The sequence below is a fragment of the Chaetodon trifascialis genome, chromosome 13 (genome assembly GCF_039877785.1).
Source record: "Chaetodon trifascialis isolate fChaTrf1 chromosome 13, fChaTrf1.hap1, whole genome shotgun sequence".
In the NCBI taxonomy this organism is placed as follows: Eukaryota; Metazoa; Chordata; class Actinopteri; order Chaetodontiformes; family Chaetodontidae; genus Chaetodon; species Chaetodon trifascialis.
In genome coordinates this window covers 15,570,434-15,855,798 of record NC_092068.1, presented here as the reverse complement: position 1 = coordinate 15,855,798, position 285,365 = coordinate 15,570,434, and the positions used below count along the sequence as shown (strand labels likewise).

At 42.0% G+C, this 285,365-nt stretch overlaps 16 protein-coding genes, 1 long non-coding RNA gene and 1 pseudogene across 33 annotated transcripts; 9 read left to right on the top strand and 9 right to left on the bottom strand.

Moving 5' to 3' along the window:
• Positions 1-55,296: 55,296 nt before the first annotated feature.
• chst3a (carbohydrate (chondroitin 6) sulfotransferase 3a) lies at positions 55,297-60,969 on the bottom strand. Its single transcript, XM_070977874.1, has 4 exons — positions 60,556-60,969; positions 58,473-58,632; positions 57,048-57,599; positions 55,297-56,378 (listed from the first exon to the last, which is right to left on the bottom strand). The coding sequence occupies exons 2-4, from the start codon at positions 58,610-58,612 to the stop codon at positions 55,682-55,684; spliced, it is 1,389 nt and encodes a 462-aa protein (XP_070833975.1). The 5' UTR covers positions 58,613-58,632; positions 60,556-60,969; the 3' UTR covers positions 55,297-55,681.
• A 5,364-nt stretch (positions 60,970-66,333) lies between these two features.
• On the top strand, positions 66,334-78,651 carry cdhr1a (cadherin-related family member 1a). 2 transcript variants are annotated; one of them, XM_070977699.1, is made up of 17 exons: positions 66,334-66,471; positions 67,159-67,254; positions 67,729-67,874; positions 67,980-68,030; positions 68,152-68,241; positions 68,416-68,502; positions 69,149-69,265; positions 69,693-69,836; positions 70,702-70,780; positions 70,859-70,959; positions 71,255-71,458; positions 72,205-72,357; positions 72,483-72,647; positions 73,691-73,758; positions 75,993-76,221; positions 76,312-76,569; positions 77,785-78,651. In XM_070977699.1, exons 1-17 carry the CDS (start codon positions 66,393-66,395, stop codon positions 78,346-78,348), a joined length of 2,631 nt encoding a protein of 876 aa, XP_070833800.1. In that variant the 5' UTR covers positions 66,334-66,392; the 3' UTR covers positions 78,349-78,651. The 2 variants fall into 2 exon arrangements, with proteins under 2 accessions (XP_070833800.1, XP_070833801.1); XM_070977700.1 differs by having other exon boundaries at positions 77,000-77,895.
• A 4,516-nt stretch (positions 78,652-83,167) lies between these two features.
• Positions 83,168-86,959, bottom strand: lrit2 (leucine-rich repeat, immunoglobulin-like and transmembrane domains 2). Of its 2 annotated transcripts, XM_070977914.1 has the most exons (4): positions 86,790-86,959; positions 85,741-86,531; positions 83,544-84,289; positions 83,168-83,303 (listed from the first exon to the last, which is right to left on the bottom strand). In XM_070977914.1, the coding sequence occupies exons 1-4, from the start codon at positions 86,897-86,899 to the stop codon at positions 83,277-83,279; spliced, it is 1,674 nt and encodes a 557-aa protein (XP_070834015.1). In that variant the 5' UTR covers positions 86,900-86,959; the 3' UTR covers positions 83,168-83,276. The 2 variants fall into 2 exon arrangements, with proteins under 2 accessions (XP_070834015.1, XP_070834014.1); XM_070977913.1 differs by having other exon boundaries at positions 83,168-84,289.
• A 674-nt stretch (positions 86,960-87,633) lies between these two features.
• lrit1a (leucine-rich repeat, immunoglobulin-like and transmembrane domains 1a) lies at positions 87,634-92,714 on the bottom strand. Its single transcript, XM_070977588.1, has 4 exons — positions 92,439-92,714; positions 91,502-91,962; positions 90,066-90,371; positions 87,634-89,739 (listed from the first exon to the last, which is right to left on the bottom strand). Exons 1-4 carry the CDS (start codon positions 92,558-92,560, stop codon positions 88,673-88,675), a joined length of 1,956 nt encoding a protein of 651 aa, XP_070833689.1. The 5' UTR covers positions 92,561-92,714; the 3' UTR covers positions 87,634-88,672.
• A 2,846-nt stretch (positions 92,715-95,560) lies between these two features.
• On the top strand, positions 95,561-100,146 carry rgra (retinal G protein coupled receptor a). Its single transcript, XM_070978237.1, has 7 exons — positions 95,561-95,971; positions 96,317-96,473; positions 96,938-97,059; positions 97,728-97,881; positions 98,001-98,118; positions 99,473-99,586; positions 99,982-100,146. Exons 1-7 carry the CDS (start codon positions 95,893-95,895, stop codon positions 100,123-100,125), a joined length of 888 nt encoding a protein of 295 aa, XP_070834338.1. The 5' UTR covers positions 95,561-95,892; the 3' UTR covers positions 100,126-100,146.
• Positions 100,147-113,781: 13,635 nt separating this feature from the next.
• Positions 113,782-116,189, top strand: slc18a3a (solute carrier family 18 member 3a). The gene has a single exon (XM_070977987.1). It carries the CDS (start codon positions 114,067-114,069, stop codon positions 115,624-115,626), a length of 1,560 nt encoding a protein of 519 aa, XP_070834088.1. The 5' UTR covers positions 113,782-114,066; the 3' UTR covers positions 115,627-116,189.
• Positions 116,190-116,975: 786 nt separating this feature from the next.
• chata (choline O-acetyltransferase a) lies at positions 116,976-124,964 on the top strand. 2 transcript variants are annotated; one of them, XM_070977770.1, is made up of 15 exons: positions 116,976-117,141; positions 117,456-117,554; positions 117,994-118,185; positions 118,461-118,579; positions 119,172-119,225; positions 119,339-119,519; positions 120,401-120,578; positions 120,670-120,839; positions 121,409-121,509; positions 121,626-121,754; positions 121,840-121,962; positions 122,389-122,530; positions 122,745-122,807; positions 122,897-123,034; positions 123,580-124,964. In XM_070977770.1, the coding sequence occupies exons 2-15, from the start codon at positions 117,507-117,509 to the stop codon at positions 124,009-124,011; spliced, it is 2,070 nt and encodes a 689-aa protein (XP_070833871.1). In that variant the 5' UTR covers positions 116,976-117,141; positions 117,456-117,506; the 3' UTR covers positions 124,012-124,964. The 2 variants fall into 2 exon arrangements, with proteins under 2 accessions (XP_070833871.1, XP_070833870.1); XM_070977769.1 differs by lacking the exon at positions 116,976-117,141 and having other exon boundaries at positions 117,443-117,554; positions 123,580-124,955.
• A 596-nt stretch (positions 124,965-125,560) lies between these two features.
• c13h10orf53 (chromosome 13 C10orf53 homolog) lies at positions 125,561-127,569 on the top strand. Its single transcript, XM_070977842.1, has 3 exons — positions 125,561-125,658; positions 125,764-125,883; positions 125,959-127,569. The coding sequence occupies exons 1-3, from the start codon at positions 125,565-125,567 to the stop codon at positions 126,021-126,023; spliced, it is 279 nt and encodes a 92-aa protein (XP_070833943.1). The 5' UTR covers positions 125,561-125,564; the 3' UTR covers positions 126,024-127,569.
• Positions 126,690-142,030, bottom strand: ogdhl (oxoglutarate dehydrogenase L). Of its 2 annotated transcripts, none has more exons than XM_070977841.1 (23): positions 141,876-142,030; positions 140,973-141,199; positions 140,476-140,646; positions 139,621-139,723; positions 137,482-137,597; positions 137,247-137,401; positions 136,773-136,919; positions 136,601-136,691; positions 136,317-136,496; positions 136,101-136,229; positions 135,772-135,951; positions 135,529-135,681; positions 134,789-134,891; positions 134,499-134,627; positions 134,030-134,180; positions 131,243-131,370; positions 130,982-131,160; positions 130,795-130,866; positions 129,944-130,069; positions 128,988-129,060; positions 128,743-128,906; positions 128,478-128,632; positions 126,690-128,364 (listed from the first exon to the last, which is right to left on the bottom strand). In XM_070977841.1, exons 2-23 carry the CDS (start codon positions 141,192-141,194, stop codon positions 128,241-128,243), a joined length of 3,051 nt encoding a protein of 1,016 aa, XP_070833942.1. In that variant the 5' UTR covers positions 141,195-141,199; positions 141,876-142,030; the 3' UTR covers positions 126,690-128,240. The 2 variants fall into 2 exon arrangements, with proteins under 2 accessions (XP_070833942.1, XP_070833941.1); XM_070977840.1 differs by lacking the exon at positions 141,876-142,030 and adding an exon at positions 141,639-141,736 and having other exon boundaries at positions 128,154-128,364.
• Positions 142,031-144,016: 1,986 nt separating this feature from the next.
• Positions 144,017-168,843, bottom strand: parga (poly (ADP-ribose) glycohydrolase a). 3 transcript variants are annotated; one of them, XM_070978051.1, is made up of 19 exons: positions 168,673-168,779; positions 167,926-167,987; positions 167,527-167,708; positions 167,037-167,262; positions 166,751-166,883; positions 165,947-166,069; positions 165,752-165,832; positions 164,828-164,902; positions 159,145-159,237; positions 157,729-157,883; positions 154,752-154,831; positions 154,583-154,643; positions 154,423-154,498; positions 152,295-152,442; positions 148,580-148,658; positions 148,308-148,416; positions 147,414-147,519; positions 146,078-146,206; positions 144,017-145,440 (listed from the first exon to the last, which is right to left on the bottom strand). In XM_070978051.1, the coding sequence occupies exons 2-19, from the start codon at positions 167,952-167,954 to the stop codon at positions 145,259-145,261; spliced, it is 2,067 nt and encodes a 688-aa protein (XP_070834152.1). In that variant the 5' UTR covers positions 167,955-167,987; positions 168,673-168,779; the 3' UTR covers positions 144,017-145,258. The 3 variants fall into 3 exon arrangements, with proteins under 3 accessions (XP_070834152.1, XP_070834150.1, XP_070834149.1); XM_070978049.1 differs by having other exon boundaries at positions 167,037-167,708; positions 167,926-167,984; positions 168,673-168,843; XM_070978048.1 differs by having other exon boundaries at positions 167,037-167,708; positions 168,673-168,837.
• Positions 168,844-169,583: 740 nt separating this feature from the next.
• myofl (myoferlin like) lies at positions 169,584-187,431 on the bottom strand. 2 transcript variants are annotated; one of them, XM_070977457.1, is made up of 53 exons: positions 187,305-187,431; positions 186,765-186,820; positions 186,523-186,614; positions 184,126-184,234; positions 183,822-183,918; positions 183,412-183,581; positions 182,949-183,077; positions 182,479-182,541; positions 182,308-182,358; positions 182,133-182,163; positions 181,916-182,031; positions 181,688-181,814; positions 181,491-181,594; positions 181,337-181,405; positions 181,214-181,257; positions 181,044-181,126; positions 180,887-180,922; positions 180,550-180,674; positions 180,341-180,454; positions 179,884-180,061; positions 179,578-179,702; positions 179,363-179,472; positions 179,071-179,263; positions 178,758-178,913; positions 178,543-178,674; positions 178,288-178,451; positions 177,730-177,844; positions 176,815-176,917; positions 176,544-176,683; positions 176,287-176,451; positions 175,933-176,020; positions 175,713-175,790; positions 175,379-175,560; positions 175,080-175,238; positions 174,891-174,992; positions 174,518-174,679; positions 174,244-174,409; positions 174,064-174,149; positions 173,788-173,886; positions 173,219-173,347; positions 172,700-172,855; positions 172,508-172,599; positions 172,213-172,383; positions 171,918-172,066; positions 171,524-171,663; positions 171,311-171,399; positions 171,145-171,240; positions 170,860-171,001; positions 170,642-170,741; positions 170,319-170,512; positions 170,118-170,227; positions 169,867-170,014; positions 169,584-169,742 (listed from the first exon to the last, which is right to left on the bottom strand). In XM_070977457.1, the coding sequence occupies exons 1-53, from the start codon at positions 187,390-187,392 to the stop codon at positions 169,704-169,706; spliced, it is 6,162 nt and encodes a 2,053-aa protein (XP_070833558.1). In that variant the 5' UTR covers positions 187,393-187,431; the 3' UTR covers positions 169,584-169,703. The 2 variants fall into 2 exon arrangements, with proteins under 2 accessions (XP_070833558.1, XP_070833559.1); XM_070977458.1 differs by having other exon boundaries at positions 174,079-174,149.
• Positions 187,432-188,981: 1,550 nt separating this feature from the next.
• On the top strand, positions 188,982-192,290 carry LOC139341409 (centrosomal protein of 55 kDa-like). The gene is made up of 9 exons (XM_070977939.1): positions 188,982-189,128; positions 189,275-189,391; positions 190,205-190,270; positions 190,526-190,676; positions 190,933-191,059; positions 191,131-191,320; positions 191,385-191,459; positions 191,659-191,781; positions 192,048-192,290. The coding sequence occupies exons 1-9, from the start codon at positions 188,982-188,984 to the stop codon at positions 192,216-192,218; spliced, it is 1,167 nt and encodes a 388-aa protein (XP_070834040.1). The 3' UTR covers positions 192,219-192,290.
• Positions 192,291-193,446: 1,156 nt separating this feature from the next.
• Positions 193,447-194,190, top strand: LOC139341526 (free fatty acid receptor 4-like; annotated as a pseudogene).
• A 1,285-nt stretch (positions 194,191-195,475) lies between these two features.
• On the top strand, positions 195,476-201,515 carry LOC139341406 (cone cGMP-specific 3',5'-cyclic phosphodiesterase subunit alpha'-like). 2 transcript variants are annotated; one of them, XM_070977926.1, is made up of 22 exons: positions 195,476-195,943; positions 196,338-196,490; positions 196,930-197,019; positions 197,194-197,334; positions 197,490-197,564; positions 197,672-197,736; positions 197,831-197,897; positions 198,015-198,062; positions 198,179-198,328; positions 198,591-198,734; positions 198,833-198,898; positions 198,983-199,129; positions 199,466-199,573; positions 199,653-199,762; positions 199,854-199,941; positions 200,084-200,184; positions 200,325-200,432; positions 200,543-200,606; positions 200,693-200,767; positions 200,867-200,950; positions 201,066-201,216; positions 201,310-201,515. In XM_070977926.1, the coding sequence occupies exons 1-22, from the start codon at positions 195,476-195,478 to the stop codon at positions 201,348-201,350; spliced, it is 2,544 nt and encodes an 847-aa protein (XP_070834027.1). In that variant the 3' UTR covers positions 201,351-201,515. The 2 variants fall into 2 exon arrangements, with proteins under 2 accessions (XP_070834027.1, XP_070834028.1); XM_070977927.1 differs by having other exon boundaries at positions 201,316-201,350.
• Positions 201,516-204,909: 3,394 nt separating this feature from the next.
• Positions 204,910-210,417, top strand: LOC139341408 (leucine-rich glioma-inactivated protein 1-like). Its single transcript, XM_070977938.1, has 8 exons — positions 204,910-205,671; positions 205,898-205,969; positions 206,546-206,617; positions 206,709-206,780; positions 207,576-207,647; positions 208,079-208,248; positions 208,339-208,503; positions 208,647-210,417. Exons 1-8 carry the CDS (start codon positions 205,475-205,477, stop codon positions 209,462-209,464), a joined length of 1,638 nt encoding a protein of 545 aa, XP_070834039.1. The 5' UTR covers positions 204,910-205,474; the 3' UTR covers positions 209,465-210,417.
• Positions 210,418-210,580: 163 nt separating this feature from the next.
• LOC139341407 (serine/threonine-protein kinase MARK1-like) lies at positions 210,581-241,802 on the bottom strand. Of its 9 annotated transcripts, none has more exons than XM_070977928.1 (19): positions 241,398-241,802; positions 238,385-238,582; positions 233,511-233,564; positions 225,090-225,138; positions 224,469-224,534; positions 224,070-224,140; positions 222,473-222,529; positions 222,073-222,309; positions 220,406-220,525; positions 219,596-219,695; positions 219,340-219,452; positions 219,052-219,250; positions 218,199-218,380; positions 217,947-218,038; positions 217,633-217,773; positions 217,214-217,465; positions 215,650-215,676; positions 214,965-215,009; positions 210,581-212,256 (listed from the first exon to the last, which is right to left on the bottom strand). In XM_070977928.1, the coding sequence occupies exons 1-19, from the start codon at positions 241,446-241,448 to the stop codon at positions 211,908-211,910; spliced, it is 2,403 nt and encodes an 800-aa protein (XP_070834029.1). In that variant the 5' UTR covers positions 241,449-241,802; the 3' UTR covers positions 210,581-211,907. The 9 variants fall into 9 exon arrangements, with proteins under 9 accessions (XP_070834029.1, XP_070834030.1, XP_070834033.1 ...); XM_070977929.1 differs by having other exon boundaries at positions 210,581-212,253; XM_070977932.1 differs by having other exon boundaries at positions 219,097-219,250.
• Positions 241,803-249,750: 7,948 nt separating this feature from the next.
• On the bottom strand, positions 249,751-268,370 carry efemp1 (EGF containing fibulin extracellular matrix protein 1). The gene is made up of 11 exons (XM_070978202.1): positions 268,182-268,370; positions 267,468-267,571; positions 267,241-267,286; positions 266,698-266,979; positions 255,578-255,700; positions 255,285-255,404; positions 254,107-254,226; positions 253,753-253,872; positions 252,778-252,904; positions 252,502-252,694; positions 249,751-251,685 (listed from the first exon to the last, which is right to left on the bottom strand). The coding sequence occupies exons 2-11, from the start codon at positions 267,546-267,548 to the stop codon at positions 251,524-251,526; spliced, it is 1,374 nt and encodes a 457-aa protein (XP_070834303.1). The 5' UTR covers positions 267,549-267,571; positions 268,182-268,370; the 3' UTR covers positions 249,751-251,523.
• A 3,542-nt stretch (positions 268,371-271,912) lies between these two features.
• LOC139341616 (uncharacterized) lies at positions 271,913-281,193 on the bottom strand. Its single transcript, XR_011603009.1, has 3 exons — positions 281,126-281,193; positions 278,203-278,266; positions 271,913-272,023 (listed from the first exon to the last, which is right to left on the bottom strand). It is a non-coding gene; the product is annotated as an uncharacterized lncRNA (long non-coding RNA).
• Between the last annotated feature and the right edge of the window lie 4,172 nt (positions 281,194-285,365).

Here is a 285,365-nt window from a genome sequence, read left to right as displayed (position 1 = left end):
CCCTCTGTACTTGCCGTGTGACAGACTGGCTGTGATGGTGGGGATTTGTTTGTTCAACTGATTTTGGCTGCGGCGTTTCTCATTTTGTTTCAGATGATGTTCAACAGAGCGGTGCTCTTTTGGGAATTGTGCCTCCGCTTCTCCTCCTCTGAGATAATTAATATTTAGAAGGTGTTTGCTAACTTTAAAATTCTTACAAATGTTGATTAACCATTCAGTTAGTGGCGTGTAATCGCTGGAGCTTCGTTTCCTAAGCAAAAGAACCTGCTCATTTTGTGCATAAAAGTCTGTTTTACATACACAGAAATTACACACAATGGTATCTATTAATACCTCATTCTGATTGTAAAAGTAAATAACGTGTTTATTTTGATAAATGCAGTGGGATGAGCAAGACTGTAAATTCAGTGATTCTCTCGCTCTTGTTATTTGTCAGCAATATAAGAATCTTTTACAAATAATGTCAACCTTTTTGTTCATAAATTGGTGTGATATTTTATTTTAATGCACACATTAATTATTGAATTACTTCACATGCACTCTAACGGTGGCTCATACTTTTCCTTCTCTCCAGCTGTCTCTTTCAAAAGGCCTCATGCAAAATGAATTAAAGGGTATGTATGAAGGAAACATAATTCCCAAGGGAGGGAGAATTGTCTAAGTGTATTTAAGAAGCAATACTTGTAATTTATGAGCGTATTTTTTATTTATTTTTTTTAGGTAATTAAATACCACCTGAATATTTAACACCATAGTGTGGCTCAGCAAAATGGGCGCAATGCTGTTTGGACTATCAAGTAACTATTGTCTCACAAAATGAGATATTAACTGAATTGAAAACCATCCGCTGTCGCATTTGATAATTTATTTGCATAATTAGGTCTTAATTTTAATTCACTATGCAAATATATGCCCCTTTTAAATTGCATTTAAATGTGAACTGGATCCAATGTCAGGACTAATGTGAATGTATTTAATTTTATTATCTGGAAAGCATGAGAAATTGTTCGGGGCTAAGCAGGAAAAAGGAGCAGCACAAATGATTTAACAATATTTGAAATAAAATCCTTTTAGCCATGTCTCAGAAAAACAGAAAAACAAATGTTTTCTCCCACGATAATGTTGTTTTCACAGTGTCCCACAAGAACTTTGTGGTGAATTATACAGTATCTGTTTCTATTTGGATGTCCCTTCCTTTCTAGGGAGTGTTATCTCTTGTTTCACTTTTTCAAAAAGGAGTTGTGCTTAGGAGGCATGCATTGCCATCTATTATTCTGTGAATCAAATGGGGGCAGAGACAGGGCAGCTGAGAGAGAGTGAGCCTCCGGTCCAGTCCAATGGTGGCCTTTGTGGACTGAGGGAATACAAACTCCAAGACAGGACAAAGTCAGAGGAAATTGACCTGCTTGATCCTTTCCCTGAGAGGGAGGCGGCACTCGTCCTTTCATCTTTTCCCAAGGGCCCAGATCTTTGGGCTACACTTAACAAACAAAATACTGTCTGGACCTAACTCAGGGTTGTGGTTGTCTTTGGAGCTGGGAGATGCTGATACCCAGGGTGGCACTGGGCTGGTAAAGAGGAGGAGGGGGGTAACCTGAGACAGACAGGCCTCTGGGGCAGGGAAGTAGCCAAAAGGGACAAATTAGCTTTAGACAATGGGGGACCTTTTCCACCAGGGGGATAATTAAACGTTTCTTCATCAAAGCTGAGACAGTTTGCAAGCTGCTCATTTTGTAATTCTATCATGTTCGCCCCTGAGATATGCTTTCTGTATTTTGTCAACCCCCACCACTCAAACCCCTTCCTCAATACATCACCACTACCATAATTTAGATTCTGTTTGATTACTCTGTTGGGGGTGTTAATTATACTGAGTTACCAGTGGCCTAATTGAGCTCAGTGGAAACAGAGGGTCTATTGGGGTGGCAACATGTATGTTCCCTCTTAGCGTACTGCACAAAGACCTTTGTTTTCTATTCTTGCTCAATGTGAGAACCATTCAACAACACATTGGGAGTCTTTTGCAGTTGTTGCAGGGCATACTCATGAGGTAACAGGTCAGTCTGCCATGAACAGCTGTAAATAAAGTCAGGTTAAGGAGCAGCTTTAAGTTAACCTGAAATATGGAAGATCACTTATCAGATAACATTTAAAAAAGAGAACAGCAGATCAAAAGTTTTTTTTTTTAGAGCACTTTCATGAGATGAAAACATTTTTTTCTGAGTGCATGCATGTGCTTGTGCTGTGTAATACATGTCCAAATGGGGATGATGCATAATGTGCATGCCTCTGAATGTGCGTACGGGTAAAAGACATTGTGTGCGGGTCTTTTTCCTTGGCCACTGAGCTGTGGACCACAGGGTTTGTTGTGTGCCTTGGATCACACGGAGGAAGCTGAATGATGTTGCCCCAGCTCTCTGAAGGAAGGCCATGCTTGGCTGGCTCCAGAACAGCCTTAACAGGATATCACAGAAGAAACTGTGGCTTTTGTCCAGCTCTCCTTTGAAAAAAAAAAAGCTGTGTCAAAGGGACTTGGGAGGGTGTTTCTTTTTCAACAGATGCTAGAACAGTGTGTAGTGGCTCTCTAGAAGCCCATATCTACAATGGCGCCTATCTAACCCTGTGACATCATCAAAGAGCATGCTGTGTGGGGCTGCCCGGCTGCAGTGTAGGATTCATGCCATTACAACACAAGCAACATGTCTCGTAAGGCACCAGTGAACAACGATGAGCGCCGGTGCCTTTACCCCTGCTGGAGCGTTTTCTAACTGCAACAAGGTAAACCAGGAGAGCTCGGATTTTGATTCTTTTCCAGAAAGACAGTGGATTTTTCTGCACAGTTGTAGCTCAGCATGAACACCTCTGAAAATAAAACTGCAATAATTTGCAGTTGGAGAGCTGAGAAATGTCTTCTTTCTTCAGTATCTTTTCTTTTGTGTTGGAGGGAGGAGTGAGATAATCCAAACTGCATAAGTCTGCAACACAGTGAAGTTATCCATCCACTTCAACTGTGCAGCTTTTATTTCACTGAGCATGCACACACCTACATGCACGTTCTTATGCGCAATACATTATGTTAACAATATGCCTGCATTCACTTGGGGAGCATTACAGGAACAGTGAGAGTGTTTGCCAGGCTATAGCCATGCTGTGAGCAGCCCATCTCTGTGAAAGCCTTAGCCTCAGGGCTATAGACAGACCCCTGGGACCAGCCGGCACTCAAGGGCCCATTTGTTCAACAGAATGTGTTATTCTATCACAGCAAGCCTGTCACAGCAGCAATCATTCAAATACCCATTCATTTCTGGAATTCTGAATCCTCAGGCCTCTGAGGACCATCAAGACCCTGTTTATTTGTTTAGGTTTGGAGCGGACATGTCCCTTTGATTCATAGTCACTGAAATTATTGTCGCTCAGGAAGATATTAATTTGTTCTTTAGCAAGATTTTAAGACCTATGGCTCACCTCAAGAAGCACAACAATTATAGGAGCGAGTAAACAGTAATGATGAAAGTACATTTTCTGCCTTATGTTTACCTTAGATAGCTAAACCACAGCTAACAGAATGACATAATATTATAATTAAACTTGTTGTGACCAGGGTTAATGATTAACTTATCTATGACTAGAAAAAATGGCAGCTATATTCAGTTATGATTACAAATGTAAAGGTTTTTACAGGTAGAATTTACTGTAACATGACTATGCTTACAATAGATTATGAGAATCTTGACACAAATGCATTGTGATAGACTTATCCCACCAGTGCATGCTGGGACAGGCATTGGCCTTGTGCAACCCTCAACTTGATGAGCAGTATATGGATCACACTAAAAATTTTGAAATAACAGATCTTGTCCACCCTCTCAATGCAAAAGTGTGTTATTGAGTTAAGTAGGTTGAGAAAACTGCTATCTGTCTTTCTCATTATTGAAGCTCAACACAATCTCTTTTGGGCTGCAAAAGTCTTTGTGTGTTCCTCCTGTTCGTTGCTGCAGTCATTTCAAATCCACCTCCATCCCCGCTCATGAATGTTTTTCTAATTGAAAGTGATATCTTAGTGCGAGTCGCTGGTCAGAGCCTGTGAAGAGTGGTGGTACAATAGACCTGTCAGGGTTGATGGATCTCCAACACAGCTGGGATATGGGTCTCCAGACCGAAGCCAATAAGAGCAGGGCCGGTATGTAAAAACACAGGCTCAGAGCTGTCTGTCCACAACTCACACAAACGTACATAAAAACACACACACACGTGTGTGTGTGCATACACACACAGGCCTGATCAATAGCATATTCTTCTGAGGGAGAGGAGGTGTGCTGAAATGCATAACTGGGATTATAGAGTGACATTGGAGAGAAGTAAAGGGAGCTGGGAAGATAGTTTCTCATAATCAGTATTTTCTGTTGGACGGCTGGATTTTATTTTATTTTATTTTATTTTTTTCAGTTTGAGTATAATCAATGAGAGACTCCATTTGGGCTCGGCTGGTTGATGATAGCCAGTCATTACAGATTAGCCAGAGTGAGTAATGGGATCCCCACAGGGCAACGTAATGCAATTCAATAACTGCACTTGTGGGTGAGTGTGTGGTTTGTGGTCATGGTGATTATGTTTTCGGGCTGAGGTAAACATACTAACCTGGCCAGAAATCCCCAGCAAAGGCCCACTTTGATAGTGATGTTTCTTTTTATCTCTGGTTATCTGTGAGATAATGAAGGGGATTAAAGTTTGTATAGATAATGTTTCTTTTTCTTCCATAACTTCATACACTAATCCCATCACCTGCTGTGGTGAATATTTCAGTCTAATCTCTGGCTTACTTTACTGTGTACTACTTGAAAAACAAAACAAGGCACCTCTCTGATGCCAATTAATTAGGAGGATATGAATATTTCAGTGCTCTATGATACAATGGTGGCTGCACCAAGATAGAATTCACAACAGCTCCTAATGGAATATTAATAACGTGGTGACGTTATGTTCTTCTTTTTCTCAGCTTTCAGCGAAGGTGTACATGTGGAAAGGGTTCATATGTTGGTCACACTCCCTGGGAGGGCGTTATTGGCCTAATTTTTTATTTTTTTTTCCCATATCAGTGGTTAAAACTGCAAACATTTACTTGAAATGAGTGTTTGCTGTATTTAAGGTTTATTCGGGTGATTGATCAAAGACATCCATCTGTGACTAAAACCTGGAATTTTAAATTGATAAAAAAAATATAAGAGCTGTAACACATTAACGCTCCTGCTTAGCTTGCCATAGTTATAACATTAAGTGTGTGTTTAAGTGGAGATTCACACATCCCTAAATTAAAATGGGTTACGCCACACAAACTAGTTCTTAAATTGAGACTAGTCACTAGATATTTACACAACTAACTAACTAACATTAGCTTGTTAATATTTATATTGATTAGAGTGACTGTGAGTAAAAGACATAACGAGATTTAGCACATCTGACCCGACTTGATCAAAATGCTGTTTAAAAAACTGGCAAGATTTTAAATGACGTTTCTCAAAAATAACACAATACATCAAATAACAAAAGATAATGCAAACAATTTTTGCAAATTCACCTTAACCACTCATTTTAAACTGCATGAATACTGCTGAAGTTTTGTGTCTGCTAAAGTTGCGACATGGTGTGATGATTGAGGAAATTCATGTTTGCATAGGTGGCTGCTTTTGTTGTAGTTATAGATTTTTCCTAGCAAACAATTTACACAGTCCCAAAGTCTTGTAAAGACAAGTTATAATGGTGCAGCCTGATTCAGAAAATCATCAGTTTGAAACTAGCTAGGAGTTACCAGGAATGTGTGACGGACCTGACTGTATGAAAATTATCGAATTGTGGTCAGTGAATCTAATTTATTTCTAATTTTCTCATTTATCTTCTAATTTATTAAAAAAGTTAATGGCTTTAAAGGACCGGACCTTGTGCCTTTCCTGACCCCACTTTGTATTTTGCCTCATGGCCCTCCTTAAAAACAACATACACCTCCACCCCTGATCATTTCTCCACAGTCCCTTATGGTGACACGGCCCTCATGTGACATAAATGTTCTGTTTAGCAGCATATGACCTTCATGTGGGCATTATCCCTGTAATTTCTGTATTAATCCACTTCAGAAAAACAAATGTTAAGAACCTCAACAGTCTCATCAAATTTCCATCAATCATGACTGCATACTAAAGAGCCCAGAGAGGGTCTCTGTGTTTCAATATAAGAGCCCTCCTGACCATTTACCATATGAGAATAGTGGTGCTTACATTATTATAATGAAAGTGGGAGTCTGTGTTTCCAGCCATTAAACATCCATGTCTGACATGCATGTCAAAAATGTGCTGTATTTACATCAGTTTCACAACATTCTCCCATCATCCCCTCACGTACTCCTGCTTCATTTTCTTAATACTGACTAAGATTTGCATGAAGGTGTTCACAGATACCACAAGGGAAATATTTGGGACACCAAAGCATTTCTGTGCCAACAAAACATTTCAAAGCTGTTGTTTTACATTTATTCATTTAATTATTCTTCACTTTCATGCCAAAACCATAATTGTTTTCACATTAACACCTGCTGCATCTCCCATGTGTGTGTATGTTCGCTCTATCTGTTTAATCTTCATCATTAGGTGGGTTAGCCTGAGCGACGTACTGGTGTTTATTATACGAGAAAGTCAGCTTCATATACTACCTGCTGGAAAGTGTGCAGCAGCATAAGGATAAACCTGCAGTTGTGATATGAAAGAGATGCAGATTTACGTTCCCTTCTTTCCTCTCTCTGGCAAGGATCACACTGGCAGAGCTTATGTTATTCATGGAAAGACTCATTTCCTGCAGCAGCAGCAGCAGCAGCACGGTTCGATAGTGAAGCTGTAAAACAGTTTCAGCTAGCCATAAACACATTTGATGAAAACAAATTAGGAGCGAGAAATATAACTGACGGAAAACATAACAGCCGGCAATGGAATCACATTAGAGGGGACGCTGGATGCCGCTGCAAATAAATGTACATTTAATAAATGGATAAATACAACACATAAAGCCCTATGTTGCCAAAACTCATTCATCATTTAAATGTCTCCCTCTTTTTCCATTAAATCCCATATTAAAACACCTTGCAAATAAATGTGAGGCTTTAACAACTTGACAGGTCACCACTGCAGTAACCTGTTGACACTCAGTTCCTGAAACATCGCTTAAGGGGAACTTAACGCCTTTCAGATGAAATCACTAATGGCAATAATCTTTTGACAACATGAGATGAAAGTCTCTCTGATTTGTCGCTGTGACGCAGTACTATTCTTGTTAATGAATTTTTAATATCCTTAATGACAGGAGAGGAACGATGTAATTAAAAGAGCAAGTTAGGAAAAACGCTGACTCCAACTCTTTATGGGGACCATTTTAATGTTAGTTTAATTGGAACTAACACATTATCTTAATGAACAGATTGCCTTCAAGGAGACCATTTCCCCTCCCCTATAGCAAGCTGAAACTAGCCACTATGCATATAAAGAAATTTCTTTTGCTATCTATGAAACAACGAAGAGGAGAATTTGAAGGAAAGCTACAGGCAAAGTCTTTTTTTTTCTTTTTTTTTTTCTCGTTGCTGTGGCATTTATTTTTGTAAACTTGTAAACTCTGTCACAAGGCAGGGATGAAGGGTTCGAGGTGGTGGGGTTGAGGGGTTGGGTGCAGGCCCGGTTGCTGCAGAAGCTCTCTGGCATGAAATACATGCATAAAGCCAAACGTGGCCAACAAGCGGACAAATTGACCACTCCACAACCTTGACACCGTTGACACCTGGACACCTATCAGCGCTCTGTTTTTTTTACACCCTGAGCGGCTGAGAGGAAGACATGGGGAGGCGGGATTGGGGAGAGGGTGTTTTTACGCTGGGGAGCTTTGGGCAGTTGAGTTTAATTTGGGATTTACAAGTGACATTGTGCCCCCATGGCTGTCTTCTTACAGGGGCCAGGTTTATGGAGTGAGACAGTGGGGTCTTTTCCTTGTGATTAGCAGGCCTGCGACCAGCCATGCACAAAGTATTATAGCCCACAGCATTATGTATCAGAGTTTACAGACCCCCTCCATCTCCTCAGACCCCTTCATCACCCAACGATCAAACCCCCACCTTCACTCACACCTTTGGAAGGTCAAGCCTCTCAAACAAGTCAATAACTGATGAAGATGTGCAATGTCTCTCGACAGAAGAAAATGATAAAAATGAAATTTTTGAGAGACGTTTTACAAGCACACAAGGGGACATACACACACACACACACACACACACACACACACACACACACACACACAAACAGATTAATATTATTAAATGTTGGGGTTTCCAACTAAGGGGGGAAAGCGGAGTATGAACTGTGAACAGCCACATGACGACCCGGAGGCTTATCTCACGGAGGCTGTTTGGCTTAAGCCATGGCATTAATACACTGATAGCCTACGGAATAGCCAAGCATAAAATGAATGTGAAAGGATGAAGAAACAACAAGAAAAGGCAGGAAGAAAGAGGATGAAAGTGGTTAGGCCTCCAGCTTAACAGACCAGAAATATAGAACTACCAGAAGCATTACAGGGAGGCCCTTATTGATATGAGTGTTATTTCTGAGACATGCTTTTGTCACTGCTTTACAAACAAAACCGAGAAAGACTAATAGAAATAACTTTTGGAAAGTTCTCCAGGGGCTGCAACATTTAGAAATATATAAATGTTGAAAGGCAAAAAAAAGATAATGAACTTGGACACATTTATCAACAAGACAGAATAATAAGGTGGTCTAAGACTGATAATTGAATTTGAACAAACATAAAAATCCAGTAAAACAGAAGGAATTGAAGAAAACAAATCCTCTGTACAGCCTTTGTAACCTAGCCCACTGCTGAGGCTTTTATCCCTTTATTTTATTGATTAAAAAAATCCCAGAGGCACTAAAACGTACAGTCAATGATTAATGTCCCTCTCAGAAAAAGAAATTATATGGAATAAATTAAACTACTGCAGCAGCAAATTGAAAAATAAGAATGTAAATGAGCTTTGAATACTTAATATCATAGAGAAAAATAGGCAATGAGGCCCAAAAATGATGAGGGATTAGCACAGAAACATGACATTAGCTCTAATGGCAAAGAGTAGATTTTCTCTACTGTCAAAATTTAACTGTCGCATCTGATTTTCTGCCAGGTAAATGAAAAATGGGAGACAATGTGTGGCAATCGAAAGCTCTAACCTTCTTCAGAAGGTGATGAAACACAGAATCAGAGTTGCATATCACTATTCCAAGTCTGATTAAGAAAAAAGAAAAATATCTGTTTTTAAATGCAATTATAAGGACTAAGTAGCACTTATCCACCGTATGATTTTACTCTGGTTTTGTACAGTCACAGCTTTTGTTCGCTAGAGTAGCAGAAATATCTTACAATCAGTAAATAATGACAGACCACCAACAGCATTTGTACTGCAATGAAAGAGATATAGACATTGGCCTGTTCTAACGTTATGTTTTCCTTCCAGTGGTGTGTTCACATCTGCACAGGAACAAACAAGCTCTTGAAGACAGCACTTAAAATGCAGTTTTTTTGGCTGCTATGCTGCCTCCCACATTACTCCTCTAGCTATCCTGCAGGAGAGAGGAAAGGTGTGAACTGCATCAAGTGAGGCTCTCTCAGTTGGAACCTTTAATTATAACTTCACAGTATCAGTTACAGCAACCTTGCGCAGATGCTAAAACCCTCAGAGGCTTGGCTACTCTACCTTACTTAATCTGAGCGGGAGTCAGTGAGACAGTGCTGTACCATCAGCCAATTCAATCAGAAGCCAGGACGGCACCGCATTCTGCACCGGGGTCCAATCACAGCACCAAACAGTTCAAGTCACATGACCTAGCTACTTAGCATCCTTCATCAACACCTGTTTTCTTTTTTGTGTGTGCAATATTATCATTTGCCTTTTCCTCTCTGCCTCTCGCAGGCTCTCTCTTTCCAGAGGATATGGTGGGGTCTGTGCGTGCAGAGCTAAAGACGCTATAAAAATTGCTGAGGTATAAAATCGAAAGTGCTCAAGCTGTCTGTGACTGGAATTGCTGGCTGGCTCAGGCCTGTTGGAGGTGGTGAAGGATCCCCGGCCAAGACCCGCTAATGTTGTAAATCAGAGAAAGTTTGGGCTTGTTTGTTTACATATTACAGGCTTTACAGTGGGCCTACAACAGTGCACAAGGAGCTGTGCTTGGCCCAGGCTATTGTATGGGTCATAAAACTAAAGAATATAATGGCTGTGCGCAGTTTGAACCACCCACTCCTGCATTTGTTCACTGGTAATGCTGTTTTTCTCGGATGAGGGAAAAGTTGTGTTCGAAGAACAAATGTCAGGAAGAGAACAACAAGGATTTCTTTCAGCATTTTGCAGGTGAAAAGGTGTTTTTCAACCATTTGGCTCAGAATCACTGACAAAACCATTTTTTTTTCTTTTAAAAATGGGAATAAAAGAGCACGACTCCAAAACAGACATGAATCATCCTGTGATACATAACCACAAAAAGACGAACAGCACTGGATAAACAAAGTTGTTTGGATGACAAAATTGTAAAGTTTCGACAGGCAGAATGTTGATTCACTGATGTTTATTTATTATTTTGTAATTTACACTGTCCTTCTTTATTATTCAGTACTGTTGGATATCATTTTAGCACAGAAAATATATGTTTTGTATTTTTGGCTACATAAAAAGGTTGATGGGTGCAAAATTTATCAAAACCTGCAATTTTAAAAACAAAACCAAAAAACTTTTTATACATCAAATCTCTGAAAGATCTGTACAAAACCTACAGGGTGAGGAGAAACATGAAAAGTTTTCCTGTGTGTGTATGTGTGTATAATCCCCAGTTGGTTCAGTGATATATGTGGCACCCTAGTATACAGTACATTTTCAAAACATGCACTCAGGTGTTACCGTGTCTTTCCAGGTGCACTGTGAGCCAAAACACTTATCCTTAAGAGAGATCAAGCTTGCACGATATCTTATCAGTGCCTACAGTGGCACACGTACAGTGGAAGTACACTCAGCTACTCATGCAGACCCTTCTTACAGGAGATCAAACGCAGGTCAGAGACTCCAACATACACTTGCTTATAATCCACACAAGTGCCTCTCTGTACGTATGTGTATGACTGTGTGAGTGTGACAGGGAGAGAGAGAGAGAAAGGAGAGAGTGAGGGAGAGAGCTCAAGGATTTTTCTGTGTGTGTCAACAGCAGTGGTGTAGTTGTTTTGTGACAGTCATAGGCAGAGCACAGGAAACGCACCATGGTGTGGCCAGTCACAGCTGAGTTTCTTCAGTGATAAGGATAGATTTTTTTCTGAGAGGCCTGACAGTCCATCCATACAGTACCATAATGTATTTGCTGAGGTTTGATGAGTAAAGAAAAACACGCCAGAAAATGTAGTGTATATTCTTTGCGGAGGCAGAGAACAAAACTGCGTGTAATCAAGGCAAAACGGTTTTCTTATTCATTTGCATGTAATATATCTATCTCTTCTGGTCAGATTTAAAGGAGAACATATGTCAAGCTGACCTCTTCCACATGCACTCACAAAGTCACACACACGTAGACATGTGCACACAAAAGGGGGGGAAAAATGAAGGATGGAGGAAGGTGACAGGTAAACAAATTCAGTGTCATATTCTCCTGCTGTCTTCACTGTTCCACTTGGCATTTTAATGGAAGGGAATCTGATGTAACATATAGTGGTAACTACAACAGCAGCCTCGTACCAGAGGGGAAAACTTAACTCCTCAGACCTATGCATTAAACATATTGTAGAATAGAGTGTAACATTTATCACTGTCATTCCTAGAGAGTTTGTGTAAATTTAAATGCGCTCAAGCGTGCTGATTCCCCCCCCCCTCCACAATGTATGCGTACAATGCCACCCCAAAGCCCATTTTCCTGAAATCCTTCTCATTGTTCTGCACGACCATACCACCAAACAGCTATTCATCTTTGGGGAATATGCTGTACAGAAATGTCTTTGTATGTGGGGCCTTTTTCTGTTGCCGTGTTTCATACAGCAGAATCTATCCACCTATTTTTCATGGTTAAATAAATGAAAAAAACCTTAAATGAAAGAAAATATATCCAACAAGATTGCATATTTATTTCACTGTAAAGCACATTTGTAGGTTGATTTCAGCATGATATGTATAAATGATCACCTAAAAATGGGTTTGTGGCTAAGGCAACATTTTATACGTAGAGGTTATGTGTAGCATTTCTAATTTGGTCATTTTATATAAAGCAATTACATTGCTATAATCTATTACTAGTTTTTGGTTTTCACTCTGACCTGCAGGAAAGAGTATCAACCTCAGAAAGACCTAAAGACAATTAAATAAGACTTTGCAGATTATTCATGACAAGTACTTTTCCAGGATTGTGAGCCGGAGTAAAATGGAACAATGATGCCTTTAAGTGTGGAATATATCGGGACAGTAGTGCATGGCAATACCAGCTGACACATTAAACATTAAAATAAATTACCTAACCTTTACAACTTGCACTGCCAATAACAGGAAAAATGACAGATCATGGGTTATTATTCACTGAGAGATCCCATACATAATAATGATGTCATCAATAATGGCCATGATGTCATGGCTCCTGCAGCTTTTAAAAAACATTTAAGGGAATTACTTTATTTTAAACCATCAGTCCAAGTCCAGGCCTCAGCTGCTCAACTGGAAAAAAAGGACAGTCTTTAAAAGACTGCAAGGAGACCGAAAGAGGGGGAGAGAGAGCGAGAGAAAGAAGGGTGCTGAGAGAGGAAGAAAGAAAAATGTGCCACATTACGTTTCTGTTACCAAACTGCACTCATGAGTCAATTTGCCAAATAATGCGAGCAGAACTTGACTGAAGAGGCACTTCAGCACTATTAGCGTGTAAGATTGTCAGTGGCCAGCAGATGACAAATATATCTCACATGACAAATAACAGAATTATCGTGAATCTTTCATTCTTGGCTGGGCTGCAGAAGTCAGGACATTAAGCCTGTAAATGTGTACGTAAGATGTTTTGATGCTTGTCACCTTTCTTTTCTTTGACCACAAGAGCTCAACAAACTTAGCTTCAACCCTCCACAGCACAACATTCATATTGTCTGCGCACACACAAATGAACATTTGCACACATTAAATTCTGTGCTTGTGTATGGGCATGTAGGTGTGATATTCAGTGTTTTTACATGTACTCTTGGTGGGGTATATTTATTTATTTATTGTAAAAGTACAATATGTAACAATGTGAAGCAATTTACGGTTGTGCATCTATCAGTTGCTTTGTAGGCCTTTTGCAAACCTGTGAACAGATTGTAAGGTAACTTCAAAAATGGGACCTTCCCTCACTTTCTTAAAGCTATCTTTACAAAGCAATCAACACCAGGTCCACGCAGCTGAGCTAGGTTGCAGCTAGCTGGCAAATGTAGCCGGTTTGCATGCTAACATTACTTGCAAAACACTATCTATGTCTATCTATAAACTATCTGAGTGGATGCTAGCTGGCTAGCTTGCCAATGGGATTCACTTATGCATTACAACATTTTAGCCAACCATAAATGATGACAATAACTCCTGCTTTCTTCTACGAGCCAAGAGTGATGCGAGGCAGGCGCGGTCAACTAGCTAATTGCAATCTAAGTGAAGCTAAGGTTAGACAGCTGTAACTTGGCTACTGTACGCAGATCTGCTGTTGGTGCTTTGTATCATTTCTACATATGATAAATGAATATGACAAAATACTGATAACATGATCATGTGCTTAGATAATTATCTTTAGTTTTGCTTTTTATGATAAACACACTTTATTCCTTTGTTGTGGAAAAATCAGAAGGCATTAAGAGGCACTAGCTATTCTGGTATATGTAGAACTGAGTCGCCTACTGCGTCCCCATCATCAGGGCTCATTGAATCTCAAGATATAGCCAGACGGAAAGGTACACCTCTTTTGTGTGAGACTCACACTTGAGTCCCTCTCATGTCCTTCATTGTAGTGTTTTGTGTGGCATAAATGTTAAAAAACAAGAATGTGTTCTTTACTTTCTGGCAACGGCTCTTGATTGATGCCTTCTGCTCACAATGATCATACATTATGGAACACATTACAGCATATTGTGCCATTCAATAAGGGTCATTTTCAGAAAGCCGTTTACTCTGCCTCTGCAGAAAATCTTAAATAAATTTAATTGTCTGCATCCACCATCAGAAATTACTTTATGCGTTTTGCTTCATAATTAAGAGCTTTCACATCCATAAACTTAAATCACTGTGCACAGCTGTTGAGGTGTAATTAAAGCATTAAATATGTGAACGATCAACTCCCACTAAACAAGATGACACCAACACCCCCAGCACAGAACTTAGAGGTGAACTGCAAGCTGGCTGGGCTTTTTCTAAAGCAAAGACCTGGAGTGTTTCTCTCTTTCTTCTGTTTTCCAGCTCTCAGATGTCATTCCCATAAATCTCACTGGTTCGCCACAGCATATTAGTAGCTGAACTGATGCTAACACCATTAGCTGATGATTTAATGACACTGTAGATGAGGACAGTCATCCTCTTTCTATCATTCTCTCTTTTTTTCATCCCTGCCGTCTGGCTGAAGATACAGGGAATCTGTGTGTTTTTGAGGATGAGGGTGGTGGCGCTCATATCTCATCCACCTCCATTACGCCAAGGTCACTCCGTTGCTTTTCTTAATGTGATCAGGGAAAGTGTCACTTTTGCAGTTCTGTGGCAGTAAATAAGAACTGGCTCTAATTTGAATGTAGTGTACCAGAGGCCCTTTATGGGTTGTTAATTTAGTGTTTAAATACATTTAACAGTTGAGAGAGAGTACTGATTAGGCCGGCTCTCCATATGAAGGCTATTTTTCTCTCCACTGTTTCCACTGACTTGCTGTAGATTATTATTGTTATGATGTGACAGATGAACGCCATGCTTATTTTGAATTAAGAGGAACTTCAAAGGCAGAGACAGCAATAAAATGTGTCATTTTCTAAAATCATTTCTCCTTCATTTCTCCTTTAAGTTACTTATTTCTATATTTCTGTGACAAATAAAAGGATACTTGTAACAAAAGTGCACAAGGTGAAATTAAAAAAAAAACAAAACAAAAAAACCCCATAATATATGAACCTGGGATTTAATGTGACTCACGTGAGAACCCCCATTTCCTTAAACTATGTTTAAATTCTGTTGTAATGCCACTTGAATTTTTTTTTTAACTTTTTTTTTTTTTTATCTCGGTACAAGATGACATAGTATAAAGAGCAAGAAAGTCCACAAATGGAGGAAAGTGGTGCAGATAGATGGGTCAAGCAAACACATGACTTTTACCCAGGAGACCCAAGTTAATATCATATGAGAAACCAAAAGTGAAAGCAAAAGTGAACACTCTCTTCCTAACCAAGCAGTTTTAATGCCCAAACTTAACCAACTACTTCTGATGTCTCAACCTAACCAAGTAGTTTTGGTGCCTAGAACAGCTACCATTTGTTAACATTAACCAAACATTATAAAGGCTTTCTGGCAAGAGGGCTTTGTGCGTCGCTGGGCTTACAGCCACAGCAGTTGCTTTAGGTATCTTCTATCGCTGTGGATGGCTTTACACTGGAGGCAGCTGAAAGCTCTGGTGTGTCTCATACAAACAATAAAGGGTATCTTGCGCATCCACATAAGATGCAGGGGGATGTGACAAAGCTTTGGTATTTGAGACTCAGGGAATGAGAATGGGTTGTCAATGCACAAGGAAACTGATAAATTTTCCTGGCTTCACTGCTAATCTAAGGCCAAAGGGCAACCTGCACTGCATGTTGCTCACTCTGAGCCCAGCAGCTCCAACTGATGAAGTCCTTGAGTTTTCATTGCCTTTTATTATTTTTCTGTAACTCACCACTTTCGCCCACTTCCTCCACCAGCTGAGAGCACACGCTGGCCATGAAAGCCAATAAGGCCCAACCAGCCACCTCCACACCGCAGATTTCTCCTGACACCTAATGCCAGTTATGAAATTGGAGGATAAGTTAATGTGTCACAGTAGCATTGATTTTTCATTTGCTTCTCACTGCCCCCAGTCCCAGAGCCAGTCCAGGCCTTTCCTTCATGCTTCAGGATGGATTACTGTGGCCCCCGTTGAAACAGAGCATCGTGAGGTGACAAGGGAGCCGATGCGGGTGTTCATGAGAGGTGCCACACCTGATTACAGATGACACCATACCACCGTCATCCGCTGTGCCACGAGAGCTCAAATATCAAGATCAACTCTTTGTTCAGTGCAGTTTTAATCGAATGTGTCTGAGTCCTCCAGTGAATATTGCAATTTCAACACATATTACTTAAATGAAATATGCATTTATGTGCATATTTTCTTTAAGCAGAAAAACTGAATATAATTTATTGTCTTGATCTGATCTATTAATCGTCAGAAATTTGAATTCAGTTCTAATGATGTATAGAACAATAAGGAGGCCTCTAGTATGGGGATAAAATGAGTGGTACAAGAAATCTGTGGCTGGTCCCTATGAAAGGAAAAATGCGCTCACGTAACAACAACACGGTGCTCAATGAGCTATGTCCTCAGTTCCATATGAGATTGGTTAATACAAAAGCTTGCTGGTGAAAAACATTGTCCTGCTCCCAGTGACAAAGACAAAGTGCCTGTGTTTGGCGTATGCGAGTCAAAGGGACAGGTGACGACAGGGAGGGAGACCAGGGAGGGAATTTGAATTTCACATCTAGGAGGAGGCAGCATGTCATTAAAAACCCTAATTTCAGTGTCAGGTAGACTTACAGGTGATCCATCATCTTGTCAGAAGAATTTTATTTTATTTTCAAAGGAGTTCAAAGCGCGCTTTCCAGACTTTTTGCTTCAGTTCCAATTAGGTTTAAATGCAATTAACAGAAAAGTCTAGTCCCATGTGTATGGTCGAGAGATACCTGGCCACTCAAGCAGATCTGAGGGAAAACAATTTATAATACAACTGAATACCAAACATTCTGAATAAATAATAAATGAACTAAACTCCCTCTACAGTATACGTATTATCCTCCAGCACAATGAAACTATATCGTAATTAACAGATGAGAACTAGGCTGAAGTTAATATTCCATTGCTCACGAATGGCTCCTGTACTGCTTTTCATATACCACCAGCAAACTGCATATTAGCACCCATGAATGCCATTTATTGGTACATTTCTAAATGTTAACGCCTGTCAACTCCAATCTCTCCAAAGGAGGCGCTCGGGAAATAAAATGCATCGGAGGGGACCTGAGAGGAGGACACACGTTAACCCAGATAGGCTGTGACAAAACACCATTACCATCTCCTGTTCACACAGCGACGTACAGGACAGCTAGTAGTCCCCTGTCCCTGGGAGGAATCCATCTTAAATGAGACACACCAACTCACACACACACCAACTCACACACACACACACACACACACACACACACACACACACACACACACACACACACACACACACACACACACACACATATATTCTCACACTGTGGGATCCTTTGCAAAAGGGCGGTAAACTTTTTTGTTTCTATCATGAACGTACATGACTATTAACCTGCAAAGAAAACATAAAGTGTTATATTGCATTGCTCTTATTTTTATACTGCTATCGAGCTACTATTTTACTCTACTTTTGTGAGTGAAAGAACAAAAGTATTAGCATGAAAATATACTTAAAGTATCAGAAGCGAAAATACTCATCATGCTGAATGCCCAGTTTCAGAATAATGCACATTATATTGGATTCTAACAATTATTGCTTGTGAATTTCCTCCCAGGGATCAATAAAGTCTTAATCTCAACCTGTAATAATAGATCCTAATTTATTTTTCTGATTATATTTGATGTCATTAATAAGGATCTGGAAAGAAACTAATACCAGTACTAGTAAGTTATTAAATAAATATAGAGTAGAGTAAAAAGTACCTCTGAATTGTAGTGGAGCAAAAATATTAATGGCAGAAAACGGAACTACTCAAGTTGAGTACATGTACCCTAGAACTGAACAGCACTTAATAGCCTAAAGTACTTCAATAAATGTACCATCTCTTATGCATGCTCCATACTATGCAGTATTCAGATAGTGTATCTGTGTCAATACCACAATGTAAAAATACTCCATTGCAATCTTACCCAATTAAAAGAATATAAGAACACAAAATGTAATTGAAGTGTGAAATGTAAAAATGTACATTTTGCAGCAAAATGGCCTCTGTGTTAATGTAGTCATTGTTCTATGCTGCAGCTGGTTAAGGTGTAGATAAGACTGTTACTTTTGAATCCGGTACTTTGGTCAGTGGTGTAAGTATTTTACATAACTTATTTCAGAATACTACTGCATAAAAAGGTAAAAGGCCATATCAGCAACAAAATGTACTTACAGTATCAAAAGTAGTGAGTGTTACATTATTGCATTATTAGATCATTATTATTGATGCATTAGTGGAGTGTATTAGGGGTACTTTTACACTGTGGCTAAATGCATACTAGACAGTTTAATCATTGGGTGCTGAAAATCTACACTCAAGTAAAAGTACAGTTACTCAAATGGTAATTTTCAATATCATTTGAGAAACTTACTCAAGTAAAAGTAGAAAAGTAACTGGTTAAAAATTACAAGTTACTTTCCGTTATATTCAGTGGGTCAGTGCAAAATAATGAAAAAACAGCACTTTAAAACTTATGTAACTTTTGCACACAACATTAACATTAAAGTTGGCATTGCTCTCTAATGCACATCATTTTTAAAGCCCAACAGAACTCCAACTACAGATAAGTAAATGTCATTATCATAACTTCAAAGATTAAAGTTACCCATGAAACATTAACATAGCTAACATTAGCTAGCTAATTGCATTTTTACCTATAGCATGTGTAACTTACAATGTGCTCGCAGAGGTTAGAAGAGTTTTTGGTGAGGCAAAGGGAGAACTTAATCATGTACCTGCTGTCTTTTTTAGACTTATTATTCTGGGTTTTGCTCCATCCTTGTTGCATTGTGGTGATGTTTCTTTTTCTTTCAAACAGTTGGCCATTTGGCATCTGAGGTACCGCTCGCACATTCTGCTCAAACGTGATTGGTCAATTTTACTCAGACTGAAAAGGGACTCCAAACAAATACCAAAATCTTGTCCCTCACTAGCAGACTCTTCATTCATAAGCAGATGGAGGTTTACAGAGACGAATGAGAAGGCAATTAAAATACTTAAAGTCAAGCATCTCAAAATGGTACATAACAGCTAACTCTGCTTTCTTTCATAAAAGAGAATGCACACAGTAAAAGACAAATCCTTCACACCTCCAGTGTGTAGATACTGAATGGTGACAGACCTCAGATGGATGTGACACCAGCAGTCCAACCACAGTGTGCTCCTGCTGGTGTCATAACATGGATATATAACCACTGTCGTCCTTACATCAGGCTGCCTAAATGGACAAAAATGCCAGGCCAGCAAAAAATGGCGAACAAAACCCAGGGCTTCATTAGCAGGACCTTCCCAGCATGCTTTGCGATGACAAATGATTGACTTGGAACAATATCTAAGGCGATCAGGATAAAGTACAAGCCATTTCAAGGCTCAGCAAAATTCAAATTCTAATTAGACCTTGCACCACATTCCAAATAAAAATGGGTCCCTAGGTGGTTTACCCTATCAGGTGTCTCTCCCAGACCACTGAAACAAAACGAATAAAGAAAATGATTAAAGCGATAACAAAGGCATAAAATTCAAATTATAGCAGCATCACATCTGGGATCTGTATGTCACCACACTAGCGTTTCTGCTCTCCCTCTCTCTTTCTCTGACTCTCGCTAACCCGTCCACACACACATGCACACAGCATTCCTTTCTTTCTGCATGAGGGCAATCGAAGAACAGGGGAAAAAAAGTCAGAGAGCAGGAGAGAGAGAGAGAGAGAGAGAGAGTGACAAAGCAGGGAAATTAAAAGGTAGAGAGCGAGAACGCAAATAGGCTCTCAGCTTTAAGGTTATTAATGACTCCTCAAAAATGTGCGACTTTTCCAATCTCTCTGAGAAGCGCTTGAAGGAGCCTGCAGATGAAGCTGACCTTCACAATGTTCTTTGGTCTTTAGTTAAGAAATTCACTCACCATTATGGCATCATTAGGGAAACAAGGATAAAATTACTCCATGGTTAATGACCTATAGGATCCCCACCAAAATTTGTTTCAGATCTAATAAAACTGAGCTTAACACACTCGAATGAATTATGAGGACTGCTACGCGGGGTATTAAAATGTGGAGAAATAGATTTTCTGAAGCTAGGAGGACTGGACTTTTCAAATCAGATAGTAGAATGGAATTTTCTGGGCAATAAATTCTACCATGTCTCAATTTCATTTTTTTTTAACCTCACAGAATTTTTCAGGCTATGATGGAATCTGTGAGTGGGATGGCCTCTAAAAATTCATTGCCAATTGCCGTCTCCTCCTCTATCCCCTAAAGGTAGATGGATTGATGGATGAATGGCTAAATGGGCAAATAAGTGGAGAAAAGTATAACCGAACGAAAACTCAATGTATGGTGGAAATAAATGATTAGATACACACGTGGAGATTTAAAACATCCCAGAAGGCACAGCAAAGAGGACATGATAAGTAAAAAGAATAAAAGATGTCTACAAAAAGCATATCAAAATCTGCACTGATGCTGATTATCTTATGTGTTTACATTTTCGCCAGCTCGCTGCTAAATTTAGCACATGCCAAGCTGGTCATTAGCATAATGCACGGGCAGTTAAGAGGACACACAAAAACTCAGCAAAGAGGACAATATAAAGCTGCAGGCAACTGTGCTTCTGCAGCAAGCAGCACATGCGCATGCATCAAAGTGTGCACGCCAATACACCTATGAAACTTTAGATGTAAAATGAAAACTATCTTTTTTTTTTTTTTTAAGCCATTTTAAAAGCAGCATTGGTTTAGCATGGTTTGGTTGCAGCCCCAGAGAAGGGGTTTGTGAGCTAATGGCATTTGCTCTCTTTAAACTTTAATCTTTCCTATTAATTCCCTGCAACTGGAGAATGTGCGAGAGTTAATGTTCCATGAACGTGTTTCTCACTCTGCAATCTCTTCAAGCTAATTACCTTCAGGTGCTAAATGGGGGGAAATTGCAATCCATTTGGAAGGGAGAAATTTCACCTCCCCTTTGCCTATGTAACACTGTGGGTGCAGTTAAAAAGAAAGAAAATCAAACATAAGAAGCTAGGTCCAGAGTACATTTAATCAAAAAATGGACACTCTGTGTAGAGCCCTGATTGGCTCTCCCGCTCCAAGGTAGCTTTGGGAGAGTAAATTGCTTCCTGTAGTTTCCCGCCTCACTGCTTATTTTGCAGGTCACATGGAGGTCAGCAGGTGCAGCAGTGGACAAAACACCGAACAGATGTTTGATTGACATGGATCACACAGATTGGCAATCAAAGTTTTCTGATGTGAAAGGAGAGGCTCACTGAATGGCCATTTTGAAGGGTGAACACCAAGGAGATAGAGAAGAAGTCAAAATACAAATTAAAAGCAGATTAAGTCAACGTGACGGATTCACGGTTGCTTGTATGGAACATTAAATCGCGGGGAGTGACATGGTATTCATCAATGACAGAATCGAGTTGCCAGTATACAAATGGTTCCCGAGTCAATCGCTAATCAGTAACGCAGGGTGGACAGGCTCATTGCAGACAAATAGCTTTGATAAGTTTTACCTTTTAAGGGCTAGCCTGTGGAGGAGGGTTATGTGAAGAGGAAGTGGAGAGAGATAGGGTCAGGGCGAGTGAACAGTGGGGGCTCCTCAGAGGAGTCTGGAGCGTGGAGGGTCACTTTGTCCCCTGTTTGATCTTTGTCTTCACATGACACAGCAGGAAATTAAAGATGAAAGGAGGTTCTGACTACTGTCTAATAAACACAGAGACAGAATGCCCTCATTTGCTGCCACATATCCGGTCTAAATATGTCGGATCTGGATTAGCCATCCCCTTTGTGCACAGTGTCCTCAGAAGAGCAGACTCATCGCTCTGTGCCAACTTTAAGACTCGCCCTCTTATCAATATAAGTGTATTCATTTTCAAATCTATTAAAAGCCACAAATTAAACCCTGGAATGTGAACATTTATTGTTTTTCTAACTCATTGTCTTTTCATAATAATTCACTGGAAATGGTCTTTTCCATGGTCATTAGAGACAGTGGCTGTGTTTAATTCATCACTGAATAGATTTTTACGAGCACACTTAAGAGATAAAATGATTTGTATTGGGAAAAAAAGTCAGATTCTAATATAGCTAACTAATCTCAGCACTTAAAACAAAAGGGAGGTGGTGTCATGATGTACAATGCAAAAATAAACAGCAGCACGCATTTTTTCCCGGGCCATATTTCTTGCGTGTAATAATAAATGAATTAGTAGTGGGGAGTACTACAAACAGTCCATATCTTACACAAACACTCGTACTGACGGCCCTGAGCTCCCACTGTGTTGAGGAATCTCCTACCAGCAGCACTCCCTCCCATTTATCTCAGTGGCTGAGAGCAGGAAAAAGAGCACAAGCTGGGAGGCTGAGGAAACATCAAAAGAAGAGCATCCCAGATAAGTGTAGCCCTGTTTTTCTAGCACCTTATGAGAAACACCTCCACGCTGGTAACTAAAACCCAAGGAGCAAGATAGCTTACACAATTGCACTCTGCGTGGCCTCTTGCTCCATCATTTCATGCAGATTGCTTGAAGGCATGAGTAAACCTCGAACGGCTGCTGATGTTTTCTGGTGGTTTTATTTTTTTCTGAACCCTGTTACTATTCCTCATTTTTTTCTTTCTTCCCTAAAATGCCAAAGCTATTTGGTTAAATCATTAGAGGTGTTATGGTCATGGAATGGCTCAGGCGAGTAGCATCCCTGTGTAGTACTGAAAGGTTATTTTCTTCATGAACACTTGAGGGTCCACTGATCCCTTGTAAGTGTCTGTTGGAAAATGCATTGACATTTTACGTGAATGGAAAAACCCTCCTCAATAGACTCTCTTTCATTGCTCTTCAGGTTTCAGGTCATTATACCCGCAATAGGGGACCACTCAACCTAGTTTGGTATTACCTCTGAGAAAACCCTTATGCTGCTTCACTTACTACATTCACAAATTTGGTTTGGAAGTGAGAGGTATAAACCTTTGACCTGAGGAGAGGTTTGGAACATGCAAAGGTGTTTGTGGTGTGAGCATCACTGATTATTTTTTATAGCTAGAATTTATGAAAGATAATGTCCAACCATGCATTACTGTCATTTCTTTTAAAACTCACACGAATGCATCAATTTTGATATTTATTTTGCACATTTATCAGAGGTGAGAATGTAACTTTGCTAATAGTTTACACATAATCCAAACACCAAATATTATACAGGTGAGTGGCTGCCACTTCAGGACAAACACTGAGGCATCTATGTGTAGAAATACATTTAGATATGTTTGTAGTCATATATAGATTAAGAGTGTATGTTTAAATGCATGAGAACATGCAACAATTGGTGGTGAAAGAAGAACTCTACATGTAAAAAGTCCTGCATTCAAATCCCACTTAAGAAAAAGTGCAGAAGAACTGGTAACAAAGTGTACATAAAGTATCAAAAAGAAAGAACTCATGATGCTGAGTATAATGACTACATACTGTGATGATACATTGTAACTGATTGATTACTTGTAACCAGCGTTTTAATGTTACAGCTAGTTGAGATGGAGTCTATTTTTACTAATTTAAATACAGTAAAGTTCGCTAGTTTATCTACAACAATCTAACATTTTTACATCACTTTTCTATGTAAAATCTTTATATGAAAAGTAGCTATTAATTTAAGCAAAACAGTGGAGCAAAAGCTACATTTCTGTTTCTATCAGTATTTCTGTTTAAATTACAAGTAAAACAGCAACAAGATGCATCAAAACTCCCTTTCTGTTTTTTTATGATGAAAAAGTTTTTTTTATTTAGTTTAAAGGTTCATTTGACTATGTTAATTTCATAGGCAGGAATAGTGTAACTGTGGTGTTGGATTGCATTTTATTGCTGATATTACTGTTTTTTCATCTGTATGGTTATTGCATAACAGTATAGTTTACAGGTGTTGTTGTGTCCATCCCGTGTGCATTCATTTAAATAAAAAAGGCAAAGTTTCTCTAATCAAGCAGAATTGATAGAGTCATGGGCACCAATCTCCATAGACAAGTCCGTTCAATGCAAATGCTGAACCTGCCATGAGTTGTAAAAGCTTTTGCAATTTCAGTGAAAACAGGGTTCACATCATTTGGAAAGGTAGACTTGCCATTTCACGCACCAGTATCCCAGCAATCCGTAAAGACCAGGACACATTCCTCGACAGGATTAGAATTTTACAATCACCAGGAAAACGACTTCACCCCCAAAAAGTCATCCTTTCCCTATCTGATTTTCTTACCGTGTCCCCCAAAGTTTTGATCTTAACTGCCTGTATATTTGCTCAAATATATGTATGTATGTATATTCTTTTCTATGTATCCCACAGTATAATTTATGAGCCTTAAATTGACGATTTTTCAGTGTCTTAACTCACATGATCAGTCATACCACTTAAAATACGACATAGCTGACAGCAAATCCTGAATAAATAACTGCCAATCAAATAAAACACACTATAAATCAGCCCACCAGCACTGAAGGGAGCCACAGTACTGAGATGGTCAGAGACTATATGGATAGTAGCTGGCCAGGCTTCCTAGTCCGGTCAGGCTGAGTCGGTTCACACTGATAACGTAGGTAATGGTGTTTCTGGAAGAGTGAGGCCAGATGAAATACACCACACGGACAGATACCACGGGCATACTGGCCCCTTCTGTTGGAAAATTTCATTTTTTCCGGCAGGAAGCCATGAATGCTGAGGCTGAATCCAAATCCGGTTTTCCGCACTTTATCAGCGTGTGGCCCACCAAGTGGTGAGATGGCGGGGGAAGTGGAGGGCTGGGGGTGGGGATGGGGGGTGATCCACTCAGCCGAGACCCTCCACTTTAATCCAATTTACAGCCTCCCCCAGCAAAAGATAATTACAACCCTTAAACCAGCTAGGAGAGGGGTAGAAAGAAAAGGCCTCACTCACCCAAACTGTGCCTCTGGCCCCTGAAGTCTCCACCTAGAGACAGAGAAGGAGGGGGGGCTCTGTTAGCAGGACTCAAGCAAAGGCATTGTGACAAACTAAGAGTGTGTGTAGCTAATGAGGCAAAGTGATTTTTTTTCCAGCAAATGGATGCCCGCTGGGCAGCGGTAGAATGCACCCCAGGACTTCTTTGCTCGCTGATGTTCACCACAGATGTAGGGGAGGTGTATTTTAGGTTGGTATTTCAATAAGTGCGTATGTACTCCATGAATCAATAATGTATATTTTTAAACATCTACGGTCATGATTTTGTGTTGTGTTTGTTTTTCAGGAATATTAAAACCACAGTAATTTATTTACTGTTATCCTTATTGTATTTTGCTGCAAAAAAATAGAATAAATATATTTGCTTTTCAAGGAAATAACTTTCCGATGGTGTGAAATTAAAGCTTTCATTTTCACCATTTCTTCTCCTGGACTGCATCTTTGTCAGAGGTCTTTGAAGTGCGAACGAAGGAATGGGGTTAACTTTTGCAAAAGAATGTGAAGAAATAATAATGAAGGGGCTCACAGGGGAGCGGAAACGCTGGCCAGTCCTAATTAATAGAAGGAGAGACACTCCCAAAGTCTCCCATTCACAAGCTCACAATGGAGTTCTCCACCAAGCAGAACCTGGAATGGAATATGGGAGGAGTGAATGGAGACAGGGTGAAAAAAAAAAAGAGACAGACTCAAGCCCTCATTCTCTTTGCACCCGTCTCTCTTATTGTAGTTCTATTTTATAGCATTAGCCCCAGGCCTGTGGTCCCATAGTCCATGTTCCATTCAGTGAAACTGTGTTCAGAGAATCCCACTGGTCAGTTTTGTAAATATGGGTCCTGGCAGTGTGTATGAAAGGATGGCACATTTCCAGAACTTATCCAATGTAGGCCTCTCCTCCTTCCATCCCCTCCTCACCCCCATTACTCTCCCCCTTGCACCATCCCTCTCTCTTTCAGGTGCATTAACAGTGGATGGAGTCAAGAGCATGGGTAGCCTCTACTGGGAGGGGAGGGTGGAGGGTGAGGGTGGATGCTTATTTTGCCACAAGTCAAGTCAGGAGGGGAGGAGTTTGTGAGGGGCAACAGGAGAAGTGTGGACCCACCTGCCAGTGATTATCCTCCCAGTTAGAGGGTTTAGTCTTGACCCCTGAACTTCAGAGCTGCCCCACACCACTAATCTGTTAATTAACCGAGAAATACCCTGGAAAAACTTTGAACAGCCATTGTGTGTGCGTGTGCATGTGTGCACGTAAGTGTGTAAAGGGAAGAGACAACAAGGGCAACAGAGAGAGAGCGGTGTGTGGAGGGAGCCCACTGTGGCATGTGGTTACTCTGTATATAGCCGGCACATTCTCCCACTGCTGTGTTGCTGGAGAAGGAGAAAACTTCAGCCTTAGCTTTACACGGTCAGCACTCGGCTTTGTTGCCAGGCCTCAGATAGAGGAGCCGCCATCACAGCAGCTTGATGACACTTGCTTTTGACCCCAAATGCACTGAGGACGCCAAAGGACAAGCTGTGTGTATATTGTTGTATTCCTTTTTTTTTTTTTTTTTTTACTTCCTCCTTTGCTCCTGACATAGTTGACACGGCTACTAAAGTGCTTTGTCACCTGAATATAAACAAATGTCTTTTGGGGGCACAAAGAACCATCTCATGATGTGGTGTTGTGTATGTTTTAAAGCACAGGTAGTGTTTTAATGTGAAGACCATTTATTGACTTATTGCCTTACATAATGATTGATGATACAAACATTGCAAACCCTGTACAACATGCTAATAAAGCAAATTTGAATATCATTTGACAAAATAGGGGCCATCACTTTGCAACAAGCGATAACTGTAGACCTGTGGTACCCAACCTGTGGGTCGGGATCTCCATAGAAGTCACAAAATAAATCTGAGGGGTCACTGGAAAAAAACAAAACAAAATGTGCTTTTCTTGAACTTTGCTTTCCTGTTGTGACATGCTAGATATACATCTTCAGGTATTTATTATTTTTATAGTTATGAAAATGAAATAATGCAAGATGGGAAATTTTGGTTGAACGTATTTTAGTAAAATTTATAAGTGGAAATGGATTTGCTTGAGTAGTTACAAGCTAAAATGTTTGGGAAACACTACAATGTCCGTCATTTCTGGTGAGTTATGGATGCATTACTGTAAAAACCGTAATCTGAATTTTAGGAAGGCAACCTTTTTGGTGGCAAATTGTATTTGTCAAGCTGAGAACAGACGACAAAGTTCTGCAATAAACTACCTTTTTGAACCTCACACCTCCTCTGTAATTTTTTAGAATAATGTATATATCTCACCAGACATGTCTGTGTACAATGAAATGCAGCAGTGAAGTAGTAGCCTTTTGTCACGGGGTGCAGCAGTCCTTTCAGGAACAGAGTGCCACCAATTAGTCAGTTAAATATTTCTTTTTAACTTTATATAAAAAATATGTGTATATGCATGAGTATGTAAAGACATGTGTTCAGTTTTCTGAAGCCTTAATTTGCTTTTATTTCTGTACTAAAACTGTATTTTTTTTGGTTTGTGCAACATCATGTTAAAGTGTGGAGATTTGCTCAGATGCATAATTATGACCAATGTTTGTACTTTGCTATCTACTGATACAGGAAATGAACACAAGAACATTTTATGGGTGGAAGGGACATGATTGAGCAGTAAGGGTCACATCCTCTGACACTGTAAAGTCCATGTGGGTCATTGTATGTGAATGGCACAGTAAATAACAACTTTCTAGCCAGTATAAAAAAACAATAAACCAAATGAACCCATTTACATTTCGGTTCACATATCATCTTTGTGAAAAGGTCTGTTTTACTTTAACTAATTTCTGATACATTGTTCTCCACTACAATGACCTCACATCACTGATATAATAAGGTATATTTTTCTTGGTTGATGAGACACACCTGGTAGTCCTGCTGTAAACAAACAAAAATCTCTGAGGTTGCTCTGACTGGTGAGGCAGCTGATAAGTGGGGCAACAAAGTCAATTAGTTCTGTGTTTATTAGTATGTGACAGGTGCTGGGTCATGCAGATTAACTCACAACCCTTGGAGGGATGGGACAACAATAATGGTGAAACATGTCCGTCCGACCAGAAAGTAAAGGTAGCAAAAGGAGCATAGCAAAGCCTGCTCAATTAATTATGTGGATTAATGAAGTTCTGCTTGATTAAATGTTGATGCCATTAAAAACGCCTATTTTTTCTCCCCAATGTGACATAATGGACACTCTTACATAAATAATGGAATCCTTCATGGTTGTGGAAACCAACACATTATATGTTATAAACCACTCCTCCTCCTGAACCCTCAATCAATTAATTAAGGCTATTGCCCTTGATTATCCAATCAAAGGCTTCAGTTGGGTTTGACCTCTAACCTTCAACCTTCTCTGACTGGAGGATATTGATTGAGGGGTAATGGTTTATTTTCAGCTACTGGAACAACCTTACCTTTAAAAAGAGATGCTGACAAAGTGTCCTTTCATTGACCCCAGAGAACTGTTGTAGCAAGCCATTGTTTTTGTACACTTCAGATTGAATGACCGGCTCAAACATCAAGTTGCACCCAGTTAGACAGCTATTACATTAAATAATTGTCAAAACGAAGTGAGGGATCAATAACACTCGCTGTTTTCTGAAAGCTACTGATGCAGCTACTGATGCAAAAAGTGACCTATCCTGTAATTCAGACACAATAATTCCCTGTTTAATTTTACTTTCAAGATAACAAATGAATTATTTTCACTCTTTTACAGTGTGTGAGTGCATGTGATGTGATTTATCTGACAGAAATATTTGTTGCACTGCTTTGCGGTAAACCCCGCTCTATCAAAATTGTGTTTATTTCACTTTTTTTTCTCATGATGGAAGATCTTTCCCCTTTTGTGACAAATTAAGCATGTAATGTTTGCAAATGCAATTACAACATAACTGATGTTTACACAAATAAGCAATGCATCAACAAAATGCACCAATCAATGGCTCTCGTCATCCTGACCTGAAGCTGCTCACCAGTCAGTGGAGCAAAGCAATGCAGGCATAATGAGCTATAGTGTGGTCAAACTATGGTCAGCCTCAGGATGTCCTCTTCGTGGCAACACTTTGATCTGATTAATAATCAGCCCTGCTCTGTTTTTTTACTTGTTTCGTGGAGTTTAATCTCTCAGGGTTGCAATATGTCTGTTTTTGTTGTTGTTGTTTCTTTCAGGAATCTGCTGTTTCTGCTAGTAAGTGGTGTTAAGAGCAAATTGAGAAAAATATATACACCAAAATAACCCAGCTCTGCAAGAGGGTATAATCAAAAATATGAGTCGTATGATATAAACCCCCGTTGCACAAAAGCATTTATATTGTATATGCTTGTTTCTATGTAGCCAAAAAGTGCTTTTTCTCTGTAAATTATTTCTTATTATTAGAATACACAGCAGCTGCAGTGTTCCTTCCCTTTTCCACTATCCTCATCATCACCATGGAGCCAACTGTAAACAGCATTAAGACTGTGTTAATATTTAACAACCAAAGTCATGACACAAACTCAACCAGGTAACGAGAATTTGCCCTCCAAATATCAGTTTTGGGTAAATGATTAACTAAAGGTCATGTTTCTCATTGCTTTTGAAGATGAAATTCAACAGGGTGACTAGAATTTTAGTTCTGCTGCGCCTTCCCCAAGTGGATTTGAGCTGCAAGGATTCATGTGAACAGTTCTTCCCCCTGGCAGGATTCGAAACACTACTGACGTGTCAACATATCAAATAACCGTTGTGAAATGCCATGGCTGCATTCATTCCTTGTTTTGGTGCTTGCTGAACAAGGCTGCGTGGGATTGCTCTCCCTCACCCTGTGGTCTGTCCTCTAGGGTGCAAGGAATCTGAGTCACTCACTGCACATCAGGCTTTCCCCCCGGGGGCCCTGGCACTGGCAGAGGCAGGTTAACAAACTGTAAAGGCTTCAACTGAGCAGCACACAAACTGTTTTCTCTCCACAAAGGGATTGGCTCCAACAAATGTCATAAGCCTATAATGAGATAGCTGATCTCAGTAGTAAAGAAGAAAAGAAAAGAAAAACGCTTCCTCTCTCCAGTCAGTGGCTATTAGAGTCAGTGAGAGTAAAAAGGGGAAGCTTCCCCATTTTCTTAGAAGCCCTCGGAGGCTGGCCAACATGACAATGCTGGTCAATTAATTGGTGAAAAAGTGAAAATCCAATTAATGTGTATCAAGCTGGCAGTTTTGCATGATGATGGCTCATTAGGAGACCAAGCTGAGGGTGGAGGAGTAGATGGGTGGAGGGGCTTAAACCCCACTCATTAAAGCTCTGTCTTTCTCAGTGGGGTTTTAGGGACTGGCTTATTTATGCAACAGGTTCTAAACAAAACCTCAATGTAACGCTCATTTAGTAGATTTGAAAGTGATGAATTCCTAAATGGCATGGGTGGGGATTCTTTGGTTCTCTGGCAAAACTAACTTGTACATATAGCTGCTGCATTTATTCAACATTCATGGCTGCGGGTGCAAACACACACACATGTTTACAGCTTTCAATGAGACAGTGAATGTTACACTTACATCTAAATGTGCAAATATATACTTACACACACACACTGTTTTTTTTATCTCAGGTATTTTTATGTTCAAAATATAATTCATATATTTATGTGCTTTTGGTTTTTGTAACCTGAATTTAAAAGCCTAAACCAAAAAAATCAGCTTCAGCTACAAACCCCTATAATCAGTATGTTCAATCTTTTGCAATACTTTGTCTTAATGCAACAATGTTTATCTGTATTGTCCCTGTTAAATAAACTAATAAATAATAATTCTCACGGTTCTCAGTTCCAGCATCAGCAACATTCAGTTCACACACATTGATTAGCAGCTCGCATAACTGTGGCCTGCAGCTGGTCAGTACAATTTGGGCTGGAAAATGCACCCATCAGGTATCAGCGTTAAAGCTAAAACACTGTCCTCCGTCAACTGGAATACAGAATGGAATACATAACATTAACAAAATGCACATCAAAACATAATTTCATAACATTTACACACAAGAGAAGCTATTAAAATGGCTAAAAAGAGGGGTAATGGCCCTATCACTGCATTACAAAATGAGATGATGGTGCTCTCTCGGCCACTTCTGAACCTCACCATATACTGACAAAATAACGAATGTGCTCCCATACTGTTGCAGCCAGCCTGTGTTTGTCTAGCCTCTGCCTCTATGTGTAAGATTAATACTCTTGCCACACTCTCATAGAATAATGTCACTTTAATCTTGTTTGGGGCGAAATTCGAAGTGGAGTGTGTCTACTTGTTTCCTGAGATTACTTCATCTTTCTTTCGGCAGCGGTGTGTGACTCTGCCGCCTGCTGTCCCCTGGCATTGGATGTCCCATTACCCTTCACACGCCGCAACTTTCTGCTGTTTGCACAGCACTGGCCACAGGACCCAACAGGAGGCCAGTATACTATTGATGTTTTTAGTTTTTCTTTACCACTGCCAAACACATTCTGGTTGTGTGAAGCCTACTATAGAGGACAATCGCCAGTGGCTGAGCCAGTGTGAATGTTTTTAAAATGTTTCAGCCAACAAAGAATATCGCCGCTTCATGCGTTGCTCCTGCTGTCTGTGGCAGAAAACATGTTTTTCCCGCTTTCTCCTGTTTAAAAGCTGCAAGCTTTAGTTACTTTGAATTTAGTAAAAATCTATTCAGTTTCAGGTTGTGACTGAAAAGCACATATCTGGGAAATCACTGATAATAGTGACTCATTTCAAATGTGTCCAGATTTGTTTTATAGGTAGCCCATAAAAATGGTCCTGTGCATATTGTACCACGTAGTTTCCCTTGTCAGATTATGAGCCCATTTGGAATTCAGTAATTTGTTTTTTTGTTGTCTCCTTCAATAATTTACTTCAATAAGTGTTTCCACGCTTATGCCTTTCCACTGTGTTGACCCCAGCATTTCTGAATGAATGAGCTGCAGTGCGTCAGCCATAAATCTCTAATGAGGCTTGATGTAAACACCACAATGCAAAACACATATATTCCTTGTGCAACATTTGCACCTTTTACACACACACCAACATAATCTCTGGTCCAATAGCTACGATTTAAGTGTGTTTATTCTTTCTTGTTTATTGTGTGTGTGTTTTCTGTATGCTCTTTAAAACCTGTAAATAATTAATTTGACTTGACTGATACACTGTAGGTTTGAATTTATTACAATAGTCGTATGTTTAATATCCTTGTTAGTGAATGAGAATTACAGTTTATGTGTGTAAATGGCCAGTGCTGCTATTTCTGTGGCTTCTTTATGTCTGAGGTAGACAAACACACTTTGTATGGCAAGCTTTGTGCTGTTTGGAGAGGCAGTACGTTTTCCCCTCACTTCCTAATAATCTATTCTGTTCAGCCAGCTGCATACATTGACAAATGTTTCCAGCATTAGGTATTTACCCGGTGAAAGGTAATAGATGCAAGGGTTTAAAAATGCCTGCTGCAGGAAACAGCAAGCACACTGGCAAAAAAATATCACAATAGGAAACATTCGTCTCTCCTTTGCGAGAGGAAAACTGTCTATTTGCAGCAGCCTGTTTCCATATAAAATGAGGGCGAAATCTCAGATAAGAAAAGCAATGAAGGACATTTTATTATTTGCATCCTTGAGACTTTTCTTACCTTTTTTGTCACCAATCTCTGATTTCTGAGTATATTCCCTATTTTTCCCTATTTATAAGGTGGTACCTTGTTTGACCTAAAAGTAAAGTGGACTTTCATTTTTTTTATATTGTGTTCTCTCAGTGAAGAGAGGGGAGTTGGTGAGGAGGCGGTTCACTTTGTGTGGCTTCATTATTATTTGTCACAAGATGCTCTGAAGTTCTCCAAAGATTCACTTCAGTTGTGTGTAAGATACAGGTTAATTCACTGCCTCTTGTACAGTAAAACACACCCACGTGAAATCCAGGGATTCGGGTTCACTTTGTCTAATCTGGGGATTGTCTTTTGGTTAGTTTGTATTTTTTTTTTAACCACTCTTTCTTTCTGATTTATATTGGTACAGCTTGTTCTTGTAGGCTAATGAAAGCTGTGACGGTGCATTAATGAGGCTGCTTATTGCAACTGAACTCCACTTCCTCCATTTACCTCACTCACTTTGTTCTCCCAATCCACATTTCCTCCCCCACTCTCGTGTACTCTAACATTACACCCACTCCTCTGCTCTCTTATCTCTCACTTCTCTGAAATACTTGTCTTATTTACTGGTTCTCACTAATGCCAAATTCTTTATTGTGAAACAATATTGCTGATAGGATTAGCAACATCAAAATATGATATCAAGCAAGGCGATGAAAGCAAAATGGAGTGAGTGTTAGAGAGAAGATTAGATTTATGTTCATCTGTGTCGTCTTACAAAAAGTTCTTATTAATTATCTGATGTACAGCATAACAGTGTATTCCTGCCTAGGACAATAGGATTTGCCTTTAATGAATCTCCCTAAAAAATACATGCTAAAAGTTAATTGCCATATCTATCATAAAGATCTTTATCTAAAATATATGTTGGACAACTTAAACGTGAAAAAAATAAAAGTATTTCTTGTGGAATTACTGCAGATAATCAAAACTGTGTTCAATCCAGAAATAAAACACACAATTCGTAAAAAAAATCATGAGCTCTAAAGGATTTCATGTCTGCCAAAGGTCCAGAAAATATAGAAAGGGAAATAGGATAAACATGAAACAAGAGAGTCAAAATAAATGTCAACGTCTGAATAGGAATAAAGTCTCAGTATACTACACATCCACTGCTGAAGGGGATTTAAATGAATAAAACGCCATCACAAACAGAGTGAAGAATCAAAGAATCTGTTGGTGTTGTACACTCGTACTCAGCCTGCTGGGATTAATGGATAACTCCAGTGAGAGACGCCTCTGTTCTTAGGCAAGACAAAATGACCACAGGCAGCCAAAGAATTTGGCGGTCAGTAACTGTGGCTGTTTCCCATACATATATTATTATAGCAATAGCAGCAGTGGTGATTGAATTTCTGACCTTTTGTTGAAATGGGAAAGGGGAGGGGTGCATTTCAATTTTTGTTGTGTCATTCATGTCTTAAAATAACTACAGGGATGAAAGATCATGGCTTGATTCAATTACAGTGCTGTGTAAAGGCTAAAGATTACTGTATTCAACATGGAACCTCACTTGTACATATCTGAGATAAATATAGGTGCTGGTTTCACACACTTTTGATTGAAACAGGTTAAGCGAACGTTCTCAGGATTGCTCTTTGGAGCCCATTTGGAGCCTAGAAACTTCATATTACAGTAAACTCGCTTTTCAAAAATGAATCAACACAATTCTCACAGCCTTGAATACATTCAACACATTGCTAAATCAACAAAATAAAAGCATGATGATACAGTAGATTTTGATTAACAGAGCTACAGCTCCAGTTTCATTTTAGGTACATTCTCAAGATGACAAACCTGATACTGGACGCCTCATACCACACAGTCCATCCAACACTCGAGAAACTAGAAACTAGAAACTAGAAAAGTTTGGTGGTAGAACCTGGTTGGCTGTGCCAATCAATAGCAAAGTTTGCATTAAAAACTGCTGACAGCTGTGGGAGAGAGTTCCCACTTTCATCTAGCGCTGTCTGGCCCTCCAGCTAACCTCAGCGTCACCCTCTCCCTTCGCAGACCTGCTCTCTTTATTAATCTTTGTCGCATCCCACAGCCCGACCCGCAGAACTGCCCCAGCCGCTTTTTTCACTTATCACTAAACTTTTGGCTCATTTCATTTTTTCTTCTTTCTTTTTTTTTTTTTTTATCAAGGAACACTTCACTTGATAGCCTTGAACTGAGGGCCCACCACTCCCGCACAGGAGCCCACCCGGCAGCTCCGTCTCACCGTATCAACCTGTTTGCTGAAAGAAGGAAAACGAGCTCAGCGAATGACGTGTAGGTGTGTGTGACAGAGAGAAAGAGGGTTCGTCTTTCCTGCACAACTTACCTTTTTTGTTCCTCCTGCAAAACTCAATTTGCTGTAGTGAAAGCTAACCAGCTAATCAACAAAAAAAATATTACTAACAGTGTAATAAAGACAAAAAAAATGCATGTCCTTACTAAAACAGGACATACAGACGTACTTTGATTTTTGGTTGGTGTGTCTGCTGAACTTTGGTCCTTTGTTCCTTGCTGCTGTTTTCTTGGTTTTGAGACGAGAGGGTCCCACTTGACAGTCATTGCTCAAAGGTGACTTGCCTCTGGTAAATGCAGGCCTCTGCTGCCCCTTAGAGGTGGAAGCAAGGAGGAGAATTTTATATGGAGGGAAGACTGTATGCTATGAATAATAACATCTATTTTAGAATGAAATTGTATTAAATACTCATTAGTTTTCATTTTGTCACAGTGATGGATTATTTTGACTTGGAGTGAGAGTTGTTGTGTAACGTCTTGAGCTTTTCTGTGCTCACAGCCTGGTGTTTGGTGTGTGCGTGGCAGGTCTAATCCCATTAGTGCTGCTGATCCTGGGCCTCAGGATCTGTTGTGTCTCTATCAAACCTGCTTTATGCTTTGTCTGTTGAATCCCAATCTGTTTGCTTAGCAGCAGAAGTAAACAATCTTGTTTACAGGTTATGCATAAAAAGGCCAAAACAAAATCTCCTCAGGCTTGTTACGTTCGTGTTTTAGTCAACACCAAGCTGAAGAGCTGCTTTTTCATGACGCTTGAGGAAATATGTAAGTATTGTACCTGTACAACTACAAAGGTTAATATGCAATAATGCAGTTTATGTTTATGAGATTATATACAGTCAATACTGCCCCCTGGGCATCACAAAGAGATTTTATATTTCCCCCTTTATCACTTTTTAAATGTAGCATTACAGTCGTTTGAATTGTGTTTGTGCTAACCTTGAAATTAAATGTTGATAGCATTGCAAATGTAGGATTAATAACCTCCCATTAATAAAATGAATCAGGAATGTAATGAATTAAACAACACAACAGTGAAATAATCACCTTTTAAAATAATTAAATCATAATTAAAATGAAATATATCGTAACTCTAACATTTTTCTTGTTAATGTCATAATTACAAAGTTTGAAAATTTGTTTTTGGAACTTTAATAAGTTACCTAAGAATTTTTCAGCAGTACACATCCAATTTCAATTAGAGTTACAGTATGGTGCCACATTTAAAGTGAGATGAATTTTTATTAAAGGGGAATTATTTTGGATCCATTTGAAAGTAGAAAAGGAAAAGTTTCAGTGCAGACAAAGTGTTTAGAAGCTGCACAGGACCAAAACACATTACAGACGCTGTGAACACTTGTGACAGAAACTCTTGGCATGAGGAACATGATTCTGAGTGGATGATCACTTTTAACACATTGAATCAAATCTTCATAACAGTGGTCAAACTCTGTGTTGGGCCTGGTCTCTGTAGTTGTCTGACATGAGAGGCAATGCATCTCACTGGAGTTGCTTTCCAGATCTAAACTCCAGCTGTGCATTGTAACTGCATTTCTGCACCATCATTGTCAAACAGAAAACATGAGAACAGGTGATTATTCTGATCTGGACTGACTTAAAATAACTCCTGAATGAACTTGTGGAGAAGGAGTTGGAATAGTGGTTCAGCCTCCCTGAAGACTGAATACCAAGAGGCTTTAGAAGGGAAGCAGGCATTTGTTGAACCTCATTTTCTAGGGAAACAATGCAAATTCTGATGACCATGGAAGAGCTTGTTGCCATCTTTTTCTATAGTCTCAGATGATCTGGAGAACAAGTTTTAGATATTGTGTTGTGAATCTGAAAAGGGCTACCACCCTGTTACGCATGGTCTTTTAGGAGTTGTGTGGAAAGAAATGAAGGGATGCACCTTGTCCTTTTACTGTTCCTGCTGCTTAAAAGCTAGATAGAGTACCTACTGTAGAGGCTGGAGAGGTCTGAGAGGGTCCAGAGATGGTTCATACTTTTTTCCTGTCTATCTGGTCTGGGGTGATCTCAGATGTCTATTAATACATATTGCAGCCAAATGAGACACAGTCCCAAAGAAAAGGAGTGCAGCTCCACATTTGAAGCTATGGTCATCTCCACGGGGAAAAGGTGTCCTGTCCAATTAAGACGAGGGGTGGGCAACTGAAGGAGTGGGATTTCATGTGTCTCAAGGAATAATTTATGAGAGAGGTCAAAAGACATTAACCTCCAGTTAGCTTCTGTGGCTACAGCTATATGAGCGACATTCAAAGAAGCAAAAATAAGTTTCTCCTCAGGGTGGCTCAGCTTATTACATCAATAAAGTTACCTTGACAGAAATAGCAATAAAATGTATTATCACCATGTTAACACATTAAGCATCTTATTCATACTTTCTTATTTTAGAATCTTATCTTCCCAGTCATCTTCCCATCTTGTGTCACAGGATAACATGCCGCTTTTCCTCTTTTCAGGAAGAGATGGCAACCGAATGAAAGGCCCAGAGGAAGTGTATGCAATGTCATTATATCCCAAGGTGTTAAGTTCCTTTTTGTGAGCATTAGTACATGCACTTAACCTTCAATCCCCAGCCACAGGCCCTTTGGGCTTGTTACCTAAGAAATATGTCTCCTCTTTTCTCTCCTCGGTGAGGTTCCCCTGAAACTTGTCAACGAGACAATGTGGAAGGAAGTAAGAGATAAAGTTGCCGGGCTCTCTTTTTGTGTGGTGTTTATTTGCTGTGTCAAGGATTGAGAGATTACACTGTTTCTACGCAGTGTACGGGAGGAATCTGGTCAAGCATTTCCTCGGGCTAAAAACATCACTTGAAGAGGCAAAGGAGGATTACTGACACCTGCATTAAGGATGAAAATCCTGACTTGGGCCCATTTGCTGTGAGTAGGGAGTCATCATCAATCATTTGAGTGGAGAGGCTGCAGGAGCTTTATTTTGGGCTGAGTAGATAGTAGAAACTTTGCCTGTACAGTATTGAATTGCTTTTCTCTTTTTCAAGTTGTGGTAGAGTCCCATCTGTTACCTAAACACTGACATCGTTATGGGAATATAAGCTTCAGCTGTCCCTCAACTTTTAGCATTAAACATTATTTTTTTTTGCAAAGGGCTTAAAATGAATTCTTTATGTATCATTCATTCACAGTAGATTCATTTATAAAGGGAAACTAAGGAACTAACTCACCTATTTGATCAAATATGATAATAAACCTGTTTAAAGATACAAACTGGTCTCAAGTTTGTGTGCAAATATTTGCCACATTCATGCATATACAGCACAATATGTCATAACATAATGTACCACATATTGACATGTATTTAACTAATACATGCTTCTTATTAGTTATCACCTGTCCTCTGTGTTCAATCTACAGACGCCCACTCAGAGGCAGTGGGGATGGTAACACTAACCCTCATGCTGTCAACAGTGTGATTGATCACCAGCAGATAAACATCAGATCGGCGAGTGAACAGGACAGACATTGATCCCCAGAGGAAGAGAGGACTTGTCACACACCAGCATACACAAACCTCAGTGAAACATCTGTCAAAATACCACAACGACAGAGAACTGTACCTCTGTGACTAACATGGGAACCCGCAGACAGCTGTCAGCTGTTTCGGATGCTAGTTGATGGCCGGAGTACAATTCTTTTTCATTACTTAACTATACTGTACGAAGAGTTTAAATAGTGCACAGACTGACCCAAAATTGATGAGTGTAAGGAGGAATGAAAATCTCTTTTAAACGGAAAGAAACAGACAAACAGGCAATCAGTTGTGTGGTTTATTTCCTGCAGGATAACGGAGATGAACTCCTCCTGCCCTCAGGCACACCAAACAACAGAAGAGGGTGAGGCATCCCCTGTTGTTCGTTCTGGCCGCCATAAGGAATCCCCTGTGGCAGTTCTGTCACAAACAGAGCAGAAAACAAAGCAAGAAATGCATGTGTGTTTTCACAAAACGTCAATCCCAACTGGTCACATGAAGCTCTCTCACCTGGCTGCGCTCTGAATATGTTTTTCCTGTCATTAGCCGCAGACCTCATGCGATGCCATACTTAAGAACAGAAGAAAGAGAGGAAAGGAAAATGAATGAGAAGTGAATGGTCAGTCTGACAAAAGGGGGCCAGCCTTGCGTCGACAGGAAGAAAAGCATTAGCGCCCTTTATGTGCACGGCGGCGGATTTCCGTGTGCTACACTGTCAGTGTATTTTCCCCTTAATTAAAACAGTCACAAGTTTCATTGAGCGGTGAATCAAAGGGTGGCTACACCATAAAGCAGACTCAACTCTGTAACCCTGAGTGTGTGTGTGTGTGTGTGTGTGTGTGTGTGTGTGTGTGTGTGTGTGTGTGTGAGTGTGTGTGAGTGTGTGTGTGCGTTGACTTAACCAAAGATTGGGGACATTTTTCAGAATACACACCAGTTGATTGGGGACGGCTTTGCAAATGGGGACAAAAATTACCGTCCCCATTTAGATTTCATTATAATCGTATTCTACAAGCTCCAACATGCATTTCTGTCTTAAAATCGCCACTGTCCCCAAAACTGACTTTTTTTAGATTTCGTGTGTGAGAGTGTGTGCCCCCCCCCCAACCCCCACTCAATCTGTGTATAATTCTGCACACTGCCCCTGGTGGAAGTGTATGGTACTACATCATGCACATGTCCCCAATTTGATGATACATTTTCTGATAAAAGTGTGTCTCCACTCCTTGTTAAATATAACAAAGCTATTGCTTTTAAGGTTATCAGCAAGCAAAATGCAATCCTATACATCATGTATAGTATAGCTGTATAAATAATGTCTGTTTTTAAATGTCTTTCGCCAGTAGACTACTCTTATTCATTAAGAATTTCACCACAAACAACAAAGTTAGCACATAATATTAGCTAGGGATACTGACTTTATTCTATTTGTCTGTTGTTTCAACTGAATGACTTAAATTTTATTGTGTATGTTGTGTATTTTATAGTAAAGCTATTGAAAAAAATTGGGGTTGAATACCTCTATGGGTGCCAAGGTGTTTTTCAATTTAGATTTTTTTTCCCTCTTGTTTTGCTTTAGCTTCCTTAAAACAAAAAAGGGAGAGAAAACTATGTGAAGGGGAACAGTTACCATTATACATCTTATCTGGTCCTTTTATAACAGGAAACATATTCCACTGACTAGCCAAATACAAATTGGCTGATGTTTGTGTAGTCTACAAATACATCCTACCCCCTTCAGAATCAGAAAGCCTTTATTAGTCCCCCGGAGGGGAAATTTCATAAACTTTCTTTTCTCTGTTGTACATTTCAGTATTAACTGAAATGTACAACAGAGAAAAGAAATAATCTTTACAAGCCTCCTAATCATACTAGTGGCATATCAGTTTACATACAGAAAAGGTTTTACTTATATGAAAGTATGCATAACTAGAAATAAATACGGGCAAATATACTTGAATTCTTTTTAGTTGTTGATTTACTATTTAAGATATGCTCCTCCAAGAGTGCTACCATTGTAATGTGATGTCAGAAAACTGATTTACGATGGATTCACAATGGATTCAAGACGCTTTTTCTCCAAGTTTCCGAGTCGGAACTGTGATTTGACTGATTTTGGAAAATCCTGAATTCCAAGATGCCTGGAGATCAGCACTCTACTGCCACAAAAGTTTGTGATGATTAGATTTCTGAATTTGCTTGATAGATTACATTATTCAATCACAAGAACATTGGTTTAATAACTGTAAAATCATAGTAAATTGTTAGACCAAACAGTTAAGGTCAAGCTGACTGAATATTTTCGCCAGGCTAACAGTTATCAAATCCCACATGTTAACTACAGAGACAGCAAGGTATTCTGATCACATTGGGCATTTAACACCAGAATATTTTAACTACAGCAAGCTTATATTTGATGTGGCTAAGTTAATCGGTGCTCTGAACCTACTAATTCTATGAGCCATTCTATACAGACTTTATATCATCAAAGCACGGTGGGCACAGGTGTTGCTAATAATATCATGTTCTGCACATAATAAACAAAAGAGAGTACAAGTCCAACCTACATTGCGCTCTCCTGTAGTACTGCAAAAGTACTATTTACCATGTGTGTAGTATCTTCCTCTACATACAAAGCTAGTCCTGTGTGTTTGTCTTGGCCAGGTAGTGATAGTCTGTGTTAACTTGTTATTATAGGCTTGCTTACATATATTAATGGTCCAAACAGATAAACGGCCCCAGTTTGGATCATATAGTATGTGTATGAGTGTGGAGTGTCCCCAGTAGTATGGATAGGTTATTATGTATTAGTGTTAAAGCCGTCCAAACACATGAGTGTCCCCAGTTTGGATCATATAGTATGTGTATGAGTGTGGAGTGTCCCCAGTAGTATGGATAGGTTATTATGTATTAGTGTTAAAGCCGTCCAAACACATGAGTGTCCCCAGTTTGGATCATATAGTATGTGTATGAGTGTGGAGTGTCCCCAGTAGTATGGATAGGTTATAATGTATTAGTGTTAAAGCAGTCCAAACACATGAGTGTAGGGCTGGGCCGATAGAACAATAGCGATATGTCTCGCGATAGACACGCCATCAATATCAATATAAAATGCGTTCGATAAAACATTCGATAATTTTTTTTTTCTTCGTCGGAAGAAACCTGAAGTTTTGAAGCAAGGTTAGTTGCATGAACAAAGGCACTCGCTCTCAGGTAACCGAGCAACGTAGGGAGTAATCGCTAATCAGTGAGAGAGACACGCTAACACGCAAATCATGTAACATTATCAAGTTCGGTTGCGCCGTGTCGTTGTCACGTGTTTGTTGCTCCGCAAGGAGTGAGATGAGAAATAGAAAGTGAGCGCTGCAGTGAGCGAAGAAACTGTCGATAAAACAGGGAAAGTCAGCTCGCCAGTACGGAGTTTTTTGGATTTTATAAGTTGGACCGTAGTCAGACCAATGTGGTCTGTAACTTATGCAAGACTTTCGTCCCCACTAAGACCGGTAATACCACAAACTTGTTTAACCACCTTAGCCGCGCTCACTCTTTGGAGCACAAACGTCCAACAACCGCAGCACCACCGCACAAGCAGCTGACCGCCATGCAGAGGTATCTGCTTCAGTGCCTGATGACAAATCATCTAAAAGGCACGAAGACGTAACGGAGGCAGCGGCATATCATATAGCTAAAGACACGCTTCACTGAGCACTGAGGAGAAGCCAGCTTACAAACAGCTCTTATAATAAAAATATAACTGAATAGTTCATGTATGTTTAGAGTAAGAAGAGTGACTGAAGTTGTTCTTATGTCTAGGCTGGTTTTATAGTTCAGTCAGTGTTACTGTGCTGTCTATCATGTTTGTTTGTTTGTTTGTATGTTACTGATGTCAAGTCTACCTCAGTTTCTGCTATGTTTACAAAACACTGCACATATCTGAAAACATTTTATTCACCAGAAGGTGAATCAGCTTGTGAACTTTCTGCACTAAACCTGCAGGAAAAAAGTTCTCAGGTTTCTCTGTTTACATTTTTACTCTTTTTTTGCATTTATTATTTGAGTGTTTTCCATGGTTGTGTTGACATTTCCTTTCCTTTCTGCCTTGATAGCTGAGGGGATTATAATCAGAGGAAGGTTCAATTTAAAATAAAAATGTTTAAACTGAATGTATTTTTCTCCCGGTCCTTATTTTAAACAGGTCATAAAAAATATCAATAATTATCGATATCGACCAATATAAAACACTTATATCGTGATAGAGTTTTCAGCCATATCGCCCAGCCCTACATGAGTGTCCCCAGTTTGGATCATATAGTATGTGTATGAGTGTGGAGTGTCCCCAGTAGTATGGATAGGATTATGTATCAGTGTTAAAGCAGTCCAAACACATGAGTGTCCCCAGTTTGGATCATATAGTATGTGTATGAGTGTGGAGTGTCCCCAGTAGTATGGATAGGATTATGTATCAGTGTTAAAGCCGTCCAAACACATGAGTGTCCCCAGTTTGGATCATATAGTATGTGTATGAGTGTGGAGTGTCCCCAGTAGTATGGATAGGTTATTATGTGTTAGTGTTAAAGCCGTCCAAACACATGAATGTCCCCACGAAAACACACAACAGAAGTTACGATTTACTATTTTCTAATTTTATTCTAATTCTATTCTTGTAAGGAGCACTGCAACAAAAACAATTTCCCCTCTGGGATAAATAAAGGATTTCTGATTCTGGTGTCTAAATATGAGGTCCTTGGATGGTAAATCCTCGGCCTCCTCCTCATCCTCCTCAAAGCAATGATGTACTCCATCTTTGTAGATAACGTTAAGCATTACAATGATAACATTTGTATTTGGAATGAAATGACGTGGGTAATAGCAGACAATGATCATCATTTACGTTTTTTTCCGTGTGTCTGTCTCTCTCTGTCTCTCAGTGCTCTGAGATAGATGCAGTATATCTGCTCTGTAGGACGCCACGGCTGTTTCTGGTTGGCACGGCGACGTTAATCGATTAGTTCGCATCCCTGTTTCACCTGTGTACATTCGGTCAGGGCGAGTGAACATTACGTGTGCCCAACGTGCGTGCGATGTGGTCAGATGAGATACTGATCAAAATATCTACATTTAGGTCTGACTGTATGTGCTGACTTAAATAGCTGCATTGAATCGTGGCTGTTGCTAATTATTGATCGCAGTGTGCATTCGATGACTGACCGAGCACTGCTGAAAACACCGTTAAAACCACGCTGCCGCCTTGTTGACGGTGTGATATATGGCGACATCAACCACATTTTCAGTGGATAGCCATTATCACCTAGCAGCCACCCATCCAGAGGGGTGCCCCCCTGAAAGACTGCAGGGATGCTAGAACCGGGGAAAGTGGCATACACGTTTGTCACCAGGCAATTTGAGTCACAGATCACCAGACATCTCTGTTTCACCTGTGTACATTCGGTCAGGTTGAGTGACCATTACGCATGCCGAACGCGCTTTCGATGTGGTCAGGTGAGATACCGATCAAAACATAGAAATTTAGGTCTGACTGTATGTGCTGACTCAGATAGTTGCATTGAATTGCGGCTGTTGCTAATTATTGATCGCAGTGAAATGCCAGACACTGTGGAAACCTGACTGTGAGGTGAGCGAATGACTCCACTTATGCTGTTGGCGCACAGAGTTGACCAGGTCTGAGGTGGTGAGCTTTCAGCGCACTTTTACGCTGCCGGCGCAGACCAAAATGGTCAAAAATTCCAATCCGCCGGCTCATTATGGCGACACCTCCCCCCTACTGCACCGCAACACCTCTGAACGCCTGGGTTTACCAAAATACCAAGTGCGCCTGCCTGCGCCGGTCGAAAATACTACTGCGCCGATGGCGCAGCCTGCGCTGCGCCGGTGGCGGAGTCGAAAATAGAGCCCTGTGTCTCTTTCTGTTTCCATTTTTTTTTGTAATAATTGATCTTTTTGTTAATAAAAGATCAGTGAAGCTGCAACAAACGTGATTCTCTTCAGACTTTATTCCCTGTGTTCTGCACCTGTGTGTGGGTCCCATTCTCATTGGTTGGAACATTTACTTGTAATATATTCAACTGTCCTCACATGTTTTGTGTTAATTCAGTTAGTATTGACATAATTTCAAGAATCTCCAACCTCCAAATCAAATGACTCCCCTAAATGGGGGACTAGACACATCTCAAGGTGTGGAATCTCTGCCTTGGAAGAAACGACCCCAAAGATGACTTCTATCAGAGTTTGTGTATAGCCCAAGTCCCCAAAGGTTGCTAAAATATCATTTGTCCCCAATCTCAAGGTAAAAAATCATACTGGAAAAAAGAAGCTTTAATCAAAAAAAACAAGTGATTTTTGTATTGTGGGCATCCTTCCACATCTGAAAATGATGGCATCTTCTCTCTAAACCATGACAGAACAGCAAAAATGTGGGTGTCCCCAAAAGTGGCGTGTTTTTCCATTCGACCCCAAAGGTGGTCTAAGTACGTATGTGTGTGTGTGTGTGTGTGTGTGTATAGGGTTTGGGAATCAAGCACACACAGGGATGAAGGGGATTTAAGCTGTGCCCATTCCCATGGTCAGTCACTCAGAATCGGTCATTACTGTCCTGCCTGGAGATGAAAACACAGCGATTAAGAATTACTTGGAGGAAAACATGACCGTTTCTAAACTGCAACCCCCCCGTAAGCCTGTGCCCTCAAAGACAGGAACAATTTAAGATTCCTTTGTCAGCTTTTTATTTGCAGTTTGCCACCCAAAAATTCAGTTCATTTCAGTTGACTCTAAATGCTGCCAAGGATAGCGATGTTTGATAAACAATCGCCCAAAGAGCGGAACTCTTCCAGGCAGGACATTTCCCTCGAGCCAATCCCACTTTTTTATTTTACCAACACAAATTGTCATGTTAACTAATCTGGCAGTGATCCATAGCAGGCATCTCCAATGAAAAACCTCACCATGTCTCAGCAGAATAACACAACCGGACAATAGCGGACTCAACTGAGGGAAGGGAAAATGCTTGCTCCACTTTGGTCAGTGTATGGATCTCCTCTCTGCTGCTTTGTCATACTTGGTCCCTGGATCAGGAGAGCACCCGATCCCTAACGGCCTAATGACCCAACACTTTCCACACCATTTCATTTCCTTGCGGGTGGAGGGGCAAACCTGCACCTACGTTCATCCCCTCATCAATTATAAATCATCCAATGTTTGGACGATTAAAAATGCAGCATTATTTTCTCACTCCCACCCCAAGACAAGCCCTCTGGGTTTTGTTGGAGCAGGGTGGGATTCCCCTCTCATGTTCTCTCCAGGGGACAGTCAAAAAGAACGGAGGGCCTGAATTATGCAGGGAGGATACATAATGGTAGAAATTGCTAATCATAGCTCATGTAACTTGAGAATGTTGGACCAGCAGATTGATTGACAGCGGGGTGCAGAGGAGACGACATAGTATAAGGTAACACTGAGGTCTATAGAGTCTTGTGGGGGGGGGCTTACTGTGGGCTGACCTTGATGGGGTACACCCATGAGGAAAAAGTGACATCATGCTATTGCTTTTTTCTTGTATTCCACTACCAGTTAAGTATGTGTCAATACCACAGTAGGAAATTTGATTGCTAAGCGTGAAACATAATAATCATTTCCTGAATCATGCCAAGATCAGGCTGCAGTAGCTGGATAAAAGCCACTGTTTTGGGGGTAGCATGATAACATTTTAATGAAGCCAGCGGTGGCAGCAGTGATGGGATTGTATTGTCTGACAAAGCTGACATTCCCAGAGTGAGTTTTAATCCCCAACTCTGGCACTTCAGATAGACCTTTCCTATGGGGCTCGGTGTCTGGAAGACATTCAGCTGCACACTGCTACCTTTTGTTTCATGTCAGTCTAACCTAACCTGGCTGCTGCTGTGAAGTTCACTGGGAGATTAGGGAGTGAATAGGAGGGCTTAGTATTACTTAGTGGATGGCACAATATCATATGATATCAATTTCTGTTGAGGATGCTGCTGCTGCCGCTGCTGCCGCTGCTGCTGCTGCTGCTATCAGTTTTGCAATATCAGTTACATGTTCTTTGCAGTCTTTTAGATGCTGGATTACGATGCTGATTGTCTTCTCACTGTTAATAGAGTATAAATTAAAAAGACAGTTTATTGTATGCAGGAACAAAATTTGGTGCAAAATTAATTCTACATTGACACAGAAAACAAAGCTAAACTTGGCTGAACATCTCTATTACATTTAATATATTCATGATAGATATCAAATATCCCAAATCAGTTCAGGATATGTGTTATGTGCACCTTTATTATATTACATTATTTAAGTTCTTTACATTATTCTATTGTTAATTTGTACATATGTGTGTAAGCATGTCATGTTTATATAAATATTTATGTATTGTCATCATGCTTTTATGGGTTTGCCTTCAGTTTGATTAAATTTTAAAACTTCGGCTCGCAGAAACGATATTTTGACAAACTAATGAGGGAAAGCAACTTCTAAACCACTTAATGTTTAGTCTTATGATTACAGGTTTAGTCCATCTGAAATAAAGAAAGGAAAACAAAATAATGCCAATATACAACATTATGTGTTACAGCTGAAATTGAATTTAAAAAATACATGCAAAATTTTCAGGACATTTACACAATTTGCTGTGTAATTGCACCTGCATAAAAGTAGTGAGTAAACGCAAAAAAAAAATGGGCCCAGTTGGTTGTGAGTGTTTGTGCCGTTTGTTGTCACTCCACCTTCTGTCACAATGATGGAGTGTCTGTCTGACAGCTGCTGTGATTTCTCTGACCCCCCATTGTATTCAAACAACACAGGCTCCTCACACAGGAAGAGCAGAGGAAACAATGGTACAGGTGAGTCTGGAAGAATTTTCCCCCAAGGGCTGCCCACCTGACAGTTAAGAGGGTGTGTGTGTGTGTGTGTGTGTGTGTGTGTGTGTGTGTGTGTGTGTGTGTGTGTGTGTGTGAGAGAGAGAGAGAGAGAGAGAGAGAGAGAGAGAGAGAGAGAGAGAGAGAGAGAGAGGGGCCATAAATCTGTTTACACAGTGGGGACTCGCTTTTCTTATTGGGACAAAATGCAGGTCCCCATAGTGTAAATAATTAAAGCTTAGGATGAAGACTTGAATTAAGGTTAGGGTTATAGTAAGGATAAGTCTCATGGAAATGAATCTCAGTCTGTGTAAGGTCCCCCAAAATGATGGAAACACAAGCGTGTGTGTGAACAGGTATTTATCATGTTGTGGGGACAAAAATCTGTTTACACAGTCACATTGTGGGGACTCGCCTCCCTTATGGGGACAAAATGCAGGCCCCCCTAATGTAAATCATTAAATTTTAGGGTGCAGACTGAGGATAGGGTTACGGGTTAGGCAAGGTTAGGTTAGGTACAGGGTTAGGAATAGGCAGATAGTGGTTATAGTTAGGTTATGGTTAGGGTTAGGTTAGGGTAAGGCTCCAGGAAATTAATGTAAGTCTCTGTAATGTCCCCACAAGTGATATAAACACAACGTGTGTGTGTGTGTGTGTGTGTGTGTGTGTGTGTGTGTGTGTGTGTGTGTGTGTGTGTGTGTGTGTGTCTGTCTGTCTTGATTTTAGGTATCGTCTCAAAAACACTTGATTTACCCATTTATGTGCAGATTTTAATATGAGTGTGCAGACGGTTAGCGTGTCCCCACTAGAGGGTGTCCACTTCTCTGGTCCAAATCAGCTAATAGACAGAAGAAAATTCATCTGTAGTTTTTATGTTCTCTCAGGTTAAAATTTCTTCCTCTACTTCACAGTCCTCCTCCTCATCACAAAACATAAGATGTTAAACATTAAGATGTCTTTAGACCCTCTTTCATCCCAAGATAATTCTAACTCATCTTTAACTATAGTGCAGGTGTTATGTTTTGCGATGATCCTCATGAGGGATTGCTCTATACCGCCCAAGATTAGTAAGGCGACATGTGTGTTAAGTCCAGCCCTGCCTGCCTGTCATTATTTGTGGATTAGTGCTGGCCTGCACCCTCTTTGATGTGGACATCTTTCATACTTTCGTCCCATTGAGCTTCAGAGACGCGGTGAAGTGAACAGAGAGACAAACAATGAATTGAAGAGGAACAGGCATAAGCAGGAGTCATTTTCTGCTTTGTCTTGAGCTACAGGAAAACTTCCTGTAATGAGGAAGATAAAACGCCACAACAATTACCGCTACACATGTGAGCAATCACCTGAGAGAGGCCACACACCCATGCAAATGCACATATGCCCACATGCATATAGAACATACATATATGCATCTCTGCATGTCCTTGTGAACACGCGCGCACACACTTTACACAGTCATGTTTTGTCTGTACACACACACACACACACACACACACACACACACAAAGCACACTTACAAGACATATGATGCTTGATGATTCTGTGGGGTCTACTGCCCTCTGCAGGACACAGAGGATATTTATGCAGCATATCACAGCAAAGCACTCCACAGTCACACTATAGCCTTTAATATCAGCATTAATATAACATTAACATTATTTGTCCTGAATTGTCACTGCTACAACAGAAGTACTTTAATAAATAAGAAAAAGTTTCTGATTTTGATTTTAAACCATGGTGGGGGTTTTTTTTGCTGCTTCCTCTTTTTGGGTGTTCCATAGGGCGGCCTATCTGTACGTGGCCAGCGTATGGTTAAGTGAAGTCAACTTACAGAGGCGAACACAAGGCCTCTTTGACGCAGAGCAACTCCAGAGGCATATGAGGGCACTCAGTGTTCCACCCCAACCACAGGATTTATTTACCTTCCAGCAAGGGGCAGCCAGTAAGAGGAGATGGAGTGTGCCTAGAGAAAGGTAGGGGTCCAGTGTGTGTGTGTGTGTGTGTGTGTGTGTGTGTGTGTGTGTGTGTGTGTGTGTGTGTGTGTGTGTGTGTGTGTTTGCTTGACGGGTGAAGAGCTGGGCAGGAGTAGCAAAGTGATAGTGAAAATTAAAAATAGAAAGTGAATGTCATGATCCCAAAAGAAAAATGTCACAAATCAGACACACAGTCAAAAAGTACATAAAAACATTCCTTTACATTAAGAAACCCTTGTTTACCTTTCCAAAAGCAGCCATGAACTGCCCAAATCACCTAGTGAGAGAAGACTGAGGTGGGACATGGGATGTTTGAGAGGAGGAACATGGATGGGAGCCAGAGAAGGTCGATAAGGGCGGGGGAGGGGGCTGGGTTTCCTGTTTCCTTAGCTCTCTCCCTTCCCTTACACAGCACAAGTAGAGTCATTCAATCTGTGCGTGCATACAAGCACACTGTGTGCATCTGTTGATACTGTAGTTTAATGGCATGACAGCCCAAACCAGTGTCACCCTTGGAGCAAGCGGTGCCAAATTGTAGTTTCTGGCCACGTTATGACTAAATTGACATAGTCATCTATGTAAAGGGCTGCAATAGAACAGCCAGGTCACTATGCACTAATACATTTATGTATGTGTATGGCACATTATACAGTACATCCTGTTTTCAAAGCCACAAAATGCTCGACATTTTTGCAAAGACCAAGCTGCAGAAATCATGAAAACCTAATTGCAGCGCTGATGAGAATGTTGCGATCAGAAGTGAGATCATGAGGCAGATCCATTGTGGTGTACATCTACACTCCAGCTGTCTTTCATTATCATAGTTGCATGTTACCCAAAAGTTCCAGCTTTGACAAACAGGAAGCGATTCCTCAAATGGGGATTTTCTGTCCAGACAGAGGATGTTTGAAGCGATCACATCTGTATGTGTGATTGCACTGAGCAGATCGCTACATCTGTAATTGCCATCTGGTACCGAAGCAGATAAACATTATGAAGATTTAACCAGAGGATCTAAGTCCAAGAGGACTATTTACCTTAAAGTTAAGGATAAGGAGAGAAGAGTATGTGTCAGTGTCTATGACTAAGACACACTTCCATATTCTGTAGTTAAGATATAATAGATACAATATTTAACATTTGTCTGTGTGAAAGTTAAAATCTGAGTTTATTTTGGGTTTTCTCCACAGTGTCAATCTGTGGATGTGAGTAGCCCCTTTGTACTGCCTTACTTTAATGTATGCATCCAGGTGCTTACACTTGTACTCTCTTCGTATGAATTAACTTAACTAAAAGGCACTTTAAATTTACTTTACTCTATAACTGTCTTACTTTTCACTCTGTGACGTTCTGCTGCTGCTCTCTGGGACATATGGATGTTGAAGATTGGCTTTTACACAGTTTGACACTGTGTCAATCATAAATAAAACAGAGAGCAATTATTTGTATTTTTTCACAACGTACTTAATATTCAAACTAATCAGCTTGTCAGCTTTTCTTCTTTTAATTGTTGTGAAGTTTTTTGCCATTCTTGGTTGATATATCACTTCAGTGGCTCAACAGTCCAGGGTCTCCGTTATCGTACTTGGTACTTCATAATACTGACTGCAGGCAGATCAGTCTAGCACCTTCACTCTTTTACTAAGGCGCCACGCTGTTGGAACACATACAGAATGTAGTTTGACATTGTCTTGCTGGAATCATCAGGGACGTCCCTGAAAAAGATATCATGTGAACGGCAGCGTGTTGCTCCAAAACCTGCATAATGATATAGTATATCTTCTTTCAGTGCCTTCACAGATTCAAGGTTCAAACAGGAATCTGTGTTACGTGATGTTGTGTGAAGGATAAGCTTGGTTCCTGTCACCAGTACTTTTGACAAAAATATTCATATCCTCAGGGCCCAACAAACATGTTCTTGTTTAACATTTGCCATCTCAAAACATTCACAAAACCTTTTAAAACCTTTATGAAATGTGTGCTGTTTCTGTAAGCTCACTGTCTTCCTCTTATATATTGGTGCATTGTTACATATCGTGAAGCATTACCTCCATCATGTGCCGGTATTCATGAAACTGTTGCCAGTATGGGGCTACTGTGCCTCTTCTTCTATGCACAAGCTGTTCATGCACCTATACATTTGCAGTAAACAGAAGTGAGTATCACGTCTCTTCTCATTTCATAGTGTGCATGTGCACCTTTGTGCAGGCGCTGGTAAAACCCACTCATCTAACTCACTGCTCTACAACAACGCTGGCAGTTTAAAATGACATCATAACTTGAGACTGGAGAAGACCTTACTCTTCATTAGCTTATCACCAAGACTTTTCCTCTTTTGCCGGATGGGAACATCTGCTATGTTGCTATGGGAATATTCAGCATCAGGGGAAGGATCTGGGGTAGAATCAGCTTGACCAACAGCTGTGAGCTCCAAAGTGCTTTCTCTCAGCTGGGGCGTGAAACAGACAGAAAGAATGCAGACTTGAATGGGCTCCCTGTTTTTGTCTTTTTTCTCTACTTATTCCCACTCAGCCTATTGAGGATCCCTGGCAACAGCATGCATGTGGATGAGAAGCCGGACCGAGAGAATGCAAGGGTAAACAATCCCGCATTAATCCCCATGTTATCCATGTCGTCCTCGGCCTCAACGCATTCCAGGTCTTAAAATGCTTAAAATGATAAGAAAGCAGAAATATTTGTGATGGAACCCAGCCTTCAAAAGGAAATGCGAAGCAACACAAAGAAATGATTACACTCATAGTAGTGATCATATACAGCAAGTCGCCACTAGTCAGTTTAAAGTTTAGAGAAGGCAACACATTTACACTAATGTTTAAATCTTACAAGCTACCCAACAAAGATTACAATATACAAACACACACACACACACACACACACACACACACACACACACACACACACACACACACACACACACACACACACACACACAAACACACACACATTTAGGTCATAACTTAATGAGAATACCATAAACACAAAGTCTGTGTTTCTGCCTACACTTCTGTTCCAGGTCCTCTGCTGGACAGCTGATGGGATTTTCACACTGCTGGAAAACCTTGAGGAATTAGCTTTACCAGTGTATTTCAGCATACTGTAACATGGTGATCATTTTATATTTGACTCATTAAACACATTAAAGAAAATACCAATGGCTCCATAGCTTGAAAGCACCATTTGACAACAAAAGAATGATTTTAATTACTTCAACAGTTACATCTGTGTGATACATCTCTAGTCTTTAAGCAGAATCTGTGCTTTGGCCCTTGATTTCCTCAGCAAGAATAACCAAATGTGAAAAAAAGAAAGTTTTAATGGTAAACACAGCAAGTCATTGACAGCACTGACAACCTACGAAACCATTACCTGCAGCATCGGTGGCCTTTAAAGGACCAGTGTGGAGGATTTAGGAGCATCTAGCAGTGAGGTTGCAGATTGCAAACACCTGAATACCCCTCAATCCACCTGCCTTTTCCAAGCATGTGGGAAGGAAACTCAAAAAAAACACAAAAGGTGCTCTCTAGAGTCAGTGTTTGGCTTGTCTGTTCTGAGCGACTGCAGTAACATGGCATGCAATATGGTGGAAGGAAGCTGCTCGTTCTGTAGATATAAAGAGCTCATTTAATGAAAACACAATGACTCTTATTTAGAGGTGATTATACACTAATACCTGTATTACATGCCATTTCTGCCATTTTCTGGGTAGTAGATCCCCCTAAATATCATACACTGGTCCTTTAAAGTGCTTTACAGTCGTAAAAACGTGAAGTGTGCTTCCCCACAGAGAACAGCACCTGTTGTCAGCTTGAATTCATCATCAAGTTTTCAAACCCCAACAAAGTTTCAAAACTTCTCCAAAAAAAATCCCATAACCTCTCCTGCAGCATAACCAAGTTCTCAGCTGTCTGTCTGTATGCTCAATTTGTCCTAAGCACTAATTCTTTCGCTAAAGCGTGGCTAAATACAGTACTCTCAGCAGAATCTGACCTGACCTCAATGTGGCATATTATATTGAGAGCTCAGTTTCCTGAACCTTACTGTGTGGCACAGAAGCGCTGCATTTATTTCAGCAAAATGAATATGTTTCTGCAAACCAGCGCTGCAGACTTGTACTCAAGTCTGATTTAAATGAGAAAAAAAATGAGGACTTGAGACTTGAATCCCTGAACAGGCTTATGCTTGAACTTGGTCTCAGCTATGCAAAAATCAGTATTGACACAGCTTTGGAAGAAAAACGTTCAAAAAGTGTGGCACGTTAATGGTCAGCACTCAGAGACCTGAAAGGCTTTCAACTAACTTACTATTAGCTGAGTTGTGACTAAACTTTGACTCGAACTGAGACTTGACTTGGACTCGCAAATAGTTTTGCTATTGATGTTTTGATACTTTTTCCTCCATGGAAATGTAAAATTCAAGTTGACAATACCATCAGATCTCTATGAAGGTTGAAACACCAGCTTTTAACATTTAAACACACATCTCTGTGACAGATGAATAAAACTGCATTGCTTCTAATGATTATTGCCACTCGGGATATCTGCATAAACTGACTACATCCATTCTTTCAGCTAGACTTGCTATTTCACATTATTCCTTAAATACTGAAGTCGTGAGTCTGGGCAACTCGAGGCCTGCCAGTTCAAATGTATTCATATTCACGCTCTCAACTATAAGTTAGTAAAGGCCCACTTCTATATGCACCTCTAACGCATATCCCTTTTCATGAGCAGCACAGCAGTCTCAGCTGTGCCTCCGCCAAGCTGAACACAATGCTGCCATTGAACTAGTCACAGTGAATACCTTTATATACCATCAAGAGTGACAGTTAACGCAGCAGCACCTGGCTTTCACTTAAAGTGACAGTTACGAATTTGTATTAGTTGCCACCAAAACCATCAACATACACAAATCTCAGTCTCACAACTAATAACTTTAAAGGCTGAGTATTTTGCAGGTCTTAATATTTCTGGTGATTTCATTTCTTTGACATGGGTAATTACAACTGCTCTCTGCGTGAGAATTTTGTTTGAGTGTCCATGAAATCAATGGATGGGCTTTGACTTTCACCTTGAGATTCAGAGCCTGCTGGCAGCAGCAGGTAATTAGCAGAGAAGCTGCTTTTGTAAAACTGACTTAGAGGTGAGCAGGCAGCACTGGGTAATACATTACTATTATGGCTGCTGGCAACTTGCATGTTGAAGACACGTGTAGGTACCCAAAGGAATAATTCTTCTATAGCATTAGACTATTCATTTCATATAAGTGTTCTACATCCATCTTAATCAGCCTCTTTTTTTAAAGGTATACCATAGCGACTTACGTTAGAAGAGAATTGCTTTAAATGGCATTTGGTTAAATACATCCAAGATCATTCTGTAGTTTCACACGTACTTTTGGGAAGATATGAATAGCCGTCATGAAGACACCACAAAATGCAATCCCACTTTCACTTTACCTGAGTTAGATATGTATGTTGTAAAGCCCCACAAACACATCAGTTCTTGTCTAAAGATATTCTGTCAGTCGTCTCAAAGAGTGCAGATCTATCAAGCTACAAAGCAGGTTGAACCAGGCAGAGTTAATCACAAGCATGAACAGACACATCCTCTTTCAGACACACACCCAGAAACAAAACAAACATCGCTTTCACTTTTACTATACTTTATCCCTGAAAATCTAAACAGCTATCAATAAATCCTTACATAATAATCTCTTACAAGTCGGGCTTGACATCTATGCTTATTTCATTTCAAATGAAATACAGAGCATGACATAAAGCTTAAATACCAGGCTTCACCAGTATGCAAATAAATACCTCCCTTTATCAAGTGGCTCATCGTTGTTACAATGAGGCACATAGTTGGTGACTTAATATGAATAATATTACTGTATGGCCCAAATCTTCCTGTCACTAGTAACGCATTTTGTGCCTTTTATGGCACCTTTGCTAGTTTTGGTCTGTGCAATAATGGCTTCTCCTTCTCCGGTCCATCGTGTGCAGGATTTTGAGGATTCACAGCTACATTTTTGACCTCTTCATTACTGAAATAGTTTCTCCTCAAGCAAGCTGATGGACTTGTTGATCAGTGTCTTTTCATCATTCACAAATCTGTACCCAAACAGCTTCATGGTTGGTCCACACACTCTCTGCACTACCTGAGCCAGTGTAAAGGGAATGCTAAATCTCCATTTCTCTGCCTGCTCTGATGAATTCTTCTGGGTGGAGTAAATCCCGCTAGCTTCCTGTGTGGTCTGGGTGTTCCTCAGAATCCACTCCCTGGCTTGAGGACTGAACGGTATCCCTGTGAACCTGTACATCTCCTCTGCCTTCTGCATGGGATAGCGGGCGATATCCTCATAACGGACCAACATGTAGCGGTTCCTCAGCCAGCGAGGTCGGCTCAGTCCCACCTCTGCTGACATCCTAATGTGGTCACAGTTTCCTCTGAGCCTCTTCACCTCCTCGTCATCTTCGGGCACCTGGCCGTCCTGCGCCCAGGCCTTCCAAGTCTGGTATTTGGAAGAGAAAGCCACCATGCGGGACGCTAAGATGGCTCGTGGATCTCGCACTAGCTGGATCACTCTCACATCCAGGCGAGGATCCTCCACCAAAGGCTGCAATGTTTCCAGCTGGCGCACACGGACGGTCTTAACAGCATGATGTTGCTTGGAAAGGCAGGATTCAGATGCAAGGGTCAAGTTCAACGGCCCACAGCGACGAGTCTTACAGTGGTACCTAAGACAAGATGGGTATAGTTATTGTAGGATAGATATCTTTCAAAGAGCTGCAAAGTTATTTGCAAAGTTATTTCTGGCCTCTAGAGTTCCTGAAGAAAATTACTTGTTGAACAGTTGGAACACTTACAAAGCTTGTACAGGCTTGACACTCTTGGCTGAATCATCAACAAAATATGAGCTGAGACTGAGGTAAAAACTGTGATAAAGTCAACTATGACCCCCTTTACACTCCACTCTGGATTAAAATGCACTTTGGGTGATCGGATTGCAATCAGATAGAGTTTGACCAGATGGAAATACAGGTGCAAATGCACCCAAGACACACTGAGGACGGATTGTGATCCAATCAGCCAAAGCACCTCCAGAGGTGGTCAGGGACACATTGTGACCACATTCAAAACAAGTGTAAATGCAAGTGCATTTTCAATCCAATCAAAATGGATAACATCAGTCACAGTCGAGAATAAATAACAATAACAATCTGGATATGAGACACAACATAAAGGTACAGTGCTGTTGAATTATCTGGGCGACTTCTTCTATTTTAAAGAACATTGAGGATATCATCATTAAAAGAAAACTTTCAGAAATACACTGCCGGGGCCAGCAGCTGCTGTATCGCAGTTCAATTTTAGCTCCTTTTCCAGTGAGTATCAAGAGAATTTACCTCTCAAAGACATCTTTGATCACAGGAGTGCAGACAGGTTCTTCACAGAGCGATAAACTCGACTCTCTGCGGAAAAGAGCCGGAGTGACATGGTCCTGAGGTGGGGGGGAGATGAACTTCTCAAGAGGAGAGAAATCACACAGGAAGAGCCCCTGGAGCACATCCCGGTAGATGCCTGCCAACACTGTGCCGTTGTTTGCCTCTGTGGCCATGGTCAGCATGCGCTCGACGTGCCACAAAGGCTCAAACAGGTAGAACATGTTCTCCCCATGCTGGTTGAAAAATTCCCCCACAAACGAGGAACCTGTCCGTGTGGTGGCCAAGAGTAATATGTGCTTACGGCCACCGCTGTAGCTGTACGTGCCTAAATCATCTAGTTCTTCCTCCTCCTGCTCCTCAGAGAGACTCGAGTAATTCCCCGTTGTGCCAGTGAGTTTAGAGAGCAGCATTTTCAGCACCATCAGGGAGCCATTTTTTGTCGTGTTGCTGTAATCTAGGGGAGTCTGTGGTGTCTGCTGTGGGGTCTGCCTCTGGATGAGCTTATCGGACACCCTGATGAGACACAGAGGTTTGATTAATAAATAGCAATCAATAACAAACAAGGCAGTTTAAATATCTAAGATAGTTTTACTTTTTGCATTAAGCTAACTGCTTTACATCGAGCTAATGTATGTTTGACAGCACGTCCGGACAATCACAGCTTTAGTTTCATATACTGGGAAAAAGAAGCTAACGCCAACAGCAGTTGGTTAGCTTAGCATAAAGACTGGATCTGTCCAATGTAAAAAAAAATCCACTGCTCAGGTCAAAGAAATAGTCCAGCACAAATGCACATAAAATCCCAATTTGTCATTTTTTAAATTTAGGTCTTTCTATGGATTAACAGAGCCAAGCTAGCTGCTCCCTCATGTGAAGTGTTTATGCTAAGCTAACCTAACCACCTGCTGACTGCAGCTTCATATTCATATTTCTGGTACAAATATGACTGTGGTATCAATCTAACTCTTGGCAAGAAAGTGAATGAGCACATTTAGCAAAATGTCACTCCTTTCAAGCCTCGAGACACTCAGAAACACTTCCATCCGATCTCTGCCGACCGCTAACTTTCTATGTTGCAGTGTAGATATTGAGTGGTAAGCAAGATGCACACATGCATTACCAGAGTGCTACTTCTCAAATCGTCTCTGTCTTGTCTTAAAAGGATATTGAGCAGTATTCTCCCCTAATGTGTTTTCATCAGAAAGCCAAGATGAAAGCTTAGATGAACAGTGAAGCTGGAAGCATCAGGCAAAGCTCTGGCTTGAGTTTTTGTGAAAGAGACAGAGGTTTGCGCTACAGTGTTCCCAAACGGTATGACTCCATCCAAAGGAATAAATCATTTTCTTCAGCAAATTCAAATCACAGATGTTTTTTTTATTCTCTTACCTTGATAGGATGTTGCTTTCTTTTTCAATGATGACCAGGGCCACGATACAGATGAAGACAATTGCATATTTGGTCTTCATTCTTGAGTCCTGGCTTTGTAAATGGATGTCTAGGGTCTGGTGTTGGTCATAGCTTGCCATGCAGAGGCTAAAGCTTCATTCTGCAATAAGAGAGGTAAAAGACACAGTCTGCTTAATAGATTTTACTCCTGGTTTTTAATAACACTTAACAAATATCATAATCCTGATGAAAACTGTGTTTGGGCTTGAGAACACTTTCATTGGTGAGTAAATAGAGTATAAAGCTAAATAAGAGGCATCCAACGCTGCCATGAAATCCCATCTTAGCTCTGAAGGACAAACCTAAATTCAGTCAAAGGTGCATTGATCTGAAACCTCGGGAATTTTGAGCAGTTTGTCCAACAGGCAAGTTTTGTCAATTTATTTGCCTCATTTCTGAGAAACCACAGAGAAAGACAGTGTTGGTTTTTGGTAGGGCAGGGGGTCAGGCAGAAAGAAGACACATGAGAGGGAGAGAGGAGGTTCATGTAAACAAGGTTGGCTTTCAAAGCCAGCAAACACAGTGAAACACTTCCACATGGCCCTGAGTCAGAGGACACGGGCGGTGCTCGACACCCCCGTCGCTTTTGCATGAAGCCTCTTTCAAAACTCAGTGTCTGCAGCTGAGTTTTGCCACCTTACAGGTAAATTCATGCCTCAACGCGTCGACAGTCAAGTTATCTTGGATTTCATTGTTTATCAGCACAAAGCAAGTCGGAGCTTGGTGGTATTGAATGTTGCATCATTAGCCGTAGTAGCATTGTCATCAGGAAGACGAACCACATTTATGGGGCCATAGCAGCACACCCTGCTCTTCTCAAAGACTCTACACCCAGTGAGCCACATTGAATTCCATTTGAAATGATTCAGTACAGCAAATTTCTTGATTCTGAATAAATTGTCTATGAACTCTTTTCTTCATTTTCCTGAAAAAGAAATGTAAACCATGCGCGCGCGCACGCACGCACGCACACACACACACACACACACACACACACACACACACACACACACACACCATTTGGACTTGTCAGGGGAGTGAATAATTTCTGCAAAGCATATCATTAAGGGAAAAAAGACACCGTTTCCAAGCCGTTGTGGAGTGATTGTGTGCTCTGTAAGTAAATATCACCCAATTATCTGAGCTTAATACGCCATAGCCGTCAAACTGTCAGGCTGAAGCACTTGAGCTGAGCACTTTTACATATTAAAGAGTCACTGGAGCGTTTGGCAAATCTGACTATCTGCTCAAGCAGAAACGCATCACTCTGTTTATCATCTCACTACAAATTACATTAATGGCTGCCTTCAAAGCCTTGAAGAGACGCAGAAAGCTAAATTCCCGCTGAAAGCTTTGCTGCTGTTCATCCAGGGGTGTTGGTGAAAACAATTAACTCTTACAGGCAAATACTGAAAATAATTCTGGTTTGTGTAGGTGCCATTTATCATTTCCATGTGATTGATTGATTTAGTTTGGGCATACTGCCATTTCGAAATAAAGGAAACTACCCCCCTCTTTGTGAGCGTGTGTGTTGCCCATCTCATACTATAGCAGTCATTTAGGGGGGAGGGGGCGTTCAATTCAGGAGCGTTTCCAACATCCCCACCACTGAACCAAAATGAATACAGACTAATGAACCCTTCAAAATACTATTAATCTCTGATGCTCTGAGAGGAGATCATGATGCTTTCAAATACTCAAAATTAAATCTGCAAAAATGGTGATAAGAGCGTCTGTAATAGAAAGACTTATTGATTATGGTGGACTACATGGCATACATAGCTTCCATGTTCGCGCAAACATCATTTATACCCGCATCAAATGAAGAAACACATATACATCACTCATGTGTCGCTTGACAGAGGTTGAAACAGTTTTATCATCATTCATCATGTGCAGCGTTTTACGCGCATGGCTGCAGGATGTTTGCGGTGGATAACAGCGTTGTTTTTTTTAAGCTTTGAGTCATTTCCTGCCATAATACATGAGATGTGGAGGTGTTCAGGTAGCGGATGTTACAAACCTTTAGCTGGTTTCTCTCTGCAATCGAGCAAAACGTCCCTGAATCTCGTGAGAAACAGTATCGTCCCCTCGTTGCATCTTGCTGCATTGTCTCGGACAAGGACACACTGCTTCATTGTGTCCTCGGACGCGGGCTCCTCTCCTCGGCCAGATGAATGAGAGGCAGCGCGGAGGCACGGACGTCGCGCGGAAACATTAAGGAGAGCGAGGATTCAGCTCTCTTTTTACCCTGACAAAATATTGACCTGTGTTTAAAAAATAAATCACAGGGGTGTTTCTGGAAAGACCCGACACCAGACAGACCAAAACACTAAATTCCCTGAAAATGAGTTTGGTGTTAAAGTATCATCGCTTCTAAACTTTGTCTTCTAAACTTTCCCCATGTGCTGGACCCCCGTGCAGGACCGAGCCGACTGTAGAGACGCCTCGCGCCTCCGCTCTCTCCCTGCGTGGGACATCCTGTGTAGGCGAGGTCACGTGGTGCCAAAATACCCTGCAATTTTGTATAAAGACCCCCCTTGTTTGAGGAAGTGCCTCCAGAATACAGCGTCCATGCCGCTCTGGAGGCAACGTCTTTTTTCTCTTTTCAGAGGAAAAAAAAAATGAATTGCATGTTGTGGATGCTGTACCCTAATAGGCTGCCCTGCTCATTTAGGAATTATTGGCCTAAGATAATGTTTATTTATCCCATTCAGGTAAATTGACGCATGGAGTCACATAATCTGCTTCATATATCTTTAAACATCACAGCAGCACAAGTTAGTACGAACCGCACAAATGTCCGTTCGTCTTTATAAAAACTCCTTTAGTATTGTTGGTAAGAGTGAATAAACATTACACAGCAACAAATACCTGAATTGAGATACTTAAGGCATTCATAAGACTACAAACAACCACTTTAGGTTTTTACTTGGTGAGAATGTTCTTTGTAACTGGTTATGACTTGGGGATTTGCTCTGACTGCAATCCTGTTACCCTGTAAGAATATGTAATAATAATAATAATAATAATAATAATAATAATAATAATAATAATAATAATAATAATAATAATAATAATAACCAAATGGTACTAATGCACTGTAATCACTGCTTTGGATGTCACAATGTATTGTGGACTTTAACACATAGCTATCTTGAAAAATCACACCTTGTTGCATGTGCAGATATTCTGTCCTCTAAGAGTTCATGTGTTTGTAGTATTGTAGAGAATTACTGTGTGTGTGGTCAATAGTTGAACAGCCAATGTAAAGATAAAAGCTGCTACATACAATCCACAATTCTAGATAAATAAATGCTTCTTTAAATATTTCCAAACGTACTGCAAATTAAAATCAATGCAAGTTTGTTTTTTCAACATTTATTATTCACCACCAGTTTTTCACCACCTGGAGGCAGCAGTGTAAAAGGATGTACTGAAGCAGCGAATCAGAGCGCGACTGTGCTGGAGAGCACAGGCTTAGTGTCAGCAGCAGCGGCCAACATGATGCACATCAGCATGAAGTCACTTTCACCTGCAAAAAAACGTTTTGTGCACCTTATTTTTTTTTATTGCTAGTTTCCTAATTTTCAATACATATTTGAATGTAAAAGAGATTTTGGACAAAACAAAGGGAATTTTGTTTGACTTTGTACATTTTTAGGAATTTCAAAACCAGGTCTTCGATTTGTTCCATACAATTTAAAATTTTAAAATTTTACTTTTATTTACTTTATTTTTAATTCATGTATTTACTTAACTGTTGCATGCATGGCATTTTGATTATTTCTAAGGTGTGTCTTGAAGATCCAGTGGCAACCAGTGCAAAGGCTTCAAAGCTTTGTTGAAATCATAGGAAGAGTACAGGACTAATGTTTTCATAAATCATCATATCACCTCAACAGACAGCTGTTAGTGGTCATCTCAGCCTGTGATTATTCCTGCAGAAGCAGTGTGTCATATCTTTAAGTGTTTTGAATGATTCATGACTGTATTCACCCTGCGAGCACTCTCTGAGGTTTATGGAATGAAAGGCTGTTAACCTACAGTATACTCTACATGGAGAGATTAAAGGGGTGACCTAGTTTTAGAGTGGACCTGGACTAAAAGCGAACCTCTGCCCTTGGCAAACCACACTAGAGATTATTAATAATAATCCAAAATGGTAAAGCTGAATTGGGTATCTTGACAACAGGTGCTCTGACAGACAGAGTGATCCTGTAGTGACACAAGAACTTTGGACTACAAATTATTCAAAGTCTCTCTTTCTATTTTTGACCTGGTGAATCTCGGTTTTCCGAGTAAGCACCAGAATTTCTTTTGAATGTGTTTAACAAAAAACAAACAAGGATTATCAAGGCTGTATTTGGTTTAAAGCAATACAAAAATGAACTAATAATTTTAGTTGGAGAAAACATTCGTTTGTCAGGAAATGGAGAAATATGTGACTGATAAAAGATTAATATAATGATGCTTCTGATATGGTGTATTTTTGGTATAGCTGGGATTCTTGTAATCCAAAATGTTCCTGATGTCTTAGTGATAAACATTATTTGGTAGTCTACATGTTTGTTTGACATTTTTATGGACCCTCACGTTTCACAGACATGCACAGGACCGGTGCCAAACTAATTCTACTTGCAGCTCTCTCTGTCAACATCGCCTCTTGATAAATGGCCAAAAACGTGCTGGAAAACTTCAGCCACATAGTGTAATCATACACAGCAAACCCAAATGTTGCTGGGAAAAACATTTGCTCATATAATAATTCCACATCATTTGAAGAACGTATTTAAAATGTATGATTTTCTTATGATATATAAACTGACCAAATGTGGTACAAAATTGCTTCTTGTTGTTTGTCTTTTCATAACATACTGGCTCATAATTATTGAATCCTTTCTTAAAGTTTTTTCCTTCCTTGAAATGTAAATCACTACTTCTTGCACAAAAGTCGAGGAATGCATTTTTATTTATACACAGGATAATCCAAAATGCTTGATGTCTATATTTAAGATAGTTTGAGAACTCCTGGAAGCTCGTTCCAGATATTTACAGCATGGTAGCTAATAAAAGCAGGTTCACCACGTTTGGATTTAACTCTAGGAACAACCAGCAAACGGGTGCCAGCTGGCCTGAGAGTTCGAGCTGGTTGATATGGTATCAGAGCTTCCTTCATGTGTTTTTTCAATTCAGCTCTTTATTTACAATTGTCTCATGATGTAGAAGATAGGAAAACATGTATGTTTCAATTTCTGCTGCTCTTGATTCCTTGAAATTCGTTTGGTTTCATGTAGATGCTAAACCCTTTAAGGGTGACCGTGTCTGAATTCGCCCATCTGGTCAACACAATTTGAGCCATCTGAGTGGCTGATTTATACCAAAACAAATATTTCAGCACGTTTAGACTGCAGGTTTGGCCTTTCCTATTGATGACAATAATCCAAATCAAATGCACATGCAAGCTGAAGTGCTAAGCATCTCCATGAAATTTCCCTATGGGCAGCCTAATGGCTCTGTCCCCAACAGGAACAAAGAGGTCAGCATGTGTCGCTGTGATTGAAGGCACGGGATTAGAAACTAAGAAGATGACTACAGATGAGCAGTGAGCTTTTATCCCTATGTTTTTTTTTATACAGTGATCATTGTGTAGACACTTGCACGTATAAGCTTCAGTGACTGGTTTTTATTACAGCATGCATGCCCTGACACACGTCTGAAGGTTTTAACATTTTAGACAAAGGTCAGGTTCACTACGACAGATGATGACATGGTGAACTCACGCAACATGTCCACCAGTCGACTCTGTGGCTGCTTGCAGCAACATGTGTGCTAATTGTGCTTTACATTTATGTCTGATGGAGCCTGTGTGACCACAGACAGGCTCTGTGCATTACAAGATGAGGAGAGATTAGAGCACAGTGGGTTAATCTTTAGGCCTGCCATCTGCCAGGACCATGAGAATTAAAGCAGAAGCCCCAGTCCCACCGACAAACAGAAGTCACCTGACAGGTGATCTTTTATTGTGTGGCCATCATGTGAAACTTGTGCTTCAAAGGGCATGAAAATCATTGATGTGCCTCTGCATACTTTGGACTCCTTAGATTTCCAATCTGAAACGTCTGACTGTACATGCAGGGCATGTGTCTGCTGCCAGAGGTCATTGATCTTGAATCATACGCTGATGTTCTTTAAAATGAATATTGGTGGTTTTCATTCTGTGTGCGGCAACTTGCAGCTTTCTGAAAACAAATTTCATGCAGCCACAGAGGTCATGCTAAATACTGTACATTCTACCAACACCACTCAGATTATACAGTAGATTTAATATCAGTATGAGAATGGATTGTAGATGGTTTATTCATGTATGTAAATCCTCTTGCATGCAACATGTTTTAATGGTGTACATACTGAAGGCACCATACAATTGTTTTGTTTGTATAGCTTGGCATAACTGCTTGAGTAGAATTGGCAAAATATCCCTACTGTAATGATTTTATTTTCCCAGTATCTGTATCCTGGGTTGATTTTCTATCCCAAAAAATGTTTTGTCTGTTTGTTTTGTCTGTTTGTTTTTCTTAATGCAAATCATTTTGTATTCACTCGGGTTATGAAGAAAAGAAAAAGGATGAGTGGGCTGCATGTCCAGATGAAAGAAAAGGTTTAAAAACTAAGTCGTGAAGACATAGAGAGACCTATCAATGCATTGATATTTGTAGAAAGATGATCCCAGTCAAATGGACCACTGCGTTAATATTATATAACAATTGTTTGCAAGAGTCTACCACTGGGTGGCAAATAAGATTATCAAACAAGAAGATTAGACAGCTTCAGCGCCCAAAATACCATTCAAAAAGTCGCAGAAAGACATCAAGTTAATCAGTGGGGGTTTTTAATTGAAGAGAATGAGGCAAGATAAAAAGTAAGAAAGAATGAATGAAAGAGGTGTTTGTCTTTTCTCATTATCCTTTATTTAGATATCTCAGTTTATTTCATCAAACAGGAAATATAATCTCATCAGATCATTCACTGCCGCCATCAACATCATCCTCTGTTTTATGATTATCCTATTATTGAGTCAATAGTGGAGTTTTTTTCCCCCTTTTCTTAATGCAGCAGATGGTTGTGGAGTGCATAGCAGATGGCAATGTATGCAATACGAGTAAAACACTGACCAGTATAATGGTGTAGATTCTCCATCACTTTAATCTGTCTGCTTCATCCATGACAGAGTTGATAAAGATACATTTAAAGGGAAGATCACAGAAGTTATGTTTCATAGATTTCTCATTTATAAAGGGGTACACACTTTCTATTAGTTACAATTCAGAGTAGACTGTGTGGCAATAACATGTAAAAACAAGCAAAAAAAACACAAAACAAAAGCTGACATTGTGATTATTCAAAATATTCATAAAATAAAACGATTTAGGCTTTTATGAAAGTTTACATCCTGATGACAACATTTTTAGCGTAATGGAATTATTGCAAATACAGTATTTGTATTAGACTGCATGACATGCATAGTATTTGACAGTTTAGCTTTCATACCTTCATACACAAGCATCTCTTCTGTTACGGTATTAAGAAATCATCAGAAATGTTAAGTACACCTGTTCATCATCTGCAAAGTTGAGGTACGTCCTGCTTTGTCTGCCGTGCTGACAGAGCCATCTCCTGTGGATTGGTGGTTGAAGAAGCCCAGTTGGACTGAGGCGGCCCAGCAGTAACTGTTAAGATGAGTCATTGGATTAGCATGTGAGTATCTGCCTTTAGCCTTCTCCAGTAGCCCACAAACACCTTAAGAGCTGCATCTCATGCACAGGACTACCGACGGAGCCGTCTTCATGTTGCGGTTTCATGACTTCATTCTTTAGGATGAAGAATGTAAAGATATCACATTGGCCTCTGGTTTTTGTGTTTGTGCATGCCTGCTTTGGTGAGTTCCACATCTTAATTCTCTTCTTACAGTTGGCGTGTTGCTGTGATCAGACTGTGAATACTGTTCAGATGCTTTTGACAGCCTCTGGGTTGAGGATTTTATCATTTTATACCTGAATTCTACTCTGTTTTCAGTTCATTCATGTTCTTGCCTAATCTGGTTACTTTCTCTTGTAGGTGAAAGTTAGTTTATACTTTGGATGACTATGATACTAATTGATTTGTTTGATTTATAAAATTTGGTTTCAAAAGTAATGTAAAATCATACAGTATTCATCTGAACATACCATGATATTATAAATTAAAAACAGTATTATTTCTACCACCAGAGATCTCAGGTCTATGTATAGAGAAGGTAGCTTAGGTTGACGTAACTCACCTCTAATCCCTGTCAAAGATACACAGAAAGCAGGGGGCGTAGGCACTGTATAGATGAACAGGCTTCCAGTGACAATTACGAAACAATGGTAGACACTAACACTCAGTAAACAGCAATATGTAGATGAACATTAGCAAACATGTGCAACCATGAGATACTGCTCACACCAGGCCAGTAAGACTGCTGCAGAGTTACTAAACTGATTAATGTTGTGTTTTTATAATTTATCAATTCAACTTCAAACTGTGAGAGAATGTTATTTCTTCTTTTAGTCATTCAATGCTGGTTTCATGCCTCTGTCCTCAGCACAAGCGGACTTTGCACCCTATTTCTACGACAATGGACCCTACAGCCACAACGGGAACCTGGCACTGTTCAGCCTTTCAGAGGACACACCTGTCGGTGAGGTCAACCTCTGACATACAGGACATTTAGTGTGGACAGCTAATAGGCAGCTGGAGCAACCAGTCAACCAAATGGCACATTTTAGTTGCCAATATCTGAGAGTCCAGGATGGTAAATTGTCTTTGATACATGAACAGATGTTGTGTGACATGTATACATCCTCACACTGACATGGTCATCTGCTGGTGCCACCTGTTGATGTGAGGGACAGTCTCCTGGCTGTGAACATGGTGCAGCTGTCCCTCCACACCTTCCATCAGTCAGTGTACTTATTATACTGGTGCCTGCTGTGTCTCAGACTTGCTTGTTCCACAGCAGATTGGTGGTCAGAGGCTGGTTAATTATGCATTTGGGTACTAGTTTTATTAAGTGTTCTTTTACCCTAAATTTAAAGGAATACACTAGCTGTCTAAAGCAAAGGTTTTCACACAGCTGAGGCAAATTTTACTGAATTTTGACATCTTCTCTCAGGCACACAGATCTATTGTCTCAATGGCACAGACCCTGAAGGCCAGGAGGTGAGGTATGGCCTTTCCTTTGATCCGGGGTCAAAGGAATACTTCAGAGTCGACCCCGTATCCGGAAACATCACATTGGTGGAAGAGCTGGACAGAGAGGTAAACTTAACCGAGGCCTCAGTGGACTAAGGATTTAAATTTTTATCATGTAATCACTTTTTCATCATGTGTCTTCATACTAACTTTGTTTCCACCTCTGCTCAGAAACAAGATTCTATAGACGTTCTTGTCAGCATCACAGATGGGCAAAGCAAGGTATCAACATCTAGTTGAATATATGATTATGCCATTGAATGCCATCCCCTTTAATGAATCAAACTAAAATAAACTTGAACATTTTCCTGTCTTCCTCTACTACTGCTTCTTTTTTTTTTAGGTTGTGGAAAGAGTCACAATATTTGTAATGGATGCAAATGATGAAAAACCTGAATTCCAAAACATGCCGGCGATCATTGACGTACTTGAAGTAAGTTAATACATAAGTGTATTCTTTACACTCGTGCAAGTGTCTGCAAGTCTCTCCACATTAAATGAAAAAGACAGAATACTACTGTAAAAATATGAAAGCAAATATGTGTTGTATCATGTAGCAAGCCCTATATGTTGTGACCTGAGGTACTTTCTGTGTTGCACATTTTAGACAACTGAGTCTGGCAGCAGCATCTACAAAGCCGAGGCAGTGGACAGGGACACAGGCTCAGGGGGCTCAGTAACCTACTACCTTCAGGTATCACTCAGCAGTTCCCTCTCACATCTCACCCACCCTGACTTCTGCAAAAAAAAGAATACAATATGTAAATAAGAAATAAGCACAGGCATTTAAAAAAAAATGCTAATCTGCACGCAACATAAATAATATATATATCTACTGATAGCAAGGTTAACATCAGCTAGATTCTCAGATACTTGTGTGCATTTGTGCATGTGCCTGAATATGCTGGTGTAGTTACGAGAAAGGGGATTAAATCACAATTACATTTGTGTCAGGTATTGGAGGCTTAGAGTGCTGCTTTGGCTGGGGGGTGGCAGGGGATGTTAGTTTGCACTTTGGACTATTAGGACCAAAGAACAGCTGGCCTGCAGTGACAGTGACGAGTCAGGCAGTGCACATCTGGACACAGCAGCTTTCACCTGCCTGCCCTGTCCTTGAGCATATGGGCTCTTTACATCCAGATGGACAAAGAGATAGACTTTATACAAGATGTGGCCTAATTCAAGTGGCTACTGAGTGTTTTTATGCAGCCATCTGACTACTCCATGATATCTCACGTGAGTGGTTGTAAATGGGGTTTAAGGGTTTCAGTGACAGGCTTTTACTAAATGTACGTGTGTGTGCTTTTAAAATCCTGTTTTTGTCCTGTTCTCTGTTACAGAATCCTCAGTCCACTTTGTTTACCATCGACAGACATAGCGGTGTCCTCCGAATCAAATCTGGGGAAATGTTGGACTATGAGAAAACAAAGACACACTTTGTGACTGTCATTGCGAAGGTAATGGGTTTATTGAAACTCATTAATGTTTCTGCCAAGCTAACGTGTGCTTTCATTTTCAATTTAAAGGTACCTTGTGGATTTTTTGACCACTAGTAGCACTAGCCAGGAAATGTAGCAATGTGCCTGCGAAAGGCATAGAAGAAGAAGACTTGATAGCATACAAGGATGTAAACAATGCAGGTTTCATAAATGCTTTAAACATCAGCTTTCCAAAAGTTTTAGTAAGGTAATATCTTACCAGCTCTAAAGTTCTCCCAGTTTAAATTACATTTAAACTTTCACATGTATTAACAAGACTTTAGAAACATTAAAAACATAAACATAACTATGGATAAAAACTCATTTACAAATTTTCTGTTTGGAGTTTTTTTTTTTTTTTTTTTTTTTAAGTAAATTTAAACTGCTTAAATTGCTTTTGTCTCAGGATGGTGGTGGTAATTTGAACAGCAAAGAGCAGTTCATGTCATCATCTGCTACCCTGACCATCAATGTGATCGATGCACAGGACACTCCGCCATCTTTTATTGGAACACCGTATTTTGGCTACGTTTATGAAATCTCTGTGCCGGTGAGTATGAAAACGTCCCTCAGTGAGATTCTGCTTTGACTGTAAACATGGGATTTTGTACAACTAATAATCATTGCTCAAGTCATTAATCATTTACTTATACACTCACAGTTTGAACAAGAACCAACAACAGAGTCCTGAACCCAAGCCAGCATTATCTCATATCACACAGGTTTAACTGCTGGCCTTTACAGTAATGCCCATGCTGCCTTCTTCTTAGCCTTCTCACAGCAGGTGAAAGCCACATTATCTCCTCAGTAACAAAATGTCACTGCAGTGTCATAAAAGAGAGATTACACATTCTGACTTTCATCCAAAAGGGCGTAATTAGGATGCTGACATTTCAACATATCTTTAAAGACTCAGTGGGGTTCAGGTGCTGAGTAGCTCTCGGTGGTATGTTTTGAGCTGTGCACCAGCCACAGGGTGACTGGATTAAAAAAAAAAAAAAAAAAAAACTTGACTTGTGTATATGTACATATTTTTTACTACTTTAACAGCTTATTTTTTACTGGATGTGTCATGTACCAACTTCACCAAAGCAAATTCCTTGTATGTGTAAAACCGTACTTGGCAATAAAGACTTTTCTGATTCTGATTCTGATTTCTGATTAAAATTCCAGCTTTGACAATGTGATGCAACCAAATCCTGAGTTACATCATCTTAAGAGTGAGCGTTTATTGGCAGAAAAAATATGGTATTTAAATATATCCAGTGTGAGTTCCAGGAGAAATATGAATACTTACAGTATATTTCATGGCTACGTAGAAAGTCAGTGATGTATCCTGGTTATCTTAACATCCACAAGTAATTATCAAGCTTGCTTCACTATTTATTTAACATTTCTGATGATTTTTCCCACAGGGATCTGAAATATTCACTGTTTCAGCCAAAGATGGTGATGTGGGAAACCCAAACCCAGTCCGTTATTCCTTTGACGACGGTAAGCATTTCACTCCAGGAAGATTAGACTGATTGTTGAAATAAAACAAAAGTGCTCATAGGTCTGTTCTCTTGCCAGGGGACGATGGTGTTTTTCACATAAATAAGACAAGTGGTTGCATCACTCTGCTGACTCTCCCCATTTATCTGAAGAGAGAAGTCTTTAACATAAAAGTCAAGGTAAGTTGGGATTAAGTCTTCATGCCAAGCAAAGCCTGAATTCCCCTGTCAGCCGCTAGAGAGAGAGAGTATCCATTTGTATATGAATGCAGGATATTTGTAAGAGAAAAATAATGGAATAAACCAACTGGACAAAAAAAGAGTAAATTTTACATTAGATAACCTTAAATAAGCATATTAAAGCACAGCAAATGCCTGGTGAAACTGGTGCATGAAATATCCTACAGACTCATCTACTGACTACATGAGTGATAAACGAGGGCTGACCTGCATAACTTTTACCCCCTGTGTCCAGGCATCAGAGGTGAGTCCTGAAGGTAGACTCCTGGACTATGGGGTGACCACAGTGGTGATCCGTGTGGTGGACCTGAACAATAATCCACCTACTTTCTACGGAGAAAACGGCCCACAGAACATGTTTGAGTTGACCATGTATGAGCATCCACCGGAGGGAGAGATACTCCGGGGGCTGAAAATCACCGTCAACGACTCTGATCAGGTTGGGAAGACTGTTGTTATCCTTATTTGACTGTGATTAGCAAAGAAAATATTTTGTATTTTCAGTGATCTTTTACTGAGCAGGTATCATCTTTTAGCACTGATACAGTCATTGACAGCTGCCTCAGCTATTCAGGAGAGAGGGACACTGATTGTTATTATGTAATAACACTCATTTTCTGACCAAATTACATTGTTATCTAACAAGAAACTGATTTAATCAGCATTCATTGTGCCACAAAGCTGTGTTCAGGCTGGTGTCTGCCTTTCTGTCTATGAAATGACTGTAAGCCTGCTATTATCACAGGTAATCCTTTTAAAATTGCATGAATTTGAAAGCAAACCAGCACAAATTAAAAGGTACTCCCTAACTATGCCATTTGTCAGCTTATGCAAGTCTCTGTGTGATTCCAGCTCCCTGCCTGAGCCTCGTCCAAATGGCTGACGTTCACCAAATGTATTTTCTGCTAATACTGTTACCACATCAGGGCGAGTTCTCTCTGTCCAGTGATATTATGTTTCACCAAGAATATTACCACTGCCGCTGATTTCCTATTGATATCTCATACATTACAGTAATAATGAAAAGAAAGCTTTTATATTGATTGGATGGACTATATACTTCATGGATTATGATGTATGTCTATTTGCAACAAATGCGGATTACTATAAATAGGTTCATGCATGTTCCGTATAATGTAACAACTGTCATGCTCACTAATGATGATGTGTGTTGTGCTCCTGCAGGGGGCAAATGCTAAATTCAATCTGAGACTGATCGGACCAGGAAGGATGCTGCGAGTCGTCCCCCAGACTGTACTCAATGAGGCCCAAGTCACAATTTTAGTGGAAGACTCTGCTGCCATGGACTATGAGAAACACCATTTTCTCACATACAAGGTTAATCCATTATGCACCACAGACTAGAATGGGATTGAGTATCACAAACCCACATATTTCTCAATAAATGGCACCTGCATATTGCTCCTTTTCACTGATTTATGTCTAATCTCTCACTTCTTTAGCTACTTGCAGTTGAGATCGATACGCCTGAGAGATTCAGTGCCACAGCGGACATTGTCATTCATCTCCTGGACACCAATGACAACGCTCCCAAATTCTCCTCAGATTACTACATCGCCAGAATTCCAGAAAACTCACCCGGTGGCTCCAATGTGGTGTCAGTCACGGTGAGCGAGCCTTCATCCTGTCTAAAAATACATGCCATCACCAATGTACGTCACTCTGAGCTAAAGAGGAATGCTGATTTGAACAAAATGCCCAAGAGAGCCATTAATTCCCTAAATGTAGACTTTTTGGGCGATGGGGGTTGGGATAATATGTGAAAATATGTAGATAAAAGCTAGGCGAGGTAAGCTGCCAGATGGCTATCACTTTCATTTTGTTGTGTAACACCAGATTCCCAGATTTTTTTTCCTAATGCTTAGTAGCACATGCAGCTGCAACACAAAAATATGTGCAGAAATAACAAGAAGCCATGTTTACATAGATAGATAGATAGATAGATAGATAGATAGATAGATAGATAGATAGATAGATAGATAGATAGATAGATAGATAGATAGATAGATTTTTTTTTTTTTGGATTATCTCATCCTTTGCCCTTGTCAGTTCATATGAGCCCTGCAGAGGCTCAAAGCAACGGGGAGGCTCGCTAATAAATCCTGCCCTTGCGTGAACACCACAGAGGCTCATTTCCTTGATCCCAGGCAATTTCAATCAGATAAGAGAACGACCAACAAGTGACCTTGGACACATGGAGACAGCGAACAGGCATCCCTGCAGCGACAGACAGACAGATTAGCTGACACCAATGATGATGATGTTCCTATGACATCAAAAATCAGTCTTTATATAGCTGACCCCTATAACATCATGTTCCAGTCCAGCACAGATTCATTCAGTTTACTGAGTCCATGGTGGCAGACAGTTTCTGCTTCTCTCATTCAGTTCCTATATACAAACAAATCCAACAACAATATTTTGAGGTTTATCTGAGTTATGAGGTAGAAAGCAAAGAGAAGCCCGGCTTGAACCCAAAAATAATGCCAGGAAATGGAGGAATATGCCTTAGCTTACTGAGCCAGGCATTGCACTAAAACTCCTAAAGAGGAATTGCAGATTATTCTGACTGAAAGTGACGTTGAACTGACCTAATTTATGCAAGTACTGCAACCAAACTCATAACTTTTTTTTCCCTGTTTATCTACAGGCAACAGACCCAGACTCAGGACGGTGGGGTGAAGTAAAGTTCTCTATCTACGGATCAGGGGCTGACTTGTGAGTATAAGAATGTAACTCAAGCTGAGTTTTGTCAGGAGGATAGAAAGAAAGGACTCAGTGTCCTTCACGTTCCTACCCTCTTCATAATACTGTTGTTTATCTAGACATAATATCTCAACCACAACACACCTCCATATATTCCATGACTTATGTTTACCCATCAGTGCTTGGCCCTGAGTGCTCAGCAGTAGAAAAACAGTGTTCATAATGAACATGTAAGGCATACTTCTCTGGATTCTTCTCTCAAGGACATAGTTTAATTGCGTTGCAGAAATTGAATTTGAGCCTGAATGTGACATTTTAATTGTAGACCACCCTATTATTATATATGGAAACCAGCTACAGCAAAAACATCTGCCTGAAAGCTGCACAGAATTTTCACAGCAGACTTGTTTTTCATATTAGAACTTAGTTCTTTCTATTGCACCTAAGCACTGTAGTCCCTCAGAGGATTTGCTGGTATTTACTCTGAACTCATTTTTTATTAGATTTCCAGTGGAAGTCTAACCTCTGAGAAAAAGGCTCACTGTTCTCTCTTTGTGATTATAACACAGTGTACCCAGAGCTTGCCTTTCCTTTCAGATCACTACAGATAGAGTCCGGAATATGACCTACAAAGTTAGTGCCATCTCAGCACTGTGACTGTAATAGTTTTAAGCATTGTCTGTTTTTTTAATCACATTTCTATCTGCATGCCTTAGAGGACCAAAAGACCTGGATTTGGAAACATTTAGAACAGTAAAGTGAAGGAAACATGAGCCTGTAATGTGCAGCGCCACTGTAAACAGACAGATGTCTGTCAGTGAGGACATGTTGAATCTGTTCCCAATAAACCACTTGCTTTGTCTGATGAAATGTAGGTAGAAACTATTCTTTGACCTCTCAGTACAGATTTTGAGCTCTGTAGCGCTGAATTAGAGGAGATATGTGATGTCACATGACAATCCAGGATTTCCAAAATAAGCAGTGGATAGAGATTTGGAACACTTTTATCTTGACTTATTTGGTCAAAACCATTTGGAAACAGCGTCACCTCAGATGTCTCCAAAATGCCTCTTTGAACTTTGTTATGAAGCAAAACATTTCTACATTTCTGACATAACACCTTTTTTTATAATGTCTTGTGGAATACTTGAGTGTACAGGATCATGCAGTCGTGATCTTTGCCTGCTCACCCTCTGTCTTTGTTAATCCTCTAATGGGATTGGAGGGGAAAATAGACCGCTCTGTGCTTCTGACTGCTTTGCACCACAGAGTCACTGTTGGGCAGCTAAACAAGTCAGTGAGGGAAACAGTCCAACTCCACTCTTGCTCTGAATGTTAACAATTCCATCTTAAAGACTAAAGTCAATTGGAATCGGGCAATAGGCTGATACTTGAAAGGAATAGTTCAACATTTTGGGAAATACAGGTATTTGCTCTCTTCTTGAAAGTTAGATGTCTGTGTGTTAAGTCTGGAGCTGGTCAGCAGGTGTTTGGCCTAGCTTAGCACTGTTTGTTCACAGAAATCTAAACATGACTATTTGCAGGACTTAGGTGCTGTGGCTTCTTTTGAGGGACAGCAGTTAAGCCATCTGCCCGGTATACTACATCTGTGCCGTTTCCACGAGTTGTTGGCAACCTCAACCCCGACAAGTCACTGCACCAACTGCTGTTTGTCAGCACACGACTCTCTGCAAAACCACAGACTGTTCTTTTAACATTTCTTTTTATGTAAAACTTAAACACATAAAAATAACTACATTTAAATGTGCTGGCAGGTAAATTGTTGAATTTTGAAGATAGCCAGGCCAGTTTCCCGCTTCATCCAGCCTCTCTGCTAAGCTAGTCGCTAGGAAAAAAAAAATGCGAATAATATATTTCTATTGCTTTAATGTGTCAAGTGTTGCAAAAATATCTAGATGGAAAAGTTACCGCAATTCTTTGTAAACCTTTGCACCTTCCATGAGTAATATAATCTACTTATCTTGAAAAAGCAAAACATTGTCTCAAAGTTTTGACCCATTGGATTTAGGTTAGGGCTATTAGTAGCCTAAATAATAGCAAGTGTAAAGGCCCAAACCCCTGCAGTGAATAAGACAACCTAGACAAGGGTCTGATGTGCTACCCATGTCTCCACAAAGGTGGTCTTGAGTATAATATGTTCGCAAGACTATGGAAAGATGTGGCTCTGTATTGTATTCATATGGTAAATCTGAATTATGATCCCTAAATCATGTTACCATTTACAGGTTCCTGATTCAGCCTGCATCTGGGATCATTTATACCCAGCCGTGGGCGAGCCTGGATGCAGAGGTGAGGTCCAAGTATAACTTCTATGTGAAGGCGGAGGACTCAGAGGGGAAATACAGCCTAGCTGAGGTCTTTGTGACTGTCTTAGACCTGAACGACCATCCACCTGCATTCAATGACAACTTCCTAGAGACGACTATGGTGATTGGAGCACCGGTGAAAATCGAGGTATTTGTTCTTTCATGATTTAGCACGTCAGACAAAGCGAAACTTGAGAATAATGCCAGTGCCATTTTGTTTTCATCTACATCTCCACAGGCTGTAGACGATGATGCAGAAGTGCCCAATAATGTTATTGAGTATGCCATCATGAAAGCTGAGCCAGACAATAACATCTTTGACATTAACGCTGACACGGGGGAGATCATGCTCAAGTCCTACATCAAATCAATGGCCATCATTCAGAACATCACCAAGCAGAGAGACTGCACCTGGTCGCTGGTGGTGCAGGCCCGGGACAGAGGCCAGCCGTCATTCAGCACCACTGCAGTTGTAAAGATCGACATCACTGAAGCTGTAAGTAGATGAGTAGCAGTGTGCAACCCTGTCTCCAAGAAATTCTGTTTATGTACAGCTAATTAGCATTCCTAATTCCTTTATGGTGACAACGCAATCGAATTGACTGCAAAAATACATGGTAAAACTATTTTTACTGCACTGCAGAACATAAAGAATGGCTTTGTTCTACTCAGTGAAATCAGTGAAAGTCCTGAATCAAGTAGTTGGCTGGAAATAGTGGAGCTGCAAATAAACTGTAAATGATTATTTGTTTAATTACTCCCTACTATCAGTTTACATGCAGATTAAGTGTTGAAACATCTGATCAGTTTGTATGTGGAGTGCAGCTTTTCTGCAGAACAACTCACATCAGCTGTTTGCTTGGACAGCAGTCAAAACTTTACAGTCTAAAAAAAAACTCACACAAATGCAATTGTCATGTTTTCAGGTCAAATCCAGATTTTTCTCATACTTCTTGGGCCTCAGGAAACGTCCAGGGGCTGTGTTCGGGATTTGTTTGACCGTTGTCACCTTCGCCATTTCACTGACAATCTTCATTTCAACTCTTATATACTGGAACTCTGTGAAAAAGTCCCGTATACAATCTCAGGGCAAGATCAGAAAGATTATAAGGAGGCCTGTGTCATAAACGAAGCTTGCCTTGAGATCATCAGCACAATAGAGCTGCTGTTTTTACTCTGTGGTACCAAGAATTTGTGGCAATTCATTTGAAAAGGATTTTGTGGTAGAACAAAGCTGTGTCTGTAAAAGAGTACAGGAGCACAATATAGACTGTCCCCTCAACATGTTCCCATGTTTTTTCCCCGCCTACGCTCACATCGTGACACCACAAACAAAATATTTCTGGTTTTTCATTTTCATATCAGTTCATAGGTTCGCTGTCAGATGCAGAATGGTCTCCGCTATGGGTTTCCCACTCAACCTCTCTGATCTTGTCTTGACAAAATATAAACCAATAAAACAATGAATTAAAAAGCATAATCATTCTTTTTAGTGAGCTTCATCTGCAAGACATCCAACAGCACACAGGCAAATAACTAGTTTGTATACAAACAGTATTATGGCAGTGATTTATTTATTTGGAGAGATTCAAATGATGAATACATGCAGTACTACAGCACATACAAGGGACAATATTCAGAAGTTTATCATTGTGTGACAGACGATGACTTCACTCCCATGGATGTGAACTCTCCCTGTGCTCTTTTACAGACCCAACTCAGTGGGGGGCCTTTGGGATCATTTTTGATGCAGAGTAAAAACAAGCCTTTGCAAATCCTAGGCATGCTTGCTGGTGTCATTAGTCTGATGGTCATAGTCACAGTCATCATCTCCACTGCAACATTCATGCGCAACAAAAAGTCCAACCGGATCCTGCCAAACCGCCGCATAAGGAGGAGGCCACGAAACCAGCATGTCTGGAACTTCAAAAACCCCTTCAAGAAACCGGAAACTCCCGGAGAGAGATTCAGAGTAGAAGAAGAAGAGCGGGAGCCGGAGGTCATTGTGGAGAATGTCAACTATAATAACAATGTCAACAATGTTGTGAGACACTGGCCGCCGCCGCCCCCGCCGCCTTCCGCCCCATGTCTGCCCCCTCCACCACCACCCTGCCTCCCAGGGGAGAGGCAGAGGGCGATACCTACCATCTCAGCAACAGTGGCACCCAAACCTAAAAAGAAGCCCGTGATAACCAGACAGGACACTGTGAACAAAGCGCTGGTTTCAGAGCTCAAGATGAAACTGGAGCAGAAGAGGATGATGAAACATCACTAGGTCCCCACAAATCATCTCATTATAAGGTCCGTTTAGTAGCAGCCGTGGAGCTTTCATGCAGCAGATCCAGTCTGCCAGGTTGTCATGGGAATGAAGACCAAATTTCACAGAAGCTCATGATCTAGATCTAGACAAATGGAATTTTTAAATTGGAATTTTGAACACACGACAACTGTGCAGACTTCATCTGAGGATGATGAAGACCACGTGACTGAGCTCCAGAAAAGCCACTAAATGGACCTTGAGGTTAGATTTTGGAGAGTGATGTTTCTGAAGGTTAAGAATGAACTGTGAAACTCAATCATTAATGCTTGCTTTGTTTGTCAGTGTGTGTGTGTGTGTGTGTGTGTGTGTGTGTGTGTGTGCGTGTGTGCGTGTGCGCGTGTGTGTGTGTGCGTGTGTGTGTGTGTGTGTGTGTGTGTGTGTGTGTGTGTGTGTGTGTGTGTGTGTGTGTGTTATGGTTGTGTATTACTCACGTTGTGGGGACATAAATCTGTTTACACATTATGTGGACTCGCCTTCCTTATGGAGGCAAAATGCAAGTCCTCATAACGCAAACCGGTAAATTGTAGTGTGAAGTCTTGGGTTAAGGTTAGGTTTAGATAAGGGCGCAAAGGGTTGAGGGTTGGAGTTGGGTTCAGGGTTAGGCGGGGGGTTAGGGTTGGGGGGCTAGGGTTAGGCAAGTCCCCAAGAAATAAATAGAGGTCTACGACATCTCCCCGGAAGTGATGGAAACATGACTGTTTGTATATGTGTGTGTGTGCGCACGCGTGTGTTTGCGTGTATGCGTTTGTGTGTGGGTGTGTTTGTGCATCAGTGTGTGCGTGCATGTTTGTGTGTTTTCGGAAAGATTAAATGCACTGAAACAGGTAACTGCTTATTTCCCCACGTCTCAATAATGTCATTTGTTGAATGTGAAAATTTCCCGTCATGTCATGTCATTCACATCATGTTTTCAATTCGTGACCATTCATCGCTTGTTTCTGGCTGAAGTTTCTGTGTCCTTTTGTAACAGATAAATTCCACCTTTTGAACCATTTGTTGACACACTAGTGGCTTAAAGATCCTCAACCCAGATCCCTTGTCGGGAATGAAGTCGTTCGGATTTCAACAAGCGAGACTGTTTATTTGGGATGCAACCAAGCTCCTTACAAGAGATTTCATGACACTTGAACTGACTAAAGAGATCAGCCCGATGGAAGGGAACCAAAGTGATCACGTTAGGACGACCTTTAATCCAACAGCGCAGGTGTAAAGCACTGTGTAGAGCCCCGTTTTGCAGCAATCACAATATGTTTATTTTCTGATTCATGTTCCATTTGTTTACTACTGTACATTTGATGGTTTGTCTGTTTCAGTTGGTGTCTTTTTTGGCAAAACAGGATTTTACTAAGAATAAAATCACATCGTTTGTAATTTCAATAGTGGTGGAGGAAGTATTTAGATCATTGTCCTTATACCACACTATGAAACTACTAGAGTACTGCATTCAAAAGTAGAATTACTCATTACTGCATGTAGAGTGTCTTAATTAAAATAATTAAAAGAGTATTACGTACCATAAAATTAAAATTCTCAAGTACAGGTTCCTCAGAATTGTACTTACAAACAGGACTAAATGCACTTAAAGACTTTCCAGCACAGAATTTAAATTTAGATGAATATGCAGTTTGATTATTGAATTATGCATTTTGAAACTTATTTTAGAGTTTATTTAATTCTGCAGGTCTGGTCCCAACCAGCTAAAACTATCAGGATTACAGCACACAGAGTCCAAGACACTCAGATCATTACACTGTAGCCTTGAAGACACTGTGAAACACAAAGAGACAGCTTAGTTACCATTAGCTTAAGACCAACACCTGCCTAATGAGCCTGCAAATATACTCTCCTGCCCCCTTCTGGAGTTAAAGGAGAGCATGACAGTAGCCCCTGGGTGAAAGACAAAGAGGGTCCCTGTTCCCAAATTCTCAAACAAAATGATACTGACTAAAACTGAAGCTTTTATGGCCTCAAGAGAGTTTTTACTGATTAATGTTGTTCCTCCCTGCAGACAAAGCAGATGAAAGAAGTTGGTGCAGCATGTGCTAAGCTAAAAACAGAGCAATATGAACAAAGCAGTGTATCCAAATACTGAATAACAGCTATGAAGAGCAACAGTAAAATGCATATTATGGGAGTTAGAAAGAGATGTATGAAGAAGGCCTTACACAACAATATTACATTTGCTGTTGTTTTTAGTAAAACCTCAACAGATGTTCTGCAAATATGTAATATATTATCCTGATACAAGCCCTTTGCTCTCCTTAGCTCCAATATCAATGTGAGCACTACCAATTATGAAGTTACACTGAACCACTCACTGGGTATTTGTGTAGACATCATGAGCAAACATGCACACTATTTCAAAGTTACATAAAACATGAAATTTGCAGATTACACTCTCTAATCCAAGGACCAACTTGTTCATCTTTGTGCAATATTGCATCCTTGGCTAAAAACCAAAAGTCCATCTGCCCTGATCTAGTTTGGACTGACAAGATGTGTGACTGGCATCGAACTTTCTGCAGCCTCAGCTGGCACATTTCACATGGTTATGATGACGCAGAGCGGACTCTGGGGATTATTTTTGTTTTTATCTGACAAAGTAAAAGCCGCCTCCTAAACACAGTGACATTTTGCATACATCTTTATGCACGCTCTCCACATATGTGCATTGTACTGCTTTTTCAGGTCAGTGCAGCCCTGAAGATTCTTGAGGAAGCAAACCCAAATATTAGATCAAAATTGTCACACACATAAACACAAAAACTTCTCAGTGTTGCAAGCTGTTAATGCTCTGAAATGAAATGAGGGAATATGAGGAGCAGCCCAAATGATCATGCATTATGCCATGTAAGAGGCAGCCAGGATTACTGGGCTATTTGATAGAGGATTACAGAGTTAAAAGTTGCAAAGAGCATTGATGCTTTAGAACGAAAGAAAGCTACGCACATGCTTCAAAAACCCTGGGATGTGTTTGAAGCAATGGAGGTTCTGAACAGCAAGTGAAATACTTGTCTTTCTGAGGAAGAAAACCAATAAAACAAGTATTATGTGCACATGGTTAACCCCTGATCTTTGAACACTGCCGCTCAGGAGATCAGCAGCTGTTACATTGTGAGGCGTTTAAATAATACACAGCTTTCAGGGTATGTAAGGAGAAAAATAAGATGAGCCCAAATAGAGCTATAATTCATGTGTGTTCTGTGTTGAAACAGCTGAACATGAGTGTTTACAGAATTCACATTGTCTTGTGTCGTACACCGTGGATGAGGATTACAACAAAAAGCAGCATCAATCCCACACCCGCAAATCATATAAACACATCTGAACAAGCAAGAAAGCAGATGTGTCTGTGGGCCAGAAAATGAGAACTGCCAATCTCAACCCATCGTTTAAAACCCTGATCTTCAATAGAAAGTGTGTGGGGGGGGGGTGAACTGATCTCCTTGCATCACAGGAAGCAACACATGGAGTTGGAGGAGGGGGCGCGTGTGATCTGATCATAAAGTGACGGCAGGAGGGGATATTGGAGAGGATGCCAGTGTTTGGGTATTATGTCAAATGAACAATGCCATTGGCTGAGGCATATCCGAAGTGCCATCTGTCTGGGCTGGGCAGCACGGATCATGTGTGACGCATGGCTGCTGTGTGTTGTATTCACAGAAGTGGGAGACAAGGAACTGTGACGTGCATGTGCAGTGGAGGGGATTAAGCATATGTTGATGAAACTTTACACTTCGCATATAGAGATTCTTGCTTTGTGATTCTTTGTTGAGCTGCAGTGGAGGGATGGTGGCAGAAAGAAGGAAATCTGCACCAAAAACACTGTGATTGGACTCAAACTGTTGCAGCCTCATACAAGCCTTAGATAAAGTCAAGACTATATTTTTGCTGTGGACAAGGACAGTGGATTTACACTGGAAGAACACCAAGAAGAAATCTCTCAACGGCCAGTATGAACAAGGGGAATGATTACAGGAAGTAAAAGCTGTTTCACTGTTACATGGGCACCTGACTGTTGATTTAAGACAGATCTGAGAAACTGTGAATCCATCCTTTAACCTCATTTGCCAGCATCAAACATCAATAATAAATGGTAATATATAAAATACGCTGTTTCACTGACAAAATTTTAGTACGTGCCACCACAAACTACATAAAAGAGATGATTAATTAAGGTTTGGTGACCTTGTTTGATGTTTGTCACAGCACAATGTACGACCCTGACGCGCACATTTATATACATACGCACACACATAAATGAATGCACAATTTCATTTTGGATGAAAAGCTGTAATTGAAAGATTTCATATTGTGTATTTACCAAAATCCACCAATACATGATGTGTCTTGCACTTTTAAAACAACAACAATACAACTCAACATACAATAGTAACTGTATACTAGCTTAACTAAATCTAACAAAGACACTGTCTACTGACACAGTGCACAATTGTGTCACATCACCATTTGGTTTCAGATCCACTATCATGTTAGAGTAAAAATATGTCAACTGCATTGACAATGTTGAGCTAAAAGAGTAAGCCAATATGAAATGAGTCTGATAAACAAAAGCATATATAAATACACAAAACAATATCAAAGTGCTAACACGATTACATACAGATAAAGCAGAAGATGGAGTCAGCACCTACTACTGAAAGACTTTTATCAGGTGTACTCATCAGCAGTGGTTGTGAGCACCCCTCCAGTTAAATGAATCACAAAGGCTTCAAATAATGCAGTAATTTCAAATATTCATTATAATCATTTAGACGTATCATTACAACAAGACAAACATATTTCAGACAGAAACAAACAGCAGCATGTTCTTAACAGTGGTGCAAATCCTTCAATTACACCCTTGACAAAATGGTCATCATTCACATCTTTGCAACAAACTCCTCGTCCTAGAACAGAGGAAGAGATGAGATTAAAACCAAGGCAGACAATATGGTCGTTCCTCTGAATAGTTATGTGAGTATCAAAGTTAGCATCATACAGCAGATCTATTCTTTATTCTATTTTACAAAAAGAGCTGATACAGGACGAGACACTGGTCTTTTCCTTGTAATTTAATATAGTTCAGCTGTGAGTCTGCTGTGGTCAGCTTTGCCCTTATGTAGTCTGTCATCTGACCTCCTCCTCACCTTCCTGTCTTCGCTGGAATCTTTATTAACCAGACCCTCGTCGCTGGCGGCCTGCAGGCTGTCGAAGGTGCCTTGCCTCTCCCGCTCCATCCCCGACGGGCTGCTTTCTCTCCGTCGGTTCTTCCAGGACTGCATGATACCCTCCAGGCAGGCAAATTTAGTGTCAGTGGTGCAGGCATACATACCTATAGGCACAGCCAGCACCATGGCTAAAACTATCACCACTATGTGAATCAGCTTCTCCCTCTGTTCCATCTCGGTAATGTCACTTCCTGTTACAAACACAATGCACTGTCCAGCACGTGGTGCCTGGTTCTTAAGGGTTACACAGATTTCATACTTGGTAGCAGGCATCAGATCAGAGACAGAGTAGGAGTGAATCCCTGGGCCGATGTAGATCATTTCTTTCTTATCGGCATCCGCGCGGCCAAAGTGGATGGTGAACCAGGTTTCAGCCGGGCGGTCCAAGGCGGCGAACCACTCGATGGAGATGCCACGCACTGTCTGCTTGGCGATGCGGATGTCAATGTAGACGTTTTCATCACCGGCAGCAGGTGGAGCCGGGATGCCAGGGAGGAGCGATGACTGGGAGCCGCCAGGAGAGCGGACGTCCAGGAGGATGCTGACAGAGGAGTTTCCGATGAAGTTGACGGCAGTGCAGGTGTAGACACCGTGGTCAGCCACGTGGAGGGAGGGAATCACCAGGAAGGATCTGATGGTGTCTTCATCCACTCTTTCCTGAGATTCTGGGAGGAAAACAGGCATATCACATGTTATTTTAAGGGACATGCTGCACTAATGGTGGAAATCTCATTTTGTTAATTATCTTAAGTCATTTCTCCACAGTTGTGCACAAATTATTTCACCAAATTCAGGTAAACCAATGATTTAAACTGCTTGTCCCAATTAAAGAGAAAGGCTGGACAATAATTACTGAATTAAATGTCAGAAATAGTGAACAAGAGTAATCGCAGCTTGTGTAAATGGAAATATAAATATAAAGTTAAATGTTTATCTAACAGGAAGTGGTGAGACAAAGTCAAAGACAAAGACAAAGTCTGAAAAGGACAGCAGGTGCTTTTCCTCATGAAGTTACTCTTGACCCAAGTCGTTCGATACCCTTTCGTAAATCGCGTTTTGTAACTTAATGTAAAACTAAATTTACATTCCATTCAGTGGTTTCTAGATCAATTATAGGCCATTATCAGGAGAAGACTTCTGGGTTGCCAGAATTCATGTAGCTCTTTAATTCCTCAGGAAGATGCTCCAATGGACTGCTTGACCTCTGACCTTCTAGAAAACAGCTGCAGAGTATCCAGAGCAAAATGCCTTTCTTAGCAGTTTATCAACATTTAAAAGTGCAGAGTTAATGAGTTACTTTACAAATAATTTGAATGACTTATTAACATTTGAAATTACAAATGACTGACGAGCGTCTGCCATTGGCTTATTAACAGTCCTTTAGTAATTACTTATTAATGCTTATAACTGCAGAGTAGATGTCTCATTAGCAGTTAGATATTAGACATCAATACTCTACTTAAATGATTTTATTCATGACATGACTTACTCCTGGTGACCAAAAAGTTCTTATGAATGGCTTATAAACTGTAAGCATTAATAGATCATTTATTAACCAGTGTAAAGCCATAGACCTTATAAACGGTGTTAGAAAGCGTGTATTTTAGTCTTCCTTCTCATTCTAATAACAATTTTTACTTCTACTTGGATACTTGGGTCATTATAAAGTACAAATGTGTATAAAAGCACTCTGGTCAGCTACTCTGGTTTCAATGCAGCATAATGAGAGATGACTATTGGCAGCAGAGCTGGGGTTAGTGGTAGCAGTACAGACACTGGTGGCAGAAGTCCTGGTTTCTGTTTATGACGGAGTTACTATTAGTAAGCACTCCACTCTAAAGGTTAAGTCTAATGACGCAGATGTTTACTTAATTGCACAGTAGCTCAACAGGGCTGACATTAGGTACTCAGTGCACTGTAATCTCCAGCACTCTTAATCAACGCTGATGGTGTTGTGCAGATCGTGAGACTCGGTGGTGATGCCAATATGCAGATTTAACCCTTCTCGTCTTTGTACGCGTCAGCGATTAAAATGTGTGTTTAAGTATCTAATTTACCACAAGATATCACTGGGGTTGGGTGTGTAGGCGACATGCTCTGGACATCACACTCTTACCCTGAAATCCTCTGATTATCTTCAGGCCATATGTCCACCACACCGCGGGGTCTGGCCTGGCCTTGGCGAGGCAGCGCAGGGTGAGGTTTGCGCCCTGGGGCAGGCTGATGTTGGGGGACGGGGTGGTGACGACAGGCCTCATGCACGCCTGCAGCTCGACCTCGTGGAAGAACTTGCCCGCCCTAAAGTCCGGCCCTGAGCAAGTCAAGTAGGAGTTCATCAGTATAATCGGGGGGCTTAGGGACTTGATGAACTCCACGAAGCCCTTCAGGCGGCAGTCGCAAAGCCACGCGTTGTCGTGGAGCGCCAGGACGACGTTCGGGACGAAGGTGGTCGCCTCCCGCTCCTCCATGCTCTGCAGTTTTTGGTAGAGAGGCCAGTTTTGGAAGACCTCCTTCGATATGACCGTAAGCCGATTGAAGGATAAGTCTAAGTAAGTCAGACCTGGCAAAAATTTTAACGCATGCTCCGGCAGGACGTCCAGCTGGTTGTGCTTCAGGTCCAGGATCTTGAGGGCCGGCGTGTCCTCGAACGCTGTCCATGGTACTGAACGCAGCTTGTTCCCCTGCAGACGGAGCTCGGTTAAGTTCCCTAAACCCTCCAGACCCTTTGAGTTTATCACTGTGATGTCATTGAAGTTCAGCCACAAGTTCTCCAAGGCGGGCGTTTGCGAGAAAACTCCTCTGGGTATTTCTGTGAAGTGAGATTTTTCTATGCGTATTTTGGTCATATCATCTGGAAGGTTCTGTGGTATTGCCCCAAACGCGCTCTCCTCCATACACACGAGCGACCTATGGTTAAAGGGAAGAGTTGAAGTGATCATTCGGCTGTTGTGTAACCTGATTCCTCATAAGCACATTTTAGAAGGACCACAAATTAGAGTTAAACCTCAATCGAGCCCCTGCAGATAAACTTTTTCGTCTTTTTGAGACAATGTGAACAATTCAATTATCCCATGTGTCTTTAATTTATTAACCCGTGACACAGTTACAGAGGATAAAAATATCTCTGCCTTGGTGAAGACTGGACTGCGTGAAATCAGGTCTTACCTTCCATAACGGTCTTCCACACAGCTGCACCCGCGTAAACATTGAGAGGAGGTTTCATGCGCTTGAATGTTGAGCAAAACTATAACTAGCAGGTAACAAATTATGTCCATAGTCCGCGAAAATTACTGAAGTTAAGGGCTACATTCGCTCAAGACATGCCGAGTGTGGCCGACGAGAGAAGCCTTTTAAGCTTAATCCCTGACGTGCACGCACTGAACGAGTGGCGTCTAATTCTTGGGAAAAGACACATGATTAACACTTCAGCCTCCAGTCTGACCTCATGCATGTTCAGTTCGGTATCACTTCCTGATAAGTCAACCTCTGTGAAGTTGTAACTACTGTTACAATTTACTATTGCTTTATTGATTAATAAGCCAGTAATAAGAAGTTTTGGGTTGCCAAAGTTTTGGGTTTGTGAAAAATCCCTCTAACTGGTCTTCGCGCAATTAATAATTACTTCTAAGTTGGCAAACTATTAATTAACCTAACCTATGAGCTTCACACTCTTTAATGAGCCGTCAAATTTGTAGTTATACATGATAATAAGTAATTAATAACTTGCTTTTGGTCAAAACCTACTAAAGAAACTTTTCACAATCTAGCAACCCAAAACGTGTTTTCATCAGCGTCTTAAATCTGATTTTTAAAGCATTAACATTAATAAAGCTATTAGAAATCACACCACCTGAGACTGACACTGACAGCCAAGAGTTGGCAAATTAACATGAATAAATTAAAGAGTTTTCAAACAGAAACCAAACCAAACTGAATGAAAACCGATTTTGACGAATCATCAATATTGTGAGGTGAAAGTGGAGATGTAAGAACACACAGTACCAGTAACTGGATATGTAAATAGAAAAGTTTATTTAACTATATTCAAATAATATCATTGGAATGAATAGATCTACATTTAATTGGGTAATGATGCCTCTAGGCAGCACAAAACAGGTAGAGATATTTCAGTATGTGTCTCATTGCTGGGAATAGAAATCATTTAACATTTCATTTTGCATCATTTCCACCCTATTTACAAAGTGTCATAGTTCAGTCCTTTCTGTACTTCTCTCCAGCTCCAGCTTTTCTCCATTCACCAGTGTTGAACCATGCCTATGTGTATATCTTCTCTGAGAACATATGACAGATATATACAGAGGCACAGACTTAACTGTATATGTAAGTGTACATCATCAGTAAAGTATATACAAATCCTACACGTACATATATGATATAAACAATGGAGTATCAACCGTTGAGTTCCCTTTAAGTCAGATCAGGTTGCAGAGGTTTCTTCGCTGGGCCATGCATGTGAGATGAAAAATAAATTACATGACTGTAATGCTCTTTCAGCTTTTGACATGTTTTCTCTCACAGGCTTAGTGATAAAAACATTCTTTTAGACATAAAAGCATGAGCGTGTTTGAACACTGTCTTACAATTAATGCATGGACACATGTATGACAGTCCAGTCAGTTTCACTCCATCTGCAAGAAACATATTCTAAACGTATCTGGAAAAAACAAGTTACTTAAAATGTTAAATATTCTCTAAACTGATATTTCCATTATAGTGCAGCGTGCAAAAGTCCTTTGATAGAAGTTGGCTCTCTGTGGTGGTGGAGTTGGTGGCGTGATCCAGCGAGGAGGGACGGGTGGCGGGGAATCCCATGGTGTGGGCGTATGGGAGCGCGTGGGCGGGGGACTGACCTCAGGATGTTGCTGAGGGTGAGAGTACGGGTAGTGATGGGGATATGGATCTGGGTGGAGATGGGAGTGAGGGTGGTGTTGAGGGTGCAAATGGGTATTGGGGTTAGGACTGGGACGTGGATGCGGGTGAGTGCGAGGGAGATGGTGTGGAGCAGGAGCCGGAGCTGGAGCATGATGTCAGCAGAAGTACTCGTTAGGCTGTCCCTCTATCTTAGCTGTAGCCTCAGAGTCCAGGCTGGAGCGGGCTGACAGCAGCCTGTTGGACTCCTCCGGGTTCAGTCTGTTCAAATACTCGCCCTCAAGCCCTTTGGCCTTCGTGCCAGGCGACAGTGTTTCGAAGGTCACATATGAATCTTGGATGTCCTTGGATTTCTTTCCCCAGTACTTCTGAATGCGTCGCTTCAGTGCCCCACAGCACACGATGACAGTGAGCGGAACGGCAATGATACAGGCCACTGTGATCACAATCACATTAATCAGCTTCTGGGTACCAGTGGCACTGGCTGCTTCATCAGTGGAAAATATGACACACTGTTCCTTCTTGGGGATCAGCCCCCTCACACACACACAGGCAATGTACTTGGTCCTGGGCACCAGCCCTTCGATGGTCACACGGTTCTGCCCTGCCCCAACATTGATCTTCCTCATGTCCCTCTCTCCAAACACAGCATACAGTACACTAAAGGCTGTTGTGTTCTTAGCCTTAGGGGCCCTCCAGTTTAGAGAAATGGTATTGTCTGTGTCCCCCACCACCTTTACTGAGCGGACCACTCTGTCTGGGTCCTGCTGCAGCGACGAGGTGTTGGCCGCCAAGTTGCTTAGATTAGTCTTCTCCAGATCCAGGAGTGCGTCTGGGTTGGAGGAGGTGGCAGGCCCTGGGGTGACTTTGTCAGCCAGGCTGTAACTGGCTAGTCCAGGATCAGGACCAAGACCAGGTGGAAGGCCTGGATCCAGAGCAGGCAAGGATGAAGGGCTGGAGGTTGGAACCACATACCTGGCCACCAGTTTCTCCTGGTAAGCAGCTTTGCCCATCTGGTTGGGTTTCTTGACTTTGGCTTTCTTGTCGTTGCTGGTTTGGTTCCCCTCTGGTTTTGGTGAGTTAGAGACAATGAGAGAAATCACAGCTTCAGCATTCCCAGCGTAGTTAGTGGCCTTGCAGATGTATTTCCCTGAATCACGATACGACACAGCTGGGACACTGAGAATGGACCAGGTGATTCCTTCCTTTGAGGTTTCCTGCTGGACTGTGGTGACAGAGAGGACAGAACATGGTCATCAGACAATAAAGGTCAACATATGAAAAAGACAAGTAAAATATGATGTGCATCTGAAAAAGCCTTTTTCAGACATACGCAAAGAGACACCAAGCAGGTGATTAAGCAGTGGTGCACTGCTCATCATCATAGTTACATAACTCACTGTTTGTAGCTACAGCTGTCAGTCAGACTTACAAGCTTACTGTCTCCACTGGTAGCTTTCTGTTTAATTAACAGCAGCACTACAGTGCAGACAAAAGCATCTTATGTCAGACGCAACACAGAGAGAGACATTCAAAGATCTGCTGACTCACCCGTTCCATTAAGGACTCGACCGTCTGCCCTGCGCCACATAAGATCTGGGATGGGGACTCCAATGGTGCCACAGCGGAGGAGCACATTGTTCCCTACGGCGCTGCGGACTCGTGCGACAGCTGTGTGGATGCGTGGAAGTTGACAGCGTCGCAGCTCCGCATCACTGAACAAGACTCCTGAAACACTCTCTGGAGCTGAACACCGAAGCCTTGTGTCGATGAATGCCACTGAAAGAGTCGGGAACTTCTGGAACTGGACCAAGTCGTAGAGCCGACAGTCACACACCCAGGGGTTGTCATGGAGACCTGAGGGCAAGGATACAAGTGAGACAGGTGGAAGACGAGCGTCCAGCTGTGTGCAAAGTGTTAGACCAGCCTGCAGATGGCCGGTGTGGATGTTAGGATGTTAATCCTGTAAGAGGATTAACATTTAATTCATAAACTACATCATGACCATGACTACGGCAATGATGGTGGTGGTGATGAGGATGATGAGGATGATGATGATGATGATGATGATGAGGATGATGAGGATGATGATGGTGGTGGTGGTGGTGGTGGTGGTGGTCGAGTGATCAAGGTCAGGTTTTGCTGTCATTTCATCCTCCTGTTCTTGACCAAAGCATGAGCCTTTAAAGCCAAACCTGGAGCATCTGTCCACCGTTCAGAGTCTGAGGATGGGTTAATGCAGAAGATGAGCGAATGGAAAATTAACTTTGCATTTCTTTTTGTATTCTAAACATGCAGCAGGCTATAAAGTGCAGCAACACTGTGCGTGCAGTTGTGCTAAATACATAGGTAAAATAATAATAATAATAATTGCCGATCAGGCTTCTTCCATACTTAATTAAACCACATCTTGTCTTTGGTTCTAGGGTAAATGTAGGATAAAGGCTAATGGCATAGAATGGGCCAAGTCTCATTTTTAAGGATAAAGAGAAAAAAAATGTATATACCAACTTAAGAATTTTGCCTTTTGAGAAAAGCTATGTAATCTAAATTAAGATGCAAAGAATTTGGAAGCAAAGAATTTGAAGACTCATACATTTACTCATGCGTGATAGACCGTAACTTTGTGAATTTATGCAATATTGGTATCACTTAAGCTTAATGCCCCTTACTGTGCTGTAAGGCCATTTATAAACATTCTATACATGATTTATAACTCACTATAATGTATTTGTTGTTAGTGCTTAGTGCTTGTTAATGATTTTGTCAGCAATTATAATTCCTCTTGCGGGCCCCCATGCGTGGTTGTTGGTGTGTAATTAATGACAATATAGTAAAACAAAGTTCTAATGATATGAATTGTGTCTTCATTGGATTCAAATTATTGAAGATATAATCTCTGAAAAATATTGTGTATTAAAAAGGGTTTTAAATTGTGGCAGGCATAAACCTCGCCTGAACGTTTGGGTGAATGCACTGTCTTTTACCAAGTATCATTTTGGAGCTCTCTGGTCCTTGCACAGGTTTTGCTGCCAGCCAGGTGGACAGCACCTCTGCCGGCAATGTCAGCAGGCTGTTGCTGGACAGATCCAGGTAGGTGAGGTTCTTGATGTAAGTGGTGGCCTCCGCTGGCAGCGAGGTGAGCTGGTTGTTGTGCAAATCCAGAAGTCTGAGACTGGGCATATCCATGAGGGATTCCCAGGGAAAGGCGGTGAGGGAATTCCCGTCCAGACGAAGCTCTTCCAAGTTGAACAGTCCCCGGAAACTGTCTGGGCTCAAGGCGGACAGCGTGTTGAAAGACATCCACAGGAATTCCAGACTGGAGAGGTAGTTGAAGGCTTCGCTTGGTATCCGCTGGATGGCCGTCTTCTCAATCCGCAGCTTGGACGTGTCAACAGGGAACCCGACAGGCACAAGAGATATCTCGGGATCATTGCAAATCACGCTCCTGAAAGTGAGATGTGGCAAGTGAATTTGTGTTCACCACCAAATCATGTTCCACAAATTACGCATTTACGGACATTTTTGTAATGTATCAAAGCAAATGAAAAATCGACTAATTAATCCGAAATTAGTGTGAGTCTGAGATCATGTTTTCATTATCAGGCAGATAATTTTGGAAAGGAAAAAAACAAACAAACAAACAAAAAAAAACCTCTCATTTCCCAGTCCATCCAAACTCGTATAAAACGCATAGACGGGGGTTGAAAGTGCCTTTGAGAGATAATCCTGCATTAAATAAAATTGGACCGACATGCACTCCCTGAATTATCTTTTGTACACGTGTTCACCTCTATGCAAACATCTGTCCTCATATGAGGACAAGACCTGTCCGTCTGTAAAGATGCGCCTGTGCACACAAACCAGAACAGTTACAGTGTGTACTTTAAAATAAAATCTTTTTCATCTGGACATCCTCCTTACCTGGCCTTTGATCCGTCACTCAGGTTGTGGTAAAAACAGCTGCACTGCGACGGGCAGGAGCTCACTGGGGAGACAAGTTCACCTATGGCCACATAGAGCCCCAGGAGCAGGACGAGGAACATTTTGGCCCACTTTTACGCATACGCAGCTTGCCTACATGCGCCCAGTTTGCGCCCACTGAAGTCAGAAAGACTTGATTTTTTTCTCTCATTTAAAGCAATATCATCCGCATGGCTTTGTCCCACCGCTTCGCTGTCCCATAGTGATCCGACTGCTATGAGTCCCGAGATAAAAAGGATAGACAAGGATTAGCGAAAGGACTGGCGTTCTTTTCATTTGGATGCGTATTGCATGCCGGAATCCGATAGGCTGCGCAGAGACGTCCCTATTTATTATCACAGAAAAACACTTCCGAAATGGTCATAATCCACTGTGATGTTTTGATTTTTTTCTTTCCCTCAAATATAGCTTGTTCATTTGAGCCCTGCCGTGACTGTTAATCTGAAAGTGGACAGCACTATGTTCTACCACAAGGTGGCCCCTATATCACAGCCTGTGGCTCCTACCTTGGGGCCTGTCCACTCAACAGATGTTAACTTGACATATTCTTAATCTGCCATCCTTTTTTTATTTGAAGAACTTTTAATATTTTAATCAGAAACTAAAAATGATTAGAAATAAATCTTTGTGCTGAACAGTCAATAATCAGACCCACACTTTTCCTTTTACATTCTGATCTTCCCGTTTGGCATTCCCATCCCATTTTATGTACCTGCACACAGTGTAAATTACACATTGACAATTCATCAATGGGAAACAAAGTAGTATTTACTAAGCAAACAAAAAGATTTAAATAGTAAGGAATGCATGCGTAATCAGTTTACTCACTTTAGATTTCACCTCAATAATCCATTTGGACAGAGTCCCACACTACCGGGGGGGAAATACCTCTAATTATAAAGCTTTTGTTTCACAGTGTAGGTAAATACTATGTGTGTTATTTGGCATCTCTTCATTGTATTCCCTCCTTTGTGTTTCATCACACTGGAAGTTTAGTGTTACACTTGGCTGGCACTGAAAAGTTTGCCTCCTCTGGCCTAAAGTGATGGCGAAATGTGTTCGAACAACTTGGCAGCAAGGCCCCACTTTAGATCCGACCCACATTTAACCACAGACAGGTCGAAGTCTTTCTAGACAGCAAAAGTTTTAGCAGAGATTAAAAAATAAGCCCAATAGAATAATAAAGTAATAACAGCTTGATCGAGACAATAATAGTAATTAGAAACTGTGCGTGGTGTCTTCACCTCCTATAAATGTATTGTGTGCCACATATGGATACATTAAGTCTTCTTCCTCCATCCTGAGTAGTTGTCCTTTATTTAGTTAAATTGCCCTCTTTAACCTTTAGTTTAAACACCCCTTTGAGTCACAGGTCTTTCAGTATGTATGGTTTTAGAACCGTGCAGGTCTGTACTGAGGCTCAAAACGTGTTGAGCAATCATGTTGAAAACCTTAAACATTCCATATTGCACCACAAGTAGTTAATCTCATTTACTGAAGCCAATAAAGCCGCCCTTTTACATTGTATGAACCAGAAGACTGGACTTTATCTAAGGTGCAATGTCATTCTTAGTGTGCAAAAAATCTCACTGAAGCAACTTTAGAATAAACAGGATTTTGGAGTGTCTGCTGTATCATGCAAAATTATTGCTGAGTTGTCAAATTAGAGTTCATTTGCATAACCGCTTTGAGCAGAGATATCAAAAACAGGCTATTAGTATTGTACACACTTCTTTGTGCCAATGTTTCTTCAATTAAGTGCTTTCAGTTTTGGGTGTGACCAATTTTGAGAGCAAAAATTAGACTAACTACACACTCAGACTCATGTTGGGGTCAGCCAAGGACGCAGGGTTTTTTTTCTTTTTCTTCAACATAATAATACCAATGAAAGAAATTCAGCTGACTGTCACAGTGTTACCATGTTTCAACATAATCCTGAAGATAGAGTTAAGTGGTAAGTATTGTTGTGACCTGATACACGTATTCTCAAATGAATGCACAGAACTAGCCATTTGTTTTTAGTAGGATATAATTAAAAATACAAAAATATATTGGATCTTGTGCATTTGCTTTTCCATATGATTTAGCACTTCACACATTTTCACCTATATTTCCCAAGATTCCTGATCTTTTAATCCTGAGACTGAAATAGACTTTGGCCACACAATGTCAGGCTTGTGTCCCCTGTAGCCCTATGGCATGAAAAGCTGCAAACGATGTCGCAAGTGAAACATGACGAATCCGTCGTAGGCTGGGGATGATGGCTGGATTTCATGTAATTTGCACACTTTTTGATCAGCTAAAGGTGAATTGGAACACTGGCTTTTATTGTACACCACATGCCCCCTCCCCCCATCATCGCACGGGAAACTGCAGACTGAGTCAAGCCTCTGTTGACATATGTTGTGTCTGCAGCTCCAAAAGTGCAATTTTGTTTTGTTCTCGTTTTTGTTCTCATTTCAGGCAGATGTCACAGTTGGTTTAATCTCTTGAGGTCAGTGTGTCTATGAAAAGTTTTATTCCCTGCCAAAATGACAGCAAGGCAAACGCTGACGTGTCCAGTTTCAAATTCACTAGTCAAAACAGAGTCCTGCCACATGGGACAAAGGATTAATAGACCTGAAGGTGCAGATCAGCGTTAAGGATCCTCTATGGTGCAGCCAGAATCTCTTTGAGTCATTAATCAGCAAATGGACAGGGCTACTATAACAAATGCACATACATGATATACACTTTACTGTAATAATAAACATGATAACGAGGAACAACGATAAACTGAGCACGAGCTGCAGGACACTGATGTGTGCATATAGGGGCCTGGAAATATTTTGCACTCAGACAGACAAGGAGCATTCTCTACATGTCTGTCACATACAGTCAAGTGTATACATTTAACGCTGCAGCATCTGGATGTAACATGTACCAAACGCTCGTGCGAAACCTGCAAAAAAAAAAAAAATGCAGTATGCAGTTTTCGTAATGAGCGTGTGTGTAGCTCTGATTGGCAGGAGGCTTAGGCTCTATAGACACCTGTTGTTGTCTCTTCTTAAAGTGACGCATCCAACGTGTCGTTTGACATCAGCGCCGGCTGCATCCTCACCGGGACGCAGACACAAAGGCTTGTTGTGTAACTAATTGAGGGCTTTGCTGTTGCGGTGGGCAAATACGCATTAAGGGTTGCGTTTGTGCGGTTATGTTCATTAAGACATTCCTGCACGGATTGGGGCGACAGAGAGCGGGGGGGTTTACATAATAAAGTGCATGCTTTTCACGTGAAATGCCCCTTTAAAAGCGGACTGCCTTCGGTCACAGTGAGGCATATCGTAAAGGATCGGATAGAGAGGAGTGAAAAGTCTGTGAAAGCTGCACTTTCTTGTGTCAAATCGGCTTCAGGATGGTCTCGTCTTACCCTTTACCGGAGGGCTTCTCCGACTTTGATGTGTTCTCCCTTGGATCCTGTCTGCTGGTGGAGGGTGAGTGTTTTCGTTTTGTGCTGGAATTCAGCCAAACGCTGCGAGGCTACGAGGGCTGCGCCCGCTGCGTAGCATTAACCTATGACAGGACCTGACGCCACCCGGGCACTGGCAACATAATGTTGAGAGAGAAAGGATCCGCAGCTTTCTCTGTAAACTCACAAATTAACCCTCGCTTACAGTCTGCAAGCGAGGAAAATGACGATGTTTGAAAAGAGCGTGTTTACTGGCGTCTTGATATGTGCTGCATATGGCGCACGAAGCAACGCTGTGCGCGCTGATTCCCATTCACCACCGCACACTGCCCTCATTCATGATATTTATTTCTGTTTCCGCTACCTAAAGGTCTGCTGGGCTTTTTTTTAAATGCGGTGACAATCGTCGCTTTCCTCAAAGTGAGAGAGCTGAGGACCCCCAGCAATTTCCTGGTGTTCAGCTTGGCGATGGCTGATATTGGCATCTCCATGAACGCCACCGTCGCCGCTTTCTCCAGCTTCCTGAGGTGAGTGATGTAACCACTTCCTTTCGTAAGGAATATCGATCACGTGTGGCTTAACAAAATGTAATCAGAAAATAATGCCAAATAAAACTGACCTCGAGGTGAATAATCGACAAGGGAATGTATAATCGATACGGGGAGGAACAATCAAAGCTGTAGAGTGCAGGGGGAGCGGTCAATACGCAGCTAAAGCCTATGTCATAATGTGCAGAGGATTTTCAAGCTGTAATCAGGAGATGAAAGTTGCTGCTCTGATTGTGCACGAGTCCAGGGATTATTATATTTACTATTATTGTATTATTTCATTTTTAAATATAGACCCACAATCTGAAATAAGCAAATCTACTGATTGCTTGCAGCTTGTATTTCCATCAGTTTCAGTGTGTTAGGTCAAGAACATAAACTGTTAATTTTTACATTTAAGATGAATAAATGCATGAATTTATGAACAAACCCTCTGTCATCAGGTACTGGCCATATGGCTCTGATGGATGCCAGACTCATGGTTTCCAGGGCTTCATGACAGCTCTCGCCAGCATCCACTTCATGGCTGCCATCGCCTGGGACAGATACCACCAGTACTGCACCAGTAAGTTCCCACCTGCTTCTGTCCCCGCCCAGTAGGTCATGCACAGTTACAACCAAATGCATTGTGTTCCCTCTCTTGCAAAGCATGGGTTCTCTCTCTCACCGCACACACACACACACACACACACACACACACACACACACACACACACACACACACACACACACACACACACACACAGATTTATGTCACCAGTCTCCAGCTGATCTTAAGACCTCCTGCTTTTCTGAAGAGGCCAGCTGGTCAACAAGTAGCCTGTTGTCTTTGGATTTGCCACAGACTGTTCTGACGTCTATCCTGTGAAAAGAACAAACATAGCAATTGTTATAAGCAGATGAGTAAATGGTGGCAAAAGTGCAACCTGGGGGGCTTGAGTGCTAGTACAAACCTTTTTTTATTATGATATTCCAACACTGAAATACTGCTATTTTTAGCCATCGTTAATAGCAGGATAGAAGGGTAAGAGGAAGTGACTCTACACCTGGTCTGCAGTGTTCATATGATTTACTGTGTTTATGAGACAGTTAGTTACGCTGGTATGAACATGTTAAAACAAAGTGCTTCAGTCCTATTGTGACTTTTGGTAGATTGAGCAAAAACATGTCATCTCATAATGTTGGAGTTGTGAAAAAAAGCAATGACAAATGGTGTGACCTTGCTCTTGTCAGGGACAAAGCTGCAGTGGAGCAGTGCCATCACCCTGGCTGTGTTTGTCTGGCTATTCACCGCCTTCTGGTCTGCCATGCCTCTCATCGGCTGGGGAGAGTACGACTACGAGCCCCTGAGGACCTGCTGCACTCTGGACTACAGCAAGGGAGACAGGTGCTGTATATGCACATACTCCTGCACTGCTAAAGATACATATAGATGTTTTTTTTTGTTCTCTATCCCTCACTGGAAGTAGTTCATACTGACTTTTTTGTGCGTTTTTCTCTCCACAGAAACTACGTGTCCTACTTGATCCCCATGAGCATCTTTAACATGGCTATCCAGCTGTTTGTTGTCATGTCCTCTTACCAGTCCATTGCACAGAAATTCAAGAAGACTGGAAACCCCAGGGTAAGTAAAATAAAAGATAATAACACCAACTCCACCTACATGAAGCCACATAAAAGAAAACGAAAAACACTTAAAGTTGGCATTGTTACACTGACTCTGTTTGGCATCAGTTGTTCCAAATCCAAATTTAATCACACACAAGATGCAGAGGAATTTAGAAATTACTAAATCCAAGACACTGGCAGTCATAACAGCTAATGCACAAATCCTTACAAATATGCAATCCATATAAAGATTCTTCTTGCTTTGAAGTCACCCACTGAAAGGAATCAGAGAATTTGCCCTTATATTGACATCATTTTCATTTCTGCCACTGTAAGCACAACTTCCTCACGTGGTGCTCACTCAGGGTAACAAAACAGGCAGTGAATGAGGAGCACTATATAGGTCATCGCCACAGGGGGAAGACCGGGCGCTTCAGCGGAATGCAGACAGTAGCTGGTGTGCAATGAAAACAACAATGTTTCTGTGAATGGCAAGTTCAGTAGTGGAGTTCCTCAGGGGCTGAATCAGGTTGCCTCTCTTTAGGTTGCATAAGCCCATTACTCACAGTCATCTGAGTTGGCTGGAGACACAAGCATAAAGGCTGCAGAGTAGAGACACCAAGCTCTCCCCCAGAACAGTGCTTTTATGTAATGTAATGTATAGTCACAGACTGCCCAAGCATATGACTTGTATGCCATAAAAACCCGAAAGGATAAAATTGTCCAGATGGATGTGGTGAGAAGTTGTGTCTGATGTGGGTTTTATGAATATTTTTTAAATGCGTAACTGCAGTGCAATGTAACTGGCTTTCCAGTCAGTCCCATGCTGTGCAGCCAAACTGCTCAAACCACAGAATTTCATTTAAAACTTTATTGGAAATAGATAACAAATGTGTCAGGTTACGTTGGGGGAAATAAAATGTTGCAAAACATCTCGATGCAGCCATAACAACAGCAAATTGTAGATTGTCGGACAGTGTGAAATAATTTACCCAACCTTTAAGCTGCTTAAGAGGCAAAAAGGGAACACTTAAATGTGGCTCTGTAAGTGTGCATTCTGACTCAGAATAATGTCTCCCTTGACCCCTGGATTACAGCAGCCTTCCCCCTTTACTTGCTAGCTGTTTCTGTTTTCTAGCTGAGTGAGACTGATCTTAACACAGGTACTGTTTTTCACCCAGACATGATCCCTGGCATGTGACTTGCCCCAGATTAATAAAACCTCATGACACAATTCCTCCTTCACTCTTTATGGTTGATCGGTGATGAATCATTTTTGTTCTGATCCTCTCTCCCTCTCTCTGTTTCCTCCATGTTTCATTCCCTGTTTATCCCTCCTGCTCTGTCTCTCTATCAATTCTCCTCTATAGTTCAACCCCAACACTCCTCTTAAGACTATGCTGCTCTGCTGGGGCCCCTATGGTATCCTGGCTTTCTACGCTGCTGTGGAGAACGCCAACCTGGTCTCTCCCAAGCTCAGGATGGTAAGGACAGCCAGTACATACATGCACACAAAAACCCTCCACTGTAATGCAAGCATTTCAATGTATATAATAATACAGAAATGGTAATTATTATTTTAATTACATTTACCATAATAATACATAAATGGTAAAATTTCTTAAAAGTTAAAGTCCCTATGTGTAAAATATGGAGATTTCTGACTGGTAGTATCATAAATGCACTGTGGCAGATAGCAATACATGCTGCTATCTCACAGGGATTGCCTCATTTTCATCAACCATCAGAATAATTTTTCATTTTAATACAATTAGCTGAAACAAGCTTCACAAATATATTTTAGCACTTTTCTTGAGACTCTGTAACACTCTGTGGGGTCTTAGGAGCACTAACAACCTTGTTGTACCTGCCTCTGCAGATGGCTCCCATCCTGGCCAAGACCTCTCCCACCTTCAATGTCTTCCTATACGCTTTGGGAAATGAGAACTACAGAGGAGGCATCTGGCAGTTCCTCACCGGGGAAAAGATTGATGTGCCTCAAATTGAGAACAAGTCCAAATAAACTAAGCATGCAATAATTATACACATTTACTGTCCTGGTGGTTTCTCACAGGTACCTAGGTGTTTCTGTCTGTGAGTGTATGTGCACGTGCTGTGTCTTGAACAGTGGTAGCCATTGTCCCTTGTAAGCATCTGTTGTGGATTTGTTGTCCTTTGTTTCTGTGGCTATAGCCTATTTCAGTTAGGAAGTGGAGGAAAAAAACCTTTTGAAATGATTTGTAACTTGCAAGCTGCTGAAAAGTGACACACAAAAAGTGAAACACAATTGAACATGTCCAAACAATTCCTCTTGGGAGGGACTACTAATTACAGCAGTATTTCATGGTAACATGTAGTAAATGCAGCAACAACAACAGCAGTGAAATTGGACTTGGCTACTTCTGTAACAAACACATGATTTCTCTGGTTTTGTCACATCAGTGTGAAATTTAATATAATTTCTTTCACTATGTGGGGGATGACTTTAATTTTGAGTTAATTTGAAGAGAAGCTTTCTATAACCAGACGTCATCCGGGACGTAGAAATATTCTTAGTTTCAAGGTTGATTTAACAGTCCCACAAAGAAAGTAATATCACGTGCTTCAAACCCAATTATGTACACTTTGACATATATTGGCATTTAATCTAGCTATTTGCCTCAAACCATCTTTCAGTTGAAACATTATATAAATAGTTTATCCACTAGCCAACATCTCTGTTGCCAAACAGCAGCCATCTTAGCTCTATCAATCATCCATTAGTATGCCTTCAGGGAAAAATTTCCCCTTGTCAGCCAAGCATTTTTTTCACCCTAAGGTTCCCGGTTTCTATCATTTGGTGGAAGAGAAAAGACCCTAAAATGTATGAACGGAAACAAAAAAGCTAAAAGATATTCAATAGAAGTTCTAATAGGGGATTAATGCAACAGATTGATTATGTTCTCTGATTTCTCTGTGACAGTCAGGAAGGCGTCCACGTCCACTGTGCCTGTTGGTGAAATGTGAAAGTATGTACATGCCGCTAATGTCTTGTCATGCCTCGTAAAGTCATGAGTGATCTCTGTATGCAGAGTAGAACTGCACTAATCCTTGAAACAAGAGGACCATTCTTCAACACACAGCCCCCACCACAAGTTAGAGATTAGTCGGTAGTCTGTAGATTAACTGGACGTGCTTCTCTCCTCCAGATTTGTGTATGAAATGAAGACAGAAGTCTGTGCAAAGCTTTAATAGCATCCAAATAAGAGATGTCAGAATTAATTACTGGAATCAGCTTAACAACATTTGAATGCTATATTTATGGTTAAGATTAGGCTAAATATATTAAGTTATGCGTGGCTCCTCAGTTTTTTTTAATTCCCTTCTGTCTCAGACACTATTTGATTTATCTATTCAATTGTGCATATTAATGATTATTATTATAATGATGCAAATATTATGTTTCTTCACATCTGATTTTGTCTCCTCACATATCTTACCTTAGAAACAACTTTGACATTTCCTTGAAATGTATTATCTAACCAGAGTGTCAGACAATACACAATAACATACTGGTTATCATATAATCAATATTCTTTCAGTAGGTTTCAAAAACCAAGTAGCTCACTCTTCTAGTATTGTCTGAATGTAGCATGACGATTTGGAAGAAAAAAGGAAAATTCCATCAATATGCAACACACCTGATCATATCTGGAGTCAGAGTGAAGTGTGTTTTGAAATTGAATACTGTCGAAACATGAGGTGCAGATGCTTTTTAAACGCGTGGGATCCAATTTCTACACTATGTTGCATGCATGTGATTCATGACAAATAATGTAAATCATTAACACAAACAGGTCCATTCGCACGTGAACCTTCAATCAATAGCTCAAGTGTGAAGCTCTTTAAAAACATTCAAGATTAATGGCGAGCACCTGGACTCCAGATGACAATTATTATTCTGTACAATGTAGTTATCTGTAGATTTTGTATAGTTATCTAGCCCCTACAGAATCCTGTATACTTTATCCACCCACTTAATCTGTCCATTTTCTGTTTATAATTTACAGAAAGTGTGTGATTAACTAAAATAACAACTTGCTTCAGCGATTCAGCAATTCTTGGACAATTAATAAAGTACTGTAAGTATCTCAATTCTGAGTCTTTTTGTGTTTTTTTGTTTTGTTCATGGTCAAAAAAGCATCAGGATCCATCTAAACACAGGCTCAAGACACACGACCATTTGATCCAGCCCCCAAAGCAATTCATAAATACAAAGAAGCAATTACTTTTTTCAGCAATGACAAGACTAACAAGTCCTTCCAAGTGGTCCATCAATGCAACATGCACAAAGCGGCGAGAAGCTGCCTCAAGCTGCAGCCAGCTTCTCAGCTCTCTGCCTTGGGAAATCATGTGAAGGCAAATTCAAACTGTGGCAAATGCAACTAGAAAGAGGAAACATTGTGTATTTTCCTACTCTGCAAGAAAAAAAAAAGCCTGCTATGACCTCTGAATATGCTAGTGAGTATACACCTCCAGGCATTTGAAAGGAACTTTTAAGGACATGAAAAGCAAACAAAAGGAATTTAACAGCAAAGGATGTTGGAGAATGGAGAAGCAGGTTCTCCACCCCAATAAAACATGTTAACCACAAACTGAGACAATGCTATGTAATATCTACAGAGATTGTTCAAATGACACTGTGTGCAGTACATTTAATACTTAGAAAGTACTTGTATGTGAGTGATTACATTTTATGCTACTTTATACTCCATTAAACTATGAGGGATATTTATTCTACTATTCTTACATTGTACTATTTACTCCACTACTGCTTTAGTTACTTTGCAGTTTACATTAATGCATCCAATGTATGTTTTGAGTACAAGTACTTTGAATGAATGGCTTTTACTTGCAACGGATTATTTGTGGTATTGCTACTTTTACTTAAGTAAAAGATTTGAGTTGTTTCGTCACTGGATGTGTATCTGTGCAATTAAAGTAGACGTTCAACCAGCATGATGAAGAGGTTACAACATACAGTAGAAGCCCCCAGTTGGTGTTTCTAAGCAGATTAATTGACGACAGCCTGTCAGTGGAGTGGGTTGTTGCATAATTACACGGTAATGACACATGTGCAGCAGGCAAACCCAGTCCCTGTTGTCATCAACATCATTCTCGTTTATTCCAGCTAATTCAGTCATCTGCACAAAAACACTATGGATTAGACTTTTTAGATGTTGTGGAATTCACTTGAAATACAGATTCAATTTTCTTCATACGTCAGTCCTAAGCAGATTGTCTATATTATAGTCAATATAAATCTTCCAACAGAACCTTCAAGACACGAACATCAAAGTCCCAGGACATTGAAGGACATATGGAGTCTACATCTGGTGGGAGGACATACTTTGACCCCACTTCCTTAACCACTGCAGGCCAACATGATCAGCTGCCAATCAAATGGATTTTTAGTGTCAAAGAACATTATGCAATAAGTAATGAGAAAAATAAACTTAACATCAAAGTGAAATAGCAGTAAGCCCATCTATCTGTATTTATTTATTGTGCTTTCCAAGAAAAACAGACAAACCACTATTTTTTTTTTGTTGATCTGGCAGTTGATCTGAAAGAGACAGTTTATGAAGGCAAATTTTGTGGTCGGTGAGCTAACAGCTAGGAGGCTAACACCTCATTTACAAGCAGAATTTGTGAGTTAGTGCCTTGTTGCTGCTGTAGAGCTGCTCACACCAGACATGGTAAAACTGTTCCAAAGTGTCCGTTTGTGTAGAATAATTCATAGAGATGAAGGAAAACCTGATGCGGAAACTCACTGATAGCAAGTGTCTGAATGATTTGACCTTCATGGTTCATTTCATTACCATGTACCTCTCAAAGTTGAACCGAGTTCTCAGCTCTCTGCTTTCAAATAGGAAATCATGTCAAGCTAAATTAAAACTGCGACAAACGCAACTGGAAAGAGGAAACACTGTGAATTTTCCAACTCTATAAGAATAAAAGCCTGTTATGAGATCTGAATATGCTGGTGAGTGTGTAAACTCACACAAAATCTCTGAGCTGCAAAGCAACAATGTACTAGCAGCTTTCAAAACTGCTTCTTGCAAAGACTCGGGTCTGCTCATTATGTCACTGTGTAGCGCATTAACGCCTACTGGTGCCCCACTTGAAAGCACTCGGCTCAGTGAGCTTGGCTATGTGACTGATGTTAGAAATAGATTAATGCTAGTACATGATAATACCCTAACTAAATTCATTCTGAGACCGTTAGCTAACATTATTTAATGTAATCTACAGTTTCTGATATAGTGACCAGGCATTAGGTAGATTAGCCATAGCAAGGCACCAGACAAATGAGATTACAGCTCAGGTGTAATCACAGCAGTGATTGCTTCATTCATAATTCAAATGAATCAAAATGATCCATTATTTTTTGATGATCAAGTTTACTGTTAAAGGTTTTTCTAAATAATGATAGCCACGCCTTTGCTGTTTTATATCTGAAGGTTAAAACCTACCAATGCACAATTAATAATCAGGGGAAGTTTGCAAACATTTCATTTGAATACCCGATATTCCCATAACATTAAGTATTCTTAGCGTGTCAATCATGGCGAAGATGTCTCCAGATCAAAATAAAGGGAAGAGAGAAGGCATGCAGACAGATTACTCATCCTAAACTCAACTTGGGGGCAAGTGACCTGGGAGCTGAAGAATGGAGGGCAAACCTCAGGCTGGCAGCCTGTAGACACAGTAGACTGTTGCAGCTCAGCAGAAACAAGAGGTTGCTACAGCTCAGCAGGATCAGGAGATGGCTGGCACAGCTGCAGCTCTGACTCAGTGGATTGCTGCATCACAGGAACTTGTGACTGCTGCAGCTCAGGCTCAGGGGATTGCTGCATTACACTACTATGGGCGGCAGTGGGGACAGGGAGCTGGGTAGCAGTAAGGATGGAGCTGGGGAGAGGTGAAGATGAGGAGCTGGGCAGCTGAGGTGCACGACGGCTGTGGGAACCACGCTTCCTTCTGCAGGGTTTCCCAGAGGGTAGCTCTAGGGCAGGATCAGACAGGGAACTGGCTGGATTCATGCTAGCCAATTGCCCAATAGGCTCAAAGCTAGCAAGCTGGGTAAAGTCTGGGTCCAGCAGAAAAGAGACCAGGGAACTGGATCTCAGGGAGCCGTGTGGAGGTCATCTTGATAGCCCCCTGAAAGGAGACATCTGAGAATCATCCCAAATCTTAGTCCTGTGAAAAAGGCAGGAAGGCAGCCCCTCAGGAACAGGAGCCAGCTGAGAGCTAGCAGATCTGTGCCGAGCTGGCTGAGAAATTGGGGCAGATGGGGGGCTAACAGGTTCTATGCTAAGTCCAGCACGGGAGTCACAGGAGGAATCCACGATGGCCAGGATGGTCTTCCTAAGATTATCCATCCTGATAAAAGTTCAGCCATGTCTGGAGCTTTCAAAAAACAGGACTTAACATTCACTGCGGCCTTCAGTTTATCCTTAAAGTCCAGTGAACCACTAATAATAATCCATGGCAGATCTCACCTCCTTAACATCCTCCGATAGTAAAGTTATGTCCACTGGGTCCATTTCCATTTGGTCAGGTTGTATTGTTAAGTTCTAGTATTTCAATGGGACCCAAAAGCAGGGCAGACAAAATGAATGAAATGAAGCCCACCTGCCCCTGCCCATCCTCACTACATTCTACAGAAGCACCATAGAGAGCATCTTGACCAGCTGCATTTCTGTGTGGTGTGGAGGCTGCAGTGCCGCTGACTGGAAGAATGTGAGGAGAGTGGTGAGGACAGCAGAGAAAATCATTGGAACTTCTCTCCCCTCCTCTCAGGGCATTACGCCAAAACGCTGCATGTCCCGTGCCGATAACATCATCAGGGACTCCTCACACCCCCACCATGGGCTGTTCTCCCTGCTGGCCTCTGGAAAGAGGTTCTGCAGCATTCGGTGCAGGACCTCCAGGTTCTGCAACAGCTTTTTCCCTCAGGCCATCAGACCGCTGAACTCAAAATGAGCATCTTTGCACCACTGTTGACACCTTAGGTCATTCCTCTCAAAGCACTTTAAACTTACTTCAGTTGTATCACTTACCACATATCCCTACTGCTATTTTTTATATATAATTTTGAACTATTTTCAACCTTGTGCTGTGCCTGCTGCAATAGAAATTTCATTCGGTGTACACCTGCTGTTCACTGAATGACAATACAGATCGTCTATGTCTATGTCTAAGACTGAGCTTTCAATAATACAAAAGCTGATACCAGAAAAACAAAACAGGCAGGAACAAAATGGCAAGAGCAGATTTGGGTTTTGCTGTGCTTCTCCATGCATCTCCCATAGCTGTAGTTACTTGCGAGAAGCCAAAATGGTGTTGGTTGGATTCACAGACCTTGGAGAACACATGTAGAGTGTCCTGGGTTTTGCTTGAGGTGTGTTTCTTGTTTTATTTCCACAGTTACTCTCCTTGTGTGTCATGTTTTGTTTAATTTGGGTGTTAAACTGTCTGTTTTATGGGTCACCTGTTTTTGATTCATTAATAAGCCTCTTTGTTAGATAACTAGCCTCTAGTTATGTGTCTTTCGTTTATCAGGTCTGAGATCGCCAGCTTTTGTTCCTTGTCAGTATTCCTGCCTCCTTCCTTAGTTGTAGGCTATCAGTATCAGCTTTAGAAAAGCTCACGATTGTTCAATCAACCTGCCTGACTGCCTGACTTGGTTCCAACCCCTTGCTTCCCTGCACTCCCGCTTACACGACTGTGACAGCATACGACCTGAAAGGGACCCAGCGTAAACTGCCTCACCACCGGAGGTCCTGGAGGAGGTGAGAACCACCATAGATAATTTCTCATTTTGTTTGAGCAGTACAATTGAAATTAAGGACAAGCTGAGGGCCATCACCTCCTTCAAAATAGCTGTCACCACTAGTTGCTGGAGCATGCTATAGTTTGAATCCAAACATCTGGCAAGAGATCAGTTCGCTTTTTTTTTTTGTTTGTTTTGTTTTTGTTTTCATCGGCTTTCCCTCTCTCACGCCAAACATATTCAGGTACTTAGAGTTCACTGAGGATTATGTCTGGTCAACCACTGAAGTTTTCATATGGGCTTTTTGAGAGGATTACTCAGCAACATGACCACGAGTGCAGCAGATCTAGAGAATCAAAGAGAGGGAGGACTGTTACAGAAAGAAAGTTGTATGATTCAGAGAGAAAAGCAACTAAAAATAATATGGAGGCTGATGAGGATTGTTACAATGTAAGATGACACTGGTAAACCCAATCAACAACAAGCTACATATCATATGATCTTTATATAGATGCTCCCTTTACTATTACTTTGCAGTGAGTCAATTCATTGCTGACTCTGGATGTAAATAACATGTAGTAAATAGCGCTATATTACCTAACAAGTTGATAAATGCTGGAATTGGGGAGGGTTGAGCAGAATGTGGGCTGCACGGTGGCGCAGCAGGTAGTGCCTGTGCCTCACAGCAAGAAGGTCGCCGGTTCGATTCCCGGGTCGGGCCTTTCTGTGTGAAGTTTGCATGTTCTTCCCATGCATGCGTGGGTTCTCTCCGGGTACTCCGGCTTCCTCCCACAGACCAAAAACATGCTCATTAGGTTGATTGGTGACTCTAAATTGCCCCTAGGTGTGAGTGTGAATGGTTGTATGTCTGTATATGTCTGTATATGTTGCCCTGCGATCGGCTGGCGACCGGTCCAGGGTGTACCCCGCCTCCCGCCCATTGACAGCCGAGATAGGCTCCAGCCCCCCCGTGACCCTGAAAGGGATAAGCGGCATAGAAAATGGATGGATGGATGGATGGATGGATGGATGGATGGATGGATGGATGGATGGATGGATGGATGGATGGATGGATGGATGAGCAGAATGTAGATAAAATCAGATGATAGTAGATGTAACAGAAACCCTTAACCAACCTTAATCTAAACAATTGTGCAAGAAAGACGGTCTGTCCTCCAACACAGAGCACATAATTTTGACAAATTACAACCATCCTCTGGATCACCATCTTTAACAGAATCAGAGAGACACATAGAGATTGACCACAGGTTGCAAAAACCAGGTGAACTGTCTGTCTGCAGCTTCAGTTTGACCACACTTTCCTCCATTACTCATCTTCACTGTCAGACGTGAAGCTGGTTATATAACCCCGACCCCATAAGACTGCGCGCACACGCACACGCACACACACACTCACATATATGCTCTTATTGAGCAGCTACAGGACAATCAATGATAATGCTGAACACAGCTGCTCTCCCAATCAATTAATTGAATTTAAGAAATCACATCATTTGTAAACAGTGTGAGGGACATGAAACAAATGAGCACGAAACAACATTGTACACCCGTTCAATCTTAAGACATCAAATACACCCCTAATATGTTCAAATATATATATTTGTTTTGAAGAAACATTATTTTTACAGGATTAGTGTTTCGGTGTAATCTGGATTAAAGTAGAGCTGTGTGTCACTGCTCTTCAAAAAATTGAATTCATTAAACCGCTCACTTTGACCAGTATAGGGGTGGACAATATTGTGACCACTTCTTACTATCCACACCCTGACTTACACTAATACACACAAACACACAAATACACACAGAACAGCTTGTGCTGAACAGTGAATGCCACTGAGATGCATCGAAAATGCTCTGCTGGTGGCGTTTGTGGCTCCATCCAACCACATGTGTAATGCTACTCACTATTTTATACAGAGATGGCAGCTTCACATGCATGTCTCCTCTTTTATCAATTGTTTAAATCACCAGTCAGCACTGGAAGCAGCTGCACGACGTTTTGATTAAATGAATGGATTTCACATACAGGGGTGACGTTGCTTTTAATCCATTCAGTCACATAGATTATCCTATCAAGCAACTTTTCTTGCTTTTCAAATGCAATATACATGCAGCACCATCTAAAGCATGTATTTATAGTAATTGATTTCCATTTTCATCTGCATTGAGTTGTTGAGTTTCCATACAGGACACTTATATAAACATGACTGCTGTTTGACTGCAGGCTCAGCTCCTCATGGTGTACAACATCCTCTGCAGTTGAGTTACATACACTCCATTATGTGGAGCGCCAGAGTTGGAAAATAGCTATTTATGCAAACACCAAAACACTACAATGAAACTGTACTGTAATACACTACATTTCTATTTCCCCTGCAATATCTGATTGTAACAGTGCCAGAGATAAGGGTATAAAGTCCTGTATCACTGTTGTCAAGTAATAAGGATCTACAGCACGCAGTTCTGTGAGCCTTTATTAGACAAAGCAGTACTCTGAGGTAAATGTTTCAAAGGTATTTGATCATTAGCCAAAAGTTTTAAATTTGACCTGATGATGACACTAGATGAAAAGATCAGTGATGACCAAAGTCAATACAATTCATCCTGAGGGGTACACAAATGTACGTACTAAATTTCATGACAATCTCTCGATTAGTTTTCAAGACATTTCATAAAAAGCCAAAAAGAAGAAACAATGCAAAATTTCAAGGTAATCCCTCTAAGTGGTGGACTGACTGACATTGTCGTCCCTCATCGTTGGTGTCAGGACAGCTGAAAGTCTTGGATATCCAAAATGAACTTGCTCTGCTACTTCGCATCTTTCCTGTTTACATTCCTTCTGTTTTTTTCCTCGTCTCTATCTTCCTGCCATGTGTCTTTCCTTGTTTTCTGCCTGTCCTCTCCCAGGCTGACCGAAAGCATTAAAATCCCCAAAACAAGGCTTTTAGCTGACAGAAAACCATCCCCTGTTGTTCACAGTGAGAGCTTTTGCTCTGCACTGCTAATATTTGTTTACTTTTATTGATGGCTCTTATCTGTAGTTAAGTGTTATGTCACTGTGGTATCATTGCCTTTATGTAAAGAAAGGGTTTCTGTGTGTGTCCTCCACAGCTGGAATGCAAACTATGTGAACTTTGATAGTCTGATAATCAAAGAATTTGCATTTATTGAAAATGCCTTTACAGAGTGCCAAAGGTTCTCCAACATATCTCTATTCTGCTCTCCTGTCTTGACTGCAGCAGGTGAGTTGTTGCTATTTTATGAATGCCATTTACAGATTGCAGCCTTCCAAAAACATGACTTAATATTGTAATCATTCAGGTCCACCAGGGTTGTTTTTTCTGCATTTGGCTGCAGCGGTTTGGGATTTTGTTTGGCCGTTAGAAATTAATACGTTGGCAACTGCACAAGATTATGTGGTGATCTTGAATCTCCTGAGCTACTTTCAAATCAGATCAGAGCAGAATCACTGGGAAAACAGAAAAAAAAAAAAAAAAAAAAAGCTGATCCCCTAACACAGCCAATGCAGTAACGAGGACAGTGCTGACTCCGCCTTCGGCCACAGCCAAGAGGACACTGAACTAAAAACAGAGGTGACTGGCAAAACAAGTGAACAAAGTTTGACTTGTATAGACTCTTTGTGCTGTTCTTGTGTCACTCTGTGTGTGTGTGTGTGGTGTGTGTGTGTGAGAGAGAGAGAGAGAGAGAGAGAGAGAGAGAGAGAGAGAGAGAGAGAGAGAGAGAGAGAGAGAGAGAGAGAGATCGAGCTCAGCCGTCTCTTGGGTGAACCAGAAGCCAACGCAGAGTTCCGGCCTTCATGACTCTGCTTAAGCTTTCCAGTTACAGTGTGTTCACTGAGGGAAATAAATGTGATTATCAAAGCTGTTCTCTCGCTAATGTGACGTAACATTTAGGCTAAAAATAAAACTGAAAAATTTTTGAGCCCCTTTTTGGTTACATTCCTAACTTACATTGCCTGGATTTAACCTATCTACATTGAAAATAAAGCTCCGGGGGGAAACGGCAGGCCAGATTTGCCTCAAAGACACTGGACAGTTTATTTTGTGGTTTAAAGCTAAATTCATTGCATTCATCTCAGGACCACTTCAGTAATATTCATCCTTACCTCTTTGCAACTATCTGACATGTATATATATCATACACAGTTGCATTTGTCAGGAACCTCTTGGACCAGTACCAAGAAAATCATTATTTTTCCAGTTTTTCTGATTTTAATGGCTAATTTGTGTGTTCTCTCTACATGTTGACATGGAGGCAGATAGAGGACAAATTAAAAGAGCTCTCAAAGTTTGTATTTCGGAACCCAAAACAGATATTAGACCAGGTAAAATGGACTACACAATGGCCAGGCATTACATAAGGGCCAAACGTGGCTCACCCATCCTCCCTACATTTCATTGGCCATGAAAAAGTCTCATCAGAGGTGACATCCCAAAATATCTCAGGCAAAGAGAGATGTTTTGGTCCAACGAGGGCAACTCTATGATCCCAACAGGCCTTTGTGGCAGCTTTACCTTGAAGCCATTCTCATACATCAGTTTGAATTGTGATGAATGACAGTCTCAGTGAAGACAGAGGTAGGTTTAAGTCCACCTGTCACACACACTTGACAGAATTCTCTATATTTCATCCCAAACAGTATAACCAGACCTTTGTTCAGAGGACATAACTGGGACATTCATTTGTTTTGGTCATAGTCTGCTTTTATAGTGTTAGAATGGCTCTCAGTTCTTGTCATGATTATATCTTGATTAAAACATGAAGCTACACTAAAAAGCACAAGAAGTTGGAAATCAGAAACGTTATTTAACTGTTTTTCAGTGAAAATACATGAGGACATGAGGACATCTACTGGCTGCACAAGGACACCCAAAGAGAAATGCAACAGGGGAAACCTCTCTTTGGCTGTTAATTAATTGAAGAAACATGACTGAAATCAAAGATGTCAGCACACAAATATGTGGTTAATTAATTAGTGAAAACATTATTTCATTCAAGTAGACTAGCTCTCTCCACCTTGATGACATTCATAAGATCAATCATCATTAAATCACATTTGGGGGCAAGGACTCGGCAGATTTTATTTTATATCCAGACAGAGAATAAGATATTTAGAGGGAATCTGGTGGGAGTCTGTGTTTCAGGGTTCATGGGTTCCTCAACCAATTCATTCATCCTCCACTAGATGTCAATACTGTTCTGTCTCATGTTTTAGATCTAATCATCAATCTGCAGCCTCCTGCACAAGCTGAGGAGTTTTATTTATTCTGGAAAGAAATAGTCATGGAGTGAGATCTTTATACAGTTTCTGGTGTTCCTGTTTTAATTATTTATTATATTAAATAAAATATAACAATAAATATAATTAACTATTATTCAATTAACTGGTGTCAGTATCTTCAGACACCTAAAAAGACAAATGACTCTACTATGATACTTAAGTCAAGAAAATTGTCTAAAACGGTTAATTTGCATTTAAATATTTTCTTATCATTTAAATATTAAACCCCGTAACTTGATCGCTTCCATGGAGCAAGCTTCAGTAAATGACGGAGCTTTTAAGCACCGGTAGATGGCAGTGTCCCGCTTTACTTCAACCCCCGTTCACCCAACTCGTCAAAGCGGAACAAATGAGCTCTCTGAAGTTTTCTTAAAATATAACTGTGAACCTCCAGATTTAAGTGCAGCGATGTGAATCAAAAGCTATTCGTTCACAAGAACAACATACAAAATAGAATAGCTTGTATAATTTGTGCAAAAGAACACATTTTGACAGAAAAGTAACAGGAAGTGGGGACGAAAGTCCAGTAACATGATAAGGATGAAATCTTGCAACTTGTGGGCAAATGCCTATTTTTTCTCAAATCTTTTGATACTAATCGTGAAGATCTTGCTCTGAACCAGAGTGACAGTGGTAAAACAGATTAGCGCACACAGAGTTTGGAGCTCCGGATCAGCCTTGTTGGATCGCGCTTTCGGTTACGCTTCAGCAGTGTGGGGGTGGGGGCGTGAACCTAAACTCCCCTCGGCTCCGTGCAGTCCGATAAAACGCCAACATCTTGCTTTTAGACACAAAATGAAGTGAGAGGATCTGTCAGAGGGGGGAAGCGTTGAAAAGTCCAAAAGATCTAATTTAAATGTCACCACTTTATCCTCCTTTTATGTGCGTCTTCCGTGGAGCTGTCCACCGTAGTGTGGTGCTGAATCAGTTCTGTTCTGCGTGCATCTTTGTGCTTCTTTGCAGAAATGTTCCTGCTGAGCTCAAGTTTACTAACTACAGGCTTCATGATGCTGTTGTCAGAAGATAAATGTGCGCGAGAGTTTTAACGATTTACAGACATATCCTACTTTTATACTTAAATAATCTCATCGCAGAAAAGTGTCAATTAAAATTGCCGAGGTTAAATAAAGCATCATCTGAGGCAAGCATCCTCGACTCTGTCTTGAAGCAAGTGACTGGACAGCAATGCGCACTCTGGATTTTGTATTTAATTAGCATAAAAGATCTTGTGGAGAGCAGCGGGACTGTGCGTCACAGCCATCGGCGAAGATGGGAGGGGTAAGGGGGACACCTATGAGAGTCAACAAACTGCAGTGTGTATTCCTTTCACGGCCGACAAAAACCAGTCCGGTTGATGTGAAATGATGACTTAGCTCACAGCGTTACAGGTGACTGGAGACAGCTGGGAGCATCTGGGAGCCGGAGGAGCGCAGAGGACGGACCTAAAACAGCGAGGGCACTGATGGAGTCGGCACTGTGAGCCGTAGGTGAATCCCCAACCTGTGAGCGCAGTCCGGGACCAGCACGTCACCTGAATGACGGGATATGAGACAATGAAGCAACTAGGGACAACGGGGATAAAACGAGTCCGAGTCACAGGAGTGGAAATGCGCGTGCAATGACGGACGGCGCAAGGGACAGACAAGAGGTAAAGCAGAGGAAAGTTGTCTAGCTCATTAGCAGGGCACTCGGTGCTGGATAAGAAAACGAAGTAAAAGACAGAACAGATGTGCCACGCGTGCGTAATTCTCTGAACAAATCAACTGGGGGAAGCCGATTTTCTTTTTCAAAAGACAAGACTTGAGACAGAAAGGGAGAAAATCATGGAGCCAGAGGGGACCACAGAGGGACAAGCCACTAATTTGGCACAATCAGCCGCCTCCAAACTGTCCCAGATGGGCGAAAGAACTAAACAACTGGGCAATGTGATCCAAGACCCAGAACGGCAGAAACGGATTATTCTAGTGATAGTCTGTATAGCACTTTTGTTAGACAACATGCTTTACATGGTAATTGTGCCAATTATACCCGATTACCTTGAAGGGCTACAGAATGCAGCGGATCGTGCCCAAGCTGCTGTACCGCACACCAACTCCACTAACACCACCATGCACAAAGTACCCAAGGGGAACTTCGACCTACAGATCGGTGTTCTTTTTGCCTCCAAAGCCATCCTGCAGCTCCTGGTGAACCCGCTAAGCGGCACGTTCATAGACCGGGTCGGATATGACATTCCACTCTTCATTGGTCTCAATATCATGTTTCTCTCCACCCTTATTTTTGCCTTCGCTGAAAACTACGCAACTCTGTTCCTGGCGCGCAGCATGCAGGGCCTCGGCTCGGCTTTCGCGGACACTTCAGGGATCGCTCTGATCGCAGACAAGTACACCGAGGAGAAAGAAAGGAGCAAAGCGCTGGGTGTTGCCTTGGCTTTCATCTCTTTTGGAAGTCTTGTGGCGCCCCCCTTTGGAGGGGTCCTCTATGAGTTCGCAGGGAAGCGGGTGCCCTTCCTGATTCTGGCCTGTATCTGTCTCAGTGATGGTATCTTGTGCCTGTGTGTACTGAAACCCTTCTCCAACCGAGAGAGAGAAAACATGCCAGTGGGCACCCCCATATATAAACTAATGATTGATCCTTATATAGCTGTAGTGGCTGGTGCTCTGACAATTTGTAACATCCCTCTTGCCTTCCTCGAGCCAACTATCGCCAACTGGATGGAGGACACCATGCATTCCAGCCAGTGGGAGATCGGCATGACATGGTTCCCTGCCTTCTTCCCTCATGTTTTAGGTGTATATCTCACTGTCAAATTAGCAGAAAAGTATCCTCATCTCCAGTGGTTTTACGGGGCTATAGGTATGGTTTTCATAGGCGCCAGCTCCTGCACAGTGCCAGCCTGTAAAAACTTTGGACAGCTCATGATCCCGCTGTGCGGAATCTGTTTTGGCATCGCCTTCGTGGACACGGCGCTCCTGCCAACACTGGGCTTCCTGGTGGACGTGCGACACGTGTCAGTGTATGGCAGCGTGTACGCTATCGCGGACATCTCTTACTGCGTGGCCTATGCCCTGGGGCCCGTCGCAGCTGGACAGATAGTACACGACCTGGGCTTTGTTCAGCTCAACTTAGGCATGGGCCTCGCCAATGTACTTTACGCACCGGCGCTCCTTCTGCTGAAGAACGTGACAAAGATGAAGCCTTCGTTCTCCGAGCGAAACATGCTCCTGGAGGATGGCCCAACAGGACTGTATGATACGATTAAGATGGAGCAACGGGAGAAGAAGAGAAAGGGTTTGTGTACAACGATCGACGAGAACGGCATAGAAACCTTTGCGCAACGGTCGTACTCAGAGGAGGAATCCTCAGGAGGAGAGTATGCGTAAAAGACCTTTAATTGAGTGTAAAACTATCAAAGTGCCCATGTAGAGTTGTGTGCATCCCGTCCGATCCAATCAATTGCATAACACGATTAGGATTGTGTAACAACATAAATTATTTACTTCTTCTGGTGACAATTCCTCCGGGTATTGTCAAATCAAGTAGCTTCAAGCTTTTGCAGTAGAAAGGCGCTCGCTGGCGTTTGTTCATCTTAAAGTGAGAGTATTGTGAACGACTTGTTGAGATAAATGTCTATTCCTTAACAGTATTTATCACTGTATCAGAAACTGACTCATATCGTATTCAGGGATTATGTGTAAAGGTATTTTAACAAAAGAACAACTGTGATGTATATGCGTCTTTAATGTAATCTGTACTCATTTTTGCCAGAGTTGTGCTGCTAAACTCAATATGCAATTCTGTGTGTCACACGGCAGTTAAAGAGAGATACAACAGATGGACATGAACTGAGATCTGCGTCTTGTCTATTTATTTTGTTGATTTTGGATGATGTACTTGTGGAATGCGTAGCCTCGTTGTATGATCTGCGACTGTACATACATGTATATTCATGTAAATAATTAAATCAATATTATGCAAATGACACTGTTTATGGAATTCTTTATTTAGGGTATTTATTTTTTGCGGTATATGGCAATTTTATTTTCCTATACATGTGAAGAAATCCACGCGAACAAAATGACCATGATAAGACGAAAAATTAGGGGTATAATTTTGAAGCGTATGTTTTTCTTTTATACACAATCCTGTTCCCCCCCCCCCCCCCCCCCCCCCCCCCTTTTAATACGCACTAACTGAACAGTCGACTATTATATTTAATAAGGCCTACACTGTTTGTGCTCCTTATTAGTAACATATAAACAGCCGAAAGTGAATAGTTCAGTCCATTTTAGAAAAGGTTACTTCTCCGAATTGAGAAAAAAAAAAAAGTTTGGGAACAAATAGGATGATAATTTCATGTAGGAGTTTGAGGCTGATATTGTGTGTAAAATCAACAGTTTGACAAACCATCTGCGCTTATCCAAAATGCAAATTATTGCATTCAGTATTAAATACACAACGCCAATTAAACCAGTCAGATGCAGTGAGATGAATGTGTGCGCCCAAATTGCTCGACGACAAGTGTTCAAAATTCAGAAAGCCAAAGGAGGAAGTCCATGCTAAATACGTCGTAATTATTCCTCGGCACAGTGTGTGAGCACCTGAGGCGTTCACGGTCTAAATAAGGTGGGGTGAAGATGTGAAGAGCCAAATAAACTTCTCGGCGAATAGCAGCGCTTCTGGGAGGAGCCTGGCAGCCGGGAGGGTGAGGTACCCTCTCAGCATCTCTCCTGAGCCAGCGAGGGAGTTGCGCTTTTGCCATGTTGGGGATTGAAAGATGTTCAAAATGATAAAGGACCAATGTGGTGACATTTAAAAGAAATTCTGCTAGAAATGGATCCAGGTCTAGATGGAAAAACCTATGAACTCCCGACGAGCGGAGTTGTTTTTTCTTTCTGGTGAGTAAAACATTTCATTTTTATGTGATGGCTTATTTCAGTTTGATAGTTTGGGTTATTAGTAGTATTCATCTGAGCATGTTGCAGGTTTGCGAAACAATTTTGAAATGATGCTGCATCCCAAAAGTGCGCGCTCTTGTATTTGCTTTACTTATGGCAGAGACAGATGTTAGTCATTGATCAGTACTGCTTATTTGTTTTAAACATGCACAGTACGGTGCACCGTTTAAAGACAGCTGCTTTTAGCTTGTCACAGTGACTGAGATTTCACCTGCCGGAACTTGATACTGACATGATTTTATTTTTGCACGCAGAGTCTGTCTCAAAGGGGTCAACCTGCTTGACAGCCGCCCTGCACCGCCAAAATGCCAGTTCTGAACCAAGAGCCCTCCAAGGATTTAGGTGGCAGTGATGTAAATATCTTATATTTGACTTATATCTATATGGATCTATGTCACCGGAATATGCATGGGACAAATAATATTTCACAATCAATAAGAATGTGAATAAAATATGTAAAAATAAAATAAAATAAAATAAAAAATTTATAATAAGATTAAGACATAAAGACTTTAAAATGAAGTTCAAATTACAGGAATAATTAATATTCTAGTACATTTTAATTACTATTCTCAGATTTTGAGTCAAGTGAATAATTTAGTTTCTTTTAGTTGTTAAAGTACATCAATAAACTGAATTCTTCTTTATTCAAAGTATTTGTTTTGCTAAAATGATATTGTGCATGCGTCAGAGGTGATTTACTCTCAAGTTTTCCACGCTGATGTTGACGTAAAGCCACAAATTTAGAGGAAAACTTTGCTGTGAGAGTTTTTCATCCCCCACACTTCTCAGGGTCTCCCTAAGCTGCCGCTCCCCTCCCTGAAAGACACACTGGACATGTACCTGACGTGCATGAAGCACCTGCTCACAGAAGAACAGTTCAACAAGACCCAGCATGTAGTGAAGCAGTTTGGAGCCCCTGGAGGAGTGGGGGAGCTACTGCAGAGCAAACTCGTGGAGAGGAGGGAGAACAAGGGAAACTGGGTAAATAAAGCACACAATAATGATGTGTGCAAATGTCATTTAAATCCCAAAAGAAATTGCTTTCATAGCAAACACTCATTATAGCGGAATAATCCACATGTTCTTACATTTTAAGGTTTAGACAAACTCATCAGTAAATGTATATAATTATGTAACCGAAAGGTTACACCATTACACCATTGTTTACAAACATTACTTCCACATCAAATCTTATTATCTGCATTACTATAAGACTGTGCCTCTCAGCAAATCCTTCTGTTTCCTACTGTACATAGGTGTACGACTATTGGCTGAATGACATGTACTTGAACAACAGACAGGCTCTGGCCGTCAACTCCAGTCCTGCCATGGTCTTCCCACAGCAGAACTTCAGGGCTCCCATCGACTCTTTACGGTATGAGGCACTGCACAATCTAGACAAATGAGTAAGGAGAGAAAGCTCTAAATGATCATATCACAGTATGATATAATTAGACAGGTCAAATATATTGTCATGCAGCAGTGGAAGTGACCCAGCATTGTTAGTCATCCTGTGAGCAGCTCCTGTGAGCTGCCATCCATGCACTGTTTAAAAAAAAAAAAAAAAAGGTTATCACTTGACAGACAAAGAGAAATTATAGTGAACTATAAATTACTCAGACCAGCTTTGATTGATGATAACAAATTGAACACTTCCATGATACACTGACAGATGAGGCCATTACCCAGAACACCTTGAGGGCTGAGAGACCAGGCTGCTGGTGGCAAGGTTAATAGACAATGAAGGCTGTGCTTTGGTTAACATGGTATTGATCTGGGATTGGCCCCTTAACCAGATGATTTACATATAGCATTTGTACTGTTAAATGTAGCACAGCAATACAAGAACAAGACTAACTGGAGAGAACCACAAGCACAGACGGTGTGAGAAGGAGAGTAACACATAGTTACATCAGAAAAACATAGTTTTCAGATGTATTTTATAATGTTAAGTTTTTCTTTCCTAGGTTTGCAGCGCACTTAATTTCGGGAGTTTTGGAGTACAAGACTCTTCTTGATGCGTAAGTTAATGCAGAATGAGTGCACTTGAGAGATTCAATCACAGCAGAATTGTCTTCACCTGTGGGTCATGTGTAAATAAAGGCCTGACAAAGTAGTGTGTGCCTGTGTGTAGACATGCCCTGCCTGTGGACTACGCCCGGGGCCAGCTGGCTGGAACCCCTCTGTGTATGGAGCAGTACTATCGCCTTTTCACTTCCTACCGCCTACCGGGGCCTGAGAGGGACACACTAGTGGCCCAGGAGAGTAGCGTGATGCCAGAACCTGAACACATCATCGTGGCTTGTAAAAACCAGGTCAGACAAAGTGGAAAACACATCCAAAGTTGTCTTAGATTAGACTTTTTCTGGAGCTTTCAGGCACATCACACGCTGATGGAGTTTGCTTAGCTGTCATGGAGATGGGTCAGTTGGCAACTTTTATCTGTACTGGATTGGTTAAACATGAAAATCCATTCTGGAGTTTGGAAACATTAGTTTGACAAAACAATCCCAACTCAAGATCCACTTAGCTATTTTTTTTTTTCCAATACTTCAAGCACATGATATGCTGTCTTCAGTAAGAACTTTCATTTATAACCTATGAGCTAACTCAGAGGAGAAGTCCTAAAAATGCCATGGATGAATTCAGATTCACCTCACAACAGACAAAGAACAATGTTTGCACTGACAGTTTCATACAGAGTGGGAATTAGACTATACATCACGTACCTGCCACAGCAGAGCATATGAATCATCACTCACTCTTACAGTATGGTAAAAAGGCTCTGAGGCCACTACGCTAACTTGTCTCCTACTGAGTGATTAACAGCCAAAGCCCACTCACAAGCACTCTCTGTTAAACTAATTATCCGTAACATGTGTGACATTTGCACATTAGCCTGCAACCTTCATCACTGCCGCTATGTTGCAACGCCACAGAAAAGGTAAAACAAATTAAAGATGCTCACTTACTACCACCATTAAGTCCTTTGAAAAGACCAGTAATGGACCAGTATTGTCATTCGAGACTGGAGCTCCATAAGAAACTGATCTTACTAATGAGCCCCTCATGAATAGCAGCTGTTTCCATGTGGAATAACTGCTGAACGTGAAGATAAGAACAGCAGCTCCAGATTAACCTGAACGACCTCAGGGACGAGTGAGATGAAATGTGTTCAATATGAACCTCTGTCCAGTTCTTTGTGCTGGATGTGGTGATCAACTTCCGCCGGCTAAATGAAAGAGACCTGCTGACTCAGCTGGAGAAGATCGCCAGGATGGCTGACAGCGAAGAAGAACAGCTCCCACCTATTGGTCTCCTCACTTCAGATGGACGGACAGAGTGGGCCGAGTCCCGCGGTGTGCTCATGAGAGGTAGAGCTTGAATAGTGGTTCAAGAATTTTCAGTGTTTCCAGGTCTGTTTTTCACACCACATTGACTCTTTTTTTATGTATTGCCCTCTAGAGTCTACTAACAGGGACTCTCTGGACATGATTGAGCGTTGCCTGTGTCTGGTCTGTCTCGATGACGCCACTGGGCCTGAGCTAAGTGACACCACACGAGCTATGTTGATGCTGCATGGTGGAGGAGTAGCCAAGAATGGGGGCAACCGCTGGTATGACAAACCCATGCAGGTTAGTGAGCAAAGTAAGGCTACATTATTATTATTATAAGTGAGTGATGATCTATTATTATTATAAGAATGACGTGAGGGTGAAAGGAATGTAGATGGAGAATCGATGCTATACAGTAGGATCGATTTACCTCTTTAATCACTGAAGAAAATAACTGAACAAACTCATGTTATTCTCTCACAGTGCCAACGGATGTAATTAGTCAATCCCATGGCAAATTAACAATTTACATTTAAAGAAGTTCTGATGGACAGAGTTCCCGTTGGATTACAAGCCTGATGTCATTAGCAGGAGCTTTGATGGAGATGTTTTGATAAAGAATTCATATTACTTTAATGAATAACATGATTAATATTCACTACGGAGAGAGTTGGAGGCTTCCTCTGTAAATGATTTCTTCATGTAGCGTGGATGAAATGCATATGAAGGAACGTGGTTGGAGCACATAAGAGGATGCACAAGTACGATGATGAGACTGTAACTTCGAGGGAACTGAATTTTAGATACTTGAGCATTGCAGTTCGGTTCCTCTCAAGAAAATCCCCCTGAAAGTAACGTGACCATGTCAGTTTGTCATAGGAGCTGACGGCTGCTGCGGAGTCGTGTGTGAACACTCGCCATTTGAAGGAATTGTCCTTGTGCAGTGCACAGAGTATCTGCTCAAATACATGTAAGAGATGGAATTTTGGAAGTGCAAAATGAGTGTGTGATACTTGTTGGCATATGCTTACAAAATTCAAAGAAGGCTATCCAGAAAAAAAATCTTATCTTCCCATGTGACATCAGGATTGGCAGCCCATCGAAGCTGGTCAGGGCTGCGAGTGTGAGTGAGCTACCTGCACCACGCAGACTCCGCTGGAAATGTACTCCAGAGATTCACAAACTCCTCGCCTCTTCGGCTGACAAACTCCAGAGGTCTGCCTTTGCTCTGCTTTCTGTGCAATCAAACAAATGCATGAATGCGTTCAGCTCACCGCAGGATCAATTCTCATCTGCTCAGGCTGGTGAAAAATCTGGACATGAATGTCCACAAATTCTACGACTACGGGAAAGAATTCATCAAGAAGCAGAAAATGAGTCCAGATGCCTACATCCAGGTTGCCCTTCAGTTAGCTTACTACCGGTAAGGAAAAGATCAGTATAACAGGGTTCTCATACAGAGGTGTGGACTCGAGTCTGACTTGAATGACAGATCAAAAAAGACTTGCAACTCAGCTGGGACTTCAACAACAAATACTCAAGACTCATAACTCGGACTTGAGCCAGGACTTGATAACTTGACCCAATCCCAAAGATTAAAAAGTAACTTCGTTAAAAAGTGTGCCACAAGTCAGCTAAGAAAGTTCTGGGTCGAAAATTACCGATGGAGACACATCAACCTCTTATGTTCAGCATTTGAAACACTTGGCGCGCGACTTGGGACTTGGGTGCAAACACTTAAGACTTATTTGTGATTTGCTAAACAAAGACTTGGTCCCACCTCTGTCTCATTCACCACATTAACCCTGCGCCTCAAGCTACAAGGCCTTCTCTTTGTGTGTTGCCCTAGATGTCACAGCAGACCGGTGTCGACCTATGAGAGTGCTTCCATACGGCGTTTTCAGAAAGGCAGAGTGGACAACATCCGCTCAGCCACACCAGAAGCCTTGGCCTTTGTCAAAGCCATGAGTGATGGGGAACTGAACGCGAGCGTAAGATGTTTTTGAAGTGTGGATGCTGCAGTCACACTGTCCAATTTAAACGAATGCTGCTGCAGAGTAAAAACTCAGCTTAATAAAATAATGAGATTGTCAGTTCAATTTTATTGTACCTCAAGTCTGTGTTGACGTACTCCACTGTGAAAAACTATGCTTACTGTAAATAAAAGGATTTAATAGTCTATTGATTCTCCATTTGTTTCTACAGGACACAGAAAAGATGGAGATGTTAAAAGGAGCCATTACTGCGCAGACAAAGTATACTATTCTGGTAACTATTCTCCAACCTCACCCTGATATCTATTGCAACATTGGCCTTTTAAAGAAAATACAATAACATGTATTCATTCTTTCTTACAGGCTATTACAGGAATGGCAATAGACAATCACTTACTGGGACTACGAGAAATCGCTCACGAGCTGAAGATAGAGAAGCCAGAAATATTCAACGACGAAGCCTATCTCATCAGTAATCAGTTCATTCTCTCTACGAGTCAGGTACAGCCATCATTGAGCTCTACTTTAGCAAAGGGGCACTCCACCAATTTTTGCACATTGGTGTCCCACTGCTCAGCCTGTGAAAACAGACCTATATTGTCCTCTGTGGCTCTGCAGGGAGCCTCCTGAAATCTTGGCATTTAAGAGCCAAGAGGGTTCCAATGAAAGAGGGGCTGCAATTAACGATTATTGTCATTATCGATTAAAGCGCAGATTACTTTCTCAGTTAGTCGAGTAATCGTTTCCGTCTCTCTTGAGTGGGCTAGATTTATGGAAATGCTATAAATTGCTTGAGTACAACTTGAAATGTGCACTGTTGTTTCTCCTGTATAGTGTGTCTTTACAGTAGAAACAAAAGTGTTTCCTTCTGTCAAACAAGACATTTGACTCTAGGGAGACAAAACGTAGGTTTTCTTTATAGACCTTAAATTTACCATAGACACCCGTCTCAGTACTCTTGTCTCAACCTTTCCACCTATAGCAGTGTTTAAATACACTTGTAAACTGTCAGTAGTTCAGCGCTGAAGGATTCACTCTTCCCTCAGGTTCCCACCACTGTTGAGATGTTCTGCTGCTACGGACCTGTGATTCCAAATGGATATGGAGCGTGCTACAACCCTCAGTCAGACCACATTATCTTCTCCGTGTCCAGTTTCCACGAGACCTCGCAGACATGTTCAGCAGAATTTGTCAAATGTCTGGTGCAGGGACTCCTGGACATGAGGGATCTGTGCAATAAATGCAACTCTGACTCCAATCCGACCGCGCAAAGACAGCGTCAGACGCTGGAGACGCACACGCAAACAGACACAAACTGGCAAAACAAAACACCGCAGAGACCAGCCGACCAGGTCAAGAATCAGCCAACACTGCCGCAGGTTCTGCTGAGGACGCCAGACCAGACTAAAGCGGAGGCTCAGACCCAGACTTCATCACAGGGAGCAGGACAAGCTTTGAAGAATGGAAGCAAACCATAGCAAAGGGTCAGTGCCCATGAAAATTGTGGTGCAGTGATTTTAAATGTGTGTTTTTGTGCTGCAACAAAGTGAGCCGTTCACACAAAAAATACACTGTAAGTGTGATATAAAGCGTGACGTAAAGCTGTTGTTGTTTACTGTATTGTAAAATGTATCAAATGCTGATGATAATCTACTTATTCTTAGGGGATATTAGAGGTGTTCGTTTATTTTTGAGGAAGTTTTCTGCTGTTGTGACGAGAAAATATCCATTATATAGCAGTGATTCAAATGTCTGTCCCAATGGCTGCTGTACATAGGTCAAAATAGAAGCCAAATCTGAGCTCTTGATTGTTGTTTTGCACTAGATTGAAATGATCCAGCCAAAGTACATTCATTATTTGGTTATGACCAGTGCTACAGTTAAGGCTAGTGGGGAATGGGAAGCCTCATTCTCCCTTTTCCATGTTTGCACCATTTTGTCCATGAAGTCTGGGAAGCCAGTCAACTTGCAAATCGCATGCTGCTATCTAATGATCTGAATATTATGGTACACTGTAAAACTAGAATTTCCTATGCAATTTCTTCTTGTGTTGTGTCTGCTGTACCGACAGTACATGTGGTATTAGTTAAACATCTGTATCCTGACATGTAGTTCATGCTGTACTGTGTTCTATCTACGGGGACTCATACTGTGCTTGTGTACACAAGAAAAAAACAGACCAAGATTTTAAAGGGATGGTATTTAATTTATCGAAGAATGTTAAGTGTAATCAAAACTTTGTATTTGTAAATCAGAATATATCAATTAAGTTATTTATTTTTGTATGCTCTAATCTAATGTTACAGGGTGTAAAGGTAACATTTGAGGAGTAAGTGTATGAAACTTACTAACCAGAGGTGATCACTGTCTTTCTGACTGTCCAAGTGTTGTATTGATGAAATACTGTAGACGATTAAAAGAAGCTAAAATCAAACTAAGACTTGTGTTAATTTTGCTGTTTACAGAGTAGATGTACAACTAAAAAAATATGCTCTGATAGCGATACACAAAATATGTCACCTTAGACACATATCCACTGAGTGCACAACAAAGGTATTGAAGCAACTGCTGATATAATATGTCGTGTTGTCAAATTTATTTGTTCATTTGTACAAGCACTGTGCAATGCACATTGATCAATATCACTGTAAATGTGTCAGTTTGCCAAAGGCTACTTTCATCCCTTGGAATTATGAGAAATCATGAGATTATGAGAAGATTTTTTAGTAATGTAATTATTATTATGGCATAGATATATTATAGTAGACTTTGTTATTTGTGATATTTGTTCTGGGTCAAATTCATAGTGTCTTGAATTTATGAGACTCAGTCATAGTTATCATCATTAGTCAGACACACTTTATGTTATACAGAATTAGCATCTCGTGAAATCTGTTGTTATTTATAATATAAAAATCTGAATCCCTAACATTTCACGTCTCAACGAGTGCCCTAAATGAGACTCCTGGACACGTTTTGGAGAGAAGGGTGAACGTGTGCGTGACAGTTACCAAGGTTATCACAACAAACAATGCCGAGAAGCGCGCGGGTGACGCTTTGCTACGGACCTTATGAATCCAATGGAGTGGTACAACACAGGAGCTTCCGCCTGCAGGGTCTCCAGGGTATGTTTCTTTCCGCCCCAGGGTCCAGCTCGGATCCCTGCATGTTGCCTGTTTTTGTTGGCCGTCTTAGCTGAGGTCAAACATGTGTGTCCAACATGTCTGCAGCCGCTCTGAGAGCGCGCGGGCACCAGTGCGTCATGGAGGAAACGCGCGAGTGGAACATGGTGGAGCTCGTGGTCAACGGGGAGGTCGTCTTCAGCTGTGATATCAAGCAGCTGCAGTTTGGTGAGTGCATGGTCGCTTATTGTCGTGATGTGAAGCAGAATCACACTCTCGCAACCTGTTTTTTTTCTCCTGAAGGTGGAGATGGACAGCTGGACCCCGTCTGCAAAGAAGCTGTTAGTGCTGTGGAGAAGGCCTACTGAACAGAAACCTGCAAAAATATAAAATACGTGTGCATATTTGCCTTTTTCTTCTTCAACAAACAAGCCTATTAAGAATGCAGTTCACTTGTATTTACATACTTTGCTTGTTTTTCTGCATGAATTCGTAGGTGATGAGACATTATTGCCATCATTGCATCTATAAAGTACAAAATCAACTAAGGTGGGACCTGCATTATTAACTCATATTGTCTTTTTTAGGGGGATCTGTGTCAAAATTTGGTTGAAACACATTTATCATTTTATTTAATATTGGGCTCACATGGTGCATACTCCAGGGTTGTGCGTCTTTATTTTTTCCTTATGTTTGATTACCACAAACAAACTGATACACAGCAAATCTGCATGGAAAATTCCAGCATAAGTTTACAAGTAGATTTCTGGGTCTCTGGGGAAATGATGAATCTGCCATATGCGGCAGGCTGTGTGCACTTGACTTAATGAGAACTTGGGAGTGGACAGAGTGCACATGATGCAGCATTACCTCTGAGTGTGACAAAATGAGCAAGTGTACCATTTAATGCCTGTGAATTCAGCTTTTCAAAAGCATGTGTTATTTCTTCTCTATAAACTCGCTTTAAACCAGACTTTTTTTTTAACATTATCAAGATCATCTGCAACCAAACATCATAACCAAAGCAAGTTATTAATCTTAAATATATTTTATTGCAAATGTTATTATTCCAAGTGTAAGTGCAGCTCCATCAAGTTGTGCATATATTCAATACCCTCACAAATATGAGGACACTTTTATTTTCCTTAACAAACTAACACACATAAACACGTAAAATGACATTTATGCATGGCTTATAGTTCAATCTCCCAGCTGGAAGTGGAAAAAGTAAGCTACAGTAAAGCTAAAGAGGAAGCATAAGTTTACGGAGCATTTCTAAGCACAGTGGTAACTTATATGAATTCTGTCAAACACCTGGGGATTTTAATGTGACAGCCAGGCGTCAATATTGCTCTCAAAGCATCCGAAGCTTTGCTGTGTTGATGTGTGGTGTTTATGTGTGCGTGCATCCCTCAGCCTCCACAGAGGAAGCTGAGCCTTATGTCCTAAGTAGAAAACATGGCTGCAAGTCTCTGTGCCAGCTGGCTCACGTCTCATGGTGAAGTGAGGTGTGACAATAAATACAGACTCCTTCACCAGGCAGCCAAAGCGAATACAGGCACTAAACCTACTGAGGTGTTGCATTTCAGAACAGTCTTCATACCTGTGATATGTGACTCGTTGTTTAAGAACACCAGTTGGTGTTTTGTGTGCGTCTTGTAGCTTCTGCTATTGATCTACAAAAATCAATACAAATACAAATCAATGCTACTAATATACACTAGTGTTCGGCACGGCAGCAATGAAGGTATCTACACTAAAGCTGGTCCAATAACAGTGATTGGGCCAAGTCTAGTCTTTTGTGTGTGCTACTTCACCACTAAACTAGGATGTCAACTCTGTGAACAATTGATTATATTTAATTTTTGTATGATATTTTATTTTGAAATAAAGTTATTGGAGGTATAGCACCATTTAGAGGCGGAAAATCTAGTTTTCTTCTTACTCACATACACTGCACTTATTCTGTACAAGCCCTCATAAAAGTGCTGAATAATGCTGATTGAATAATGTGCAGATTCATAATTCATCAGGCTACAAGCTATAGTCTGATCCCACAGACATGGTGGTTTATCGAGGCTATAGGAATTAAAGGTGACAGTTTTGGGTTATATAAGTAAAAATGACTTAACTTCACTTGACAAAGAATGACAATTTGTCACTCTATCCCGTGTCACAATTGAGGACAAGTGATTCTGCATTTAGGATACTCACAAGGAGACTAGTAAGTCCACATGTAATGTCTTTTCCCAGCACATCATGGTTGTTGCAGGCCATGAAAGACTGCTTGCTATGATTTGTTGGGATTCAACATACATTCAACATGTCTCCAGGTCAGGGCAGAGCAGTGATTGCTAAATCTAGTGACCATTTTAAATGACATAAACCTTGTGTATTCTGATCCAGGCATAAGTCAGTGAGCTATTTTCCTATATGATTAGCAAGGGTTGAAAAAGGCTGTTCTAGGCTGGGCTAGGCTGCTCTCCAGATTGTGGCAAAGCTAAAAGAGGTTTAAAATGTGCCACATCCAGTGCCATTTGGAGATGAAACTGCACCTCCAGCCTGGTTCTTGTTCCGGTTCTTATTTACAAGTCCTTCCCATGGAAGGCGCTCAGGTTGAAAGCTGTGTCCATGAACTTCTTCAGCTCACTGAGGTGGGTCGACCTGTTCCCTGTCGCTGGAGCTGCTGCAGGGTCCCGTCCCACATACCTGAAAGAAACACTGAAGGTTTGTCAACAGTGACAGGAGTTTAAATCCCCCACCTGGTTCTCTAAACGGATTTAGAACAAATCGTGTGAGAAGTGAAGAACGGAAATCCTTACCAAATGGGCTTCTTGTTAGCCACCACCGTGAGGAAGCGAGGCCGGACGTAATCATAGTAGCCCATGTTCTTGTGCTCCTCCTGACACCAGACCAGCTCAGCACTGGCATATTTCTCTGCCTCCGCTCTGACCAGGTCAAACGGGAATGGAGAGATCTGAGGGGGAGGCCAAAGAATCAGTGGAAGAAATGACAAAATTGTCTCACTCTCACTGCTAAATTCACAGCGCACTGCATGCTCAGACAGAGACGAGGAATTAAACACACCTGTTCAAGTCTGATGATGGCGATGTCTTTCTCCAGTTTCTGCTGTTTCCTCTCTTTAGCCAGTTCATAGTAGACTTTCCCAGTGCAGAAGATCGCCCTCTTCACTTCAGCTGGGTTTTGGCTCGCAGGACCCTGGTCAGGAACCAACCTCTTGAACTTAGTCCCTGCAGATGTTGAATACATGTTATTTATCAGGTCACACCAAAATTTATAACAAATTTTGCAGGGATGAAATAAAACTCCACCTGTGGCGAGATCGTCAAAACTGGACCTTGCATCCGGGTGCCTCAGCAGAGACTTTGGGGTGAAAATGATCAGCTGTGGGAAAAAAAAAAAAAAGTTCACGTCAGTGACAAACAACAGATTGATTCCATCATCCGTATCTCCACTGTGCGCTTTGAAAAAACTCCAGAGATAAAAGTTTTTAGCCATTTTCACGCTAATTTGTTGCCACCATATAGCACGCAACATCAGCATTGGGAAAACAAGACATTTCTTTAACAATCAAATAAATAAAACTCTTGGTGCTCAGCCGCCCAAGTCCTGAATTTCAGAGTTTTTCATAAAAAAAAAACAAAAAAAAAACAAACATTATCCCCTATTGGCCCCCTCACTAATTTGCTCAGGAAGTAATTTTCTCATGCTTCGCGAAGCATTGCATTTATGTGCGACGGGGGATCAGTTAAGACATTCACTGTGGTTGAAAACTATGCAACTGAAAGAAGAGCTGCATATAGACAAAAAAGGAGAAATACTTTACACTCAAACTTTATATTCAAAGTAGCTCTACTTTAGCAGTTCAAAGGCTAATTGAGAAAATGCATGATTGCAACACAGAACTCTATCATAACATAGTGATTTTGACAGTATGTCTGTCATGCTGAAGCAAGGAACAAATATTAAGACATCAGCCAAATTCGTGCCTCTCACGTTTTCATATCAGAGCCTTTGATTTCATAACAATAACAGATACGACAAGAAGATAAATATAAGGCAAACAAATCACATTTCTTGTCAGAAATAAGAGAAACGTGTTCTAAACATCAGTGTGTTGCCAAATGACCATCTGGACTTGTTCTAGCATGCTTTGGATTTGTCTTCGAGGAAAGCAATGGCTTATATGTGCAATTTCAATGCAATCTAAGCAAAATTTTAAAGCAAGCCACACATAAAACACAGTGAAGATGATGTTACACTTTACCGGTTTTCTGAATGGCAGCAGAATCTGCCGTCTGAGCACATGACAGTAATTAGCAGGTGTGGAGCAGTTGACCACGATCCAGTTGCAGTCGTACAGCTGCTGGACTTCAAAATCTCCACTGAACTCCTTCATGAAAAAAAAAAAATTACAAAATATTAATTCTAAAGGTTATTGACTCTGAAATCACACATTTAGCTTTATGCAGACAAAATTACACGTGCAGTTACAGTGTTGGTTGTGGCAATGTTTTTTGTTGTCGGGACTGGGAAGGAGATGTAATGCATGAATGCATCACTGCACTGTGTGTGTGTGTGTGTGTGTGTGTGTGTGTGTGTGTGTGTGTGTGTGTGTGTGTGTGTGTGTGTGTGTCTCTCTCTCTCTCTCTCTCTCTCTCTCTCTCTCTCTCTCACACACACACACACACACACACACACACACACACACAAGCAGGACAGAGAATGTTAGTCCCTTACTATGCACGCACTAATAGTTTGATCAATACCCCATTTGAAGATGAATCTGGTAAGCTTCTGCTGATACAGCCCACTGTGGTTCCCTCCTTGAATGTTGCTTCGTATCAGCTCACCCATGGGACCTGACTTAATGCTGAATACCAGCGCTTTGGAGACCATAATGAAGAGACTTTTCAGCTCTAGAGAAATTGGCAATCATCACTTAAGCCATCACTCAAGTGGTCAAGACATCAGCATAGCCAATAAAACAGGAGGCTATGGGACGTTAACTGCGGCACACTGTGCAGGGCACTTTCCTTGACATATATCATGAGGTAATCATGCTCCTCACATTGGTAACCATTTAAGCCTTAATCTAAATTGCGCTTGTGAACGTACAGGGAAGTGATCGGGATCATCTTTGCTCATTTGCAGGAAGCGTTCGGGTCGAGCTGATGAATGTTCTGGGCCCTGAGGACAGAGGAGCAAGAAGAAGATCAAGACACATAATGACAAAATGTAAGACGTATCCCACGAAAACAAATACACAGTACACAGTATAACCTGGTTTAATTTAATGTCTCACCATTCCCTCCATCCCATGTGGCAGAAGTAGGACAATGCCATTGTTGCGGACCCACTTGGCCTGGCCCGGGCTGATGAACTGGTCAATGATACACTGGGCTGTGTTGTGAAAGTCTCCAAACTGGGCCTCCCAGAGAATCAGAGCATTCGGACTGGCCATGGCGAAGCCAAGCTCAAAACCTGAAGTCACAGTCATCATTACACAGAGCTACATAATGACTCAGTATAGCATGTTGTGTGGCCAGAGAGGCCTCAGTCTCACCAAGCACTCCATACTCTGATAAGGAGCTGTTGCAGACAGTGTAAGGAGCCTGGTTAGCCCACAGGTGGTTCATGGGAACACAGGTACGTTTGTCCACCTCTTGGTCATGCAGAACATGATGACGATGACTGTGAAACATAAGAAAGGCAGAAAGGACTGGAATAGTCATATAGGAACCTGACTACAGCCATGCTAGTAGCTTTGAGAGGCTGCACTGTTTTGAGCTAAATGCTAAAGTCAGCATGCTAACATGCTCACAATGAAAATGCTCATATGTTAATATTAAGATTGACTGACATTGCCAAGAGCAATGCTGTTAGCATGTGCCAAGGAGAATAAAAAAAAAATAATTTTATGACAATCTGTTACTAAGAGAGGTTATGAATTACACTCAATGGAATATAAACAAAAATAACCACATAAACCAATTTCACAGGCTGTAACACATGCTGTTTACAAAAAGGTTTCTAGCAGGGCTGTAACTTATGATTATCTTCATGATTCATTTAAGTATTGGTTATTTTACCAGAAATCTTTAAATTGTTTGATCTATAAAAGGTCAAAAAAGAAAATGTCATGTCATTTTTGCTTGTTAAATCACTTGAATGATGAATCCATTATTGGTGATTGATTTACTGATCATGTCTAGTATTTGGAAGACAAAAAACAAAGTGTGGTGCTTATAGCTGCAGAAAGATAAAACAAGATTTTTTTGAAAGGTTCTTAACTCAGTAGACGCCAACTAGAACACACACACACACACACACTGCAGCCCCCGTTCCAGCCAATAAAGGCACTGCATGAAGAGTACCCTCCTCTCTCCTCATCCTCAGTCAGTATGAGGTCCAACAAGAGTTGATGGGAGCAAAGAGCCAAGCGTTAACAAGCTCTGCCAGTCCGCTCGCTCCCAGTGCAGGAATCAGCCTTAAAAACCAGCACGATCAGACAATCACTTAAACCCCTTTAGCATCACTTTAATGACATCGACACATCCACTCAGACACACACAGTGCGAGAGGTTATGCAATGGTCAGATGGAAGAACTGCAGGAAATGACCAAAATCTATTGAATATCATCTTGAATGTGATATATCACCTCCCAGAAGACTAGATGATCATGATTTGAGTCCTTTGAAGCACATCATCCATTATTATGGACTAATGAGGGCACGTAATGTACTGTATGACTGTTCTGTTTGATCCTTGCTCCACATTTGCAGGATGTACACCTTCTCTTCAAAAAATCCTTTGAAGGAAGAACAAAATCAAGAGCGTCCAGCATTAGTTGAGGTAACAAACATGATTTCATGTTCTTCTCAATCCACTCGCACGCAATCCAAAGAGGATCCTCACGAGAACGAAAGTCTTTCTCCTGGATTGCCTCATAAACTGCGTGCCCACCTCTGTCTTCTGTCTTTGTTTCACATACACACACACAAACACACACACACACTTCCTCTGCCTGGGGGCCCCATTAGTCAGGGAAAGGGGTGCGCGGCACAGCGCATGCAACCCACCCAAACATGACGAGCTGAATCCATTAGTCCACGCCGTTACGTACATCACAGAGACGCAAGCAGGCCCAGTCAACTGTAACATGCCAATATGCTCAGCTCCTAAGAACTATGAAGGGAAACTGAGTGGTGGGGGATGAAAAAAGTGCAGGTGGGGGGAGGAAAAAGATATATGGAGTGGTGGTAAAGTAAAGCTGAATCACAATGAATAAGGAAGCTCGTGGACTCTCAACTGACACGGAGGACGAGTTACATAAACAACAGGTGATCCAGAGATGAAGAGTGGATGAAGTGTTTGACTCCGACTGTTTTTAACAGCCAGCCAAATTACACTGCTGAAGGGGACAGCAGACTTGGAGAAGTAGATGTCGGTGCTAAATGCGAGGCAAAAAGAAAAAGCCCCGTAGCCTCTGGTTAGTTAGCGTGATGTATGTCGCTGTGAGCAGAGAGGGGGTGGGGGGGGGTTTGGTGTCAGTGGAGATGGGCTGGTGGAGAAATGATAGGGGACAGATGAGACAGGCGCAGTGAAAGGGGGAGCTGGTTTTGTTCATGTGTCACTCGTTCCCTCCATACTATGACAACACCATGTGGGCTTCACAGTTCCCAGGAGACTGTGCTGACGTCCTCTGTCTGTCAGACTCCCTGTGCCACCCTCACCCATCCCCCCAATTACTTAATTCAACATCTTAAGTTGACTTATCCTTACCCTTTATCTCTGGTCAGGCAGGCTGAGTCATTGTACAGCTGGGTGACATGTGGAAATCATTCTCAAAGTACTCAGGATATTTTCCAGTATCGATATAGTGTTTATCACATTATGGTAAATGTATGTAAAATTACAAAATGAAAAAAACTGATGTGCAAAACAAGAAACCTACTGCAATGTGACACATTATGTGAGAAAAAACTCTTCATACATATCAGTATTTTCAATGTGATTCAGCTAAAAGTTGATTAGCAATTTTATTTAATTAGCGCCAAGCCTACATGATTGTAAGGAAAGATTAAGCTAATTTGTCACTGTAAAAAAAAAAAAGAGTTCATTCAGCGAGTGGAGAGACTATGACTCCGCAAGCTATAAAAATCAAATCAGTAAAAATCAGTATTCCTAAAATGCTCTCTTTGTTCAGTACAGCAGAGCTACTGGTCCCCAGCAGGACACAGTGGTGGCAGTGGGTGCCCTAACACAAGAAGGTGTAGAGGTGCAAGAAAAACTCATAGAGATCCTCGTAGGGGCAACATTGCATTCTCAGCTGTGTTGACATGGACTCACCTGAAGGTGCCCCGCTCTACGTCCTGCCCGCTGAGTCGTACATGGATGCCGTCTTTGAGAAGGGAACCAAAGGCCATGTACTCTCCCAGAGCCCAGTCCATCTGCCGATTCTTCACCAGCTCAGCTCGACCACGCAGGATACGAGACACACCTGGAGATCACACGCACACACAAACATGCACAAACAAAAGTGAAACCGAGTGGTATCTTAAGAGAGCACTGGGAATGCATTGCAATGATGTACTGTATTGTGAGTAAAAAACCCCTGTGGTAGTCTTAACTGCTATAGAGTGAGCCAAGTCAGCTGTGCAGGCTGAACACCTGCTGTTAGGAAAGGATGTGTTTACAGGTGAGCTGTTTTAACTTCTGGCATTGTGTAGATTTCCAGCACAGCATCACATCAGTATTACTACTACTACTATCTGCATTATCATGACTACGTTCTCCAGCACAAAGCAACCAAACTCACCAGGGTGGATCTTAAAATCCTCCAGAGGGACTGAGCTAGCTGTCTGGCCGATGTGCTGCAGAAACTCCTCATCAAGTCCTGTGGGGGCACAGCTCATGCTCCTGGGCTCTCCCTCTGCTGTGAAGAAATCTACAGAGAGAGAGAGAGAGAGAGAGAGAGAGAGAGAGAGAGAGAGAGAGAGAGAGAGAGAGAGAGAGAGAGAGAGAGAGAGGCTCAGAAAGCATTCACAGAAAAAGCTGTCAGTGAAAACAAAAAATTAAACTTTACTGGATTGCAAAGGGACGATTTACCTGGCCAGGGGGAGTCGAGCCAGTGTCGAATGTGTAAAATTTTTTCATCCTTGGAGCTGGTGTATGCCTCCTCACATATCTTGTCATATTTGGCAACTTCTTCCTGCAGCCACATTTGGTAATGTGTAATAGAGACAATGAAAAATGCCCCATGTTAACTGATGCAGAGCTTGTTTACTTCAATTAAAGGACTACAGCTGCCAAAACCAAAACTCAGAGACAGAGAGAGTGAGATTAGAGAAAGTCTCCACTAGCAGTAATGGTTCTGCCTTGCTATATTACAAATGGGACTTTTGCAGGAGTCCAAATAGGAGGCCACACAACAGAAAACAATGTCCATCAAAGGCCAGGGACTAGCACACCAGAGAAGAGCTGCAGTATTTCATGTGGTGTAAAAAAAAATGTCCAGAATGGATGTTACAATCAAAGTTCCTGTTTTGGATGAAGAACCTGAGCAATTCCATTGAATGGCGCCAGAATCTGCAGTATACTTCAGCTTCACTGGGCAATATATACTCTTTGTGAGAGATCGTGAAGCTTGGCGATTGAGCTGAGGCAGTAAATTGAAACTCAAATACAGCAGTGCTGGCATAACATATTTAATTGAAGGCTAGGGTAATATCTAAGTGTGATTTAATGCACATAGTCCAGCGGGTGGCGATACCAAATAAAACAGCATACAGTAGCAGCTACCAATATACAGTACATTCGACAAGAGCAAACAGCATTAGATCACAAACCTCAAATTCCTGCAGTGTCACCACACCCTCAGCAATGAGCTTGTCAGAGTACTTTTTCAGCACATGCTCCTGCCGACGGATCTGTTTGTACATCAGCGGCTGGGTGAACATGGGCTCGTCCATCTCATTGTGGCCAAAGCGTCTGTAACTAACCTGTTAACACACACACACAGAAGCCATGTCCAGGCGTGTACTTTGAATTGAGGTTTCCTGATGATCCACTTAGACTCAGATGTGTCTCACCAGGTCAATGACGACGTCCTTGTTGAAGGTGGCCCTCCACTCTGCAGCCACCCGGCACACGTATATGACAGCCTCGGGGTCATCGGCATTCACGTGGAAGATGGGTGCATTGACTACCCGAGCCACATCAGTGGGGTAGGGGGAGGAGCGGGCCACTCGAGGGTCTGTGGTGAAGCCAATCTGAGAGATAACAATCACACACTGAAGTTGATATCATCGAGAGGCTAGAATCACACATTCACATCATTTCTATAAGTGTTAGCATGTGAGCAAATTACAAAATATATGCATTCTGGTAAATTCTACTTTGATACCAAACTCTCCAATACCTGGTTGTTGACAACCACATGGATTGTACCATGTGTGGTGTAGGAGGGGAGCTCACTTAGGTGGAAAGTCTCATACACAACTCCTTGTCCTGCAAAAGCAGCGTCCCCATGCATCAAGATGGACATCACCTGGACAAAAATCACATCCTAAACTCAGCCGTACTGAGGAACAGCAAACACAGACAAGCCGCTATGCACCTGGAACAATAACTATACCTTCTTTCCCTGAGTGTCTCCCCTGTAGAACTGCTCAGCTTTGGCCTTGCCCTGAACCACTGGATCCACTGCCTCCAGGTGGGAGGGGTTCGCCATGAGCGACAGCGTGATGTTCCTGTCCGTCTCACGGTTGATCCTCTCGTGGTACATCCCGAGGTGGTATTTGACATCACCTGAACCCTACAGGAGGAGAAGCCGCTATGAAGTAAAGCATCAGCTGCATCTCCAGAGTATTTTTCTCTCTGATACTTTTCCACACCATCATGCATCAGCAGTTCCCTCACCTCATCGGCGGCCTCTAACTTGGGGTCAAACTGACAGAAGATCTGATCCAGGTCCTTACGGATCACATTGGCCAAGACATTCAGTCGTCCCCTGGAAGCAGAGTTTACAAAGTTGGCATCAAATATGGAAGGACAAGAATAGAAAGGTGGGAAAATGTGGAGTACACAGTACCGATGAGGCATCCCCATGATCACACTGTCGATGCCTGCAGCGCTCGACCTGTCAATGATGGTTTTCAGGGCGGGGATGAGCACTTCACAGCCCTCCAGGCCAAAGCGTTTCTCTGATGACCACTTTCTGGCCAGGAAGTCCTCAAAGCTGGACATAAAACAAGCTCAGCGTCAGTTCGGATGTACATGAGCATGGGAGTGTTACACAAAAGATGTAGAATACTTTGGAATGACATCATGATGATTTGTACTCGAGCTTTTAGCAAATGTATTTCAGCACCAGTGTGTGATCATAGCTGAGAGCATTTATCAAAGACGAAAATGAGCTCACATGAAGAATAGGGTGTTTATCTCTCCAAATACAGGCATGTGCAGCAGTTTATGTTACGCGGGTCTCTGATGTGAGCTATAACTAAATGTGAGGTATTGTGCTGTCATCAAAGAGTAAGTCAGTAGATGTTTTTTCGTTGCTGACCGTGTGGATCTGATCAGACGGGCTAGCAATGTTCTCTTCTCAGCATTAGTGAACCGCATGATTCCTGGAGTCTCAATTTTCTGACGAATCCACTGGCACTGGTCCACATTGTTGATGAACATGAACTCGACCCCGATGTGACCGCAGTAGGATGTCTGAAAAAGAACAAGTAGCATGGTACAGTCTTATGGCTTTCCTCCATCATTACACACATTTGTGGACACAAACAAAATACCTCCAGTCTGCGTATGATTTCTCTTAGAGGAAGAGTGGTGTTTTCTCCTCCGATGAATGTGGTGGGGGGCAGCTGAAAGCTCCTATCCAAGTCAGACTCATCAAGACCATAGAAACCTGCGATAACACCATGAGAGACACAGGTTTGTTTAAGACTTTCAAGGCAGGCCTATAAAATAAATACTGATTGGCTCTGAGAACCAATTCATAATTAAAGTTGAAGAGGTAAGAAACTGTTAGCTTCCAGGGAACACTTTTCTAATGCAGTTCACGAGGGCTTAAGAAACCCAAACCTTCAAACCAAAGAACACCCAGAACAAATCGTTTTCATTCCGAACACAAAGATCTGCCTTCATCCAAGATTAATTCATGACCTGAAATTTTAATATGTCTCAACTGTCGAGATCTTAAGCTCTTCCATTTCTTCTGATATCATGTGAAGGCAGCAGAGGTCTGAGCTCACACTGTGACCCAAAAGAAAAACTGAATTATGATTACTGAAATTACTAAAATGTAAAGAAGAGGGATAAACTACATGTAAAGCATTCCAAACAGAATATTTGACACATATAATAAACAGTAATGCATTAGCAAAACAGATATAGTGTATACAAAAAAAAGTGTGATGAAAATGTGATGGCAATTTTTGACATTTTATAGACTAAATGATTAATGCACTGATTGAAAACATAATAAACCAAGAGATGAATTGATCATGAAAATTGTTACCTGCAGCTCTAGCTGATGCAGCAAATTCATTGATAGGCCTAATCTCTTTTGTGTTAGACTGTTTTTGTTTTTGTTTTTTGACGAACATGACAGTACCTCTTCTTACAAACTGAGAGCATAACACTGCAGTGACTTAACTTAAATTCTGAGTAAATTTGTTTTTGATGGCAAAAATAAAGCCAGGGCATGAAATAAAAACAATCATACAGGATGCATTTGCGTACAGGTTCAGCATCGGCGGCCCCACGTAAGTTTCTGTGCTGATAAAGCCCACCTGAGAGAGCTGGTCAAGCTCAAGATCGCAGGCCACATGAGAGGAGACAGGTGCAAATCATATTAGGCACACAGCAAAGACAAAGGCGGGCCAAGAATAGACTCTTGTACTATCAGCTGACAAATAAGGGGCCACGAAGGCTGTCATTAGCTTTCATTAGGGAGCTATAGCCCCGGTGACAATACATAATGCAACGCTATGTCCTGACACACGCTGATCACTGATAACAGCAGCAAACAGAAACAATGTCTCTCTCTCCCTCCTCCTTACTAGATATTACTGCAGACTTCGATCGCTTTCTGTGGCCATCCCACATGCACCAATCCTCTGTCCGCTAAATGAAATGCAGAATGACAGGAGCTGGGCCTGAGATTAATGACAGCATTAGGTTGACCAACCCGTATACAGACTTGGAGGAGAATGTGATGGGGCCTTTTACTTACAGTCTTGGGTCTTGATGAGTTATGCAACCCAGGTCCAAAGAGACGTGTGTTTAGATGCACATGTATGTGCTGTACAAACCCTCAAAGGGAAAAATAAATGTGACTGAAATACAGCGCATGGAAACACAAACCAGATATCTTAATTATGAGGAAAATTAAGCTTTTGAAGTAGGCCCGCCAATGAGAATAATATGCTTATGACTGAAATCCTTACGCACGACAAGTGTCCTGCGGTAATGAGAAGAAAGGACATCTATAGTAGGAATCTAATCAGCATATTAACTGCCTGCGGGTTAACTCCCTATGCCTTATTTCATCAAGAAAGCAGGATATAATAAGGAGTTCTATACATATTCTGTATAAAGTCTATAGAAAATGTATAATTAATTAGATTAGATTCAACTTTAATGTCATCGTCAGAGTGCAACATAGAGACAACAAAATGCAGTTTAGCATCCAACCAAATAGTCATAATATCCAAAAATATAAACATGCTATAATGCATTTAGATGAAAACCTTGTGACCCCAAATCTGTATTTTTGAATTTACACAGTCTGTTGCACATGGTTTGAATGGAGTCTAAGTTAATGAAACTACATGACAAATCTTTTCCTCTTTTAACAATTTAGCTTTTTGGTAGGTGTTTGTGATGTGTGATATGCCTGGGACGACTGCAGGAGTTGCAAGGCTCACCTAATTTATCGATGGTGGTGATCAGGTCAGAGGGAACGAAAGAGTCCAGGTCAGCCTCCAGGATTCCCAGGGGGTCTAACTGGGCAACGTGGTGACCACGAATCTACACAGAGAGACGGGCAGAAGTGTGGAGGAGGAGGGGGAACAGAAGAGATGAGGAGAATTGGGTAATAAAGAGAAAGTGACAGGCGAGAGAGAATAAGATTCAGCAAGGGGCTGCCATCATAATGCTAAGTGTGAACAGCTGGAGAATAAGCTAACACTCAGTTACAGGTCAACCTCTCTGAGAAAAAGAGCCCTGTGGGAGTGCTTTTATGTCTATGTACACACACACAAACACACATTCCCACCAGGACTGCAACAAGCTGGGAATAAAAGTGACGCCTTTGCCAAAAGACAGAATTTAATAAATCCCTCGGATAGTTCCTCAAATTAATTTGAGGGCGAGGGGAAATGTTACCACCTGTTTTGTTTAAGTAGTCTCTTTGATATTTCCTTTTTCAAAAAGCAGCCTGGGTAAGTGGGTTACAGTTAATCTTGCAATTTGCATAACCTCTCGCAGTGACAAACAAATTGTATATTCCTTTTAATACAAGGACACACAGTATAAACAGCTTTCGATGCCAGTTGCATCTGTTCTGGCAAGTGGATTTTGTTTGATGCATTTTTCACACAAACACGATGACATCTTAATTCTGTACACAGACACTGCATGAAGATTTAAACGGATGCCCACGAGATATGTGATCAATCTTTTAATTTGTAAACAGAATAAATCCACATCATACAAGCTAATAGCTGATGTGTGTATGCGGGTGTGTGTTTCACAGCTGGGGCAGGTGAGTGTGGGGGTACCTGGTAGGCTCTAATTAGAGTGTGCACAGCCAGGTGGTCCTCCACCACTTTCTGTGCCATGTCTGGTGAGTGGGCCAGCACTCGGCCCTGGAGCAGAGCGGAGGGGCGTCTCTCGCCCGCCTCGCCAGACGGACTGGAGGCCTGGATGTTGCGGAAGAATGCGTCCCAGGACTAGACCGCAGAGAGAGACAGATCCAGCAGAGGCAACATGGAACAAAGGTATCCCTGCTCCTTATTGACAGCTGGGTTAGGTCAGTGAAAGGCTGGATGGGAATCCAAGACACTACAGCTACAGCATACTGTGCACATTTATTAAGTTTCCTCTGACCAGGGATATGCTGAAGTGTATTTCAAGACCAAAACTGGCAACAGAAGTTTGTAATTTTCTGTTTCCACATATGCTCAACGTGGTTCCCTTTGCAAACAACCATTCATGGGCAAATGTTTTATTCATCCATTTTATTTACTAATGTGGGAAGAACACGTTGCACTGTTACCTCGTGGACGTTTTTATGATCCTCCAGCCAGGCGAAGTACATCTCTTCCACATAGCTGCAGCTACTGGCCACCGCTGAGGGAACAGGCGCAGCCCCGGAGGAGCAGCCCCTCCTGGGTTCAACCCAACGCCTGGCCGCACCCCCTTCACACCTCCGCAACCACTGACGCCCCCCGACACGCCCACTCCTCAGCACACCCGCTAACGCCCGAAACTGACTCATAGCGACTGAGAGAAAACGAGAAAGTTTGGGGTCAGAGAGAGTTCACCATTAGACCTTCAGATGCAGAAATATCGGTGTTTTGACCGACAATCATTTATGCAAAGGTAGAAAACGTGTGCATGATGGCGCTTGACGTCACAGTATTATTACAAACCGTGCTCAGAATCTGAATACCACACAAAGCTGCTAAAGATGATCTTAGGTTAAGCACAGAGCGCACTTTTTGCGCACGTTATGGATGAAACGATCTTTATACGCTTATACTGCCAAAGGATTTTTGAGCGAAGCCGCGTGTATGTAATGCAAAACCTCTCCAAGAGCAAATACGGCCTGTGCGTGATGTCTGCGTAAAGTCTCTGCAGCTCCAAAAAGCGCGTAACCGCAAGCAGCTCAAGCATGATGGATCTACTGCTGCAGCATCTACCCGCTGCTACTTTATCTCACCTTTTCCTGCAGGATGCGTTACAGGCTTCTTCGGGCTACAGCGTCGACATCAACGCCAAAACATTGCCTGTTTCATTCTGGGTCAGTTACGCTTTCCCTGGACCACTAATCCCTCAACGTCAAAATAAATCCTCATAATCTCCCCTCGGCCGTGCCACCGGAAAAGCGCAGGACCGCGGGACATAGGAGAGTGCTTTAAAACGTCATCTACGCTTTATTTGTAGAAATTACATTTACCTCGCGCTCCACCGGCTCTACTGTCATCGCCGAAAGGTCTAAGTAGGACAGGTATCAGTGAAGGTGACACATATCCGATCACACACACGGCTTGACACGCCCCCCCTCTGGTGTGTCAGGTGGTGCTTCTGCACAGCAAGCAGCCCGGTGCACCCAAGGGTGCGGGGGCGCCTGTGGGGAATGGTCAAACAGGGACACAGAGAGAGAAAGACAAACAATCATCTAACTTCATTATATTTTTCAGGAAAGTTGTTCACTGTTAAATAATATGTATTAAAAAATAAAAGTAAAGATCAGAAGTAAAAAAGATCAGAAATCAATGAATTGTGTTTGCAGTGTTTTGTTACAGCAGTTTATGTAAGAACTGGAATACTTACTTTAATCCTGTCAGCTCAAATCTATGAACCTCTCCACATCCAGACAGGTCATTTTTCCCCTCGAAGTTACATCACACATATGTCTTTCCCCACAGTGTTAATTATATGAGCCAATTAAACTTTTATAAAGGCTGAACATGAGTCATTTGAGCAAGTGGTTTCAGATTGATGGGCTTCTACCTTGAGTGGGTTAAACAATAAGATAATTGGCCTCCTCTCCCTCCCTCCCTCCCTCCCTCCCTCCCTCATCCAGCCTCTTTCCTTCCACCCCTCCCCTCCCCATCTAGATTTTCATCATTCATACTTGCTGGCAGAGGAGGAACAGCATTATCAATCATGACAAACACACTACTGAAAAGAGGGGAATGGAGTGGGCACTAGTTGCGAGAGGATCTACCAGACAGAACAGTGTAGGTCTAAATTTCAGACCACCGCATTAATCAGAGCATTATGTGGTTTTTTAACCTGGTAATCTTTGTGCAAACCAGTATGCAGTGCAGTGCCTCCTTTCAACAACACCAGCATGTCTAATTCAACCATGAAAGTATTCATATGATCCACAGCATAGCATCTATAACTTAACAATAAAAGCACTGCGCTTCAACTGCAAAACGCTAATGCTCAGTGAAAGAGAGTTCCTCCTGTTTGATTATTTGCATTCGCTGCTGCTCTCTGGCTGACCTGCAGAAAGCAGGGTCAGGCAATTATGAACTGAAATGCCATTTTGTTGCAGTGACTCTGCCGCCTGACAAAGATGGAGTAAAGACCAGTTGCTTGCTGGCGTTTTATTAATAGTGTTCATCGATGAATAGACCTGTGCCGCCGGGTAACATTGCGGGCTTGGTGTTAAATTACATCCTGTTTAGAATAATTACATCTCGAGAAAGGACAAACATGGACCAGCTGTTCAGTTTGAAACATTTCTAGCGTGTGGGGAAATTTAACAAGCGACAATTCTACGTCCTCGGATCTCTGGTGACAAACTGTCACTGAAATGTGAACAACAGTGGAAATATGTCATCGTTCTTGTTGACTTAGGTTACTCATTTGTAGGATTTGCCTTGCACATTCTGTCAATGTTCAGTTTCCAAATAAATCTTTGATTGAATCCAGACGGCACCGGTCACCTGAATAAAGTTCATGCCCAGGCGACCCACGCTGAACAGCAGCCATCAACAGCTCGGTCTGCCAAAGCACACTGACTTTGCACAGAAGTCCACTCCACAGCTCATCTGGTCAATGCCGGGCTCGGTACAAAGAGCGGGAGAAGCAGATAATGTGTAATCCACTTACCATAGCCAAGCCTACACACCATTTATGGAAGTCCACGTCATGGGGTTATTTAGGAGCCCTAATTCATCTAATAAAGCATGTTTGGAGGAAGAATCTAATTTGTCTGAAAGCCCTTGGTACACGTGCTATCACAAAAATCAATCATATTTCAAATGATTAAATAATGTATGGTTTCATGAAATTGACAAATGTTTGGTGCTAAAACACGGTTACAAATACATAAAAAAGAAATTAATTCTCTGATGAAGGCAAAAGCTGTTATTTCTAGATGATCAATGAATAAATACTGTTTACTGAGAATAATGGCTTTTAGACATAAAAATTTTAAAATGAGTGAGTTAACTGAAGTGAAGCTGCAGAACCTTAAAACAGCTGGTCCCTCAAATGACTTTGCTCTTGTGTTGCTGATATTGTACTGATCCTTTGGTCATTAGGGAGTGAATCGTATTGATTTGAGCACAGAAATACCACTGTTACAGGATATGCTTTAATTAAGAAATTATAATAAAAAGAGGACAACCGAAAAAGCTAAAGTACAGTACTATGCAATGCATTTACAGTATTTAATCTATCTATGAACCCATTATTAAATAGAACCCACAATGTCAATCAGAAAATACAGTAAATAATACAAAAAAAACATAATCACAACCCCAAAGTAAATGTTGAGTAAAAACATTAACAAAAATATTTTACGTGCAATTCTTTATCTGCTCCCCCCTTTATTTATATATACAGTAGCAATACTGCATTTAACACTAAATATATTGGAAATGATTAAATTAGTCAGAATCAATGATCTAAGATGAAAATGACCACAAATTCCTTCCATCTGTCTCCTCTGAGATGACTCTCATACCAGCAATTGATAGTTTTGACTCCTATTAAAATAAGGACAATATGTGTGTCGAGCATTGACATCCTAGAGGATATAAAAGAGCAGCATATATTTGTAGAATATTTGATAAATAAACGTTACCCATGCATAGACTACAGTATGGCATCTCATCATCTCTGCATTCAGGAACCTCACCACAGCCTGGGTATGGTAGATAGAGAAGACAACTCATCCAAAAAAACGTAGCAAACACAATATAGGACAAGATAAGTAGGGAGGGTTATCATGTCCTGGATTATTAATAATGGAAAGTGTCCACAACCATGCATATGATGAATATTTGGCCGTATTTGCAGTTAGTATGCAAAAACAGAAGATTTCCACACCACATTTAGACGAAAGAAAGGCCTAACAGCAACCAGGATTTACTATTGCTATAAGTCTCTGAAACATTTCACCACATCTGGTGACTTACGACAAGGCTCCTATAATACCACCAACAAGAAAGGCAAAACTGTGTTTTGGTAGTTTGTGTGTTGGGATCACAAACTTAAAGGGAGTGTGTGTGTGTGTGTGTGTGTGTGTGTGTGTGTGTGTGTGTGTGTGTGTGTGTGTGTGTGTGTGGGTGTGTGTGGGTGTGTGTGTGTGCGCGCGCGAGAGAGAGAGAGACAGAGAGAGACAGAGAGAGACAGAGAGAGAGAGAGAGAGAGAGAGAGAGAGAGAGAGAGAGAGAGAGAGAGAGAGAGAGAGAGAGAGAGAGAGAGAGAGATTGTAAGTGCTGAAAACACATTGAGGTTTCTGAACCTGGAGTGTGTTTTACATGAAGAGACAGGCGGGGGGGGGGGGGGGGGGGTTAAGTCGCAGCTCTCCCCGAGTTAATGAGAGTCTGATGTTACAGGGGACATCCCAGAATCCTTGGAGGAGTCCAGGGCGTTGGGGGTCGCATGACAAGAGACGTTCTCATAGATGAAACTGTAGAGAGTGATGTCAGGTCGAGTCGTGCGGCAATTCTTACACACCAAACTGGAGTACTGGATCAAAAGGCTGTACAGCCTCCCTGGGAGGGTAAAGGGGGGTGGTGCAGAGAGGGAGGGGAGGGAGCAGGGGTCAAGAGAAGGAAGAAATATGGAGGGAGATAAAACAGGATTTTTAGTGGAATAGATAAAAGGGACAAACAGGTTGAGAGTCAAAGAACAAGCGAGAGAGACAGAAACTGTAAGAGAAAAAAAAAAACGAAGAAAAATGAAAGCGTGTTCGGGCTCATTTATAAATCACACGCACGCACACACGCACGCAAGCCGTGAGCTTTTTCTCTGTAGCTCCACTTTAGGAAATGGATGGCTAGAGGGGAATTTCTCTGAAAGGCTTCAATAAATGTCAGCAGAAGAAAAATGAAAAGAGGGGGGAGGGGAGAGGCTGGGGTCAGTTCAGGCAGTAATCCACTCTGCAGCTAAGGCTGAATGGATGGGCTGAGGAACGTAGACGGCCCATAAGGTGGAATAACTTAACATACACATGGACTGCACTCTGGTGTTCATGCATACTATCCCTGTAATGTCGCCAACAAGGACAACCTCCAAGAGCTGCATGAGCCTCCACCAGTGGCTAATATCCTCGTCATCCCCGCTCATTATGTAATTTACTGCAAGAGCTCAACAGAGGTAGGAGAAAATTATTTTGTGTGCAAGTCTTACCGACTGTGACTTTTCTCTCAGTGAGGAAAGTGTGTATTTCATGAACGTCCCTCATGAGCTGAGCATCTCCAAATGTGAAGTACGCCACGTCTCTCCCAGCCTCCGCCGCAGCCATCAACTGAATCAGTGCTGAAAAAGCGAGAAGCAGAGCGCTCAGGGGAATTTCAGGCAACAATGATGGACGCATTAGCATCGTTAATACCCTTCAGTTTCAGAGGGAAATCATAAATGTGTAATTGACCACTGAAAATAAGATGAGGAAACTAAGTAATTGGTCAATAAGCTGGATAAGGTACAGCTTCAGGCAGAAAAGAACACGAGTGACGGGGGCAATTTGTATCGGAAGAGTAAATAATCCAACACTGGTAGCATAGCCTCATCAACGGGGCTCAATCTTTTAGCCCTTGCAAATAAGATCTTAAGACTTTTAAATATTTAACAGAATGGATATTGATACCAGACTAATAAAAACAGAATGGTATCATTTGCAAAAGCTTTGCAATCTTTAGAACAACATAACAGCTCAGTCTTATGTAACTACCACAAGTCAGCTCCAGGACTATAATGTAAAATACAGTTATTGCCTTCTAAAAATACCAGCTAGGCTAGTTGCAGGGCTAACAGGAAGGGGTCCCTGGAAGCTAATATCATCCTCAGGGACTTTGTCAAGTCCAGCGGATCTATTCATAGCCTAGCGTACTGCAGAGGAAACTAACAGCTTCACATTTAAATGCAACTGTACACAAACATACCCACGTTACTCCAATCTCATTTGCATTCATAGTGCAGGATGTTTATGGGAGGATGTGGGTTTTAGCACAGCACAAGCTCCACTGAATCTTGGAGTGACACAACAGTAGCTCCTTTAGTAACTTGTAGCATGTTAAGCATGAACAAATTTAACACTGTTCATATGTTGACTAGTCAAAATTTGCAGTGTGGCGTCATCGAACGAACAGTGAGGGGGCTCTGCTTCGAAAGAGTTATGCTGTGTAAGCTCACAGGGATCTGCGTCAGCCTGGATTTACGGTGTCCCTTGCCTGTAATCAATTGCCCTGTTAATAGAAAACATAAATGTGTGTCAGCTGATCAATAAAGGGAGGGAAGGAACAGGTGAGCGACGCCCTGGGAGAGCTGCTAATTGACCACAGGGGTTTTGAGAGAGGCCACATCTGTAAAGTGGTTCGCACAGTCCTTCAGCAGGAGCTTCAATGGCTGGGACACACAGTGCAGATGAAATCCAGTCTGAGCTACCGATGTTTGAGTAGAACTTTTCAGCTCTCATGTATGAAATCCCCTTATTTTGAAGGAAGCATGTCATGCAGCCAAGTAATACCTTTAAGCCGCGTGTCTCCACCAAAAGCTCCACAGCCCCAGTTGCCTGTGGCTACCGCAGAGAGGTGCTTGGTGTTGACATTACTTCGGAAGAATCCACAGTACGCCTGGGACAAATGCACAGGGAGGAGGAGGTAGGGAAGGAGGGGAAGAAGAAGACACAAGGCAAACTTTTTTAATACGTCAGGACAATATATTAGTGTGCCATGTTGACATCTAAATGGCAGTGTTTTCAGTTTGGTGGGTTTCATGTGCGCTGGACATCAAAAAAGCACAAGCAACAACATTTTGGTGTAAGCCTCAAGTCAAGCCTTGTCGGCACTGTGCATCGATGCAGACTGATCGCTCATCTGTGGTTTTAGCATGATGCAGTAATAAAGCAGTGGAAAGGCATCTACAGCATATATGCAGGTGGGGGGTGCAGGCACTGCGAGTTGCTGTCCTTGACAAGTCATAGTTGTCGTGCGTGACGTGCAGGGCGCCGAAGCAGCAGATACTCAGCAAGAGGTAGAGGAAAACACGACTAGTACAATAAACAATGTGGAAATACTTCACAAAAGCAGAGAGAGATTTGTTTGAACTCTCATTTTCTATGGTATGAAATGTTAAACAAACAGAATTTAAGTTACTCATAGAAGGAAAGAAAGCTGCTCAGGGTTTAGTCCAATCAGAAAGCAACTTATTTGCAAATAGCCTCTCAGAGCCAATCAAGGACTCCGCTATAACCCTTTACTGGTTGTATTTAACACCATTGGACAAGAATCGATAATTGTTCTTGGCTGGTAAAATCTCCCCTGTGATTATCTGACTACTCTGTGGGAGTAGCTGATGACTTCTAAAATGCAGCAGTCATGAAATGCCATAGTGCAAACACACTAGGACATCTCCCTCTCACCTTGTTCAGCTCTCTGATCATCTTCTCAGGGAGAAACTGCTCCAGGAAGTGCCTGAATCTCAGAGCATCAATGGCCACTATCTCTGTACATCGTCTCTGCCAGTCATCCCTGGAGGTGAAACAATGACAGAGGTGGGACTGACAATCAGTAAAAAATATCCTCCCATCTCTCCCCAAACCTTTTCTCTATGGATTAAATATATTTGGTTTAAGATATCAACACAAAATAATCCCAAAATATTGTTAACTAGTACTATATGGAGAAAAATTACCTGGGCGTCTCATCCTTGTGGCTGTCCTTCCATTTGTAACTCTCAGCATAGCCTGAATATTTACTGTACTGTTCTGTACCTGAGGAACAAGAAGGGAAGTCAAGAAAAAAAAAAAGACACAACTCAGTATTCAGCAGTCAGAGCACACACTGGGACTAAATCTGTTTCAGCGCCTTATTTCTTAAATCAAATTTAGTGCTTTCTGTGCTCCCCATGTGAGTACACAGTATCTGCTTGTATTGGATTGTCATAAATAAAGGCCATTGATTTAATAACTAATCCACTTTGGGGTTTGGAATGAAAAGCTTTCAGCCGTAATCGGAAGAAATGGTTAGAACAGAAGAAGCTAACTGTGGCCATATTTGCAAAAATGCTCGCATGAAACATCGCTGTATCATTCACTAACTGATAGGGTGACACCTCTGCAACAAAAGGACATTACCCTCTTTGCAATGTGTACTGGTACGTGCTCAGGGTTACAACGATTTCATCATTCGTCATTACAAATACAGCAGCGCTCAATTCTGAAAATGATGCCTATTAAAGACCCCATACATTATGCATTGGGTGTGAGGAAGTTACTTCAATGAACATGTGATTAACATAGCCTTTGAGGCTCTCCAGAATGTACTGGCAGAGTGAGAGAGTTTTGTAGCTCACAACAACCAGAAAATATGAAAGGTATTCTAAAAGCTCTTGACTTGATTTAATTCAAGCGTCTACCAATACTGCAACTGTAAAACAAGCTTGAAGTCTAAGCTTTTGTGCCTTTCTAAGATGAAGTATGACTCACGCTAATGGCCTGCGCTGCTGCCAGGACATAACCCAACAATGACGGCACAAGGCTTGCGCCATCCCAAGTCCAGTCGGTCAAATGAAGTACATTCTACAACAGTGGCGACTCCTAACATCGAACAACAGGCTACCAATATCACTTTCACCATCAACAGAGCTGCTGTTCTCCTCCTGCTCGACCTTGATCCTATTTATCATGGCTACCACCCATGACAGCATCCTGGCATACAGGTTTCGATCACGAGATTACATTGCGGCCATCTAACTTCCGATCCGAAAACGCCTATGGACAGAGTGATGGGACGCACTGAAGACCCATGTTAGGACACCTCTAAAGACGAAGAAAAATGATTAACTAGACAGAAGACAACAACAAAGACAAATGAAGAGATACAGATAAAAATAGTGACTAGCCTTTAAGAGGAAACACTGCATGCGTGCAAGGAATATTCTGCAAGGTTTTAATGAATCTATGGCGTAATTGGCCCATTCCATTAGTGGAGCAATGACCTTAGTTGGGCTATAAATTCCTTTCTGTCCAAATGTAATAAAGTTAAGTGGAGAGGAGGAGGAGGGAACGAGGGAGGGTGGCAGAGTGATGGGAGGCAGAGAGGGGGGAGGTGACCAACCACTGAAGGTGACTTGGAAGAGATGGGACTTTCAAAGAAGACAATGCGGCGCCATACCAGACAGACAACGCTTAGCTTGCTAAGCAGGAAGGTACTAAAGAAGAGAGAAGTAGATTTAACATTGACAGAAGAGAACTGGATGTGTGCATTTGTTTGGTGGTATTACCAATGTGGGTCGGGGGCTCTGACACCACGTTGGTTCTCCCTCCTCTTTATTCTGCTGTTGCAGCCAGCCCATAAGCAACAATCAACACATAGCAAATACAGTGTGCTGAGGGTGCCTGTCAGACCAAGCAAACTCTTCATATTTTGTTTGTCCATGTGTCTCTCTTCTTTGGCACAAGCTCAAAGAAGACTCCACCAACAGAATCATTGAAGTGCAGACATTAGGGAGCACCATTAATATTTGAGTTTTTGCACAGAGAGCCAAGTTATAATCTGTGTCCTTGTGTCGAATGGATGGATTTATCAAATTATACTGATGCCTCATGTGTCATCATTTTAATGCCTTAATGTAATACAGTGCCCAACCAGCACAATTAAATAATTGTTTTGCCAAGCTAACAAGATAAAGTGGGAATAAAACATATGATGTGGACATGAATCAATTGACTAATTCACCAATTAAGGCCATTTTGAAACATGGCAAAGGGGCAATGAGATAAAACTTCATGCAATACAATGACACTGTACACCATGTATGGTGTAGTCATGCAGGTGTTCATAGTGTGTCAACCCCTATACTTATGTTGTTGTTTCACATTTTTTTTGGCAATAATTGCACATAGGCTACCAGTCTTAAGTATGTGCCTCCATTATTTTAATCTGTGCTTGCCCTTACTTTGACCAGTGGTGGTGGGCGAGGCACAGCTGTGTGTCAGGGGGAAAAAGCAGGGATGGCCAGAAGAGGAGGAGGGAGACGAGTGAGAGGGCAGAACACTTAGACAGGTTGACGAAGCTGAGTGAGTTGGAGGTTGAAAAATAGAGCAATTCTGCTGGAGAGAAATGAAGGATAACTGGCCAGTCCCAAGTGAATCAATGCAATGGATTTACCTTCAAACTGGATGGAAGAACAAGAAAAAAAATGAAGGGAGCCCAATAAACACACAGGGCTCAATGAAGGAGAGAAAATAACTCAGGGACGAAAACAACACAAGATTACCCTAAGTTAAGTGTAATGTAGGAACTAGTTTAACCAATCTTGTTGCTGTGGTATTTTATTGGTTGCCTAGTGGTGGTTTTAGGATTCATTGTGTGTACCCTTGTCTAAATTTAAGGGGTGTGTGCACAGTGGTAAGGTCGGTGGGACTGACCAGAGCAGGGCACCTGAAAACTTCCCTTATTTTCAAATCCCAAAGTATGTGTAATATGTGTGTGTGTAATATGTGTCTTAGTATTTACTTCCTGCTACAATACCATATGCCAATCTATGTTAAAAGACTAACATGCCACGACTAGAGCTAGGTACTCACTCTCTGGTCCTATATGACCAACTCACACTGATCCACAAGATGCTAATTGGCAGATAACAACAGCAACAGGACATGCCATGGCAGTAGCAGTGGCACAGTATCTGTCAGCTCTACAGTTGCTGTGCTCCATTCCCTGCACAGTGTGGGCAAACCAGCACCATGTCACAGAAAACTCTAACTGGGTGGAATCCTATAAATAACATGCCCTAATATACAATGTGTGTGTGTGAGTGCACGTGTGCAAGTACATGTCCGACAGACACCACAAAGACAATAAAAAATGTAGTTACTGGTACATGTAATCTCATTCTTTCATTCATCTCATTAACATAAGGTGAGGTTTGGAACATAGTTGAATTGGCCTTGAGGCTTGGCTCCCTTTTCATCGCAGTAGTCTGGCGTAATACCTGAAACACTGCTGACACTCTCGCTCATGCTCCATCTTAACCTCATTACTGAATAAGACTCCAAGACAGTCACACCCCTTTGACTTGAGGCAGCAACTTACTCCCAACCCAACAGGGGTAATTCACTGTATTTCCTGGTAGAGCACCACAGCCTCAGAGTGAAAAGAGGTGCTGACTCTACACCCATCTGTTTCATACGCTGCTGCAAACAGCCCCAGTGTGTGCTAGAGGTCACGGTCTGATAAAGCCACACAAACTACATCATTTGCAAAAAGCAGAGAGGCAATCCTGAGGTCACTAAACCAGACACCCTTCATTTGTCAGCTGTGCGTAGAGATGGTGCCCAGAACCTAAAGGCTGAAAATTATCTGTGTGCATGTGTGTGTTTGTGTGTGTGTGTGTGATAATATACCTGTGATGATGAGGCATTCATTGTATTCCAAAGCTTCAGTGAAGAGGCGAGAGACAATGAGTTCAGGGTTGATGACGAACCTGATCTCTTCCTGGACCAGTCCATGTCCGGTCACTCCTCCACCTACAAACCTGTTTGCAAAGTCCACCTAATGAAATAAAAGACAGGAAATAGAAGATAAAATGGCATCATCCCAAAGTTCTCTGGAGTTATGTCCTCTAACTTTATCTTCTTCTCTTTACAGCTTTCATCATCACTCTGGAACATTCATGAATTGTCAAAATGGACTGGGACCCATTTAACAAACTCACTCTGTGCATGGTGTGCAAGTTAAAATGTGACTAGCTAGACAAACAATTCATAACAAAGTGACTGATTCAACGATGTTATTACATCGCCTGTTGCCCTGCCCATTTGAGAAGAACTGTGAGGTTTAGCTGTCACTCCCATTATTTGAACAAATGACTCTATTAGTCTCTCCATATTATCTGTCACCCACTGTGGACATTTAATACAGATAAATGTCTCAGGATCACTGCACTGCTTCCTGCATGCAAATAATCATATCAGGAAATCGTAGCACAAACACGCACATGAAATTTAAAAAGACAATTCAAATACCAATCAAATCTACAATTAATGGTGAGCAGACAAAACAACCAGTGCAGTGTCTGTGGCCTCATAACGGGGAAAACAAAATAGTCAAATTTAGGGGATCAATCTGTGGCAGAAACTGATCCCTGACAAAGGCCGAAAAGATGAAAGATGATTTTCAGATTACGTTGTTTTCAGTAGAGGTCAGTAGATCAATAATTAACAGAGAATTGCTGAATCGAAACTGCACAATATGCTTGAGGTAATGTAGAAACACTGTGTTCCCAGTTAATAGTTGTTTATGTAATGAGCTGATGGAAAAAATGACTACCAGCCAATATACCATTATCAGATTCATATCTATCCCAGCATTTTCCAGTTAGCCTCAGCTGTACTTTGTTGCTAATTAGCTAATGTTAGAATGCTGAAATGCAAAGTTAAGATGCTAAACACGATAGGCCTTACATCTGTTTAACATCAGGCCTCACAGAGCCACTAGCATGGCTGTAGACTCATTTAGCAATGTCCTAGAGTTCAAAGCATGTAACATGGATAAATGGACTGAGCCAAAATTATTTATGAGATCACTGAAGATTTATAGGTGCTTTGTGGTTATTTCTGGGCCTCCTGTTTCATTGTAAGAAATATTTGGAAGAGATACTGGAGCTTCATGCCCTGTAAGCCCACTCCTTGTTTTTGTGGCATGGATATGAGGACAGCCCGTTCGATCTCAATGCTGCTATTTAAACCGCCTGTCAGGGGTGAAGGTTCTGCTCACTGGCCCACAGCTACGTCAATCTGTGTGACAGAGAGTGTGTTTGTATGTGGATGTGTGTATGTTGTCTAAGGAGTCGCTCAACTCCTCACCTCCTTCACTCGCTCACCCCTAACCTCACCCCCCCTCACCCTTCAATCCCACCTCCTGACAGAATGACAGCCCACTCTGCCCTATCGAAACTCAACGCACAGCCAGTGCCCAGCCTGCTGGGGTAGCCATCAATCCTCCTGGAGGACTCCTGGCCCACTGGGTCGCCCCAGTGAGATGGCTCATCCTCGTCATCTTTTCCTCCTTGCGCCGCCTTCTCCCTCATCCCCCACCCCAGGGTCCTCTCCTCCACCCTTGCCTCTCTGAGCTACTCAAGTGTATACATCATCTGTCAAGGCAGAGTAAAAAATGCACTCGCCATCCTCGAACACCAAGCTGAGTGAGGAGATGGGGTGATTCAATGCAGACATAGAGCCAATAACATTCCCAGATATGCACAATAAAATATACACCCAACTTAGATTTTCTGCAGGTTGCATCTATGCAGGGTCTTTTTGACTTTTGGAAGCTAAAAGGGAGGGGTATTGATGGTCAGAGATATCAAATCTGATACTGAATCGACAATTTTGAGACAGTTTGTGGTGCCACTGTTAGAAAAACAAAAAATGAAAATGATTGGGGAGCACTTGCAGGAAAACACTTTTCTTATGCCAGGTTGAATTACTTCTTTTACTTGGCATTAGATGCAAAACTGTAAGGAAGTCCTACCTGCAGCATCCCGTATCCGTCGTCCTCAATCGTCCCCTCACACGTGATGTGTAGGCGTGTCAGCTGAGTCTGGGAACTGAATCCAAAAGACAGCAAAACTTTCAGATTATTTTAAATTCAGGTCACAAAGTCCATAATGTAGTAGAGCATAGAGTAATACCTTTCCCAGTTTGGAGGATTGCTCAACATTTGTCTTGTGAATGTAACAAGACCCTTGGGTTCTTGAAAGAAAAAAGACAAAATAAATCAGATTAAAAAACATCAGAAAAACATGGAGAGCATTACAGAGAAACAGTTGCAACATCACACGGGATATTTTCAGTGCTTACTGGACTGTGTAATTCTCCTGAAGTAACACAGCAGAGTTTTCAATTTCTCAATTTTTCTTGATGAAGAACCTTCAAATAACCTGAAACAGAAAGCAAATGGGAACAAGTTCATGAAAGATCTTCTTGCAGGGTACTGATTTAGTTACAGCACATGTGAAAAACTCGGCAAATACTGACATTTCACTATCTTAAATAACAATTTCTGTTAGAGCAGATGAGGGACATGTAATGTTTCAAGTCATTATCTATAGCTCACTGCACAACCATGCTACAGCATGTCATGAGTGAGGTCAAGCTTTTAAACTGGCATGATGTCTCTCCCGTCTACCTCCATCCTTCATACAATGGTACTGCCTGAGGCCACATTTCAGTTCTTCAGAGTTATCATAAAAACTAGGGTGGATGGTGGGTGGAGGTGGGAGAGAGAGAGAGAGAAGGAGCAAGCATCGGGTGGACATCTTAAATCACCCCATACTGAGTCTCTCCTTCTATTAAAAGGGACCAAAGCGGATAACTAATCACAGTTAAGCATTCATTGTTCCCTCCCACCGCTTTCTACCCAGACCAGTACAGAAATAAAAAGAGGGGACAAATGAAGTGCACTAAAAAGCCTTCAGCGAGAAGAAAAATAATTTATTCAAGGCAATTCCTGCTAATATTCAGTTTGCCCCACTATTTAGATTCCTGACACAGCGCCTCACTCACGCTCTGTGACCCCCCCTCCCCAATTCCCTGAGTTAGTATAAATTTGGCAAAATATAGCGTGGAGGGCATGAGGGTGAGATCTCCTGTATGGCCACACCTCATACCTTGCTGAAGATAGAATTATGAAGGATATAATCACAAAATTTAGTGCAGCAATTTTAATTTTCAAGGACAGTCACATTAATTCTTTGGTTCTTATCCACTTTAACATTACTCACCATATAAAGTATACTGGGAGATGATGTTTCCAACAGCTTTATCATTACTAATTAGGCTGTGTTCTTGTAAATGAGATAGGCCATCACGTGGTCACTCAGTTCCCACACAAAAACACAGGTTTTATTTCTCAATAATGAGCTGTCTTTGTTCATTCAACTGTTTAACAGGCTTCCTATGTCATTTTCTTCTCAAACAGAGGAAAACACAAGCTAAAGAGATAAGTCTGCCTTCTTTCCTCCCCCTCGAATCTATCCATCACTTAACAGAGGACAAACCTTGACAGTTCTGCCAAAACAGCAATCAGCAGATTGCTCGCTGCTCTGCTTGTCCAAGACAGAGCGCTACTGTAGACGATAAGCAAAGTGACGGACACTCCCTCAATTACAGGGCGAAAGGGAGGGCCAGTAACGATCCAGGGCCCATTTTAGACTGCACTGGTTGTCTTGTCTTGTCTCATCTTCTCAGAGACACCGAGGCTTTTTTCCCCCTCTTGCTCTTTCCTGTATTTTGCTGCTGGCAGAAATGCTGATAGTGAAGGCAGGCCCGAGTGCCTGCGACCAAGTGCTGGCACGGGTCTGAAACAGCCATCCCCTGCAAGTTGAATCAATGCTTACATTATTACAGAGGCCTCTTCACTTTGCCTGCCACTAACGTTTGATGTGGAGGCAGATATCATGCACAAAAATGAATGATTGTGAGAGTATGATTAAGATTCAGACACACGAGAGGGAGTCGAAGTGGGGGGGGGGAGACTGGACCAAATCACAAACAATCAATGTGGCCATCCATATGACTCATAAAATAATACTACTTGACCCCCAGGGGAGAGCAGATGGCTAATTAGACTCTGGATAGCAGTTAGGGCCCACGCAGATTGCTGGAAATATCAAAATTATATGGTACTAAACCTAGCCTTTCTACTTTCTGCAAAGAGCGTAAGCAGTGAGGTGCCTACTGTCTACAGATATGGGAACAGAGCTGGTAAGAAAATCTCATTATAACTCTTGCTACCACCCACCTCAGCCATGCATCTCAACTTTCTATCCACTATCAGCCGTGACAAAAATACATGAAGTCCAAAAAATGTCCACCAGATTCAGCCAGACATCTGCTGAAAGTCATCATATCAAATATCTTCCACAGAAATGACAGAAATAAGACAAAAAACAATAAGCAGGACCTCGTTAATAACGAAAGATTCCAGAAAACTGTGATACAAACAGCATAAGTGCAATACTGCCACACCTTCTGCTGCCATCTGCATGTTACACCAGTACAGCAGAGGTGTGTACTTCAGACAAAGAGTGCAACAGCCATTGCTTTTACAAGTATTGGCCTGACTGCATTCATGCATCTCTTCCCTCTGTGACAAATTAAAAGTATGAGGAGCCAGAGACAGATGCACAGGTGTGCACTTTAAAACAGCCTATCAATACAATTTGTTTCAATTAGTCATCCCAGGCTTTCTTAACAGACCATTGGTTCTGAGTAGGTAGAAACAGAGAACACCAATTTAACACTCCTACTCTGAATCTCGCTCCCACACAAAAGGAGAGAACAGAAACATGGAGCTCAAGGAGATTCTCTGCCCACAGTCCCACCCTCAAGTTTGTAAGGTGACCGGGCAGTTATAGCACGCAACAAATGGGGAAAAAAAAACCATAACAAACATAAATATGCTCTTTGATTAAAAAAAAAAAAACATAGCACAGGTTGTGACCGTTGTGCTAAAAAGAAGCTTAAATGTCACCGTGTGTAAATTTACTGGGCACTAACTTGATGAGTAAAAGCTGAGTAAAAACATAGAATTCATGAATTAGGGGTTTTCAAGGCAGTAGTGCCCCCTTATGGAAATCAGTTTACTTTCATCTGAACAGTCAGACCAAAAAGAGACCCCATCAATCAAAATGCCACCAGTTTGTAATAGACAGCTGTACTGAAACATGAAAACAGCACACATCTTTAAATGTATTTGATGACGACTGCATCAGTCAAGCCACCGGTCGCTGTTTTGTGTCTCCCCAGTTTTCTGCAAGGGATGGTGCACCTTTACCTGTAGAAGTTGATCTCTGGATAATTGCAGTACTCGGACTTGCGGGAGTTGCGTCGGGGGAATGTGCAGAAGAAGGCATTGGTCAGAAGACAGGCTATTTGCTCCTGAGAGAGAGTCAGGGAGTGGTTCATCCTTGACTTCAGTAGGGGAATTGGCTAGAGAGAGAGAGAGAGAGAGAGAGAGAGAGAGAGAAAAAGAGAGAGAGAGAGAGAGAGAGAGAGAGAGAGAGAGAGAGAGAGAGAGAGCTGACTGAAATCCGAATCAAAACGGAAGAAAGAAAAACACAGACGTAAAGAGAGATACAGCAGAAACACATAAGGTTACGTGGGTGCAGTACTGTAGGTCTGAAGGCAGATGGGGGCAGATAATTAGTTTAGCAATCTAGCAAGCAGAAGAGGCAAGAAGAGTTCCATTAGGTAAATGGGTGGTAGTAATTAAGGTCCTGGTTTTCTTGCTCTACCCCAGGTTCATTTAGTCAGACACTCGGGACCCATCTATCTTCAGTGATTAGGGCTAAAGAGCCTCCCAAGGCTGCCCAGTTAGCAGATCAATACCAGCTCTAATAACACACACACATAAGCATTAGCCTTGATGCTCAGTACTGCAAAACAAAGCCAAGAGTCAGAAAGCTTCATTTACCAAATGCTACAAATGATAATCCTCTATCAGTGCATTGTTCCCATCATACAATCTGGCAGTCAAATGGTACGAGTGCGAGGAGAAATCTGTTGCACGAATCCCCCCCTTTAGACAAACCTGAGCATCCTTGACGTTCTGCCCTTGGTTTCTGTTTCCAGTAACAACTGGAGGGATTTTCCTATCCAGGCCAGCGTGGGAGCTGAACTAACTTTATTAAATTAAACTGAAATAGATCACCGAATTACAAAAATACCAAGCTTGGAATTCTGGCATCGTTATAATTGATGACAGAGAATGAACAAAGACAAATGGGGATGACATTTAAAAGATATGTGACATGGATCAGCACCATTTACTGTGAATAAAAGAGAGAGCCTCTGAGGAGGAATGGCTACCGTGGATGTCGAAAAGACTGAATTTTACATTTCCTAAGCATAACGTATCACATGGAAGACTGGACCTGAGACGGACCTCTCCTCTCTCAGCTCTCTTTTCTAATGAAGCAGTTCTTGATCCGGACCAAAAAGCGGCATTCATTATCTAGCAGATGTAACTCATGAGCTGATCTTGTATAACATCCACCGTCTAACCCTGAACGCACACACTTCCATCCCTCCTCCTGCATATATACCATAACGCTGTTGATCTTTTGATTGACATTTTAAACCCACTGCCCACTGTATCACAACAGCTCACCTTTCAATTTTATAACACAGCTCCCGCAGACCCCCTAAACATACACTGTGTACATATTCAAAAATAGCAAACTGCACTTACCATTGTGCAGAGGCAAGGAGCACGGAGTGCCAGGTCAACCATAGCTGGCAGTATGACCTCAAACAGGTGTTGTGCCTCACAATGCTCAAGATACTGGAGAGAAGAGGAAAAAAGAGAGATACAGGCAGAAGTATTGTTAAATGGGATCTCTCTGTGGAGCTGACTGCCTAGTTAGGCAGGCAGTTACTCAGAGCCAGCAGTCAGAGTGACTGATCTGATCTGAAGTGACATATTGGTTTGTAACACCACTGATTTTCCCAGCCAAAATCTTAAGGAGAAGATAAATCTAACAAGTGTTAAAGTCACACAAATGTTTGATTTTGTTTTCTGACTATTCAGTTTGCCAGTTTACAAATTTTACATTGAAAGTCCATTACTCTTATGATCTGGGAAACAGGTTGGTTGAGTGATACCTTATTTTTTACAGGCATATTTCCAACACGTTATACAATCGGTGAACAACAGTTCATGCCCATGTTCCAGGGTTCCTACACATTTTCCATATCCACAGTTTTCCAGACTCAAATTTCCAGACTTCTCAAGTTGATTTTTGAGACCATATATGACATCTGAGAACAAATAGCTGAATATAAGTTTCTTTAGTTGCTTTTATAAAGCAACTAAAGAGTTGCAAATAAAGAACTGAAAATGAGCTTAAAAAATTCATTTAATTCGTTTCTTTTTTTTTTTTTTCCATATATGCCTTTCAAAGATCCATCCAATTATCTATACCGCCTATCCCTTTCGGGGTTGTGGAGGGGCTAGAGCCTATCCCAGCTGTCAACAGGCGAGAGGCAGGGTACACCCCGGACTGGTTGCCAGTCGATCGCAGGGCAACACATAAGACAAACAACCATTCATACTCACACTCACACCTAGGGGCAATTTTAGAGTCACCAATCAACCTAATGAGCATGTTTTTCTTCTGTGGGAGGAAGCCGGAGTACCCGCAGAGAACCCACGCATGCACGGGAAGAACATGCAAACTTCGCACAGAAAGGCCCCGCCCTGGGATCGAACTGGCAACCTTCTTGCTGTGAGGCACGCGCACTACCTGCTGCGCCACAGTGCTGCCACCTTTCAAAGATATTGAAGCATTTCCGTTCCAAGTAATTTGGTCATGGTTTTAGTTGGGACACAGCTGTTTTGCAGGCCATGACATAGAGGAAGCTCTGCGCAGGAGTGCGCGTTCAGTTGCACGGCATAGCTGTCGCCTTGCTTTTGACGACATCGAGCTCGCTTTGGCCTACGCTCTCTCAAACAGCGGTAAACATTTTGCCTGCGCCAAACGCCATGAGAAACACTCTTATTTCTTATTTTAGGAAACAGAATAGAGCAAATGCAAATATTTTTCCATGCTCATCCAGTCTTGGAAAGTAATTTTCCACACTACATAGGAACCATGAAATTACCTCTATTTCCTAAGTTCTCTTTCAACTGTAAATACAATGAAACCTGAAACGTGATTTCCTTTCATTGATTTCCAATACTCAACACAATACTCATTAAAGATTTCTTTTAGGGTTCAATATTGTTTTGTTAGGACAACAAGACTCCCCAAATCGTGCCCGAAAAGTACGAGGCACAACCAACGTCTTGATGAAAACCTTCAATGGTCTAATAACTGCTTGACAGTGAGTCTGAGGTCATAACCCAATACCAGTACCCAATATCTAAAGAAAGATGCTCAGATCTCTTACATATAACAAGAAAACTCAGAATCAGTGAAGGCAATGGAGGTTTATTGTTGTTTTAGGGTGAACTCCCACTCCGCAGATATCAATAATCCCAACACTTCGACAGTCAAAGGAGAAATAGAAATGCTGCACAGCTACTCGCTACACAGAACCTGTTTCACCAGAAACTACCATCAATCTGGGAGCGAGCCTGCCACGGCTGAGGCATCCATACTTCAGCCTGCAGCTTACCTCAGCATCCATCTGCAATTCCCTCTAAAATAAACACCCAGTTATTCCATCATAGACTCAGATTTACAGCGCAATCACTTATGAGTGTATTGGCTTCGAATGTCACCGTCATCAATCACTTGCCTTATTCTATCAAGGTGAGCAGGGGAGCTCCTGCTGATTAAATGGACCCTCTGGAGCAAATGCAAATGACCAATTGTGGATAGAGTGGCAGGGTGGCTTGATTTTCAACAGGAAGTCTTTGGCGGGTGATTTGGCCAGGGGCATTTATATGGCTGCAGAGCAGGTCTGACTAAATGCTGTCAGAAGTAATGAGCTGGCAGACATCATAAAGCGCTCCTGTGGGACTAATAGATGGTAGTTGGTGATGTGGCAGGGTGAGGGTAGAAAGATGATCCCCCAGCCCTTCACACAGCTACAGCAGCCAGCCACAACAACTCAGCTGCACACACAAACTCTACTTTTCACATCAATACCTAAGACAAAGTGAGCTCTAGCAGGACAGTCCAGATTTACCGCTGCATAAGATAATGATGGATTACACTCTGCTCTTCCATCCATTCTCATCTTTACAAGTTATTTTCATTTCCTGGCAGCTCAACCCACGCAGGCCTCCATTTCACTTTTTATTTAGAGGTCTTCCAAGAATGTTTTCAATGCATTTAGTGTCAAACTCTGACGTTTCAATCATTCACTGTATGAGAGGCACCTCGGGACAAATATTGTACTTTTTACTATATTACCAGCACCAGTACTTCAAGTGCAGTCTCAAAATCCATCAAACGCTATGATGGAACTGGGTCTCATGATAATCACCCCAGGAAAGGAAGACCAAGAGTTGCTTCTGCTGCAGAGGGGACGTTCATTACTCAGCCTCAGAAATCACTTAGTAACAGCACCTCAGATTAGAGTCAAGTAAAGTTCAAACAGCAAACACATCTCAACATTAACTGTTGCTTTGCTGGTCAGACTGCCAAACACACCTCCAGGCCACATGGAGGCCATTGTGGCATCCACAATCACCCCACCTAAACCCAACCAAGATGATTTTGGATGAGATGGACCAGAGAGTGAAGGAAGGCCAACAAGTGCTCAGCATATATGGGAACTCCTCCAAGACTATTGGAAAACCACTCCAGGTGACAACCTTCTTAAGAAAAAGAACTATTTTAAAACCCTCTTGGATTAGCTGGAAAATGCATCATCACAAAGCTGAAAACAGGCCTGTTTTTCTGAGCTCATGAAAAGTTTGGCTTTAGGGAATAGTCGCTCTCACAGCACAGTGACGCTACAAACTTAGAGCATGATGACTTTATAGATATGATGAACTGCTGTAGATTAAAGCACTCAACATGACATAAAGTATCTAAAATTAGCTACATTTTAAGCATCAATAGTAGTAAAATGCAACATTATTGCAGCAATAATATTTATCTGACAGCACTGACAGAGACCATTTTCTGCAGAATGAGTATTTTTACTTTTGACACCTGAAGTACATTTTTGTGGTAATTACGAAGGTTTTGAATGCAGGGCTTTTACTTGCTGCGAAGTATATTCACAGTGTGGTGTTGATACTTTTACTTAAGAAAATGATCTTAATCCTTCTTCCACTGGCTGCTGCCTTGCTGCTGAATGCTCATGTATTGGAGCATCAGCTGTACTTGCTCCAGGAAAGCTTTTCCTGCTCAGCCCTCAGACATTCATCAGAAAGTGACACAGTGACAGTTTCATTTGGCAGGGGAGAAACTCTAAGACAATTTACAGACAAGCCCTAATTTGGATAACTGTTTTTTTCCCCCTACGGCTATTACATGTTGAGCAGAGTGTCAATCACTGGCCCTGGGGCAATGCACCACTAGACAATTACCCCAGTGCTGCACAAATGTTGCAGATTTAATTAGGTGGTCTTGGCCAGGGAGTGTAACAGTTAGGATTCAAACTACAGCGTAAGGAGACAAACATTTTTAAAAAATGAGCAGAGAAACCGTAAAAATGTATTCTGACAATTCCTAATCCATCGGGTTGCCCAAACAGAATGACTGGACAATTCCATATGATGCTTCACTACGTCAGCCTGCGTGTGAAAGATAAATCACTTAAGACAGCGCACGTCTGCTGTGGAATGGCACCTGTTAATCATTCCCGCTCAGTTTGCTGACGTATTGGTCCGAAGGCTCCCTCATCCTGCGTGCATCAGCTGACAGAAATGTAACTGACAGAAAGCCATCACAACCAGGAAGTAGTCTGTATCTTTACACATGTATCTACTCACATTCCTGTATCCCTTTACTTGCACGTATTACATAATTTTGAGTTCTATTAACTTCTTAGATTCAAACCTGTATGTTGCTAAATGCCTCAGCAGGCAAGAAATGATAAAACAGAAGGAGGTACTGTGCTCAGGACAGTGAGTGGAGCTGCTGACGCTATAGACTCCTGGAAGGGTGAGTTTCTTGCTGGCTTTACTCAGCATCCTTACCGATTTAATGGGACCTTTTAATTAAATTGGATTAAGCTATAAAAGGCCTGGGCTGCTATTGATCTAACGCACTCTCTGCTTTACTCTGAGAAATTATTTTAGGGGGAGGGGGCATTTTGGAGTGCTCTGAATTCAGCTGAGTAATCAGGGATGTAGAAGGGACGAACATTTGGTTCCGACATCAATCTGAAAGGACTGGAACAAGTATCAAATGTTCCCACTTCATTGCAAATGAATTCATCAGTATTCATCCATTACAATACTAATGTTGTTCCTAATGGCTCCAAGAAAGACATGAACTTGCCCAGAAAGACAAAAAGCTACAAGCTTTACTAAATGTGGGTAAGCAATTTAGCCTTCCAGCTGAAATTGCTTTGCTATCTATTTGAAGAGTCTGTCTTCTTTTTGTTTTTTTGTTTGGGCACTTTTGGTGGTAATATGGTTTATTTGTTGACTCAATTTGAAGTAAACACACAACCAGCAGACAGGCTATATTACAAATAGTGTGTCTAGGAGATAGGAGTATCTAGACTCTCCAAAAGGACTGATGTTAACATGGAAATACAAAAACAGTTTTTAAAAAGTAATCTCATAACAATGAAAGACAGGTAAACAATCATCCCACATGGGAATACGTTTCTCTCACAACAGCCCCTAACTGTCTGAACAGAGGATAAAAAGTGTTAAAAAAGAAGAGGAAGGAGACAAAAAAAAGAAAGACATTCCCCTGGTTCACTTGCAACAGCTGCTGTCGCCATGCTCTGTGCTCATCTGTCCTAACTGCATGACGCCTATTTGATCCCATGAGACTCTCAGGTACTGGGAAGGGAGGACGCACGCTGATGGGCTTGCAGCCAAACAGAAAAGCAGGCTCCCTTTGCAATAACAATTCTAGTTTCTTCATTACGGTAAATTTTAAAGGCACCATAAATCAAAGTGAGTTAAACAAACACTTCCAGCATCTGTGTGGGAAAGTTCACAGGGGCTGACTGTCAGAGCTGTGATGCTGACAACTGGCTGCATTTCACTGAGGTGTTTGTTTAGATGTCAGCTCTCTTAAATTGCAAATATGAAAACCCTACACAAGTACTCTATTTCTATAAATGAGATGTGTCATAAGCTTCATGTTCAGCAAAGAAGCATAACTGTGACATGTTTTGGCAATTCAGGGTGATCAACAGGCTTTAGAAAAACTGTTTTAACCATCCTGTTTATCTTTTGTACAAAACCAGCCTATAAAAACCAGGTAACAGTCATGTTTCAAACAGCTTACCTCTGTGCAAAGAAGGTTCAGGGCAGTGAAGTCCCATTTCTTTGCATGGGCTGTGTTGTATCTCAATATTGCATCCTGAAGAGGAGAATTAGGAGTTATCTATTAACAGAGACTATTGTTAAACATAGAAAACTACACACAAAAATATTCAGGAGCACAGATTAGAAGTCCTCCTCTAACACATGATATCACAAGGTCCAGTATATTTGTTGCAAACTCTGCCACCATGTGGTTGTTTCTGGAATAAGATCTGGATATTTGATCAATTGAAATTGGAATAACTGGAATAACATACATATGAGCAGAATTTCTCCAGCAAATTTGGAAGCTAAATTCGAAAAAGCATCTTGTCTTGTCTTCACTGTCGTCGCTGTCTTCACCATCCGCCTGTGCTGCGCTGCCTTTTTTCACAGGTGTTTTCAAAAATGCTTAGAGGGTGGATAATTCAAAAAAGAGTCTCATTTTTTGAGTGGATGGAAAAAAAAACAAAAAGCTTTTTGCCAAAATGATGACATATGACCACTCAGACATGTTCATGTTCAGAAGGTGCCTTTCTGTTGGCCATTTCTCTGCAGTCACTTATTTGCTAACAGTGTGTGCAGCTCTACTGAATCACAATATAAGTGATCACAGAGAGTAGGAGGTGTCAGAACAGAGGTTTGAACTGCTGAGACCATGAAAAGTAAACTGTCTCTCCCACTCCCTATGAGATGATGGATGTAATGCACAACTTTGTTGTTTGCTAGAATAAATAGGAGGGAAAAGACAATTAGCTGTTTTCTTCGGTTTTGTGTTTCAGTGGGGACAAAAATTTATAATAGAATAATTATGTTTTCAAGTCATTTCACATATAAAAAAAACTGTTGAAAGATGCCATAGTGAGGTCTCAGAGTATGTATTTCCAGGCCAGCACAGCTGTCTTACCCTCACATCCAGAGAACTCTTGAACCCTCCCTGCAAGGCAGTATGGATCAGCTCCCACCGACTTTGGACACCACCTCCATCCTACATGACACCAAAAGACATCGGTTTTCCTACAGTGTTCTTGCAGCAATTAACCTTGTTGTAGTACATTGGCCTGTTTTGAAAAGCCTGCAAAGCTGTGAGGTAGCAGTATACCTCAGTCTCCACAGGAAACAGATTCTTCTCAGAGCAGGGCATCTTCACAGATACGTCGTCCCACGCATCTTTGAACTTGCTGGGGTATGAGACAGGGACCTCTCCCTCTCTGAGGAGATCTGTCTGTAACAGGGAAACGAAATGGCACAGAAAACAAAATGTATTTACATAGAGATAACTGCTTATTCTTTGATCATCAAAAAGATGGTATGGTAGATGTGAAAAAAAGTCAGTCATTTTGGCTGCGGTCATTACTTGTAAACAAAATTAATTAGGAAGATTACTATATGGGTCTAACATCTTATCACATGATAAAGAGCATACAAGCTTGACACTTATTTTACCTATGGACTTTGCTGGCTAACAATGAGACTTAACAAAGCTGTCCTCATTTTAATGTAGAGATGTGATTTTCTTAAAACAGTCATTAAAATTCCAGTATTCTTGTGAGTTAGAGGGTGATGGGTGGAATCTAGCATGGGTGACAGTACTGACAATGTTCCTGTGGGACTAGTAGCGGAGGACAGTCTGATAGTAGCCTTACTGACAAGAGGCCCTGAGGGGATCATGGAGAATGACTTCACTTTGCCCAGAGCTGTCTCCCTTTTCCTCATTCCCACTGTCTGTGTCTAAACAGCCCTATTTACATTCTCTCTCCCACTTTTCCCTGTCTGCTCTCTTATTAAAAGACCAAGTGGAGACCCATCCTATGATGCCCAGACACATCCACATTCTTTTTATTAATAGTTCTCACACAATACCACATATAAAGAAATCAAACAGAACAAGTGGCTGTTGACTCACCCTGACTGTGACTGTGTGGTTTGACCCTACTTTCAGGTGAGGCAAAGGGGGGGCACACTGAGGCATCCTGTTCAGCTCATCTATGGGTGTCCCCAGCCATCGTCTGTCCATATTGTGCAATGCGAATGAAACGCTGCACAGAACATAAACAGAACAGGTCAATATAACACACTATTACTGAAGGGCATTGTGAGCATAGAGGAGCTAGGACACAACAGAGAGGTGATTTACTAATCAAAAAAGACAAAATGTGGTACAGAGAAGTGTTGAAAGTATTCACAAGTACCTTTCAAAAATTGCATCAGACTGGCTTCCAATTAAGTCCTGGCTCATATCAGAGGAGCCACTGCACTCTGCTATCTCAGCATCCTCGGTTCCCATGGCAACCAGATGGACTCTGTCTTTAGCCGAACATCCAGAATCAGAGTCTTTCACAAACTGCTGAGATTCCATTACCTGAGCCTTTAAAAAGCCAGAGTCCTCTAGGCAGGCACTGCCATCATGATCCTTGTCTGTAGAGTTGTTGACAAGCATGGTTTTAGGGATGGGGCTGTCTGGACTCAGCATCTCCACATCACTGGGTGTACTTACACCCTTCCTGGGACTATTGCTAAGACAGAGGATGAGTTTTGGATTTGGAGAGTGTGCAGAAAAACAGGTTGTTTTAACAGGGTGAGGACCAGGTGAAATGGACCTCTTAGATTTCTGCCCATTAGAACAGTGTGTTTGAGCTGCGTTACTTCTGCTGCCTGAGAGGACACACTCATCCAGCCCACCTGCAGACCCACAGTCCATCAACTTCTGAGATGCTGCATCATGTTGTCTGTTCTCCGTTAGCATACAGTCTTTTGAAGTGTCATGCTTTTCTACTCCACAGAAGAGTTCCTCTTTTCCATCTGTTAAGTTTGTTTTTGGGACATCATTCTTGACATCTTCTGGCTTGACTTCAGCTGTCACACTGCAGCAGGACAGAAAGAGAACAAAGAGAGGGGAGGCCTTGTTAGCAGGCTGAATCTACAAAAGTAGAAAGTGCACTTTTCAGCTTTTATAAGTATATTCTATGTCCATATTCCTCATTATAAACATACTTAGAACAACCCATGCAAGGCAAATAATCTCTCTTTGAACAAAATGCTTGAGCACACAAAACACTAATGTTAACTTGACTGCTTTACCTTCCTTGAGACTCCATCACTTCATCCATCTTTTACAGGTCATACAAGATGAACAAAATCTGCTTGAGAGGGAAAAATATTAGCATGCTGAAAAGCACTATCTAGATGATTTGATACATGACTAAAAAGTTACTATATGGCTACAGACTGCTCGTTTCATGTGATTTCACAGAGCTTTGTTTACATCTGGTCTTGGACGGAAGCTACACTTAGACCTTTGGTAGGGAGAGTCAGTTAAACTTAAAAAGGTGTTTTTGGACTTTGCTTGCTCCACTTTCTCCGTTCATGAGGGTGGGCAGCCCGCCGGGTTGAATTTTGGTCTCAGCTTTCAATTCAGCCTCTTGTTTGAGGTTAATTTCTGACAGCATTTCTGTACTAACAAGTTCACATTCGGCAGGCAACACATTAGGAGAGAAGCTGCGGCTGGCATGCTCCACAAAGCTACAATGAGCTAGCTAACTAAACCTAACCTTACAGTTTTGATAGTATCTTCGCTGTAAAAACTGTTACTCGGCTATTGGTGGCACAATACTTCTTCCCGAGGAATTTGGTTAACGTTTGTAGCTTCCTTTTTGATACAAACACACCCTGCAGAACATAAAACAAGTAATCTTTAGCTAACTTAGCCTTGATTGGCTACATATCTAAACGTTAGCTTTTATTTGCTAGCTTCGATGGCGCTAACGTAATTCAACCTGATCGAGCTAGCAATGTCGTCTCCATTAAAAACGAAGAGATGTAACTTACAAACATGTCCCTCTTTGTGTAAGACTTCTGACTTAGATGCATTACATAATTATTTATTTAATTTCATACACAACCATTTCTGCCTTGACCATGTAACACTCCTTATGTTATCGCCCCGTTATTGGTTTACATTCACTTCGTTGTTGTAGGCAGCTGCTGTATCTTGACGGCAGGAAGCTCGGGACGAATCAAAACCTTTTTCTTGGGAAAAGAGGCGGGATCATGAGTTCGTATCTTAGCAACTTGGTCAAAAAGGAGTTTACTGTCGTGCAACCGTTAAAGGAGCATGACTATACTAGAGAAGTACCAAAGTAGCAGCAATGTATCCATAGATAATACGACAAAATATCAAGTGTTTTATAACATTTATTTATCAGTAGTGAGTGACCCAACTTTAGCGAAACATTATTTGAATGTTGTACCTAATTTTAGACTGTTTTTTTTTATTGATTAAATTACTGTTCAGTTTTCTCCTTATTACAGACATTTTACTGAGTTGTATTGTAATGAACTAATGTCATGTTATGTGTACCTGTTTTCATTTTTGTATTTGAAGTGGATAAAAAATGCCATAATGGCTCTTGTTAAACACTGTGTTGATGTGACGTTTTACATGTTAACAACTAATATGGACACAGTACTGTGTCCATATCAAAACTAGTTTTGATGTCGCTACCTTGTTTGTTGGTTATATTTCAAATTTCCTTACATTAATGTTGCTACAGATAGTTTCCAAACATTTGCCCAAATGTTTACAAAATGTAACATAATATGAACAATTTGATCATTACAAGATTTATTAAAATATATCATTCTTGACATTCTTGATTTAGTTTTTCTAAATTTGAACATAAAAGAGATTATTTGCTACATAAGAAATATAATACTGAGACTGCAAAAAAAAAAAAAAAAAAAAATAGACAAGTAAGGCATCAGCAGAGGAAGTTATTGCATATTTCTGAGGGACAGTGACAGTGAAGAGGTCTGTATATTCTGCAGCAAGAAGGAAAACAGCTTCTCTGCAATGCTCCTTAGGAGAATGGCTTCACAATCTTCATTGAGATGTAGTTCTGTGGATATGGAACAGACATTAAAATTTAATCAGATTACAAAATACCATGCAAAAAATATGTGCACCTGGTAGTTTCAGAAATATGCATCTCAATAAATTATCAGCAAACAAAGTAATCTTACCGGTAGTGAGTAAAAGAGGATCCCGAAGAACAAGATGACCAGCAGAAGGACAATGGCCAGAATGAATATACATTTGAATCTGCGCCAAACTATGAACTTCATGGTCTTGCAGGGGTTTGTAAACCAGAAGAATGATGTGTCGGGGCGGCTGTTGAACGGAGAAAGACAGCACCATTCACATAATGTAAATTCATTTCGAGCAATTCAAAGAACTACAAAATCAAACTGTCTTAAGCACTCAGAATTCTTACTTGGGTTGGTCCAGTTTGGGATTCATGTTTGGCTCATCTCTGCCTTTCCCAGCAGGTCTCTCATCCATCTCCTTCTCGTCCACTATTTCCAGTGACATCTCTACTTTCCCCTGTGAAATTTAGAAACACAGTCATAACCAGGTAACAAACAAACAAACAAAAAAGACTTAACCAGGGACTATGCTGTGGAGATCAACATACACCAAGCACATGTTTCCCATCCTGCTGGATCGCACATGGCCACCAGCCTCGTACAGACTTCTGGGAGAAGAGGGAGTTGGACTCTGGCATGTTGTAAATAGCTGAGCCTGCTTTGTCTGGCAACATCTTTAGGCTGCACTTTTCTGGGCTCTTAGCAGGAGGGATCAGGTGGAGCAGATCTAGCTCAATTGAACCTGTAACAGTAATATTGATAGAAAATAATCAATGTCTTTTATTAAAGTTGTTCTCTGTAGTAATTTTTAAGGCCTTCCTTTGTATGTTTTTCATTGCATAAAATTGGGTTAATAACAATGCTGTGTTACCCAAGTAGTCATCCAGGGAGAATTTGTCATTGTCCCATATCTGGATGATCAGTTTAGGAGGAATCCTAAATTCAGTTTTGTCCAGATTCCAAAAGTGCTCCTGTAAAAAGGCAGGCAATTTATTTTGATCATACCTGCCGTCATACATCTCAAAAATGATATATAGTTATGAACATTAATCACATGATGCTTTGTTCCTGCTCCATGATCTCACTCACTTTCCTCGAGACAACACAGAGCTGTTCTGCAGGCAGGTAGTCAAAGCCGAAGATGAACCTCCAGTTGAAATTCCCATCACCATCCAGGGATCTGTAGTGGACGTCCGTCTTCTGCTTGTGCTCCTCCATACCTGGCATCCATCTAGGAAACATGATAATGTTGAATTTAGATTTCTGAATGAGTCCAATGGGCAGAAAAATGCATATTTAAGTAAAATATAGTATGCAAGTACAAATGAAGGGTTCAGGTAAGAGACAGGACAAATAATGTATAAATTAATGTACCCTTTGACATAGATGTCACTCATGTTTTCTCCAGTGATGCTTGTTTCGTCCAGTGTGACATCAGTTGTGTTCCAAATGATGGCTCGCAAGAAGTACCTGTTTTAAATATACTGTTATGTTTTATCCTGAAATGTGCTGTGATGAAAGATTATGTCGTCTCTCTTACTTCTTGGCTTTGCGTGGAGTGATATCACATGGGTGTCCTGGCAAACCAAGGTTCTTGGGGAAAATGTCCACCCACATTTGAATTTGTCCCTGTGTTTGTGGGAAAGGATGACTATTTTAAACAAAGCTATCATACAACAACATTAAGATTGTAAGATGGTCATACTTTATTTCTACAACCAAAAAAATGAGGTGTTACTGCTGTTCTTATAACCTGGGACAGGTTGGGTTGGTGGGAACTGCACAGGGTTCTGGTCTCCACGTGCTCCGGTACCAAGCCCTGGTTTCTGAGGACATGTAAGGCCAACCTCTCTCTGGCTGGGCCCAGGTGTGGGTGGATCACAGTGTTTGTCTCTGCAAAGGGCACAGCAGATCACAAAAGTCAAGTATGAAAGGATATAATACTGCAGAGGATGCATGTTAATATCAAAGATATATAAGCTGCCAAAACTGGATACTGAAAATACTATACTATAATGCTAATACTATTGAATAATCATCCAAAAGTGTTCAAGACAAACTTAAAAAATCAAGACATTCTCATTGTGATGCCAGATACAAGAATACTACAAAAAAGAAGACAATAAGCCTTTTGAGATTGGCAGTACCAAAATCTTGCAGGTTGTACAGTTTTCCTGAGAAAGACAGTGAGGGGCCGTCCAGCTCTATGCGTGGAGGAGGGATGCCCCTCACTTTAGCCACACGCTCGAGGATCTGGGAAGGCTTCAGCTGGTCTCTCCACTGATTGATCCCTGAACTGCAAGAACATTGAAGCTTTGTGGGTTTGGTTTTGAGACACAGAAACACATGAAAGACAAAGTCCTTCTTTGTGGGATGTGTTGTCTACACTGTAGACGTGGCGTTCATAGTGCTCATAAAAACACACAGAGAGTGCGTACTTACATACAGTATGTCTGTGGCAGGCCACAGCAGGACCTAAAACGAGACAGGAGCCTGTTCTCCAAATCAATGACCGTCTCACCCACTTTTTCGTCTCTGCTCAGTAAGTCATAGTCATACACAGCAATCTTTAGGTCCTTGTCTTGAGGCATGAAGCAGGACAGCTCAAACATCCTACAGAAAAATGGAGAACATCATATATTGTACTGCTACTTCTCCTTTATGTACCCACACAAACTTGGTTCTAATAATGTGAATGAATGCATGAACAAAGAGCTCTGTAAACTGGATACATCACCTCCCAAATTCTGGATTCAGCGTGTTTGGTTTGTAGTTCTCCCTGTCATCTACTGTTTTCCTCCCCAGGGCAATCTTAATGTATGGGTCACACTGAAATGAGGATGCAAAACAATGATGTAAGCTTCTGCAGCATCAATCAACTTTTCTAAACCAGGGTGGTCATTCAGTTGCGGTGCCATACAAAACTCACCATGCCATTTGTATCCTTAGGCTGGAGGTCAATGCACCGCACCACATAAATCCGGACCAGACACTCCTGAGGTCCGCTCTCAGGAAGCTCTCTGAACTGGCGGGGTGGGGCTGGCACCCCTGGGTCATCAGGCAGTGGGTATATCTTGAACGAGCCCTGAATATCACCAAAGAGTACTGCACTGTTAGTCACATGACATCTACAAGCCAATTACATTCAATACACATATAATACTGTGCATACACTGTGTTTATACTACAGCAACAACAACAACATAGCTGTCGATAAGTTCTTTCCCTGAATCAGTATCTCAAGGTCTACAATAAATCCTCGGCTATTTTGCAGCTGGCAAATTAATCTACTGACTGTAACTGAAATTCATAAATTATCCACCAGAGGGCACATCAAGGCTAAGAAAAGTAGGTGTGCGGCTGCAGTGATTGCTCATGTAACAGTTTATGTACTGTATAATGCAACACTGACTCACAGGGATACTTCCTTACAAGCTGGTTTCTTTACCTTGAACTCTCCCACCACAGAGGGGTCATCTTCCTCATCTTCAGTCTTTCCTCTCTGAAGTTTGAAAGTGCTGCAGAAATCAGTGAGACCCTGGAACTGCTCAACCTCCTCCAGTTCACTGTTGTATACCTGAAAACCAAATAACACAAGTACACAGCCACATCACAGAAGGAAAATTACATCTATTGTACTGTAACATTTTGTCATCTATTCTAAAATCTGCTGCACAAAACTGAGTCACACTTTCACTGTTTGGAACTTTCAAACTGACTATACTTGACAGCTCAGTTGCAAGTTTTTCGGGAAACTCCCTTTGTCTTGTTGGTTTTCATTTAAAGATCTAAAAACTGAAACTTCTTAATGTTTAACAGCCTGTGTCAGCATTTAAGAAAAATCTTCTTTCTGTTTTAGATACACAGGCTGCGACTACAAGATCTACAAAACAACAAGGACTCTCGGGTCAGAGCCCTGTCCCAGCCAGCTAGCTGCAGCTTGCAAAACAAACACAAACCTAAATACAGATTAAATCTGCTGTTGTGTTTTCACAACATATGATGACATGTTCTCACCTGTAATTTGTCATATCCCTTTTTCAGGTAAGGCCCGCACTTTTCCTGCTCTCCTATAGAGGCATAGAACTTACTCCACCAGTCTACTGCTTCCTCCTCCTACACAATGGAAAATAACACCAAACTTAGCATTTTTAGAGATGCTATCAGTAGACAATCTGTGAAAACAGAAAATCTCACCTTTTCTGCCTGAAGCTGCCAAGTGGGAAGCAAGCAAAGAACATGTATCAATAAAAAGAAGCGGGTGTGAAAATATTGACTTCCACCTTTTGTGACTGCATGATTATTTACCTCAGTTTTCATGATGGGTCTCTCCTCAATGTCTATGACAACATCTCCCTGGGCAGCAGCTATCATTGCCACTGCAAAGTCAATGCAGACAGCACACAATAGGTTCGTTAGGTGTGTAGCTGAGTGCGTATGTATCGGCCTGAGTCAAAGGATTCGTGTATATACCTCGAGCAGACATGCAGACTTCATTGTTAATGCGATACGGATCACAGCGGAACTCCTCCAGGCAGTCGATGGTGCACTGACCCACTACAGGTTTCCTCCCGAACGGTCGGTGGTCGATTACCTTCAGCACAATGGGAGGGGTGTACATCTCCTCTTTGGGAAGAAGCTAGGTGAGAAAACAATAGAACAGGCCATATAAGAAAATACAGACATGTAGACTTGAAACACTCAAAGATGTCTGATTATTTTATTGAGAAAGTTTGATGGTTAGTACCACTTTGAGTAGCAGAACAGATCCAGGGAAGTTGGGGTTCTTTTTGAAGTTCCTGATCACAGCAGTTTGAACAATCTCACCTCCACACTCCACTATCAAACTCGGGGAGGAAACTGTAGCCAACTGGTAGGTCTTCATGTTCCTCAAGCCCCAAGTCAGGACCTGGGATCGACATTAGGACACTTAGAAAAACTAGTATGGGCAGATTAAGGGACTAGCAGGGTGGTTGGAGATAAAAGTGAAAGAGAGTTGGAGATGAAAAATGCAACAACAACAGAAAACACAGGGCTGGGCTGGTCTTGTCTGATCATGTAATGTCTGTGAAGGGAATTTGTAACGGCTGGCAAAGGAGTAGGAAGGGTTGATCGTGTACCTCAATCGCAGTGAGCTGCACTACTGGTCTGATTCCCTGGGGAACCATGTAGAGCCTCTCCCCCCGGCGAGGAGGCACCAGGGGCAGATCTCCATCATTCACCTGCAGGGCACAGACCAAGAGTATCACATCACAAATAGAGTTTAAGCAAAGTTACAATGTGTTTACTTTCTTTGGTGTCTTCATTACCTTGTCCTTCAGAAGGAGCTCTGCAGCCAGCAGTACCTCCCCAGCACTGCGGCCTTTTTTGGTGACTGGGAACCACAGCAGCTTCGGGCTAACAGCCACACTGGGATTCAGTTTCACTACTGGGGGGCAGGTGCAGCGACCCATGGGCTCATCTTTACCCTTGTAAATAAAATACAGAGACTTAGGAAAGCCTGATTATATCCACCATGAACCCCAGTTGCATTTCTAGGATAAGAAATGCACGGTTGCACGGTTCGGTGATTGGATCAGAAGTTTGTCAAATTAAATACTCAACGTACTACTTGATCACTGTCATACAGCTCCAACACCACATCAGGAGGGTTGCGGGCAATAGTCTGTGGGTCCCCGTAGATTTCAATGTCCTCGAAGATGAGAGTCTGATCCCATGTGGGGTTCAGGGTGGTCCCGATGACTTCTGTGGTCTTACTCACATGTAGGAATGACACATGAACGTATGGATCTGGAATGAACCAGGGTGTAATTTTGAAGGGAATGTGAGACAGAACATGTGAACCTGTGATGCTTAATGTCATTTTTTCTTGTACATCCTGAATAGGTTTCACATGGTTATTCTTATTATTCTGAAGCATACGTTCTCTGCTTTCTTTTTACCTGAGAAGCTGTCTTTGTCCATGGCACAGAGGTTCCTCGCCTGATACACGTACACTCTGAGATGGTAAAGAAAAGACCCTGAAGGGGGATAAAATGTATAGCCATGTTAAACCATATCACAACCAAAAACAATATAATCTCGTACGACACTTGCTGATTAGGCATGCATTTATCCACAATTCAATGTTATCTTGCAATCAGATGTGATCCAACTACTCACGGCTAAAGTGGCAGGAAACGGTGGGTGTGTTGGCACCAAATACTTTGGCTGCATCCGTTTTACTGGCCTTCTCATCAACATCGACCCCCTGTTAAAAAAAACCCAGGGCTAGGTGCTTAAAACAACACTCCAAAGAAGACATTTCTGCAAAGGGGAAAATTTGAAGAAACGAATGCAGAACTAAAATGAACTTCCTGAATTATGTGCCAACATCTAACAGGAACAGGCACATGCTGGAGAATAATGAAAGGATATGACTCAGATGGCATAAAGTAACTCTTGTTGCCATGACAACTGCCTCGTCAAGGGACATTAAAGAACACAAAAAAATATCTAGCAGTAAGTAAGACCCACTAATGCCCCTTCCAGTCTGAAGATGGCAGAGGCCCCAATGGAGTCTGATGGGACCATCTTTCTTCTCCAGCGGCGGCGGCGGAAAGTGTCAGAGGTGCGCTCCTTCCTGTGGAACTTCCAGCCAATCAGAGAGGAGTATTCCCAGCCTTCCCCTGGTTCTCGCTTCTGCAGAAGAGACAAGGACAAAGAAAAGCATGAGAAACGGCAGTCATGACATCTCTTGAAATCTACTGTTTTCTCATCATCCTCTTCCTCACCTCAGTAGCAGCCACTTTTTCTGATATCTTCTTCCGTGGTCTTATGAGTCTCTTCCTGCGATGGACATGGTACATTTTCTCTGCTGCAACCCAGGATTTGGGCTTGTCATCAGGAGGAATGGTGATTCCGTACTCCCAACCTGGTGCCAAAAGACATGCATGTATATACTCAGAGGCCTAGTTTAACTTGCAGCATTTCAAACATGAAAACACAACGCCGAGACGATTTTGATCACATATTCCAGCTTTCCAGCTTTTTGTCCACAGTTACCTCTCTCATCTACAGCCCTGTTGCTGTCAAAGCTCCAGTCATCCTCCCAGGTCCATCCAGGCGGACAGTCACACTCTTCTGGGCTTTGAACCTTTTCTCCATTCTACACAAAACAGACATTCATTTATGTGATGTATGCATTTAGTGGTTTAAAATTTTAAATCTAAAATTTCTTTGCTTGCATGTTAACATAAAATCATTGATGGTTTAACAAATTTAAGCAAATATAATTAATCCTTGAACCAGCATTAACTTTTTTTTGTTTTTGGCTACCTGGACCCTGATGAAGTCCAATGTTCACTATGCTTTTAGCTCTGTTTTGCTCTCCACAAACTCCTGAGGGAAATAATTGGCTATTTATCAACTAAATGCTTCACAATGTTAACTGGCTAGTCGCTAACTCTGCGTATTTTACTTTTTGTTACTGGTCAGAGAGTCGACAGTGGGTTTATCAGAAATTTTTATCTGAAAGCAGCTGCCTGTTGTGTCTAAAATAAGAGGGAATCAAAACAGTAAAGTTGTGGGCCATAAAACGGAAACAATGAGCTGAAAGATGCTAGAATGCTCCATAGAGCTGAGGAGAACTGCAGTTTTTTAGCTACTGCCGAGGCCATGTACAAAATCTTTCATAACCATTACAGCCCTAACGGAAACTAAATACCACATCCAGGAAGCCTCGGGGTCACATCCATAAAAGGCCATATATTTATTGCGCAAAGCAACCTACCCGTTCTAAGTACATAAGAGCACAGAAAAAACTGATAACACTGGGCACTAACATGAATAGACCCGCTTTTGTCCTGTAATCTTTCACATTTTTCACATAGTCCCCTAAAAGTGTGTGTGTGTGTGTGTGTGTGTGTGTGTGTGTGTGTGTGTGTGTGTGTGTGTGTGTGTGAGAGCAGTATCTCATACCACGTCAGTGTAGGGCTCTGCAGCTTGCTTCCACTCCCCACCCGGGAAACGAGTTTCATTCTGAAAAACTTCATCTGTGAACTCTGTGTGGCCCGCATCTGCTTCTGTCAACAGGCTGTACAACCAAACACCAAACGGTTGATGAGAAGCTTTGTGACTCAGACAGTAGCTATGTAGGACCCTGATAAATGGAACAGCTCAGGAAGATGGGCTTCAGAAAGCTAAAATCATTTACATGGGCCTCGGTGGGAGAATGTAAACATGTCCATAGAAGTAGGAGGCACTCAGAGAGGGAGGCAGACCTCCTTGAACCAAAACATTGCCTGATGCCAAATTCCTTTTAATTTCCTGTGATTGTGTTCATAATATGGTTGTGTGCTGTGGCTGGTACTGATATATGACTACTGCCAATTAACAGACGACAGAGCTGAAATATGGACAGGAACTCTTCTTGCTCAACTGCAGGAGGATAACAGGATGTCTGTACTTGAGATTGTATAAGTCATGGATCACGAAAGACTTTGAGTGCGTGTGATAAAGTGAGTTTCTTAAACTCACCATCGCTCAGGGTCAACAAACCAGTCTTCCTCCCATTCCCATCCACGGGGTGGCAGAAAGCGCTCCTGTTTGAGTTTCACCTTTCCAGTGACATCTGAGAACTTATGGCGACCAACCAGGCCCGTAGTTCCCCACTTCCCAAGCACATGAGCCTGGTTCTCATACTGTGCAAAGAAAGCAGGCGTGTTTGGGAGCAATTATTCACACAAAACATAAGTCAGATGTAATGCAGGTGAAATCAGATAGCTACTGTACCATTTCAGCATACACGCTGAAGTTTCCCTCTGAAAAGCTGTTGAACTTCTGCTCATGGGCAGAGAGTCCGATCCACATGTTGACCCGCAGCTGAACGGGGATCTTCACACCTTTGTTCTTGTCCATGGGGTACTGACAAACAAAAACGAGTTGGTCAGTGAAACACACAGTTAAAAATCAATGAATGTGTTATCGTATGTTGACTAGTTTCCCACCTGCATGAAGATGGTCTGGGTCCGTCCACAGTATTTGCCTCGTGCCTGTTCGCTGAAATTGGAGTACATGATCTGGTGTGCCGGGACTCGGGCAAAAGCCACCCGCTTTGCTCCTCTTAGCATCCAGATGATCACATCTGGCATGCTGTTTTGAGGCTAATGGAGACATATGACATTAAGTTACATTATAAAGTTTCACTGCTATCTTTTTGGGCTACATAACATTATATTGTCACTACAGGTGGCAGCTGGGCCCCTTACAATGAAGAGCAAAGCTAAATGAAAACCATGGAATAGCTGTCTTTTTCCTGACCTCTTCTGCCAGCTGCTTAATTCTGTCCAACCAGTCTTCAATGTCACCAACAGTAGCCTTGACATCTGTGGCTTCCTCTCTCATGCGAACGGCCATATGTGTGATACTGTCCACAGCAGCATCACGCAGGTTTTTCATCTGGAGATCCAGAGCACTCACATTGTGCTGGCCCTCCAGTACTGGAAGCTGGAAACTTTAAAAAGTTTGTTAGGGAAAGGAAATAATGTTACATCACACCATTACTTCATATGACACACAGATCCAGTGTACGATCTGTCTGGTCCTGTCTCACCTGCTAAGGTCCTCAATCATGTGGTTGATGAGTTTGAGCCAAATCTCTGCCAGACGTGTCTCTGACACCTTGGCTAAGATGGCTGTCTTTAAAGAGGTGAGGTGGGACTCCTAAAATAAATCAGAAAGATGGATAAAAGGACATTACAGAGTAGTGCTACTTGTGTTGATATGCACAATATTTGGGAATGCTGTGCCACTGTGACTTATTCTCACCAGTCTCTCAGCGATGAAGAGGAGAATGTTGACAGAGTCCAGACGGTGGCTGATGTCCTCCCAGTATGAATTGAGAATCACTACAGGCTTAGTGTCAGCCCAGGGCAGGTAATAGTAGTGATTACCTGTGGGATACCACATAAATATACCCCGTCATTTTAAATACAAGTTGTGGAGTTGACTGCACACTTAACTTTGCTGTCAATGTGGTCTCATGACGCCTTAGACAGACTTGGATCATACTAAATTATAAATGGATTAAAGTTTGGAGTCGTTTTTTTTTAATCCTCTTGAAGTCTTTCGTACCATCAAACACAGCAAAGCTGTACTGGGTGGTGGACGACAGGGGCTTGCAGGTGGAGTCCAGCTTGTTACCATAGTTACCAATGCTGACCTCAAACTGGACTGGCTCGCCCGGCTCTTGGAGCATGCACGCACTGTGGAACACAGCGCACAGAGAGTACTTCCTCCTCCGCTGGTATTTCTGAATTAAAGAGAATGTGGTCAGAGGTTATGTTAGATGTTCCACTCTGTCACTCTGTCAGCTAAATGTGTCCCGGTTCGCAACCAGAAACCTTTTGTTGCTGAACCCTGAGCTACTGGTGTTTCCTGTCGGGACCAATAATGTAATAACACTGTCAAGGAAAAAAGTAATCATGCAATAAATGACAACTTGTGGATTCAAAAGTTTGGGCTGTGAATCTTAACAATTGTAATATAAATCAAATATAGAAGAAAACAGCAGTAATTACAGTACACATACCTGTGTCACCAGGATGTCATCACTGGAGATGTCGTCCACATTCTTATCAACCTTTCCGTCCAGCTGGGTGGACAGCTCAACAAGGATCCTCCCCCTGTAGGCGACCCCTTCACCCTGAAACAGATCACAATGCAAAAATCTCATGCACACGCTGTCATGTGTCTACACCTATTGAACCCTCTGCGCTGAGCTGATGGGAGGGGTCCTACCTTTCCAAAGTTGAGTTCCTCATATGGGTCGGGCAGGCCAGTGAATTCTCTTGGGCTGCCGTATAGGTTGACATAGCAAGGCCCAAAAGCCGGGAGAAAACCAATCTCTGATGCTGCAGTGCTCACTGTAACACACACACACTCTTTAATAACTTGCCTAGATAGTTTCATGGTTTATGAAGCAATAAGGTGTATGATAATAGACGCACAAACAGAAGCACAGGGTTAATGATGAAATGAATCTTAACATCTAATATGTAGCTTGTTATGAGTTAACTAACTTTTTTCAATGTGATCATTTAAACATAAAACATACAGATGATCGTTTCTTACGTACATTCAGACACTGTGTTGCAACTTTCAGCCCGTGCGTCTGTTTCCGGTGGCAACAAAAAAAAAACAAAAAAAAACATACTAAATGTCATAGTGCAAAATCAAACATTTAAAACAGCGAGTCGCAGCAGTTGTCATAAAAACACAGATTATGTCATTACCTTCAATCTCTCCACCAGAGGAAGACATCGTGCTCAGATTTAAAAACGCTGTTCCTATGGCGTCATTCTTGGTTAGCCGATCCCTGCCAGGAGGAAACGGGCATGTCAAGAGTTCGTTGTGGTATCACCGTCACTTGTGCAGCTGTGTACATCTGAATTTTAGATCTTACCAGTCATACACTGTCAACTTGATGCGTTCACACATAGACGGGAACTACAGACACAGACAGGCATGTGTTAATTTGTGCTAAATGTAAGATTTGAATCTATATCTCAATATGATTGTCTCAAACCTTCACTTGGAGATTGATGACTTGATTCCACTCCGGGTTCGCATTTTTCTCAATGATTTTGGTGTGAAGCTTAAACAAAGAAAATGCTCTTGCATATAAATAATCACACAGTAAGAACATTAGAAAAATATTTTTTTACTGAAACATGAATTACCTTCTGGCCAGCAAAGCTGACTTCCACAAATGGATCCACCAAGTTCTTCTTATCTCCATCCCCTCCAAAGACCTGTTTGACTGTCTGGACAAAGGCATCATCCACTGCAATGGAAAGCAGGGTCTAAACAGAGCTTTTTTCGAGGGTATTCAACCATGCTGAACGACAGTGGCTAAAGGAATTTATGAGCTACTCACTCTGTGGCATATCCTCAGCACGGTACACCTTGAGGCTGAATGTGGCCCACCGCATTGTGACACCGGCTGGCACCAAAAGATTGCTTTCAATGTCGTCCTGCTCCTCACTTATCTCTCTCCTGTCACGCTGGACCCAGAGAGGAGAGAAGAGGAAAGTTTGTCACAGTCTTTCTAAATACTGATCTGTACTTGAAAGAAATCTGATGGTGAGTAAGAAGGTAGACGCACCGGTGGCTCATCTCCAGTGCCAACAACAATTATGCTGACTTTCAGGTAACCTCTGGCCCCTGAGCTGGAGTCATCAGGATCACTCAGGAGGAGCCATTTCCTCATTATGGCATGACCTGGACAGGGTGCAATATTCATGTGCAAATGGCTACAAGTATTGTAGGGGCAAACGTACGAAGACATTTTTCATGTATGCATTTAACATGGAATTACGGACCTGGTTCATCATAGATATAGCCAACATCCAGCTGGGTAAACAAGAAAAAGCATTGAAAATTTGTCAACCCGCTGGTGATAAAAGCCAGAATTCTGCTACACTAAGGCCCTGCTCGTGAGTGATGAATCACTGCAGATCAAAAGATAAGGACTTAAAAGCATCTGAACTGGCCTACCTTGAACTCTCCCATTAGACTGTCAGCTCTGAGGGAGAAGGAGTCATAAACCTGTCAAGAAATACACAGCACCACAGCCTCAGCAGATGTAGATTCTAAAAGCACATAATGTATGGTCCTTTTATTTGTGGAACGGACAAAAAAGTGCATTAACAGGAGTCAATTACGCACCCGAAGACTAATGCTCTCATCGAACAGCTCTGAGGGGAGCATGTTAACATTGTAGAAAAACATCTGAGGAACAGAAACAGAAAGTCATAAATGAATGACTATTTGTCTTATTGCTGCATCCGCAAAACATTTGGATGTCAGACAAACTGTGACAAACATTACAGGACTTACAATGTATTAAGCGGAGATGCTTATAGCAAAAACTGAGACGAGGGAAAGCGCATATGAGAGGAATTAGATGCGAGAGGAAGTTGAAGACACTGCCTTCAAGCTCTACTGTTATATCACCGCTGCAGATAAAGAGAGAAACACCCCCAGAGGGTCGTTAAAGCTGATGTAGATTAAGTGGCAAAGAGAGGAGACACAAGGGTGTTAAACAGACAAGCAAGATAAAAGGCAAAAGTGAACGATCACCAATCAGTTTCTATAGAGTGCTCTGAAATGTGTTATTGTGGCGATGGACTCACTACCTCGTCAAAGAACGGGTTGTTCCCTCTTCTGATTCTAGTCCTGTGGGTCTGCCCGCATACGTTCACCTTAACAACTGGCTTGATGTTGTTGCCAGGCAGCTGTCGGCCCTCCACGACCCGAACACGAATCTAGACATTGCAAGTGAGGCAGCTGAATCAGAAAATGTATCCAAATCCTTTTTAAACAGGTAAAACTGATTCACTGACAAATCCCAACTTATTCAGTACAAACACGAGGCCTTTCATGGGAGCAAAAACATGCTCCCAAAGAAATTCATATGTGTGAAATTGATTTAAGACTAATGTAATGATGTTTGTACTTCTCTAACATCAGGCATAAAGTCACTATTGGCTAGCCCAGCCTTCAGTGCATATTGGCACAGTCAGTTTGGTGTCATTCACGTGAAAAACAAAAAGATTTCTCTCCTATTCAGGAACAGAGAAATCAAAACGCAGACAATACCTGGAAGTCTTGAGGCTTATTGGTCAGGGCTCTATGCCTCTTACGGCGGAGACGGATTGGCTTGTGGCTGGGTTTCCCAGGCTGATTTGAAGAAGCGAGAGCTCCAGGACTTCCACCCTGACCTCCTCCTTCCACATCTGCCTCCCCCTCGTCAGTGTCATCGCTGCCTCCTGTGGGGCACAACACTCTTTAAATCAATATGCCAAAGCATGTTGCGCTGTTTCCTCGGCTTGATTTTCATCCATCATAAACAGACAACAAACACCCTCTCACTGGAGATAAAGAATCTGCACAGGATGCGCAATGTCAGTGTGAAGTATGCAGTGTAATCTGCTGGTCTGGCAGTGAATTCCAGAGGGGAGTGATGAATACATTCAAACTTTTCATTTCTTAGGTTAACGTCTACTTACCAGCATCCGCATGAGACATGTCTGCATCAGGTTGATCATTTAGGTTTGGCGTAGCGCTGGGAGGTGGCTCATACCCAATGAGCAAATTTATGGTCGCCTGAAAAAAGTTAATGCTTTCTTAATTTGCATCATCAGCTCTACTGTTTAATACCAAATGATATGTCACAGGATTCAGCAAATTCAGCTACTTTCTGCAGACCTCTGCAGACACCAGGCATCGTTCGCTGCCTGAGCTGATTTTCCATGTCGTAAAATCATGTCATATGTAAGTGCCTTGTATCTGTGATTAAGTAAATGCATTCACCCCAACAGCCTGTTGTTTCTCGTTGACCAAGGGCACGTTCTTGGATGGGAAGGACTTCACGTGACCACTGGCCAGCTCTCTCAGAGAGATTTGTGCAGAGCCAATGAACCTGAAAAGCAATCACATAATTTTTGTCTTGGTCAAACACTCATACATACATCAGCAAATGAATCACTGCAGCTGGAAAGAAACAAGAGTGTGTGTTTGAAGCTAAGAGAAGCATTAGGGAGGCTGCTTTGGTTTCATAAACTATGACAAACTTGTGTAATTATGACACAAGGGACTTGGACACAGTGTTTCTGGCTATAATAGCTTGTTGCTCTGGTTAGTTTCCACTTCCCGATTTCATTTTGTCACACATTATGACAAACCAAGATGAGCAACAACACCTAGACTGTTGTTATTGCTACCAAACAGATGTCATGCAGCAACAGTGATTAATAAATAACCACAATGGATTGCAACACGTTTTCTAAAATCATCCCAAACCAAATAAGTCCATCACAATCTGAATTCAGGTGGATGTCGGTTACAGGTGGATGTCATAAGGCCGGATGGACTCTTGACCTCTAAGTCAACATTCATTAACATGTCAACAATTAAAAAAAGTTGTTCCTAGAAACAAACATGCACTTCACCCGCCTAATTTTGGCAAATGGGGCATTTACGAGCAGCAGTACCATCTTTCAAGAGAACAAAGGATACTTTGCTGTGTGACAAAGAACAGCTGGTTACACAGGCTGGCCCCTAAGATGATGAAAAGTGCATGAAAAAAAAAAGAATGATGGAAACAATTACATCCACCACAGGCATGTGCTGGCTGCTCTGTGCCCAGGGTGGACAAATATGGAGCAAAGAGGCGGGTGAAAAGGCAGTCTAAAGTAAGCAATATGAGAAGAGGCAAAACCATATTCATGAATATGCTCAGGTTCCCTTTTTCTTCTCTCCTGTTCTCAACAGTTGGACTATCATCTATCATTACACTGAGCTTAAAAAACCTGGGTTTCCTTTCCTTTGAAAACATGCAGGGTCAGATGTGGAGGATAAGAGAGGAAATCTGGTATGGCAATTTACTGTCTCTACCACTGCAAAGGCCACATGCAAAGACTACTGCTCTCATCAAACAGCTGAGAATAGAAAGTAGTAGAAAGTGCTCTATTGACCAGAAAAAGGAGGGGGGCTGATTTTTTAACCACAGGTGGTGCTTTTCCTGGAACAATGATATAGTTTCACTTTTGAATTCAGCTGAATTCGGAGTAAAAAAAAAAATCTTTGGCAAACAAACTGAGCGGTCTGCACTGCCACTTGCGTGGCTTTAGATGGCTTATCTTGATAGCACCACAGTTTGGCTCTGTTAGGCTCTCTGACTCACATTCCTTTTCTAGATTTTCTTACTGTAGGTTAAAGATGTGGGTGAGAGTTGTGTCGCCCGCAGGTTAAATCAAACAGATTTCCCACAAGAATCAGTGACATACTATGTCTAAAGTTCCTTTTCCAAAGCATTACAGGCTGCGCTGATCTGTCATCACAGATGTGTCAATGACAAGCCAGCGCAAGCTCTCTTATTCACCCTTCTCATGATTTGCAGGCAGTGATCATGGAAAAAATATCTCAGTGCATTCGTGGCTGAGGCAGACTCCCCTCCAAACTCGCCCCACCCCTTGTGTCTGCCTCAGAGTAATTTATGTTGTACACAGTCACTGGAGTGGCTCAGTGGAAATGGTATTGTTTGGTCTACTCTCTGGCCTGCACTGCAGAGCTACAACTCACTTACAATTCTAGAAAAAGCATGCATGTGCCTGCAGATAAACAATAGAAAAGTAAGCAAAGTAACAAATTAAATAACATGCATGAGTCCATGTAGGAAAGATTAAATCAAGTGACTTTGCTTTCCTTTTAAGGCAGCATTCCTCTGAAGTGCTGGAGTGCTATTGTGAGGGAGACAAAGCACCTTCCTTACTGATACTACAAGTCTTAACATGGCCACAGCGAGTCCTGTGGTTAAACAGCTCAGTGAAGTTAAAACATGCTCGTCTGCTCCTTAGGAAAAGATCATAATGACTATTTTCAACAACACTGTTAGAATAAATAGTGGCATTTTACTACAGGTGGTAGGAAAGAAGCACTAACAGATTGTAATCACATGTCTACCTTGTCAAAAGATAAACCGATGAGGTTTTCACCTTTAGTCATTATGTGCTCTACTTAGTATAACATGGGCGGGATTTTTGGGGGGGTGAAGGTGGTTTTTGTAATGACTGCCTGAACAGGGGAAATGGCTATCAGCGTCACCCCTCTGCAAAGGCAAAGGGTGTTTAAATGAAACACCACTTTGCTGAAAAGTACGAGATATGCAAATGTCACAAATGATCTGTCGACTGTTTTCCACACACATACTTGTCTTTGCCGATTGTTTCATAGTCTTTTACAACCACGTTGATGAATGAAGATGCATCCAAGGGAGAGCCTTTCAGATCAAATTCAAGCACCTGGAATTACAAGGGCATTTGCAGTCAGGCACCAAGAGACAGCAGTGTTGACTGAGGTAATCACAGCTCTCAGGCTAGTAATCATTTCTCAATAAACAAATCCACATACTGTAACTCTCTCTCTGTAACACTTCACAGTTCCCCACTTACTTCATTCCAAACAGGATTCAATTCATTGTCAACTGCTTTGGTTTTCTTTTTTTCACCTGTAAGCATAATAAAGTTAAGGCAGGTTTCTTGGCAAAAACCCCAAAACACAAAAAGAGACACTTATATCGACTATAATTAACACACAGTGTGGACAGAAAAAAGATTCCTCCAACCAAAAACATTTACAATCTGGTGGAAACAGAGGAATACTTCATGCATTTAATTAGTAAAAATAAAGAACATGCAGCCAAAAGAAAAGAAAAGAAAAGAAAAGAAAAACTCTCTGGGGAGATTAGAGAGGGATATTCTGACCTTATTAGGATGTACTGAGTTTTGTGTATGAATCACTGTCAAAATATTCAGATTGCTCTATGAATAGATGCGTACTGTAAACTGGTACGACATTTAAAAGAGATGTCCAAAAACTTTGATAGGAACTTTAACACTGTGTGCATAATCAATGTGATCGAGAAAGAACAGCATGCAGCAGTTTATCTTAAAAAAAAAAAAAAAAAAGACAAAGTAATAACCATCTCTCACCTCTAAAGACAATCGCAGCTATTGGATCTGGGTTTCCAAGTTTCTTTTTGGGGATCCCACTTGCGGACTCAACAATGACCCGCAGCATTTTGATATAATTTACTCAGAGAAACGTGTCATATTCCGCTGAGAGAGCGCTCACGGAGGGAACTGAAACGCACAGATGTGCAGAGGGAGAGGAGCGGATACCGGAGGGCAGCCTCTCTCATGAGTCAGTGGCATGAAACACACCAGACAGCCTGGGTGAGGTGGGTTAATATACGACTATATTCATCTTTATCACCTACAACTGGATACATTTTCAAAATACTTCATACTTACATGTCAGTTTTGCTTAACGTGATTGTGCAGAACTCTGAATAGATCCATCCACTATCCAGGCTTGCAACCAGTCAGTCTACTCGTGTATTGTACTGCAGCGCCCCCTAGCGGTGAAATGAAGTCTTGCATCCTATCCGTGCTGTCGGAAATTAGATTTAAGCTAACCTCGCCGTTAGCCGTATTGTACAAAGTGCTAGTTTACAGTATTGTTTCCAGCTAACGTTAGTTAACGTTACATACTTTGATAACATATAAACCCAACCAAACACACACACATCTTTAAGACACAAAAACGCTGCTCCAGGAGCAGTATCATATTTTCCAATAATTTTCTTTCCAAGCTTTGCTCTGCTTTAAAATAACGGTAAAGAGGAGTGAGGGCGGGGTAAGTCTTTGAACGCACCGTGATTCATCGTTCCAGTGACAGTTTGGCTGTTTGGCAGTAAGTAAGTAGTTTGGCTAGTTCCTCTGTCCCAAGGTAATGCTAACTAAAAAATATTTGTTAGCTACTACAGTCATTTTAAGAAGACAGGAGTTCATTTAACGTGATGATTTGGAAAGTCAGTAGCAATACCGTTGGTAATTAACTTAACCTGGTACCATCAGTGCATTATGCTAGGCAACACTAGCGTTACTGTTTTATGCTGTTTTTCAAGTTTTTCAAGTTAATACTTACCTGATGATAGCTAAATTGGCTAACTTGTAAGGTGTTATCAGAGGTGGTCTGGTTGTTATACAGCATCTTTGGTGTTACCTTCTCTTTGTCAAAGTTATTGGCTAACAAAACCGTCTTTCAGGTATGACGATAATTTGTGCTGTTTTTGTTGGTTAAGTTGATGGTAGCTAACTGCTTATTAGCTTTACTAGCAAGCAGTGAATATTGCTGTGGTCTTAGTTAACGTTAGCTAACTTTATTGCTAATGTTGCCAACAGAGAGCAAATGTATTAAATCAACTTAAAAAGTGCAAATACCAGCATCCACTTCCAGGTCAGGTGGAGCTTTCCATCACATGACATGATCTCGATCATACAATGGAGTTTGCCCAGGTGTCCTGGAAAATTAGGTTTTTGTATTTTATCTGAGCATCTAAGCCAATTTAACAACATACCATAGAGTTTTGAGTCAACAGCTGCAGCAGATTTACTGCAGAGTTACTGAGTTGCAAGGCAGTAGATATAATAAATAATATAATATAATGCTAACTGTAAAAAAGTCTTTTTTTTCTGTGTTTGCTGATGTCAACAACTGAAAGAAAATAATCTTGTGTTTATTTTTGAAATGTCATATTCAGACAAACCTAAAATATATTATTTTTATGTCAGCCTCGTGTAATATTTGTCAACAGGTGATTTGAGATGGCATTCTCCAAATATAAGGGATTCGTCAATAAAAAGCTCAACTCAGAGCTTGGTATGGTGGTCAGGAGGAAGGAGATTGCGAATCTGAAGAGGACCCTGGTTGAGTTTTCTCATCAAATGTCACAACACAACAAGCTAGTAGAGGTAAACTTAGTCAAATGATCTTGTTTCTCTGGTATTTAGCCAACATAAGTCAACTAGCCAACTGGACTCTACCCTTCAGTTCAGGGTATCGTTTTACAGTAGCGTAGCATTAGTGAAACGACTTATGTCTCATTGTGTTTTTGCAGAGATTCCTCGCTCTTGAAACCAGTAGGCAGGAGAGTTGTCAGCCGCAGACGGCCAAAAACGAGAAGATTGCTTTGCCGTCAGAGCAGCTGAGTAAGAAAGAAGGGAAGCTGATAGATGTGAGTATGAGGAAATATGTATCCAGTCCCTCCAGAGAGATCGTAGAAGTCAAGGACAAGCTTGTGCATGTGTCAACTAGGTGTCAGTATCTCGAGGGCAAAGTTGCAGGGGAGATGCACACCTTGCTTGTGATATGTTTAAGGGTTGTGCTGAGGGAAATACAAACAGACTGTATGACTTTTTTAGGCATAAAGATGATGCATAACACAATATGTTGTAGTGATGGATGTTTTCTAATAAAATTCCTTATTACACTTCCTATTTGGAAGAATGACAGAATGTAATAGATCATATTCACTGCAGACATTTCGACTTGTCACAGTCAGGAAAGCACAGGTATTACTAGTAACATTGAACATTATTCAAGTGTTCCAGTAAGTTGTGACAGTGAGCCAAGACGTACAATACCAGAACCTTGAAACTAGTGCAAACAAAAGGAATTCATGCATCATTAATGTTATTGTGCTCCTGCTGTGATATGTCTAAATGGGAAAACCTGTGGTTGGTTTGTGTTGCCAGTTTTGCACCACTAGATGGCAGCAGTTGTTTTTAAATGTCAGTCTTCCATGCAGAGGAGGAGGAGTGCTGTTTTCCTTAATAATTCTTCCTCACACAGGGCATACCATCACTCTGTCTTTCTGGATATTGTAGAGGTCATAACACTTAAGAGTCTGATGCTCTAGATTACATTCCACCTGTGTCTTTGGCCTTGTTATGACATGTCACAATGTTGTCTCTTTTATTAAAGCACTAGGTCAGTTGTTCATTCATATCTGTTAACGTTTGTACTGCACGTTCCTGTTGTCAAACAGGACTCCACTTCAGATGGTCAGGCCTCTGCTAACAATGAAGTAGAGCTGAAATATCTCCTCACTGATGTAAGTGCTGTGTGGCTGTCACAGCTGTAAAAAGTCTCTGCTGTTTGTATTTTTCGCCTAACCCACCTTTCTGTATGTTTAGTTATTTCTAACTTTCTAGTTACTGTGTGCATTTGTTTCCAAGTGGGCATGTGTGCCAGTGTACAGTGTACATGTCTTGCTGAGTGTTTTTACTTTGGAGCCGTCCCCCTGGCACAACTCTCTTTCCGTCTTTCTCTGTTATGTGCTTCTCATTCTTTTATTAAATCCCCCAAGGCCCTGGAGAAGAACAAGCAGTGGCTGGAATATGACCAGCAGAGAGAGGCCTATGTGAGGGAAAATCTGGCCAGAATGTTATGGCTGGAGAGGGAGCTGAACCAAGCCAGTCAGGCCTGCTCACAGCAGCACAATGAGGACCATTCAGATGGTGAGCCAGAGGGACAGTGGGCAGTGGGCACTCACAACTGGGGCAACAAGGGGCAACAGACTGTCACAACAAGGTTTTTAAGATCTTGAGATTGCCCTGGAGTAGCCCGCTATTATAGAATCTGCGGCTTGCAATGCACTGCCAGAATCATGTGTTTCATACTACATGGTGCATGTGGTCTGATCACAGTATTGGATTGTGTATGTAAACGTGTAATTTCCACTTTTCTTTAACTTCTCATTTTCTGTTATTACAGAGAAGGAGCGAATAAAACAGATGCAGGAGCACTATGAAAAACTCTTACAGAAAGCCACAGATGAGCTGAAGGTGCTCAGGGAGCAGGTTGATGAGACCCAGCAGAACCTGATAACAACCCAGAACTGGTATGTGAACGGTCCTGCTCAAAGTTGGCTAGAATGGTAGTCAGCTACATGACAGAACATTTGATGTGTAGGCTCAAGGAAAGGCAGAATGAGGTGGAGGAGCTCAAGCAGCAGCTGCAGGCCGAAAAGCTGAGCAGAAAAAGTGCAGCAGAAGATCATCACTGCTCTGAGGATGAAAAGCAACGGCTCAGGGATGAGGTGGAAAACCTCAAGCGCAGGCTGGATGAGGAGACGCGCAGGTCGGCTAACATCGAGCTGCAGGTATGTCTTCATTGAACTACTCATGCAGTTCGTACAAAACCTAAAAATGAATCTGTCTTCTCAGGTGAGTCTCAGCCAGAAGTTTATGTTAAATCGTCACCATGCAGACCAGGGAAAGATTGCAGACCTGGAACAACAGGTGTGACAGGTCACCTCAGTTCTGGTCCCTTATCCCCCTTCCTTGAATTACTCCTGACCTCTTTGCCTCCCTTCTAAAGGGAAAACTGTAGACCTCACATAAGCACAGGACATACATAATTCTTCATATGTGACAAATATTATATGCTTACTATACTATATTCTATTCTCCATTGTAATGCAAGCTTTTTAAATTTTAGATCAAGATTTCTTCACAAGACCTTGAGGATGAGAGGCGGGATTGCTCAAATTTAAAGAAGCAAATGGTCAGAGTTCTGAAGCTGCTGCAAAAAAAAGACAACCGTGTGATGAAACAGTCAAAGGTTAGAATGAGCAAAGGACCAGTTCAGTAATTGCTATATCCCAGCTTCATCAGTGATTACACTTAAAGCTGCATGAATTGATTTTTTTGCAGGGGGGCAACCTAAAAGCTTTCATATTACACATAGTAATGTAATCTATTGTTATTATTAAAAATCTCAGAGCTCAGCTTTCAGTTTGGTTGGTCAGACATAACAGAACTACTTGAAAAGTTGTACAACCCGGAGTCTTATTAACCCTAACTGACAGATGATTCCATTTGTGTTAGAGGGACCAGCAGGATTTCAACCCATGTGAAGAGGCACACCCACCCTCCCTACCCTCCTCTCACAGCAGCTTGCTGAATGAAAGCTTCCTGGAGTGTCCCACCTGCCGGGCCGAGTATCCTGCCAGTCACTACAGAGACCTAATGGACCACCTGGAAATCTGCCAAGACTGAGCTGACCCAACTTTTTCAGTTCTATATGTTTTGTAATATGGATTTTACCTGTACTGTGTAACCAGAGGTACGAGTTAGCTTAATAAACTACAGTGTTGAGTTGCTTAGGTTGTGCTCCTGAGTATTTAAAATGAACAAACCAAAACTTGTGAAACCATCACTCTGAAATGCTTCCTTACTCTATCAGATTTTTAGCCATGCAAATCTTACTGACTTTTTCTCTAGTGCCACCGTAAGGTTCACATTTCTGGTTTTGAGGGAAATATCTTGACAGCCATTGGATAGATTGCCTTGAACTTTGCCACAGATAATAAAGTGTCCATCAAGGATAAATTCTACTGACTTGGTGGTTCCCTTAACTTACATGAAAATTTCACCTTGCTCAATACTTTGCTTTATGACTAACTAATTTGTGCGATACTTTGTAAAATCGTGTCACTGTTGGTCCTTGATCCCTTCTCAGGTCTCACACTATTCAGACCAGATGAATAGCTCAAAACAGCTTGTCTAAGGTTAATCCCTTTCCTGTGCTATTTAAAAGCATGGATTAGTATTGCTAGCTAACAATATGGAGAGTCAGAAGTCTGCAGTGGCTGTGGGCTTTGAAAGGGAACGTGACACAGAGGGTTATCACAGGCTAATGGCTTTAGAAAAAGATGGTAATATGGTTAAGACGCCTTGACCTGCTGTGCCTTTTAGGAACTTTTCATAGGGAAACATATTCATGGAGAGCTAGAATATGAGCTTAGGCCGTCTGAGTCAGACTTAAAGCCAAGAGGTGGTTTCTCTTGTGGCCTTGTAGATTATCAACATGAGATGACAGAAATACTTTCAGAGAAAGGAGCATGTGTCTTAGCTAGAACAAATATTTCTTTGGTAAATCTCTCCTCTGTGTACACATTTTTAAACGTAGTCCTTTAGAGTTTGCATGAGATGAAAAGCCTATTTTTAGGACAGCCACTAATCAGTGACTGTTTCACTACTCCTGTAGATTACCAGGATGTAAGCTTGGTAATCTAAGTCATAGCGTAAATAAAAGGGGTGTCAAGCTAATTAGATCTCTAATCTCAGCTAATTTGCCATTTAGACACTATCACTGTTGCATTGATTGAAGTTTAGAACTTGGATTAACCTACAGGGAAGTCATGCAATCACAGTCAGAAACAAAGTACCACTCTCCACCCGGCCTCCCCTTCCCCTTTATCATTTTATGCCTTTTTCACCCTATATGGACCCTCACACTCACTCCACTCAAGAACTTCACTTATTTTTCTTCTCTGAGCTGCACCACTCAGATCATGTTGCCGCCACTATTGTCGAGACCCTGGCTGTCACAGCGGTCTTCCTGGTCTGTGTGGCAGCAAATGCAAGAGCTGCAGCCATAGTAACCCTGGAATGCAGACTCCTGGCCAAAAGAACCATCCTGAGCTTGTTTGTGGGCAACCTGCTGTTTGTCAGCACGATCCTGCTGATTGTGGCAGTGCAGTGAACTGTGTTGTGGATGCTGGGGTATACGGCCTGTCACACTGTGCTGTGTGTCATCTGGCCTCGATCAGTGTGGAGGGGGTCCCAGCTATCCTTCAGCTGTCAACTGTTCCCAGTTTAACCCAGGGATGGTGATCGCCACCATCCTCCTCATCTGGGCCTTTTCTGCACTCACCTCTTGAACCCTCAGTCTGTTCTTCACTGTGATATATTGAGGTGGATTTTCCTGAGCAAGTATGAATGTATTGATGGATGTATGGAATTAATTAAGTAATTAATTAATCATTAATCATTTTCATGTCTTTCCCACAGGAACTTGTGCACATCTGTACTCTCAAGTGGCCTGACAACTGGAGAGATTGTGAGGAATGTCACTTTCACTGTGCTGTGCTTCCTTCTCCCAAGGTTATTAATTGTGTTGAGTTACACAAAATATTGGAAAACAAAATATCTCCAAAACTTGACAACTCACACCAAATCAGTCTAGATGTCTGGATAAATAGCACTACAGGTAAGAGGATAATTTTTGTTTTGGGGGTGAACTGTTCCTTTAAAGCTTTGATAGTGTGATTTTCAGGAGTTTCATTTGAGCCTATGAAAATGTATCTCACCTTGAAATGCCAAACAATAAATGTGTGTTGCAGTAATGCAGCACAGAATATTATTAGCTGAAATGACCTTTAGTTACTTTACAATAACCTTTTCCATTAAAAATACAATATTGCATTGTGTTTTGATTCTTAAAACGAGACATCAGGTGTACATAAACTAATGAATTAATCAACTGACGAATATAAACTAAAATATTGTGAATCGCCTTTTTGTCATGGTGTGGAAGTGATCTGATGATCAGATCATACTAACAAATGGTTTGCTTGTCAACAAGACTAATTAAACCCCAAGCAGCAGTTGACAATCCCACATAATCCCTTCAATGGTAACATGTAGCTGCTATCTAACAGAAGTGGCCCACGACATAAACACACGCGTTACTGTCTGCAGGAGTCCCTGCAGAGAGAAAAGCATTGCTGGCTGTCAGGACTCGCTCCGAGCAGCGCAGTTATTTCAGCTTGCCAGGTGTCTCTGTATCATGACATTAATCTCTGTCTCTCATACAAAGCTTCTCAGACAACATAAGACACTTAAACACAGCTTTTATCAAGTGGTCTGCAGCTCCCCTGGCCTTCTTTGCCTGGTATTATTGTTATGGTATTATCCTTATCCTCCTAAAATCATACAGCAAGTCTTTCCACGACAATGTTTGCTACATTTTAAAATAAATCAATCACATTTTAAATGTTTGCTGAAGCAGAAAAAAACAAGATATTTAAAGAATATGACACATTATGTTGTCATTCAGGAGTAACTGCAGCCCCCCCTGCACTTCTACTGTGCAGGTCTTACTGCTGGTGCCATAACTCTGTTATTACCTGTGATGGGATTGGCCCCACTAAAAAGACAAGTGGCTGGATTTACAAGTTAAGAAAGCTCAGGGGCTTTATGACTCTTGCGTCACATTCATTAGTTCCCCCTGGGATCCCCTTACCCAGTAAGCTACTCACTACCTTCTGTTGCTGTGGAGAAGGTTGGAGCTGCAGCTTTGGCACTGTGTCCACAGAGGAGTTTGGGAGATGCCTCAGTAAGGTCTGCACTACCATATCTTCTGGAGGCCACTTTTACTGCTCCACTTTCTCCTCCGTCTAGCTGAGGCTGTCTGAGAGGAGCACCTTTGTGCAGCTACAGAAGGGATCGTTTATCCGAACTTGGACAACATGGCAGACAAAGACACTGTAGAGAAGTTCCTTGACAACAATCCACAGTTTGCAAAGGAATACTACGAAAAGAAAGTCAAGGCAGATGTGATCACTGCTGCCTTCAACAACCAGGTCCAGATCAAAGACCCGGCCTCTTACAAGGATGTCTCCACCATCCAGGAAGCTGAGTTCATATTTGAGCTCATAAAGGAGATGCAGGGCACCAACCCAATGGAAAAAGCCCTGCATAAAGTTCTCCAGAGGATTGCTCTGCTGGTACAGGCTGATCGCTGCAGCTACTTTGGCTACAGGGCTCGTAATGGAGTACCTGAGCTGTCCACAATCCTCTTCGATGTGACACACAATTCTCCATTTGATAGAAATATAGTGAATCCCAACGTAGAGATTGTTTTTCCCACCGACATGGGAATTGTTGGATGGACGGCTCACTCCAAGAAGCCTCAGAATATTCCTGATGTTAAGAAGGTGAGCTGGTGACAAAGATGGTGACTGAAGTCTGAATTTAGAAATAAACGAATAAGACAAATATAGATGGATTAAAGAATATGGTCAAACTAATTGTGCGCTGTATTAGTGATGAGACATCTGAGGAAACATCTGTCTTATTAAACCCTAAAGAGTCCACATTATCCCTGAAGAGGTGCAATGTTGTTCAGCCCAGAGGGTGTGGAGCTACAATTTACAAATAACAAGAACAGATAACTTTCATTACAGTCATCTTAAATTATCATTTGTGCTTCAGTGTGTCTTTTCGCATGCTGCTTAGTATAATAGCAAGCCTGAGTAGAGTGTTGTTCTGCAATGGACCTGCTGCTTTACATTCATCTCAACACAACCTTATTCTCCTTATTCTTTTCAGGACTCTCATTTCAGTGACTTTGTGGATAAACAGACAAAATACACCACCAAATGCATGCTCACTGCTCCCATTATGAATGGAAAGGATCCCATTGGAGTCGTCATGGCACTCAACAAACAAGGCGCTGATGCTTTCTCGAAGGGCGATCAGGAGGTGAGTGGCCAGCATGTTCATTTTTAATAACTGGCAATTAGTGTGTTTTCCAGAAATGCTAAATGCTAGACTAAATCAAACAGACTGCACTCAGTGTGGCTCCAGTGTTTTACCACTTGTAGTAAGCAGAGAAATCCAGTATGGGGGTCATATTCTTATCTTAACTTGCAAGGTAAATGGGACAGTTTTAGCCCGCCAGCTTCCTGTCTCTGACCTGTATATCTAAAAGCTTGACTTGGTGCTTTGAGTGGCCGTTATGACAGCTCAACTTCTAATCCTTTTAGGAAAGGGAAGGTCAGAAATGTCTTCGTCTTATTCCGTGACCTCTTTGTGACCGTAGGGGTCACGCAAGTGAATATCTGCCAGAGGAAGTGACTAATCTGTTGAATATGTTAATATGATTCATAAAGCAATATGATTCTTTGCTCTTTCATTGCAGCTCTTCAATAAATATGTGAACTTTGCTTCTGTGGTTAGTCTCCAAGCCCACACTGCTTACATGTGGGATGTAGAGTCCAGGAAGAGTCAGGTAAACACACACAGTAATAAACCCACTTGTCTGGTCTGATTTTGCCAAAAAAATATTTGACAGCATTCATGTTCCAGAGATATTAATTTTCCAGCTGCACTAAAAAAATGGAACGTCACAAGAATCAAAAGCTCATATGAAAGTCATAACCGGTGGGTCTTCTCCCCGCTATAGGTGTTGCTGTGGTCAGCCAGCAAAGTTTTTGAGGAGCTGACGGATATTGAGAGGCAGTTTCACAAAGCCTTGTACACAGTGAGGACATACATCAAGTGTGAGAGATACTCTGTGGGACTCCTGGACATGACCAAAGAAAAGGTGCGTCAAAGAAAGTCTGAAAAAGCTTCATCTTTAACTTTAGGCTCTGCTTTCACCGCCACTGCAGTCCTCTCTGCAGCTGCATGCACTGCTGCACTTTATATCCATTAATAATGCAGCATATATAAACATGATGTTGGCCTTGTCTTAACCAGGAATTCTTTGATGAGTGGCCAATCAAGCTGGGAGAGCAGGAGCCATACAAGGGTCCCAAGACCCCCGATGGCAGAGTAAGTCCCACGCTGGGTTTGTTTTTGTGAAATTGTTCACATCCACCAATTTGTGGAGATTTTCAAAATATCAAAAAATCTCCCGCTTTTATGCTTAAATCATTCAGGAAATCAGCTTCTACAAGATTATTGACTACTTGCTGGAGGACAAGGAGGAGATTAAAGTTATCCCGTAAGTACTGATTGATTTTACAGCTTCATTTGCATGTTTTAACTGGTAGTCTAATAAGAAGACATGCAGTCACTCATCCTCTCTGAACTCACAGCGGCCCTCCTGCCGACCACTGGGCTCTGGTCAGCGGACTCCCCTCATACGTAGCCGAGAATGGATTCGTAAGTTCCACCTTTGTGCCATTTTTTTACGCTTACACCACAGTAGTTAAATAACTAGTGGCACTGATCTGATGACCTCCAAACACACACTTAATAACATTTTTTTACTACTCCTAGATCTGCAACATGATGAATGCTCCGGCAGATGAGTACTTTGCATTTCAGGTGAGACATTGTTCATCAACAACTGGAATTCAGTCAAATTCACTTTGTTTCTCACAAAACAGCCATTCACTGAAATCACAGAAATAATTTGGGTATTTTCTTTGATCGTTTGACAGAAAGAAGCGGTGGATGAGAGCGGATGGATGATTAAGAATGTCCTCTCCCTCCCTATCGTCAACAAGAAGGAAGAAATCGTTGGTGTTGCCACTTTCTTCAACAGAAAAGATGGCCAACCCTTCGACGAAAATGATGAACAGATTACAGAAGTATGGACAAATATCTTTTTAAGCAACATTTAAGCAACAGTACATTTTTCTAATATTTTACTCCCAAGATACTTTAGGTGTGATTTAGATTCATTTATAGAATTTTTGGAAATAATATTTAATATTCGTCTTTAAAGTCTATTCTATTTTTATGACTTCAGCAGTGGCTTGCATGGGCGAATTAGGTAATAGTGCATAATATCTACAGAACACACAGGGGAAGTCACTGAAAGGAGTGTTCTGTATTTGTCCATGTCACTAGGCTCTAACCCAGTTTCTCGGCTGGTCCACCCTGAATAGCGACACGTATGACAAACTGAACAGGACAGAGTGGAGGAAAGATATCGCCCAGGAAATGCTTATGTACCAAACAACGGCCACACTGAGTGACGTGCAGACCATTCTGGTAAGCTGCTGCCTCAACTGACTGATGAGCAGACCAGACTGAAAGCACATTAGTAGACCGGCCTCCCTTTTACTTTTTACTTTTTAATTTCCACACAGAACACTCAAGAGAAGTTTGGCTCTGCACCAGAAGACTGTGACCAGAAGGAGATGTACAAGCTTCTGGTAAGTGCTGCGATGCGTAGATCAAAGAGCTCGGGTTGTTTTGGATGGCACACTGACCGTGTGCACTTTGTTTCCAATGTGCAGAAAACCAGCCTCCCTGATGCCAAGACCGTGGAGCTGCACGAGTTCCACTTCAGCGACTTCCCCTTGTCAGAGTTTGAACTCATCAAGTGTGGAATCCGCTGCTTCTTTGAACTGGGGGTGGTGGAGAAGTTCAAAGTCGCACCTGAGGTACAGTATATCAGCAGCCAGGAAACCTGCCTGTATTCACTACACTACCCGCATCTGCCTGTTTGGAGCCGAGCACCACCTCTCAAACACTCAACACACCAGCATTTGTGCATTTTGAGCACAGAGAGCTTACATCTTTGTCTAACCCTAACTGAATCATCACTTGAGTGATGCTGTTCTTATTGTTTGCATATATTGACTTTGGCTGATCTGAGTTCCTAACCTTGAAATATGTGATATCATGTGTGATCTCAGTCTTGAACCGAGGATGCAAATGCAATGATTCATTGCAACTCTAACTTGTTTTTCTTATTTTTTTCCACTTCTGTTGCGCAGATCCTGACGAGATGGATGTACACCGTTCGCAGGGGATACCGTGACATCACCTACCACAACTGGAGGCATGGCTTCAATGTTGGACAAACCATGTTCACGCTGCTCTTAGTGAGTCTGATTTCTCATACTCATATATATCCTTTATTACTTGTTCTACTGCTATAACACAGGGTTGTCCTCTCAACAGACAGGTAAACTGAAGAAGTACTACTCTGATATCGAGGCCTTTGCCATGGTTGCTGCTGGATTCTGCCACGACATCGACCACAGAGGAACCAACAATCTCTACCAGACAAAGTAAGATTTTTTGTGACTAAATCACAGCAAGAAATTGTAAACAACGAAATAGATATTTGACTCGTGCTCTGGTTCTGGTGGACTCTTGTAGGAGTTTATCCCCTCTGGCAAAACTGCACAGCTCGTCAGTTATGGAGCGACATCACCTGGAGTACAGTAAGACACTGATGGAGGATGAGGTGGGTCCTCATATTTTAATATCTCTGTTTAACAGTAGTGCAACTGTTTTCATGCTGTACTGTAAGCAGCTAGATTCTTTTTGGTGGGACTCACTGAAATCTTGGCTGCTGTCTAACCTGATGCTTCTGCTATTGTTCACAGAACCTGAATATCTTCCAAAGCCTTCAGAAGCGTCAGTTTGAAACAGTGCAGCATCTGTTTGAAGTCTGCATAATTGCTACTGATCTCGCCCTCTACTTCAAGTAAGGAATGTCAGGAGTTTTGTTCTGTCCATAATTTTGAAGTTAACTGTGTGTCACACATTCAACATCAATGCTTATGCTTTTAATGCCTATTATTTTGAGGACTTTTGAAAAGATCTGACAGCTCTCTGGTCTTTCAGGAAGAGGACAATGTTCCAAAAGATCGTGGATGCTGTTGAGGGTATGCCAGAAGAGAAGGAGAGGGTCAACTACATCTCCAACAATCCAACCAGGAAGGAAATTATCATGTAAATGCAGAGTTTATTATGTGAACTAGCCACTTCAGCACTTACCTTCTAACATTGATGCTGTGGCTGTCATTCAAAGATGTTCTTCAGTGGTGTCGTATTTTCTGCAGGGCAATGATGATGACAGCTTGTGACCTGTCAGCCATTACAAAGCCGTGGGAGGTTCAGAGCAAGGTGTGTTTCCTTCTTCTTGTAATACAACTACAAAGCATCAATCAGCCATTTGTTCTTATTGTTTTGCTGTTTCTTATGGTTCTTAGGTCGCTCTAATGGTGGCAGCAGAATTTTGGGAGCAGGGAGACCTTGAAAGGACAGTCCTTGAGCAGCAGCCCATTGTAAGAGCTTTAAACCATGTTTTTCATATGATGCCTGCATTATGTATGGTGTTATAAAGTCATAACAATAACCATCCTATTTTCCTTCTTCTTCTTTAGCCGATGATGGACAGAAATCATGCTGATGAGCTGCCTAAGATGCAGTGTGGTTTCATCGACTTTGTCTGCTCCTTTGTGTACAAGGTACCTAGAAACAAATAAAAACATTGATCTCGCAGTTTTTTCATGCAACCTCCTTTCCCCCTCTTTATTGTCTGCATGTGCACCTGCACTGACACATGTATCCACGTGTTTGCAGGAGTTCTCTCGCTTCCACTCGGAGATCACCCCTATGTTTACTGGACTGAACAACAACAGGGGAGAGTGGAGAGCTCTGGCGGATGTTCATGAGGCCAAGATGAAGGCGATCGAAGATGAGAAGAAAAGGCTGGAAGGTGGAGACACACAAGGTGAGGGCTGATGTTTGAAATCACCCCCCTCCACTCATTCTGTTTGCGCTGTCACACGTCTCTCACTGTCGTTCTCATTTGTTCTTTTTGTAGGTCAAGATGGCGGGAAGTCAAAGACGTGTGTCATCTGCTAGACCTCCAGGAACGTCAAAGCATTTATGAATGTTTGTCTGGATGTGTATTTGTACAGTGTGTGTATGTGCATGAGCATGTGTTCACACATGAGGGAATTCTGAAGTGCAAAGATCCATAAATTATTATTTTTATAAACTGTGATGTTTAGTTCCTCTATCCCCTGACACAAAGAGCTATTTTAATCAGCACCGGTCTTGAGCACATACAGTTTGTGTGTGATACTATGAAACCATTAATTTAACATTATTCTTGTATATACTAAAAGAATGATTTGAATCATTAAGAAGAGTACATATTTATATTTCATTATAAATATATTTATATTGTATATAATTCAAGGATATTTAGCTCACTTTCATTTGCTTTGGACATAATGTGAAAAGAAATATTAGGCTGCAAATATGATGCATTTCAAGCTGTTATATCTGATCATTTTTGGAATATAATTGATAATAAAATGCACTTATATTGTTGAGAACTACTTCAGAAACAGAATCAATGTTTGCTTTTTTTTAATTGCAAGTAGCACATTGAAAGTTTGAAACATATGTCCCAGGCAAATGGGTGAGAGATGTAAGAAGATTTGTCTGAATTGGATTTGGTTATAAGCCACCTCTAGCTCCTAGGCTTTCCTTTTTAAGTCCCCTGCTTACATAAAGTAAAAATACTGCCGCCCTGCTCATAAGTCTGCGTGTCCAGACTACATGTGGCATACAGGACACGGTGAGGTGTCATGTGGAAACACTGCGCAGAGTCAAATCAAAAATAAATTGTAGTGTGTCTCACAGATTTCCTGAAACTGATCTTGTGACATGGGTAGCACTTAGCAGAACAATGTCAGAGTTGATTTTCTTTTCTTTTCTGATGGGATATCTGATGACATGTGTTTGTTTGCTTCTTAACATGAGAACTTTGAATCTTAGCAAATGCAACCTTTGCAAAGAAATGTGACTTTATCATGCATGTATAGCATTAAATACATAATTGTATGTGAAATAGCATCCTGTATAAGACCTGAAAAATGTCAATAAAGTTTATTTTCAAATCATGCCTGTTTTGTGCAAACTATTCTTCTACAATTTTGGCTGCAGCATGGTAGTAATGTCAGGGTATATTAGCTGCAGCACATTGATTTCTGAGTGAAAGAGTTACTTGATGGTGACAGCCTCACTGAACCCTTGTACACCTCTGTGTACACTATGTTCACCTCTTAGATCAAGCTAAAGAATGGTTTAGGAAGGCAGGACTGACCAAACATTAACATTTAATCAACTGCTAACAAGCTTATAAGATCTGTGTTACTGATTTGGAACATACATGTGCATCATTATGAAGAAGAGGAATATGCTAGTCCAGATGTGTATCCATACACTATATTACAATTTACAAAGATGAGCAAGAAAATACATCAGATTCCCCTTGTATGCTGCAGTTTAAACAGGTTTAAAGTATGCACAGTCATGCCCTTTGACTTTTGACTGTTTGGCATATTGTTTGACCTCAGCTGGGATGGGCAGCAGATGTTGTGGTGCGTCATGTGAGAATATCCCCAGAAGATCCCACGCAGGCTCCTGCTGGTGCTTACCATAACTCTAAAAATCTACTCAGAATAACAAAATATTACTTGCTATGGTCTTAAATGGAGATTACTGTGACACTTCTGCTATCAACTCTTGTGCTACTCAGAAAAAAAACAAACAAACGTAATTTCAAGCATTTCTCTGCAGTGATGTTAAGTTGCTGTGTCACATACGGTATAATACATTTAAGGAGGTGTGTTTTCTTGTGTCACTGCTCTAAGTGATCATCCCCTTGAGATGATTGACTCAGGCAGGCGACTGACAGGTGGCAAGTAAACTTCATACAAGAAGCAGAGAGCATCTCACTTTCAAAATCCCGTCAGTCACGTCATAAGAAGTAAGCCAGCTTTGTGATCTCACAGGACACCTTGAGACAGCATGGAGGCCCAGAGGTCAAACAGCAAAGCAAGAGTGTGCTCACAGCGCTGCTTTCACTGGTGGGGGAGGACTGGAGGAGCAGGGGGTGGCCATCTCTATGGCAGTAGACTATTTGAATTGTACGAATATCAATTTTAACTTAATTCAAAATTCATTATCTTGAAAGTAAAGAAGGAAAATGCAAGATAAAACTTTGTAGCTTCCAAAAAGTCTCACCAGCTCTTTTTCTTTTTCTTCTTCTTCTTCTTCTTCTTCTTCTTCTTCTTCTTCTTCTTCTTCTTCTGCTAATGGAAACAATTTCAAATAGCAAAGACCTGATAAATCAATCTACCTCTGACAGGCTCTGCCTTGGCTCTACATTTCCCTCTAGTGGGGAGGTCAGTCCATCAGGGAGGACAGTCTGGCAGAATGGCTGTTTCTACACCTAAAGGATCAAGTAGTGAAGTTTGCTTTGCTTAAATAACGCTGTTTTAGCTACAGAAGCATGAGGTCGTACAGATTAGCATACAGTAACTATATATTGATTATCAGCTGCAGAAAACAGATCCTAAAAGTCCATTAACAGAAGTCAGAAACGCCACACTCAGGCATATCAATAGCCGCGGACATTTCTGTGGTCGAATACTTGCTGGACAGTGTGTGTTCTATTCTGGTGAAGAATGATGGCATTTATCAAGCACAGACACTACCCATCATCTTGCAGCACAACAATAATATCCAGTGTTCTCCATTTCGTCGGAAAAGCTGCTGAGGAAAAGAGACATTTGTTACTCTCTGTTCCTTCCAGCTTCTCCTTGTCCACAGTTCCCCTCTGCATGTCCTCTCAGAAGGCAGCAGCCTACTTCAGAGTATCCCCCTCACTGATCATACCTTTATTCTGCTGCTCCACTAAATGCCCTGCTTTCATTTTTGCAGGGGAAATGTGATGGTAATGGTAAACAGACACTGTGCATCAAATGGTGTAATCACAAGTACAGAGGTCCAGAGCAGCATAGTCAGAGAGACTTTAAAAACAGCTGCACATGTGTCTTCCCAGAAGAGTCTGGCGCAAGCAGCTCTGCCAGGCACAATGAGTAAACATATTAATCCTACAACTCTGGAGGGATCTGAGACATTACATGGTGAAGAAGTCCTTAGATGACTCCCATGTCTGGCACAGCAGGGGAGAACACTGCAATAAAACTTAGCGGGCTGTATTTTATAGCAATAAAACAGAAAAAATAGAAAGGAGTGGGCTTTTAATGTGCCTTTTTTTAATGAAATAAACATGATGTCACACAGAAAAAGCAAAAATCTGTCCTTTGTGAGTGTGATGAGGGGGATGGGGTTCATTTGACTGCGACAGAGCAGATGTCAGGATGACAGGAGGGCTTCCCCACACCCCTCCATCACAGGGCAGTCACATTTTGCATCCACCAGTCGCCATGGAAACCGCGTGCACAGCAGGAAATAAAAAATAAAATAAAAGTAAAGCACAAGGTTGTAAAGGCATTAATAATGCAATCTATATAATGGCAGGATGTTGGCATGTCTGTATCCAATATACAGCGATGCCATGATGTCAATTAATTTTCACCGGGTTTCCCACCCGATTCCCGCATAGCAAGCCCGTGTGCGTCTGCGCCACAGGCAGCAATCCGCTGGCTCATGTCAGGGCTTCATTCTCTCCAGCTGATTCACCAAAAGAAAAAAAAAATTCACACCATTCCGTTGCCTATTGGGCGGAAATCTCCGGGAGCCTCACACGGAGAGAGTGTGGCGTTTGCTTAAATCATAGGCGTGGTTTTGGATGGAGATGCTCCGTCAGCTCCCGCTGGGATCCCCACCTGCCGTCACACCGCGTTTGTCGCCGCGCCAGCTGGTATTTTCCTGAGCTCGAGCCACCACAGCGCGCATTTCGATTAGATTTTTAATTTTGTCACAGGGGATACTGGGCTTTAATGTCTGCGGGTGTAGTGTGATCACAGCGCTGCGGACGTACGCTCCGCTTTTCATCACCTCCTGAGCGGCGGCGGCGGCGCACGGCACTTGGTGGAGATAAACAAGAGCGGACAGCGCGTCGCTTGGCCTCCAGGCAGCAGCGGGAGCAGCAGTGGAGACGGAACCACAGCGGAGACCCTGGTTCATGTACAGGGCTGTTTGACGCGCTGGTCGTGCCCGCAAGGATGGGAAATACGCGTAAGATGCCCCCAAAATCCCCCTGGCTCGGCTTGGTCGTGGTGGTGTCTGTTTTACTTGTAGTGGACAGCAAGAGAGCCAGGCAGCCCCGCTGCCCCTCATCATGTACATGTACCAAAGATAACGCGCTGTGCGAAAGCGCAGGGCTGATCCCTCGCAGCTTTCCCCCCGATGTCATGTCACTGTAAGTCATATTTATTACTGTGTTGTTATAAATTCCTAACCAGTGTAGTACAAATGTCTACAATACTCGGCTCTATCTGTTGGTTAAGACGTGGATTTCGCTGCTGCTGCTGCTGCTGCACAGTCCTGTATTTTCAAAGACTGGAATAACTGTTCATGTGAGACAGCACGCTTTAAAGCTGATCAGTATATGTCTGTCTGTCTGTCGTGTCCCTCCCTCTTCACAGATCATTCGTCAAGTCTGAATTCACTGAAATCCCAAAAGAGAGCTTCATCCACACGCCTGCCCTGCATCTCGTGTGAGAAATCTCTCTGGAGCTTTTTGTTCTTCTGTCTTTGTTACATGCTGTCAGTCTCCGCTGAGGTGACCAACGCCATATTTAATGATCAAGACATCTCCCCTCCGCTTATGCTATAATAGAGTGGATGTAGCCTATTGATCGGAATGGGGGCCTTAAACAATAATCGTTCTGGAGAAAATAACCTTTTAAAATGATTTGCCTTTTATGTCATGGAGAATATTCTCTGCAGGGCATTCATCCAAGTCTTGGCTTATAATGTGTGTGTGCATGTTGTGCAGCAGACCTTTATTTATGGGGAATCCCTCCTTTTTAAAGAGGGGAATCCCCCTGACTCCTGTCTCATGAGGTGGAGTATTGACTGAGTCCTTCAAAATAAACATGTAAGACTGCAGGAATCACAAGAGAGTATTGATCCTTTTCTTTGGTGTATTTGGGTTACTATTAAGAGAAAGGAGGGGGCTTCTAGCACATGCCCACTTTTCCAGGGTACACAGCTGCTAATGTGGGACAACAGCTTGTTGTTACACTATTTGTGAGCAGGAATGGTGAAATATTGTGGCTCTCTCCACACAGACTCTTCACCGCCAACAACCTGGAATCTGTAAACGAGGATGCTTTCCTTGGTCTTCCTCATCTGGAGTATCTGTGAGTAGATGACGCTAATTTATCCAGCAAGCTGTTTCTGAGAGGAGATTGTCCCCCGTCTCATACAGTTATTCAAAAACACCTTTTTCAGGTTCATCGAGAACAACCAAATCAAGTCGATTTCACCAAATGCTTTCCGTGGACTGAAAACCTTAGTGCATCTGTGAGTATGCAAGAAATAGAGCTATTCTGCATCAAAAATAGAACTGAGAGTTAGCTGACAACACCATTTCTGGTTGATTTTGATTCAAATTGTGTCACTGATGGTCTCTTTTTGAGAGAGAGGATGTTAAAGAAGCTATATGTTAGTTGGGCCAGTGGAAAGTGTCATAATCTATCTATCTCAAGTTTATTGCGCAACATTTATTACCACACAGACACTTTTCTGCACGCTGTGCACCTAATATGATTATGAAGCAAATCCTGCCACCATTGTATGTCGTAATAAAACTTAGAAGCCTAAGACCCATTATATGCAGTATAAATGACATCACAGATTCATAAAATAAATACAATCTCTTTTCTTCAATTGCCCATCATCTTCAAAAAGTGGTGTTGAGCATGTACTCATGCTGATGCCCTGACAGGCTATTTAAGATAAAGCTCTGAGAAAACAAGCAAAATAAACTCCAACGACGTTCTCAACAGCGAGATCTACTTTTTTCCTCATTTTTGTGGCAGAGAAAGTCATAAAATGGCAGAGGAAGCAGCTCTAAAAATAGCTTAATGTTTCCTCAAACTCACAATAAGCAGTGTTCCTGCCTTCAGTCTCCAGGGTGGCAATACGGTGCCCGAGCTCTCCAACAGATATCCTTATGTTCCACTGCAAGGGAGCACTCTTTCACATTTAGATAAAAAACAGTGGAAAACGTGTGTAATTAGTATTTAATAATATGAAGAGGGAAGATGATCAATAAGCAGTCTATCTGATCAACTGTCACGTTTCCCTCTTTTTCAGGAGTCTGGCCTACAACAATCTGGAGACTCTGCCCAAAGATTTGTTCAAGGGTCTAGAGGCCTTGACCAAAGTGTGAGTATGAATTTAAGTACTGCATTATCTGGAAACAAAGACATAAATTATATAGTGTTACATAACTAAAAGCATAAACTATGCTATTGTGGACAATGAGTTCTTCTATATATAGAACACTGTATCATTATTCCACTTCAGCCAAGGCTTGAAAAATGTGTGGGTGGTGCTTTTAGCGCCATTAAAATTACATGCAGCAGCGAGGAGGAGAGATAGTTTGCCATCTATCACCCACTGAAGATGTTCAGTCCTCCTTTATAGTGGCTCTTGATATTAATGAGAGCACAGAGTGAAGCTGAGAGGGCCAGAGAGCAAAGCCAGCAGTCATACTTGAGTGACTGCAGCGTTAGAAAATAACATCTACTCAAGGAGCTGAGACCGTTTAGCCTTTGAGGGGGTTGGAAGATAGTTTGGTGGTTGCCTTCCTTCAGGGACCTGCGAGGGAACCAGTTCACCTGCGACTGTAAGCTGAAATGGTTGGTGGAGTGGATATACAGCACCAATGCCACAGTGGATCAAATTTACTGTAAAGGCCCAGCCTCACAGCTGGACAAGAAGATCAACGACCTGGTGCCACAGTCCTTCGACTGCATCACCACAGGTGCAGTTTAAATTGCACTTTTCTGACAATCATCACAGCCTCTACTGACTTTTTAATCTTACTGAGAGTGTGTTTTTGTTTCTCTCACAGAGTTTGCTTCCTACCAGTCGCAGAAGTTTGAATCCATATCGGTAGAGGCATTTTCCTTTGGCAATGACCAATATGTGGTGTTTGCCCAGCCTTTCATTGGGAAATGTAGCTTTCTAGAGTGGGATCATGTGGAGATGGTCTTCAGAAACTACGACGATATTGACAGTAAGTAAAAGTCGTTTCAGATATACTGCAATGTGGTTATGAATGAGTTTGAAAGGAGGGAGTGGGATTGGAAGAGGAACCACTAGATGGAGACAAGACAAAGTGAAACTGTGTTGTTTGTATCCCTCCTTTCTCTTCACCAGGCACGTCCACAGTGATTTGCAAACCTCTGGTCATTGACAACCAGCTCTTCATCATTGTGGCTCAGCTGTTTGGTGGCTCGCACATCTATAAGCGTGACACGTCTGCTAACAAATTCATCAAGCTCCAAGGCATCGACATCCTCAAAATCCGCAAACCAAATGATGTCGAGACATTCCGCATTGATGGAGAATCCTTCTTCGTCATAGCAGACAGCTCCAAGGCCGGTTCCACCACCATCTACAAGTGGAACGGCAATGGCTTCTACTCTCACCAGTCGCTCCACCCATGGTACCGTGACACCGATGTAGAGTACATGGAGATCTCCTCTAAACCTCATCTGATCCTGTCCAGCAGCTCCCAGAGGCCAGTCATCTACCAGTGGAACAAAGGCACCAAGCTGTTTGACAGACGTACCGACATCCCAGAGATGGAGGACGTCTACGCTGTCAAGCATTTCCAGGTCAAATCAGACCTCTTCATCTGTCTGACGCGCTTCATCGGCGACTCCAAAGTGATGCGCTGGGACGGGGCCCTCTTCAGAGAGCTGCAGACCATGCCCTCTCGTGGATCGATGGTGTTCCAGCCCTTCACTGTGGGCAGCTGGCAGTATGCCATCCTGGGCAGCGATTACTCTTTCACCCAGGTGTACCGCTGGGATCCCAAGAAAGGCGAGTTTGTCCATTTCCAGGAGCTGAACATCCAGGCACCGAGGGCCTTCTCTCCAGTTTCCATAGACAACCGGCAGTTCCTGCTGGCCTCAAGTTTCAAAGGGAAAACTCAGATTTATGAGCACCTGGTCATTGATCTGAGCAACTGAGCGATTGTTTTCTTGACTGGTTGTTTAGTTGTTTGATTGGTTTCTGTGTTTCAAGATGGCTTCTGCAGCAGTGCTGAACAACAATGAAAGGGATCATCGCTTGATCCTGATTTGAGCAAGGCAGGCGTTTCCTTTTTTTAATTTTCCATTGCAATCAGTGCATGATACATGTGGTGAGAAGTGCATGTATCCCAACCAAATATATTTGGCTGAGATGCATGTTGGGTTCAGTATGCCTCTCAAGTTAGGATTAGATCCAGTAAGTTGTCAAGACATTAATGCATGACCAGGGCCTGACACAGGCCGTTCCATCCTGATGAATGCAGTATCCATGCTCATTAATCCATTAAATCTTGCATTGGCCAGTAGGTTATTTTTTGTGCTCAGCATTTCATCTGACTCAGCAATGTTTATACATTTGTAATCTCATATATTTATCTACAGAAAGTAATAATGAAATGGTACTTTTTAACCTATTAACACGTTTAAGTGAACAAATCTGCCAAAATGAAATGTTTACAAATTTTTCTGTCTTTCCACTTGTGCGCTACAAGACTTGTAAATGACGCTTTTGTAAGTTTAAGAGGGACCACACCAGTTAGATACCTATTTGTTAAGGAGAATAATTTAACATTGTGTTTATAATTTGGAAAACATGAAGAGAAATGTTGCGTGAGAATATACCTGTAAATCCTTGCGACTTACATTTTTATTGTTCATGGTTTATAATGTTTGAAGTATTGAAAATACAGTTTTTCTTAAGAAGTATGGGAAACATTTTGGGCAAACTTGGACCTATTTTCACACTCTGAAGGGAATTGAAATGAAAACTGAGGATACTGTTCATATGCTTTACCTTTGACTAATACATCAATTGTGTCATGATTAGGATTAAGTTATTGACTAATATCATGCTATTTAGAGTCAATAAAGGTTTACATTATTAAATGTTACATCGCATCTGAGCTCCCTGCTGGCACTGGTGAAGCATGACATCGGTTCGCTGACACCTGGTCCTCAGAGCAAAACAACACACACTGACACATCGACTTCATCGCTTAAGGGAAACTATCATCTTGAAGTTAGTTGTGTAATTCAGACATTAAATGAAATAAATACAAACAAATAAAATCCTTTTTATTTTCTCCAACAAAGTGCACGCCTCAATTCTACAAAGCAGCACATTACAATGTAATGGAATAAATACAATAAAATCCGCTGAATTAAAAAAAAGAAACACAAGCAAGGAGATACACAAGTACCTGCATAATCACACCGGTGGCAGGACTAAATCAGGCTCTTTAGAAAGCCTCCACAAGACAGACTGCTTCTTTCATGGTGATTGTTTGACTTTTCATGCATCATCAGTCCTTTGGGTCAAGACGTCCTGTCCTCTGCTTTCTAAAGTAAACCAATTTAAACCCTGCTTTTTTTTGTAATTGAGGACTACCAAACTAACACGAAAGAAATACAGGTGCATACTCTCATGTTCATACACATCACCCTGGAAAACTTGTGCAATTGCAGCAGGATCTCCAAATCACCTTCCTACTGCTGAGAGAAAATAAAGTGAACACATTTTCAGTTTTAACTGAAGTTACTACTCAAGTCTATGTGGTGCAACTCTTTTTTTTGTAGGCAAATAAAATATAACATAAAAGGCAAGGGAGCACATCCCTAAATATTCAACAAAATAATTTAGTGCTCTTTAAATAAAATTAAAAACACTATTTTCATATGGTGGCTCTTAAAAAAAAGAATTAAAAAAAACTCACAGACTGAAAGGATAATGCTTTAAGAGACATCAATTATATTAGGAAAGAACTCAAATCCCATGAAAAAAGACAGTATTGACAATAAAATTCTGTACAGAACATAAAATTAATATACAATACAGTACCTGCAGATGTTATGCATACAGTACAATTCTCTTTTTACATAGTTTTAGTATGGGCTCCAGCCTGATCTATATACTGACTTAACACAGGTGGAAAAGCGGCTATTTTAGCTTTCAGTAATTTTAATGGTTATTCAGCTAGGAGAGTAGATCTTGTAGTAGGCGTTTTAGAAAAAGAGATTGAAAACATTATTGCAGGATGGTCATCTTCAGTTGCATACTGCATGTGTTACATGAATGTGTCCTATGACGAGGAGCAGCGGGCTGATGAGAGAGACAGAGGGCCGGACGGAAGAAAAAAAAGGGGGGTTAGCTGTTTTTGCTAGCTCTCCATCACAGAGGTTAAACCTTGCGACATCTCTCTGATCCACTACCCTGTACAGTACATTCGTGGCCAGTATTGCACATTACCAGCCGAGTCCACCCTGATTCTGCGTGGTGAGGACCTTCAGTGCTGAATTTTGTCCTGTAAGTCAACACTAATCCAGTGATGAGATGAGTCCGCAACCAGAGCTCACCAAAGACCTACTGGGACTCCATCTGCTGTCACAGTTTGAGCTCATTGGCAATTTTGCAGGCAATATTCTTAAAGGCGATGGACGTGCCCGATATCCTCTTGAAGCGCACGCCATTGAGTGAGAGGCGGGGCAGCTTGCACACCTCCATCTCCCATTGGACCAGGTTGTCCTGGCGAGCGTCGCCATGGACACAGAAAAGCAGGAAGCGTTCACGTTGCTCGTAATCGCAGCTGTTGGCGTCCAGAACCTTTCGGATCTCCCTCATCATCTCGGCGGGCTCCATGGAGGAGGTGGTCTTCATGCTCCAGGTGAAACGCAGCGAGCGAGGCTTGGAATCCCGACCGCCTTCCTCCTTCGTATCACCAGATGCACTTCTACTGTAACAGAAGAAGAAAGACAGAAGACAGATAGAGCAGAAAGAGAAGTGGAGAAGATGTTGATAGAGGCAGAGGTTTCATACATGCCCTCTCACTTCATTTACACCTGGTATTAAAATGCAATCTGTATTCAGACATGTTTTCCGGATAAGGAACGACACGTTAATACAAATTCTAAACGCATCGTGGTCACATTTTGGTGGTAGTCTGGCTTGCACTGTGTTTGGATCTTTGGCAGGTGTAAATGCAATCCGTCCAACGTGCTGGCATCCATACACAAAAAAACATTTATACAGACACAGCGACATGCAAAACTCTGGACACCCCTGGTCAAAATGTCTGTTACTGTGAAAAGATGAAAAAGGGTGAAAAAAAAAAGAAAAGGACCACCATACAAAAGTTTTAGGCACCCCAAGAGATTTCAGCTCTGACATTTACCAAGTCTCGGACCTTAATCAGCTTGTTAGGACAGAGCCAGCCAGCGTGCAGACTGTTCTCCCTGCTTCCGTCTTGTAGACATGGCTGCAGGTACCACCAGACTCAAGGACAGATTTCTGCCACCAAGCCATCAGGCGTTTGAACTTATAAATCTGAACACTACTTATTATTCATTTCCAAACCGGTCAGCCCCTGAATCCCAGTACCAGGTGTCAGGGCCTGCCTTTCTTGCACAATACCACAATGTACTGCTATGTGTTTTCTTGGCTTCTAATGAACTGTGTAGGGTATAGGATGCATTATTTGTGTAGGGTCATAGGAAAATAAATCTGTTCATTTCTGATTAGCGGTCTACTTCTGCTGTTGCTGCTGTGTCTCTCTTGCACTATTAACCATGAATGCTGCTGCCAGGCCTAACACACTCATTGTGCAATAATGTTAGACTACAGTCTGCATTTTAGATAGGAATGCACTGTTACACAGAATGCACTGGGACTGCAACACACTCATCACTTTACTTTGACACATAATCCTCATTTTCTTATATGTACAGTCTTATATGTTGTTTTTTTTTCATCTTCTGACTAGTGCTCTCACTGCTGAGCTGATCTGTTTTCTCGTCCACGACATTTCATTATAAATTTGACCCTGTGTTAACCTACATATGGCCAATAAAACTGAAACTGAACTGACCTGAAGAGGCCTACAGGCTTGTTAACAATAATTGTTTGGAAAGGCCAAATGACGCAAATCTCCAAACTTTATTAACACTCTGACTCCTTAAATCTTGTCCTAGCAATCAGCAGCCATGGGCTCCTCTAAGCAGCTGCCTAGCACTCTGAATTAAAATAAATGATGGCTACAAAGCAAGAGAAGGCTGTAAGAAGACAGCAAAGTGATTTCAGGTAGAAGGTTCCTCAGTTTATAAAGTAATTAAGGAAAGGTAGTTAACAGGAACAGTGGAGGTCAAGCTGAGGTCTGGAAGACCTACTGTACAGTGACACCTGTCCAAATATGACCTTCATGAAAGAATCATCAGAAGAAAACCTTTCCTGTGTCCTCACCACAAAATTCAGCATCAGAAGAATGCAAAAGAACATCTAAACACGCCTGATGCATTTTGGAAACAAGTCCTGTGGATTGATGAATTTAAAATAGAACGTTTTGGCCACAACGAGCAAACTGTGAAGCACGGGGGTGGACAGATCATGCTTTAGGCTTGTGTTACAGCCAATGGCATCACACCATCTGTAAAAAAGGCTGAAGATGAAAAGATGGCTTGTACAACTGAATAATTATCCTATACACACCCCGGATTCACAGAGGACTACCTCAGGAGGCACAAGCTGAAGGCTTTGCCATAATTCTCACAGTCCTCCAAAGGCCCAAGAATCCCAGAGAACTAGAAGCCTTTTGCAAGGGCAAAAATCAAGCACTGAAAGTCTCCTGGATGGCTACAACGAGCATTTCCAAGCTGTGACACTTGTCAACTGTTACTAAGCACTGACTGTGCAGGGTGCCCAAACTTTTGTGTCAGGCGCTTTTTCTTTTTCTTATTTTGCAACTGTAAAAAATGTAAATAAAATTACTGATTAAACATAAAAGAAATCACTCAGATATTCACAGTATTTGTTTTTAGCTAACATAAAATACGTGTTATTGTTAAAAATTTAGAGAGAAAGCAAGCAAGCAAGAAGGCTCAAAAAGGCATGCCTCTAATTAGTGATTATACGTCTGTTCTGTGCCATGAAAGCGCCAAAAGATGCGTTATTCAGCAGAACTGGGTGATGATGAAAGCAACACAGGTGGGAAGTGAATGATATACAGTAAGAAATAACTGTGTGCATTCAACTAATCTGTGCAACTGATCTGCTGTTAACAAGGCATAGAATTTATGTAGTCACAGTCACGCTGGTACTGCAACACACCAGGACCAATAAAGAAATAATGAAGGAATAACTTAATATATAACAGTTGCTGGAAATTTACAAGGGGGGCAAATAATTAAGAATTTGTTGTAGACTGCTTTTAAGGGAGTCTGAGGCTCATTTGCCGCCACCTCAGATTACTCACATGCAGGTTCTGCTCTGGAGGACAGAGATAAGATCTTAACGAGGATAATGAGAACGCATTAAAAAAAAACAGACTGAAATAAAAAGGCAAGGCTGGATCGTTCATTATCCAGGTAACGTATCCGGATACAGATCCCATTTTAATACCAGGTGTAAATGGGTTTTATGTGAAATCTATGACTCTAATCAAATTCTCACCTTGGTGTTTCTGTCCTGGCACTGGCCTCTCCCTCACTAGGCACCCTGAAATAAACCAGGAATACACTGTTACTCCCACAGGCTGATGTCAATATGTGTTCCCCCACCCGCTACAAACACCACCCCCATCATCACTGGACACAGAGAGGGGTGTCAGGCATCATGCCAGGAAAGAATCCACAGTCCTGGGTATCAGGGTTCAGCACACAATGAGGTGACTGCGACTTCTTGAGGCTTGTACTTTAGTAGCTCCTTCACCATAACCAAATGCATCTTCCCGTAAACCATACGCTACCTTTCCTTAATCCCCACTGATCTGTAAGGAGTGGAAAAGTGCTTCTTCATCTTTAATTCAGCCTCTATAATTTGTCTGATCTTTTCTCTTAAGCTCCGCATGAAGACGGGGGAGAGTAAGGAGAGGCAAAGCCAGCAGCTTGAGAAGCAGATAGCATGGCTGAGCTTAGTACAGGAAAAGCTGGTGAGCCGTGAGGTTTGTTTTCGAGGCAGTGGGCACAAGGGAAGGAAATACACGACATAACAAGGGTGTCAGTAGGCAAGGATCTGGTGTAGTGGGCAAGTACATAAGGGGTTAAGGAAACAGGGGCCAAGGTCATAGTGGGCACAGAGAGGTTTTGGGGTTTTCTTGACAGGGGGGGCGGGTGCAGCAAGCGTTGTGTTCTCCTACCTCCGGGTCGACCTGAAAGACAGAGCTCTATGCAGGGAGAAAAGGAGAGAAAGCTGTGAGCCGCTACCAGATGGGCCAGCGTGAAGGTGACACAAGGGGCTAACTGCTGTACAGATGAGGAGGTTCGATCCCGTGCTTGTCACACTGACAGCAAAGGGTATAAAAGTGTGGATGTATGATACGCTAACGGGACTGGGAACAGATGAGAGAGCGTATCTGTTCTAAAGAGGCGGGGTGAGTGTGTGACGCTTTCTGTGGTTTCACTGCTGAAAAAGTTTACATAAAGTCATCTGAACACAGTGTTCCTTAGATCTCTTTAGATGGGGGTTTGGGGGAATTTTACAAGGCTTTAGCCTTACCAGAGACAGACAAATCCATGGATGAAGTTTTTTATGTCTCTGCATTCACTTTGAAAGAAAATAGAATAACATAACTCTGCATATCTACAGGAATGTCAGCTACACAATCCCACTGAGAGTGTGATATTGTCATATAGCCCAGGATTATTATTATTACTCGAAATTTCATGTTAATCCATAACACTGGATTATGACTCATTACCTACAAAACTCTTCCCATCCACCTCAGGTGTACTTTGCAGATGCTGGCATGCTAACTGCCACACATCAGCATGATAGTACGCTGACGTTAGCATTTAGCTCTGCCAAAGTGCGGCCTGACAGAGCTGCTAGCTTTGGACTCAGTCTTGTTCCATACTGCTTTGAACGCATAAGCAAATTCATTTATTAAGAATAAGGATATTAAGATTCATATTGTAGGTTCATGGATATAAAAGAGAGAGTGGATATAAAGCAATTAACAACGGAAGCTTTTGACATACAGTGAAGCTGTTGATTACAACCCTTTGAAGAAGCTGACATCAGTATTTCCATAATTTGAACAGATCTAATACTTGATCCAATCGGTATTCAGTGTGATAGGTAACCAAGCAAAGACCAGTTACTGATTTTACCATCTAACAAGCTTCAGACAGCCTGCAGAGACATAAAACAGCATCCATGACTTTGTCTAAGTAGGAACAGAACAACGGTTCCTTCAAATCTGAACCATCCCTTTAACACTCTCATAAATGCACGTTCTTTAGTCACTCAGGCAAAATAAAGTATTCCTGCTGTTTCTGAAAGAGTTAAGACTTGACACAACAACTTCAGCATGCATTTCATTATCCCTGCTAAAGAGAATGTGAATACCTTAACTGTAACGTTAGAAGTGTTAGAGGGATGGTTCAGTTTTTTTTTGAAGTGGGGTTGTATCAAGTACTTTTCAACACTAGAGCAGACACCGGTCAGCAGGCCTCCAGTTTGGAACAGCAGACAAGATTACTGGCATGGAGGCAGAGCAATGTACTGCTATATAAGGGGTCAGCTGCAAAACATATTTTACCCACCTCAAAGAAGGCCCGAAGATAATCAATATCAGTTAAAGTGTATGCTGATTACAATATTTTATGTGCTTTACCTTGCAAGCACTTGATACAACCCCTGAAATATCCCTTTAAGTACAACCTAGTGGACGATTTGTGCAGCCATTCGTCTTCACTGACCTGCGGACAAACTTTGAGGTGATCTTGCTGATGATCCCAGTGGAGGTGCCCCTGCGTTGCTGAGCGAGAGCCCCCGTATCATGGGACAGTGTGGGCGAAGCTGGGGGGCCGTTGTAGGTAGCGCTGCGCCGGTCTCTGAGCTGAGCTCCGTGGAAGGTGCTGCGACTGGTGGTGCCACGGGGGAATCGGTTCTTCTCTGGGGTGCTAATACTGTGTGCAGACGGAGAGGTGGAGGGACCCCGCGGAGAAGAGCTGCAACATGAACAAACATTGTGACGTGTCAAAAGATTCTGTATGGTTTTAATACTGTAATTTAGAAGTGAATTATATGGTTGGAATCACTGTCTTCGCCATACTTTTACATAAGAAATGCACTTGTCATTACCACTTGCTTTATTGCAGAGGATCAGGCTGCTCACCTGGCTTTAAGCTCAGTGTTGTCGTCGATGGGGGGCAGTGTGCTTTTCGAAGGATGCCCTGATGATGACATGGACTTGGTGTGACGAGGGCGTGTCGAGCTCATTGCAGTTGACGGGGTGCTACCTGACACCTCGGTTAAACTGTGGACCAAGGAAGAAAACAGTTCACCAAAACCTGCTCATTTCTACAATGGAGTTTATATTACGTGCTATAAAGTCAGAGAGAAAAACTGCTTGGATAAGGCTAAAAAACACAGAGAACACGTAGAGTTGGATCTCATCCTGTGGTTCACTGTTAATGCGCTTGTGTTTACCTGCTGTCTTTGCCATTGGGAATAGCTGAATAGCGATCAGTAGAGGATCGCTCACACACATATGTGTTCCTGCGAGTCATTGATCCATTAGTCTGTCCATTAAGGGGGGCAAAAAAACATGTTAAAGCATTTTAGAAACACTAAAACAGTAATGAATAATTCCTCAAAATCCATTTTCATTATGGACCTATTTGTTTATATGACATGTGGTGTGTGGACATGTGTGAGCAGTTGCGTCCTCTGCGTCCTCACCCCCACAGCACTTGTAGTTTTCTTCCTTTCCTGCACCCCTAGTGGTGAAGCAGGAACATCTCCTTTCGAAGTGCTGAGCTCCAGCCGGCGCGCTCCGTCCCACTCCTCCCTGTGGTCACTTTCCACGCTCAGGGCCTGGCCGCGCTTCGTATACGACACCGCCGGGGGCACAGATGGACCCACTAAGAGAGACACAGATATGAGAACATGCTTAAATACTTTCCACCAAAGATATCATTATTTCTGCAACTCCAACATCTAGAAATTTTAGATGGAAAAGACAGTGACAGACAGTGTGTTTGTTACAACAGCATCAAGCAAAGCCACTCAAAGCCAGGACATCAAGCAATCTATCAAACATAAGACTCTGCAACAACACTGTTCAATAAGCTGTACAGCTATAGAAGCCAAGGTGAGCAGGTACAACACAAAGCTGTTCCCCTCCTCATGCTTTGAGGTGCTGTTCCTGAGGGAGCTGCAGGAAGGCAGCCAGCCAGCAGATGGCGCCAGACACAATGGCTCCACATGACATAAGAGAAAGCTGCTACACAACCAGTGCAGAGTTGAGGCTGAGTCACTGATTTGAACATTTAAATAAACCGATTATCTAAATAAACAACATTAAGCAAACAGACAAGTTAGTCTAAACTGTATCTATCATTTGCTCTAGTAAAGCTTTATTAGCTCCTTTCAGCTATTTTAGTGTGCTTGCAGAGCTGGCAGTGCTCAGAGGCACAGGGGCGATACCGGTGTCTTATCATTGGCCAATTCTCAGTGACTGAGAGCAACTTCCCCCTACACAGCACGCAGCCACCAGCACTCTCAGAGCTGGGAAAGGACGAGGTTACTTTACTTGGCTTCTCTACGACACCACCACCACCACCATCATCATCCCCACCATGATCACTGTAGCGGCGCTGCTTCTGATTGGCCGAGATGCTGCGTGTGACCTTGGGATGGGCGGGAGAAATGCTGGAGCTGTTGTTGATGTCACTGGTCGGCCGCTGTCGCTGCCCCAGGATGCTGTTAGTCAGGGGCTCGCTCCCCTCGAACTGAGACGCAGAGACACAGGATGAGGGGATATGGTCACGTGACATAATGCATTAAATACCGGTAATGTCAAGATGATGAACAAACTGACCTCTGGAGCTTTTCTTCCCAACAGCAGGTAGGTGGCCATGACATCATCGTACTTCTGGCCATGTAGAGAGTCTGTGATCTCATCTTTCGGGAAGCCCATCGTCACCATGAGCTCTGATGGCAGATAGAAGTCAACATAAATCACAGACTCACTATACTGGACATGACAAGCGTGACATCTACACACACACACACACACACACACACACACACACACACACACACACACACACACACACACACACAGTCAGACATACCTATTCTGGATGAATCACTGAAGTCCGCCTCAGGCTCGATGTAAGGTTTTAGCTCCTCCTCTTCATGACCCACATTCATCCAATGATCTTTCATGATTTGCTGAGAAAGAAACAAGACAGTTGTCCAGAACAATTAGTTCAACTGCAATTTCTATCGTGAATCTTTTAATGGCAGATAATTAATCATGACTGGTAATTATACAACATGACAATTAAGTGCAAGACAGATGAGAAATTACTTCTTTATGAAGTCTTTTTCATAAGTTCAGCTGGGGCTGAAAACAACACTGTGATCAATTGTTGTTATTGGTGGAGAAATCTTTACTATTGAACTTCAGCCTGGTTCTGAGCTCAGGGGCGGTATTGACTCTGGACAGACTGTGTGTGAACTGAACTGACAATTGCATATTGTTTGGAAAACCATTCCTAATTACATGGATGCAGTGAAAGTACATCACATAAGGATTCTGCTGAATTAATCAAGTTCTATTTCTTACAACACTTCACTACAACAAATTCCATTTAGCTCTATTATTTCTAAATACTTTAGTCAAAGAATTATGTAAGACCCCTCTTTGATCTCAGACGAATTATGTTTCCAAATCTCCGTCTGACAAGACTGTAAGCTGAAGTGTTCTGTTGTTCCACAATTAACAGCAGCGGCAATTATGTGCTTGCAGATGATGCACAACAATCACGCTCCAAATCATTAGGACCGTCTGCTCGATGGCAAGCCGGCTGCTGTGCAAAACATTTGTGAATGGAGAGCAAACAGCTGCGAAGATGGAACAATGCAAACGCGGGTAATACCTCCAAACTGCCTCGTTTGACAGGGTTGAGCACGAGTAGTTTCTTCAGCAGGTTTTCACAGTCTGTGGACATGTAGAAAGGAATACGGTACTTTCCCCGCAGGACCCTCTCCCTCAGCTCCTGCAAGCCAGGCCGCAGACAGACAGGGATGAAGCCAAATGAGGGATTACCAACAAAAATTCGCAACAAATTGGCAACATTATCAGCATCTGGAATTGTTATGGCGAACATGTTAACAAACATTTCCCTGTCTACGCATCCAGTCATTAGCTGCTAAATGCTTCATTATATTCACTGTCTAGTCGCTAACAGTCTCTGTCTGCAGCTAAATGCTTGCAGTGTACAGTGGGTCTATCAGAGCTGTTCTGTTAAGAACAGCTGCCCCATGAGGGAGAGTTGAGGGAAACAGCACAGTTGGGTGTTAATTCTCTCTTCGTCCACCACCGTGAGCTACCCCTTTCATAATACACAGTCATATGATCAATTATTCATATAAAAGTATTGATTAGTGCAGTTTTTGAAAAAATAAATAAATAAAACAAATAAAAAAAAAACACTACAGATCACTCAGCACAGCTATGACCATGAATTAAAAATGACCATTTTCACTTTTTCAAGCTGGCAGGCAGGGTGGATGAACCTGTACAATGTCTCTTTCCAAACAATTGACAGAGCACATTCCGCTCTCAGTTTGGTACAAGTAACCTACTTTTGGGTTGACACATGTCACCATCGTAACTCAATTAGAATAACCTGAGCTCATACACCATTTATAGGAAATTTGGTTAAGAGACTGTACAAGACTGTGGCACTTAACTGTGCACTTTTCATTTCCTTTGGCCTTTGCTGTCTCTACAGATTCAGACTGAAGCAGATTTATTCAGATATTTTGATCAATCAAAACTGTCTGAGAAGTATTAATACTGCTACTATTAGGACTATCAATTTGTTTTCCCTTGCTACAGAGGCGGCTGTGTCCTTTCAGACTTCGTTTGGGAGGATAAATAATAAAGGTCTCAGTGTGTTTCAAACAAGCTAGGTTGTACAATTTCATCTGAATATGTCTCAAGGCAAAAGTGTTTGTACATTTTCTGATCAACTATAAAGTGGCCAAAAAGCCTGCCATCATAGAGAGAGGTGGAAATGCTGCACACTTTCAGACAGTCTCTCCTCACAGGCATTTGTGGTGCTGCACGTGGTTGTGCACACACAGTTAGTTTTGTTAGGAATGAAAAAAAGAGAGCTTGGGAAGCAAATCCAAACCCAGTCTACTTTCATACTTCTGCACAGCAGGCAAATGACTGCATGACAGGACTGTGGGATTGTCTACAGGACAGAGATGTACTGTAAAGGTACAATCAGATTAGTCTTCAAAAAAAACAACCTATGATCAAGCCCACAGAATGCATATGACGATGTGGGTGGTAAATAAATACAAACTGTAAACTTAAATGAGAAAAATGCTGCAGTTTGTTGATGAAACTCCCTATAAAAATAACTGAATAGCTGACATCCACTTCGTCTGAAGCATACTGAGCACTTTATCAATATGTGTTTGATCAGAAAGTACAGTATCGGACGTGAACATCCTGATTAAAACCTTCGTGAATCACATCATTCTTATATAGCCATATAAACATAGATCTAGAGCCAGAAGAGCCGCACACCTTTAGGTTCTGTCCATCGAAGGGCAGTGATCCGCTGACCAGTGTGTAGAGGATGACCCCGAGGCTCCACACATCCACTTCTGGTCCATCGTACTTCTTTCCCTGAAAGAGCTCTGGAGCAGCATACGGCGGGGAGCCACAGAAAGTGTCCAGCTTACTGCCCACAGTGAACTCATTACTGAAGCCAAAGTCGGCAATCTTGATGTTCATATCTGCGTCTAACAACAGGTTCTCTGCCTGAGGTGGGGAGAGACGGGAAAAGTCACCATGTGGACTGTCAAGGTACCAACATGACAGAACCTGCTTGATTAAAGAGGGCTTTCCCCTGACACACCTGCGAGATACAGATGGTACTCAGGAGCAATCAGATATCAGAGCGTGTAAGAGCTTAGATCCTCACCTTTAGATCCCGGTGTACTATCCTTCTCTGGTGACAATACTGCACTGCAGACACAATCTGAAATACAAACACACGCAGGTCAAAAGACACTACAGATTCAATATGAACAAATACAGCTATTTATATAACACTCTTCAAAACAGTAGTTACACAGTTCTTTACAGAGGAATGAAAGTAAAAAGAGAGAGAAGTAGAGGTGTATAAAACATGTATAAAAGACTGACCTGCTGACTACTTTCTTGATTAACTGTTAATCTATAAAATGTTAAAAAACAGTGACAAGGTGGCATTTACAATTTCTCAGAGCACACTACGATGCCTTCAATTTGCTGTCAGATATGACAAAGAAAGGCAGCGAAACTCCTCATTTGAGAAGCTTAAACCAGATGCTGTTTGGCATTTTTGTCTGAAAAAATAATGGAGACTATTAATCAATTTTCAGAATAACTGCGGTTAAATTTATAAGCAGTCAACTGATTGATAATTGACAAATCATTAGAGCTCTACAGCACAAGCCACAAAATATGAAACAACAGTATTCTTTGTTGTGCAAGATGGGTTATCTGAAACTGTGGGCCAAGAGTGCTTTTGAGCTAGCAAGATTGCATGTTAGCTTCACATTAGAGAGACTCAGTCTGTCTGAGCCCCACAATAAAATGCAGATTATGGCCATTATTTCACAGGCAAGAAGAGCAAAATGGGTAATCCTCATAAGGCAAGCATCCCAGTCAAAACTGAAGGCATATTCAGATGCAGAGGAGAATTTCGAATATGTCCTCTGCTATGTCCAAAAACTAGTTTCAACTTGCATCATGCTAATGGAAATATCATTGAATTTGGCTAACTTCTGCTAATGTCCTAATAATATTAATGGCTGATATAAAAATTTCAGTGGCTGCCAGGAGGACAGCAGGAGATGACAGAATACACTGGAGCATCGCTGGGCTAATGTTATCTTCATCTGAGGTTTATGAACTGTAATTCTCAGGCCCAAAAGTCACTGTAAGCTGTTGCAAAGGCGGTTGGAATGGAAATCTCACCAACATATGCAAGAAAAGCTACAACATCACTCAAATCGAAAACACAGCGTTCCTCGACAGTTGCCACCCACCTGCTCTCGGGCACGCACACAAACACGTTTACCTTCCTGATCTATCTGTACTGTGACACACAAACTGCCCACGCTGTGTCACACACAGTTCCTCTGACTCATCCGAGATCATCGGGGAGGGACTTGAGGATACGAACAGCGTGGACATGAAAGAACTGGCTCATGGAGAAGATCCTGCTTATGCTACACTGAAAAAAAAAAAAAAAAAAAAACTAAAGGAAAGAGAGAGATGTTCTAATGTGTAGCGCGAAAGAGGCTACTCGATCCATAAGCTGCTGTAGAGGCCTTATTGCTCTTGCAGCACCACTAGGTGTCAGAGCAGCATCCATAAGGAAGTTGTTCTCAACCCTCCTGTTCTCTCAGGCCAAGCTATCTGCACTCCATCTTTCCTCTGCAGTCGGTGACGAAGCTTGATCTTGGTGCATGCAGTCTTCCCTCTGAAAACAGTAATGGAGTGACGACAGAGGCGCGACACTGATGACTCACCTGTCTGAACTTGGCCCTGGCCTCCTTCTCCTTCATCCTGCCGTGTGCCACTAAATAGTCAAATACTTCTCCTGGAGCAGGGAGAGGAAATGTACAATTATTAGACATATTCCCATCATGCTGTATTACTTTTAGCACAACTCAGGCTAACATAATCATGTAATCATGGGGTGTATTAATATCCCCCCACACACATATCCCATCCTAATGGCATGTTTTACACTTAAATGTTTTAAAGATTTGTAAATAGGGACTTTTTTTATGTGATGAATATTTCATTAGAGGCAGTAAAACTTATGCTTATTAAATTCGTCTAGAACTGCAAACCGGCAGGAATACACTGACAAAAATGAACCAAATGTCACACATTTAGTGGACATGCATTAACGCTTCACTCACCACCACTGGCATACTCCATCACCAAATAAAGTGTCTTCTCCGTCTCAATCACCTCAAACAATTTCACTGCAGGAGAAATTGGGGGGGGGGGGGGGGGGGGCGAAATGAATCAGCAATTTAGAAAGGTTTTTACCACTGGAGGCTCTACGTTGGTGTTAGCTGAGGTTATTGGTCTGCTTAGAGTGTCCTCATTGAATTAAAACTGGTATCTGAGGCTGAATGAAGTCTGCAGCACTTTAAGAAGCCAATCTTGATGTGCTGAACCAGCTGAAGTCAAGTCAAGCATTGTTGAGCTCCTGTTAAGATGTCAGTTTCTGGTATTTGCTTCCCAGAAGTTGGAATTTAGATTGGCAATGCCCTTATTTTGAAAATAAAAATCAGAACACAGGAAATCAGTGGATCCCACTCTAAAAAAAGAAAGATAAATAAATCAATTAATTTACCGAAAAAAACAGCAGCGGCAGGGAAACAAAGAGGACAAACTGGGGAATTCTTATTTAATTGTGATCACAGATTATCTTTTTTTTAATAACAGTATTCCTATTTCTGGTTTAGCTTGGAGCTGGTGTTTGTTTTAATTGGTAATGCTCGTGCAAAATGAATGAGGAATATTATTATTACCTATATTTGGATGATTCAGTAGCTTCATTATTCGGACTTCCCTGAAGAGCTGTTGAGACACAGGGGGACATTTACTGCATCAAAACACATGCTGAATGACATTACAGACAAAGACCCTGAGTGTCAGCTCTATCCCTGCTGGGACAGCACTCTTAGCAACTGTTATTAAGGACTGATTAGGGAGCTGAGTGGAGGGAACTGAGCCACAATAAACTCCAAAGTGCCAAAGTGTGTATACATCTGAAACTGGATTACACCCTGCAGGAACATGAGAGGACCTGAGGATCATGGGGCGACTGTACTGTGTAAAGCAATATGACCGATGCAGTGACGACGGCACGCTAAACCCTGACCTACACAGATAAGGACCAGAATTACAACTCCACTGACACGCTGCAGTCCAGTCAGCCGGCCATCCAAACAGCCAGTGAGCAGCATCACACAGCCACCCACAGGCTCACAGCCAGTTAGGCATCTGCTGCCTAATGTAATCATCTTAACATGGACGTGCAAAAAAGAGCAGCAAAATCATACTGATGCCTTCGTGCTGCAGTTCTGGAAAACAAACCTACTAGAATTTGAGCTTCTTCCTAAGGTTTATTTTGATAAGACTCGCGTTACTGCAGATGGGGAAAGTTCGATCCAGGATATGAGGAACCCATAAAAGGAAAATCACATCCTCCAGTCTATTTTCTCCGAGCAACATATAGAACAGCTGAGAGCTGAGTCAGACAGGCGAGCATACAGAGCTCTAATCATTTAAAACCATGTCTCCTCAGCCTCAGCGTGACTGTTTATGTCAGTCAGACGAGCTCCTGCAGCCACTTAGAGGTGCTGTTGAATCATTTACATTCTGCTGATTCCCAGTCGTGCTCAGGCTGTTTGAGTGTTACATTTCAGCACTCGCTCGGCTGGGATTTAGCATCCACTGCTACCTGAGACAGAACACAGATTTTGCCATTTTGCTGAGCACTTTGATTAAGCAGAAACGTCCTGAGCGACGCTTTCACCTCCTGTCCTTTCCACGACGGGAAAATTGACAACTATCACGTCCTCATTGAACATGTCAAATTAAACACGGGGATGGACACTTCAATGGCGTGTATACATGCGTGTATCAGCGTGTGCGTGCAACTTTTCTAACAGTCTTTTAGGTCTTACATAAGTGCTGGGATAGTCTATGTTTCTAGGTCATCAAACACAGCCATTACACCGGTGCAAGCAGGCCCGGCTCTGTGGGACCTCTCAGCTATCGTCTGGTTCAACAACATGCAGGTACTCTCTCTGACTCTAATTCGTCCTTCTGTCCTCTGTCTGTACTTGCTCGCCTGCTGATCTTTTTCTTTCTTTCTGACACCTCTCGTCTCATGACACCCAGCAAACAGCACACTGTAAGTTGCTGCACAGGGTTTAAAGAATAAGGCTTGCATATTTTTCGCATTGCCCAGAGAATCCCATGAAAAGACAATAGTGAGAAAACCAAAGTTTTTTTTCCTACTAACAAGTATTGCCCATGAGACCAAAGCCCGGTGTAGCTTATTCATGGTGCCATAGGGCTCCATTGTTGTCCAAAAACAAATCAGTGAGCCACATTGCTGCACTGGATGACATCTTTCACCATTACAATAAACATGGACACTGTAGTTTATTTTGAATCAATCCAACATCATCCCAGTAACACGTCTCACTCACTACGAGCATCAAAGATGTATTATCCACAGCTGAAAGTAGTCCACAGCAAATGCACTATTTATTCTTGTTTGAACAGCGTTTGCTAAAAACTGCAGTGCCCAGCTGTTTTAGGTCTTTTTTTATATTAACCACTTTTAAAAATGATATCTTCATTAGGAACTTAAGTGCCACAGACAGGGTGAGGAAGGCAGAAATGGCTGAGAGACGGATTAACATGCTAACATGTTTAAGAATTTAAGACCCGGGAATGTATTCACAGAACATACTAAGGCTAAGGGTAACTCCTAAGTAGCAGAGTTAGGAGAAACGTCTAAATATAAGCAGTGTCCCAGGCCTAACTTTAGGATATTCACGAAGCATTTTGACACTAAAAGTAGGTCCTAAGTCTGAGAGAGGTAAATCATTAAGACCAACTTTCAGTCAGTCATGTGCTGCTGGAAGGCGAATGTGTCCCCTCACATCAGTGTTTTGTAAAAACAGAATAATAATGAAGTTTCAATCCATACTTTGATGTTGGCCGTTTATTACGGATTCAGTCCAATAACACTGGAGATGACAGTTTGCATAACTCGATACTGCTTGGGCACCAGTAAAATACAGTTTGCAGTGCTGATGATCAAAGGCTCAGCCGCCGACCAAAAATGCATTCTTCAGACCCCAACTTGTTTGACAGTTCATTAAGTGTGCATTAAATAATCACCAGTGGCAATAAACACACAACTGGATGATCCAGTAATCTGGCACTACATGTTTTTGTGTCTTTGTTTCAAGTATGAAATTTGTAATGTAGTATACAAAGTTTCTCAAATATTTCTCATGAAATTTACTGATTTAATTTGCTCCTCACGCTCCTGTGTATGAATGAATATTTACTAATGTCACTTGTCAAACACCAGTGACTGTGGATGTGAGGAAATGCCTAAACATGATGTCATCCACAGCACTAAGGGTCAACTCTGCCCCTTCTCTTAGCTTATGAGTTCTCTTTGTTCCTTAGTAAAAGTTGCTCTCAGCAGCTTTGTGACTAACTGTTAAGAGGAAACTCTTAGTCAGGAACCGCAGTATGATCTTAAATTTCTAGTTAAGATTTTAGTTTTTTATGATTTATTTTTATCTTTAATATCCACCTCCTTCAATGTTGTTTGTTTTGCCATTTATTCGACACTTTAAAGGAATGTGTGTACAGATTTCATACTCTGAACTTGTCATCGGACCACAAAAACCTTCGATCCCTGAGCGGCTCTGAACAGCGAGCGTCTCCTGCGTGGCAAACCCTGCTCCATATTCATCAGCTGCTGTGTCGGCCTGAGAGGTTCCCCCATGGTAACAAAGTCAATTAGAGTGGAAACACACTGACACAATAACCAGAAGATGTCCTGCAGAGCACACAAAAATAAATACACAAGTCACAGGCGCAGATATGCATCCATCCGCGCTACTGCTTTAACATATGACGCACCCGTCAAGACAGAACTTCTTTATCACTGTGAATGAGTGATGGTCAGGAGAGTCAGTGCTTTATCTCGATCTCTTATCTCTTCCTTTCTCTGTCTTGTCTACGTCATTGCCCTAAAGCCCCTCACATGGGAAGCACGCGTGCAGCCACTTGGAAACAAAAATTAGAACAAATCTGAGAAGGGCGGTGGAAAACGACGACAACAGGCACAGTGTATGTCAATACCAGCTCAATAGGGATGTAGCCTCCATGGAGGCTGACAGAAGATAATGAGTTTGGGATCTTTGATCCAGTCTAGTATTAATATCAATAATGTCTACAGGCACAAAGGGGAGTCACAGCAGGCATAAAGCAGTCTGTAAGGTGGTTCTGGACCCAGCGAGCGAGAACTGATTATTTGGGCCAACTTCCTGTGAGACAAAAATGACCTTCTTTCAAACTTAAATGAATCAATTCAGATGATGAATTGAGACAGTGAATGAATACAATGATGACAAGAATAGCCACAAAAAGAAAATGTGTATGACAAACATGAAAACACACCGTTTCCAATGCGCCTGAATCTCAGTAGTCTGTGCCAGTGACCTACTTCCAGCCACCCAGGGGCGCCCAGGCTCCCAAACTAGCCTTAATTACAGCAGAGTCCCCATGCAGAAGGAGCAGAGCAGCAGATATCAGACTAGGAACACTTACAGGAACTGGCTGGACTATTTCAGTAACAGCAGCACAGCTGCTCATTCAACATGGAGATTATTGATAGGATGAGTCGCCTGGAAGCCCTCATCCCACTAATGAGTGTGTGTGTGTGTGCGTGTTTCCATGTGCACAAACAGTACTTCAAAATCGTGTATCAGTAAATAACCACTGCTTGCTGTTTGTCAAACAAAGACAGAGAGAGACAGAAAGACAAACAGAGAGACAGACAGAGGGATTGAAAGTGCCACTGACATTCAGACAAACTGCCCTGTCCTCGACGCCTGAGGTGCTGAAAATAACCCCAACCTGAAAAGACACATCTCTCTGTCTCCATTGTGCTCTGCTTCTGATCCATTATCTGCAGCTGAGCAGCAGACTTCACTTCTTAACTGTCAATCAAAGCCACGACAAAACTCAAAACACGAACATGGAAATCCAAACACATCTTAGCCGCCTAAACATCTGATTTGTTTTATGAGTCATCTTGGACAACGGTGCTGCCTGTCCAATCACATTCCACTCATCTGAGCAAGACCAAAGCTCCTCTAGCCCATGGGCTCGACAGCATTTCATTGGCTAATGCAGAGTGGCAGGCGCAAGACAGACATAAACAACAGCCATTAAGAGAGCTTGACCCGATGGTGGGCTTTTTACAACTGGCAGAAAATACACAAATAGAGACAGAGCATGTTGTTCTGAATGCTTCCAGAGTGCCTTAAAAACCAGAAAACATCACACTCAGATATAAGACAGTTCGAGTGAAGGTTAGCGCTGTGGCTCTGAGCCACATTGAGAAAAGAGACTTTAATTTTCTGGGAAGCTGCCAGTGTTTGTCACTTCACCTTCCCTGCAGCCCATTTTACATCACAAACCAAACAGCTTTACCTTTTACAAATGTGAATGTGTGTCACATTTTAACAGCACAAGCTTTCATTTTGTCTGAAGCCGCACGGGCGACACATGTATCACCTTTAATATCTCACTGATGTCGTCATTGTTGGAGCAATGAAAAGAAACAGCTCTTATTTACAGATTAGAAAGAGGCCGAGAGCAATGGGATGGTGGGATGAGAGCAGTGTTTGCTCAGTGAAAGAGGGGATTAACAGAGAGGCCTATTTTAGGGCTAAAATGCCTAAAAACCATGACAACGTCAACATCCCTGACCACAGATGACATGTGATGCATTTCCTGTGGTGGATCTAAGGAGGTGCTTTGGAAGCTCAGCTGACCTCATTTCCTGTTACAATGAAACCACCACAAAGTCACACCAGGGCAGAGAGCGCCAATGGGCCATAAAGGAACAGACCAGAGCTTCATTCTAACCTCATGACTCATTCTGGCCTCTGCTAACCTGTTTTTAAAATCTAATAATCAGAGGGAAACACCGGACTGACAAAGATAAGCTCAGGAAAACGAGGGATAAAAACTAAAAAGATTTTAAGATTGACTTCATCTCTTTGTCTCTGTGACGTGAAACTGCCCTAAATCCGACACAGAGATAATCTGAGATAGGTTAGAGGATGTCAGTGCTTGCATGTATATATGGGTGTATATGATACAGGAATGCATGCATGTGTGGGAAATGTTGCCAAAACTGGAACCAAACCAAAAGGTCTCCTGTGCGTGTCTGTACATGTCACACAGGCTTGTGTGTGTGTGTGTGGCTGCATTGGATCTGCCAGAGCGCTGGCTGTGCCTACAGTGCCAGATGGTGTGCCCGCAGCCTGGATCCTCTGAGACCATAAAAAGAGAAGATCAGTGGCGTTTTGGACGGGCTAACATGAAAGAGCCGCCGTTAACAGCGAGCGGAGGAGTGACGCGGTCAGATCAGACCTCTTGAACCTCGCTCACCCACGCTGACAAACAAACAGGATCACAAACTGTACTATAATACTAACAGTATGCAGTGAATTGTACGCATGACAGAGCAAGAGGTCAGCTTAGAAACCAGATTTTCAAATGTACCAGAAAATCCTTCAACTTCTGCTCGTCATGCATGTAGAAACCCTGAGTCACTGAATCAATAATTATGCCCGTCTGTTGTTTATATCCGCCTCTAGAAATAGCCTCCTCAGCGTTATGGCATTTCTAACCATGAAAGTGTACAATGTGGTATGATCAATTTGTTGTCCAAGAAGCTTGGTTGCAGAACTACTGTGACTAAATAGTCATGGATGTGAGAGGTGGAGAAAAACTCCATCCTGAAGCAGCGTTTGTGATGGCTTCTTAAGTCTTACATCCATTCATTGTTAAATTGTCTTACTGCTCTGCCAGGGTAAGGGTCACAACGGGAACAGAGCGAGCAAAGCAGCCCAGACACCCTCAGGGAACATAGTGAAATACAGTCTAGACTTCAAAACATGAGGAATGCTTCCAACAAAAAAAGCAGCCAAAGCAAAAACACTGATGTCAAGGAGAGATGTTGACCAACATTGTAGCTAGTACCAACCGAGACTTATCTTTTTATGATTTTAAATGCTCTGAAATGAAAATCGCTGCCGGGTGAAATGATCCACAGTGCTTATGTAGATCCCTAAAGTCTGTTTTGCCAATTAAAGTGGTGTTCAGTTCTGTTTTTATTATAATATATTATAATCTCACTATTCAAGCCACCCAATCTGAAAATCATCACCATTAACTGCAATTAACTGGCCAACCAGCAGCACTAAACCCCAAACACCAGGAATGAGAACCACTGACTGTTTTCCTTTTCTGTTTCCCACATATCATTTTGCCTTTCCAAGAGCAACCAAGCAAAAGTTCTATTAAGGTGGAAGTTTCCTTTAATGCATCGATAGTAGAGCTTTCACAAGGATAGCATAGAACAGTGTGAGTCAGTGAGACAATCGATTCAATCCAGGAGACGACTGCTGCATTATAAGAGAAGCTTCTGCAATGCAGATGGCACCTCTGTACACCATTACAGCAATCTATAGTACAGAGCAGAGGACATTCAAACATACAGCTACACATACAAGCACCACACAGAGATACACATGTCCTCACACTCAGATACAGACACACAAACACACCTCGGATTTAACACACGGATGCACGTTTACATGCAAACACCGACATCAATGAACATATTACACAGATAAAAGCTCCCATATTAGGCCGCAAGACTCCATGTTGACCCTCTCAGGTCTACTGCAGCTGACATCTGAAAGGCCCACTGAATAATTGATCAGAGAGATCCTGATTGGTCCACAGTCTCACATGATACGTCTACCCTGCCATCACCAGGCAGCAGACAAACGGACCCATCAGGTGTGTAACTACGCCTGACCTAGACGAGAGCTGAATCGGTGAAGTCAGAGTCAGCTTATATTCACACACACACACACACACACACACACACACACACACACACACACACACACACACACACCTAAATGTTCATTACCCCACTGTGTGTGCGTGCAGATTAGAAACCACACAGTTCAACAAAAGCGCTCGCACAACGAAATTTATCTCAGTCAGATTAGACGAGTGTGGAACGTGGAGCTTGAAATTCTCACTGCGTCTTTGCACTGATTGGTCGAGGAATTGCATTCGGATCCCATTAAGATCTAAGTCAATTACAGATGTGCTTTGCTCGTGGAGAACAATGCTGGCAATGGAATCATGCGAGACGTGCCCTGATGGGCTAAAAACTGTCTTGTTTTACAGATTTACGAGTAGGATTTAAGTCAAGAACCAAATTTGTCATTTGTCCCTTTACAATTATATCCTGTTTGATTATCCCAGCCTTCATTTCCTCCACTAACCTTCATTTAGTTCCTCTCAGACCAGTGTGGGAGAGCACTCTTTTTGGGAAGCTAATTGTTGTTATTATATTGTCATTAAGCTGGCTTGCTGCAACAATATTTTCACACTCCAGCAGCTTGCAGAAAGATAGGGGCCAAGAGGTCCATCAAGACATCAACCGCCGCTTACGTAGGTGTGGTGCTTATAATGGTCCATTATTATAATGAGTCACCATGACAGTTGCTTAGCAATTTGTTCCTTTACAAAACACTAAAATTGAAAGAGCAGCGATGGTGAGCCCATGCCATGATAATGCCACGACTGTGAAAAGAATTCCTGTCAGTCAGCCGCACACCTGCATCATTTTTAGACTCGCAGTGGGTGACGCTTGCTCATTGCAGCGACGGCTTCGCTTCCTCATGGTCTAATCTGCCATGAGGATTGGACGTGTATGGATGTGTGTGTGCGTAATGAGCAGAAAGAGCTGGATTTGGACTCAGTAATCAGGAAACGGTCCCAAACCCTTCCATGTAATTGGTTAGGACTGTGAGACAAGGGTAAGTGACAAACAGGCAGGCAGGGGTATTTTTAGCTGCTCCTAACCACAAACCAGCAGAGTCAAGAGTCGGGTGGGAGGAGGGCTGGAGATTAAACAAGCCTTGTGGTCTCTGCTGACTACCTCTGATTACATTATGTAAAACAGCACATCCTGAGTTCAAAGAGCAAAGAAACAGAGCAGCGGGAACTCAGGAATGACTAATGGAAAAGCCATGAGCACCGTAACCAAGACGTTGATGCTACCATGTGGCCATAAAACAGGGACTCACCTTCTGTAGACTGGTGGGGTTCAGCTGGGTTTTGTCTATAATCTTCACCGCCACCTAGAGAGAGAAAGTGAAGACAGGGAGACAAAGACAGAAAAAGAAAGGGGGGGGGGGATAAAAGATAGCAGAGATGTCAAAAGTAATTCTAGTTTTGCATTTGTGTTTTGGTTGTACAGTGAAAGCTTGTGTTGGAACGATCTACTGTATCCTCATTATTTCTCTGTTCTGAGACGGCTTTGTCAAAACATGTCATGGCTGAACTGGCACGCTCAATCTGAACACACCTTAAAGCTCCTCTATTTAGCAATGTGTGAAGAGATGAAGCTTTAATGGGCAGAAATTTAAAAAACATAAATATGCATTTGTTCGTGATGAATATAAACACACGGACACACTAACAGTACACTCAAATGCATCTGCAGACAATCAAAACGGCTTAAGTACACTGTTCCTGCATGCAACGCTCTGCAGGTCGTTAAGCTACTGTTGGCTCGGCAGGTCTTGCCGGGCAGCAGTCTGAACCATCCATCTCTGTTATCAACCCAAAGTGCAGACTAAAACAGACCTGCTCCCCTCATGTTCTGAGAGCTCAGCAGCCTTCACAAAGCCACCAGCTGAGCCATTCTGCAGACTCACCAGTCAGCCCATACATTGTGCTGATAAGTGATTGGTGGAGCAGTTTTACAACATAATGTACACTGAAGTAATACATACGGCCTTTTGTCGTTGCACATAATCACACATTCTTATTACACAGACTGAATAAATATGAATGTTACCAGTGCTGGCAGGCAGAGTTTATGGTCTCACTTGAGGGCAATTAGCACATTTTTTCAGCCTTGCTAAGGAGAGCGCAAGGCTCTAAGGAAGGCCCAGATAGCTGGTTGGATGGTTCAAGCCACTTTGGAGCTGCATGGCCATTACAGGCCTGAAGGGGAGTTTAGATTTTTCAACTGTGTCCTTACAGACCATTTCACAGTGTTCAACATTTTAAATGTGCTGGTGTTTATTCCCTGCTGTGTTGTGAGTAGATCAGATCCAAGCTGTTTTCTGGCAATGCAATCCCAGTGAAATAGGCTATATAGTGACTCTTACCATGTTTTGACTACTGTGATATTGTGCGATTATGTGATATATACACCAGCGCGCGCCCTAAATGCTGACAGTTCAGAACCATGCGTGTGGCTTGGCATTCTGTGATGGGATGTCACAGCAGACCAGTGGTCACACCATGTAACTGCACCGTACCTCGTGCAAATTTGGCTGGGGACCATTGTAGTAGGCTTTGCAACCCCTGCTCTTGAGCAAAGCATTGAGGGTTTTCCATTCTATATGATGTTATAGCATTATAAGGAAAAACTTGCTGCATATCTCCCTATCACACTATGCTGGTGACTATACACCAAAAGGAAGTACTCTACTGTATTGTTTTATACTAATATAGCAAACATAGCAAAGGCTTACTCAAGCTTTGAATCTGAAAACTTGGCAAATATCTGGTAGAATATTTTCGCAAGGGGTGTTTTCTTTTTCTAAGATGGCTTTTCTCTCTCTAAAAAATGCGTTGCATTGTGACACTACCAAGACGTCACTCCAGAGTTGAGTAAACAACCCTGACCTCTGACCTCTCTTGGAGGAGGATAGAGGAAGGAGAGAAATCATCTTTGGAGACTAATGATACCATCAAAGCAGTAATTACAATTTATTATTGTAGCACTACTGTGACTCTGGCCTCATGAGAGCTTAATAAACATGCTTCAGTGGATGCAGACTCTGGCTCTAATCCCAAGCAGCCTGTTAAGGGGGGAACCAGAAAGCAAATGCTGAGTCATGGTAGAGAGAATGCAGGATGTTCATGCCGAGCAGGGTTTCCCTAAGACCCACAGAACAAGTTGCTGGGACATTTAGTTTCATCCAAACCCGGGAAAATGTGGCAATGTGGCGGCTGTGAGAGGAACAGATTCTAGCATGGAGAAGAGAAAGCAGAGTGAGAGACTGCGGAGAGGCTCGCTGTGTGTAGACACGCAGTACGCAGGTGGTGTCTATTTGCAGCCTGTCTTAGGTGGGCAGGTGCTCAGACAGACCTCACTCCCCTCCTATCTGCGTCTCCTGTCATGGAAAAAAACTCAGGTGGAGGCATGCTTGTGTGTGTGCCTGTTTTTCAATGTATGCCCGCAGGTGTTGGTGCTGTCACTCTACTGTTCCAGCTTCCACTACTGCGTTTGCATGAGTCAGAATTATTCATTACATCTCCTCTACGCTACACTGTACCAATATTTTCATTTATTGTTCTCAGATTGAGAGATTTGATGAATGCGTGTATGGCATCAGATCCTATGCCAGCGTTGGTGTGTGCATGTGTGAGTTCTCTTTAATGGATCTGGGGGTGAATAATTCAGTCCCACAGTGACAGAAGGGCAACGTGCATCACGGTTAATTATTCAACGCATTTGTTGCAAACAGCCCATATGTTCTTCACCGTATGGAGGTCTTGTGATTGCGCTCACACATAAAACACAAACATACATCTGAATATTCAGATAGAGGACATGGAGGAAAAACTTAGTCATGGCATCAGAGTTTTTACATGTTCCTCTACACTCTGATTTCCCTCTGAGCTCGATTTTCACAACCATGCAGTCATGATCTCTCCATGCGCTAAAGGGAACTAATTCAGTATATAGAGTACAAAGCCATCTCTCACACACAGAAAAGAAAGGCGTTACTGTTGCTCTGTTTGAAAGTATTTATACAGTTATGTACATAATTTACACATATAAAATATCATTCTGTTTAGAGCAACTTACAACTATCCATACAACATTTATCCCAGCATGCTTTAGGCTGCCACGCACTCTTGCACCACTTACACAGCACAGTTTATACAGAGGCCTGCATTATTATGTATTGTGACCAAAACAGTACTTTATGTATTATTTGCCACTGCCAGGCAGGACCTGGACCTGTTTCTCTGATGCATGTTCTTCACAAACGTTTGCACTTTATTGATCAAACAGTGGCAATCTGTGTCACCGTTTTACTGCATGTATGACATCTACTGAGTGTTCATCTTTCCTGGAAAGATTTTTTTTCTTATTCAAATTGAAGTTCTGAAGATATACAGTGTTACATTCTGTAGAGATTTTAAAGACCTCTAAGGCAAACTTGTGATTTGGAGGTTTTATAAAAAAAATTCACTTGATTAGACCTAGAACTACAACTTTTTTTTTTTTTTTTTATATACCTCCTTGCCTCAACAGCTGCATGTTCATGTTTGCTTCTATTTGTTTCGCTTTGTTGTCTTTGTTCAGCTGTATGTCTATATTTAGTTCTTTCAGTACATTTGTTCTCTGTGCTGTGTTCAAGTGTGTCGAGAGCTACTGAAACCTGGAGTCAAATTCTTTTCATGTGTCAACATTAGTGGACAGATTTTTCACTATTTCCTGACGTTTTATAGACAAAATGATGAATCGATTCAACTGATAAAACATTCATTGCAGCCGCAGCCAACAAACTTTGTTTAACATAAAATAACTGATTATTGATTGTAATAAGCAACTAACTCCACTCCACTATAATGCATCACATCAGATAAAACTCTTCATGTGTCAGATAAAAACTTTGATAACCCTTTTTCATTTTGTTTTTTGGGAATAATTAACTTATATAATATACAGCTTATACAAACCATACCTGATATGGTCGTATCATTACAATACAATTTCACAGAAAACTGCTGAACTGAAAAATGATGATGTATCATTGCCCCTCTCTAGAGGTTAGGCAAATGTTTCCATCAGTGCATCTGAGTGTATATGTGTGTGGCCACATCCTGTAGTCACCCTCCTCAGCAGATAGCGGACACTCTGTCACTTACAAGTGACTGATGCTCTGTCTCCACAGAGCTCTTTTTGCAGAGTTAAGCCCCTGGCTGGGCTCAAACTGAGATAGAGTCAGTTTTAGTGGGTTATGTTCTTTCCACCTGTTCTCTCCCTCACTCTGATTCATGTCTTTGCATTCTGATGAGCCAGCAAAGGCACTCAGGCACACAGAGCATTGCCTGACCTTCCCTGCGAACAGTGGGTCGCATACCCAATATGGCTGTTTAACATTAGCATTAAAGGACGCAGAGCGGATCAAACCGTTACTGGTGTGACCTGGGAGAAGATGTATGCCCTTAACACTCTGATATGACCAAGAACATAATGACAGTCAGAGGATTAAAGGGGGTAAGTGGCTAATAAATACACGAGAGGATATCTGAGGTGGATCAGTGAGTGCTGTGGGTCCTGCTGACTCAAAGACAGTGAACAGATCGCAGGTCATTGTTTTCTCCTTAGGGAAACAGGAGCTTTAATTACCGACACACCAACGAAAGATGTCTATCACTCTGACAGGTCAGCGGTGTATGACTGTGTGTGTGTGTGTGTGTGTGTGTGTGTGTGTGTGTGTGTGTGTGTGTGTGTGTGAGAGAGAGAGAGAGAGAGAGAGAGAGAGAGAGAGAGGTAATAGAGGAAGACCAACATGGTAAAGTAGTAGGAGATCATAACAGGCCAAAAAACTGGGTTTAAAAGAGTTGATGAAGCAAATAAATATGAATATTTGATGGTTTTCTCAGTCATTGCTGATGATAAGTTCGATAGCTTTGGGGTTTAGACTGTTGACTTAGGATGTTGTGATGCATATTTTGGACTATTTTCTGGCAATTTTATAGACACAATAAATTGATCAATCGAAAAAATACTTAGCAGATTAACCAACAATGAAAGTAATAGCAGGCTGCAGCCCTGATTGTGAACCTGTAGCAATAAAAGAGTGAGGCTGATACACAAAGCAGTAATAGCAAAATGATTTACAAAATAGAAATAAAAACTCACCTCTCGTCCAGTCAGGACATGTCGTGCCAGCTTCACCTTGGCAAAATTCCCCTTCCCTATGGTCTTGAGGAGGCGGTAATTGCCAATATGGGGGTGCTCCTCCGTGGAGGTGAAAGAGTTGCGACATCGCGGCAGGCTGTGGCGACTCGCAGACTTTGTCGGGGGGACTGGGGGTTCAACAAAACCATCCGACGAGTGCTGCAGGAAAAGGTGGAGATCAGCAACATCCTCATTTGCTGCCTTTGATTTATACAGACACCGATACTGCAATAAAACCTCTCTGGCTTTTTGGCACTCTATTTAATTCCAAAACCCGTCCTATTGCTATACTGGCTGCACACATACAAACAATGCAGCAGAGTGCTGCAGTGGAGGTTTGTGTGTGTGCCAAGGCTGGGATATTCACCGTGCAAACAGAGAAGAACCCATTAACTTAGTCTCACATCCAAGAAGGCAATCCAGTGGTCTGCATGTGCATGTGTGTGAGCATTTACTGTATAACTAAACTTACATTGCAGATACATAGAAGTACCCTGCATGCAAGCCCATAGAGGAACCATGTGGTAGAGTCAGTTTCCTTCCCCTACATCTGTGACACCTTAACCTCCAAACCTAAAGACCTTATCAGCCACAAGACAAGATTCTACGACAAAAGCGAGTGAACTACTTTGACTTTGTGCCTTTGATAATATCAGCAAAATGTGGAGCACAGAGTTGAGTTACAACAATGTTACTGGCTCTGTGGCCAAACCAGTTCACAGCAAGTGTCCCTGCGATACGGCATTGTGAAGGTGAATTAGGAACAGCTTGCTGTAAGTACAGCGCTGGCACAGGCTAGGGCAGTCTCTGCTAGTCTGTTTCCTCTCCTCTACAACAGCTGCTGATGTCAGTCCAGGTCAGAGATCCCATGATCCTCTGCTCCTGAGCACCACGCCCAGCCAGAGAATAAAGCCTCGGTCTGGTTACTCTGGCTCCCCTGCTCCCGTTTCACTGGGGGGAAACGTTACACCCTGCAGGGCGCGCATCATCTCAGCTATGCTACATCCTGACAGAGGGAGAGCCACACTGCAGGATTCAAACACTGCCCTGTGTCACAGCGTGTGTCGTGTGTGTGTGCGTGTGTGTGTGTGAGAGACAGAAAGGAAGGCAAGGAGACTTTTGGATTTGATGCCAATCAAAATCAGCATCCTTGTTTCTAATACACCAAAAACCTTTTAAATCTCCGTGACAGAGCAACCTGTGTAGGACTGTTGGACTGTCTTTTTTTCTCACAAAGGTCCAAACGAAAGTGACTTTAGTCCTCTCCATCAACTTTAGATCAGATCTATCTAAAGGCCAGTTTGTCCTTCAGCCACATGTGTGTACACGCAAGCACACACTTGGCCTGTAAATTAACCAGGGGGCATCTGGACAAGCAGGTGATTTGGAGCTGCAGTGCTTGATTAATACACAGAGTTTGTTTCACTTGCCCTTCCATTATCTCGCAACCACTGACGCTATGTCTTCAGGGAGGACAGACACAAAAAAATAACACACACCTGAATAGACACTTACACACACACACACATAAAAATAAGAAAGGCGGGAGAGAGCTTCTTCTGTTTTTCTGCACTAAAAGCCACTCGTCTCTCTGAGTAATAAGCTGTTATGTAATGCAGTTCAGCTGCTAGTGGGCCCTGGGGCTGCCTGATGGAGTCCAGCAGAGGCAGGCGAGGCTGGCTGGCTACTGCCAGTGCTGCTGAGGCAGTGCTTAAATAGCCGCCTAGCAGTCTACGTCTCTGAGACCTAAAGCAGCATTAGACTGCTAGACAGTTACATTAGCACTCCCTGAAGCTGATGCATTCACTGAACACTGACAGAGAACGATCAGAGAGCTGATACCATCATGATAGGTTATCACTGGGGTTTGCTGAGTTATATAACTTCGGAAAATGCATTTTCCAATTCAGATTTTTTCACATGAAGATGAATAATCCAGTTACATGTGCTCTGAAAAGGAGAGCTGAAATAAAAGCCCTACCTCTAAATCTGGGAATAACCTTTAAAAGACTGCTCCCAGCTATTTCCACTGCTTGTACTTGTAACATAATAGAACACAAGGAGGCTCTAGTCTGTGCCTCGTCTTGTTTCTAGGAAAAAAAAAATCAGACGAACCTAGATATGTCAGAGCCTGTCAGCATGCACACAGCAGTCCTCATTTGGACTGATCTCAAAAAGAGGTATTCTTATTATCATGCTGCGCGTGAGTGCGTGCGCGCACGCAGAGCAGCGAGGGGTGGTGGTGGTGGTGGTGGTGGTGGTGGAGGGGGGGGGGGGGTCGTTCATAAACATTCCTTCACACTCAATGAATGAGACATCTCCAGTTGAAGCCATTTCTTTGGCCTGTTAATAAATCCATGTCTGTCTGCTGCTTCGGCTCATCAGTGTCGTGGCAGCAGAATGATGAATAATAACACGCTCCCTCCTCCTCCTCCCCCTCCTCACCACTGAGCGTGCAGTTACAACAAGGCCCAATAGGTGATGGATGTCACATTGCGATGCTACCAAGCGTTGCCATTGAAAAGTAGGGCAACATCCTCCCCCACCTCCCCTAAATATTGAAGCCGTGGACTAGAAAACACCCCCAGTTGCACGAGTGGAGCAACACCATTTTCTCACAGGCCACACAGGCAGCGTTTTAAACCTCAACATTCAAGCTTCGCATGTATCAATAAAGGCAGCATACTGACGCAGTGCGTTGTTGAGGCTAGCCTTGTTGTACGCAGAAACTGGGGCAGACAACACCAAACTGCACCTTTATTCTAGGTTGTTCTAGGCTCCGTGCTTTTATTCCCGTCAGAGAGAAGAGAAGAAGAGAGAAAAAAAAAAGCCGGAGTGCTCATTGGTCGAGTCGCTCTGCAACACTCAAAAAAGCGCTGCCATATAAACCTGCACCGAGCAGTGCGCAAAACGGCTTTTTAATTCCGCTCCGGCATCCGGTATCGCACCGGTGTCCCTGCATAACAGCACTTACGTTCTCGGTGTCACGCTCGTTCACCGTGGGCAATGGCGTTCTGGTCGACATCTTGTGTGCTTCGCAGGCCGCTCAGCGATGCAGCGGGCTGGGCAGAGCAGAGCAGACACGGCGCGGTCCGGCGGGGAGAGCGGTGCCTCCGTCCCTCTCTACATCCCTTGTAAACACCGCAAAGAGCGGCCTTTTACCGCAGCATAGCGCGTTCAGGGCCCAGCCGACACGCCAGATTTTCGTATTGGCTTTGTGTACTTCCCTTCAGGTAGGCTAGTGGCAGACAGAAAAGGAGGAAAGAGAGACTGAGAGAGAGGGAGAGAGAGAGGGGGGCAGGCCAGGAAGATGCGTCGGTAGCGGACGGGTCTGCGCAGCGCATCTCAAACCTCCCACCAGGAAGGATGGAGGGATCTCTCTCTCTCTCTCTCTCTCTCTCTCTCTCTCTCTCTCTCTCTCTCTCTCTCTCTCATACACATACACTCCCTTTGTCTCCTCTATATAGCTCATTATTCAAGTCACCAGAAAACAGTTAAGCACACAGTTGGAGCAGTGTTCGTTAGATTTAGACCAGATCTAACTACAGGGCGTATACAGCCTGCTGAACCGGTCCAAATTACCACTTGTCAACGCATCAATAGCCTGAATATAGCATATTCAGGACAAATTAGGGCTGGTTGTGTAGGACTGAATAAAGTGCATAGTTATGTTTGGAATTATAAAATCTAAAATGTCTCATGTCTTATTTATGCGTTTGTTGTTTTGTTGGATGTGTCAGCACCTTACGGGTGGAAAAATGGTTAAATAGCTCAGTGATTTACTGCTACATGTGCTGTTTGAATATGACAATGTGGTAAACTGTCCAGAGAGGCCTAGTTCAAGGGTAAGGCCTGTGTCACACTGTAAACTAGACAGACTTTGCCATCTGTTGGACAACTACAGCATTACAAGCCTCATTGTTCTTCCATTAATGATGGATGATATAACATTAAATTTTCCTGAGCGTGCAGAGAAGAAAATATGAGCAACTGTCTGCCACTAGGTGACAGATTTTGTACATCTCATCCACTAAATCATTACCTGGGTTTTTCGGGTGTGGCGAGGATAATGATATGACGTGCGCACGCAGGTGTGCATGCGCAGTTTGTCCACTAGGTGTCAGGCTGCACCTGCAGTATATTGCACAGTTGCAGCGTATGACAAATAATGCCATGGCTTTTATAGTCGCCTGAATTACCTTCAGCTTTTCTCCTGGTTCTCTAGGTCATGAATGCACTGACATGTGATGTCGTGATGAGGAACAGGCATTGCAACAGGAGTTAATGTGCATTACTGTGTCTCTTGTATGAGATGTCATGTCTTCTTTGTCCCTGCAGTATTGTTGTGGAACTCAAGCAGACAGTGCACCTTCCTGGGTGTTACATGACTGATGGTTTGTCTCACACAGCAGAGAGGCCCCAAGCATAACAATAGACACAGCGTGACATAACGTATCACAATAACTGATGGATATAAGACCTGAAAGCCACTGTGAACATTAGGTCTGTTTTTGTGATTTTGAGGACTCTGTAGTTTATTTTTCTCCTCTATGAACTACAAACTCAGCTCCATAACTTCCTTCCCATCATGCAGAGTCAGGTAAGTGCTAAGATACATTTCATTGAAAAATGTTTTGTCCTCATGGAGTTTTTAGTGAGAGATATCAGAACAATATGCAAAGAGATAAGATGGTTTTAAAAAAAAAAAAAAGGCGTTCAACACTGAATCTTGGCATGTGCGTGGGCATTTTTGGAATTCTGCATCTGATCCCAACATGGATCAGGTCCCAACATAGCAGATCTTATCCTCTCTGAGCCATAACAACTGGGACCAGCTAAATTATTCCCGCTAAGACATCCTCTTACTACTAATAGTGAGATATTTGGCTGTGTTTTGCTAGTATCTATTTTAGATTTGACAACATTTACCCGGTTTGACGTGTGTGCAAATTCATACATTTACACAGTGAAATTAAATATTGCCTTTTTTTTCTTTACTTAATCACTTAGAAAGGTAAAATCACACGAAAAACAATCAGTGCAACTCAGTTACCTCTTGTGGTCGTACAATGATTGTGCCTGGGATTTGCATTCTGTACCTGAGTTGCACTGCTGTGGAATGTAATGGGCACTGACACTGGTTTAATGAGTGCATGTACACCCAGGGCCAAATGCAATTACATGCTCTCACAGGCAACCATCAAAAAAGAGGCAGCTGTTAACCGCCATTCATCGCGGATGGTCATGCAGTTAACTGTATTTGCAGGACAGGGGGTGAGAGGAAAGAGTAGAAAGACAGAGAGAGAGGGGGGAGAGGCTAAACTCATTATGAGACAGATAGCAGAGTAGCATCTGTCAGCATTGGCACTTTACCATAGTTCTTTTAGGCCTGACTCAGTTTCACCAGTGAAAGTCAAGCCACGCTTTCCAGTCCGTTTGCACACATCCTGCAGAAGTGTGGGAAATACCACAAGCAGCCTCTTCAGGAAGGGAGATGTTTTGTAGAGTTTGTGCCTCTTGTGTATTATCATTACATTTGAGTACAGACCAAAGCATCCTTCTCTCTGAAAAATAAATATCTGCTGACGTTTAGGAACCCAAAAGGTTTAGTTTAAGCCTTATAGGTATTCTATTGCACAATGAAAAATATTTGTTACAGTGGGTCCTTTCCAGGTAGCAGGAATGAGATGTCCTTGCTCTTTTTGCACGCTGAAAGAAGTATATGAAGACAATATTTTGTATGAGAATAGAAAATATTGGAGAGTAACGTCAATACAGGCAAACATGACTGATAATCAGATTTAGATTTAGATTTTCGTTTAATTAAAAGCTCACCAATTTACACCAAGTTTAAAACAAAAACAAAAAAAATCAGTGCAGCAGCACCAGAAATCTCAGCGTTCCTTGTCAAAACCTGGTGCCTACATTACCCACAATGCAACTGAACCACATACAGTTCAGCTAGCAGTTCAGAGAGGTAATGCTAGCTGCAGCTAATATAGTGTGCAGCTGCGCTACAAAGGTTTTTTTCATTTTCAAACTTTTCAGCCCTATCCAACGCTGACTCAAGTGACCTCACTTGAGGCAATTTACCAGACTTCACACAGCTCCCTCAGTGGCCACAAAAGGCTTTATGCAACTTTTCTTTATATGTATGCAATCATACTCTCCAACAGCAAACAGACTTTAATATGTAAAATGTGGAGTTCCTCTGTAGCAAAGGGGAATGTCATATCTTCTTTTGGATTAGAAAACAGTTGCAGCTTAAAACAACTGAAACAACTTAAAAATCTTTTTTTTTTAGCATGCAACAAATATTTCATTATGAGTTTTTCAAACACGGTAGAGTGTGTAAAAGCTAATGCTTATTCAAATGTAGTGGTAATACATGAGAGACACAAACTGGGGCTAGCTCACATTACACTCGCAGTCTAGTTCATTTTAAAAGAACATGTGCCAACATTATTCAGTGCAGTTTGGATAAATTACAGTCAAAGTCTGAAGTCTGTATTCTGACTGTCTTAGTTCTAATCATCAATTTTAGATAAAACCACAAAAGGTATTGCAAATAAAAAGTCATCAGCAAACATTCCTGCTTCAGGAACCTGTTAACTGCACACCTTACAAGGCAGAGCTTGCACTCCGCTGTCTGCTCTGACAAGTCAATAAAACCCACTGGTATGCTGAACATTTTTGGAAGGCAAGATAGATATGAGGCTGCAGTGGAATTTGATCAGGCAGAGAGCCAGCCTTCTGTTCATTACAGAGCTTTCCAGCAGTAACACACCCTCTCAGTCAGCACACCTCAACCTGAGGAAAAGTATTACTGACTGGCACGTCAAGAGCCCGCGCCCACCCTTGGCCTCCCCTCACCTGCCCGTCTTCATCGCTGTCACACATGCATGTGCTGACATATGCTACACACTGAAACGCACACATCGTGTACTCATTCACTCTCAATTTCTCTCCCGATTTCAAGTTGCATTGGGAGGGAAGTGGAAAATATGAAAAGGCTTGAAAATCCAGGGCAGATGTGAGCTGACAGGGTGGGAGAGATGGAAGCGGACTCAGCGCAACGGGTGTAAGTGAGAATCTCGAGATTGAGCTTTTCTTTTCACCGTGTTTCCTTCCTTGGATTGTTTTCTCCTCTGGTTAAAATCATTTTTGAAAATATTTACTTGATTTGTCTGAGACAGCTGAAGCTTCATATTAGCTTTAGCAAACTTTTAAATACAAAACAGATTCCCAAAAAGTTGGGACACTGTGACAATTTTACAAGGTGTTCCTGAGCACATGCAGTAGTATCCTTACACAGTCATGTGTTCACAAAGCGGTGAACCTCGCTCCATCCTTGCTTGTGAACGACTGAGCCCTTCTAGGATGCCCCTTTCATACCCACTCATGACACTATCACCTGTTACCAATCAGCCTGTTTACCTGTGAAATGTTCCAAACAGGTGTTTTTGGAGCTTTCCACAACTTTCCCAGTCTTAAGTTGCTCCTGTCCCAACTTGTTTGAAACTTGTTGTTGCATCAAATTCAGAATAAATTGTGCATTTGTTTACAGGATGAGGACTGTGGATTTTTTTCCCCCCACCACTTACATTGAAACCACACAAAGAATTGATCACTTTATGAACAGAAGGAATGATTACAGCGAGCAAAACCTCTTTCAATCTTTATGTGGACACCCGGCTATTGTTTTAAGGTAGTAAAAAATTGAATCTATCCTTTAATGGTGAACTTCAGCTAGGTATGAAAAAGAGGGTAGCATGTGTGTGAGGATGATCTCCCTTGAGCTATTTCCTCTTTCACCTTGACTTGGGATCAATCAGAGCCCAACTGGTAGACTTGACCTCCATCTCAACAGCATCAGTCAGTAACATTTCCCAGCTTAAGGGCTTCATCAATGATTGCCAGATCATATGTAATGATTTAATAAATCAATACTACATCGTTAAGAAGAAGAACATTTGGGTTGCCAGGTTGTAAAAAAACACATTTTGGCTGTTGCTTTCTCTTTTTGGCTCACTGCTTAGTCCATCTTGAAGATCACTTCAACAGTCCAACACAAGTCATAGAAGAAAAAGCACAGGTGTTACTAATAGCATTAACGATGGCTCTGTTCAAGTGCCCCAGTAAGCCAGCATGGACATCATTATTTTGTTATTTACACCTGTGCTCTTCCTGCATGACACGTCAAAAGGTCCTCTGTAAAAAAAACAAAGCCCCTTCATCCTCACACAGGTGTTTTCATTCATCCTGATTACACCTCTACTCAGGTTGAAGTTGGGTGGAGCTATGCTGGGAAAAAGATATTAACTGTGATAAAGGTGTGATTTGTCCCGCCCTAAAAGCTGCAACAAAACTAACAGGTGATCGAGAGAGATGCCAGTCAAGCACCGTCTGAACATGCCTACACAGTCCTGAGAAGAGGTCAGGCAATGTCAGTGAAAACACCTGTGCTGCGGTTCTTTAATTGATCGTTTGCACCATTCAGTGCACATAGCAGGGAAGCGACGCCTTCCTCTCAGTGTGGAAGTGGTTAGAGAGTACATTCTTCATATACTCCCCAAAAACATAGAAAGCAAGGTGTTTTCTTACAGCTTGTCCTTTTCAAATGTGCTTGTCTACATGTTAGAAAGTGTGTTAATTACCCTTCTGCTATTCTTATGCATCGTCTGTTTGCCTTTAGCTTCTTTTCTTTCCAGCAGCTTAGTTATGTGTTGCTTTGCTGGTGTGTGTGCATCCTCTGCTCTGCATCAACAGAGCCTCAAGCCTCCTCTGAATAAAGCAACACTTCCATAGAAGTAGCTGTGGCATTACATGATGCACTCCAGGTTCAAGATATTTCCTCTTTGGACCCAGCAGCCGATGATGAACACTACTCTGTGTAGCAGGCCCTCTGAGAAGAAATATAAACTTTTTCCCTGATATGAACTTCATAAAAGGAAATGCCATTTACTGTTACTGTACTTGGGGATAATTATCATCCTTGTATATCATGTTTTCCCTTGTAATTATGTCATAATTCAAAGGCTTCCCTGGCGAGCTAAAAACGGTCAGGTACGTCATCATATAAGAAACTTCTCTGAGAAAACGGGCCTATTAATTGTCAGGATATAATTACATTCACAACACCCTGAGGGCCCGTCTCGTTTAGTCATCTTAGAGTTACTGCTCCAAACTATAATTAGAGAATGTAATCACACAGGTATGGACCTCCAGGATTTATTTTTCAGCCTGACTGAAGGCTGATTGAAACGACATCTGTGGTTGGGCACCAGGCATGGAGTGTTTACGACCTGGCACGTGTTCAACAGCCGCATGCAGTGGCACCAGGCCGCATACCATACCAGCAGAGTTCACAATTTACATACACAAACATGCACACATTGATTCTGCTAATTTGTTTGACGTGTGTATATTCTCGTTACCCTGAGAGTGATTTCTTGCATGGCGTGCATGTATGTGTGAGCGTGTCTCCCTCTGAATGCCCTTGTGTGGTTATGCCACCCTCGTGTGGCACTTCTTGCCAGTGTTAACAAGTGACCTCATCCCATTATGTCTTTCCGATCTCAAATGCCATCCAATAAACTACTCACTTCTCACCTCTTCATGCACTCTCTCTCTTGCCATTAAAACACCTCTCACCTCTCTCCCTGACACCCACTCTGAAAGAGCTCAAGACAGGCCGAGGAGAACATAAAGTAACTGCACTCTGTGAAGTGATTGTGAGTGAATTCCCAGTAAGACGTGATTAATCACTTGAGCTTCAGCAACATTTTTGTGATGTAGGCCCTGCTTAAACCTGGATTTATCCAAGACCAGTAAATGTCTAAATTAATGAAGTTCTCCTGCACCATAAAGATTGTCTCACCATCCCATTTGTGAGGGGTTTTTTTGTCCAATATTTTCATCTATGACCAAATACCTGCAAAACTAATGACAGTCTCATCAGCCTCAGGTGTACTTTGTGTTTAATTAGCAAGTGTTAGCATGCAAAATGAGCATTGTTGCTGTTGATACGAGCATTATGCTCACAGCACTGCTGTGCCTCAGTGCAGCCTCACAGAGATTTTGGTGACACAATAACACAACAATTGGATTTCATCTTCTTGGTATCACATACTGCCATACTGCATGCTGTATGTGTTAAATTATTTTGTAATCACTGATTGGTTTTGACTGTATACATTACAGAAAATCTATTTGTGCTTTAAACAAGATTGTACTCAGTGAAGTTACCATAGTTTCTGAGATAGAGGGGGGTCAGTAGGGGCCCGCACTGGACTGCAACTGCAATAAAGAACCAAACCTAATTTTTTTGCAGGAGAAAAAGATGCCTTGAGGATGTATGTGCAGAATTCAGCTAATCCTCTTATACTACATTCCTCAATTCTGAAATATCCACTTGACTCAGCTGTGTAAATGCATGACTGCCCTCTAAGATCTGACCCCAAACAAGTAAAAACAGTAACAAAAAAAAGAAAAAAACTATAGTTATTGCATCACAAGGATATTGTGGTAAGGAGATGACAGAGAGTAACAAACATTCAACTTAGTGAACTTTCATGACTTTTTCCTTTCCTGTGATCCTCAGCCAGTGACTTGGGCTTTGATCTGTTTAATAAATCTATGAGTGATTAATGAAATGTCTCGCTATATGCAGGGAGATTAAGTTAATTATCTTCACCGTGACCCTGAGTGGAATATTAATCAAGAACAAGAACCTGAAAATGTTGCTCTACTTATGAAGCTCAGGGCATGGTTGAGTCACAGAAAAAGTGGGTGAGCAATGTTTTCTCCTGGGGGTTGAATCATGCATGGACAGCAAAAACACAGCTCCAGTGAGCGGGGAGCTGAAGATGGGGTTAGGGGAGCAATGACACATCATGTATCATCTTACACGTCCCAACACTGCTCTGACTAAAGCTCTCGACGGCAGAATGATTGAGTAACAACTTACCATAAAACCACTCCCAACCAATTTCAGATCTAAATATGTTGTATGTGTGTGTGTGTGTGCTGGCTTCACGTTTGTCCCTCAGCACACATTGACTCAACATACTATATTACTATATCCCCTCTGGATGTCTTTAAATAAGATAGATATGATGGCTGGGGCATCATGTTCACTGCATTTATCATTGTTATATTCAGATGAAATCATCCTCAGCAGAGCATTTCACGCAACCACAGCATTTTCCATTATATTATACATGAAGTCAGATCTTGTTCAATTTGGCGCAGGCGCGGTGCGGCACAGCATTTGTCGCCATTTCTTTGCTCTGATGGATAGAAAAAAACAGACCAACCAAGCCCCATTTATTCATCATATTTTATTCAACAATATAACTTTTGCTCTTCAGAGTACAATCAATATAAGATACATAATGACAAAATATATTTTAAATAGAAGAGAAAGACATTAAGGCATTTCAATGATGGAAGTTAACAGTCAGCATGAATGATGAAAGATTAGTGTTACATTTTTTTGTGTTTAAACCTCTAAGGCACTGTGGCATGATCGCCGCTGAAACCACATAAAAGATGCATAGATGGATAACTTTCTACACTTAAGAGTGGTGACAACATGCTGGTTTCTAATGTGGTTTTCAGTGCTGTGTGTCAACAGTGTACAGTGTTTCAGCATAAGCCAGAGCAGACACGTGGAGTCATGAAAGGCAAAGCAGGTAGTGAAAGATTTCTCATTCTGCCAAAAAGTGTGGTGGCATTGTATTAGCACTTTAATAATCCCCTGTGTCACACACCGAGCAGCGACGGGGCAAAGCTCTGTAATTATGTTTATCACGCAAGCCAGCCCGGTGCCAGTGTGACTTCTTGACTGGGACCGACATTAGAAAGCCCAGCTGTTCCTCTGGAGAATCACTGTGGCACCAATGAGCGGTCAATTGGCCAAGGTGTGTTATGAAAGCCGTCATTTCCTGCGCGTGTTCTCGAGTTCAAAAATCTCTTGTTATTGCCTCTGTGACCGAGGGCTGCGGGGATGGCATCACAGAAACGCATAAACAGCTCAACCACATCCACTGAACCTGAGGCAGAGAACAAGCTCTTTCTCACTCTTTCCCTTTCTCTCCCTCTGTGCTTCACACTTTCACTTACTTGCATGCATACACAAGTCAGGCACGCACACACACACACACACACACACACACACGCTCACACAAACATCCACATACACAGATTTGCTACCTCGGTATGTACATGACTTAACCCCTGTGAGTTAAGTCTACAAGCATCAAGACTGTTGTCATGCAAAGTTTAGCACTCTCAACTCACAAATCCCCCCCCCCTTTACACTTCTGAACTGTTCTGGACTTCTCTGGAAATTATTACTCATGAGTAAAACTGTACAGAAACTTGCACAAACAGTGTGGCGCAGCAGCACTAACCCCTACAACATTTATCAACAGAAGCTGTGATTTACAAGGTCCGTAATTTACTTTTGTGTCAAAAGCTGCTCATATTGGATATTTGTCAGGTACATTTACATTAAAAACATGATTTTTCTCTCTTTCCTACAACAGAGTGCTTCACTGATGCACACACACAGGTTATTGTAAGCAGTTCTGGTCCGAACAAAGTGATAAATGTATGTACAGCTGCATCAAAAATGTATCACAGTTAGGCTGTGTGTCCACTAGGCCTCTTTTCCTGAGTGCTGCTGCTCTGGTCCCCATTGTAAGTGTATCCAGCATCTTTCCTATGTCCACTTCAGGCACTTAAAGTCAAACCTGTTTCACCTTTAAAGACGAAAATAGATTTACTGTTAAGTGCTGTTGTTGAAACACAATTGCTTTGTTTCTCAGGACACTAAAACCCTTCAACACAATGCTTCCCTGCACCTTGAGAGAAAAAGATACCCAGTGGTCACATCACAGCATGGGTTGGTCTGTCGTGAGCAAGCCTATTGGAACTACTGTGCTGCTGTATGAGACTGGCACAGCCTATGTTATATGTCGTATGCATGTATTGTATGAAAATGTACTTTATGTTATGCTGATACAGGCATCTGCTGTGTTACACTGCTATGTTTGCTGAACCAGACTTATGTGGGCTGCTGGGAACTGCGGTGCTCAGAAGGCGTAGGGCCCAACTATGATGGTGAGTCGCAGCAGTGAGCTGGAGCGGTAGTTCATGGTCAGATGGTGAGTGACCATCTCCAGGTCCACGACGTACTCCCTGGGGCCTGACAGAGGCTTGGTTAGAACCAGCATGGCACTCACATTGCTGGAACGCTGTAAGAAAATATAAGAAAGAAAGACATCCCTTTATTAGTCACAGACAACACACCATGCAGAGTTACAGGGGGGGAAACTGCACACGCCATGCTCATGTGAAATTCTTTTCTCCGCTTTTAACCCATCCCAGCAAGTCCTTCCTCTGCAGCAGACCAGGAGCAGTGGGCTGCCAGCCGACAACGGCGCCCGGGGACCCAGTTCCTTTTTTGTCACCATTGGTTAGGTGGTGAACTTCTTGCATGTTTTTAGTGGGGGATTTTTAGGAGGATACCCCAGGTGAACACGGGGAGAACATGCAAACTCCACACAGTAAGTATGATCAGCCGACATGAATACAGATGCATCACATATCTATACAACTTTCAATTGGATTGCCATGACATTTTGTACAGATATTCATGGGGTCCAGAGGATGAATCCGTCAGACTTTGGTGATCCCCTGATCCTCATCTCTTTGGCAAAGCAGTGTCTATGTGCAGCCTAAAGCCACTAACATGGCTATAGACTCTCAGTCTTGTTTGCTTGAAGCTCCAAATAATATCTTGGTAGTGGCCTGTTTACAGCATACCTGTAACTACTATGTTACAGGTGCCATATGCTGATAAAATATAAGGTTGGGTAATTGTATGAGGTGGAGTCTGGGATAATAATAGTGTGAATATGTGAGTAATTTAATGGATTTAGCTTGAAACTGCATATTTTGACAGCATCACAACACTGTAACAGTTTAGCATTTAATCTTAACTCATTATGACCTCTTCCACCCTCCCCCAGCTTTCCATGCAACACAAAAAATAATTCCCATCGTCTTACCCGCAGGAAAAACTCTCCTGCCTCATTCCCAGCTTTGATCCTGAAGGTGTTGTGTGTGTTGGCATAGATATTGGTGGCCTGAATCTGAAAGATGTCCGCTGGCACAGTCCGGTCCGCCTGGATGCTCATGTATTTGTAGACAATTGAAGGTGGGAGACCCTGGCACTCAGCCTGGGACCGGCAGATACAGCGACTGCAAACACATTTGCGACAATCTCTGTGAAACTGGCTGCACTGATGATAGTCAAATAAAAGAAGTGGATGATGTTTACTGACTTTTCAGAGGTTTTGGTGTAAGGCGCCTCACAGGGGTTTCTGGGATAGCAGCGGAAGCCTCCATAATAGTTCCAGCACATTTCATCATCTTGGCAGTTATGGGTCCCCGTCTCACACTCATTTATGTCTGGTGATTGGCAGAGCGACAGAGAGAGAAAATAAGTATTGAATAGTCAAAAATAGCTGGATGACAATATTAGTATTCCCACTCTTCCAAAACACACACAAACTCAACATGCTTCATGAAAAGAGCTGTGAAAACAGTCAAAGTTCAGGACATGTACAGTTTGGGAATTGTGTTTCAGGTTTGTAGCTGCATTTGCAGCAGCTGTGGAGATGCAAGGCAACACAAGAGGGAAGCCTGCAGATCTGTAGTTGAGGGAAGCCCCCAATGCATCCCCCAAAGGCCTAACTTCAGCTCTTTCCTTGCAGCACCATGAAAATAACCCCATCAAACGTGCCCCAAACCACAGGGCTATTTCTGGCACAGCAACCTGGATTCATCACCAAATGGTCCCTCTGACACAACCGGCCGGATTCATGGCTCCCCCTATAAAGCCTGCACCTGACCGAGGGGGAGAGGAAAAAATAACAGCTCACCCTTTGAGTGAGCGCCGGAGCTTCAAATAAATCCACTTCAAGAAACCAACATCATGCATATAAATTCACAGAGGTGGCTTAGAAGGGCAACACAAAGTTGCTGTGTATTTGTGTTGCCCAACCTCTGCATTCTTTCCATGACAGTACCGGTTGAGAGTGGCTTTCATTCCCTGCTTGAGAGGTAGAATAGTGGATGGACTTCCTCTTAATAGTTATCTTCAAAGAGCTGGGGACGAGGAGGAAGGGAGGGAGAGGAGAGGACTTGCTTGGGAACTTTGTTGTGTGTGAAAACAGAAAGGAGGGTCAGATAGATAAATAAATAAACTAAGAAGGGATTTAAAAAAAAAGGGAGAGGAAAGAGGAGAGCTGCAGTACCTTGACACAACCTGTTTCCCTGGAGCTGATATCCCTCTGGACACTCGCAGGAGTAACTTCCTGGGCTGTTAATACACTGGTACTGGCACATGTAGCTGGAGAAGCTGCATTCATCAATGTCTGTGCAGAAAATATGCACACACACACACACACACACGCAAACAGACGTTTAGTGTAAAGCAGAGCACGATGAAAAATGGGAATATGATGGGTGTTTGCAAACATGCATTCATCTGTCACTGTGTGTACCTATGTATGTATATATAGTGTGTGTGTGTGTGTGTGTGTGTGTGTGTGTGTGTGTGTGTGTGTGTGTGTGTGTGTGTGTGTGTGTGTGTGTGTGTGTGTGGCCACCTTGGCAGGAGACCGTGTCTTGTGCCAGCTCATAGCCCTGGTCACACTGGCAGAGGAAGGAGCCAATCAGGTTGTAGCAGTGGTGCTGACAGGGACTCTGCACATCACATTCATTCACATCTGGAACAAAAACAGATGTTTTACATACATGGATATAACAGGGATTATTCTGGTTTATAACAACTTGGAACTTGTTTTTGTAGTTTTAGCCATCAATCTGGTAATACTGGCACAGCACTCACCTATTATACTTTAAGAAAGAACAGTGACTATAAATACTATTTAATTGTCTCATTTATTTCCAAAGGGAAGTTGGACTTCCCAATGCAGGTCAAAAAGAAGCACACACACACACACACACACACACACATACACACAAATACAGAATGCACACGTTCAGCACACGCACATGTTTCAACATAGCTGGGAGCCAGTCATGGGTTTTTGATGGATTTCTAAATGTGTTTCAGAGATAAACAGCTCTCTATCACAGTGGAACATTTTCAATAACATCCTTTGACTTCAGAGGGAGATTTGCTGTGCGGGTTCAGGTTGCATGGTGAATCTCATGATAGCTCTGAGCTTCCAGGCATAAAAAAGAAAAAGAAAAAAAAAACAGCTGCTTTTTCACTATTTGTTTTGTTAAGCTATTCCTGACCTGAAAATATCTGCATCCTGAGAAAACTGAGGAATGAGAGAGAAACAGTGTGAACACTAGAATTTGGTAAGCTGACATCCTCTGCTTTGTATTACATGGCACCCCTTTAAATCTACCTGATTGCAACTTTATCTGACTACTCAGTTGTATTCATGTATTTGTATTAATTTCACTTGTGGCTCTTTTGTTTACTTTCATTATCTCGTAATGTTTTAACATGTATGCACTTGATTCTCTTTTGGCCTGCTGTGTGGTTTGGTTTAACTTCTATGTACAGTAAAGCACTCTGTAAACACAGTTTTTAGAAACTGCATCAAGCATACATGCAGCATTTTGTGCCGAAATCTATTAAAAATCAGCCTTGTAACTGAGCAGATTAGGTGGAATCAACACTGACACAAAATGTCTCACACGCTATGTCAGAATAACAAATCACTGAAGCAAAATGTTTATATAATTTGATGCTGTACACACAAGCACACACTAGCAAATGAGTACACATGGCTTTTCAGTGACTTACCAACACAGCTGTGGTTGTTGCTGGCCAACTTGTGACCTGCGTTGCACTCACAGTAGTATGAGCCCTGTGTGTTCACACATCTGTGCATGCAGTAGTGGGTCAGGGCGCACTCGTCTCTGTCTGCAGACACACACACACACACACACACACACACACACACACACACACACACGTACAGGACAGTCAATCAATTCTTTAAATCAGTTGATAAAAGACAACGCAGCAGCCTTTTCAAAAGTTTGACACCAGTTTTAATCATGTGACGAGGCAAGAGGGGAGAGAGCGTGACTCACCCACACAGTGGTCTCCGTTCCTCTGGTAGCCCGGAGGACACTGGCAGGTGTAGGAGCCTCTGGTGTTGTAGCACGTCTGTTCAGGGCCACAAGTGTGTCTACCTGTCGCACACTCATCTACGTCTGCAATAAACACACAGAAACACACAACGGGAGGAACCAAGTTAGTGAATGCAGGAACACATGGCCAACAAAGCAATGCAACATGTCTGGACTGAATGCACACTGTGATCTGTGATGTATGAACGGTTTTCTGTGATCCCTGACACCAGCACATCACAGACACACGTATAAACACACATGTCCGCACAGAGCAGGCGATTAAATAAGGAGGGCTTTTATTCAGCAGCTCCGGGTGGGGAGGAAAACACAGATCGTATCTTCTACTAACAGGACAGCTTTTTGAAAGAGGAAGTGTGTATGTGTGTGTATGAAAGAGACAAAGAGCTCAAATGATAAGTCATGCGTTTTCTACCACAACACCTCGCTTTCTCCAGACATCCATCAACCCAGAAGCACACAGATCCAGACACATTCACTTTCTATCTCTCACCAGATCATTTTTAAGTTATATAACACGATAAGCTCTAGTTTGATGCTAGTAAAAGAAGCTTAAAAACACAAAGCCTCGGCCAGAAACAAGCTACATTTCTCAAAATATATATCTATGCTGTAAAAAAACTGCAGGTTTTATCACTGACTGACTTAATGATAAACATGATGTGCAAACTCAGAAGTTACCAAATCAAATTTGAAAGTTACGTCCAGAATGTCTAAAATAAATGACGCTGTATATTCAATTAGCAGTGTAGTTGTACGACATTGGTGATGTTAAGGTGAGGTTATGGCTATGCTAATATGTTAAAAAGCACTTTTTTTCTTCATGTTCTCAGTTGAGTTTTCAGCACACGTTTTCCAGCTTGGGCTAAAACACACGACACAGCAGTGGAAAGATTCTCCTTTTTCTGTTGATCCTACAAACACGTTCTCAATTTTTGATTTGCTTGGAGCCAGAGCTTCTTCAAAAAGGCTTTGCTCACTATAACCCCCCACCCCCACTTTTTTCTGAACTTCCATCCTTCTCTCTTTCTCTCACACACACACTAGAAATACGCCCATACTGTATACTCTCATCCCTGTGGGCCCACCAGCAGTCCTCTTGGGTGGTCTGACACAACCCATCATATGCAGACAGCCAGTGGGCATCAGTTTAACAGCATGACAGACAGTTATACTCAATACCACACGCACACAGGAAAAGGGGGGGGTACTATAACTGCATTGTGATTTGACACGTGCATAGCCTAACAATAGTCAGAAAAAAACTGACTGGAAGGTAACTGGAAAAAATAAAAATTGCACTCTGTCTTCCCTTGTGACTGGGCTGTATTATCCCTCCTGCAGAGTTTACATGCACCTGAGACAAACAGTTACATACTCATGGAGCTCCTCTTCATAGAGAAGCCACTAGGATCAAATGATAAATCAATTAAAATAAGTCCTAGGAAGCTAAACTTGCTGCTGCACACACATCTTGAATTGATGCTCCCAAGAAAATGTTTCATTTGATATCAGGTGGACAGGATCAAGCTCTTCCCTGCATGCCTCAAATGCCCTATATGCCAGCCCCACAGCCCCCACTGTCCAGTGGGACAGGTGCCGGTGAGAAACTGGCCCATGAACCGAAAGGTGGACAGAAAGTAAGTTGTCCTTGCTCCATAAAGGAAGGAAATGGAAGAGGGCTAAAATGTGCTGAAGTCACTAGGGGCACAGTGATAAGATGCACTCACTACATTAGGGACACAAAAGCAGGGCTTATCTAAAGGTGCACCTGAGAGACAACAGGTGCGAATTGCATGCAAGCAGGAATGCACAGACAAGGTCTGTTGCTCACTCAGTGAAGGCCAAAGATAAAAGCTGTGTTGTTCTGGAAAATCTAAGCTCTGATGTGGCTTGAAAGGCATCTGGGAAAGTGCATCCACAACCAGCACCAAGTGTCAGCGAGAAACCAAATGCTTGGATTCCAGCAGTATCACACCATGTGATACTGAGCCACTTGCAACAGCCCAAAGGCTTCATGACATGGCTGTTTAAAAAAGCCCTGGTGCATTACAGGGTCCCTGTCGCTGTTGGCGGTAGACCTGTGGCATCCAGATCCAGCCTCTTCGGTCAAGACATCTTCCTGCTCTGAATGTGAATGATGGATTTCTTCATGCAATGTGCATGGCCACAGATATGCATCTAACTCAACACTGCTTGCATGATATGTGTTTATCAGGTCACATCCGTCTGGGTGACAATACTGTCTAACATCATCTCCTCAGTTAATAACACAGCATATTCAGGTAAATATTACCTGGCAGATCGTTTTCTCACTAAACACAGTGCAGCAAAACAACTTCACAAAAACAACACCTCTTGATGCTCTAGTTTGATTATGCAGAAAGCTGCAGGTTGATGCAGAAGACAATATAGAAGCCACACTACTGTATTAGCTAGCCTTGACAAGTAGCTACACAAGCTAGCAAGGTAAACCACTAGCTAAAGCAACAGGGTGATGTGCTTGTCAGAGAAAAAACTGTAAGTGAAATCCTGTATAAACACAAGACCAATGTCAACAAATAGTTAGCTAATAGACAGCAACAGCTAGATCAAGTCACCATGAATCACAACCACGCCTGCTTACTGGAGGTATTTGGTGATTCATTGGGACTGGAAATGCCCTGCCCTCTGGCAGTAGATTCAGACAACACAAGTCTCAGACGCCTGATCTCTGATAAAATAAAGCCTGTGTGCTGACAATGACAATGCTAGCATGCTGATGGTTAGCAGGTGCAATGTTTACAATGTTTTACCACTTTATTTTTTGCATGTGAGAGTGTTAACTTTTGTTAATTGGCATTGAACAGTTGAGGGTTGATGGGAATGCCATTATATTTGCTGATATTTGGTCATAAACCAAAATTTTGGGCCTATTTAAATCGCAACACAACGGTGGCGATAAAAGGCCTGAGGATCACCAGATATATTAGAGTTCATCCAATATTCAGCCTCTTACGTTAAGAAATTACGGCAATCGATCAAAGTGTTGAGACAATTCTGACCAACCGACGTTGTCGTTGCTCAGGCTGCGCTACTCCTGCGGCTAAACACTCATTAGCCCATTGAAATGGCCTCTAAATAGGTAAGGGGCTTTTTTTTTGTCTTTGTTTACTTTGTATTCAGTTTTTATTTTTGTATTGCTGTGACTGCTTGAACAGTAGATCCCTTGGTGTAAGCAGTTATGTTCTTGGACAGGAGTAGTGCCAGCACAGATTGGCAGCAGAGTTTGACCAATTGCAGTTTGGCACACTTTGTTCAGAGTGAATTGAAGACAAAATGTGAGCCAGAGCTGGTCAACATATGGCTTCAAGACTCAGAGTATGGATCAGAGCCTGATAGCAGCCTTTGCTCTAGATTTGGACCATTGCTGCCAAATATAATCACAACAAGTGCACTTAAAATGATTTTGGCGTGAATTACCTGGAGTCCAACTAAATTTAAGCCACTGTTGCTCAGAGTGGTTTTGGCTTCTCTGGCAGACGAAATGAATCATCAAACAGACTGTCACTCTCCTACAGTACATAAGGTGCAGAAACCATGAGCTGTTTGAGAAAGCCGTAACTGCACGTTGCTAACAATGCAGGGATGCTTCTTCAGAACTTCTGTGTATGGAAAAGTCAGAGTCATCCTCACTCCCTTCAAGAAAGTTTGGAGAGCTCTAAATAAAAGCATATGTGCTGAATGCAATCCAAAGGTTCATTCACGGGAATATCTTGTGGTAACTGCTACTTTGTCACTAAACCTTTAAGAAGCTGCCAAGACAAAGTGCCACAAAAGTTTGTGTGTGCGTGGGTATGTGTGTGTGTGGGTAGGGTGGGAGGGCATCCCACACTGGCTGGCTCTTAGGTCCCATAAAGCCTCCACAGCTTACCACATGCGGCACAGTCCATAGAGTTTACACAGGAAAACAGATTTTACAGCAACAAGCCATCAAACGTGATGATGTGTTGCGTGTGGGGAGAAGTGACTCCGTTCTCTGGGGTCAGTTTTTTTTTTTTTTTTTTTTTTTTTTTTTTCCAAAATTTATTTAATACAGCTTACAAGTTTCCTCTAAGAGCTGCAACATCACAGGGAAAGATAAGGCGGTCCAGCAGAAGAGTGGAAGGAAAGAATGAGGAGAGGAGGGTGGAGGCTTTTTTTTTTTAAACAAAAAAGGGCTTTTTAAGATTTGAAGTTAGATTTACGGCCGTGTGTGCATATGTGATGTCAGAGTTAAAAACTCCTTGCTTTTCAAGGAGATTAATTCTAAATGCCTTGTGGGAGTTGGGGGAGTAACGGGGATGGCGGCAGCTCAAAGAATGTGAGTGTGTGTGTGTGTGTGTACGGATCAGTGGGTGTGTGTGTGTGTGTGTATGTGTGTGTGTGTGTGTGTATAAGAGGTCCTGTTTGAGGTGCTTGAACATTAAATGGCCTTTCTTGCAAAGCTTACAATGTGTTAGAGAATGAGGAGATGCATTTTTGGTGTGAGTGCTCATTCGTTCGTGTGTGAACACGGGTAAAAAAAAAAAAAATCATCATGTGTCCAAAATGGAGACTAAAAATTTTTTGGCCCGATTTCAGAACAATGTGTTATTTGCTCCAGATTTATACTGACATGATAGGGCTTGTGGTAATTATCACTTGAGAGCATTTAGTCTTGTTTTCACTGAACCACTGCAATGGAAAGCAGGAGCTGTTCCAAAGAACAGTTGGAGCCATCCTGCACTTGGACAGCATCTCTGTTTCCCTCTGATTATTGGATAATTCAATCTTTGGGAAAGCAGGGGGCAAGATGTGCGATGTTAATAGCCCATAAAATTTCACAACGTCAAATTTATTAGCATGTCACACACCAGCCCCTGAGTGTTTGCTTTTGCTTAAGCTCAAACACCTTAATATCACCCCTCCTAGCAATCACGCGTGTTTCATTTCTCTCTGCGATGCAGTGCGAAATGCAGCTATCACTGGCTTGAACACAACCTCAGGACAAATGGGAGTGGTAGTGTTTCCCTTTCAAAGCAAGTCCAAACACAAAGAAGATAAGAAATCAAAGGATTCAAGACACTCTAACCTTATATTCCGTGTATTTCCATCCGTATTAGGGCATGAAATATTTCCATGCTCTTGCTATTTGCACCACTCCCAAGATTCCCTTCTCATCGCTCTCATTGTTCAGGAGGAACAGGAGTTTTAGTCATGCTGACACTTACTAACTGATTTGTGAGTTTGTTCCACACTCTTCTAAAGGTCGGGCAGAGTCTTGACATTCTTGAAAATCCGTCCAGTGTGCCAGCTACATTCCCGACTGATAATAATCCTTCCTGTTACTGTGAAAACGTTGAGAAAAAAGAAGTGCTGAGCCACTCTCCTGCTTTTCAATGCGGATAAAATCATTCGCTCTGCCCACCTGACATGTCAGTGGTCGGGCTGTAGCCATTTATGGCCTTTAAGGCAAAATCTGTGGCATGGAAGGAATGAAACCTGCAAACACGGATGCTGAAAATATGGTCAAAATAACAGTGATAGTGCAGATCAAGAAAAGGAGAAACTGTGAGAAACACGGACCCTGCGATCGCATGTGTCACCCAGCTGAGCGCAACAGTGATTTATAGCAGCCCCGTGTCCCTTTCCATCATGAGGTAAACGGAAAGAGCAACACATGTACGCACATCAGAGGAGGAAGCAGCTGGCCGTTGGACAGGCACCGACCTCAGGGAGAATAATAACAACAACATTAAGCACTTACGCCGAGGAGGCACGGCAAAGCTGCTTCCCCCTTGCTCCTCTCTGCCATCGTTGATGTGATGGCAGCAAGGAGCCAAAGGCAAACCACAAGCAATAACAGCATGCCGTACAGCAGCGCTGCACAAACCAGAAGAGGGGCTGCCTGCAGGATAGTCGGATTATAGTCACAGAGCCTGAAAGATACTCTACTCCACTCTGGCAGTGTTAGTTAGCCGATACTGTCACCATGTTGTGCTGACTAAAAGGCAGGAGGGCTTTAAGTCATTCTCTGACATTTAAGATTCCTCGTGTATTGTGGTGATTTGGTTTTAAGATGTTATTGCTGAAGTCGTTTCAGTTGTTTGACTCTTGATTTCTTGGTTTCTAAGATCAAGATATTAAAAACATATTGAGACACTGCTGTCAAAATACATCCAGTAATTAAAAGAGCATTAAAGAATTTGAAACGTCTTTATCAGCAGCTGAGGGGTTGCAACATCGACAGGTTTTCTGGCACAGCTGACAGATGGAAAGTGAGTTTTGAAAGCCAGAAATCACAGCAATGTTGATTCACTAGTATTGACTTTAAAACATGACCAGTAATGCATGTTTGATACTGATTCAATGACTAGTTTAAAAATCTGGTAATGATTCTTTGGCTGATATTTCTTTTCTTTCTTTTTTTTTCTTTTTTTTTTACATAAAAGGAGAACATGAACAAAAGTGTTTGACAAGGAGCCTCTAAATTTGGTTATTAGAGAATCGTGACAGCAGAGGATAACACCAGCTGGCTGACTGATCCATTTAGATGTAGCTGACTTCAACTTCCTGGTGTATGAAGATGTTATATGGAACCATATAAATGTAACTTCAAGTAATATTAATTGTGTAAATATTTCATATGGTATCATTTTTCGATATGAACTGAGAAACATATTAAACAGATCAACATAACAAAATAATAAGTCATTTAATAACAATATCTGTAGCTATGCTACCAGCTCTGTGAGGCTGAACTTAGACAGGTTGGTGCTTTGAGCTAAATGCTAACATTAGCATACTAGCATGCACTCAATGACTTCTATAGCAGGTATGATGTTTACCATGTTCACCAACTCAGTTTAGCCTGTTAGGATGCTAACATTTACTAATAAACACAAGGTATAGCCAAGGCTGATGGAACTGTTCATAGTTTGGCAGGTAACTAAATAAGTGAAAAGCATTAAAATTAAAAGTCATACAAAAAGTCATACAATTCATCGGGTGGAGGCATGAATGTCTGCGATAAATTTCGTGGTAATCCATCCCACTATTCTTTCTCAACAAAGAACTGCTGTGAGCTGACAGACTGGCCGACATTGCCATCCCCTGAAAGCATCTACAATTCAAAGGATCAAACATGCGACACTAGTTGTTACAGTTGAAACTGCAGTGTAACAGGTGCAATGGGCTGGACAGTAAAATCATAGGGCACACGGACAATCTCATAGTGAAGACATACCGATGCAGGGCAGCGCAAATCATCAGTCTGAGAGCAGGTGGAAGCCGGGAGCTTAGCTGGTAATAGGAGGGTTCAACAGGCACAAAGGTGTGCCTCAGGTGTCTTTTTCTTTGAGTAACCCTAAACAAAGTGGGTCAGTTTTCATCAAGCAAGGGCTTTGTGTTTGATCCCACTTCCTCCTGTCGAGCAACAAAATCGCTGCAGAATGTTTTAATTTAACATCCTGTACATCCTGTATCGCAGTCACCTCCGTGTTGAAGTCTTCCCCTCTGTGCAACAACATTTTCCAATTCTGTGTTGCTTATCTTTGATGGATGTTTGGGAGAAACAAACACTAACAGGATAACATCTGAAGGAATTTCCTGATAAACTGCTTTCTCTGTATCCTCACATCTTTTTACATTGTGTGTGGATCAGCAAAGACTGGTGGCTGGGGCTTGTTTCTTCAAGTGCAAATGTCAGGATGAGACAAAGCCAAATGGAGCTGTAAAGCATAAGCTGCAAAGGTCAAATCATGAAGCAGCGTCATGTTGTGCCTTGCAACCAGCGGGCTCTCTTTCTCTGGTTGTTCTGCTCTCTGCATTCCTGCTCCTCGCAGATCGATCCGACGCTTACTGTATCTGTCAAGGTGGTGAGTAATTCCTACCATCACAAAAGATGGGAGCAAACGGAAAAAACAACCAACGCTGACATTCCAGAGATATTCCTCCCAAGTGCATTGCATCTGCGTGGAAAAATGTTATTGCATGCGCTCGGCCTTGTTCGGAAAAGTACACAAGTTCTCTGTCACACAGGGCTTAACGGCCTTAATAGAACATATTTAGGAAAGATTTACAGCCGCTGCAGGTGAAGAGGGTCCAGACGTAGTTGAAATTAGTCAGGCATGTATGTAGGTGGTAATATGGCCTACGTGACCTCAGGAAACCAGACAGGTAAACAGGAGTGGCATGTCCTCTCATGTCCCATACTGCAGCACATGAGTATCTAATTCACAGATGAAAAATAAATAGGCAGCACCTCAAGCGTCAAGACTTGTGGGGAGAATAACAGAACCCACAAAGTGTAAAATACTGTACGACATTTCAGCCAACATCATACGTCACTGAAAGTACAGTTAAGTCTCTAGAATATGGGGGTGTACTCTCAGACAGCGTTCAACTGTGAACAGGAATGATGAAATAACTGCTTTCCACTTTTCATCAGATTTAACGACTGATTCAACAACTTTTGATGGACAACCTTCATTTGCAGGAGGAAGTGATCTCACCTCAGCTGAAATTAAGAGTTAATATGCATGCACAAGACTACAGCGAGCCACTTGTAGGCATCTCCCGACGGTAAACACAGTAAGTATGTGTGTGTGTGTATGTTCGGAGGGTGGGGGAGGTCATGGCATGGCGAGGCATCATTAAGCTGTCACACATACAGTGAAGGTTCATAGTTTCTCTGTGTGGCCGGGCAGGAGTAGGACGGCGGCTTCCCCTATGTGTCACTGCAACAACACACACTTTTTGGCCTGGGTTCACACTCAAGGCCAAGGGGCTTTATTGCCAATTTGCAACCAGTTATCCCCATGGGAACCAATATGAAAGCTACGTTTAAAAGGAAAAATATCAGGGTGAAGTGCATTATATATAATTAGTGGTTTGGTTCAGTTTTAATCAGCATAAAGAATAGTAAGAGACGCTATTTTGTTTTAAAAACTATTTTTTTCAGCAATTTAAGTTGTGCTTTGGAAAATTGGCTTCATTTTTTCCAGAGCATTTAGCTGATCTCTCTACTATTCGCCACACACTCAGCAGTAAGTCACCAAAACAACTCCGCAGCGGCACAACCCATGACGTTGGTACAACCTGGCTCGGTCAGTGCTCCGGCACTTCTGTGGTTATTTAGTCAGTGTCAGCCTTTCATCTTCCCCTTTGCCCTACCTGACTCGGCACTCTGGGTTTCCTCCACAGAGTGGTGAGTTAGCAGGGAAGGAGCCTGATGTAAGCGCTATTTGATACGTTGAGGTTTCCCCCCATTGAAAGTTAATGGGAATTCCTTCGCTAGCAAGATACAGTACGTAGCTGTGCAAAACAGCCACTGTGGAACAAAAAAGAAAGAAAGAAAGAAAAGACAATTCTGTGTCCAAGAACAATTGGCTCATTGTAGCGAGTTAAAGGTAATGACAGAGAAACCAGAGACTGATGTAAACAAAGATTATATCACTCTACCAGCAGGAATATACGCCCACATAACGGCACGAGACGCCTTCCAGTTAAAACCCCAGTCATTTCAAAGCAATAACACTGACAGCAACAGCCTATCTTTGTTTAGCCCATGCACTGAAACGGCACGCCAGTGAATGAATAAGTATTATACCCATGCCAGCTCGCTTATGTGGTTACTTAAGCTGATATGCTGCCATGTTTTACACTCTAATAAAACCTAATTGGGTTCCAATTCAGAGAAACACATAAAGCACCTCACACATATCTTTGCCCCAGGTGTAAAATCAAATTTGTTACTTTCACTGCAGCTCTGTGACCACAAGCCTCATCACACAGCCACTCACCACATGCCTCTGCCTATTGGCACGAGGAGTTCCTAACTACTGAACACATGTACTGTATGGTAATGCACTTTGTCTTACATTACATTTACACAGCCAGCTCTACATGTCCACACTCACCTCCCACCTCCTCAGCACACACGACAAACTAAAAGCTATTAGAGGTTAAAAGTGATATCAGAGGTTCTCCTTTTCAGGTGCAGCTAAGAACATCTGGCATAAAGCAGCAACAAAGAGCACCAGTGCAGTGTGTGTGTGTGTGTGTGTGTGTGTGTGTGTGTGTGTGTGTGTGTGTGTGTGTGTGTGTTCATGAGACAAAGAATGAATCTTTAAACCACTCCCCATTTGTAAAGATCAAAGAGTCTCGCTCAAACACAGGATCACGCCCACACAGTCTTGCGCAGCTACCAAGCTTGTCGAGGCCCAGGGAATAATCTACGGTGGGTGCAAAGGCTATATGTGAGCACAGACTTTGCCACAATATAAAATCTCCCTGATTTGCCCCTGAAGCAGAGGACCTCAACACCCAAAACATTTTTTTTATATTTCAGGAAGAAGCTGAACTCTGGCCAAAAACATCACGCTGCGAGCGACCAAAAGAGTTTAGAAAACATGACATCACAGTGAGAGAAAAACGAGAAGCTTGCAACACATCTGGCAGCTACGCATGGCTTAGCTGTTGATGACTGTCAGACAGATGGATGAACAGTTCACCTTTGGAGCTCTGCTTATTGAGGCTCTTAAGTCGTTAACAAGTAATTATCAAATACCTATGTAGCGCTGCAAGAGACACATTCTTCTGCATCTGGCCAAGTGCAACAAAAGCATACTACTGATATTCAGAGATAAGAAAACACCTCTCAACACTGACACTTCATTTTGCCAGTGGACTGCAGTGCACAGTAATTTGCAGCCACATTTTTAGGGTGTAATCTGAAGGCTAAAAGTCAAATCTTTAGTATTCTGTAATATAAAAAAAAACTTTTTTTTTTACGGAGAGATAGTGGCATCCCCTTTGCACTTCTAGATCATATTTTGCAGTTACGCCTCTGCTCCTCTTGACAGAGTCCAATTTCTCTCCTGAGGAGCTTGTCAGCACCACTTGCTGAGATAAGAGGAACAGTCCATGTGTTGGTGTAAAGCAGTAAAAAATGAAAGGCAAATTTTTCAAAGCACTTTGATGATGCTTCATATCATCTTGTAGCTGAAAGGAGAAGGAGGAGGTGGGGTGGAGTGGAGTGCCTGTGCAGTTGATCTTACCTCTGCAGAGGTTCTGCTCATCTGCAGTGAATCCGGTTGCACAGGGGATGGTCCGGCTGGGTTGAGTGAGCCTCTGGCCGCCTGAAAACACCCGTGGGAGCTGAGGCTGGCTTGGTGGGAGGGCAGGGGCAGGAGGGACAGGGTCCGGCGGCGGCACCTGCTCACCCTCCTTACTGATATAGATGACAGCACTCTTGGGGAGGCAGAGGTATCCACCAAAGTGGTTGATACACTGCATCCCTCCTTTGCAGGCATCATCTAACAAGGCACACTCGTCGATGTCTGACAAAGGGAAAAACAGCATGAGAGAAAGAAAAAAAGTAAGACAGTAGATATAGCATTTGCTGTACTGTAATCCCCCGCGACCCGAAAGGGATAAGCGGCATAGAAAATGGATGGATGGATGTACTGTAATCATTTTGATTTGTTCATATGACAACTTCTATTAAGCTTGGATGAAAATAGAATAACAATCAGAATAAAACCTCAACATGAAAAGCTGCACAAAAATGCAACAACCACAAGGCAATCTGTCATTCTCACCTCTGCACTGCTCTCTGACTCTGTCATACTCATACCCTTCTGTGCACTGTGAAGGACAAATAATGATTACCATGGAACGATGCGTGATGACACATAAAATCATGAACCCGGGTTGTCCGTCAGCAGATCAAAGTACACAGCACCTCAAAAATGCCAGGTTGTGTTAAACCTACAGATAAAACATTAGCTGGTAAAAATAATAATAATAATTATAATCTCTCACTTACTGTGTAGGAGATGGGCTCCTCAGCCTCCTGAGAGAGGACATGTGTGAAAACCGCAACAAGACACACGCAGATCCCCAGCATGTCGACCAAACGTCGGAGCAGCACTGTAAACGAGATGCAGAGAGACCAAATGGATAGAGCGTGCAAGATCATTTTTCGCTTGACAAGCCTACATGTTTTAATACCAGTTATTACATCATTGATGGCATTGCTTAACGAGTCCCAACATCTCCCGCTGCTGGCGTGATGTTTATGTTGGCGCCGCTCCAGCTAAATCTGCGACTTCAACTAAGTGAAGTGTTTTTCTGCTGTTTTTCTCCAAAAGGATTAGTGCGTAATACGCGTAAAGATCGTGCGTAAACATGCCCTTGTGTGTCAGTCAGTGTCAGGAAAATGAACGAGTTAATCAGCCGTGCAGAGCTCAAGTTGATTAAAAGTCTGTATTTGCACAAAACATGTCCAACTTAACAAGGTGCCCAGTCAAATGGTGTGTGCGTGTTCTTCATTCTGCCTCGTTTCGAGATACTGACACTTGTTACTGGACGATTCCCTGAAACAAGCGAACTACATCTGAAACAAGTGCTACTGCAGATTTTGTATCACTTCTTTGAACACACTGCGTGAACAGCTCCAACAGTGTGTTGTTTTCATTGTTATCTGATCAGAGAGCTGTATGAAACAGCTTTGTCATCCTGCGGCGCTTTGGCGACGTACCTGCAATCACCTGCGGGTCTCCAACTCTCCTGGCGTGGTGAAGGAAACGTCCCCGGTTCGTGTTTTGCTGCAGATCCGAGCGTGTGCGCAGGAGCCGGCTGGTCTTTAATCTGCAAATGGTGCGGTGGATGTTAGATGGTTGTCAGAGTGCAGGCAGCACTTGTGATGAACATGCGGCTTGTACAGTATGACATGCTGGGGGCGGTGTACCGGGCAGGTTGAGCTCCGGGTTCGTCTCTCACCGGAGTGCAGCAAACGATCAGCAGGCTACAGTGGCTCCCTCTATGGACTGATGACTGGTGAAGAAAAGGCTATCAATGGAAAACTGTGCTGAGAGACCAGCAGCAGCAGCAGCAGTAGTCTGATTTTATTGCTGACAGATAAAGTCATGTCAAAGCATTTGCATGCCTTTAATTGCTGTTATGATACATATTAGAGATTATTCAGTCAGGTTTTAATTTGTGTGTCCTTATTGTGCCAGTGTTCTTTCAACCCTCGCATAGGGAGTTTTAAGTGACATTGTCCTTGTTTTTGTATGATTTAATAATTTCTAGGAGGAAATCTGGAGCAAGACCCATTTTGATTTTTACTAATCTGCATCATTTCAGTATTTTAAGAAGGAGTCTTCCTAGCATTTTGGGTTGTCACACAGACCTTGTTATGCTGTGAGGGACTTCAGAGCCTGTGTATATGTACAGTATGTGTGTGCAGCAGGTGGTCAAATCAAATCATGTGTTGAGGACCTCTGTCAGCAAGCACTACATTAGCCTCCAATACATTTCATGGTGTTTACAAGATGCCTGCGCTTCAGGAACATCTGCTGGAATTGGCATGGCTTCCTGGATTTCCCATGGGTGAAGAGACAGCAAGTGATTGTGTGTTTGTGTGTGCATATGCGTGTGTGTGTGTGTGTGTGTGTGTGTGTGTGTGTGTGTGTGTGTGTGTGTGTGTGTGTGTGTGTGTGTGTGTGTGTGTGTGTGTGTGTGTGTTTATGTGTACCAACAGCTTGCTGATATGAGTGGATAGAGATGGACTTGGCACCAGCTCCTTTAATGCTGACCTTCTGACCTTTCCTCAATGGGTGTGGATGACGGAGGATTGCAGATAGATTCTGCATGGTGCCACATCCTGTGGCTGCACAGTCAAACTCACAAACTTCTCTTGGCAAAGAGCAGATTCTTCTCTTCAAAGACAAAAGGCTACTGTTTGACCTTTAATGTGAGTATTTAACTTGCAATCTCTAAGAGTTTTAACAGGCTAAACAGATTACAAATGGGAATTAAAGAGCAGAGTTCTGGTCATTCAATGCAGGGATATACTGCTGAAAGGCCTGAATGAGCCATACAGAATATAGCACATGAATAAACTACAAAATATGCAAATAAATAACTGCAAACACAGATAACCCAAAAAATAACTGAAGAAGGCTTGACTCTTGACTAAAAGTTTATTTGACTTGGCAAGCTATTCAACAGATGCACAAAAAGGCAGAGGCATTGAGATAAAGCACTTGATTAATCAAAGCCATTTTGAAACTGTTTACAAAGATTAATAGAAGATTTTATCCAAGATTGATGAAAGAGAACATTCCCCTTGGTCCTGTTCCTCACTGGAACCAAATGAAACAGTCTTGCTTGCAAATCACAGAGGCGAGGCCGAGGTGGGTGTGTCCCCCGGGAGCACCTCTAGGTGTGAGAAAGTCTCCACAGAAACGTTACTGAAGTCAAAGCAGATGATCCTTCTCACACTGATGTTACAAAAGCACTCACACAGTACATTTTTACATCTGTGCAAAAATGCTCCATTTAAATTAACAAGAGGGGGAACGTAATACACCAGATATCACAAACATACACTGTAATGTAAGAGTGATAAATTGGGCTTTGGTTTAACATCGGTGCTGCTTTGAGTTTCACAACATTTCTGTGATCATTATCTAATCCTCCAGCCAACAATGATACACATGCACGTGCATGCACGCGCACACACACACTGTTTAACAATACAAAACTTGCATGCAAACGGCTAATACACCAGTGAAGTACATTTTTCAGAGCATAAAAGAAGTTGTACTTTGTGACGTTTCTTTCGATGCTGAAGGCAATGCATCAGGTACTGTTGGCTATTGAGTATCAGCCAATCAGTTCCTGATGCAGTATCATCCACATCAGAAAGCTCTTCCTTCACCCCAACATCAGTGCAGGGGCAACAAAATCAGTTTACAACACATTTTAGTCCTTTTGCAGTATCTCCTAATGGTTAGAGGAGTGATGTAGAAATGACCCAAACTCATAAAAACAAGCCATTATTATTCTTTTCATCCTACAATAATACAATAGCCCGTACTGTACAGTACACATCATTGTAAGTCAAGATGGCAGCAGAAGCATCTGGAAAGTGAATTCATGGAAATTCAAAATGGGCATGCATTATGAAAGAGCTGCAAGAGATGAGGCTGCACTTCAAAAGACTGTCGAAAAGAAATTTTTTAAAAGTGGGGAAGGGGGATGCGAGAGGAGGAAGAGCAGACAGAGAGGGTGTCTGTGAAACGCGCTTGTGTAATTGCAGTGACATCTTCATTGAGAGCCCTCCATCTCTTTCCTGTGTGCTCCAAAGGGCGTCGCTGACGCCGGTCGATGGGGAGAGCAGCCGAGGCGCTGTGTTTAGCATAATCCCAGAGGCCATTGTGAGAGCAGCTAGTGATCGACTCACAGTTGCCAGCTGAGATTTCACCAAAACACAGCAGAACGTAAGGAGAAGGGGATGAGACAGGAAAATCAGAGGTGGAGGAGGGGTGAGAGTGGGGAAAGAGCTTGGACGAGAGACAGGATTGGTAGTAGTGATGTTAAAAAAATGTCAGATATTACATTACATGAAGTCTCAGTAAGAGAGTCTCAGAGTAATATTTTGTGTATGAAGGTCTTTTGCTGAGTTTTGGGGGGGATGGTAGGGGGGCTGTAGGATCAGGGTGGTTGTGGTTATCTGTGGTTGAGCGTGCAACTCGCACAGCATCAAAGAGGCAGAGAGAAGTGTGAAACCTTTTTTTTCCCCAGGTGGACTGCACCTGTTGGCCCTTATTCAGGCCTGCAATTCAATAATCTTCCCCCTCTTTTCTTCCTTTAAACAATCACTAACTGTTTTGACTTGTAGCAGTGAGGCATAAAAAGATTAAGCAAAAGTGTCCCATGGCAACATTTCTTCTATTGTGCAATGATCATTACCTTAAGCTAGAGTGTGAAATCCCCTTTGCTCGCAGGTTCAGGTAGGCAGACGGAAGCCAACCCTTGGTAAACAATTTGGTCTCCTTCTAACATGTTGCAGGAGGCGCTAACATGACAAATCAAACGTGCTGCTCAGCCAATAAAAACAATTCTTAGTTTCTATGGTTTGTGATACAGAGCATGGAGATGAAATAAAGACACAGTTTAAGGGTTCATTTTATGGAGGGGCTTTTTAAGGGCTTATTAGACAAACTGCAAAATCTCTCCAGGTGATTGTGAGAAAATTAAACACCATCACAGTTGCCTGCAGAGATTACCCAGTCAGTCCAACATGCATACAAGCGTACACACACACACGCTGTTCTGCGGTGGGTGCAGAAGAGTCAGTTGGCAGCAGACGGTTAACACCGATCAGGATAAAGACCAAGATTTGACCCCAACACCCCTCCCCTACCGTTCCAAAAGGTCCTGTGTTACCATGGTGACACGGCCAAGGCACGTGCCTCCCATTGTTAAGCTGCATCCTCCGGGGTCAGCTGCACACCCAGTTAGAGGTCAGATGTCACCCAGGCCTCTCTCTTGGGTCACCACTCACCAGCCTTCAGCCTTTGACCTCACACACTGAAACAAATTGAGGAGATGGGGGAGAGAGAAGAGAGGGGGGAGGACAAGATAACATGTCAAAAATTCTCCATGACCACATGTTATTTAAGGGCGTTCTGATAAATCCATGTATTTTTTTGTGCTTCGGGCGTTTTAAGTCCAGATTTGCAGTGCAGTCCTGCGTGGGCAATGTACAGTGTGGTGGAGATTCACTCCGCATGTTACAGTATGTCTCCCTCTTGTGGTGAATTATGATGCTTTGAAACTCATACATTTTAAAGTGTGGCACTGCAATACAGAATATGGGGCATCCCGGTGGGGAAGACTCTCACCATAAAACTATTCTGGTCTGATATCTTTGCTCCATGTCTTCCCCTTTTCTTTTCCACTGTTTCTTGTCTATATCTACTGTAATGTACCTAATGAAAGACAAAATGCCCACAAAAAATGCATTATATGTATACTTATGCTGAGATTTGTCGCACTGGTGTGATAAAAACATGGGATACACCTGATACTGAATGGCCTTTTATCACTGAGGTTTTTTCAGACAGTCACTTAATGCTGGATTTAAGTGAACCACAGTTTTACATGTAACACGTCCACGTATTCATCACGCTCATGCATACATCTTACAGAAAAACCCTCTTGACCCAACCTTATTATTTCTAATTAAAAAAACACTGTCAGCTATTGCAGTTTAACTGACCAAATCAGACATATGTCCACACATTTTGGAAAGTCTTTGGCCAGAGGTGCCATCTTTTCCATTGAGCCTCGATGCATGTTGGGATATTCAGGTCATCGAGTTGCAAAGTGTTGCTCAGGCGTTGACAAAAGAAAAATCTTAAGTTTATTAAACGGAACAGGCTGACAGCCCACACTTTGTTAGGCAGTGAATGAACAGAGTGGTTTTGACAGGCCTAACCTCTTAAGCTTCGGGTCCCACTGAGCTCGGCACAGCTAGAGCTAAATGCCATCTGTCCCAACATCATGAGGCCCCCCCAACCAGTCCCCCAACAGTTTAGCATAAAAATCATACAATACTGCTATTAAGAATAGAAAATAATTCTACTCATCTGATACCAAGCTCCTAAATTAGAAGTAATACCTTATCGTCAGTAAAGGCTTAAGGCTGTCCAGGTTAAATGCTTTGAAAACAATAGTTGTGCTTGTAATCCACATAATTTGATTTTCAAAATAAAACACGCATTTAGGATTATCAGCAAACAACTTTCTTTGAAGACTTGTATAAAAGTCACAGTGAATGTTTGTTATTATTATTATTTAGTAAATTAAGTTATCTAAAAAAAATATATATAATTAAAACAAAAAAATTATCTTGGATTTCTTTTTTTGCTTACACCTGTAGGCTCTTGGCCGTTTACTGGGCCTGCTGTGTGGTTAAATAAAGAGCAGAACAGCCAGAGCACTGAAAGAGGAGTGAGGAAAAAAAAGGAAGAAATGGTGAATATAAGATGATACTAGTGAACCCTGAATAGTGTCACTACTTTACTATAACTACAAATAAGCCCTTACAAAATAAGTAAAACAAACTGTACTCAAAAAGCTTAAAAAGACAGCGCGGATTCTTTCGAAATGGATCAAAGAAACCCCTCCTACTGTTACTTTGTGGTACAAAGAGATCTTTAAAGCACTACCACATGAGAGGATCAGCTCTGTGCCTGCACTGATCAGTCATTTCTGAACATTTGGAAGCCACTTGTGCACCATCTCCCTGCAGAGAGTGTTAATTTATTGTCAAAAGGATTTTCTTTCCCAACCTGGAAACCCTCAGGATGGACTACTAGTACTGACACAGTCAGTTGGACGAAGGCTCAGTCAAAGGTGACATGGTCAGTGGTGGAATGAGCTGGACTACGGGACCTTTATGTGTGAGAAATGGGCCGTTTTTCTGCTCGTCTAGACGGATGTTAGGCTGCTTTTTGTTGTTATTTTATGTTGCTTTCGTCCTGCATATGGATGTTTTTTACAGTTCGCTCTATATGGTGTTGTGTCATTATTTGAAACGTTAATGAAACTTTGAGGGGGAAAAAAAAAGACAGCATGGGGTTTCAGCCTGACGTTGGGAAGGTCAAGATCTTGCTGCACGTTATTGGTCTGACACTGACAACCTATTCAAACCACATTGTTTTCTTCAGTTAGTCTCTCACTGTGACTCATCAATGGCTACTTCAATTTTCGGTTTGGAGCAAATTTGTTTTACGCTTTACTGACTTCCACATACAGCACCGAACAATAAAGTAATGATATCACCATATGAACTTTAGTCTCCGTCCTTTCACAGTGGTGTCTGCTCCGTTAGCTGTCATCTGATGTTAAGAGCAAAGAACGACCTCTGTGCCCAGTAGCCAATGTGTGTCCTTTAGCACTTCATTAAGGCCCTGGACCTTCAATGCACAAGCAATTGTCTTCCTCTAACAAAAAGACTGACGCATTGTATCAGTTGGAGGTAAATTTATCAAAGGAGGCCGATACAATGGACAGAGCAGCCCAAATTATGAAACAGGTCTGTAAGGGGCCTCCTGGTGAGCCATATTGTACTGTTTGTTGATGGTCCAGTTTGGACTGAATGACATGTGGCGAGATTCAGATGGAGCAGCATGGTGTGTGACAGCATATACAGAGAAATGCAGATGTACATGTGCGATGTATGAATCCATAAATGCGAGTACGTGGTGTGTGAGAGTTGTGTGAAACAATGTGGGGTTAAATTTGGGTGCACGGGGCCATGCTGAGAAACACAGGCAACCCATAGACCTCTCAGAGGTGCACAGTGGCGAAAAACAATTGGGATCTCCATGAACTGATGTGACATGTGTATGTGTCCCAGCCTTTCCGTTAGGAGCCCTACTGCAGGGGTGGAGGGAAAAAAAAAACTGCACGAAGAAAGGGAGGGAAAGAGGGATAGTAGGATGAGGAGGGGGCACAACGAGAGCTTTGGCAGAGTAAAAGGAATCAAACTGCAGCCGGACAAGCTGCACAGTATCTGAGGGCGGTTTCATCCTATGTGTAGCCATTGATGCCAAATATAAGGACAATAATATACCCATAAAAACAGGTAGAATGTGTATTATATGAAACTGAAGTGAGCACGTAATCGGTTCAGTATTCGTCTCATGATGAATTTCCCTCAAGGTTTTTTATGAGTGGTCTTTTGCATTTATACACTAGAGTTACTGATAATGAATTAACTATTTTGATAACTGTAATTTATCGGTGTTCTCTGGTACGACCTCTCTTTTCTTTTCTATCATCGTAACATATAATCTTTGGCTTTGGACTGCTGGTCAGACAAAATTAGATATTCTAAAACATCACCTTGGACTCTAGGAGGCCCTGAAGGACATATTTCAACATTTTCTGGCATTTTATAGACTGAGCGGTTAATCGATAAAATGATCCACAAATATAAAATGATCTTTAGTTCCAGTGCTACTAATCTTTCCTATACAAACACGATCTGCTGGAAGGCAAACACTCCATTTAGACTCGACACTTCATTTTATATAAAACACTTCTCTATAGTACTGTGGACACCAGTTTTAATTTGCCCTTCATTCAGTGTGGGACTGGCTGCAATTTAGCCCCTGCACTGCAGTCTCAGATGAAATGGGCCGATGGCACATCAGACTACTGACTGGTTCTGACCATATTTACATCCCATCTCAGTTATTGGATGCATAATTCCTCCACACATCTCTTCAATCTTATATCAGCCACATACACACACGCACGCCGCTGACTACAATTATAATTTCATATGCCCCAGTGTATCAGCCACCCGAGCAATTTTCTGCCATTTAAATGTGAATTTATGTCTCATGTAAATGAGCGGAGAGTCGATTTAGGCCCATTGGAGGACTGGCCTTTTCCCAGGGAGCATTCTGTTATAGGCCTCTGGTCATTTCAAGGTCCCCGTTCATCACCTTGATTTAACAGACAGCGCCGGCGCTGAATTGCCATCTTATCAACTTCCCTCCTCACCTAAATACCGCATCACCAAATCTTATAAAAAGTAGCAAGCCATTTTTACAAAGCTTGCGAGAGGAACAAACGAATGGTAACTCAAAGCATCTCTCTAAAGGATATCGTCCCTCTGCTCTAAAACGGTTGATAAAACGGTTCCCTGAATTAAACTTGAATGTGAACCATCCCCATGGTGAGACTCAAAAATACACAGTAAAAAAATAATATGATGTAATGTAATCTTTGTAATCAACTCGCCCTTTAAACTGGAACACTTAAAGATTTCACTGTATGTAAATGGTATCGCTGTTTAAAATGTCGACTCGAGCTTTTAAGAACAGACCCTAAAAAAGACGGTTTCTTGAATGAAGAGACGTCTGCTCCTCTCTGAGCTGAAGGAAAACACCACAGTTCTAACAGAGCTGTAACCTACGCTGGGCTCACTGCTGTATGCACTGTATGCCTGTGAAGGTGTTCACAATGTTAGCTCACCTCGGGCTAAGGAGAGGTCTACTTTCAAACCAAGAACTTCATCCATGTCTAATATTAAGTTTGCTTACCAAGGTATTAATAATAACTAAATTCCTGCTCAATTCATTGCTTAAGTTCATGGTTTCATAGTGGCACGAATGAGGCCGAAGTATCGTATTGTATTTCTTTAAATGGCATATTTTCAATCCTGAGGATAAAACGTTCTCATTAGCGCATGTTTCACAGGGTCAGTTATTGGCTGTTTTATTGGCCACGTCACAACACAGCAAGCAGTAATATGTGACCTTTTCAGAGGGCATTTCTTGACAACCTGGACACCGCGTTAACTTCATTAAGACCCCATCAGAGAGGAGGTTTCTCTACATTGATCTGGGAAAAAAGATCTGGGTTGTGATGGACACTACCCCCTGCAAAATACAATTAAACTTTTAATTCCTTTTCTCCATTTGTATTCTATAACTCTGCATAGTTAAGTGGCTGAAATAGAATAGATTTAATCTACATGAACAGTTTTAGGAAGGTTGGGCAGTACTTGTGTACGGTGTGCTTTTTTCAAACCTAGTTAGCCGCTGTTGTAGTTCAGCGGATAAATATGAAGTAACCTTTCGGCTGATCAAACTATGTCTCAAGACCTTGACCACATGATCGATCACCTTTTCTTATCACAACAATAACCAGGTCCAGCTGCTGCTTATCACACGCGCACTCCAAACCGATGCCACTATTGCAAAATACAAACAGCCCTCAGCATACTCTACCTCATGTCCCAAGGTCTTCACGCTCATCTATCAAACACAGCTGGCTTTTGCCCATACCATAGTTAATTTGGTGGTGTCCTAGCTTAGTTTGATGCAATGTGCTGTTAAATTCTTCCCAGTTTTTTAAATAATACAAAAGTCTAATGATGATAGTTGTCGAACACATGGACAAAAGAAATGAACAGTTCATACGGAGGTGAGGAGCGCACACAGAGCTCTGAAGCATGACATCAGGTACATGCAGGGAAACAAGATGTCAAGCAGGCATGGGGAAGCATTGTTGTGAGGCTAATGAAGCCATACAGTAGTTGCAGCCAGGGAACGGCCTTCAATATGTTGTAGTCATACTGCTTACAGTACGCACAGAGGGGTGATGTTACCCTGCAAAGCACGAGAAGCAGCCTCCTCAACTGGTTATTTAATATATTTCTCTGTAATATTAAGATGGTGTGGCAGCATCAGACTTCAGTTTGTGCACATTTTACTGCAACCGGAGAACCAGAACCTGATAGAAACAACGGATACGACTGCATATATGGGGCTGATTTATAAGTCACACTGTAAAATTTCACCTCTCGTCACAGTCTAAAAAGACATGGCACGGCACAAATGTGTTGCTTGAGTTACGGTGAAGGTTTAAGACAAAGTCCAGAAAAATGCAGTGTTGCAGCTAAAGTGCTGTGTAATTCCAGCCTAGAGAAGGGACTTGAGGGACCAGGAAAAGAGCAATGCGGCTCACTGTGCATTTGTGATTGATGGCCTCTGTCTGTGCAATAGCTGACTGAGCAACATGTACATCTCTCTTATTCACACACTTAATGGCATGCACACATCCTATAGTGTGCCCCGTCTAACAAATATGCACCACAACCCATATATGTAGTGCACATGTGGAGACTCCCTTAAAGTCATACACGTCAGGCCCGTCCTGGTGGCTCATGTGGTGAAGGAACGTACCATTTGTCTGATCTTGGATCTTCGTTCATCCCTTGCTCCCTTCCCATCTCTCCCTTCACGTACACTGTTGAATCAAAAACAAAACAAAAAAAACAGGGAAAACAAATCTTTAAAATCCTTCAGAAATGTGCACAATATACATATCTTTGTTCATAATATGGATCAACGATACTTCATACTGTACGTGCATATTTTTCCCCCAATCCTTGATCCTGTCACGTCTCTGTTGTCTGGTGCCAAGACATGTCTGGTCTGGCTTTTGGCCAGGCTGGGCTGGTCGCCACCACACCCCCAGCAGCCTAGCAGGCAGCCCTAGCTTAATGCTGACACATTGCTAACATCAGCCAGGGAGAGGAGACCTCTGGGAGATGCTGAAACATCAGCACAGCACCATTTCAGATTTACAAGGAGGGATACACTTGCTCATCTGCAGCAGAATTTAAGAAAATGTCACACGATCATTGTGGCCTTTAGAGGCTTCATAATCACATGTATTTAAAGATGCCCGTGAGGCTGAGACGACATAAACTGGCAGAAAATAGAGGAAATGCACTAAAAAGGTTGCACCCCCTACAAATAAACCTATGATTATTCACATAAAGCTATCAAGAAGCAACTATTTTTCTCCTAACGAGAAAAACAGTCCTTGTTTTCAGCTCTCCACACTCCATGCAAGTGTGTAGCATGCAAGAGCTATAAACACATACAGTCTATATTGAATAAATTGGTGCATTAGCGGTTTATTACAAAAAAATGTAATCTACTGAATCATACTTTTTTTGGGGGGGGGGTATTTAAAGCAGTAATGAAAAAAATTACAGAACACCAGATTCTTTCAAATAAAACAGATTTTCTTCTTTACAGGCATTTTTTGGGGGAAATCGACTGAGCAGCGTTACCTTTTATAAAAGCAGATGGCATTTACAAACAATCATGTTGTTATTTAAAAGCCTGCATGATGAAGTGGGTTAAAATTACGCAAATCAAAGGTTAAAAAACCATGACTGTACAGCTGAAACAGACCTAAAAGCAGCCTCCGATCTTACTTTTGTTCACATACATGATTATAATGGCTGCTCTTTGTGCTTAGCAAGCCATGCAAATGAGATTGGCAGGAACGAGTACGTGTCATCAATATGCGTGGATATAACCAGGAGTGCCACTGATTGATGATGCACACCTTCTCCCTATAGCCTTTTTTGTGACCTCTGACTTCTCACCCCTCGAGGGGTTAAACTTATTACCCTCTGACTCGTGTGACCTCTGCTGTGAAAAGAGCTAGATTGAAGGATGACCACAGCTTAGGTCCTATTGGCCGCTTTCTGACCAAACAGTGGCCAGAGGGCTGACCATCCAAACCCTAGAGGGATGTGACCCTGGCCCTGCCACACGCTCTGTGGATAATATTATTAACAGGTCAATACGAGCCTAAAAAATGGGGGGAGAGAACGCTGCTTTAACCTAAAGGATGAGCAGAAGAAAGGGATGAGGGGGAGATATTGGATGGATTTGGAGGTTATTTATCAGGTCGGTTTGAACAAATGGGCACCAATTGGATTTCCAAACAGGGATGTAATGGCCTGAACGAATTTTGAATAAACAATAAGAGTAGGTCTGTCGGTCGGTCGGTCAACAAACACATGGGACAGTGAGCCAAATGTTTTATTAAGAAATTCCCGGGGTAGACTAAACCCCACCAAAATAACGCAAGAATTTTAGCTTAGTCATCCATGTAAAACCCTGCTGAAGCAGAAAAGGAAGATTGTTAAATGTAGAATTCTCACAAATTGAGAACAAATTCTGTCGCGTATTGAAATAAAAGGCCCGTAATGAATATTTCCATCAATATATTCGAGGAGCGCTGCTTTACGCTGCACCTCCATCTCCAATATGAGCAGAAGAGGGGTGTATTGGGTGTTCACCAATACAGCACGTTCCATGCAAGACATGTGCTCTCTCACTCACACACACATACACACACACACACACACACACACACACACACACACACACACACACACACACACTCTCTGACACACATACACAATGCTACAGGATTATTAGCCATTTTTGCTGCTATCTCCCTTATTTCTCTTTTATAAAGCATATAATCTGGTTCAGCCTCTCTCTAATTAAGTTTTTATGAGACATATAAATCGACTTTTTTCATGGTGAAAAAGTGAACAATATGCAGCATGGCCACAACTCTACTGACTAATAGCGTTTTTGTTTTTTTTTTCTTTCTTTCTTTTTTCCAATTCTGTTACTGTAACAAATGCTGGGCAATGTGACAACCGAAAGCCACCCAAAAAACTCCCAAAATTCACTGCTCATCTCCAACTCTTTCACACCCACCATCACACCCAAAAAAACCACAATACTCGTGCTGTTGTAAAGACGCTGCCATGTATTTCTACGAGACTTGATTTGACCGAGTGCCTCTACCCAAACATCATGAATACGCATATAGAGGGTGTACACAGGGCATACATAATGCGCTTTGTCTACCTCCACCCTTAAGAGTTGCGCGCCAATAGAAATAATAAAATGTGAGACTAAATAATGCAACAAGCAGCCAAAGCCATGGCTCCAATAAAATTACTTTTGAAGAAGGCATTACGGGATAATAAAATCAAATCGAGCTGGAACACATGCAGCCGATAGAATCCACTCTACTAAAGTTGTCAGACCAGCGGCTACAGTAGAGCTTGTAAACAACCATGCAGGCATGCATTCAGTCCCGCACACACGCACATGCAATCTCACACAAACACACACACGTTAGTAGCACAGGCTCACAGATTACTCCGAACAATGAAGAGGAAATCTTCGAGCGAAGAAGGAGAAAAGAGCAAACCAAAGAAAACTGAAGAAGAATCGGGATGGATGGCAGGAAGGAGGCAGAAACAAATGGAAGCAGTACCTTCTAAAGCATCCATGTGATGAGAGAAGGGTGGGACACCTGCAGAACCTTGCATGGGCTATCCAGAGCTCCTCAGCGACTGCTTCCTCGCAGAGCCAGAGTGTGTGTATGAGCCAGAGAGAGAGAGAGAGAGAGAGTATGTGTGTGTGTCGGTGGCTGAGGGAGGGGATCCTACCCCTCCTCCTTTCGGACTGTGCCTCCTTAACAGGATGGAGGGGTAGGTGGGGCCACTGCAATAAAGCAAACACACACATACACACACATTTTTCTATGGTTGTTATGTCCTCGCTTCTCTCGCTCTTTCCCGCCTCCACACTTCCATCTTTCCAAGACTTGCTCTCGACCTCCTTCCCTCGCAGACTTGCTCTCATTCCTCTTGCCTCGTGCTTCCCTCTGGATGTCAGTCTGTCTGCAAGGCTCTTGCACTCACCCTCTACCTTTCATCTCCCACCCCTCCCTACTCCTTGCCCCTATCCCTTCCTCTCTGACTGTATGGTAATATTAACATGCTCCCATTAATCTGGAGAGGAGAGGGACATATGCTGTTTCTGGCTGGTGGTCCACAACCTGCTAAACTCCTGGGTGTGTGTGTGTGTGTGTGTGTGTGTGTGTGTGTGTGTGTGTGTGTGTGTGTGTGTGTGTGTGTGTGTGTGTGTGTCTTTAGTCTCATAATACTACAGCGCTAAGATTAAGCGGGACAGTCAAAGAGCATGGTGTGTTTGAGAGATGAAAAGAGAGGAGAGGGACAGCGGGGAGAGGAGTGGTGCCACGATCAACAGCAGTAAAGCACACTTTTTTTTTAACCTTTTATAGTTCTTCTTGCTCTGGGTCGCTGTGCCACCACCCCTCCTCCTCTCTGCTCATCCGGCCACCGAACACACATCCCATCTGATTCGGAGAGTAGCCATCCCTACATAAATCATTCCCTTATTCCATTGGCCACACGGTACATTGAAAGTATTGATCCCCCTCCCCCCCCCCCAGCCGCAGCACTGATTGCAAGGAAACCCTTCACAACAGTCACAAACAGGAAGTGGAAAAACAAACCACGGGTGTGTTTCGATTGACCACAATGGCGGATTCTGAAGCTTTGGTCTCAACACCGAAGGCAGATCTACGCTACGCTGCACATCGCACACGAAATGGAAACCCCGAGACGGCATGTAATGTATAAAAAAGCAACAAAAAAAAGGTAACACACAGAATAAATCTGTGGAATGTAACGCGCACTTCAAATTCTTCAACACAGGAAAATCTGCAGCCACATGATCGTCACAGGAAGCACCGATCCTATAATAGGAGCCATTACAAACATCCTTATTCCAATACCTCCAGTCAGTGTAAAGATTAACATTTAAGTTTGCTCGTGTGGCCACATAAAAAAGAGCTTCCAAGCAGTAAACACCAAACCTTTTAAAGTCGAGACAAAATAACAGCAAATGAAACAATGTCTTGAATGAACCACTGTCCTTAGATTAAAACTGACCATCAGGAGAGCAAACGTTGCCGTTTCCATGACAGCACAGCTGAGGATACTTTGAACTCTGACCTTATACCTCCTGCCTGTGCTCTGAAGCGGTGACCAAGCCCAGGGTCAATCAAAAAGAGGGTCAGCAGGGGTCAAATGGTAATGACCCTCTCTGGTTACGCAACCACACCGTGTCAACCTCCTCCAAGTAGCATCCAAGCATCATTCATCCTAATCAGTGCGGTGCACTTTCCAGGAGCACGAGGAGATGCTACCTCTATGTAATGAGATGGGTCAAAGTCTGTGTGATGACGCCAGAAAGATGGAGAGCAAAATGTGCAAAACTGAAATCAGAAAAGATGATGAAGCATTGAAAAATGTGGATTTCAGCTCATTCTTAAAGTACACTGATGTGTTAATATTTTGACCTAATTGGTTGCAATTTTGTAATAACTAATCACTTCAAGTAGAGCTGCAAAGATTAATCAATTTGTTTGCTATCAAATTCTCTGATTCCTGCTTCTTGATATTTTAATATTTTCTAGTTTCTTTGCTGTTCTATGACCTTAAACTGAACAAGACATTTTAGAGTATCATCCTGGGCTTCGGGAAACACTGATGGCCATTTTTCAGCATTTTCTGACATTTTAAAGACAAAACAACAAATTGATTAATCAAGAAATTAATCGACAATGAAAATAATCTTCAGAGCCCTTTGAAGTTTTCCTTTAGAAGCGAGTTTGATGGAATAGTGTATGTACTATAACTTGAGACTGGTAAATAAGGCAGTAGCAGCAAAATGTAATAATGTGTGGAGTTATGAATCTCAACAGTTGTATGTACGAAAAAAGCCTAACTAGGTACTTTAGGTGAGAGAAGTTACAAAGAAGAATGGCATAATACTCATTAGCATCATTCTCCCTGTACGATGCATTTACAGGTTTGCTGGATGCCTGTGATGAGTCAGCAGAAAATAGGATTTGATAACTGATAGGATAGTGAAACAGATCCATCAACAACGATGTAGGGCAACTGTCAAAACTACTGGAAATGTCCAATAAAGAATGCAGTAAAAACACATCCCGAGAGGAAGAGGGGAAGATCTTTAAGAAAGGATGACACCGTCTTGGGGTAGGGAAACTGGGTTGGAAGAGAAGGGGGAAAGACAGATGAAGGGGTGGAGGGACTGATCAGAGGGGTGCCAGACACAAAGAGGCCAGGCCATGGCCGGTGGCACGCGATGGGCAGATTAACCAGCGTTTCCTCCCCTAACTGAAGCATTAGGACACCTGACTGAGTCCCGCCAATGGCAGCCAGCCAAGGATTTGTGGGGGTGGGGGGGGGGACAAGCTGGGGCTCGCCTTTCAACACTCAGGCTCTTCAACAACACAAAGAGGGGTGGGGTGGTGTTCTGGGATGGGGTGGGGTGGGGTGGGGTGGAGGGGGGGATAGGGGGTGATGGGCTGGTGGCTTGGAGTGGGGAGGAGGGGGCAACAAGCCTTACCCCTCACCATCTGCTGCCCAGGCTAAGTGAGGACAGGGGTAGGGCCAGAGTGCGGGGTGGAGTATTTGAGCGCGTGCATGCAGAACACACGTGTATCTGCGTGCACGCACCTGTTAGTGTGTCAGTGGGTGGGTGGGTGAGTGGGATGGCAGATGGACAGGGCATATACTCCTGGCACCACAGCTTCGATGTTAGTCATCCCACGTTAAGGAGTAACCCCCCCACCACATTCCTAACCCCTGCTACATAATCCACAGTGCCAGCCAATTCTTTATGTTTTGCTCAGTTTGATTAAGACATCCATGATTAGAGACATTATGGGGTGGGTGAGAGGGTGTGTGTCAACTGCTTATCCATGTGGCTGTTTACTGTAATCAAAGCCAAACAGATGCAGCCTGCTTTGCCCCAATGCCACTTAGCAATATCTCCTATTTTATCAATTACTGTAAGACACACTTTACCACTCACTAATCCTATTTTTATTAATTTCCTTCTATTTGCAGAGTGATGCAAAATGTTGTTTTAAAAGCCCCTAAAGCTGGTCCTAGCTCAAAAACCCATATGCACCACTGTTCCCCCAAACAAACTACACCCACTTCCACACCCTCATGCAGTATTTGACATAATTTCCCCCCTGCGCTGCGTGTTTATCTGAACATTATCAGTGAGCTGTCCGTTTCCCCCTGTAATAAAAAAGGGGGTCAGAGCAGCAGACAGTTCAGTCTTGCTGAGCAGTAATCTGAAAATGCCTGTAATCCTCCATACAGAGCCCTTCTGGAGACCGTGATTGTAGTGTGGAGAGGTGCAGCCTCGTCTCAGTTTAGCAGCCATGTGTCTGACCGAGCTTGACACGCAACCAGAGCCTTACAGCTGCCAGGACACACACTGAGAGATGAGGCACAGCAAAGCTGCCCCGGTCACTCACTGGAATAATTATGCCATTTTTCGCCCTATACAATGCAGAGTGAGTGCAGGTCACTGAACTTATTCAACTCAGTGTTAGGACAAGTGGCATATGTGGGAGCCAATGAAATCATTGCTTTATGAAGATAAATAGCGGGTGTTGGCAGTGTATTAGTAAGCAAGCATCATTTATGAAATATGAGATGAACAACACACTAAAACGTGGCTTAGTGAAAACTTTACTAGGCAACATCAGCAATCAGGGTATCAGTTAATTAATGTGGCGACACTTCTTTTGAGTAAGCACACGTGAATCCTCCCAAGGGATTTCTGTAACGATGAAGTGGCACCGAAGCTCCTGAAAT

What these genes read in the sequence shown, in the direction of transcription:
- chst3a (XM_070977874.1), bottom strand. Translation starts at nt 58,612, where the DNA reads ATGGCAAGCTATGACCAACACCAGACCCTAGACATCCATTTACAAAGC. An exon ending in GAAAGCAACATCCTATCAAG is followed by an intron (nt 57,600 to 58,472) that starts GTAAGAGAATAA and finishes GTGTCTCATCAG; the next exon opens with GGTGTCCGATAAGCTCATCC. An exon ending in ATCAAAGATGTCTTTGAGAG is followed by an intron (nt 56,379 to 57,047) that starts GTAAATTCTCTT and finishes ATCTTGTCTTAG; the next exon opens with GTACCACTGTAAGACTCGTC.
- cdhr1a (XM_070977699.1), top strand. Translation starts at nt 66,393, where the DNA reads ATGACTTCATTCTTTAGGATGAAGAATGTAAAGATATCACATTGGCCT. An exon ending in GTTTGTGCATGCCTGCTTTG is followed by an intron (nt 66,472 to 67,158) that starts GTGAGTTCCACA and finishes CTCTGTCCTCAG; the next exon opens with CACAAGCGGACTTTGCACCC. An exon ending in AGATCGACATCACTGAAGCT is followed by an intron (nt 76,570 to 77,784) that starts GTAAGTAGATGA and finishes GCTCTTTTACAG; the next exon opens with ACCCAACTCAGTGGGGGGCC.
- lrit2 (XM_070977913.1), bottom strand. Translation starts at nt 86,899, where the DNA reads ATGGACATAATTTGTTACCTGCTAGTTATAGTTTTGCTCAACATTCAA. An exon ending in GTGGAAGACCGTTATGGAAG is followed by an intron (nt 86,532 to 86,789) that starts GTAAGACCTGAT and finishes CTTTAACCATAG; the next exon opens with GTCGCTCGTGTGTATGGAGG. An exon ending in GATAATCAGAGGATTTCAGG is followed by an intron (nt 84,290 to 85,740) that starts GTAAGAGTGTGA and finishes TTTTCCTCCCAG; the next exon opens with AATCTCAGGAAAGAGTGGAT.
- lrit1a (XM_070977588.1), bottom strand. Translation starts at nt 92,560, where the DNA reads ATGTTCCTCGTCCTGCTCCTGGGGCTCTATGTGGCCATAGGTGAACTT. An exon ending in AGTGACGGATCAAAGGCCAG is followed by an intron (nt 91,963 to 92,438) that starts GTAAGGAGGATG and finishes TCTCACTTTCAG; the next exon opens with GAGCGTGATTTGCAATGATC. An exon ending in TCGAGTCCTTAATGGAACGG is followed by an intron (nt 89,740 to 90,065) that starts GTGAGTCAGCAG and finishes CTGTCACCACAG; the next exon opens with TCCAGCAGGAAACCTCAAAG.
- rgra (XM_070978237.1), top strand. Translation starts at nt 95,893, where the DNA reads ATGGTCTCGTCTTACCCTTTACCGGAGGGCTTCTCCGACTTTGATGTG. An exon ending in ATCCTGTCTGCTGGTGGAGG is followed by an intron (nt 95,972 to 96,316) that starts GTGAGTGTTTTC and finishes CGCTACCTAAAG; the next exon opens with GTCTGCTGGGCTTTTTTTTA. An exon ending in TCTCTCCCAAGCTCAGGATG is followed by an intron (nt 99,587 to 99,981) that starts GTAAGGACAGCC and finishes CTGCCTCTGCAG; the next exon opens with ATGGCTCCCATCCTGGCCAA.
- slc18a3a (XM_070977987.1), top strand. Translation starts at nt 114,067, where the DNA reads ATGGAGCCAGAGGGGACCACAGAGGGACAAGCCACTAATTTGGCACAA.
- chata (XM_070977770.1), top strand. Translation starts at nt 117,507, where the DNA reads ATGCCAGTTCTGAACCAAGAGCCCTCCAAGGATTTAGGTGGCAGTGAT. An exon ending in TCGGCTGACAAACTCCAGAG is followed by an intron (nt 121,755 to 121,839) that starts GTCTGCCTTTGC and finishes TCATCTGCTCAG; the next exon opens with GCTGGTGAAAAATCTGGACA. An exon ending in TCATTCTCTCTACGAGTCAG is followed by an intron (nt 123,035 to 123,579) that starts GTACAGCCATCA and finishes CTCTTCCCTCAG; the next exon opens with GTTCCCACCACTGTTGAGAT.
- c13h10orf53 (XM_070977842.1), top strand. Translation starts at nt 125,565, where the DNA reads ATGCCGAGAAGCGCGCGGGTGACGCTTTGCTACGGACCTTATGAATCC. An exon ending in CCGCCTGCAGGGTCTCCAGG is followed by an intron (nt 125,659 to 125,763) that starts GTATGTTTCTTT and finishes ACATGTCTGCAG; the next exon opens with CCGCTCTGAGAGCGCGCGGG. An exon ending in TATCAAGCAGCTGCAGTTTG is followed by an intron (nt 125,884 to 125,958) that starts GTGAGTGCATGG and finishes TTTCTCCTGAAG; the next exon opens with GTGGAGATGGACAGCTGGAC.
- ogdhl (XM_070977841.1), bottom strand. Translation starts at nt 141,194, where the DNA reads ATGAGTCAGTTTCGGGCGTTAGCGGGTGTGCTGAGGAGTGGGCGTGTC. An exon ending in ATCATAAAAACGTCCACGAG is followed by an intron (nt 140,647 to 140,972) that starts GTAACAGTGCAA and finishes TCTGCGGTCTAG; the next exon opens with TCCTGGGACGCATTCTTCCG. An exon ending in GCTAACAAGAAGCCCATTTG is followed by an intron (nt 128,365 to 128,477) that starts GTAAGGATTTCC and finishes TGTTTCTTTCAG; the next exon opens with GTATGTGGGACGGGACCCTG.
- parga (XM_070978049.1), bottom strand. Translation starts at nt 167,954, where the DNA reads ATGGATGAAGTGATGGAGTCTCAAGGAAG. An exon ending in TCTGATGCAATTTTTGAAAG is followed by an intron (nt 166,884 to 167,036) that starts GTACTTGTGAAT and finishes TGTTCTGTGCAG; the next exon opens with CGTTTCATTCGCATTGCACA. An exon ending in TGTTTCCTGTGGAGACTGAG is followed by an intron (nt 165,833 to 165,946) that starts GTATACTGCTAC and finishes GGTGTCATGTAG; the next exon opens with GATGGAGGTGGTGTCCAAAG.
- myofl (XM_070977457.1), bottom strand. Translation starts at nt 187,392, where the DNA reads ATGCTGCGGGTCATTGTTGAGTCCGCAAGTGGGATCCCCAAAAAGAAA. An exon ending in TGAATCCTGTTTGGAATGAA is followed by an intron (nt 186,615 to 186,764) that starts GTAAGTGGGGAA and finishes TTGTAATTCCAG; the next exon opens with GTGCTTGAATTTGATCTGAA. An exon ending in CTGTGGTGGGAGAGTTCAAG is followed by an intron (nt 172,856 to 173,218) that starts GTAAAGAAACCA and finishes GGTGATATTCAG; the next exon opens with GGCTCGTTCAAGATATACCC.
- LOC139341409 (XM_070977939.1), top strand. Translation starts at nt 188,982, where the DNA reads ATGGCATTCTCCAAATATAAGGGATTCGTCAATAAAAAGCTCAACTCA. An exon ending in AAGAAGGGAAGCTGATAGAT is followed by an intron (nt 189,392 to 190,204) that starts GTGAGTATGAGG and finishes GTTGTCAAACAG; the next exon opens with GACTCCACTTCAGATGGTCA. An exon ending in TTGCAGACCTGGAACAACAG is followed by an intron (nt 191,460 to 191,658) that starts GTGTGACAGGTC and finishes TTTAAATTTTAG; the next exon opens with ATCAAGATTTCTTCACAAGA.
- LOC139341406 (XM_070977926.1), top strand. Translation starts at nt 195,476, where the DNA reads ATGGCAGACAAAGACACTGTAGAGAAGTTCCTTGACAACAATCCACAG. An exon ending in TGGACATGACCAAAGAAAAG is followed by an intron (nt 197,335 to 197,489) that starts GTGCGTCAAAGA and finishes TGTCTTAACCAG; the next exon opens with GAATTCTTTGATGAGTGGCC. An exon ending in AACAATCTCTACCAGACAAA is followed by an intron (nt 199,763 to 199,853) that starts GTAAGATTTTTT and finishes GGACTCTTGTAG; the next exon opens with GAGTTTATCCCCTCTGGCAA.
- LOC139341408 (XM_070977938.1), top strand. Translation starts at nt 205,475, where the DNA reads ATGGGAAATACGCGTAAGATGCCCCCAAAATCCCCCTGGCTCGGCTTG. An exon ending in CTGAAAACCTTAGTGCATCT is followed by an intron (nt 206,781 to 207,575) that starts GTGAGTATGCAA and finishes CCTCTTTTTCAG; the next exon opens with GAGTCTGGCCTACAACAATC. An exon ending in AAACTACGACGATATTGACA is followed by an intron (nt 208,504 to 208,646) that starts GTAAGTAAAAGT and finishes TCTCTTCACCAG; the next exon opens with GCACGTCCACAGTGATTTGC.
- LOC139341407 (XM_070977928.1), bottom strand. Translation starts at nt 241,448, where the DNA reads ATGTCGACCAGAACGCCATTGCCCACGGTGAACGAGCGTGACACCGAG. An exon ending in AACACTGAGCTTAAAGCCAG is followed by an intron (nt 217,466 to 217,632) that starts GTGAGCAGCCTG and finishes TTCATGTTGCAG; the next exon opens with CTCTTCTCCGCGGGGTCCCT. An exon ending in TCTTTCAGGTCGACCCGGAG is followed by an intron (nt 215,010 to 215,649) that starts GTAGGAGAACAC and finishes GGTTTATTTCAG; the next exon opens with GGTGCCTAGTGAGGGAGAGG.
- efemp1 (XM_070978202.1), bottom strand. Translation starts at nt 267,548, where the DNA reads ATGCTGGGGATCTGCGTGTGTCTTGTTGCGGTTTTCACACATGTCCTC. An exon ending in AGGAGCCCATCTCCTACACA is followed by an intron (nt 267,287 to 267,467) that starts GTAAGTGAGAGA and finishes TGTCCTTCACAG; the next exon opens with TGCACAGAAGGGTATGAGTA. An exon ending in CAGGAGAGTTTTTCCTGCGG is followed by an intron (nt 251,686 to 252,501) that starts GTAAGACGATGG and finishes ATTTTCTTACAG; the next exon opens with CGTTCCAGCAATGTGAGTGC.